Source organism: Phyllobates terribilis, unplaced genomic scaffold (assembly GCF_046119375.1).
Source record: "Phyllobates terribilis strain yellow unplaced genomic scaffold, ASM4611937v1 Scaffold_1__5_contigs__length_1240528914, whole genome shotgun sequence".
Classification (NCBI taxonomy): domain Eukaryota; kingdom Metazoa; phylum Chordata; class Amphibia; order Anura; family Dendrobatidae; genus Phyllobates; species Phyllobates terribilis.
The window spans coordinates 876,243,198-876,531,555 of record NW_027362761.1 but is presented as its reverse complement, the minus strand read 5'-3'; the positions used below and the strand labels follow the sequence as shown (position 1 = coordinate 876,531,555).

The 288,358-nt window shown below is 43.4% G+C and overlaps 2 protein-coding genes across 4 annotated transcripts; one reads left to right on the top strand and one right to left on the bottom strand.

Annotated features, from left to right (window-relative positions):
- Positions 1-91,243: 91,243 nt before the first annotated feature.
- On the bottom strand, positions 91,244-275,516 carry GSTCD (glutathione S-transferase C-terminal domain containing). Of its 3 annotated transcripts, none has more exons than XM_073639509.1 (12): positions 275,299-275,515; positions 221,673-222,097; positions 218,051-218,488; positions 212,978-213,229; positions 205,573-205,666; positions 130,462-130,577; positions 124,386-124,430; positions 122,632-122,760; positions 106,769-106,902; positions 105,089-105,119; positions 92,054-92,123; positions 91,244-91,477 (listed from the first exon to the last, which is right to left on the bottom strand). In XM_073639509.1, exons 1-12 carry the CDS (start codon positions 275,369-275,371, stop codon positions 91,341-91,343), a joined length of 1,944 nt encoding a protein of 647 aa, XP_073495610.1. In that variant the 5' UTR covers positions 275,372-275,515; the 3' UTR covers positions 91,244-91,340. The 3 variants fall into 3 exon arrangements, 2 of the variants coding, with proteins under 2 accessions (XP_073495610.1, XP_073495619.1); XM_073639518.1 differs by having other exon boundaries at positions 91,245-91,477; positions 275,102-275,513; XR_012247392.1 differs by lacking the exons at positions 91,244-91,477; positions 92,054-92,123; positions 105,089-105,119 and adding an exon at positions 122,221-122,453 and having other exon boundaries at positions 106,781-106,902; positions 275,299-275,516.
- INTS12 (integrator complex subunit 12) lies at positions 275,157-284,120 on the top strand. Its single transcript, XM_073639535.1, has 7 exons — positions 275,157-275,415; positions 277,443-277,608; positions 278,830-278,970; positions 279,097-279,284; positions 279,450-279,609; positions 280,734-280,889; positions 283,169-284,120. Exons 2-7 carry the CDS (start codon positions 277,453-277,455, stop codon positions 283,742-283,744), a joined length of 1,377 nt encoding a protein of 458 aa, XP_073495636.1. The 5' UTR covers positions 275,157-275,415; positions 277,443-277,452; the 3' UTR covers positions 283,745-284,120.
- Positions 284,121-288,358: the final 4,238 nt, after the last annotated feature.

Sequence of the window (288,358 nt, the reverse complement as noted above, 5' to 3'; positions counted from 1 at the left end):
ACTCCAATCCAGCAGAGGCAGGGGAACACTGTCAACATTCTGGGACAGTTTTCTGAGACCCGCCCAGCTTACAGTCCCTGAGGCGTGGGGTACTCTCACAAGGAGTGGAAAGTTTCAAAAGATGGTGAGGGAGTACCTTGCCGACCGTACCAGCATCCTCCGTGATTCCTCTGTGCCTTTTAATTATTGGGTATCCAAGCTGGACACTTGGAATGAACTCGCTCTGTACGCCTTGGAGGTCCTGGCCTGCCCTGCCGCTAGCGTGTTATCTGAGCGTGTTTTTAGTGCCGCTGGGGGAATTATAACTGATAAGCGCACTCGCCTGTCAACTGACAATGCTTACAAGTTGACCCTTATCAAAATGAACAAGGGCTGGATTGGGCCTGACTTCTCATCACCACCAAATGACAGCAAAGTAACATAAAGTCAAATCCACTGTATTATTTCGGGAGGTGTATTCCCATGCACCGCCTCACACCCACACATGGGTATACGCTTCCTCATTTCGGCTGTTTTTTGCTCTTCTCCTTATCCTCAGTCTCCACCACCACTATACCACCAGAGTGACCGTGGTCCGTGTTGCCAGCTTTGCAAGTTCCTCCGTCCTAATTTTTGGCAGCTTTTGCTTGGAAGGCATAGGCAAAGACTATGGGAGACCCACTCCCCAATAATGGGAATTATGTTTTTATTATGCTGTACTGCATGGCTCTTGTAAGGGGCATTGCATGTCCCTCCGTCCTAATTTTTGGAAGCTTTTGCTTGGAAGGCATAGGCAAAGACTATGGGAGACCAACTCCCCAATAATGGGAATAATGTTTTTAATATGCTGTACTGCATGGCTCCTGTAAGGGGCATTGCAAGTTCCTCCGTCCTAATTTTTGGCAGCTTTTACTTGGAAGGCATAGGCAAAGATTATGGGAGACCCACTCCCCAATAATGGGAATAATGTTTTTAATATGCTGTACTGCATGGCTCTTGTAAGGGGCATTAAAATCGTCTTGTTAAGCTACTGTGACCTCCACGTCTCTTCCAAGGGTCATTGATATTGTCTTTTTATTCCACTGTGACTTCCACGTCTCTTCCAAGGGGCATTAAAATCATCTTGTTAAGCTACTGTGACCTCCACGTCTCTACCAAGGGTCATTGATATTGTCTTTTTATTCCAGTGGGACCTCCACCACTCTTCCAAGGGGCATTGATGTTGTCTTTTTATTCCACTGGGACCTCCAGGTCTCTTCCAAGGGGCATTAAAACCGTCTTGTTAAACCACTCTGAACTCCACGTCTCCTCCAAGGGGCATTAAAATCGTCTGGTTAAGCTACTGTGACCTCCACGTCTCTTCCAAGGGTCATTGATATTGTCTTTTTATTCCACTGGTACCTCCACCACTCTTCCAAGGGGCATTGATATTGTCTTTTTATTCCACTGCAACCTCCACCACTCTTCCAAGGGGCATTGATATTGTATTTTTATTCCACTGCGTCCTCCACCACTCTTCCAAGGGGCATTGATATTGTCTTTTTATTCCACTGGGACCTCCACCACTCTTCCAAGGGGCATTGATATTGTCTTTTTATTCCACTGCGACCTCCACCACTCTTCCAAGGGGCATTGATATTGTATTTTTTATTCCACTGCGACATTCACCACTCTTCCAAGGGGCATTGATATTGTCTTTTTATTCCACTGTAACCTCCACCACTCTTCCAATGGGCATTAAAACCGTCTTGTTAAGCTACTGTGACCTCCACGTCTCTTCTAAGGGGCATTAAAACCGTCTTGTTAAGCTACTGTGACCTCCACGTCTCTTCCAAGGGGCATTAAAACCGTCTTGTTAAACCACTCTGAACTCCACAGCTCTTCCAAGGGGCATTGAAATGTTGTTTTTAATTACCTCTAACCTCCATGACTCTTCCAACGGGCATTGCATTTCCTCCCAATTTTAGTCAGCTTTTGCTTTTCAATGCATAGGCGAACACTAAGGGAGACCCACTCCCCAATAATGGGTAGAAGGTTTTTAGTACGCTGTAATCCACATCAATTTCAAGGGGCATTGCAGTTCCTCATAATTTTTGGAAAGCCTTCCATTCACTGCTTAGGCCAACAGTGTACAGGAGACCCAGTTGCTATAAATGGAAAAAACGGTTTAGTTAAGGCCCTCTGACCTCCATGTCACTTCCAAGGGGCATTGGAGTGCCTCGAAATTTTTGGTAGGCATTGCACTCACTGTATGCCCTATAACTGTGTAACCGAACCGCTCCTTTTGGTACAGAAACATATCCTACAAGACATGTGTGGTTGACTGGCCTGATATTGATGTGAATGGTCTCTGTTCCTCCTGCTCTTTCTCCTTTGCCACCACCTCATCCATCATTCATCACCTGAAGCTTTGTTTTAACGGGAGTCATAGAACTGGGATAGTAGCAGGAAAACATCCAGCAATCCTCGGAGGAGGTAGGATATGCTCCAAAACGCTGACCACCTCAGGCCTAGCCGCTACTACATACATGCGCTTGCATTCCAAGAAAACAAAGCAGATGCTAACTTCTATGATAATCATCATGCTCCTCACCTTGGCACTCTCAACTCCCCTGATAGAGAAGCCAGGGCCCACTGGAGGAGTCTGGTTTTCTGGTGGGCTCGTCCAATGCTGCCCTAAAGCAGGCCAGGCTAAGAAAAGTGTGTGGGGGGAAGTTGACAGGAGAAATAGGGGCGGCTGGGGAGCGTGTGTGGACACCCGGCCGCGGGGCGGCTGGGGACTGAGCCCCATTTCTGGGGCGGATGACGGCTGGTGTTTCTAGCCTGGGAGGGGGCCAATATTCATGGCACCCTTCCTGGGCTATTAATATCAGCCCCCAGCTCTCTGCCTAGCCTTTGCTAGTTATTAAAATAGGGGGGACCCCACATCATTTTTTTGGGGGTCCCCCATTTTAATAGTTAGCAAAGGCTAGGTATTCAGCTGGGGGCTGATATTAGTAGCCTGGGAAGCTCCGTGGATATTACCCCCTTCCCAGGCTTCAAACATCTGCCCCAGCCGTCTGCTTAACCTCCGCTAGAGACTAAAATTATGGGGAACCCCACGCCAATTTTTTTTTTCATAAATCCTTTATTTTAACACTAAATGACAAGTACAGTAACCAACACTGTCACTGTACTTATTATATATGTGACTGACATGTTTCTATTAGTGTTGAGCGAGCATGCTCGACACTGCTCGGTACTCGCCCGAGCATCTCACTACTCGGGATGTTTGGCGAGCACCGAGCATTTTCGGGTTACTCAGGCAAGAGCTCGGGTCTTTCGCCCTGCATGTTTGGCGCTCTTTACAGAGCCAATGAACATGCAGGGATTGCCAGCCAGTCACTGTAATGCCGCAGCCATGTTGGTTGTGGGCATTACAGTGATTGGCTGGCCGCACAGCGTCACCTCGAGTATTTAAAACCGGGCGCCGCCATCTTGGACACAGTCGCTCCGGATCAGACAGTGTAGGGAGAGTGCTGCTGAGCTAGGGAGAGATTTATACTGCGAAATAGGTAGTGTAGGGTCTCTAAAGCCTGCAAAATCAATCAAACAGTCCTTCTGAGGACTAATATCCATCCCAGATAGACAAGAACTTGCACGGGGATAGTTGCAAGTCTGCATCTGCTGATGCGGCAAGGATCACTTCTGATGGGCACACTTTTAGGCAATGACCTGGGTGTCAGAGATGCTTCCAGGGGTCTTCCCCATGCTGTTCCATGTCTTTTCAGCACTGTATGCTTGTGTCACACAGCACATGGCCAGATAAGTTTGTAAAATGTTAAAATGCCATTTCCCGGTGAATGCATTTGTCACGGTTGAAAGCAATACAAAAGTGCAAAAACGCATAAAAAATGCTACTTGTGAACATAGCCCAAGGTGTGGAGGAGTATTTTTGTTTTTGGTTATTTATTTTACCTTATACACAAGTCTTTACCCTGGAAAGGATGTTCCTTAACATATTTCACAGGAAAACAGTTTCAGTTTCGTTTTTAAACGTTTTATTGTGAGCCCGTAAAAGTGGCTTAATACCTCAGACCACGTTGTTAACAGCAGTGACCTGGGGGTCAGAAATGCTTCCTGGGGCGATCCCCATGCTGTCCCCATGTCATTTGAGCACTGTCACTATCGTTTTGGGCACTTTTTAGGCTTTCTACAGACTGCCAGGGGTGCCGCCGCAAAAATACTCGGGTCTCCCATAACATTGGGCTCGTGGCTCGGGTCGAGCACCCGAGTATCACGGTGAGCTCGGCCCGAGCTTCGAGCACCCGAGCATTTTAGTGCTCGCTCAACACTAATCCTCAGTAAGAGAGACGTTTATAGTTCTATGTTTTATTTTACTAAGGATACAACAGTAGTTTCTTACGTTCCCAAAAAACACAAACAGGTCATTCTGATGAGCACAATACACCATGATAGTGCAATCAGTAATCGAGATGACAGAAAGCCGGACATGATTTTACATACAATGCCACAAAAGGGGTAGTTGATACTCTAGATCAGGGGTCTCAAACACGCGGCCCACGGGCCGCATGCGGCCCCTTCGGCTGCTTCTTGCGGCCCAAAGGCACATAGACCCAGTAACGATCGCGGCTCTCTCCAGCAGCCGCCGACATCAGCGCTGTAATGCAGGGTATTGCCGTGCAGAGACCGGCTCTCTGCACAGCAATACCAGTGCCAGTCGCCGGCCTATCAGAGGCCAGCAGCTGACATCTGCGTCCCAGCGCAGCGGCGTATGACGTCACTGCCATGCGCAGATGTCAGCTGCTGGCCTCTGATAGGCCGGCAGCTGGCACTGGTATTGCTGTGCAGAGAGCCCGTCTCTGCACGGCAATACACTGCATTACAGCTCTGATGTCGGCGGCTGCTGGAGAGAGCCGCGATCATTATGGGGTCTGTGCCTGCAGGCCACAGGTGCAGAAAGGACGCTGAGGGAACGGAGGACAGGTGAGAATTTTTTTTTTTCTCTGTCATGTGAAATACAGCGCTCAGTATGGGGGGGGACCTGTGCGCAGTATGGGAGGACAGGGACCCTGAGCGCAGTATGGGGGATGGGGATCCTGAGCGCAGTATGGGGGGACGGGGACCCTGAGCGCAGTATGGGGGGACGGGGACCCTGAGCGCAGTATGGGGGGACGGGGACCCTGTGCGCAGTATGGGGGGACGAGGACCCTGTGCGCAGTATCGGGGGACGGGGACCCTGTGCGCAGTATGGGGGGACGGGGACCCTGTGCGCAGTATGGGGGGACGGGGACCCTGTGCACAGTATGGGGGGTTGGGACGGACCCTGTGCACAGTATGGGGGGGACGGGGCGGACCCTGTGCGCAGTATGGGGGGACGGGACGGACCCTGTGCGCAGTATGGGGGGACGGGACGGACCCTGTGCACAGTATGGGGGGACGGGACGGACCCTGTGCGCAGTATGGGAGGGGACCCTGTGCGCAGCATGGGGGATGGGACGGACCCTGTGCGCAGTATGGGGGGGACATGCCAGCAAAATAAGGACCGGGATGGGGGACCATGTCTGCAATATGGGGACCATGTCTGCAATATGGGGGACCTGGATGGGGGACCATGTCTGCAATATGGGGGACCTGGATGGGGGACCATGTCTGCAATATGGAGGACCTGGATGGGAGACCATGTCTGCAATATGGGGAACCTGGATGGGGGACCATGTCTGCAATATGGGGGACCTGGATGGGAGACCATGTCTGCAATATGGGGACCATGTCTGCAATATGGGGGACCATGATGGGAGACCATGTCTGCAATATGGGGGACCATGTCTGCAATATGGGGGACCTGGATGGGAGACCATGTCTGCAATATGGGGGACCTGGATGGGGGACCATGTCTGCAATATGGGGAACCTGGATGGGAGACCATGTCTGCAATATGGGGACCATGTCTGCAATATGGGGGACCATGATGGGAGACCATGTCTGCAATATGGGGGACCATGTCTGCAATATGGGGGACCTGGATGGGAGACCATGTCTGCAATATGGGGGATCTGGATGGGGGACCATGTCTGCAATATGGGGAACCTAGATGGGAGACCATGTCTGCAAGATGAGGACCAGTTCAAAAGGTGTATAGAAAATAAAATGGTATCACTAAAAATGTCACTTTGTCATGCAAATAATGCGGCCCCCCAAATTAAATGTTTTTCCGTGTGCGGCCCATATACCCAGCTGAGTTTGAGATCCCTGCTCTAGATCAATTCATAGGCACTTACACCTGTAAACGCAAAACAAATCGGTGGCCAATGGTTGTTTTTTACAACATTCTTGATGTGTCGGCATACAATGCATTCATGTTATGGTGTGAAATACACCCAAATTGGAACAAAAATAAACTATATAAAAGAAGAATTTTTATAGAGGAGTTGAGAAAATCTCTTGTTAGTCCATATATCGAAGAAAGAAGAGTAACACCCAGAGCTGATGGAGCGGCAGCCATTGTCCACAGGATCCAACAGCATGCTAAAGAAAGTGAACGGCTTCCACCGGCACTGCTATGATACCCACGGCCTCCACCAGCAACGCAACCAGCCTAAAACGGAAACGATGCGACTTCTGTCCAACACCAAGTAATCACAAAAGAAATGTGATATGTTGCAGTTGTGCAAAGTATTTATGCAAAAGACATGTCAATTATACTTGTGACCAATGCAAACAGTACATTTAGCACTGTGAACCTTATTTACCATTTTATATAGAAAAAACTGAACTTTTTATTTTTTTTTATTTTTTTTTTAAATATATTTACATACAGTTTGATATTATTAGTTATAGTTTACAGTTATATAAAGAATATTTTTTTTATGTGCAAATGGGCAATATGCATGAATATTGCAATAAGGCCATGTAACATTTTTTGATACAAAAAAATAAATAAATAAGTTTTTGATTTCATTTTTCATTTGTTTATGAACAACCATGTTCACATACAGTCTAATAATGCAACAGGTATTCAAATAAAACACTTAAATTAGCAAAAAATCAAGACTTTAATAGGTCCGGTCAAAAATGACCGGAACATTATAAGTGTATAGCAGACCCGACCAGAACATCAGGGTTAAGTGACGGCAATAAAGCAGTGCGCCCTCCATAGCCACATGCCAGAGGAGCTGGACGTGACACAAAAAAGTCTAAAGTGTATGTCTATGTATGTCAGTAGGTATGACAGTCTTCAAATATGTATCTGTGCATGTTTGCGTATGTGTGCGCGTATGTGTGTGCGTATGCTTGCGTATGTGTGTGCGCGCATGTTTGCGTGTGTGTGTGCGCATGTTTGCATATGTGTGTGCGCACATGTTTGCGTATGTGTGTGCGCATGTTTGCATGCAGTACAGACCAAAAGTTTGGACACACCTCATTTAAAGATTTTTCTGTATTTTCATGACTATGAAAATTGTACATTCACACTGAAGGCATCTAAACTATGAATTAATACATGTGGAATTATATACACTGTGTGCAGAATTATTAGGCAAATGAGTATTTTGATCACATGATACTTTTTATAAAATGTTGTCCTACTCCAAGCTGCATAGGCTTGAGAGCAAACTACCAATTAAGTAAATCTGGTGATGTGCATCTCTGTAATGAGGAGGGGTGTTGACTAATGACATCAACACCCTATATAAGGTGTGCTTAATTATTAGGCAACTTCCTTTCCTTTGGAAAAATGGGCCAGAAGAGAGATTTGACGGGCTCTGAAAAGTCCAAAATTGTGAGATGTCTTACAGATGGAGGCAGCAGTCTTGAAATTTCCAAACTTTTGAAGTGTGATCACCGAACAATCAAGCGTTTCATGGCAAATAGCCAACAGGGTCGCAAGAAGCGGGTTGGCCAAAAAAGGCGCAAAATAACTGCCCATGAATTGAGGAAAATCAAGCGTGAAGCTGCCAAGATGCCATTCGCCACCAGTTTTGCCATATTTCAGAGCTGCAACATTACTGGAGTATCAAAAAGCACAAGTTGTGCGATACTCAGGGACACGGCCAAGGTAAGGAAGGCTGAAAAACGACCACCTTTGAACAAGAAACATAAGATAAAACGTCAAGAATGGGCCAAGAAATATCTTAAGACTGATTTTTCAAAGGTTTTATGGACTGATGAAATGAGAGTGACTCTTGATGGGCCAGATGGATGGGCCAGAGGCTGGATCAGTAAAGGGCCGAGAGCTCCACTCCAACTCAGATGCCAGCAAGGTGGAGGTGGGGTACTGGTATGGGCTGGTATCATCAAAGATGAACTTGTGGGACCTTTTCGGGTTGAGGATGGAGTGAAGCTCAACTCCCAGACCTAATGCCAGTTTCTAGAAGACAACTTCTTCAAGCAGTGGTACAGGAAGAAGTCGGTATCGTTCAAGAAAAACATGATTTTCATGCAGGACAATGCTCCATCACATGCATCCAACTACTCCACAGCGTGGCTGGCCAGTAAAGGTCTAAAAGAAGAAAAAATAATGACATGGTCCCCTTGTTCACCTGATCTGAACCCCATAGAGAACCTTTGGTCCATCATAAAATGTGATATCTACAGGGAGGGAAAACAGTACACCTCTCGGAACAGTGTCTTGGGAGGCTGTGGTGGCTGCTGCATGCAATGTTGATCGAAAACAGATCAAGCAACTGACAGAATCTATGGATGGATGGCTATTGAGTGTCATCATAAAGAAAGGTGGCTATATTTATCAATATTTTTTTTGGTTTTTGTTTTTGCATGTCAGAAATGTTTATTTCTAAATTTTGTGCACTGATATTGGTTTACCTGGTGAAAATAAACAAGTGAGATGGGATTCTATTTGTTTTTTATTAAGTTGCCTAATAATTCTGCACAGTAATAGTTACCTGCACAAACAGATATCCTCCTAAGATAGCCAAATCTAAAAAAAAAAACACTCCAACTTCCAAAAATATTAAGCTTGGATATTTATGAGTCTTTTGGGTTGATTGAGAACATAGTTGTTGATCAATAATAAAAATAATCCTCTAAAATACAACTTGCCTAATAATTCTGCACACAGTGTACTTAACAAAAAAGTGTGAGACAACTGAAAATATGTCTTATATTCTAGGTTCTTCAAAGTAGCCACCTTTTGCTTTGATGACTGCTTTGCACACTCTTGGCATTCTCTTGATGAGCTTCAAGAGGTAGTTACCGGAAATGGTCTTCCAACAATCTTGAAGGAGTTCCAGAGATGCTTAGCACTTGTTGGCCCTTTTGCCTTCACTCTGCGGTCCAGCTCACCCCAAACCGTCTCGATTGGGTTCAGGTCTGGTGACTGTGGAAGCCAGGTCATCTGGCGTAGCACCCCATCACTCTCCGTCTTGGTCAAATAGCCCTTACACAGCCTGGAGGTGTGTTTGGGGTCATTGTCCTGTTGAAAAATAAATGATGGTCCAACTAAACGCAAACCGGATGGAATAGAATGCCGCTGCAAGATGCTGTGGTAGCCATGCTGGTTCAGTATGCCTTGAATTTTGAATAAATCCCCAACAGTGTCACCAGCAAAGCACCCCCACCCCATCACACCTCCTCCTCCATGCTTCACGGTGGGAACGAGGCATGCAGAGTCCATCCATCCGTTCTTCTTTTCTGCGTCGCACAAAGACACGGTGGTTGGAACCAAATATGTCAAATTTGGACTCATCAGACCAAAGCACAGATTTCCACTGGTCTAATGTCCATTCCTTGTGTTCTTTAGCCCAAACAAGTCTCTTCTGCTTGTTGCCTGTCCTTAGCAGTGGTTTCCTAGCAGCTATTTTACCATGAAGGCCTGCTGCACAAAGTCTCCTCTTAACAGTTGTTGCAGAGATGTGTCTGCTGCTAGAACTCTGTGTGGCATTGACCTGGTCTCTAATCTGAGCTGCTGTTAACCTGCGATTTCTGAGGTTGGTGACTCGGATAAGCTTATCCTCAGAAGCAGAGGTGACTCTTGGTCTTCCATTCCTGGGGCGGTCCTCATGTGAGCCAGTTTCTTTGTAGCGCTTGATGGTTTTTGCAACTGCACTTGGGGACACTTTCAAAGTTTTCCCAATTTTTCGCACTGACTGACCTTCATTTCTTAAAGTAATGATGGCCACTCGTTTTTGTTTACTTAGAATTTGTATTATGGCAAGAAAAAAGCAGCTAACAGTCTATTCAGTAGGACTATCAGCTGTGTATCCACCTGACTTCTGCACAACACAACTGATGGTCCCAACCCCATTTATAAGGCAAGAAATCCCACTTATTAAACCTGACAGGGCACACCTGTGAAGTGAAAACCATTTCCAGTAACTACCTCTTGAAGCTCATCAAGAGAATGACAAGAGTGTGCAAAGCAGTCATCAAAGCAAAAGGTGGCTACTTTGAAGAACCTAGAATATAAGACATATTTTCAGTGGTTTCACACTCTTTTGTTAAGTATATAATTCCACATGTGTTAATTCATAGTTTTGATGCCTTCAGTGTGAATGTACAATTTTCAAAGTCATGAAAATACAGAAAAATCTTTAAATGAGAAAGTGTGTCCAAACTTTTGGTCTGTACTGTATGTGTGTGCGCATGTTTTTGTATGTGTGTGCGCATGTTTGCATATGTGTACGCGTGCATGTCTGCGTATGTATGCGCGCATGTCTGCGTACGGGTGTGCGTGCATGTCTGCGTACGGGTGTGCGTGCATGTCTGCGTACGGGTGTGCGCGCATGTCTGCGTACGCGTGTGCACGCATGTCTGCGTACGCGTGTGCACGCATGTCTGCGTACGCGTGTGCACGCATGTCTGCGTACGCGTGTGCATGCATGTCTGCGTACGTGTGCGTGCATGTCTGCGTACTGTGTGTGTGCATGTCTGCATATGTGAAGGATGAGGGGGCAGCCTGGGCCCTGTGTTGTATACCTCTTTTTCTCTGCCGTATCTGTGCATCATGAATCATAGTATGTGTTAAAGGGGCCCACTGAGACTCTTTCGCCCGGGGCCCACAGAAACCTGGAGCCGGCCCTATGTATGTATATATTTTGCAGAGGGGCATCATGTGTGTGTATGTTTTGCAGAGGGGCAGCATGTGTGTGTATGTTTTGCAGAGGGTCAGTATGTGTGTGTATTTTGCAGAGGGGCAGCATGTGTGTGTGTATGTTTTGCAGAGGGGCAGTATGTGTGTGTGTATGTTTTGCAGAGGGGCAGTATGTGTGTGTATTTTGCAGAGGGGCAGCATGTGTGTATGTTTTGCAGAGGGGCAGTATGTGTGTATGTTTTGCAGAGGGGCAGTATGTGTGTGTATTTTGCAGAGGGGCAGCATGTGTGTGTGTATTTTGCAGAGGGGCAGCATGTGTGTATATTTTGCAGAGGGGCAGCATGTGTATGTATTTTGCAGAGGGGCAGCATGTGTGTGTATTTTGCGGAGGAGCTGTGTGTGTGTGTATTTTGCAGAGGGGCAGCATGTGTGTGTATTTTGCAGAGGGGCAGCATGTGTGTGTATTTTGCAGAGGGGCAGCATGTGTGTGTATTTTGCAGAGGGGCAGTATGTGTGTGTGTATTTTGCAGAGGGGCAGCATGTGTGTGTATTTTGCAGATGGGCAGTATGTGTGTGTATTTTGCAGAGGGGCAGTATGTGTGTGTGTATTTTGCAGAGGGGCAGCATGTGTGTGTATTTTGCAGATGGGCAGTATGTGTGTGTATTTTGCAGAGGGGCAGTATGTGTGTGTGTATTTTGCAGAGGGGCAGTATGTGTGTATTTTGCAGAGGGGCAGTATGTGTGTATTTTGCGGAGGGGCAGTATGTGTGTGTGTATTTTGCAGAAGGGCAGTATGTGTGTGTATTTTGCAGAGGGGCAGTATGTGTGTATTTTGCAGAGAGGCAGTATGTGTGTATTTTGCAGAGGGGCAGTATGTGTGTATTTTGCAGAGGGGCAGTATGTGTGTATTTTGCAGAGGGGCAGTATGTGTGTATTTTGCAGAGGGGCAGTATGTGTGTGTATTTTTCAGAGGGGCAGTATGTGTGTGTATTTTGCAGAGGGGCAGTATGTATGTGTATTTTGCAGAGGGGCAGTATGTGTGTATTTTGCATAGGGGCAGTATGTGTGTATTTTGCAGAGGGGCAGTATGTGTGTGTATTTTGCAGAGGGGCAGTATGTGTGTGTATTTTGCAGAGGGGCAGTATGTGTGTGTATTTTGCAGAGGGGTAGTATGTGTGTATTTTGCAGAGGGGCAGTATGTGTGAGTATTTTGCAGAGGGGCAGTATGTGTGTGTATTTTGCAGAGGGGCAGTATGTGTGTGTATTTTGCAGAGGGGCAGTATGTGTGTGTATTTTGCAGAGGGGCAGTATGTGTGTATTTTGCAGAGGGGCAGTATGTGTGTGTGTATTTTGCAGAGGGGCAGTATGTGTGTATTTTGCAGAGGGGCAGTATGTGTGTGTATTTTGCAGAGGGGCAGTATGTGTGTGTATTTTGCAGAGGGGCAGTATGTGTGTGTGTATTTTGCAGAGGGGCAGTATGTGTGTGTATTTTGCAGAGGGGCAGTATGTGTGTGTATTTTGCAGAGGGGCACTATGTGTATTTTGCAGAGGGGCAGTATGTGTGTATTTTGCAGAGAGGCAGTATGTGTGTATTTTGCAGAGGGGCAGTATGTGTGTGTTTTGCAGAGGGGCAGTATGTGTGTATTTTGCAGAGGGGCAGTATTTGTGTGCATTTTTCAGAGGGGCAGTATGTGTGTATTTTGCAGATGGGCAGTATGTATGTGTATTTTGCAGAGGGGCAGTATGTGTGTATTTTGCAGAGGGGCAGTATGTGTGTATGTATTTTGCAGATGGGCAGTATGTGTGTATTTTGCAAAGGGGCAGTATGTGTGTGTATTTTGCAGAGGGGCAGTATGTGTGTATTTTGCAGAGGGGCAGTATGTGGGTATTTTGCAGAGGGCCAGTATGTGTGTATGTATTTTTCAGAGGGGCAGTATGTGTGTATTTTTCAGAGGGGCAGTATGTGTGTGTATTTTGCAGAGGGGCAGTATGTGTGTGTATTTTGCAGAGGGGCAGTATGTGTGTGTATTTTGCAGAGGGGCAGTATGTGTGTATTTTGCAGAGGGGCAGTATGTGTGTGTGTATTTTGCAGAGGGGCAGTATGTGTGTATTTTGCAGAGGGGCAGTATGTGTGTGTATTTTGCAGAGGGGCAGTATGTGTGTGTATTTTGCAGAGGGGCAGTATGTGTGTATTTTGCAGAGGGGCAGTATGTGTGTGTATTTTGCAGAGGGGCAGTATGTGTGTGTATTTTGCAGAGGGGCAGTATGTGTGTATATTGCAGAGGGGCAGTATGTGTGTGTGTATTTTGCAGAGGGGCAGCATGTGTGTGTATTTTGCAGATGGGCAGTATGTGTGTGTATTTTGCAGAGGGGCAGTATGTGTGTGTGTATTTTGCAGAGGGGCAGTATGTGTGTATTTTGCAGAGGGGCAGTATGTGTGTATTTTGCGGAGGGGCAGTATGTGTGTGTGTATTTTGCAGAAGGGCAGTATGTGTGTGTATTTTGCAGAGGGGCAGTATGTGTGTATTTTGCAGAGAGGCAGTATGTGTGTATTTTGCAGAGGGGCAGTATGTGTGTATTTTGCAGAGGGGCAGTATGTGTGTATTTTGCAGAGGGGCAGTATGTGTGTATTTTGCAGAGGGGCAGTATGTGTGTGTATTTTTCAGAGGGGCAGTATGTGTGTGTATTTTGCAGAGGGGCAGTATGTATGTGTATTTTGCAGAGGGGCAGTATGTGTGTATTTTGCATAGGGGCAGTATGTGTGTATTTTGCAGAGGGGCAGTATGTGTGTGTATTTTGCAGAGGGGCAGTATGTGTGTGTATTTTGCAGAGGGGCAGTATGTGTGTGTATTTTGCAGAGGGGTAGTATGTGTGTATTTTGCAGAGGGGCAGTATGTGTGAGTATTTTGCAGAGGGGCAGTATGTGTGTGTATTTTGCAGAGGGGCAGTATGTGTGTGTATTTTGCAGAGGGGCAGTATGTGTGTGTATTTTGCAGAGGGGCAGTATGTGTGTATTTTGCAGAGGGGCAGTATGTGTGTGTGTATTTTGCAGAGGGGCAGTATGTGTGTATTTTGCAGAGGGGCAGTATGTGTGTGTATTTTGCAGAGGGGCAGTATGTGTGTGTATTTTGCAGAGGGGCAGTATGTGTGTGTGTATTTTGCAGAGGGGCAGTATGTGTGTGTATTTTGCAGAGGGGCAGTATGTGTGTGTATTTTGCAGAGGGGCACTATGTGTATTTTGCAGAGGGGCAGTATGTGTGTATTTTGCAGAGAGGCAGTATGTGTGTATTTTGCAGAGGGGCAGTATGTGTGTGTTTTGCAGAGGGGCAGTATGTGTGTATTTTGCAGAGGGGCAGTATTTGTGTGCATTTTTCAGAGGGGCAGTATGTGTGTATTTTGCAGATGGGCAGTATGTATGTGTATTTTGCAGAGGGGCAGTATGTGTGTATTTTGCAGAGGGGCAGTATGTGTGTATGTATTTTGCAGATGGGCAGTATGTGTGTATTTTGCAAAGGGGCAGTATGTGTGTGTATTTTGCAGAGGGGCAGTATGTGTGTATTTTGCAGAGGGGCAGTATGTGGGTATTTTGCAGAGGGCCAGTATGTGTGTATGTATTTTTCAGAGGGGCAGTATGTGTGTATTTTTCAGAGGGGCAGTATGTGTGTGTATTTTGCAGAGGGGCAGTATGTGTGTGTATTTTGCAGAGGGGCAGTATGTGTGTGTATTTTGCAGAGGGGCAGTATGTGTGTATTTTGCAGAGGGGCAGTATGTGTGTGTGTATTTTGCAGAGGGGCAGTATGTGTGTATTTTGCAGAGGGGCAGTATGTGTGTGTATTTTGCAGAGGGGCAGTATGTGTGTGTATTTTGCAGAGGGGCAGTATGTGTGTATTTTGCAGAGGGGCAGTATGTGTGTGTATTTTGCAGAGGGGCAGTATGTGTGTGTATTTTGCAGAGGGGCAGTATGTGTGTATATTGCAGAGGGGCAGTATGTGTGTGTGTATTTTGCAGAGGGGCAGTATGTGTGTATTTTGCAGAGGGGCAGTATGTGTGTGTATTTTGCAGAGGGGCAGTATGTGTGTATATTGCAGAGGGGCAGTATGTGTGTGTGTATTTTGCAGAGGGGCAGTATGTGTGTATTTTGCAGTGGGGCAGTATGTGTGTGTATTTTGCAGAGGTGCAGTGTGGGCGGGGAGTACTTTGCAAGTCTCCTGTGATGCCTGCTTCAGCTCCAAGTTAAATTGCCGTGATGGCACTTTGCGATAAATAAGTGGGTTTTGGGGTGTCGGTTGGGCACTCCGTCTCTAAAAGGTTCGCCATCACTGTCCTAGAGTGATTTCATTGAAAAACATTTATCTTTGTAAACTCCAAGGCCGACAAGATAACCATTGGTTGGAGAGCTCCTTCCTCCTTGACCTGTTATATGAACATCAGACCATTTCAGTATGTTGCCAAAAATCATACATGAGATACATTTTTAGGATATATCGAGATGGAAAGCCAATTAACAAAATGCCTCAAAAGTTAGATAAATATAACGAACTGGGGCTTATAGACAAAACATATGAAAGGAAACAAAAAATAAATCAATAATAGCCCCTCAAAAAGAAGAAAAATTTCAATATTACAAAATATGAAATGCATTGAATAATGTGGCTCCACAACAAAAACATGAATAACAATAATTTAATTAAAAAGCACAAATAATAAATATGGTAATATTTCCATTATTAGCTATCCCACAAAATATCCATAATGTAAGACTGGGTAATAAATAATTTACTAGAGAGAAACGTATTGTAGAGGGGTCCCGGAAGTGGATAACCCCTTTAATTTACTTAGCTATAACAACTTATAAAACGCAGTGAAATGACATTGTTTGGAATCTCTGCCATATGTAGATATAGGAGAACATGTAAAAATTACATGGCTGTATGCAATTATTATTATTGTGGTTAATTTTTGATTACTTTGGTGCACTATAGCAGATATTCACTATACATCATTAGTCTCAATGCACTTACCTATTTGTTGTATATATTTAACTCATTGATAACTATACACGGATCTAATAGCCATGAATATGTCGTGAACCAGAGATTGGTCATGCAGCTGCTGAAAGTCCGAAATCAAGACATTATGGTCTTCTAATATTTTAATGACTCTGATTTAAAGCTTTTTAGTATTTTGCATCTCCAATTATTAAAGAGACTAAAATGATGCCAAAAACGGTGCTTCGATGTATTCTTTATTGGATCCTGCAGGATGGCTCTAGCTATAAGTAACACGTGTCGGAAATATTGTGGTTCTCCTTGATCACAATGAAGAAACACCAGCTATTCATTTATTAAAGAGTAAACATATGTAATATGTCCTCTTGGGAGCACACAGGAAGATGGCTGCTTTACAGATGGCAATAAATCTGCAATAGCTATGCAAAAAATAATAATTATGGCTTTTTGGATATTAGGATATTAGTCACCTCTCATATGACCAGCTACAGAAAAAAAGTGGCTCATGAGACTAGTGTCTTTTTGTCAACCGTGGCCATCTGATTGTCTTTTGTTTGTTGATAGTGCCAAGTGATGGAGATGTTGGGACCTGTCAAATGCAGAATAGAAGTTTTAGTGATATGGAAAGTGATCAAAAGAACACAAATGTACATACTGTATTAGCCCCATGCACATGTGTGGGCCAATCTATCCATAAATGTATGACAGACCTACAAATATAAAGTAGGCAAATTACAATCATTTGAGTAAAGTGAAACCTGGTAATTCATAGTAATTATGTCTCTGGCTACACTATTCATTATCATTACATAGGGTCAGTCATAGAGTTAGATAAAAGCTATTTTGTTCACCTTTCTGCAGGTGTGAGAAGGCATTAGACATCAGGTGAAATTTTTAAAACATTTTGTCCATGGTCTGAACTTTTATCCACTGAGTGCTTGACCTGACATTATGTCCTGTGGATATGCCATAAAGGTTTGGCATAGGAATACCACTTTAAAGTCTACCTCCACTTTCAAATTAAAAACTATTATAGCGCAGGATATTGCAGTATAATCATTTTTATAAATCACTGTATTAGATGATTTTACTGTTAACCCACAGCACAAATTACACTTTGTGCCGACTTCAGTGCAGGAGCGAATGCTGTAAAATCCTATGACCCTTGTTTCGGCAATGATGATGGCAGCGCAGGAGCAGGACGCTACTTAGTTTAGTGCTGTCCATAGAACAGACTTTAGTCCATGCTGCGAGTTAACAGCAAAATTCTCTTTTAGAGTGATTGAGAAAAATAATTATGCTGCAAAGTCCTGCACTATAATCTTTTCTTCCAGAGGCATCTAGGTTTACCTGCAACCAGGGCAAAAATTCAGTTTGGCACCCTCTCTCACACACATATTAAACAGTTTGAGTAATCATCATGTGACCGCTCATATGCAGTTTCCATACTTAGTCTATATGCCCACGATGCAGAAATGCTCAGGATTTTTTCCTGAGCGTTTCTGCATCTCCCTGGCAGAAAAAACGCATGCGGATTGTACATGCCAGGGACATGCGGATTTGAAGCGTTCTTCACATGCATTTCCGCATGCAGGTTGACAAGCGCTTTCCAAGCGATTTTAACATCACTTGGAAAGTGCTTGACAACTTGGTCACACTATATAAATCCATGCAAACGGCATGGATTTATATACTGTGACCCGAGAGAATGTCAAAAAATAAAAAAATAAATGTATACTTACCCTCCGATGGCCCCTGCAATCTTGATTTCCTCCGTCCCGGCTGCCGGCAGCGGTAGAGTGAAGGACCTGCCGACGTCAGCGTCGTGTGACCCGTCACATGACTATGACGTCAGCGCAGGTCCTTCATTCCATTACGATCTGCCGGCATGCGAGGAGGAGCGCAGCGTGGGCCGCCAGAATGTAAGTATATATTTATTTTTTATTTTATTCTTTTTTTTACAGTTTTCTATGGTACCCAGGTCCGGAGGAGAGTCTCCTCTTCTCTAGACCTGGGTACCATCCGCACATTAGAACGCATGGAATGCGCATCTACAGATGCAGTGATGCGTAATCCATGCGGTCTAATGCAAGTCAATGACGGCGAAAAAGCAGCACTTCCGCAAAATAATTGGTAGTGCTGCGTTTTTTTCCACAATGATAATCCGCAGCGGAAACTTCCGCAGCATGTGCACAGCATGTGCGGATTATCATTGGGGAACATGGCAGGCCTTCTACCATGCGTTTTTTAAGCGTTTCTGCAGCGTTTTTGCAGCTGCGGAAACGCTTAAAAAACGCATCATGGGCACACAGCCTTACAGTCACATGCTGAGTAGCTGCTCTTCCTAATTCTCTCAATGTTCAGTGAACAACTACAATCCCTACTTCATTGAGAGAAGCAGGAAGAGAAGCTAGTTTGCACATGATCGTATGAAAATCGCACATGAGTGGTTATGTGATGATTGAAGGAATCAGCAAGAAGAGAAGAATCCTGACAGTGATTATATGACACATCGTTAGGATTTGACATGCTACAGTGCATAATGTTGCAATAAAAAATTAAATATAGCATTAGAAATCATTAATTGTCAGATGGCACAATACTTTATTAACATAGCAATATATCACGTGATCTGACAAATTATGGATTGCTACATGTATATAGGATCAGAACCAATAACAGTACATGAACACATCAACAGAAACAACCACAGTACAAGAATACATCACCAGAAGCATCATTAGTTCATGAATACAGCACTAGAACTACCATGAGTACAGAAATACATCACCAGAACCATCATCAGTATAGGAATAAAGCACAAGAACCACCAACAGTACAGAAATTAGTACAGTGATCAATTTCAGTGTCAGGTCAGCCCCATATACAATTGTATCGCATGAACCTACAACTCCCAGTATGTCCTTAACATTGATAAGGAGATACTGGGAGTTGTTGTTAACAGCCATCATTAGATTACAGACAGTAACCACAATATTGATGGAAGGTAGTCAGTATCACAAATAAACATTTACATCCAGGTACCTTTCAGTTGACATCTTCTCTGATTAGACTAGTTCTCTTTTTTTCTTCTCCATCTTATCCAGATGCCATGATGACTTCTCACATCCACAGCTCGTCTCTGCAATCTTTAATCTTCTCAGTCTTCTGCAGCACATCTCGACACTGTGCCATTAAAGATAAGTGTCATTATGATGCTCCTGCATAAATATATCTGCCCATGTTGTGCTCTTGAATAAATAATTGCCACTCACTGTGCTCCATGCACAAAAGATGACCCCCAAACAGCTTCGCTTATGGTACACGGCCTCCACACTGTCCTCTACTTTCCATAATAGGTCCCCTCTTCACGCTCTTCCCTCACAGTGTCACCCTATACTGCCCAGTCTCTATACTGTGCCCTCTCTTCACACTCCAACCCCTGCATGCTCTTACCCATGCTGCCCCCTCTATATGCTGCCCACTCACCGACTCTACCCAGTCTCTATACTGTGCCCCCTCACACTTTTCTCCCCCATACTGTCCCCTCACACTCTGCCATCCATGCTGCCCCCTTACACAATTCCCCCAATACTGTCAAACTGTTGCCTCTCACTTTTCTCGCCCTCATACTGTCTCCTCACATTCCCCCCACCCCATACTACCCCCTTTCACTTTTCTTCCCACATACTGTATTCACATGATTAGCCACCCTCATAATGAAGCCCCCATATAATATAATGCAGCCCCCATTATAGTACATATAGTATAATGCATAACACATACTCGTTGATAGAATATAATGCAGCCCCCATATAGTATAATCAGGCCCCGTATGGTATAATTCAGCCTGCCATAGTCCTCCAGTATTATGGATAGTACCACAGGGTATAATGTAGCCCCCATAGTCCTCCGGTATTATGGCTACCACATGGTATAATGCAGCCCCCCATATGATATAATGCAACCCCTATAGTTCTCCAGCATTATGGCCACCAAATTGTATAATGCAGCCCCCCATATTGTATAATGCAGCTCCCATAGTCCTCCAGTATTATGGCCACCACATAGTGTAATGCAGACCCCATAGTCCTCCAGTATTATGGCCACCACATGGCATAATGCAGCCCCCCATATATTATAATGCAGCTCCCATAGTCCACCACATGGTATAATGCACACCCCATAGTCCTAGAGTATTATGGCCACCACATACTCACTGTCTTAAAAAAAAAAATACAATACTCACCTCTCTCCATTCCCCCACTACTCCAGTCTCTGCAGCGCATCTCAGTAGCTCCACTGCCTGGCACAGCATGGCACGATGAAGTCATTGCGCCTGCTGGCTGAGACGTCAGACGCAGAGGGGGAATGATGGGAGAGAGAGCGTCCTCCATCAATGCTTTCAACTGTATCGGCATTCAAGATGTCGATACAGTTGAATGTGCGATGCCGGGGTGGAGGTGCCTGACCGACGCTGGCACTGGGATTTCCTGACTCATGGGTCCCATAGCATGAGTCAGTTTGCCCCGCCCTAATGTCGATTCTGCCTACCACCATACTGTCACCTCACACTTTTCTCCCCCCCAATACTGTCATACTGTCAATACTGAATGCTGCATGCTGATTGGATGGTCCTCACATTTATGTTTTGTCTATAATGTCCTATAATGACAATAATCTGAAAAGCTAAAATACAATACATGTTTTTAGAATACAAGAATGCAAAGAATGTGGAATGATTCCGCACAGCAAATACAAATATCATATAGCACAAAGAAGCAAAATTGCTGCTAAGTCTCTTGGTGGTATTTTTTATAGAAGCCTAGGAAGTAATTAGTCACAGGTATGTGCTTTAAGAGCGCACATTTATTGTCACTTTTATCAACACATTTCAGAAATCTAAACTGTGAACAAAATGTTGGGGGTGGGATGTTCAAACAACATGAATAAAATGGAAAAAAAAAATTAAATGCAAGACATCAATATTTGAAACTTTCCATTAGTTAAGATTGTAGACATTTAGATTCAGCCCAATTACTAATTTTTATTATTATTATCTCACGTCAAGATATCAGAAGCAACTGGATACATGTGTGATAAAAACCAACATGTGTGCTAGTATATCCATCAAAATAGGGCATACAGGTGGTTATTGCAACTCATAAATGCCATCCCAACCAAAAGAGATTTCCATGGATGCACTGACATATACAGTGGGGATAATAAGTATTTGATACACTGTCAGTTTTGCAAGTTTTCCCACCTACAAAGAATGGAGAGGTCTGTTATTTTTATCGTACGTACACTTCACCTGTGAGAGACAGAATCTAAAAATAAAAAACAGAAAATCACATTGTATGATTTTTACATACCGTATTTTTTGGACTGTAAGATGCACCGGACCATAAGACCCACCCCAAATTTTCAGGAGGAAAATAGGGAAAAAAAATTGAATGCGTCAAATGAAGGTCCGCCTTACAGTCCGAATTCAGCTTACTGGCGAGGGACAACGGCAGTGGTGGAGTGGGGAGACAGGAGGAGTTCGGAGGTGCGACACTGTGGGGTGATGCTGGGAGTCTCATCCCAGGCTGGAAGAAGGGGCTGCTCAGCGGTGCTCGGCAGCAGGAGTCGGGCGCTACTGCGGGCGATGCTGCGGGTCCTGCGCTTGGAGGAGGGGATGTCTGGAGGTGCAACGCTGCGTGTCCCAGGGTGGTAACAGGGGATGTTTGATGGTCCTCAGCGGTGCGGGGGCTCCGCCGACTTTTTGTGAAAGTCCGGAGCCCCCGCACTTCCATGTTCTCTATGCGGTGGACTCCAGGAAAATGGCGCAGGAGGAGGCATCTGCACAGATTGAGATCTCGGCACTGAGATCTCGTCTCCCGAGATCTCAATCTGCGCAAGCGCCGTCGCCAAGCCAATCTCCAGACCTGAACCAAATAGAAAATCTTTGGAGACAGCCGAAACTCAATGTTGCCCAGCGACAGCCCCGAAACATGAAAGATCTGGAGAAGATCTGTATGGAGGAGTGGGCCAAAATCCCTGCTGCAGTGTGTGCAACTTGGTCAAGAACTACAGGAAACTTCTGACCTCTGTAATTGAAAACAAAGGTTTCTGTACCAAATATTAAGTTCTGTTTTTCTGTTGTATCAAAAACGTATTATATGCAATAAAATACAATTTAATTATTTAAAAATCATACAATGTGATTTTCTGGTTTTCCCTTTTAGATTCTGTCTCTCACAGTGAAGTGTACCTACGATAAAAATTACAGACCTCTCCATTGTTTGTAGGCGGGAAAACTTGCAAAATCAGCAGTGTATCAAATACTTATTTACCCCACTGTAGTAAATACACCTGACTAATATTGTGTAGGTCACCCTCATGTCATCATATCAACTCTGACTGAGGCAAGGACTGTACAAAAACTGTGAAGGTTTCTTGTGGTATCTGGCAATTATTTTAGATCCTGTAAGTTGTAAGGTCCACGCTTTCCTGTTCCCATAGTGCATCCTGATATCATCTGTTTTCCAGGCAAGTGACATCGTCCACATGAAATGAAAGATAATATGTTTCATCAGACAAGGCCATATTCTTCCATTGCTCTATGTTCCAGTTCTGGTAGTCATGTATTTCAGTAGTGGAAAAGATCTTCTATGTTCACATACTGGCCTCCTCATTCATATCTTCTTTGAATGTAGTCTGATTACCGATTACCCCTTTTTGGGGTATGGTAGGGGAGTTGGTGGAGATCTTCTACTCCATTTGCCATCACCTGGCCACCCCTAAATGACTTATTTAATGTTCCCCCAAGAGAACTGGAAAAGAAATCAGGAAGGCTGTTCCTAAAAATTTGGACTGATGGAAGATCGCTCACTGGAGCATTTTACAGCCTCCCTCAACCCCCTGGAAAAATTTGTGCAGACTTGGCACCTCTTCGATGTCTATCACGCAACAACCAACTTCCTAGAAGCATGATGGAGCCACGACCGTAATACTCATTTTCTATCCCTTGTTTTGTGGTATTCTTATCATGTTTTCTTTTTTTCTGATTAAACAGCTTTTTATCTTATCGGTGGGGCATGAATACAGTTGCAACCTATAGAAGTCTATGAAGAGGACAGTTGAGATGAGAAAATAAAAAAGAGCTGTAGACAGAGAACAGAAAACTCAAAAGCTGCATATAACAAAGCATACAGTGGGTACGGAAATTATTCAGAACCCTTTAAATTTTTCACGCTTTGTTTCATTGCAGCCATTTAGTAAATTCTAAAAAGTTCATTTTTTTTTCTCATTAATGCACACTCTGCATCCCATCTTGACTGAAAAAAAACAGAAATGTAGAAATTTTAGCAAATTTATTAAAAAAGAAAAACTGAAATATCACATGGTCATAAGTATTCAGACCCTTCTTTACCTCTCTCACCAAGGCTTTTCTCCCACGATTGCTCAGTTTGGCTGGACGGCCAGGTGTAGGAAGACTTCTGGTGGTCCCAAACTTCTTCCATTTAAGGATTATGGAGGCCACTGTGCTCTTAGGAACCTTGAGTACTTGAGAAATTCTTTTGTAACCTTGGCCAGATCTGTGCCTTGCCACAATTCTGTCTCTGAGCTCTTTCGGCAGTTCCTTTGAGCTCATGATTCTCATTTGGTCTGACATGCACTATGAGCTGTGAGGTCTTATATAGAGAGGTGTGTGCTTTTCCAAATCAAATCCTATCAGTTTAAATAAACACAGCTGGACTCCAATGAAGGAGTAGAACCATCTCAAGGAGGATCACAAGGAAATGGACAGCATGTGACTTAAATATGAGTCTGCAAAGGGTCTGAATGATCATAATGATCATGGGAAAAAGAGATAAGTTCTTGGGCTTGTTTAGCTTAGAAAAAAAACGTCTCAGAGGAGATCTCATTTATATGTATAAATACATGTGTGGTCAGTACAAAGGTCTAGCACATGACTTATTCCTTCCAAAGACCATACTAAGGACCAGGGGACAATCATTATGGGTGAAAGAAAGGCAATTCCGGCAGCTAAACAGGAAAGGCTTCTTTACAGTCAGAGCAGTCGGACTGTGGAATATCCTACCACAAGAGGTAGTAATGGCATGATTTCCTCATTACACATAACATTGTGGGTTATAGATAATTTAGTGACAAAATGTACAATTGAGGGAGGAAGGTTGAACTTGATGGATCTAGGTTTTTTTTCAACCTATGTAACTGACTGGAGATTGGAGAAAACAATGAATGTAAAATAAGGTGCTTCAGATTAATATATATCATTAGCTATGGTGCCTCTAATACAGCTAGTACATAGAATGAACATTCATGTTGCTGTGCATTTCACTTTCCCGTAAACTTCACTAGTGTAAGTAAACAGGTTATGATATGGTGAAATGTCATTGCCATGCAGGTTGTGGCCCATACATTCAGTTTCTGTATGCTGTTAAAGGGAGCCTATCAGCAGAAAATGACTGTTCAAACCAAACACAGGTGCTCAGTGCAACCTTGGAGTGCCCAAACATTTCAGTGCACTAATTGTTTTGCATCTATCTCAGCCCTTCTCTGGCCCATGTAAAGCCAGAGCTGTCAATCAATGAAGAGAAGGGGTGTAGATAAATAGGAAACAAGTAGATGGGAAAGTGCACTGAACTGTTTGGCTATGTAGTAGAAGGCAATGAACCATCAGGAGAACTCTTGCAGGATGTGCCAGTGATGAGGAGAGATTGCCATCTGCTGGCCAGGCGAAATCAAGCGGAACCAAGTTGTGCTAGAAGAGTTGAAGGGGGAGCAAATTCAGATGCCTGATCTGATCAGGTGACCTCCAGGAATGATTTCCTGGATATAAAAGTCCAGCACGCCAAGTCACAGAGAGATTTGATGCCAGGCTGCAGAGTGGATCAGACATGCTCCAGAGGTACCGCAGAGCCCAGCGTCGCACAACAGCTGGACACCGCCTGATAAGTTTCAGACTCCTCACAGAACTGACCTGAGTTCTGCACATGTTGATGAGAATCAGGACCTGCACTCCGCACTGAGTAAGTTCCCTGGACCCGACGTCGCCTGTCAAGAGCCGAGGTCTGGATCCCCTACCCCAAGCGTGAGAGACTACTGTTGAAGGTCAAGCTGAGAAGAGTTGAGAGAAGTCTGCGACTGCAGAGACACACCAGCAGCAGCGGAAAGAGCCGCGCAAGTGAATAGGGCTGTCACTTCAAACTTTCACCTACAGTACCGGGGACAGTTGGGATTAGGACTTCAGGTTGGGACGGGGTCGGTTGGTGCGTGGGAGGCTAAACGGGACCTGATAGACTTTATCCGGAAGAGACTTGGGGCCTAGCGGGAAGAACCAGTGACCCCCACTAGGGCCATATAAATAGAACTCACGTCGTGACTCCCACGACTGCGTGCATCACATTTTTACAAAGAACTTTACTGTTATTCACTGAAAATACTCCTTATTGTTATTTCAAGTTACTGTTTATTACCCTTGTTACTAACCTCCTTTCAGAGTAATTGTTATACATATAAAGTGGTTATATCAACCCCTGACTGTTCCTACCTCGTGTCTCTGTGGGTTGCATTCCGGCACTTGTGTTACATTTGGCGTAGTCGGCAGGATGCAACATTCAGACACAGAGATGGCGAACCAGTCCATGACCGAGTCTGGCAGGGGACATATACCCTTGGGGGCTATGCTCAGCAACCTTCCTAAGTTTACGGGGAGCAGCATGCCACTGTGTGACTGGGTAGAAAGACTAAGAAGTATGCTACGAATGTATCCCCTGACCCCTCTCGCCCAGGCAGCGCTGGCCATCCTAACCCTTGATAGGGAGGGCCCGGCAGCCTGTGATGTACCTGTGGTGAGGCCAGGGACTGGAAATTCATATTCCCAGTTATGAAGGTCTCCGCAGGAATGCTAGTCTGTCTGACTTCAAAGGACCCCAGGAGAGAATTGAATACAGGTCAGCTAGGATATATACCTTTGTAGTGCAAACGCCTATTCCTGACAAGAGTATGGGGGAGCTAATTGAATCATGGCAATGAGGAATAGCTAATTGAATTACCTCTGAAGTCAGGGGAAAGCTCCTGTGTTAGATCAATTACCATGCACACCTTACAATGAGAATATCGCTGGGAAATGGATTATGAAATGTCTGATAGAAGGGAAGAGGAGATTACATGTAAATCGCCTATTTTCTGCCCTGCCCAAGTTACGTATAAATGTGTCCCTCTGTGAGAGAGGAGGGGTCTTCTGTTGAGGGTCACCTGTCGCTACAGATGTGCAGAAAGACATAAGGAAACGCCCTGGACCCATGACAGCACCCTTCCTGCCGTGTCCAGAGACCTTTGATGAAAGTGTGGTATATTCACTTTTATTCCTTTTAATTTTACTGTATCGTATTACTGCTTCCTTACTATATTTGTCTGACTACTGTATATATATATATATATCTTGTAACTGCTTGTATATATTGTACCTAGCATCGCTCTTTTGAGTAAATAAACATATAAAATTTATAAGCTCGCTTCACATTATCCTAAACCCAGAACTCACGGAAGTTGTGAGGAAGGATCAGGGGCACGTGGCTCCGATCGGTTTGTGACAGTACCGCCACCTGGGGAAAGTGACACCGTGGATAAAGTGATAAAAATCTTGGAGGACATGCATGGTGATACCACGGACCTGGGGCACTTACGTCTGCGGTTATTTCAGAGGGTGCAAGGGGAAAATGAGACCGTAAATCAATATGTTAATGCATTGCAGGAAGTGACGGCCCATATTCGCAAGAAGGCTCAAGATGAGAACCGAGAATTGGGACCATTAGATGAAGTGTTGCGTGATCAACTGATTGCAGGCCTGAAGGATCCCTCCCTGAAATGATCTTAAAGGAGCGACTGTGCTTGAGTCCTGATCTGGACTTCCTGGAGGTTGGGGCCGAAGCTAGAGTACTGGAGAAAGAGGTTCCTGTTCTCATAGCCACAGTCCGGAGCCATTAAGCGGCCACTCCTGAAATAACCCACAAAGAGCCCGACTGGGTGCGGAAGATATGTCAAGAGATCTAGGATATTCAAGGTGAGCTGTGCAATATTAAAGGGAACCACACTGCCCTCTCCCTGGTGGACCGCATGGCCCCACGTGGACGGAGGTCAGAGCGAACTCCACCATGCTATAGACCCAGCCCATCAGTGGAGCGAGGGCCAGTGTGTTGGACCTGCGGTGGTAGAGGACATATCTCCAAGGACTTCCCAAGTTGAGAAAGGAGAAGACGAGGGCAGCCGTTAAACTAAGGCACCCCACGGCCGAGCCTCAGAGGGTGGAAGGGGGAACTCTGAGGACATTGTCTCCAAGAGGCCCATCATCTGGGCTGAATTTAACGGGCGACGGATTAGTTGTTTAATGGACACAGGGTCTCAGGTGACCACTATGCCTGAGACGTATTTCCAAAGTAATTTCCCTGAAGTTGCTCGATCCTGGAAAGAACCCACTGTCCGGCTGGTGGCGGCTAATCAGTTGCCTATTCCAGTAGCGGGAGTAGTATGGATGTCTGTCCGGGCGTGCGGAAAGGACCTAGGTCGAAAAGGGATAGTACTGACCATGGGGTCTGGAGGCGAAGGACCCATTGTAACCTTGGGCATAAATGTGCTAAAAGAGGTCGGGCAGTTCTTGGCTGAGGGCGCCGACAAAAACAATTGGACCCGCGCCACTCATGATCCGGCCAACAAGAGAGTATTCCAGCATCTCGTGCGAGTCAGCCAAATTCAAAAGCTTACCACTGCCTCCCAGTATCTCGGCAAGGTGTTGATACCGCCTGAAGCCACAGTGACACTGCCAGTGGGACAGACTGTCCTCACTATACCAGTACTGCGACATGTATCCTTAGAGGGCGTGGACGTTCAGATTGAGCCAATGGAGGGAGAAGAGGCGCCCTCCGGGCTATTGATTGCTCGCACCCTAGCCACCGTGCGGCAGGGGCAGGTGCCCATGCGTTGCATCAACCTAAGTGGAGTGAGTAAACAGTTGTTGCCCCGATAAGAGGTGGCTCAAGTTTGTAAAATGCCAGAGGATCTTACCAGAGCTGATATTATAGGATTGACACCTGTGAAAGGCGAACTATGGATGCTAGAAATGTCACTCAACAGTCAATAGAATGGAAGAGAACCACTGGCTGGACGCCATCTCTTAGAACAGATGGAGGCTAACCTTACAGAATTTTCCGCAAGCCAAGTCAGACAGGTTGAGCAACTACTACAGCAGTACCAGGGGGTGTTTGCACAGCATGAAGACGACTTTGGGTGCACCCAGGACATTCAGCATGAAATACCTACAGGAAATACTACTCCCATTCGAGAGAGGCATTGGCAGATCCCACCTCAGATGTACCAGGAGGTGAAAGAACTGTTGGCTCACATGCTGCGGAATGGCATGATCCGCGAGAGTCAGGGTCCCTGGGCAGCCCCTATCATGTTGGTTCGGGGGAGGCTAAACGGGACCTGATAGACTTTATCCGGAAGAGATCGGTGATCCCCGCTAGGGCCATATAAAGAGAACTCACATGGTGACTCCCATGACTGCGTGCATCACATTTTTGCAAAGAACTTTACTGTTATTCACTGACAATACTCCTTGTTATTTCAAGTTACTGTTTATTACCCTTGTTACTAACCCCCTTTCAGAATAATTGTTATACATTATGAAGTAGTTATATCAACCCCCGACTGTTCCTGCCTTGTGTCTCTGTGCGTTGCATTCCGGTACCTGTGTTACAGCTACACCAAGGGAGCACTGAGTCTTTGCTTGGTTTAAACTGACATTTTGTTCTGACAGCCTACCTTTAACTTTTTTGTTTTTCAGGTATGACTTAATATTTATGATCATGATTGCATAGGTAGGCACTGTAGACTAAGTAATTGCCTCTGGTCATTTGTGCAGGCAGAAGTGTGGTGCAAGTGTGGAGCCAGACTATTTAAGGGACTATTTTGGCACACTGGAGAGAGTAGTGTGTCACATGCAGAGAGTGAAGGCTGATCTGTCCTCAGATTTGTTACCTATCGAGACTCCTTGGGCTTTGCCACTGTTTTTCACAGTGATAGAGTTCATACAAATCATGGCAGTTCTCAGGCATGTCAGTATTCCTAGTTACAAGCGCAAGTGTTAATGTGTAATCCAGCAGATTGGTTCCAAATGACTTTAGCATTCTCCTGAGTATTCAGTATGATGTGGTCGCTGATCAGTTCAACCTACAGTACAGACCAAAAGTTTGGACACATCTTCTCATTTAAAGATTTTCTGTATTTTCATTACTATGAAATTTGTACATTCACACTGAAGGCATCAAAACTATGAATTAACACATGTGGAATTATATACTTAACAAAAAAGTGTGAAACAACTGAAAATATGTCTTATATTCTAGGTTCTTCAAAGTAGCCACCTTTTGCTTTGATGACTGCTTTGCACACTCTTGGCATTCTCTTGATGAGCTTCAAGAGGTAGTCACCGGAAATGGTCTTCCAACAATCTTGAAGGAGTTCCCAGAGATGCTTAGCACTTGTTGGCCCTTTTGCCTTCACTCTGCGGTCCAGCTCACCCCAAACCATCTCGATTTGGGTTCAGGTCTGGTGACTGTGTAGGCCAGGTCATCTGGCGTAGCACCCCATCACTCTCCTTCTTGGTCAAATAGCCCTTACACAGCCTGGAGGTGTGTTTGGGGTCATTGTCCTGTTGAAAAATAAATGATGGTCCAACTAAACGCAAACCGGATGGAATAGCATGCCGCTGCAAGATGCTGTGGTAGCCATGCTGGTTCAGTATGCCTTCAATGTTGAATAAATCCCCAACAGTGTCACCAGCAAAGCACCCCCACACCATCACACTTCCTCTTCCATGCTTCATGGTCTGAACCAGGCATGTAGAGTCCATCCTTTCACCTTTTCTGCGTCACACAAAGACACGGTGGTTGGAACCAAAGATCTCAAATTTGGACTCATCAGACCAAAGCACAGATTTCCACTGGTCTAATGTCCATTCCTTGTGTTCTTTAGCCCAAACAAGTCTCTTCTGCTTGTTGCCTGTCCTTAGCAGTGGTTTCCTAGCAGCTATTTTACCATGAAGGCCTCCTGCACAAAGTCTCCTCTTAACAGTTGTTGGAGAGATGTGTCTGCTGCTAGAACTCTGTGTGGCATTGACCTGGTCTCTAATCTGAGCTGCTGTTAACCTGCGATTTCTGAGGCTGGTGACTCGGATAAACTTATCCTCAGAAGCAGAGGTGACTCTTGGTCTTCCTTTCCTGGGGCGGTCCTCATGTGAGCCAGTTTCTTTGTAGCGCTTGATGGCTTTTGCAACTGCACTTGGGGACACTTTCAAAGTTTTCCCAATTTTTTGCACTGACTGACCTTCATTTCTTAAAGTAATGATGGCCACTTGTTTTTCTTTACTTAGAATTTGTATTATGGCAAGAAAAAAGCAGCTAACAGTCTATTCAGTAGGACTATCAGCTGTGTATCCACCAGACTTCTGCACAACACAACTGATGGTCCCAACCCCATTTATAAGGCAAGAAATCCCACTTATTAAACCTGACAGGGCACACCTGTGAAGTGAAAACCATTTCCGGTGACTACCTCTTGAAACTCATCAAGAGAATGCCAAGAGTGTGCAAAGCAGTCATCAAAGCAAAAGATGGCTACTTTGAAGAACCTAGAATATAAGACATATTTTCAGTTGTTTCACACTTTTTTGTTAAGTATATAATTCCACATGTGTTAATTCATAGTTTTGATGCCTTCAGTGTGTCCAAAATTTTGGTCTGTACTGTATATACCCTGTACATGTGGATGTGAACCACTGTTGGGCAGAGATTCTTCATCTTTCCACCACCAGTGTGAGCAGAGACAGAATGAAGCAGCCCAGAATTTGCTGTCGAGTTAGGCCAGGTGCAGATGAGTGAAGTAAAAAACAAAAAACAAATCACCCAATTTTTCATCAAGAAAAAAAATGGACAATTTTCATCTGAATTGTCATTCATATATCATCCATATACCATCAATATGTCCATGCTTTACATCCATCTGACATCCGTATGGCATCTATTTTAAATATTAACAGCTTAAAAAATGTACGTGACCAAAAAAATGTTCTATGTTAATAATTGCAATTCTATTTTATTAATTGCAATGTGTCCATAAAAAACAGATGCAATAAAGGTGATCCGTACGAGATACTATTTCTTTTTTTTTTGTGCACCTATAGACTTGAATGGGTGAATCTGATCCAAAAAATGGATGACACTAGTTCATGCTGAGATTTTCTTCACACTGAGGGCTCGCTCACATGGCGAGTAGCATCCAATGATCGCATGCAGAGAATCGGATGCTATATGCAAGTGACACTCGGCTCAAACTTTGCTGCAAGTGTGAGCCGAGTGTAATTTTACTGTGATCCGATTCTCTTGCATGCGAAACTTGGATCACAGGTGCGGAGAAGATGGGGAACTTAATTTCTTCATCTTCTTCATTCTGTGAGTCGGTGTATATCAGACTGCACTCGGATGACATCTGAATGCAGTCTTGTATGGGTTCGCGCTGTCCGATATATGCTGTCAATCACAACATGCAGCAATTTTTTTGTTATACCGACTCGGCATGACGAAAGTAAATAATAGTTGGTATGGCTCCATGGTATAACATTGGAGCGAGTGCTATTCGATGAAACATCAGATAGCACTTGTCCGAGATATACGCTGACTACTCGATCCATATGAAAAATCGTTCCTCTGAAGAGCCATATTCATAAAATTGTTTCAAGTCTGCCATCCGATTTTAAGATTTTAACAAGAACCACACATCTAAGTAAAATATGCTTGTCTGAACTTTTCCTTAGAGTGAGTTACTTGCGCCAAGCTTATATGTCACTAGACTGTAACCACCAAGCATCTGGACCAATGAACTGTAACCACCAAGCATCTGGACCAATGAACTGTAACCACCAAGCATCTGGACCAATGAACTGTAACCACCAAGCATCTGGACCAATGAACTGTAACCACCAAGCATCTGGACCAATGAACTGTAACTGACGCGCCTCTGGGCCTGTGTCGCGCTGCGTTGCGCATGCGGGAGCTTACCCGGAGCCGGATCTCTTGAGGGTTGTAGTCTCGTGGCGGTGATCCGGTCCGTGCCCAGGGAGTCAGACTAAGTGGCGCTGTATTAGCGGTAGATGTTGGACGACTACGCCACCCGTTGAGTACAGCTAAGGAGCTGCTGCTGCAGGGCAGACCGCTGAGGCCGGTGGTAGGATTGGGCAGCGTGATAGTATAACCCCCAACGGGAGGGGTATGGCCTCAGGGCAGCCGACGTGGATGATGGGGGTAGCAGGAACCACTCAGAGATGGTACGGTGTAGTTCAGGGTCTTTACTGGTGACAACGATAGACCCTCCCGGAGTACTGGCTAGCGATTGGGGCCTGGTCAGTCCTTGAGCAGATGGGATCTCCCCTGGCCAGGCGGAGTTGTAGGCCTCCCAAACTAACGATACTCTTCTGGCTACCTTGCTAGAAGCGGGTATAAGTAGCCCACGTCCCTGAGTGTACCGTGTGGTGCTCACCCGTATGGCCGGTGACTCGGGGCCTTCTAGTAGCTTCCGCTCCACGACGGCGGTGCTGGTCCCACGCGTGTGACCGTGCCTTCGGGTTTCTGGGCCAGAGGACCTGCAATCCCCTGCCGGTCGGTTTCTGCTGCTGGATAGGAGTTAGTCCCCACAGCCTCGGACTCCGGGTCCGGTGATAACTTCTCAGTCAGGGCGAGCTCTGCAGCTGCCAGCCCCTGACTCCTTATAGCACTGCTCCCACAGAGCTCCTGTTGTTTCTTCCCATAGCTGCTTCTCTTCTCTGTCTCTACTTCTGGCATGGCCCAGGAGCTGGGCCCAGCCGGAGCCACAGCTCCCTGTCAGCCCTCCTGGCTGAACTCTCCCTCTGAACTCCCTAACCCTGCCTCAGCCCCAGGTTTATATAGGGGAAGTTCTTCCCCTCCCAGGACTGGGCAGGAGGTGTGGCATGCACAGGATCCCTGACCAAGAGACCTCCCACCTGCTCTCAGACATAACATTGCTGTTACTGTGGAAACCAGACCCCTGGGGTGCCACATTCCCCCCTAGTGAAATTTAGTACTCCGGGACTAAACATATTTTTAGAAAAACATAACAAGGTATAAACAATAATAATACAATAAGAAAAACACATAAAGATGGTTACGGCGTGTCCGCAACCGGGTGCAGTTTTGAAGAAAAGCAAGGTGTCCATTTCACCAAAACAGGGAGACGTAACCAGGTAGGGGTCTGTCCTGCCCCGAGTCCTTAACAGTCTTTAGTCCATTCCTGGGTCACGCTCCAACCATGTACAAAGGATTCCCGGTAAATCCACCAAAGACTCCCATAAATTACTAGAAACACATAATTATTTACAGGATATGGCCGCTCTCAGTCCTCGGCCAATGGGGATAAGGAATGGCTGCTCACAGTCCTCAGCCTGGTTTAAGATAGGGGCACATGGGGAACAATTCACTAATCCCAACGGGGACCATATTTTAATTAGCAGCAGTCCTTGTACCCTTACGGGTAACTATTTACAGCTCTTTATTCACGCTACTTCCCTTCAGTAGCTATGTCCTCTTTGTGCTCCCTCCTGAGGGTAGTCCTCAGACCCGTCCGGGTCCTCTTGGCTTTCCTCGTATTGGTAGTACTGCAGCTCCTCCTCGGTTAGCTGGGTTAGTATCTCTGCGACAGTCCTCCTCCCAGGTGGCCAGGACTTTACCTCCCTTTGGGCTGCCCCGGTTAATTGGGCCACCTGGATGCTCACTTTTTGCTCCTCTGTGAGGGGGTACACCTGGAAGAGGCTATCCAGCTTTTCTCTAAAGTCATGCAGGGTATGTGACTCCCCTGAGTACTGGGGTAGCCAGGCTGCCCCCGGGATATAGGGCATGGTGAAAGGCATGACCGCAACAGCGGTGGCGCTGGCGGGGGTTGAAGCGGTGAAGCTCTCCTCCGTATCCGGCATCCTTCTCCCCCCTAGTGGACCGTGGCCTACCTTGCGATGGTCCTCTTCCGTAGGCCGCGGCTCCGCAGTGGATCGTCAGGGTTGAGGACCTTCCGTCGCGCTCCTGTGACGTCGGCGTCTGCTGGGCTCCTTCCAGGACCTTACGCAACGTCCGGACGTGAGGCGGGGCTTCAGTTCTCGCGCGCTTTCGGAGTCCACGCCCCTCTTCTTCCCGCGCGGCGTCCTCAAGATGGCGTCCAATGGCGGGAAAACTCCACGTATGGCGGGAAGAAGGCTGAAGATGGCGCCGGATGGCGGGAAAACTCCACCGATGGCGGGAAGGAAGCGGAAGATGGCGCCGGATGGCGGGAATCTTCACCACAGGTAAGTTTGAACAGTCTTTTTCAGGCACGCAGTACCCGGTGGTTGCGGGCACGAGATCCTGCCGACTACGCCAAAAGTTGACGCGCCCCTGGGCCTGTGTCACGCTGCGTTGCGCATGCGGGAGCTTACCCGGAGCCGGATCTCTTGAGGGTTGTAGTCTCGTGGCGGTGATCCGGTCCGTGCCCAGGGAGTCAGACTAAGTGGCGCTGTATTAGCGGTAGATGTTGGATGACTACGCCACCCGTTGAGTACAGCTAAGGAGCTGCTGCTGCAGGGCAGACCGCTGAGGCCGGTGGTAGGATTGGGCAGCATGATAGTATAACCCCCAACGGGAGGGGTATGGCCTCAGGGCAGCCGACGTGGATGATGGGGGTAGCAGGAACCACTCAGAGATGGTACGGTGTAGTTCAGGGTCTTTACTGGTGACAACGATAGACCCTCCCGGAGTACTGGCTAGCGATTGGGGCCTGGTCAGTCCTTGAGCAGATGGGATCTCCCCTGGCCAGGCGGAGTTGTAGGCCTCCCAAACTAACGGTACTCTTCTGGCTACCTTGCTAGAAGCGGGTATAAGTAGCCCACGTCCCTGAGTGTACCGTGTGGTGCTCACCCGTATGGCCGGTGACTCGGGGTCTTCTAGTAGCTTCCGCTCCACGACGGCGGTGCTGGTCCCACGCGTGTGACCGTGCCTTCGGGTTTCTGGGCCAGAGGACCTGCAATCCCCTGCCGGTCGGTTTCTGCTGCTGGATAGGAGTTAGTCCCCACAGCCTCGGACTCCGGGTCCGGTGATAACTTCTCAGTCAGGGCGAGCTCTGCAGCTGCCAGCCCCTGACTCCTTATAGCACTGCTCCCACAGAGCTCCTGTTGTTTCTTCCCATAGCTGCTTCTCTTCTCTGTCTCTACTTCTGGCATGGCCCAGGAGCTGGGCCCAGCCGGAGCCACAGCTCCCTGTCAGCCCTCCTGGCTGAACTCTCCCTCTGAACTCCCTAACCCTGCCTCAGCCCCAGGTTTATATAGGGGAAGTTCTTCCCCTCCCAGGACTGGGCAGGAGGTGTGGCATGCACAGGATCCCTGACCAAGAGACCTCCCACCTGCTCTCAGACATAACATTGCTGTTACTGTGGAAACCAGACCCCTGGGGTGCCACATAACCACCAAGCATCTGGACCAATGAACTGTAACCACCAAGCATCTGGACCAATGAACTGTAACCACCAAGCATCTGGACCAATGAACTGTAACCACCAAGCATCTGGACCAATGAACTGTAACCACCAATCAGCTGTGAAATGAGCCTGTAACCATCAAGTCTTTGTACTTTATACCATACCCATTTGCTTCAAAAGAGCTGAGCTTCAGTACACGAGAATGGTCATACAGCGAGGGGAGCTGTGGGGTTTCCAGCGGATGCCAGACCTGGTAACAGCTGATCGGTGGTGGTTCTGTGTCACACATAAAACTAATATTGGTGACCTACCCTAAAAATAGGTCAACAATATCTTGGTGATGAAAAATCCATTTAAGAATCCAAATTTGTTTATATTCCCCGTTCGGGAATTCTCTGAAAGCGATTGTAACATAGTGCAATTCTTTCTGATGGGATTGCATTGGAAATGAGCATTACCGGCAGCAGTACAGAAGAGATTCAATATTCAAGTGATGTAACTTTGAAAGACTCAAGCTTTGTAAACCTCTTCACCATCTCTTCTGTGGATCGTTTTTTAACCTCAAGTAAAATTTAAATGTTTTACTTTCTTAAGAAGCTCTACGAAAAGAAGTACTGTCTGATGAATGTCATTATGCTGAGCGTCAGTTAATGATCATTATTGCTTTGAGTATCATTCACACACTGAACTACTCTACAAGGAGCAACGTTACAAGAGTACCATCGAAATAATTAATTTATAATTAAATTATTCCATAGTTTCCAAGGGAGTTTGGGAACATTTCATGTTCAATATAATTTGCACACAAATAATAACATTATTGTTGAAGTACATAGACATTAAAAGAGGCTAACAGACTGAGTTATCGCACAAAAAAAATATAATAAACATGAAACATAAGATGTCTATAACTTCATCTGGAAGATCAAGGAATTCAGTGCCTGATTTTTGAGACTGAATCAGCTAGCCGTACTGCTTAACCCCTTAAGCCCCGCGGGTGGTTTGCACGTTAATGACAGGGCCAATTTTTACAATTCTGACCACTGTCACTTTATGAGGTAATTACTCTGGAACGCTTCAACGAATCCCCCTGATTCTGAGATTGTTTTTTTGTGACATATTGTACTTCATGATAGTGGAAAAATTTCTTCGATATCACTTGCGTTTATTTGTGAAAAAAACGGAAATTTGGTGAAAATTTTGAAAATTTTGCAATTTTCAAAATTTGAATTTTTAAGCCCTGAAATCAGAGCGATATGTCACACAAAAGAGTTAATAAATAACATTTCCCACATGTCTACTTTACATCAGCACAATTTTGGAACCAAAATTTTTTTTTGTTAGGGAGCTATAAGGGTTAAAAGTTGACCAGCGATTTCTCATTTTTCCAACAAAATTTACAAAACCATTTTTTTAGGGACCACATCACATTTGAAGTCACTTTGAGAGGTCTTTATGACAGAAAATACCCAAAAGTGACACCATTCTAAAAACTGCACCCCTCAAGGTGCTCAAAACCACATTTAATAAGTTTATTAACCCTTCAGGTGCTTCATAGGAATTTTTTGAATGTGGAAGAAAAAAATGAACATTTAACTTTTTTCACAAAAATGTTACTTTAGACCCAATTTTTTTTATTTTCACAGGGGAAACAAGAAAAAATGGACCGCAAAATTTGTTGTGCAATTTCCCCTGGGCACGCAGATACCCAATATTTGGGGAAAAAACACTGTTTGGGCGCACTGTAGGGCTCGGAAGGGAAGGAGCGCCATTTGACTTTTTGATTGTAAAATTTGCTTGAATAATTAGCGGACACCATGTTGCGTTTAGAGAGCCCCTGTGTGCCCAAACATTGGAGCTCCCCCACAAGTGACCCCATTTTGGAAACTAGACCCCACAAGGCACCTATCTAGATGCATAGTGAGCAGTTGCAACCCCCAGGTGCTTCACAAATTGATTCGTAAAAATGAAAAAGTGAAAAAAAAACCACTTTTTCATTTTTACGAATCAATTTGTGAAGCACCTGGGGGTTCCAACTGCTCACTATGCATTTAGATAGGTGCCTTGGGGGGTCTAGTTTCCAAAATGGGGTCACTTGTGGGGGAGCTCCAATGTTTGGGCACACAGGGACTCTCTAAATGCAACATGGTATCCGCTAACAAATTGAATGGAAAATCGGCTCAAATTGTTAGCGGACACCACATTGCGTTTGGAGAGCCCCTCTGTGCCCAAACTTTGGAGCTCCACACAAGTGACCCCATTTTGGAAACTAGACCCCCCAAGGCACCTTTCTAGATGCATAGTGAGCACTTGGAACCCCCAGGTGCTTCACAAATTGATTCGTAATAATGAAAAAGTGAAAAAAAAAACACATTTTCATTTTTATGAATCAATTTGTGAAGCACCTGGGGTTCCAAGTGCTCACTATGCATCTAGATAGGTGCCTTGGGGGGGTCTAGTTTCCAAAATGGGGTCACTTGTGGGGGAGCTCCAATGTTTGGGCACACAGGGACTCTCCAAATGCAACATGATATCCGCTAACAATTTGAGCCGACAATTTGTTAGCGGATATCATGTTGCATTTGGAGAGTCCCTGTGTGCCCAAACATTGGAGCTCCCCCACAAGTGACCCCATTTTGGAAACTAGACCCCCCAAGGCACCTATCTAGATTCATAGTGAGCACTTGGAACCCCAGGTGCTTCACAAATTGATTCATAAAAATGAAAAAGTGTTTTTTTTTTCACTTTTTCATTATTACGAATCAATTTGTGAAGCACCTGGGGGTTCCAAGTGCTCACTATGCATCTAGAAAGGTGCCTTGGGGGGTCTAGTTTCCAAAATGGGGTCACTTGTGGGGGAGCTCCAAAGTTTGGGCACAGAGGGGCTCTCCAAACGCAATGTGGTGTCCGCTAACAATTTGAGCCGATTTTCCATTCAATTTGTTAGCGGATATCATGTTGCATTTAGAGAGTCCCTGCGTGCCCAAACATTGGAGCTCCCCCACAAGTGACCCCATTTTGGAAACTAGACCCCCCAAGGCACCTTTCTAGATGCATAGTGAGCACTTGGAACCCCCAGGTGCTTCACAAATTGATTCGTAATAATGAAAAAGTGAAAAAAAAAACACATTTTCATTTTTATGAATCAATTTGTGAAGCACCTGGGGTTCCAAGTGCTCACTATGCATCTAGATAGGTGCCTTGGGGGGTCTAGTTTCCAAAATGGGGTCACTTGTGGGGGAGCTCCAATGTTTGGGCACACAGGGACTCTCCAAATGCAACATGATATCCGCTAACAATTTGAGCCGACAATTTGTTAGCGGATATCATGTTGCATTTGGAGAGTCCCTGTGTGCCCAAACATTGGAGCTCCCCCACAAGTGACCCCATTTTGGAAACTAGACCCCCCAAGGCACCTATCTAGATTCATAGTGAGCACTTGGAACCCCAGGTGCTTCACAAATTGATTCATAAAAATGAAAAAGTGTTTTTTTTTTCACTTTTTCATTATTACGAATCAATTTGTGAAGCACCTGGGGGTTCCAAGTGCTCACTATGCATCTAGAAAGGTGCCTTGGGGGGTCTAGTTTCCAAAATGGGGTCACTTGTGGGGGAGCTCCAAAGTTTGGGCACAGAGGGGCTCTCCAAACGCAATGTGGCGTCCGCTAACAATTTGAGCCGATTTTCCATTCAATTTGTTAGCGGACACCATGTCGCGTTTGGAGAGCCCGTGATGTGCCTAAACAGTGGAGCTCCCCCACAAGTGTCCCCATTTTGGAAACTATACCCCTCAAGGATTTTATTAAGGTGTATAGTGAACATTTTGAACCCAGAGGTACGGCACAGAATTTGTTTACATTAGGTCATCATATTGAATAAGTTGTCATTATTCTTGAGCGCAAGTGCTCGCTACTTGAGTTTGCATCGGATACTCAGGTATGCACCATGTACAGCGTGTGCTCGAGTGACATGCTCGAGTCCCTGCTCCGCATGTTTCACGGTTATTAGACACCCAAAAAAAAACATGCGGGGATCGCTCGTGCATGGCAGGCAATCCCCGTAAAGTTTTTTGGCCGCGAAGCATATGGGGCAGAGACTCGAGCATGTCACTCAAATACCCAAGATACTCAATGCATACCAGAGCACCCGATGCAAACTCAAGTAGCGAGCACTTGCTCTCAACACTAGTCACCATATCGTCATCTTTTTTTCTTACTTTTGAAAAAAATCCCAACCCCAGCCCTAACCCTAGCACAACCCTAGCCCCAGCACAACCCTAGCCCCAGCACAACCCTAGCCCCAAACCCAGCCCTAACCCTAGCCCAATCCTAACCCAAGAGTTTATTTTTGACGCCGTTCCTTGTGCGGTATAAGTGATTAGACGACTTTATTCTTCGGGTCGGTGTGATTACAGCAATGCCAGAATCATATGGGGTTTTTATGACTGACAGCTGTCACACACTAAAAGACGCATTTTTTGTAAAATCTAGTTTTTGCATCGCCATATTTTGAGAGCTATAATTTTTCCAGATTTTGGCAGACAGTCATGTGACGGCTCGTTTTTTGCGGGATGACTTGACGTTGTTATTGGTGCCATTTTCAGGCACGTGACATTTTTTGATCGCTTTCTATTCCGATTTTTGGGAGGCAGAATAAACAAAAACCAACAATTCAGGAATTGTTTTTTTTTTTTTCTTTTTTATTCTGTTCCGCGTGTGGTAAAATTGATGAGGTAGCTTTATTCTTTGGGTCAGTACGTTTACAGCGGTACCACATTTGTATCATTTTTCTATGTTTTGGCGCTTATACACAATAAAAGCTATTTTATAGAAAAAAATATTTTTTAGTATCGCTTTATTCTGAGAGCTATAACTTTTTTATTTTTCGGCTGATGGAGCTGTATGGCAGCTTGTTTTTTGTGGGACGAGATGACGTTTTCAGCGGTATCATTTTTATTTACATGCGTCTTTTTGATCGTGTGTTATTCCACTTTTTATTTGGCGGTATGGTGATAAAGCATTGTTTTTTGCCTCGTTTTTTTTTTTACCGTGTTCACTGAAGGAGTTAACTAGTGGGACAGTTTTATAGGTCAGGTTTTTCCGGACGCGGCGATACCAAATATGTGTACTTTTATTGTTTTTTTTTTATTTTTTTTATAATAATATTTATTGATGGGTACATTATATTTTTATTTTTGGTGTATTATTTTTTTTATTTTTTTATAATATTTTTGCACATTTTTTTTTTTTTTTTTTTCCACTTTCACACAGTTTATACACTTTATTACTTTGTCCCACTCTGGGACTTTCACTTTTTTTTTTCTGATCGCCTGCATGGCACAGGAATGGAGCACCATCCCTATGCCATGAAGGCTGTCAGAAGTGCACAGTGTGAAGATTGCTTGGAGATGCACTGCGCATGTCCAAGCAATCTTCCTGCTCTCTGGTGACCCGGATGTTGTCATGACGACATCGGGTCGTCATGGCAACACCCGGGAAGCCTTTGCAGACTGCGCTGGAAGCCGGAAGAGGAGGTGAGTATCACCGATCACCTCCCCTTGCCCCCGCAATGCCGCGATCGACTTCGATCGCAGCATCGCGGGGGTTAATGTGCTGGGAGCGGTGCAGGACCGCTCCCTGCACATAGTACCGGGTGTCAGCTGTGACAATCAGCTGACACCCGGCGGCGATCGCGCCCGCACAGCCTGTGTGCGCGCGCGATCGCGATGACGTACTAATACGGGTCTGGCTCTTAAGTCCCAGGGCACAGACGCGTATTAGTACGTCAGATGTTATTAAGGGGTTAAAGAGTAACCACTGTTTTAATTTTTATTTCATAAATCAATAGTACACATGGAAATAAGCAACTTTGTAAAGTATCTTATCAGAGAAATCTGCTTCTTTCTCTGCCAGAATTGATCAGTCACTATCAAAATTCTAGGTAAAATCTGTATTCAGTGAAGACAGACTTTCCCATTACTGAGATAGGAACTGGCAGCTTCTACTGATGAGATTCTATGTAGACGGGAGGAGCTAAAGGCAAAGCTAGAGTCTTTCCCGCAGGTACTGAACATAACTTCAGCCCTAGTTTTCGGTCTGGATAGAGCATCCCTCTTACTATCTCCTCTAGCACTAGGAATTCTTCTCCACCACACGCAGTGCACCCGGATTCCATTAACTGCCGCCTCTGAGAGTCTGGGTCCATCTTTCCCTGCAGCACCGCAGGCTTAGTGTGCCCAAAGGCCCCAACATCCATCTCGAGGAACCCAGGCCAACATACGGACTCGCACGGAAGGGTTCTATGGCAATCCACTGCCCCGGGTAACAGGCTCATGTTGGCTTTATCATCTCCTCCACTCCTACATATTATTTAGGAATCTGTCTGACAGTGTTATTTATACCCTGTATGATTGTCATGATTTGGGCGGCCACTACAGTGGTGTGGAAAAGTGTTTGCTGATTTCTTATTCTTTTTCATGTTTGTCACACTTAAATGTTTCAGATCATAAAACAAATTTAAATATTAGACAAAGATAACACAAGTAAACACAAAATGCAGTTTTTAAATGAAGGTCTTTATTATTAAGAGAAAAAAGAAACCTACCCCTTAAAGCAAAAATTAACTGTGGTTTATCGCATCTTTGGGAAGCTGAGATCAATTTCCCTAGCCACACACAGGCCTGATTACTGCCACACCTGTTCTCAATCAAGAAATCACTTAAATAGTACCTGCCTGACAAAGTGAAGTAGACCAAAAGATCCTCAAAAGCAAGACATCATGATGTGATCCAAAGAAATTCAGAAACAAATGAGAAACAAAGTAATTGAGATTAATCAGTCTGAAAAAGGTTATAAAACCATTTCTAAAGTTTTGGGACCCCAGCGAACCACAGTGAGAGTCATTATCCACAAATGGCAAAAACATGGAACAGTGGTGAACCTTCCCAGGAGTGGCCGGCCGACCAAAATTACCCCAAGAGCGCAGCGACGACTCAACCAAGAGGTCACAAAAGACCCCACAACAACATCCAAAGAACTGCAGGCCTCACTTGCCTCAGTTAAGGTCAGTGGTCATGACTCCACCATAAGAAAGAGACTGGGCAAAAATGACCTTAAAAAGGCGGTTCATGCTCGGAAACCCTCTAATGTCGCTGAATTACAACAATTTTGCAAAGATGAGTGGGCCAAAACTCCGTTGTAAAAGGCTCATTCCAAGTTATCGTAAACACTTGATTGCAGTTGTTGCTGCTAAGGGTGGCCCAACCAGTTATTATGTTTAGGGAGCAATCACTTTTTCACACAGGGCCCTGTAGGTTTGGATTTCTTTTTCCCTTAATAATAAAGACTTTCCTTTATAAATCTACATTTTGTGTTTACCAGTGCTATCTGATATTTAAATTTGTTTTGTGATCTGAAACATTTAAGCGTGACAAACATGCAAAAGAATAAGAAATCAGGAAGGGGTCAAACACTTTTTCACACTGTATATGTTACACCCTAGGTGGGTGGTATAAATAGAAGATTCTGAACAGCGAATCATCCAACTTAAAGGGAATTTATCACATCCAGAAATGCTATTTGTCCGCAGATATAGGGTCATATGCAAGTAAACAGCATTTAAATACTGCGCAGCCAGTTTACAGGAACAAGTACTACAGGGAAGAAAATTAAGTTTTATTCTCCATGCAGCCGCTTGCTATTTATTATAGGGGCTGTGCTGGTGGCTGTATGTCACCGTTCACTATATAGTGAGTGTGCCGTAATCACATTGATTGACAGTCCGCTCTGTAGTAAGTGAGTACAGAGCAGGCTGTCAATCAATGTGCCAGGGAGTCATAACAGTGTTTTTACTTATACTGTAGTAAGCAGTAACAGTCACAACTTCCTACACTGCCCCGATGACTGGAAGCGAACGGCTGTCGGGAGAAAAAACTTCATTTTCTCCTTGTACCCTGTGGCTAAACAGGATATAAATACAGATTACTCCTATATCTGCAGGTAAAAAGCGTTTCTGGAACAACAGGTTCCCTTTAAACGTCGACATACCAATGGTAAGAATGTAAAACTGGAAGCAGAATTCCCAGTGTCATGCAAGTAGGACATTTTTATAGATATACATCATTTACTGTATGCACACGGCCGGTATACACAAGACAGTATTCCAAGCAGTTGCATTTTAGACTCAATTAGATTAACAACATTGCTGTAAATTTGCTGCCAACATGCTGTGGGAAATAAAAATTTAATTAAAATTGTCATTTTGGAAAACCTGCTTAGCTGCATTATACAGTCATTTGTGCCTGATCATGATCCTACATAATACTGCGGGTACTAGAATGAACCGAGGAGACCTAAATATAACAGGCACTTCAGAAATAGATGTGAATTCCCACTTGACCTAAAAGTGTCTGGATAAAATATACACATAAAATCATGGGCGCCCTGGGTGGAATAATAAGGATCTCAAGCTTTATTTATATCTTAGAAAATATTCTGTAGAATGAGGAAACAGTAAGCACACGTATAGGCCCCAATTCATTAAGGCGTTTACCCAGTTTTCTGGCGTAAAACACCTTCAAATGTCACAAAATTTTTGCACAAAAACTTTGTGACTTTCTGTGTTTGCATGCTGGTCCTGAACAGGTCCATCAAAATGGACAGAACATGGACAGGACAGGGTATGCCTCCATCTAATTCATGAAAATTCACACCACTTTACGTACTGGAATACATTTCTGGTGAAATGCACGGATGCAAACTGCACTTATAAAACGCCCCTTCCATTAAATGGCGTGTCTTAATGAATCAGGCGCATCTTACTCCATCAGCTCGGTTCATTAAGACTTGCATGCACAATACCAGTCTTAATGAAACAGGCCCAAAGTGCTGTAAAAAGTATTTACCACCTCCCATGTATCTTGTATTTCTCATTATTTTAATGATTTATTTTACAATCTTTTTAAAAATAATTTGTATAAAAGCCAATGAATCATTATCTACTCATTATAAAAAAAGAAAACCCTTGGTATAATGGGAAGCAAAAACAGGAGATTTTTGACACTCTTAATCCCTTCACGACTGATGATGTATATTTACATAGTCGGCCATGTCCCTGCCTTTAATACAGGCTCACACGCTGAGCCCGCATCTTTCCAAGATCCACTCGTGGCTGTTAACCAGTTAAATGCCACTGTCAATCACTGACAGCAGCATTTAACATGCACTGATACAAAAATTCTACAATGGAAAATTTACTAGGTATATATATATATCACCCACTCATACAAGTATACCTTTAGCCAAAGTATATACCCATACAGATCAAATGCATACCCAGGAAAACTAGTCCATAAGTAACCGTAGTATTGCGTTAAGGTAGGTAAAAATAATTAAATGATACACCATACCTAAGAACCAAAACAATTATAATGATGACCAGGTGTACGCAACTGCACTTAAGAACATTGAGTGGTAAGAGTCCAAAATACATACATTAGTTAAGTGCTACTGTGCTATTCACATATCCTTTAAATACAACTAACAGGACAAATACACAAATCACCACAAAGAAGTACACAAAGTGCAAAAAGGCATATAAGACAAACTGCTGTCTGTCATAGGTCAAAACAAACCTCTCAAAGAATGCATAGGACTCCTACTGTAGAAAAAAACTAAAACTGTCTTACCAAGTTCCGCAAGACAGCATAGCTCACTCAGTACCAGTGTGGCATCAATCAAATAAGTCCCACAAACTGGTAACATAAGAAGAAAGATGGTGGTGCGGTGCTCCCTAAGCGTTTCCGCTCATCCAGATTCATCAGGGGAGACTTTCATGACTGGGAATGCTCCAGCATAACTGACCAACCAGTCCTTATCCTCCTAAGTGGTCACATTTGACCATGAGTGCCATTGATGCCACTCATGGTCAAATGTGTCCATCTTTCTTCTTATGCTACCAGTTTGTGGGACTTATGAGATTGAGAGTTTTTTTCTACAGTAGGAGTCCTATGCATTCTTTGAGAGGTTTGTTTTGACCTATGACAGACAGCAGTTTGTCTTATATGCCTTTTTGCACTTTGTGTACTTCTTTGTGGTGATTTGTGTATTTGTCCTGTTAGTTGTATTTAAAGGATATGTGAATAGCACAGTAGCACTTAACTAATGTATGTATTTTGGACTCTTACCACTCAATGTTCTTAAGTGCAGTTGCGTACACCTGGTCATCATTATAATTGTTTTGGTTCTTAGGTATGGTGTATCATTTAATTATCTTTACCTACCTTACCGCAATACCACGGTTACTTATGGACTAGTTTTCCTGGGTATGCATTTGATCTGTATGGGTATATACTTTGGCTAAAGGTATACTCGTGGGGGTGATATATATACCTAGTAAATTTTTCGTTGTAGAATTTTTGTATCAGTGTATGTACTTGTCTTTGTATATAGGGTCATGAGGACCTTGCGTGTATAATTTGTGATTTGAGTAGATACTCACTTTATTGGACTATTTTATCGTATATCAATTAAAAGTTACATTTTAATATCACTACATCTTGCTTCTACATAACCATTGATAGTGGCTATAATATTCCCCTATTGCTTACGTGGCATTTAACACGCGCAGACAGGAAGTGCGTAATTGATCCTGCCCGTCACGTTATTGCGGGGTGCCGATGGGTTGTCATGACAGCTGGGGGTCTGCTGAAGACCCCCGTGCCTATTATCATGATCCTCCTGTGAACACTGGCCCGTGGCTGGCGTGCATAGAAGATCTTGATTTGTGCTATACATAGCAGCGCTGATTCACCGCTATGTATAGCACAAGGGATCGAACGATTGCAGCTTCCAGTTTCCTAAAGAGTAAAAAGTAAAATATAAAAATATATATATATAAAAATATAAAAAAATCCACAAAAGTTGAAATCATCCCCTTTTTGCCCCATTGAAAATAAAATAATTATAAAAAATACACGTATTCGGTATTGCTGTGTTCAGAAATGTCCGATCTATCAAAACCTAGAATAAATTACTTCATCGGTAAGTGGTAGAAAAATTTGAAAAAAAATCAAAATTTCAGAAATACGTTTTTTTGGTCACCACAACATTGCAATAAAAGGCAATCAAAACATCGCATCTACCCTAAAATGGTGACAGTCAAAACGTCAGTTCTGGGCGCAAAAAATAAGTCCTCACTCAGCCACAGATCCCGAAAAATGAGAACGTTACAGATCTCGGAAAATGGCGACAAAAAAAAAATTTTTTTTTTTTTATAAAATTGTTTTTCACTACTTAAATAAAAAAACTATACATGTTTAGTATCTGTGTACTCGTACTGACCTGGAAAATCATACTGCCAGGTCAGCTTTAGCATATATTGGACAAGGTAAATAAAACAACTAAAAAATCATTGTGGAATTGTTTTTGCAATTTCACTGCAATTTGATTTTTTTTCCCTGTTTTCCAGTACACTATGTGGCAGAATGAATGGTGTCATTCAAAAGAACAACTCATCCCGTAAAAAACAAGCCCTCATATAGTTATGTGGCTGGAATAATAAAAAAGTTTTGGGTCTTGGAAGAAGGGGAGGAAAAAAACAAAAAGGAAAAATCGCCCAGGGTTGAAAGGGTTAAAGGACACATGGCAGATATTACAGATAATAAAAGGATCCATTGGAGGTAGGTGATAAAGTGTGGAGTAAGTGTGAGCTGGTACAGGTTACCTCAGCAGTAGTACGGGGCTTGCTATTGCCGGGCTAAGTATGGAAAGATACTCGGATGAACTAACTTATTTTTGTACTATGTATTTTAAGTTCACTTGGCAACAAGATTCCCAAGTTCTATATATGTCTATCTGCGTATGTGCTCGCCTCTATTTAAAATGAGCACATGCGTACATCTGGTGACCCATACCAGAGACATTTGACATATTTGGCAAAAATACTGGCAATAATTATCACAGATTTATCTAGGTAACAGAAATACACCATAGCAAATGGGGACTCACACAGTTAGTGAGGCACTGTAATGCATCGTGATCATCCAAAGGAAATAATATCCATGCTGTTAGGGAAAATACAGAATGTGATCTATTGCTTACAATGTATTGTCATTAGTTGTATATGTAAGTAGTTGACATGCAGCATATAATGGTTCAGCTCTGAATTCACTTTACATTATTTTAGGAAACTGCATAAAAAATGATTTTTTGGGCATGGCGATGAGTAAAAATAAAACAAAACAAATAAAACAGCAAAAGGTAATGAAGCAGCATATCATAGATGCTATATTTTATATTAGAGATGCTTTTAGATTAGAGAGCTTTCCAATACCTTTTACAATGAATTATCCAGTGTCTTTGCAAAAGTATTCATCCCCTTGGCTTTTTACCTATTTTGTTACATTACCACCAGTGTTTAAATATTTTTGTAATCCGATTTGTGTGTGGTACATCAGAACTAAATAGTCTAAGTTGGCGAAGTGGGCATAAATTAAATTTATGGGATCAAATAACTAAAAATTGGCATGTGCATATACAGTACAGACCAAAAGTTTGGACACACCTTCTCATTTAAAGATTTTTCTGTATTTTCATGACTATGAAAATTGTACATTCACACTGAAGGCATCAAAACTATGAATTAACACATGTAGAAATATATACTTAACAAAAAAGTGTGAAACAACTGAAAATATGTCTTATATTCTAGGTTCTTCAAAGTAGCCACCTTTTGCTTTGATGACTGCTTTGTACACTCTTGGCATTCTCTTGATGAGCTTCAAGAGGTAGTCACCGGGAATGGTCTTCAACAATCTTGAAGGAGCTCCCAGAGATGCTTAGCACTTGTTGGCCCTTTTGCCTTCACTCTGCGGTCCAGCTCACCCCAAACCATCTCGATTGGGTTCAGGTCTGGTGACTGTGTAGGCCAGGTCATCTGGCGTAGCACCACATCACTCTCCTTCTTGGTCAAATAGCCCTTACACAGCCTGGAGGTGTGTTTGGGGTCATTGTCCTGTTGAAAAATAAATGATGGTCCAACTAAACGCAAACCGGATGGAATAGCATGCCGCTGCAAGATGCTGTGGTAGCCATGCTGGTTCAGTATGCCTTCAATTTTGAATAAATCCCCAACAGTATCACCAGCAAATCACCCCCACACCATCACACCTCCTCCTCCATGCTTCACTGTGGGAACCATTCATGTAGAGTCCATCCATTCACCTTTTCTGCGTCGCACAAAGACACGGTGGTTGGAACCAAAGATCTCAAATTTGGACTCATCAGACCAAAGCACAGATTTCCACTGGTCTAATGTTCATTCCTTGTGTTCTTTAGCCCAAACAAGCCTCTTCTGCTTGTTGCCTGTCCTTAGCAGTGGTTTCCTAGCAGCTATTTTACCATGAAGGCCTGCTACACAAAGTCTCCTCTTAACCCTCCGTCACATACAATAGGCCTCACAGGCACATCTCTTTTACTTTCATTTCTCCTTCCTCACCAGATTGTGAGGAAATCCCCTCCCTCCAGTTAGTCTCCTGTCTCTAGCAGCTCTGTGAAACCTCATACCACAGTTGGATTGCAGAGCTTCAGGAGGACAGATATAACTGCGCTAATCTCTCAGGCTCATTGTATGTGAACACGTCACTCTCAATAAGGTTGGTATTTTATGTTTTTATTCATCACAATTGTTTATTTAGCTTGTTTTATGAATGTATAGCACAAAGTGTGAGGATATTTCATAGAAATAAGGCAGATTAAAAAAGAAAGTGTGCTGCTCAGGCATATACAGTAGTTCCCTAACACATATTCCTTCTCTTGCTTCAGATTATCTGCTGAAATGGAGAGGAAAATGTACAATTTATCAAAAAACCTTGATGTTGAGGAAGTAACAAACATGCTGTTAGATGATGCAGACCCCACACTGAATGAGGATTTAGGAGAGGAAAGTGAGATTGATTCTCATGATGAGGTGGAAGTATGTGAAGTAGATTCTGAAACAGAGCAAGATGGTGACAGTGATGAGAATGAAGATGTAGAATCTTATTATATGGGAAAAGATAAAAAAAAACAATGGAACAAGAAGCCACTCCAGAAAAAACGTAGGGAACCTCAAAACATTATTACTCACCTTCCTGCAGTTATAGGAACTGCAAGTAATGCAAAAACTGCAGTTGAATGCTGGAATAGTTTATTCACAGATGACATTCTGGACTCTATTGTCACATATACCAACCAATATATAGACATTATAAAGGACAAGTTCATCTGCAACAGAACCATCAAGGCCACAGATGAAATAGAACTGCGTGCTTTTTTTGGATTATTATACCTTGCAGGAGCTTATAGGGCAAATGGGACAAAGTTTGGAGGAACTTTGGAGTAAAGATGGGGATGGAGTTGAAAAATTTGGACTTGTTATGTCCATAAACAGATTCAAGCTTCTAATTCGTTGCCTTCGGTTTGACGACAGAACTACCCGAACCGAACGTAAAACACATGACCGACTTGCTCCAATTCATGATATATTCCAAAAATTTGTTGAAAACTGTAAAAAAAGCTATTGCCCTGGGGAGAATCTCACTATTGACGAAATGCTCCCTGGTTTTCGTGGTAAATGTGCCTTTCGTCAATATATTCCATCAATGCCTAACAAATATGGAATAAAAATGTATGCCCTTGTTGATGTCAGTAAGACCTACACTTACAACCTGGAAGTTTATGCAGGAAAACAACCAGAAGGTCCTTACTGTGTCAGCAACAAACCCAGTGATGTTGTAAAAAGACTGGCTGAGCCATTATTTGGATCGGGTAGCAATATAACAGCTGACAATTGGTTTTCAAATTGTGATCTGATTGATTATCTGAAAATGCAGAAGCTTTCATATGTCGGAACTGTAAGAAAAAATAAAAAAAGAATTGCCTACACAGTTTGTAAGTGTGAAAGGGAGACAACAGTACAGCAGTATGTTTGCATTCCATAATGGAAAGGTTTTGGTTTCCTATGTACCACAAGCAAAAAAAATTGTACTTCTTCTATCAACACTTCATGATGATGATGCCATCGATCCTGGGACTGAGGCACAAAAAACCCCGGAGATAATTACATTTTATAATGCAACCAAAGGGGGTGTTGATACAGCTGATCAGATGTGCTCAACTTTCAACTTCAGCAGAAACACCAAACGCTGGCCAATGGTCATATTTTTTGCTATGTTGAATTTGGGTGGTATAAATTCACAAGTCATTTACCTTGAAAACAAGCTTGAACCACTCCGTAGACGATTCTATCTGAAAAAATTGGCCCATGAACTAGTGCTTGGAGAGCTACGCAGGAGAAGTATGAAAACAATCGGTATCCCCTCTCGCCTTCAAGTTCAGCTCAAAAGATTCCGCCCAGAAGATGATAATGAAAATTCACCACCTGCATCACCTCCCAAAAGAAGGAGATGCACCACCTGCACCACAGAAAGCGGAATCAGAAGGCTTTCTAATTATGAATGTCACAAATGTCATAATGCAATCGGCCTGACACATGCAAAAATGATGTGTAATTCTTGCTCTTTGCTCTGCAAGTGTAATTTTTCTGGGGAAACTTCAGGATCTAATTCTGATTGAATGTGTGTTTAATAGTACTTAAGGTACCTTAAAATTAAGTTAGTTTCCATAAATTTTCTTTGTAGAGTTTTTTGACAGAGTCGAACTGGGTACTATTTGGCGGGAGTTTTGAAATGTTTGTATTTCAGAGTTATTAGTTTTATGTTAAGTAAATGTTTTTTTTTGCACCTGATTATGTGTAGTCTCTTTTATTACATCCCTATGAAGGTCACTGATCACTTTTAGAGCACTGAAATTGCGAACATTAGATATTATAGGTATTTTTCTAGCCTGCGCCTGACAGTCACATTGTATGTGAACTCGTTAGAACCGATATTGTATGTGACGGAGGGTTAACAGTTGTTGTAGAGATGTGTCTGCTGCTAGAACTCTGTGTGGCATTGACCTGGTCTCTAATCTGAGCTGCTGTTAACCTAAGATTTCTGAGGCTGGTGACTCGGATAAACTTATCCTCAGAAGCAGAGGTGACTCTTGGTCTTCCTTTCCTGGGGCGGTCCTCATGTGAGCCAGTTTCTTTGTAGCGCTTGATGGTTTTTGCAACTGCATTTGAGGACACTTTCAAAGTTTTCCCAATTTTTCGCACTGACTGACCTTTATTTCTTAAAGTAATGATGGCCACTCGTTTTTCTTGACTTGCTTTTTTCTTGCCGTAATACAAATTCTAACAGTCTATTCAGTAGGACTATCAACTGTGTATCCACCTGACTTCTGCACAAGACAACTGATGGTCCCAACCCCATTTATAAGGCAAGAAATCCCACTTATTAAACCTGACAGGGCACACCTGTGAAGTGAAAACCATTTCCGGTGACTACCTCTTGAAGCTCATCAAGAGAATGCCAAGAGTGTGCAAAGCAGTCATCAAAGCAAAAGGTGGCTACTTTGAAGAACCTAGAATATAAGACATATTTTCAGTTGTTTCACACTTTTTTGTTAAGTATATAATTCCACATGTGTTAATTCATAGTTTTGATGCCTTCAGTGTGAATGTACAATTTTCAAAGTCATGAAAATACAGAAAAATCTTTAAATGAGAAGGTGTGTCCATACTTTTGGTCTGTACTGTATATATTCACTCCTTTTGCTATGAAGCCCCTAAAAATTTCTGGTGCAAGCAATTAACAGCATAAGTCATATACTTAGTGAAAGGAAGTCCACCTGTGTGCAATCTAAGTGTCACATTGTCTGTCAGTATATACGCACCTTTTCTAAAAAGCCACAGAGGCTGCAACACCATTAAGCAAGAGGCACCACTAACCAAACAACACCATGAAGACCAAGTCAGGGACAAAGTTGTTCAGAAATACAAGTCAGGGTTGGGTTATAAAAAAATATCCCAATTTCTGATGATCCCCCGGAGCACCATCAAATCCATTATCATCAAATGGACAGAACATGGTACCGCAACAAACCTGCCAAGAGAAGGCCGCCCTCCACAATTCTCAGCCGGGGCAAGGAGGGCATTAATCAGAGAGGCAGCACAAAGACCAAAGGTAACCCTGAAGAAGCTGCAGAGTTCCCAAGCAGAGACTGGAGTATCTGTCCATACGACCACAATAAGCCATACACTCCATAGAGGTGGCCTTTATGGAAGAGTGGGCAGAAAAAAACTTTTGTAAATTGTAAGCCTCGTTTTGAGTTTTCCAAAAGACATTTGGGACACTCTCAAATGTATGGAGGAAGATGCTGTGGTCAGATGAGACCAAAATTGAACTTTTTGGCCACCAAGGTATACGCTATGTCTGGCGCTAAACCAGCACAGCTCATCACCCCAAGAACACCATCCCCACAGTGAAATATGGTGGTGGCAGCATCATGCTGTGATGTTTTTTGGAAGCAGGAACAGAGAAATTGGTCTGAGTCGAGGAGAAGATGGAAGGTGCGAAATACAGGGATATTCTTGAGCAAAACCTGTTTCCGTCTGTCAGTGATTTGAGACTGGGACAGAGGTTCACCTTCCAACAAAACAATGACTCAAAGCATACTGCTAAAGCAACACTCAAGTGGTTTAAGGGGAAACATGTAAATGTTTTGCAGTGGCCTAGTCAAAGGCCAGACCTTAATCCAACTAAGAATCTGTGGTCAGACTTGAAGATTGTTGTTCACCAGAGGAAACCATCTAACTTGAAGGAGCTAGAGCAGTTTTGTCTTGAGGAATGGAAAAAATCCCAGTGGCAAGATGTGGAAAGCTCATAAAGACTTATCCAAAGCGACTTGCAGCTGTAATTGCCGCAAAAGGAGGCTCTACAAAGTTCTGACTTTAGGGGGGTGAATAGTTATGCCCACTGAAGTTTTCAGTTATTTTGTCCTATTTGTTGTTTGTTTCACAATAAAAAGAAAACCAAATGTGCACAGTTGTAGGCATGTTCTTTACATGAAATGATGCAAACCCTCAAAAAAAAAAAACAGCGAAATTCCAGGTTGTGAGGTAGCAAAACCCGAAAAATGTCAAGGGGGTGAATACTTTCGTGAGCCACCGTATATATATATATTTTTAATTAATAAAGGAGTTTTTATAGGGGCTGTTCCATCAGCACAACATTTTTTATAATATAAGTCTACTGGTCGCTGTAAAGCTTGGACTGTAGTGTTGTATTGTCCCTATTCAAATTAATTTCATACCGAGTACTACAAGTACTTCAACAACACTGATGTAAAATAAAAGCTTCGAATTGGGTAAAAATTTTGCAACATTTTATTGTGTTTTATGTCATTCTGGCATAAACAGCTTGCAGAATCGGGCCCAATAACTATACACCGACAGCTTCATGTCATGGGTTTCTGTGGCCGAGTAGCTGCATGCCAGCCTTACATCAACAAGTACATTCCATTTGGAAACATGGTGTTCACGGTCTATCTACTGAATGTTTTTTTTTTCACTTTTGTTACTGTTGTTATTTGGGCGTTTGTCCTGATTTTGTGTATTTGATTTCAATGTTAATGTTCATGATTGGCTGTTTATACTCTTGCTTGTGATTGGTCTTTCGTTAGTCTATTTAAATTTCCTCTGATGTAATTTCCATTACACTAGGACTAAGGGCGTTTATCGCCAGAAATGCATCAGATTTAAATGTCCTCTATGTTTTTTGTTTTTTAATGGCCCAACAACGCAAAAATTTTTTTTAATAATATCAATGGATGGACATGCTGAATTTCCTTCTACTTGCCTGCTATTGCTGGGTCTGCCAGCTTAACATGGCACCCGCCGTTTGAGGGTGCATTTAACAGATTGTATTAATAGCAGTGCTGGTGAGCTTTTTTCTCCTGTTTTATCTGCTTTGGTTCATACATTGTAGGTCTGACTAATGGATGGAGAGCTGGAACTATGGTGTACCGTATATAAGTCATACAGACAGAAATTCACAAACAGTAATAATCCCTTTAAATCAGATTTGCAATGACTGTAATATGCCTAGATCAGTCCTTTTGTACAATTACGGCACATGTATGATGCAGTATATACGGTGGAATGATAATACAATGGAAATGATCTCCTTGTCTATACTGTGAGATATGTAGACAGGTACATTTCTCCCCAGGCTATAGAGGGCATTGTGCTTATTGATGAGTGACAGACGGTGGCATGTCAGCCTGACTTTTACAGAAATATGATATAATGCCGGGAGAAACGTAATGTAAACTGATCTTCTCTCCCACACAACAATAAGTCGGATGATCTCATTTACAACATATCAAAATATTTTTTCAAAATTTTAACTTAGATGTTTGCTCATAGACTAAAAGAAGCTGCTGTCATTTTACATTTCCTCAGCCTATAAGATCTCATTGTATTTTGTGATTTGTTATATGTATTTAGAAAATGGTAACATATTTTATATTCATAAAAGGCTTCCATCTGATTTACTGATCATTGTACAATTGTTTTTTTTTAATTTGTAGTCTTTATTATTTTAGGATTAATTATAAATGTGAGAACAATTTCCCATACTTATATGGGAGCAGAAAATATAAGTAGAGGTCAGATGGAAGCAGCTGACGCTTGACTTAATGTGGAATATGTTTAATAAATGAACCTCCGGGTTTATAAGTGAACACACCGAGCAGATCCTTAAACAACAGGGCCATTGTACGGAGGGAATAAGTCACTTATGAATGTGTGCAACCTTAATGGACGACTTAGCCTTTCTCACAGTAAGGATCTATGTGGACGGACACTATACAGATGAAGCAGAGATGAATTTGTTCTCTGATCTTTATTTAAAAAAATAAGAGAGAGATTTTACTGAGACTTTGCTGGTGATAGGGCATTCATGGGATCATCCACTTTGGGAGAAGGTGTGTAGCCCAGAGGAAGATTCATATTGGTTCCCTCCAGTTACACCAGCTATTTTGGGTGATTGAGGGGAATTTGTTCTGCTTTGGTGAGGAGAGGGGAAGGAATCCTTGTGTCAAACCGATTGACTGGACAAAGTGGAATGAATTGTACTTCTAAGAGCTTTCACTGGGAATCAACCACACTTATTGCCAAGCTTACAAAAGTGCCCCTGGCATTCTGCCCGCCTGAGCTTGGACTTACATTCTAATATACCAATAAAGTTGAGCTTGGTGTTCTGTGTAAAACTTGCATCCCCTCTTAAGTAGACCCTCTCCCAAACACAAATAACAGACAGTTCCTTGCACAAATGCTGAACACAGCCATAGACCCACATTTGCAGTGGCTTGCGAAAGTATTCACCCCACTTGGCATTTAATAACTGAAACCTTCAGTGTGCATAACTATTCACCCCCCTAAAGTCAGTACATTGTAGAGCCTCCTTTTGCGACAATTACAGCTGCAAGTCACTTTGGATAAGTCTCTAAGAGCTTTTCACAACTTGCCAAAGGGATTTTTGCCAAAACTGCTCCAGCTCCTTCAAGTTAGATGGTTTCCTCTGATGAACAGCAATCTTCCTTGACCACAGATTCTCAATTGGATTAAGGCCTGGGCTTTGAATAGGCCACTCCAAAACATTTACACGTTTCCCCTTAAACCACTCAAATTTTGCTTTGGCAGTATGCTTTTGGTCAATGTCTTGTTGGAAGGTGAACCTCCATCCCAGTCTCAAATCACTGACAGACTGAAACAGGTTTGCTTAAGAATATCCCTGTATTTTGCACCATCCCTCTTCCCCTCGACTTAGACCATTTTCCCTGTCCCTGCTGCTGAAAAACATCCCCACAGAATGATGCCATCACCATCATGTTTCACTGTGGGGATGGTGTTCTTGGGGTCATGAACTGTGTTGGTTTGGCGCCAGACATAGGGTTTACCTTGGTGGCCAAAAAGTTCAATTTTGGTCTCATCTGATTACAGCACCTTTCTGCATACACTTAGTGAGTCCCCCACATATCTTTTGACAGACTCAAAATGAGCCTTACAATTTTTGTGTGTAAGTAAAGGTTTTTTTCTGCCCATTCTTCCATAAAGGCCAACTCTATGGAGTGTACGGCTTATTGTGGTCGTATGGATGCTGCAGCTCCTTCAGGGTTACCTTCGGTCTCTGTGCTGTCTCTCTGATAAATGACCTCTTTGCTGAGGAGACCGTTTTGGTAGGCGGCTCTCTCTTGGCAGGTTTGTTGTGGTATCATGTTCTTTCCATTTGATGATAATGGAATTGATGGTGCTCCAGGGTATCATCAGAGATTGGGATATTTTTTTTTATAACCCAACCCTGACTTCTGTCTCTGACGTGTTTGGAGATCTCCTTAGTCTTCATGGTATTTATCTAGTGGTGCCTCTTGCTTAATGGTGTTGCAGCCTCTGTGGCCTTTTAGATAAGGTGTGTATATACTGACAGACCATGTGACACTTAGACTGCACAGAGGTGGACTTCCTTTCACTAATTATGTGACTTATGAAGGTAATTGCTTGCACCAGATATTTTAGGGGCTTCATAGCAAAAGGGTGAATACATATGCGATGCCAATTTTTAGTTATTTGATCCCATAAATTTAATTTATGCATATATTTTTCTCATTGCACCAACTTAGACTATTTAGTACTGAAACATCACACACAAATCGGATTACAAAAATATTTAAACACAGGTTGTAATGTAACAAAATAGGTAAAAAGCCAAGGGGTGAATACTTTCGCAAAGCCACTGTATCTGACAGAGATGAATAATGTCCTTTTGGCCTCTGTAGCAGTGGGATGTGTTTATTATGTACAGTACAGACCAAAAGTTTGGACACACCTTCTCATTTAAAGATTTTTCTGTATTTTCATAACTATGAAAATTGTACATTCACACTGAAGGCATCAACACTATGAATTAACACATGTGGAATTATATACTTAACAAAAAAGTGTGAAACCACTGAAAATATGTCTTATATTCTAGGTTCTTCAAAGTAGCCACATTTTGCTTTGATGACTACTTTGCACACTCTTGGCATTCTCTTGATTAGCTTCAAGAGGTAGTCACCAGAAATGGTCTTTCAACAATCTTGAAGGAGTTCCCAGAGATGCTTAGCACTTGTTGGCCCTTTTGCCTTCGCTCTGCGGTCCAGCTCACCCCAAACCATCTCGATTGGGTTCAGGTCTGGTGACTGTGGAGGCCAGGTCATCTGGCGTAGCACCCCATCACTCTCCTTCTTGGTCAAATAGCCCTTACACAGCCTGGCGGTGTGTTTGGGGTCATTGTCCTGTTGAAAAATAAATGATGGTGCAACTAAACGCAAACCGGATGGAATAGCATGCCGCTGCAAGATGCTGTGGTAGCCATGCTGGTTCAGTATGCCTTCAATTTTGAATAAATCCCCAACAGTGTCACCAGCAAAGCACCCCCACACCATCACACCTCCTCCTCCATGCTTCACGGTGGGAACCAGGCATGTAGAGTCCATCCGTTTACCTTTTCTGCGTCGCACAAAGACCAAAGCACAGATTTCCACTGGTCTAATGTCCATTCCTTGTGTTCTTTAGCCCAAACAAGTCTCTTCTGCTTGTTGCCTGTCCTTAGCAGTGGTTTCCTAGCAGCTATTTTACCATGAAGGCCTGCTGCACAAAGTCTCCTCTTAACAGTTGTTGAAGAGATGTGTCTGCTGCTAGAACTCTGTGGCATTGACCTGGTCTCTAATCTGAGCTGCTGTTAACCTGCGATTTCTGAGGCTGGTGACTCGGATAAACTTATCCTCAGAAGCAGAGGTGACTCTTGGTCTTACTTTACTGGGGCGGTCCTCATGTGAGCCAGTTTCTTTGTAGCGCTTGATGGTTTTTGCAACTGCACTTGGGGACACTTTCAAAGTTTGCCCAATTTTTCAGACTGACTGACCTTCATTTCTTAAAGTAATGATGGCCACTCGTTTTTCTTTACCTAGCTGCTTTTTTCTTGCCATAATACAAATTCTAACAGTCTATTCAGTAGGACTATCAGCTGTGTATCTACCTCTTGAAGCTCATCAAGAGAATGCCAAGAGTGTGCAAAGCAGTCATCAAAGCAAAAGGTGGCTACTTTGAAGAACCTAGAATATAAGACATATTTTCAGTTGTTTCACACTTTTTTGTTAAGTATATAATTCCACATGTGTTAATTCATAGTTTTGATGCCTTCAGTGTGAATGTACAATTTTAATAGTCATGAAAATACAGAAAAATCATTAAATGAGAAGGTGTGTCCAAACTTTTGGTCTGTACTGTATGTATGTCCCATAGGAAAGTATAATAAATCCTACTTATATGGGATAAGTTGTTGATCACTGGAGGTTCAACCGCTGGCACTTCCAACAATCCCAATATCAGGGCCTTGGAAACCTGAGAAAGGGGCTCTGGAGTCCCATCTAAAATCGATCGGAGGCATGGCCAGACTGGGACTAAAGAGCAGCCCTGACACACAAACCCCATCAGGCCACATACAATCCTCCTATCTGTGAAAAATAGCAGAACGAGATAAAAGGTTCAGCAAACTTTGCTTCCGGAAGCAGTCAATTTTTGTTTTTGCGCTTTAGCTTTTTCTTCCCCTTCTCCCAAGAGCCAAAACTATTTTATTTTTCTGTCCACATAACCTTATGTGGGATTGCTTTTGTGGAATGAGTTGTACTTTTGAATGACAGCATTAATTTGTCCAGTAATCTACTGGAAAATGGTATGGTGAATTTGCGAGAAAAAAAAATACCAAACTTTTCCAGTCTTTTAAATTACTTTAGTGGTTAAAAAAAAAGAAGGACATTTGTAAAAAAAAATTGGGGGGTTTGTGCTGCCCATTCTCCGGGAACCATAACTTTTATTTTTCGTCAACGAAAGTATAACTATAACTAAAAGTTTCATATCGACCTATTTTACTGTCCTTCCTGGAGGAAGCGCGGCTTTCACTGGCACCATCGCATCCACATACTGTTTGTTTCGCTAAGGATCCCTGGAGATTCGTGCCGGCTGCAGCACCTCGTTTTATATCTTTACAATGAGTTGTGCATGTCACAACTCTGAAAGGTGAGCAATTTCATTTATTATCTTCACGATTGGTTATTGGATTTCAGCGCTATTTGCGCACCCATTTTAAACTTCTTTCAGTTTTATTTTTGTGAAGCAAGCTGATGTTTTTATTGGTACCATTTTTGGATCGCTACAATGTTTTTTTCACTTCTTATTGCATTTTTTGCAGGGTTGTGCTAACCAAAAAACAACACAATTCTTGGTTATAATTTTTTTCTCTACGCTGTTTGCTGATTGGGTTAATTCATTTTATATTTTGATAGGTAACATTTTTATGGACACAGCAATACCACATATGTGTATTCTTTTAAGGGGGGGTGACTTGATTTTTTTTAAATTTTTTTTTTAAAATGATTCATTACCACAATGCAACCAACAACATAACCAGTAATGCCACCATACAGTGACCATTGTTCAGATAACAGTTCTACACAGGCTCTCTGCAGAATGTCATCACATTGCAGACTTTACAAAGGGAATACAGCGCTGATCAGACAGGCAGGCAGAATACATAACAATTAAAGAGCTTCTGTCATCACTCCTGACCTGTCAGTTTCAGTGAGTACTTCCCCATAAATAACCATTCTGGATGATCTTCTAACTCTGCATTGCGTTGCAAAAACCCTACTGACCATAAACTTCATACAAAAACACATTTAGTCTTTAAAGTGGTTGTCTACATTTAAATGGACATAGATAGCTAGTTCTTAAATGCCCAGTCCCCTGAGTAGAATAAGATTATACTCACCTCGCACACTAACACCGGTCCTGTGATGCTAATAGGCTGTAGTTCTCACAATTCCCTTGAATGTCTGGGTATCGCCGAGTGCAAACGATACTTAGCCCACCTATTGAAGGCCGGCGATTGGGTGCCACGCTTACACAATGTCACAACAGCGCTGACATCACAAAAATGGCGCCAGTGTGGGAAGATGAGTATAATATTTTTTTATTTTACTCAGAGAATTGGGTCATTTAACAAGAGGCTATCCAAGAATTAGACAACCCCGTTACGTATTTTTAGTGCAGACATCTTTTTAAAATTAGAAAATCAGAATTAACTTCCCGACACTAAAAGGTCTGCCTCTCCAGCACTGTCTACAGTCTTAGCCCACAGACTGCAGTAGTGATGTCACACCTTCAGTATGTGACCACTTCAGCCAATCAATGGGCTAAGAGTAGTGATGAGTGAGCATGTTCGGTTAACCCTTTCGGCGAGTATACTCGGGCGAGTACCAAGTATCTTCAGAGTACTCGGTGATATACAGGTGCATCTCACAAAATTAGAATATCATCAAAATGTTAATTTATTTCAGTTCTTCAATACAAAAAAGTGAAACTCATATTATATAGAGTCATTACAAACAGAGTGATCTATTTCAAGTGTTTATTTCTGTTAATGTTGATGATTATGGCTTACAGCCAATGAAAACACAGAAGAGGTCTAAGGAAAGATGTATTAGCATTGCTATTTATTGAAGAATATAAGCACTTACTAAAATGTCATGTCAGGAGAGCTAACAGGTGCACTTTTTATTAATTACAACTACATACTGAAACAGTTTCTTTTTTGCCTTGATACAGTGGGTATGGAAAGTATTCAGACCCCTTTAAAGGCACAGATCTGGCCAAGGTTACAAAAGAATTTCTGCAGTATTCAAAATTCCTAAGAGCACAGTGACCTCCATAATCCTTAAATGGAAGAAGTTTGAGACCATCAGAAGTCTTCCTAGACCCGGCCGTCCAGCCAAACTGAGCAATCATGGGAGAAGAGCCTTGGTGAGAGAGGTAAAGAAGAACCCCTAGATCACTGTGGCTGAGCTCCAGAAATGCAGTAGGGAGATGGGAGAAAGTTCGACAAAGTCAACGGCAGGCCTCCACCAGTCAGGCCTTTATAGCAGAGTGGCCCGACAGAAGCCTCTCCTCAGTGCAAGACATATGAAAGCCCGCATAGAGTTTGCTCATAAACACATGAAGGACTCCCAGACTATGAGAAATAAGATTCTCTGGTCTAATGAGATGAAGATAGAACTTTTTATTGATAATTCTAAGCGGTATGTGTGGAGAAAACCAGACAATGCTTATCACCTGCCCAATACAATCCTATCAGTGAAACATGGTGGTGGCAGCATCATGCTACGGGGGTGTTTTTCAGCTGCAGGGACAGGACGACTGGTTGCAATTGAAGGAAACATGAATGCGGCCAAGTACAGAGATATCCTGGATGAAAACCTCTTCCAGAGTGCTCTGGGCCTCAGACTTGGCCGAAGGTTCACCTTCCAACAAGACAATGACTCTAAGCACACTGTTAAAATAAAAGAGGAGTGGCTTCAGAACAACTCTGTGACCATTCTTGACTGGCCCAGCCAGAGTCCTGACCTAAACCCAATTGAGCATCTCTGGAGAGACCTGAAAATGGCTGTCCACCAACGTTCACCATCCAACCTGACGGAACTGGTGAGGATCTGCAAGGAAGAATGGCTCAAAAGGGTGCTTCTACTCAATACTGAGCAAAGGGTCTGAATACTTGTGATATTTAAATTTTTCTTTTTTAATAAATTTGCAAAAATTTCTACATTTCTGTTTTTTTTTCAGTCAAGATGGGGTGCAGAGTGTACTTTAATGAGAAAAAAATGAACTTTTAAAATTTACCAAATGGCTGCAATGAAACAAAGAATGAGAAATTTAAAGGGGTCTGAATACTTTCCATACCCACTGTATATCCTTAGTGAAAAAATAACTAATTTCACCAATGTAACAATGAGAATGTCAGCTTATTGTAAGCCCTGGGTGTGAAAAGTGCACATTTTCTGATTTTTGAATTATAATATAAACATAAAAAAATAAAAAAACAGTGGGTTCTACTCAACAAATCTTAGATTACCATAAAACTGCAATAGTGTTTAAAATTATTGCACTTATAGAGGTCAATATACAGTGGGTGGAATAAGCGTCTATGGTCTATTTCCATGATGCTGTGCTGCAATTCTTGCGAATGTTTTAAGATACCTTAGAAATAAAAAGAATTGACAATTGTAATGCAGACCGAGGTTAGAAAATACATACACTAACTCCACTTTTGTTATGCATGTTTCTTTTTATCATCTCCCATTATCTTTACAAGAAACCTGTATAACTTAAAGAAAAACATTACCCATTTGCAGAATGTTTTCTAAAAGTGGTGGATAAAAATCAGGATTCAAACAGGTTTTTGCCGTCTGTAAAATGTATGTCCTTTGAGGAGACAGCTATATGTTCTTGATGTGGAGCCAAATGAATCTTCAAAGCAATTGTAAATGATTTGATTGCACTTGGACGGAGGAGTAAAAAATGTAAAAGGAAAACAAATGACTCCCCCACATTTCTTTCTGACAAGCACCAGCAGAGTAACCACTCTGCAGAAATCGAAAACGGAGCATGTTCTGTGGAACAACCATAAATTCTAGGAATCTTATCACATAAAACCCTTATACTTAGATGAAGCTTGACTGTAAGCAAATGTAATAAAAAACAAAAGTAATAAACTGTATTCATTATCCACTTTAGCTTGAGACCAAGATATCCAGGGATCTGAGGAAGTGTATGGAGCATAATTCTGTCCTTAAGCATTATTCCTTACATGATCATAGTTTTAGAATTAAAAAAAGCTGTGGTCAAAATAGAAACTGTCATAAAGACGGAAATCAATTTGACCATGATCCTCATTAGTTGAATCATAAAGTAAGGACGATATGTAGTTTCCAAACTAGTAAACTAGATTCATACACATGCTTATATTTATTGGTTGACTAAGTTTTTGCATTCTTTGTTTTCCTTAAAGAGGTGTGTCACATACACACTTTTCAGCATGTGATGTAAGGTGCGACTGCAAGGGTTAATCTATCGCCTCTCATTCAATCTTGCACTTAATCTGAATGATAGGCTGAAAAATGAGCAAAAATGACATCCCAAAAAGTCAATGCACCCCAGATACACAACACGCTGCCACCACTGACCAAACTGGGTAACAAGTCTCCAAAATATAAACTGCTGTTCTGTTCGTATATGCAACAGTTGTGGACTTCTTTGTTTATGTGAAGGAGGACTTTATGCTGATCTGACAGTAGATGGCGATGTTGTTTAAAGTTTCCTTGTTTACTGTATTGTAAAAGAAAAAAGTCTCTTGTATTTTCTGTTTTGTTCTTACTTCCTGGTGCAGTATTGTGTGACTGTGCATTTTTTCCTTTACCTCATGTTCTGAGAAGTAAAAGCTTGTTATCCCATGTAATCTGCTCTGTGAAGTTTTCTACTGCAACTGTGGGTATCCAGAAGCTGTGCAACAGGTTATGGGCCCAGGCGCCGAGGACCCCAGACACCCAGGACACCGGAACTCTCAGCAAGACCCTGGTGAATGCAGAAGAATTCTTCAGCACAATTCTCTCCAAACAAGTAAGACAAGTTAAAGATGACAAGTAGCACAGAGCTAAAACTCACAGTAGCTAAGCTGAATAATGAGAATTATCAGTTATGGAAGTTCAAAGTAGAAATGTTATTGTCTAAAGATGATTTATGGGAAGTAATCACTACAGATAGACCTGATGAGGATAATCAGACATGGGATAAGAAAAATAGACAAGTAAGAGCTACCATCAGCCTATTAGTGGATGATGCTCAATTAATCCACATAAGGAATGAGGATACAGCAAAGGGGATGTGGGAAGCACTAAGAAAGCTACATGAAAGACCCAGCTTAAATCACAAGTTATTTCTGCTAAGAAAGCTTTACAGTATGAGACTAAGTGCAGACAATGACAAGCAGAAGCATATATTCTGTATTATGGAAGTGATATCACAGCTGAGATCAATTGGTGAAGATATTAAGGAAAGCCATGTAGCAGCAATATTATTGTGCAGTCTACCGGATTCATATACTGCTTTGATAAATGCCCTAGAGACAATAGCTGAAACAGACATTACATTAGAGTTTGTGAAGACCAGACTCATACATGAATATCAAAGAAGGAAAGAACAAACAAATGATTCTTCTACTGAAAAAGATAATGGAAATGCTCTTAAAGCTACAGAATCAAAAAGACCCTATAATAAAGAGACAAGAGAATGTTTCAGATGTAAGAAAAAAGGACATTTAAAGAAACACAGTACTATATGGAAAGCAGAACAACAGAAATTACATCATAAAGAGAATACACAGAAGGTGAAAAACACAATTTCTGATTCATGAGAAAATAATTGGAATGGCACATTTAAAGTGACTGATAAGAAATCATCGTTGGGTTGGTTTATTGATTCAGGAGCAACAAGTCACACGACAAGTAATAAAAAATTCTTTACTGAACTTAATTTAAATAAGAAGGAAGCCATTTATCTTGCAGATGGAAGCAAAATAACTGCAGAAGGTGTTGGACAAGGAATGCTAAACTGTTCTAACAAGTTTGGGCATGATTCAAAAATACTTGTACAGGATGTATTATATGTTCCAGGATTAGAAGGAGGATTGTTATCTGTAAAACATCTAACAGCTAAAGGACTTACTGTAAAATTCAAAGATGATGAGTGTACAATCCTAGCAGAAAACAAGGTAATAACCAATGTCAAGGCAGATGAACAATTATATCATCTAGACATATTAAAGGAACAGATAAAGTTGTGCACACATGATCACAAGAATTATATTCACATGTGGCATCGAAGTCTAGGACACAGACATCCTGAAAGTATAATGGAGCTACAAAGGAAAGAATTGACAAAGGATCTATTGATATCTGATCGCTCAATTACCGTAAGATGTGAATGTTGTATAAAATCCAAAGCCACAAGGATATCTATTCCTAAAGAAAGTAAAACAAAAAGCACAAGTCCACTTGATTTGGTGTATACTGACGTATGCGGACCCATGAAAGTGACTACATCTGGAGGCAATAGATATATGGTGACTTGATGACTACTCAAAATACACAGTCAAATACTTGATCAAGAACAAAATTGAAGTTTTCAATAAACTAGTAGACTACGTGACAAAGTCGAATAACAAGTTTCAGAGGAAGCCAATTATCATTAGAAGTGATAATGGAGGTGAATTCACAAGACACCAAATAGAAAACTACTTAAGAAAAAATGGTATAGAGCATCAAAAGATTGTTCCATACACACGTGAACAAAATGGAGTAGCAGAAAGGAAAAACATATAACTCTGACTGAAATGATAAGGTGTATGCTGACAGATTCCAAACTATCAGAGAAATATTGGGGTGAAGCAGCAATGACAGCTACATATCTACAGAACCGACTGAAAAAAAACTGAAAAAAACAAAAAAAAACAGAAAAAAAAAACATATGAACTATGGCAAGATATGAAACCAAGTGTAAATCATTTAAGAGTTTTTGGTTGTAAAGTTTTTGTATTCATTCCAACAGAAAAATGTTCCAAACTTGAAAATAGGTCCATGGAAGGAATATTTGTTGGATATAGTGAAAATTGCAAAGGATATAGAATCCTAGATCCCAAAACAGACAGAGTTATGGTGAGTAACAGTGTAACATTCATTGAGGATCTAAATGAAGACACTATGATTTCACTGGAAACAAAAAATGAGAAAAACAGCAATGATATAGCTGAAGGAATATCTGATGAAAAAGAAGTTGGAATTAATAAAAAACAGAATTCTGAAAGTGAAGAGATACAACTACAAACAGACACAGAACCAAGACGTTCAATAAGAGAAAACAAAGGAAAACCACCAATATGCCTTTCATACAAGGCAAGTACAAGTAAAATTTATGAGCCTACCTCTTGGGAAGACATATCTCGACTTCCTGAAGAAGATGGCAATAAATGGATAGAGGCAACAGAAATAGAAATAAAATCCATGCATGACTCAAAAACATGGACACTAACAGAATTACCAGAAGGAAGAAAAGCTTTAGGATGTAAATGGGTTTTTAAAGTAAAGTACCGAACAGATGGCACAGCTGAACGATACAGAGCAAAACTCGTAGCTAAAGGTTATTCTCAAAAATATGGAGAAGACTATGATGAAACATTTGCTCCAGTTATCAAACGTACTACAATAAGAATTTTGTTTGCAGTTGCAGCAATGAAACAAATGGAACTGAAACATCTGGATGTAAAGACAGCATTTTTGAATGGAAGTTTAACAGAAGATATTTACATGGAACAACCTCCAGGATTCAAAGATGAAAGTAACTCAAACATGGTTTGCAAATTATAGAAAAGTATATACGGTTTAAAACAAGCTTCTAAAGCGTGGAATGATAAAATCACGGAGGTGCTCACAAATGAAAAATTTAAAAGAAGCAAAGCTGATCCTTGCCTGTACACAAAAAGACTAATGGACAGATGGGTCTATGTACTCATATATGTTGATGACATTTTAGTTTGTTTTGAAAAAGAAAGGGATAAATAGGACATACTAAAAATCCTGAATCAACATTTCGAGATCAAAGACTTAGAAAGAGAAGAAAATGGAAGTTTCATACTTAATCAAAATCACATGATTCAAGACATAACCAAAACATTTGGATTGAAGGATGCAAAACCAGCAAAGACTCCAATGGAAACTAATTATCTTAAAGAGATGAGTAATGAGAAAAATGTGTTACCAAATAATGAAGAGTACAGAATGGCGATAGGAAAATTACTGTATCTAGCGACTGTTACAAGGCCAGACATTGCAGCAGAAGGAATGAGTAGAAAAGTGTCCAAGCCAAATAAAGCAGATTGGAATGCTGTGAAGAGAGTAATATGTTATTTGAAAGGAACCAGCAATGTTAAACTGAAACTGCCTACAAGTGATAAATGCATTTTAACTGGATACGTTGATGCAGATTGGGCTGGAGATCCAACTGACAGAAAATCTACCAGTGGCTATCTTTTCTTTCTCTCAGGTGGACCAATTAGTTGGACTAGCAAAAAACAATCAATAGTAACGCTGTCGTCAACAGAAGCAGAATATGTTGCAGCAGCACATGCGAGTCAAGAAGTTCTATGGTTAAGACAATTGCTAACAGACCTAGGACAAGCACAGTTGGAACCAACAAAAATAAATGAGGACAATCAGGGATGTCTTGTTCTTGCTCAGATGGAAAGAGTTTACCCAAGAACCAAGCACATTGATGTGAAGTATCATTTCTTGAGGGACCATCAGGAACAAGGAATCCTGAAATTAGAATATTGTCCAACTGAAGATATGACAGCAGATATTTTCACAAAGGCACTGAATGCTGAAAAACATCAGAGACTAATGAAGAAATTAGGTTTGACTGAATAAGTCCTTACTGTTGAGAAAGGGTGTTGGTATATGCAACAGTTGTGGACTTCTTTGCTTATGTGAAGGAGGACTTTATGCTGATCTGACAGTAGATGGCGATGTTGTGTAAAGTTTTCTTGTTTACTGTATTGTAAAAGAAAAAAAGTATCTCTTGTATTTTCTGTTTTGTTCTTACTTCCTGGTGCAGTACTGTGTGACTGTGCATTTTTTCCTTTACCTCATGTTCTGAGAAGTAAAAGCTTGTTATCCTATGTAATCTGCTCTGTGAAGTTTTCTACTGCAACTGTGGGTATCCAGAAGCTGTGCAACATGTTCAACAGTTAAAAGGCCACACACTCTCCGAAAGGCTATGGCTTCTTTAGAGCATACAAGGACCTAAATTATTAAAGTTTTAAGCTTTAATATAAAAAGTATAATACTAGTCTAGTATTAATACAAGAAAATTAAATTACTGGACACATGGCTACAGGGCACTGGACACACAGGGACATTGCACGTGGCCACAGGGCACATGGTACACGAGGACAGGGCACACGACAACATGACACACTATAACAGGGCACACAGCCACAGGAGGCAGGGTACACCAATACAGAACAAATAGTCACATGAGCACAGGACACATACATTAAACAAGAACAGTACAAGCATGTCAGTAAAACGCCACTTGTATAGATACTTGCAGCCAAAATCCGGAAAAAAAAAAAATGTTAAACCCTGCCCCCATATTGCAGTTAAGCTCTGTCCCATTCTGAAACTTGAGCTGTTTCTTCTGAAATAAAAAATAATAATAGAAAAATAAGGCAACACACCAATATGGCAAAAGGATAAAATAAGAAAGGGGAAATAATAAAAATACCTAAACATTTTCATCTATAGTTGTTCTGTTTCCTTTAGGGTAGGGAAGGTTTATAGATCACAATGAGCTTTTCTGACCCCCAACATGTGAACACCTTTCCATTGTTTAACCCATTTTTTTATATGCATAGTCTTGGGCTCAAGTTTCCAGAATGGCCTACATTATAATGGGGAAATCACAGGTCTGTAACTAATAACGAGGCATGTACTTCCGTATAAATAGCTTATTTTCTTCCATCCCCCTTCTTATAGTAAATGAGGGGATGTCCAGTTTGGCTATATAGGACCATCAGCCCATCCATTGAAGGAATGACACCCTCCGTAGTCCCAGCAATACCACTTGGCTCTGAGTTCATGTTCGCCTCCTGACTTATAATAAGACTTGACAGAATTTATGGATCTTTGTGCAGAGTTAATCATGTGAATGTCAGTCTTATCATCATTTTATATTCCAACTATTATATTCTGCTTACATGGATGACTACAGGGATGACTGCTTTCCATCATTAGTCATTATTCCAGGCTATTATCTCAATTCAGATGGGAAATTCTATTTATGAAGGTTATGACTATCTATTGACAACCTAAGTCAACACACTTAGAGGGCACCACCCAATTATTGGGGATCTACATGCAGTGTGCCTGAAGGCACTGTATATCAAACAAAGAGAAAGAGGTACACTATATTTGCAGTGATCACCCAAGATACTATAAAGACAATATAAATAAATACATTTTATTTCATATCCACAATTGCACTAGAAACCCAAAGAAACCTAAAACACAAGTAAAAAGCTCAGTGACATGCGTCCCACTGAGTATAAACCCATCCACTGTACACATCCTCCCATTACATAAGAAAAAAGATACTTTATATCCAAAAAGTATATGAATTAACCTGTAAAATTTTAGATATTCAGTATGCATAAACCTGAAAAGAAGTAAAAAAAAACTCCCAATACAATACATTGATTATTTAGACCACCTATCTATATAAAGACCTGAGACCTATTAAACATATCAAAGAAGTTTTGAGCATCTATTGCCCATACCCTCAACCTGCCGCTGGCAGATCTTCCCATGTATTTGTGCTAAAACCTATGCATAAGTATTAGAAGGAGGGAGGAAAATCTTGGCTTGCTGCATTAGAGTTAGTCCTTTGTCATCCTATCAATCAACATCTGCTTAATAAATAAATGCAAGATAATGACACAGAAAAATAGAAAACGAATGAATGGTTAAATAACCCCCTGATGAACGGGTGGCGACACGCGTTGGGCAAAAATAGCCCACCCACTGGACACTTCTTGGCAGCAAAATGTCACGCTGTCTCTGTATACTGGAGGTAGGGGGCCTAAGCTGACCCTAAGCTGGGGCCCTGACTAATCCCTCAACCTGGAGGTACTGTTAAAGGTACAGAGGTCCAGGCCGCCAGCGTAACCCCTACCTCCTGAGGATCCCTGCACCTAAGTAATCTAGTCCTGAGAAGGACCCCGATCACAACAAAAGAGGACAAGTAATAATATGCCCACACACAGTACTAAGACGAACGAGACAGTACAAGGGAAAAACCAAAACCACCTTGCATACAAAAACTACACAACTACAACAGAGGGAACACCAACGGGAAAGGAGATAAATGATAAAGCGAGGAAGGGAAAAAACACTCCAAATACACTTATCTCAGAAACTCCAAATACCACGATCCGCTCTGTTAGTCTGTATGAAATGCTTTCACCGACACTTCCCAAACAGACCAGCAGGCATTTGAAGGAGTCTCACTACAGCATCATTGATTGCAGCTGGGCGAGGCTGGACCTCGTCTAGCACAGAGAGAGAGAGAATTAACTCCCTCACTGCCGAAAACACAAAGCACCAAAAAGTCAGCTGCGAGAAGTCAGGCTGTGTAATCGTGACGATCTTCGTGGCGACACACCCGTGACACAAATATGGGCTATTTAACCATTCATTCCTTTTCTATTTTTCTGTCTCCTTATTATCTTGCATTTATTTATGCTCATGCTCAAAACTTCTTTGATATGTTTAATAGGTCTCAGGTCTTTATATAGATAGGTGGTCTAAATAATCAATGTATTGTATTGGGAGTTTTTTTTTTACTTCTTTTCAGGTTTATGCATACTGAATATCTAAAATTTTACAGGTTAATACATATACTTTTTGGATATAAAGTATCTTGTTTCTTATGTAATGGGAGGATGTGTACAGTGGATGGGTTTATACTCAGTGGGACGCATGCCACTGAGCTTTTTACTTGTATCTATTGACAACCTATTTAAGGTGATAGACCAAAGAGCTGATATATTCTGTAAAAATGTCACATTTGGTGGGGCTCTGGGATTTAATTTGGGTCCTCTTCAGCCACTTGAATGGACATTATGGTAACCTATACCTTAATGGAATTTTTTTTATAATACTAGTTGATATTTAATTGGGCATGGACATATATGCTTGACAAATTCACAATTAAAAACAAATCGTATTACCCCAACCAAAGTAGTTTTCTGACATATCAAACTCACATATATGAAGAACCTATAGTTTTAATACTTCTGGGAACTTTAAAGGGGTTTGCCTGCTATAATTTTAAAGTTACCAGAAGCCACCCTAATGAAAGAAAAAAAGAAGGCATCCTTATCACCAGAATCTACACCCTGCTCCAGCGGTCTCCATCGGACCGAAAGGATGACTGTTTGGTGGTCGGGACGCCTTCATTTCAGTTCTGACAAAGAAGTTGAAGCACTGGAGGATGGAGTGGATTTTGGCTGTAAGTATTCCTCCTTTTTTACCTATAACACATCCCTGCAGTTAATAGCAATATATTCATAATCACAACTACATAGTTATAGGATTGGTTGATCGTTGAAATACAGACTACTTGATATAGTGGGCTTATTGAGACAGTGACCAGGCTGCAGCTCCACTGTATCTGTAACAACCTCATGTGAGCAAATTAAGAAGAAGGGGAATGAAGTACATTGTTAAAGGGGTTGTGCGGTACTTTAGATTACCCCTCCCATGTAACCCCTTCCAGGTCCCTAAGACTTTTTGTAAATACCTTCTGCTGTTGATAATGCCTGTGAGCGGCGTTATCAGTGGCCGCTCACAGGCATCATGTGACCCCCGGCTGCAGCCGGCTCTGACATCTGCTGATGTCACGACAAGTGCTGGCAGCAGCCGGGGGTCATGATCTTCCTGGTTCCACAGTGGATGGCAGGCTGTGGGTGGGGTTACCCCCCCCGCATCACATCCGGCATCCACTGCGCACTCTGCCTCTCCCCATTCATTGGGAAAGCGCGCGGTGGATGCCGGGTGTGACGCGGGGGGGTAACCCCGCCCACAACCCATCAGCCACTGCTGGGACCCCAGCGCTGAGTCACGCCTCACTTGTCGTGACGTCGGCGCTGGGGTCACGCGATGCCTGTAAGCGGCCACCGATAGCGCTGCTCACAGGCATTATCAGCAACAGAAGGTATTTACAAAAAGTCTTAGGGACCTGGAGGGGGATACATGGGGGGGTAATCTAAAGTAACGCACAACCCCTTTAAATTTACAGTTGCAATTTAGATGATTCAACCCCATTATAAATTAGGTTTATTAGTAAAATTTACAAACTGTTTGCAATAAACGCACAAAAAAACAATGTAAATAGCTGAACACAACATACCTTTACTGACTACTGCAGTCTCCAAATTATTCACTCCATTTATGACAATAATCTTTGGTATTTAGTAGGGCATCATTGGCTGTTATGACCTGCTGCGAACAGGATGCATAGCTAGGCATCAACTCCTGTCAGTGTTCCTGAGGAACCTTAGAAAATTAATAGTGTTGAGCGAGCACTAAAATGCTCGGGTGCTCGAAGCTCGGGCCGAGCTCGCCGTGATACTCGGGTGCTCGACCCGAGCAACGAGCCCAATGTTAGTCTATGGGAGACTCGAGCATTTTTGCGGTGGCACCCCCGGCAGTCTTTTAAAAGCCTAACAAGTGCCCAAAACGATAGTGACAGTGCTCAAATGACATGGGGACAGCATGGGGATCGCCCCAGGAAGCATTTCAGACCCCCAGGTCACTGCTGTCACCAACGTGGTCAGAGGTATTAAGCCACTTTTACGGGCTCACAATAAAACGTTCAAAAAAAAAATACTCCTCCACACCTTCGGCTATGTTCACAAGTAGCATTTTTTATGCGTTTTTGCACTTTTGTATTGCTTTCAACTATGACAAATGCATTCACCGGGAAATGTCATTTTAACATTTTACAACCTTATCTGGCCATGTGCTGTGTGACACATGCATAAAGTGCTGAAAAGACATGGGAACAGCATGGGGAAGACCCCTGGAAGCATCTCTGACTCCCAGGTCACGGTCTAAAAGTGTGCCCATCATAAGTGATCCTTGCCGCATCAGAAGATGCAGACTTGCAACTATCCCCATGCAAGTTCTAGTCCCAGGGCAGTGTTCAATTGTACCTCCCCCATTCCTTGCAATGCAAGCGCAAGTATGCAGCCTGACACCCACCCACCCCCAGGCTGCAATACCATACTGCTTGCTTGCTTGAACTTGAAATTGGGCCTTTTAGGCATGTGGAGGCGGAATCTGGCCACCACGTCATGGCTGTGTTGGCGGCCTGGAATCCATACTCAGTCCCCAGCTGCCCAGCGGCCGGGTGTCCATACTCGGTCCCCAGCCGCCCCGCGGCCGGGTGTCCACACACGGTCCCCAGCCGCCTGGGGGCAGCTGGGTGTCCATAAACGGTCCCCAGCCGCCCCTATTTCTCCTTGGAACATCCCCACACACACTTTTCTTAGCCCGGCCTGCTTTAGGTAGCATTGGACGAGCCCACCAGAGAACCAGACTCCTCCGGTGGGCCCTGACTTCTCCATCGGTGGAGTTGAGAGTGCCAAGGTGAGGAGCATGATGATGATGACAGAAGTTAGCATCTGCTATGTTTTCTTTTAATGCAAGTGTAAGTGTGCAGCCTGCCACCCACCCACCCCCAGACTGGAATTCCATACTGCTAGCTTGCACTTGAAATGGGGCCTTTTAGTTTGGAGGAGGCCGAAGCTGGCCACTACCTCATGGCTGCTTCAGCAGCGAGGCATCCATACTCAGTCCCCAGCCGCCCCTATTTGTCCTGGTGTGCCTTATACATAAGATTAAGCGCGTATACCAAAACATTACCTGTGCCCTCCCCAGTGCATTTAGTGGGAAGGAGAGCCTATTCCGCTGTAGTGTGTGCATGCCAAACCCCTGTTCATGGTACATGCGAAGATGCCTCCCACCTTGCACCTATCGTTGCAGACTTGCAAGTATCCCCATTCAAGTCCTTGTCCCAGGGCAGTGTTCAATTGTACAGTTATATGAAAAAGTTTGGGCACCCCTATTAATCTTAAGCTTATTGTTTTATAAAAATTGGTGTTTTTGCAACAGCTATTTCAGTTTGATATATGTAATAACTGTTGGACACAGTAATGTTTCTGCCTTGAAATGAGGTTTATTGTACTAACAGAAAATGTGCAATCTGCATTCAAACAAAATTTGACAGGTGCATAAGTATGGGCACCTCACCAGAAAAGTGACATTAATATTTAGTAGATCCTCCTTTTGCAAAACTAACAGCCTCTAGTCGCTTCCTGTAGCTTTTAATGAGTTCCTGGATCCTGGATGAAGGTATTTTTGACCATTCCTCTTTACAAAACAATTCCAGTTCAGTTAAGTTTGATGGTCGCCGAGCATGGACAGCCCTCGGCAAATGATCCCACAGATGTTCAATGATATTCAGGTCTGGGGACTGGGATGGCCATTCCAGAACATTGTAATTGTTCCTCTGCATGAATGCCTGAGTAGATTTGGAGCGGTGTTTTGGATCATTGTCTTGCTGAAAGATCCATCCCCTCCGTAACTTCAACTTTATCACTGATTCTTGAACATTATTGTCAAGAATCTGCTGATACTGAGTGGAATCCATGCGTCCCTCAACTTTAACAAGATTCCCGGTGTCGGCATTGGCCACACAGCCCCAAAGCATGATGGAACCTCCACCAAATTTTACTGTGGGTAGCAAGTGTTTTTCTTGGAATGCTGTGTTTTTTTGCCGCCATGCATAACGCCTTTTTGTATGACCAAACAACTCATTCTTGGTTTCATCAGTCCACAGGACCTTCTTCCAAAAAGAAATTGGCTTCTCCAAATGTGCTTTTGCATACCTCAGCCAACTCTGTTTGTGGTGTGCTTGCAGAAACGGCTTCTTTCGCATCACTCTCCGACACAGCTTCTCCTTGTGCAAAGTGCCGATGCACAGTGACACCGTCTGTAGCAAGATGATGCTGCAGCTCTCTGGAGGTGGTCTGAGGATTGTCAATGACTGATCTCACCATTCTTCTTCTCTGCCTTTCTGATGTTTTTCTTGGCCTGCCACTTCTGGCCTTAACAAGAACTGTCCCTGTGTTCTTCCATTTCCTTACTATGTTACTCACAGTGGAAACTGACAGGTTAAATCTCTGAGACAGCTTTTTGCATCCTTCCCCTGAACAACTATGTTGAATAATCTTTGTTTTCAGATCATTTGACAGTTGTTTTGAGGAGCCCATGATGCCACTCTTCAGAGGAGATTCAAACAGGAGAACAACTTGCAAGTGGCCACTTTAAAAAGCTTATCTCATGATTGCATACACCTGGCTATGAAGTTCAAAGCTCAATGAGGTTACAAAACCAAAAAAAGTGCTTTAGTAAGTCAGTAAAAAGTAGGTAGGAGTATTTAAAACAAGAAAATGATAAGGGTGCCCATACTTATGCACCTGTCAAATTTTGTTTGAATGCAGATTGCACATTTTCTGTTAGTACAATAAACCTCATTTCAAGGCAGAAACATTACTGTGTCCAACAGTTATTACATATATCAAACTGAAATAGATGTTGCAAAAACACCAATTTTTATAAAACATTAAGCTTAAGATTAATAGGGGTGCCCAAACTTTTTCATATAACTGTACCTCTCCCATTCCTTGCAATGCAAGCGCAAGTATGCAGCCTGCCACCCACCCACCCCCAGGCTGCAATACCATACTGCTTGCTTGCACTTTAAATTGTGCCTTTTAGGCATGTGGAGGCGGAATCTGGCCACCACACCATGGCTGTGTCGGCGGCCTGGTATCCATACTCAGTCCCCAGCCGCCTGGTGGCCGGGTGTCCCCGCTTGCTCCCCAGCCTCCAGGGGGTAGCCGGGTGTCCATACTCGGTCCCCAGCCACCCCTATTTGTCCCGGTAACCTTTCCCACACTTTTCTTAGCCTGGCCTGCTTTAGGGCAGCATTGGCCGAGCCCACCGGACTATCAGACTCCTCCGGTGGGCCCTGGCTTCTCCATCAGGGGAGTTGAGAGTGCCAAGGTGAGGAGCATGATGAGGATGATAGAAGTTAGCATCTGCTTTGTTTTGTTGTAATGCAAGTGCATGTATGTAGTAGCGGCTAGGCCTGTGGTGGTCAGCGTTTTGGCGCATATCCTACCTCCTCCGAGGATTGCTGGATGTTTTCCTGCTACTATCCAAGTTCTATGACTCCCGTTAAAACAAAGCTTCAGGTGATAAATGATGGATGAGGTAGTGGCAAAGGAGAAAGAGCAGGAGGAACAGGGACCATTCACATCAATATCAGGCCAGTCAACCAGATATGTCTTGTAGGATATGTTTCTGTAACAAAAGGAGTGGTTCGGCTACACAGTTATAGGGCATACAGTGAGTGCAATGCCTACCAAAAATTTCGAGCCACTCCAATGCCCCTTGGAAATGACATGGAGGTCAGAGGGCGTTAACTAAACCTTTTTTTCCATTTATAGCAACTGGGTCTCCCGTGCACTGTTGGCCTAAGCAGTGAATGGAAGGCTTTCCAAAAATTATGAGGAACTGCAATGCCCCTTACAAGAGACATGTGTGGCACCCCAGGAGTCTGGTCACCACAGTAATAGAGATATTACGTCGGAGAGCAAGTGGGAGGTTTCCTGGTCAGGATCCCTTAAACATGCAACATCCTCCTGCCCCATTCCTGGGAGGGGAGAATTCGGCCCTTATAAACTGGATCTGGGGCGGGGTTGAGTGAGTCAGAGAACAGTCAGAGTCAGAGTGAGAGCAAGGGAAAGTAACAGCAAGGAGCTCTGTAGGAGCTAGAAGCTAAAGACCAGGGGCTGGAAGCTGAGCAGAGCTCGCCCTGGCAGAAGACAATAGGAACCGGACACAGGAGTCCGAAGCTGTGAGGACTTATATATCCAGCAGCAGAAACCAGCCGGCAGGGGATTTCAGGTCCTCTGGCCATAGAAGCCCGGAGGCTCAGTCACAAGCAAGGGACCAGCACCGCCGTCGTGGAGCGGAGGCTAACAGAAGGCCCCAAGTCACCAGCCATACGGGTGAGCACTACACGGTACACTCAGGGACGTGGGCTACTTCTACCCGCTTACAGCAAGGTAGCCAGGAAGAGTGCAGACAGACGGGGAGGCCTACAACTCCACCTGGCCAGGGGAACTCCTGCTTGCTCACAGACTGACCAGACCTCTTATGCTAGCCAGTACTCCCGGGAGGGTCTACCTTATAATCATCAGTAAAGACCCTGAACTGCACTGCAAAGACTCTGAGTCGTTCCTGCTGCGCTCGTGCACCATCACCCTCATCATCCACACTCACTGCCCTGAGGCTATACTCCTCCCGTGGGGAGTTATCCCATTCTCTGCTGCGCACACAACACCAGCCTCAGCGGTCTGCCTCGCAGCAGTGGTACTCCCTGACCGCAATCCACGGGTGGCGCAGTCGGACAATTAACCTCAAAACCTAAGAAAGACTGCCACTGGTTTGACCAGCCTGAGCCACGGGACCGGGTCACCGCCACGGAGACTACAGACCTCAGAGACCCGGCACCGGGTATCCCACACACGTGTACACATGGCCCAGGGGGCGCGTCACATGCAGTACAGCATATTACAAACATAAGTCCCATTATTGGGGAGTGGGTGTCCCATAGTATTTGCTTATGCCTTGCAAGCAAAAGCTGCCAAAAATTAGGATGGAGCAACTTGCAATGCCCCTTACAAGAGCCATGCAGTACAGCATATTACAAACATAAGTCCCATTAATGGGGAGTGGGTCTCCCATAGTATTTGTTTATGCTTTCCAAGCAAAAGCTGCCAAAAATTAGGAAGGAGCAACTTGCAATGCCCCTTACAAGCCATACAGTACAGCATATTACAAACATAAGTCCCATTATTGGGGAGTGGGTGTCCCATGGTATTTGGTTATGCTTTCCAAGCAAAAGCTGCCAAAAATTAGGACGGAGCAACTTGCAATGCCCCTTACAAGAGCCATGCAGTACAGCATATTACAAACATAAGTCCCATTATTGGGGAGTGGGTGTCCCATAGTATTTGCTTATGCCTTGCAAGCAAAAGCTGCCAAAAATAAGGACGGAGGAATTTGCAATGCTGGCACCCTGGTGGTATAGTGGTGGTGGAGGCTGAGGATAAGGAGAAGATAAAACAGCCGAAACGAGGAAGCGTATACCCATGTGTAGGTGTGAAGCGGTGCATGTGAATACACCTCCCGAAATAACACAGTGGATTTGACTTTATGTTACTCTGCTGTCATTTGGTGGTGATGAGAAGTCTGGCCCAATCCAGCCCTTGTTCATTTTGATAAGGGTCAGCTTGTCAGCACTGTCAGTTGACAGGCGAATGCGCTTATCAGTTATAATTCCCCCAGCGGCACTAAAAACACGCTCCGATAACACGCTAGCGGCAGGGCAGGCCAGGACCTCCAAGGCGTACAGAGCGAGTTCATTCCAAGTGTCCAGCTTGGATACCCAATAATTAAAAGGCACAGAGGAATCACGGAGGACGCTGGTACGGTCGGCAAGGTACTCCCTTCACCATCTTTTGAAACTTTCCACTCCTTGTAAGAGTACCCCGCGCCTCAGGGCCTGTAAGCAGGGCGGGTGTCAGAAAACTGTCCCAGAACGTTGACAGTGTTCCCCTGCCTCTGCTGGATTGGAGTTGCATCTCTCTCGCCTCTACGCCTTGATTGGGCAACGAACTGTGACCTCTGCCGCTAGCGTGTTCAGATGGGAATTTTTTTAAGAGTTCTGCAGCAAGGGCCTTCTGGTACTGCCCCATTTTTGTAGACCTCTCCACCTCAGGAATAAGAGAGTGAAAGTTCTCCTTGTAGCGGGGGTCTACAAGTGTCACCAACCAGTAATGACTGTCACCCAACATTTTGACAACGCGAGGGTCACGGTTAAGGCAGCGTAACATAAAGTCAGCCATGCGTGCCAGACTGGTAACGGGCAAGATTTCCGTGTCCTCACCAAGATGACAACTGACCATGCTGTCCTCCACCTTCTCCTCCTCCCCCCTGTCCTCAGGCCACCCACGCTGAACCGACGGTATGACACTTGTACAGGTACTACCGTCTACAACGCATGATAGCAGCTGCTGTTCTTCCTCCTCCTCCTCTCCCTCATTGTCCCCCAATGCACGTTGGGATGAGATGAGGCTGGGCTGTGTGTAAACGTCCGCTACGGCTTCTTGATCCATCTCATCATACTCTGGCTGCAATGCCTCCTCTTTAATTCTCTGCAGAGAGCGTTGCAAAAGACAGACAAGTGGGATGCTGACACTAATGATGGCGTCATCGCCACTCACCATCTTGGTGGCCTCCTCAAAGTTTGTCAGGATGGTACATATGTCAGACATCCAGGTCCACTCCTGAGGTCTTATGTGTGGAGTCTGACCTGAATTTCAACGGCCTTGTTGCAGCTGGTACTCCACAACTGCTCTCTTCTGCTCACAAATCCTTTGCAACATGTGGAGGGTAGAGTTCCAACGTGTGGGGACATCACACACCAGTCGGTGTGCCGGAAGCTGCAAACGCTGCTGCAACACAGCAAGGGCGGCGGAAGCTGTAGCCGACTTGCGAAAATGAGCTGACAGGCGGCGTACTTTCACGAGCAGATCTGGCAACTCGGGGTACGATTTAAGAAACCGCTGAACCACGAGGTTAAGCACATGAGCCAGGCATGGTAGGTGTGTGATCTCACCTCGCCTCGGAGCCGCCACCAGGTTACGGCCATTGTCACACACGACCATGCTGGGATGTAGGTTCAGCGGTCTCAGCCACAGATCTGCCTGCTCTTTCACAGCTGTCCACAACTCACAAGGAGTGTGAGGTTTATCACCTAAGCTTATGAGTTTCAGCACAGCCTGTTGCCGCTTGGCGGAGGCAGTACTGCAATGCTTCCAGCTTGTAACTGATGTGGTGATATCTGAGATGGAGGCTGAACATGAGGAGGAGGAGGATGCGCAGGAGCTGTACACTGTGGGGGCAACTCTGACTGACATAGGGTCCGCAATCCTCGGTGTGGGGAGGATGTGTTCCGTCCCAAGGTCCGACTGGGTCCCGGCTTCCACTATGTTTACCCAGTGTGCCGTCAGAGAGATGTACCGTCCCTGGCCACAAGCACTTGTCCACGTGTCCGTTGTCAGGTGGACTCTCCCAGTAACTGCGTTGTTGAGGGCACGGCAGATGCTTTGGGACACGTGCTTGTGTAGTGTGGGGATGGCACACCGGGCAAAATAGTGTCGGCTGGGGACTGAGTACCGAGGGACGGCCACCGCCATAAGATTGAGGAAGGATTCCGTCTCCACCAGCCTAAAAGGCAGCATTTCCAATGCAAGCAGTCGTGAAATGTGCGAATTTAGGACTGTGGCCTGTGGGGCGTTAGCTGCGAATTTCCGCTTTCTTTCAAAGGTCTGGGATATGGACAATTGAACGCTGCGGTGGGACGTGGACGTTGGTGCTGTTTCTTGAGAAACTGTCATAACAAGTGAAGACTGAGAGGAGGGGGCATCTTTACATGCAGTATGGACAGGGGATTGCCTTGCACACACAACAGAGGGTTCTATTGCACGCACAACAGTGGAAGAAGCAGTGGTGACACCCGCTGACACTGGTCGTGGACGCTGGGTTTTGCCCCACAAAGTCGGGTGCTTGGCTGCCATGTGCCTGATCATGCTGGTGGTAGTCAGGCTGGTAGTTTTGTCACCCCTGTTGATGCTGGCATGGCAGGTGGAACATATGGCCTTTTTGGGGTTATCAGCAGAGTCTTTAAAAAAATTCCAGACTCTGGAAGACCTACCGCTTGTACTGGCAACGTCCCTCGTGTTGGTGTTACGGGGAACGGTTGCCCGCCTTCTGTCTGCGGCCACCACACTGCTTCTTCCTGCCTGTTGTGGTACTCTGCCTCCCTCCCCCTGTGTGCTGCTGGCCTCACTCTGCATATCCTCCTTCCACGTTGGGTCAGTTACTAGATCATCCACCACCTCCTCCTCTTCCACTTGCGCACCACGATCCTCCTCACTTCCTGGCAATTGTGTCTTGTCATCGTCCACCTCTTGTGACAGATTGCCAACGTCGACTTCCTGTGGCTGTGGCTGATCAAATATTTGGGCATCGCAACATGGAATCTCCTCTTCCACCACTTCAAGCGTATCAGGCGAGGGGCCCAAATATGGAAATGGACCAGTATACAGCTCTTCAGAGTGTCCAAGTGTGGGATCACTTGCTGTCTGACGACACTCGGCATGGTGGGAGGAAGGAGCATCAGGGTGAGGAGGAGTATGCGGTCGAGACTCACGGCTACTAAGAGTTGACCGTGTGGAAGACAGACCAGAGGTGGTGGTGCCCAGGTAACTGGAAGTATTATCTGCTATCCAATTAATAACCTGTTCACACTGATCAGTTCTCAATACTGGTGTTGTTCTGTGCTTCCCTAGTAATTCGGTCAAGAAGTGGGAGCGAGATGTGGCTGTTGGTTGTGGCACATTTTCACCTTGGCCACGGCCCCGTCCTCTGCACGAACCATCACCAGAACGTCCACTTCCACGTCCCTTGCCACGCGCCTTGCCCATTGTAAATGAAGTAAAATAGCTTACACTTGCACTATCAATGGAAAAAAGGCAATAAAGAGTAGATTAGAACCGTGGAAGAGGAAAACCACAGTTATTGTTTACTGGGGTATACCACACTTTTTTAAATAGAGATATTTGTGGCTGAACAGTGAGCGACACACTCAAACTGCTTTTTTTTTTTTTTTTAGATACCAAAGGCCCAAAACTGGATAGTACAGCGATTTAACCCGTGGAACTGCGAAACCACACTGGGATGTCGGGCCTACACAAGACTATTTTCAACAGATATATTTTTGTGTCACGACAGTCAGGAGACACTACTGTTTTTCTTTACGGAAAAAACTACCAAAAGCTGAATAATAGAGATTTTTTACCGTGGGATGGCAAAACCACAGTTATTGTTTACTGGGGTATACCACACTTTTTTAAATAGAGATATTTGCGGCTGAACAGTGAGCGACACACTCAAACTGCTTTTTTTTTTGATACCAAAGGCCCAAAACTGGATAGTACAGCGATTTGACCCGTGGAACTGCGAAACCACACTGGGATGTCGGGCCTACACAAGACTATTTTCAACAGATATATTTTTGTGTCACAACAGTCAGGAGACACTACTGTTTTTCTTTACGGAAAAAACTACCAAAAGCTGAATAATAGAGATTTTTTACCGTGGGATGGCAAAACCACAGTTATTGTTTACTGGGGTATACCACACTTTTTAAAATAGAGATATTTGCGGCTGAACAGTGAGCGACACACTCAAACTGCTTTTTTTTTAGATACCAAAGGCCCAAAACTGGATAGTACAGCGATTTGACCCGTGGAACAGCGAAACCACACTGGGATGTCGGGCCTACACAAGACTATTTTCAACAGATATATTTTTGTGTCACAACAGTCAGGAGACACTACTGTTTTTCTTTACGGAAAATATACCAAAACCTGAATAATAGAGATTTTTTACCGTGGGATGGCAAAACCACAGTTATTGTTTACTGGGGTATACCACACTTTTTTAAATAGAGATATTTGCGGCTGAACAGTGAGCGACACACTCAAACTGTTTTTTTTTTTAGATACAAATGGCCCAAAATGGATAATACAGAGGTTTGAACCGTGGAAGTGCAAAACAACACTTCTGTTTCTCTAGCCTACACCAGACTATTTTCAACAGTTATATTTGTGTCTGAAAAATCAGAGACACGCTTTTTTTTTTGGGGGGGGGGGGGGGGGGACACACACCAAAAGGTTAATAAGACGGGTATTTGTACAGTGTGAAGGAGGAAAAAAAAGGAGGATTTAGATGAAAAAAAAAGGATTTTTCCTGGCCCCCGACACCTGGTGCTAAGTCCAGCAATTTCAGCAACAGGAGCACACAGGACTGTAATGCAGCGCTTGCTGGTATAACCACTGTGTCTCCTATACAGCCTGCCTGCCTGGTATCTGGGATGGATATTAGTCCTGAAAAGGACTGTTTGTTTGTTCTGGCAGCCTTTACAGACCCTACACTAACTATTTCGCAGTTTATATCTCTCCCTAAATCAGCAGCGCTGTCCCTACACTGTCTAATCCGGAGCGACTGTGTCCAAGTTGGCGGCGCCCGGTTTTAAATACTCGAGGTGACGCTATGCGGCCAGCCAATCACTGTAATGCCCACAACCAACATGGCTGCAGCATTACAGTGACTGGCTGGCAATCCCTGCATGTTCATTGGCTCTGTAAAGAGCGCCAAACATGCAGGGCGGAGACCCGAGCTCCCGCCCGAGTAACCCGGAAATGCTCGGTGCTCGCCGAACATCCCGAGTAGCGTGATGCTCGGGCGAGTACCGAGCAGTGTCGAGCATGTTCGCTCAACACTAAAAATTAACAATATTTTTGGGTTGCCAAGAGAGTATTCTGGTTGTAAAACAAATTAGAAGCTAAGTTGCTAAACATTTTACCTATATTTAAACTATAAAAATCAGAATCAGAAATAACATAGGAGGTTGGGTATAAAAAATATATCAAAAACTTTGTAGCATGAAACCACCCTGATTAACTAAAACTGCAATGTCTAGTCTTCCCAAAGTGTACAATGAAATATGCATCATAAGCTAAATACAGCACTATATGAATGTATCTCACAGAGAGGTCTCAAGATAGGATTGGTGTATGATCCGGGTATTGGTAGGCTCTGAGGCACCAAGACCACCTATCGGGAAGAGGGCACAGATACAAATGAGTTGTAATGTGTGTCAAAGGCCATAGGCTCAAAAAGGCTACTTCGTTCAGACTTGGCGCTAGCCACTCTGTCTGGCAGATTCCAGAAGAACCCCGGCCTTCACCATTTGACTTCAGTATAGGTATCTGTTCTTACAATAGGGTCCACTGGATTGCTTCTATGGAAGGGTGGCTGACCTGAGGAGGGAGTCAGAGGCAAGAGAAGACAAGGTACCCGAGTCAGAGCCAGGAGGGCAGCAAGGTACAAAATCAGAAGACAAAACAATGGTCAGGAACCAGGCCACAGTCAGAACCAGGAGGGCAGAAAAGATATGAAATCATCAGGTGGTTACATAAGTGACAGAGGCTCCTAGCTGTCACCTTGTCAGCTCACACTACAGCTGCATTCAATCACTGAGCTCAGCAGTTTGTGCCATCTACTGTACATCGGCATAGCCACTGAGCTCAGTGATTGGCTGCAGTGGTGATGTAAGCTATTGACAAGACATCACCATTACTGTCAAAACACAGAAACCAGAGCAGGATCTGGAGCAAGGGAGGGTGAGCACTCTCTCTCTTTGTTACTATACATTACAGCAATCATTTACAATCCACTTTTCTAAAAAGTGGAAAACCCTTTTAACCACTGTTGTACTAATTTCTCAGAAGTGTTCATACTGATTGTATTAGTGACTATGCAATTTTCCAGATGTTTTAGTTATTAATTGTCAGTAAAATAAGTATTGCATTCCTTCTACTTAAAAAGTTTACATGTCATAGGGATATGGCTTGCACTAAGAATGGCATTAGAGCACATAACTTAGAAAGTGGGTATTACAGCTCTTTTCAAATGGTCTTTTGCCCATTTTTTAAAAGGTCATTAAATCCGGTCCATGTCAATGGTTCACATAGTTTGTAGTATATCTAAACCAGTTGTAAGGATTTTGTCTCCTCTTCACAACATTTTGCGAGTCGAAGAGTTACCATTTTAATGCTTATTATGACAACAAGAAATGAAAATTTTACTTTACTTTTTTTAAATTAAAAATGACTGGTCTAAAAAAAACATGTTTTTTTAAAATGAGAGTGGAAGTTTCTGTCAACCAACAGAACACACTTTGGGCCTATTTTATTCTATTTACCTGTGACAATGGTATAAGCGGTAAATCTACACCAGACTTGTTTGTTGTAGAGTTTCCACAGCAAAAAATCTGTAGCGATGAAATCCACAACAAATCATACAGATTAGCAGCATAAATGGATGAGTTGAGGATTACAAATCCACAGAGCAAGTTCATGTTGCAGATTTTTATACACTATGACCCTGATTCATCAAAGTGTTTTCACCAGAAATCTGGTGTAAAACACTTGATAAGTGCGCCTCTTAATGAATCAGGCGCTTCTGACTCCTTCACGCCTCTCATCAAGACCAGTGTGAAAAAGGAAAGTCTTGACAAGTCCAGGTCATTATGTGTTTAAGATTTTGTAAAATCTGATGTACAATGAGGCCTTGTGCCTTGTGTTTGCTACAGGCCTAAAAGGAGCGCTGCATGATATGAGACCCACAATATAATGAGTTCCTTGCACAGACCCATTAGGACCTGCTATTGGCATAAACTTAAAATCAGACAAACGCAAACTGCAGATGAGACTGACTCTGTGTGCTCGCCCGCATAGTGAATGGCTGAGGGAGCTCCCTACTATTAAGGTTTACCATACAGATTTAGGGTCAATGTGAAAAATTGCCATGACACGAATAGGTGAGGTTTTCAGTCCCCAGATGTGAACAACTATTGCCATGATTTGTCAAGACCAGTTTTTCACGCCGATGTTGATGAGGAGACATGCTGGAGTCAGATGCTGCTGATTCATTAAGAGGTGAACCCCTCTTAGTGAATCAGGAGCGTCTGACAAGTGGCTTGTGCCTCACCACAAATCTTACTCAAGTCGGGGACTAGTGTGAGAAGTGTGGCGTAGCGAATGCCACAGATCATCATGAATCTGACTAGCAGGGGTTGCAATGCTCCAATCCCGCCCCAGCCCCACTGACTTTGTAGGAGCTGTAGGATGCCAAAAGTTGCAAAATTTTAGTGCAGCCTTTGTGCCAAAACTTTGCGACTATTCAAGGCTTTTTATGCCAGAATTCTGGCGTAAAAGCTTTGATGCATCAGGCCCTATGTTTCCAGAAAGTATAATAAAAATAAAGTTTCAAGTTCCCTTTACACAATGAATGGATTGGAGGATCAGGTTTACACTCAAATAACATCTGGGACTTAAAGGGATTGTCCAGCCTTGGGCTACAAGTCTGCAGTCACTCTATGTGACTACAGACTTGTGAATCCTCACATCATGAGCACTCTCTGGTGCTGGCACCGGTGTCCACCTGGCCGCAAGTATGTGATTTGTATACAAGCGGTCACATGCTGACTAGATGGGCGCGGTCTCACTCAATGCAAGTGTTGAGTGAGGCTGGACAAGTCAAGTTGAAATGTGGCTGGAAGTATGCAAATCACATACTGTGAAGCGGATGCCGCTCCCGGTGCCGGCATTGATACTGGAGAATCCTTGCAGTGCGCACAAAGTGAGGATTCACAAGTCGACAGTCACATAAGCTGACTGCTGACTTGTGGCCTAAGGCCGGACAACCCCTTTAACAGATATATTATTTTTGGAGAAAAACATGCAAATCTTGGGGTCTATATAATTAGCCTGGGCAAATGTGTCAGTTTTAACTAATGATTAAATGGGTCAAATCTGCTAGAAAACAAGGAGATGGACTGAAGCTGATGTGAATCTTAAATCTTGTAAGGACAAGAGCAAAGCAATATGTGTTAACTGGTTCATAAGAAGCCGTGACCTTCCCCTTACATCATTTGTCAGCAGATTCAGCTGTCTGCAAAAATGACTCCTGGCAGCGATGGTCTTGGATTATTAAAGTGAGAATGTTGAACTCTTGTAGGACAGGTGACTGGATACAGAATGACTACATGCTGAACAATATCCGCAGAGACAAATATTCTTGTAAAATTCTTGTCAGGCAGAGCAATAAATACTTCAGAAAGAAATACAGTCTATGCCTATCAGAGGAATGCAAAATATGACAAGGCCTGAGGAAAGGCCTAAATTGTCTGGAAAGCTTTCAGCTAAAACACAGCGAAGCTATAAAATGTATAATCTTCAGCGAACCATTTGGCGTTTCCCTTAATAAAACATATTTTCACTATGACACATAAACGCGTCATTTACATGCTCTATTGTAGGTTCAAACTCAAAATGATCCTATAGGACTTGAAAAGAAAAGATGAAGAGACATTTCAGAAAAGGTGGGACAGACATCAAGGCACCAACATATTTCTTATCACTTCCTTACTAATACATTTTCCATTTCTAGAAGGAGCTCTGGTTTTCAGCTAATTACACACAAGATTTCGCATTTCTGTTTACTTAATACTTCTCCGGAATTGGAAAAAGCCTTCCATCTCTTCTATTTCACGATAGCAGTAACAGTACTCACTAGTCAAAGCTCCACCATGTTTCATTGAGTTCTATGGTGGTTTCAGTTTGGGTCAGGCTGGGATTCATAATTTGAATAGATGTCATCAATTGAAAATTCTGTTCAATGGGTCTGTGTTCAGTCCGTAAAAAAAAAAAACACAGCACACGGATATTTCACATGGATGTGTGAATGCAGCCTAAAGGCTCATTCAGATGTCTGTCCACATCGGCCCAAGATCAGACTGCAATGCATGGACTGGCCCTAGACTCTCTCGACCCAAGCGGGACAGCTTCATGTATTTCTATGAGGTTGTCTGGAGAGTCGCGGCCAGTCCATACATTGTGGTTCGATCTCAGACCGATTTGCGCAGACGTCTAAATGAGCCTTTAGATGGATTTGTTTGTCTGTGAGCCCAAATGGTTATGGGGTATTCCCATAACCATAAACATGGCTCATTTCCCACTATTTGTAAAGTAAAAAGAATTAGCAAATATGATCAATTTATCTGCCATACACCCCCCTCTTGAAATATCCCATCTCATTAGTTGTCCAGTAGTTCAGGCTTTTATAAGTGGAGCATGCGCTTTGGGACACTAGCCTTATAGCGGTTTTGTTTCCTTCCCTGGGCACTGACTTGGTACAAGCACAGTTTGCCCTGACTGGACAGGAAGGAACAGGATGAACTATGCTTATCTTCTCTGTGGGGAGTCTGGCTGTGTCTGACAGCCAGCTTCCCACCACTACAGCTGCACGATCTTGTGCAAGCTGGTCACACTGCATTGACTATTTTGAACATCAGTGAAGAGTAAAGTATGGACTGCCTGGATGATTATCATTGCAGTAGTTAAAGGCTGGGTGCCCACGTAGCGTTTTTCAAGCGTTTATGCTGCGGAATTTCCGCAGCGTAAAAGCTTGTTAAACGCTAGGTAATCCGCACCCCGTTCTATGCACATGCTGCGTTCATTATGGAACCACACTTGTATGGCACTGTTTATCATGCGTTCTTTGGTTGTACAGTCCATTTTGCCAAGACGTCTCTTCACAATGCTCCACAAATTTTCTATAGGATTTAAGTCTGGTGAATTGCCAGGCCAGTCCAGCACTTTTACTTTATTTTCTTCCAGGGATTTCTTCACACACTTGGAATTGTGGCATGGAGAAAAAGTACACTAAACCACTCCTCACAGAAACAAGCTCTCAACTGAAGCTGAGGGGGCAGCTAGCTGTTATTTTCTGACTAAAACCAGTCAAACCACATTTTGTTACTCACGGTTGTACACTCACACCTGTTCAAAGCAGTTAAAACTGGTTTGAATCACCGACTGGTAACCAACTTACGATTTTACTTAAAAAATGCTTTGTCCCAATTAATTTGCACAGCACTGTAATTGTCCGAAACGTTACTTCTGCTGTCTTAAACCCTGATTACACAATAAATACTTACATCACAAAGTGATATATAATATTATATAATTTGTTATGTAATCTCATAATAAATACTATATAATATCATAATGAATACTATACCATATGATGAATACTATATAATATGATACATAATCATATATAATATTATAATACTTACATCACAAAGTCTGAGATGCTGTTTATTATCTTTGTTATACTTTGACGGGATGCTTGGGTAGTAATGGCCCCATACACATAAGAAAAAAGTGGATTATTTTCGTTAAACAATTGCCCGAATGATGAACGTTTGTGATCATTCAAAAACTCGATTGGCCATTTTGGATTTTTTTCACTCGATGAGAAGGACTGGCCGAAGGAGTCTGAAATGATTTTTTTTTAATGCCAATGACTGTTTGACCACATCATTTTATATATGGGGTTCTGAAGGATCAGAAAGAACCTGCACACTGCAAGTACGTTCTCCAGTCCTGAGGACGAGTGCGTCCATAGAGGTCTTAGATATAGGTGTAACAGAAGCTCCATTATCTGTGTGTAGTGAACCCAAAGTTATGGGAGTGAGGATCACAAAACTTTAGTATGTATTAAGAATATGCATATTTTTTTTAAATCATGTGCTCAAACCGACTAATTCTTATTTATGAAGATGCAGAATCTAATTATTAACTTCAAGTATTAATAATAAACCCTGAGCGCCTGGAGCAATAGATTTGTACAGTATTCTCATATGCATAGCATAAGAACTCCTGATTTATATGCAGCAGATTTGGCAAGCTGACAGACTGTGCATAATATCTGGCTTTAGGCTATGTCACGAAATACAGATTGTGGGTGTGGATACTGTCCTAAGGCGAGGGCGAGAGGAGGCCAAATGATCTTACTTCACAATATTGCTAATAGCCAGAGATTATTAACACTGTTCTAGGGATATATCTTAATTAGCAAGCTATAGACTGTGCAAAAAGAGATACCATATATCTAGGGTTCACCTAAGGTAAAATATACAACAAGATCATACCTTGGGAAGTGCAGCATTGTAAGAAGCCATAGTCTGAGTTTAGCTGAGCTCCGTAACTATGAAACTTATCAATAGCTGCTGGTTATTGACTACTCAGTAACACATAGAATATATAGTATAGCCAAATAAATAGCCAATGGCAAACTCTCCTGGAAGGACTTCCTAGTTATGGTTGAGCTATCGGGTAAAGTTAAAGGGGTCGTCCACTACTAGGACAACCCCTTCTCAAGCAAAATGTTTGGCCCCGATAAAATAAAAAAGCTTATACTTATCTCCCATGCTGGCGCTGTTCCTGCAGTGTCAGCACTCGTGGTCCTCGGGGTTGTGATGTGGTTGTTGTGACACATGACCCTGGCGCCCAATCAGCGCTGGCGTCACTGTCCCCGCCTCCTGTCGAATTGTACATGGAGAGGAAGTCCGGGCTGCTGATCTGACTTCCTCTTCATTGTCAATTTGTCCGAAGGCTGGGACAGTGACGCTGATTGGGCGCCGGGCATCATGTGTCATAACAACCGTATGGGAGCCCCGGAAGAGCGAGTGCTGACACCACCGGAACAGGAGGCGAGTATAAGCTTTTTTATTTTATCGGGGCCAAACGTGGGGTATGACAAGGAGTTGTCCAAGTAGTGGACAACTTCTTTAAACTACACCTTTGGAAGCCAAAGAAACACCAAGGCAGCAATGCACAATCTAGGACAAGACCCCCAAAGGTTACATGTGATTTATACCACTGAATTAAGTGATGTGGCAGTATTCCTGAGATTGCAGACTAGCCCTATGCATAATATGCAGCCTATTTCCAGATGACAGACTATATGGTTAAAGGGAATCTGTAGCAGGGTTTTCCTTTGTCATCTGAGTGAAGCATGATGTAGGGACAGAGACACTGATTCTACAGATGTTTCACTTTGTTTACTTGGTGCAACAGTTATGATAGTCATAGTTTTCTCTTCTGCAGATCTAGCAGAGCTCAGTTGTTGAGCTGTATATAACCCCAGCTTTCTGTGTACATTGTATAGTGACAGAGAGCTGCTAATCAGTGCTGGGGGCATGGTTAAACTAGGAGGAGCAGCTTGTCCTGTAGTGATAATCTCCTGCTGATAAAACACTGATTGTATTGAAATGGCAAAAAACAGCCCAGTAAGTCACACATCACTAGAATCAAGGTTTCTGCTCCTACATCATTGTGCTCTCAGATTACGTAGCAAAAACCTGCTGACAGATTCCCTTTAATAGTTTGCAAAAAGATGAAAGAAACTCCTAAAATTATGAATGCCACTTAACAACAACTTATATTCAGAAAACTATAAAAAATATTTATAAGCATTTCAGAATTTTATTAAAATAGTGGCTTAAAAGAGGATATATTTATAAAACTTAGTTCTAACATAAGAACGTAGGAATTAAAAAAAAAATAATTATACGGTAGTTTAATTTGGGCAGCCAACAATCAAATTATTTTTTGGTGAGCAACTCTCTGGTTCCATTGAGAAAACATTGGCTTTGTAGCCACATTGTTCAGAAGCCCATGCACGATCCAGGTCAACCAAGCCCATGCAGTTCTTCCCTGCAAAAGAAGATATGAAGCCATTTATAACATATAGACTTCCTTCTAGATTACCAAAGTCTCAAAAGGCTATAATAACGGCAAAACACTGACGGTTTATACTTGGATACTTGGATCTTTCAGCGTATTATACCACCTCAATCATGGACCTATAGGCACGTTTTCTGCTTCTATATAGTGGCCTTCATCAGATAGAAATTATAATGATTAACTTTATTGATTATCAGTAATAATTATCTTTTCCTTGCAGTTGTTAAAGTGACAACAAATGGTCACAGTTATCCCACTCCACCTTAGACATGTCTAACTGTTGGTTCTTGGTCCTCCTGTGTCTTGGTGGCAATGTCTCATAAACCCTGCCTCCTCTCTCGTCATGCATGTGAAGTTGTAACACAAGACCATCACTGGTAATTCTAACTAGTAGCTGAAATGTAAACCTCTGTGCGCACACACTCATTTGCTGAGCTTTTATTTAGGATGCATATAATGATATTTAAATAGCCAGAATGTTTTCTTTCTACATTCTCGAAACCGAGAGCATGCATACTACAAGTAAACGGCATAGCACATGCATACCTATCAGCCTCCGCTCCGGAGGAAGCTGGACAGCTGTCTGATCCGCAAATCTACACAGCACCATGTGCTCCTAGAAAAAAGGAAAATATTGTCTACTTAGATGTGGAGGCGTGCAGATAGATTTTTATAATATAGAAGACATTGAAAAAAAATTAATGGAAAATTATTAATAACAATCAGTTTAGATTTGGTCTCCACTGGAAACGACAGAAAAGTGACCGAAAGTTCCTGCATTTTTGGAGGACACATAATTTAATCCACTCATAAATGGTGTTAAGTAATCACTAATACAAGCTATTACCCGCTTATGAAAAAGGCACATAAAAGTCCAGAAGACCTCTTCTTTATTTCAATATTCCTCCATAACATCTCTTAATAAGTGCATGGGTGCATATGGCATCCAGTGAAACATAGGATGTCCATAGAAACTCCACGTGCTGCTGTACTGCTTCCAACACACAGTCCTGGAGTATTTATGAGGCCTTATAAAAAGTTACATTCTCTAAGTAATTTTTCTATTCTACACAAGTTTAACCAACTTTTCTCTAAACTTGACATGTATGTCACGAAACAGAGAAGTATGGCGGAGTGTGATCAGAGTGTGATCAAAGTGTGATTAATAAAGGTTGAAGGGGTTTTCCATTATATTGATACCTATCTTTAAGAAAGGTCATCAATATCAGATCAGTGGGGGTTACAACACCCGACAGCCCAGTGATTAACTCTGGAGGAGGAATAGGAGCTGAGCTGCCATTCTTGGCAAATACCACTAACACAGTGTATGGAGCTGTGGTGCTCCACTCCCTACAGAGGTTACATCTGCCTGTTGCCAAAGCTAATAACAGTGCATCAGTGTGGGTCCTGGGGGTCGGGTGTCACTCCCTGACCAATCTGGTAGTGATATGTCATCAATACCAATATAGTGGAAAACTCCTACAATAGGTGGAAACATCCATACAGTATGTGTAAGGTGTGCAGGGTGGTAGTCATGGGCGAGGGGCTGCAGTATTCCCACACCCTGGTACCTTACAAATAAATGGTGTCCCAATTTCCATGTGCTGTAGGTGCAGTTCACGCACATTTCGGCCACAGGCCTCCGCTGTCTCCACCATCCCGGATCCAAGAACAGCCACACATTCAATAAGGGACACCCGGTTCGTTTCAACATTTAACAGTTCGTCTTTACTGAACAGTTCAAGTACAGCCATCTTTAATACACAGTATCGGGCACAGCACCCTCCGTCACTTGCTTCCTCCACACAGAACATCTCACTCCTGTTATCAAGTTCAGCACGGATTACCCCTACTCTTGATCCTCCTGTCAGCCCCAGGGTTTCCCAATCCGGCTCTGCAGTATGCCCGAGATCTGCAACGTTTCCCCTCACACGGTTCCACAGCCATCTTCCACTGTACGGAAGGGCTGTCAGTGCTCTCCATAGCCCCCGACTCGAGCCTTAGGCTCCGGACATTGCAGGAATGTCCATAGGGAGGTTTGTGCGACCACATACCGCCAGAATGTCTTTGCCCACGCCGTGCTTCAGACCACTGCAAGTCTTTGCCCACCAACAAACTCCTTCACTAACTGACTAAAACCAGGAACAGGTTGCCTTTTACTAGCCATAACCCCTCCCACTCTGGGCTGGACCAATCATTTTAACTGTCTCTTTACTCTGTCTGCCCCAGCAGTCTTGTTGCTGGGCAAACTTAACCTTTCACTTAAGTATAGTCATTATCTCCTAACAGTATGCACTAAACATATTACACTTACAATGCCTATCACTATTTATTCTGTCCTACTCTGGGTCCTAAATCCTAACCTATATCTTATCCTGCACTAGATATGAAGCATTGCTTATACATTATACATTAGCTCTTTACCTTACCCATACAGTGCACATTACCATAACACAATACATGGCAATTCTCAACATATCACATCTTACAGTATACATTACTACGCACGCCAGGCATTACCTTTACAGTAGTTATACATTACTAAAAAACGCATGACAGTTCATATTTCACAATAAAACGCAGTAAAACCGCACAACACTATTCTTATAATAGGACGCTGTCTTCAGGGGCAGGGAGAGGGCAGTTCACACTCTTACATATGTACAGTTGAAACCAGAAGTTTACATACACTATAGAAAAAGACACATCTGCATGTTTTTCTCAATATCTGACATGAAATCAGAATAAACCTTTCCTGTTTTAGGTCAATTAGGATTACCAGAATTTTTAATATTTGCCAAATGCCAGAATAATGAGAGAGAGAGAATGTTTTAAGGCATTTTTATTACTTACTGCAAAGTCAAAAGGTTTATTCTGATTTCATGTCAGATATTGAGAAAAACATACAGATGTGTCTTTTTATATAGTGTATAGAAACTTCTGGTTTCAGCTGTACATGCTAGAATAGTTCTGTATTTTTAGTGTTCTACATGTCCTCCCACAATGCTGCAATACATATCTACAATCTACAGACCATCGAGAACAGCTTTAGTAATGCACCTGTTTTTTATATGGTAGATTCTCTAACAGTAGTTATGAGCAACAAAACACACATTATTAAAGTATATAAATCTAATATATATTTATAGTAAAACTGGTGAAGGCACAATATACTAAGACGCCACAGACTGATCACAGAGCAGATTCTTTACGTAAGGAAACCATGAGGTCCAAGGCACACATCCCGCTAAGACCAGTTTGCTTTAGAATTGCACAAGAGAATTGGCTATGGCTTCGTCTAGTCATTTATTTCAAACGTGAAAAAAAAGAAGAAATGTTAGAGATTTAAACTACTGCTGAAGTATATAAATTACATTTAAGACTTACAATGTACAGAGAAGATCTGATATTTGCACCAGTTATTTCTGTTGGGCACATTTCTGGATTTTTTTTTCCTTAGAATTGATTATTTTTTTTTAACTAAACCAATTAAGAAGAGATTTAAAATTCATTGTGAATTCCTTGCCACACTTCACTTTTGAAGTATTGGCTTTCAGAGCAGGAATAAAGAAAAATCCTTAAACTGTATAACTCCATCAAAGTAGGATTTAGCTCAGATAATTAATGGTCAAGAGGACAAAATCTGCTTGTACAGCCAGGCTATTGCCTTGAATATTGGGCTTCCGCCAATTATCAAGGCTAAGTCCCTAAATAGACTATTAAAAGTACCACACATCCCTACTGCCACTGGGGCATGCCTTGCTGCAGCTTGTGCAAACACATATCCCGCTCACATTCTTAGAAATGGCAGCAGGGGCAGAGCAAACAAAAAATAAAACAGGAATATGACTACTTTTCAAATAAAACGACTTTTATTTCACAGACCGGAAATTTAAAAGAAAAAAAATTGGCTGCAGTTAAAACTTGGATATTTACTACTGACATACTGGAATCAAATATTTGCATATTGTTGTTGTGGTCTTTAAAGCCAACGGTGGTGAGCATTGCCTGGATCAAATGAAATGTCTAATGCCCAAACTTCAACTATTAAAATATTTTGTATATTCATTATTATTATTTATTATTATTATTATTATTATAGCGCCATTTATTTCATGGAGCTTTACATGTGAAAAGGGGGTACACAAAGAAAAAACAATTACACTAATCTTGAACAATACAAGTCAGCGACTGGTACCGTACAGCAGGAGAGAGGAGCCTGCCCACGAGGGCTCACAATCTACAAGGGTGAGGATACATCAGGTGAGGGTAGAGCTGGTCGTGCAGCGGTGTGGTGGTTATTGCAGGTTGTAGGCTTGTTGGAAGAGGCAGGTCTTCAGGTTCCTTTGGAAGGTTTCCACGGTAGGCGAGAGTCTGATATGTTGGGGTAGAGAGTTCCAGAGTAGGGGGGATGCACGGGAGAAATCTTGTATGTGATTGTGGGAAGAGGAGATAAGAGGGGAGTAGAGAAGGAGAACTTGTGAGGATCGGAGGTTGAGCGCAGGTAAGTACCGGGAGACTAGATCACAGACGTATGGAGGAGACAGGTTGGATGGCTTTGTATGCCAACGTTATGGTCTTGAACTTGAGTCTCTGGGCAATGGGGAGCCAGGGAAGGGAATGACAGAAGGGGGTGGCCAGCGAATAGCAGGGGGGACAGGTGGATTAGTCAGGCAGCCAGCAGAGTTTGGGATAGATTGGAGGGGCGAGAGAATGTTAGAAGAAAGGCCACAGAGCAGGAGGTTGAAGTAGTCGAGGCGGGAGATGATGAGGGCATGCACTAGTGTTTTTGCAGAGTCTTTGCTGAAGAATGAGCAGATCCGGGAGATATTTTTGAGTTGGAGTCGGCAAGAAGTGGAGAGGGTTTGGATATAAGGTTTGAAGGAGAGATCAGAGTCAAGTGTTACCTCAAGGCAGCGAGCTTGTGGGACTGGGGAGAGTGGGCAGCCATTAACTTTGATGGTTAGGTCAGGTGGGGGGTAGAGTGAGGTGGGGGAAAGATGATGAATTCAGTTTTATCCATGTTAAGTTTTAGAAATCTAGCAGAGAAGGAGGATGAAATAGCAGACAGACATTGTGGGATTCTGGTTAGTAAGGAGTTGATGTCGGGTCCAGAGAGGTAGATCTGTGTGTCATCAGCATAGAGGTGATACTGAAAGCCGTGAGACTCTATGAGCTGTCCCAGGCCAAAGGTGTAGATGGAGAAGAGCAGGGGTCCTAGAACTGAACTTTGGGGGACACCGACAGATATTGGACGAGATGAAGAGGTGATGTGTGAGTGAGAGACGCTGAATGTCTGGTCTGTTAGGTATGAAGAGATTCAAGATAGGGCCAAGTCCATGATGCCAAGATATGAGAGAGTCTGTAGTAAGAGGGAATGGTCCACTGTGTCGAAGGCAGATGACAGGTCCAGGAGTAGGACGACGGAGTAGTGTCGTTTGGATTTGGCAGTTAGTAGGTCTTTGGTGACTTTAGTCAGAGCAGTTTCAGTGGATTGATGCAGTCGGAAGCCAGATTGTAAGCGGTCGAAGAGGGAGCATCATATATACCTACCTGTCTGGGGCACAGCTATATTAAGTTAATAGAGATAATGAGTTTATGAGAAATAAAAGGGAATCTGTCAGTAGGATCAACCCTCCTAAGTCATCTATATTGGAATGAAGGTCATAGAAAGCTGAATAAAATGATACCTTTATATCGGAGAACCGATGTCTTATTCCAGAGAAATCCACGTTTTTCTTAATATGTAAATAAGCTGTTAAGATCTATGGTTGGGACATAGATCTCCAGAGTTTATTTTAAATGAAAAGGAAGTTACTAGTGTGAGACATAAAATGAAAGACTGAAAAACCACCACAATAAACAAGGTTGAAATAGATCAGGTCCAAGTGGACCCATGTTATTGTATATATGATTTCACCTCAGAACAGACCATCATATAAATATTAGAAAAGAGAGTCCCTGCTGAGCAGAGAAAAGGAAGGCCGCACGTGTTCATATGTAATAGAAAACAATTCTTAATTGAAAAATATCACATCATATAAATACACATACGAAACACTTCATGGAAACAAAGTGCGGAGACCAAAAAAAGTGAATAAAAGACCATGATCACAAAAACTATAAAATGTTGTGACACAACAGCCACAAATGGTAAGCCTGTATATCGTGGATAACTATGGGGAAGGACAGAAATTTCTGTATTCAATCACCAATATTTGTGTCTACTAATATCAATAGTGTAACCAAATGATTGAATATAACAAGATGTCAAAATATTACATCCCCATAATAAATTGAAGTCCACCAATAGCATCCAGGATACCCAAAATACTATGTATTACCGCTCCCAAAACACTTAATCCATATATGGGTAGTATAGATAGAATATATCAAATTGTTTGGGAAAGATGTACCTGGACAATCGCTGGGCCACCAAACGAGCCGCTGTTAGAGTCACCCCGACGCACGTTTCGGTAAAAGACCTTCTTCAAGGGGTGATCATACACACTGGCCACCCACTATTTATACCCCTATATTCAAACACCAAGCGCACACGCGCCATGCTGACATGCGGAAGTGCATAGTGGAGCACGCTGCCATTCCCCTGACTTCCTGTGAACGCCTCCCAGTAACCATGGAGACGCGTCACCTGACCACATCACATGATCCGGAGGTCCCGCCTCCGTCGTCAAGGACACTGCTAATGCTGTCCATCCAGCCGTGGCATGACGCGGACGCCCCGCCACAACCGAAGCGCACAGCGGCGTCGGCATCCATAGGATGCCAAGGGCCGATGAGCGCGTCAGGGAGGCGGAGAGACCGCGTACTGGCTGGACCGCAGCGATATTGACCAGATATATTTCGGATAGACCATCAATAACCTTTAGACGTGCAAAAAACCTTAGAGATCATCTAGTGCGCAGTCATTATATGGGTGAACCTAGACACACTTTCTTGCGTGGTGTGGGTGGTGGACGGCGTGGTTGCGGTCCCTGTGGCCATTGTGTCGCCTGTCCCAACATAGACCATTGTATGGATTTTTGTGATTCAGACGGTACAAGTTTTGCTATTAAAAACCATATCACCTGCCAAACACGGTACGTGATATATCATGCATCCTGTCCGTGTGGGCTCATTTATGTGGGCATGACCACACGTCAATTAAAAACACGGGTGAGAGAACATGTATTGGGAATTGAGGCGGCACATGGCCATAGTGATGCATCCACGCTCAAAACCATCCCACGCCATTTCAAGATATATCATGAGTGTGACTCCACGGGATTGAGAATAAAGGGGATTGATAATATAGTGGTGGGCATCCGTGGTGGCCGTGTTACACAGAGATTAGCCCAGTTAGACTCCAAGTGGATCTGGGCGCTTAAAACCTTGCAACCTAAGGGGTTGAATGAGAATATTAGTTTTGTCCCATTTTTGTAGTCTCAAATCTGCATGTGATGCCTAGGTACATCTTATATGACCAATATGTAATGCTTTTATTGTTTGCTTTTTAGTTTTTAACTTCATATATATTTACCTTCCACTAGATTGATACCCTTGATTTGGCCTGCCTATCCTGATTGGTTAGTCCGAATTGATTGACTGTTATCAAGTTATGCTGTACACCGATCCTTGATCTGGATGGGTTGAAGGACTGTGGGACGGAGTCCTGGAGGAGTAAGATATGAAGAAGGAATGGAGTTGTATATGGGGATAATGTCAATGGAAAATATGTAATATGACTTTATCTGTTTATATGCAACGATGTATGCACATTTATATGAATATGGCTGTACATGATTATCACCAATAGGTGTTATTAATAAGGACATGTATGGAATATTATTTCCTATATTATGGTGCATCTTGGGACATTTAAATAGATATATCATATATACACTTTAAGGACAACATGGTTGTGGAGCCCGGTCCTCCTTCTCTCTTTTTCTTCCTTCTTCTCCTTTCTCCTCCATTTCCCCCCCAAACCTTCGCCCCCCCCCCCTCCATGTATCTGTGTCACAATTGGGGTAATGAGGGATGGCATGCCATCAGTCTATGATGGTAGTGGTAGGTACACTTTGTGTACTCCACATATATGGCCATGGATATATGGTATTGCCATTTTCTCTGCACATGTATACCTGTGGACCTTGCAGGTCTCGTACAGCGCTGTATGTCTATCATAGACACGTACCGCTGCGGTCCAGCCGGTACGCGGTCTCTCCGCCTCCCCGACGCGCTCATCGGCCCTTGGCATCCTGTGGATGCCGACGCCACTGTGCGCTTCGGTTGTGGCGGGGCGTCCGCGTCATGCCACGGCTGGATGGACAGCGTTAGCAGTGTCCTTGACGAAGGAGGCAGGACCTCCGGATCATGTGATGTGGTCAGGTGACGCGTCTCCATGGTTGCTGGGAGGCGTTCACAGGAAGTCAGGGGAATGGCAGCGTGCTCCACTATGCACTTCGCATGGCGCGTGTGCGCTTGGTGTTTGAATATATGGGTATAAATAGTGGGTGGCCAGTGTGTATGATCACCCCTTGAAGAAGGTCTTTCACCGAAACGTGCGTCGGGGTGACGCTAACAGCGGCTCGTTTGGTGGCTCAGCGATTGTCCAGGTACATCTTTCCCAAACAATATGATATATACTATCTATACTACCCATATATGGATTATGTGTTTTGGGAGCGGTAATATATAGTATTTTGGGTACCCTGGATGCCATTGGTGGACTTCAATTTATTATGGGGATGTAATATTTTGACATCTTGTTATATTCAATCATTTGGTTAAACTATTGATATTAGTAGACACAAATATTGGTGATTGAATACAGAAATTTCTGTCCTTCCCCATAGTTATCCACGATATATAGGCTTACCATTTGTGGCTGTTGTGTCACAACATTTTATAGTTTTTGTGATCATGGTCTTTTATTCACTTTTTTTGGTCTCCGCACTTTGTTTCCATGAAGTGTTTCGTATGTGTATTTATATGATGTGATATTTTTCAATTAAGAATTGTTTTCTATTACATATGAACATGTGTGGCCATCCTTTAATCTGCTCAGCAGGGACTCTCTTTTCTAGTGTGAGACATGTAGATCAGGAAAGCAGACTGTCAGTCATTACATGTCCCACACTGTTAACATCCACTTTAATTTAAAATAAGCTCTGGAGGAGATCTATGTCCTTCCCATAGATCTTAAGAGCTCATCTACATATTAAGAAAAATGTGGATTTTTCAGGAATAAGATCACAGACATCAAGTTATCATTTTATTCAACTTCCTATGACCTACATGCCCATATAGGCGGCTTAGGAGGATTCATTCTTATGACAGATTAACTTTAATCAGATAATGCCACCTCCTACTGTAAAAATATTAAAAACCCCTAACAAGTTCTTTGACATCTAAAAGGAATAGAAACCAGTACATTCATACTGAATATGGAAAATTCATTCTTCATAAACTATAGAAAGGGAAAACCCTCAACTACCGCAGAAGCTCTTTATTAACAGATTTTTTTTAGACTGTGTGGAATAAAAATAAAATAATGTGTAAGGCTGTGTGCCCATGTTGCGTATTACAAGCGTATATGCTGCGGAATTCAGTTCCGCAACGTGGGCACATAGCCTAACTTTCATGATTTTTTTAAGGGGCAGATATAGAAATAGTGATACTGTCAATTTTTCATCAGATTGGTCAATAGGTGGCTGCCAGCAAAAGCAATCTGTGAAAGACTTACTAGTATAAGCTGTTTCAAGTGTCTTCCCAGAATATGCTGTCATGTGTGTACAGTTACAATATTTCTTGCCATTATATCACTTCTATTCTGTATTTTGTACCATTTTTCCAACTCTAATTTTTAGCTGGCTCTGAGTTACTAAGCGGAAAATAATTGCCGTGATGTCTGCTATACACAGCACACACAGACATGAGGCATTTCCGCTCTTCTGTCATTTTGCAGCACATGTTCAAAGTCAGCAGCATGGGGGACATTACAGTATATAGCAGTACTGAGCAGTGTAGCTGTGAATGAATGGTGAAAACTAAAAAACACACAGCACCATGTGTTAATGCCTCTATTACTCTCTCTCACTTTGCTCCCCCCTCCAACTCCTCCTCTCTCTATAGACTTCAATAAGCAGATGTAATCTGATCCACCTTCTCACTTTGCTCCTCCCTCCAAACCTTCCCCTCTCCATAGACTTCAATAAGCAGATGTAATCTGATCCACCTTTCTCACTTTGCTCTTCCCTCCAAACCTTCCCCTCTCCATAGACTTAATAAGCAGATGTAATCTGATCCACCTCTTGCTCACTTTGCTCTTCCCTCCAAACCTTCCCCTCTCCATAGACTTAATAAGCAGATGTAATCTGATCCACCTTTCTCACTTTGCTCCTCCCTCCAAACCTTCCCCTCTCCATAGACTTCAATAAGTAGATGTAATCTGATCCACCTTTCTCACTTGGCTCCTCCCTCCAAACCTTCCCCTCTTCATAGACTTCAATAAGCAGATGTAATCTGATCCACCTATTTCCCACTTGGCTCCTCCCTCCAAACCTTCCCCTCTCCATAGACTTCAATAAGCAGATGTAATCTGATCCACCTATTTCTCACTTGGCTCCTCCCTCCAAACCTTCCCCTCTCCATAGACTTCAATAAGTAGATGTAATCTGATCCACCTATTTCTCACTTGGCTCCTCCCTCCAAACCTTCCCCTCTCCATAGACTTCAATAAGCAGATGTAATCTGATCCACCTATTTCTCACTTGGCTCCTCCCTCCAAACCTTCCCCTCTCCATAGACTTCAATAAGTAGATGTAATCTGATCCACCTATTTCTCACTTGGCTCCTCCCTCTAAACCTTCCCCTCTCCATAGACTTCAATAAGCAGATGTAATCTGATCCACCTTTCTCACTTTGCTCCTCCCTCCAAACCTTCCCCTCTCCATAGACTTCAATAAGCAGATGTAATCTGATCCCACACTGCGCTGGCAGTCGATCTTGTTTTGAGCAACGTAGATTTTACCAGTTTTTAAAATTCAATGAGTTTAGGCACATGAGTCGAGAAAGAAGGATATTTCTATAAGATATATTACAAGATTTCTTAGATTTGCTAAAACTAGTGATCTATGGAAAGTCTGCTGAAATACGACAATGTGATCACTTAATAAAAAAAAAAGATTCTGTAAATAAAGCTTAAAGGGGTATTCCCATCTACAAGATCCTATCCCAATATGTAGTAGGTGTGGTAATAATAACATTAGCAAACACCTCCAATTAGAAATGTAGTATAGTTCTTCAGATTCACTATGTCGCTTACCCCATGTGCAGGGCATTTCAGTAGCTTAGGTATTCATGGTTACGACCACTAAGACCTATCTGTCATTATATGAGTGGTCATAACCATGGATACCTAAGCTACTGCAATGTTCTACATGAGGCAAGCGACACAGCAAATCTAAAGAACTATACTACATTTCTAATTGGAGGTATTTGCTAATATTATTCTTATTATTACACCTACCACATATTGGGATAGGATCTTGGAGATGGGCATACCCCTCTAAAGAGTAACTAAACCTCTGATAATATTTTTTTTGTCCTCTTAATTGCAAGCAGATTGGTGGGGGTCTGGATCGTTCAACCGCCCCATGAAATGAGAAGCTCAGGAGTGGGGAGGGATTGGGGAGCACACACACAATGAATTCCTAATCTACGTTTTTTACTGTATTAGTGCTTTGCTGTGCTCGGTATGAGCTTCACAACTAGCACAACAAACCGGGGTCTTTTCAGCGATTGGTGGAGGGTCTCAGGGCCAGGTCACCCGCCGATCTACTTGCATTTAATATAACAAAAAAAATATAAAAGCTAGCATCAAAGGTTTAGTTACTCTTTACAACTTGAACATACACAAGATCCCATTTAATGATATGATTTGTAAACTTTATAATCGCTTGAATATATATCAGGAGTGGATTTCTGCATTAAACATATTAAACATATTCATATGTTGCACCACATGCAATGCTGGCAGCTCTGTATTTTGGCTAGGACTCTACTGTGAGTTTATTCCCCACAAAACAAAACACCGAGGTTGGGCACCCAAAAGTAGCCATGAAGCTTCTTCTCCCACCATTGTAGGTTTAGAAGTCCTCCGCTGTATTTTTGGAGTTCATCTAGTTTCTGTACTACAGCTGCAGTGTCGCCTAGATTCAGGCTGTAAATACTTGGCAAATTATACGTTTCAGACACATATCATATGAGAGCACTGTGAGAATACCGACCTAGCTGACTTACTAAGACAACAACAAAATAGCTTAAGCTGACTAAAGAGTTCCTCGTCTGAGAATTAATTAGCCAGGAGGTCGGTGACCCTACAGGAAAATGAAACCTCCCACACTACTTAAAGGGATTAACAAGAAGTCTGCTTTGAGACTATATTGTTCCATTAATGATATGTCCAGGGAGGACTTCTGTTTATTAAGCTGCAATCCTGATACATTATTAACTAGATCATTCAATTAACTAAATCAGATCTCTGGCCTTAATCATTGAAATATACATCTGAGGACGGAAAAAAATATTATATTTCTCTGTAATTAGGCCTGTATTGATTTTGGTATTTTTGGAAATTCTTACCTGATGGTAAAAAATATGCTAGAAGGATCTTTTTGTTCTTTTCTCTTCGAGACCTACTTATTTCTCCCAAGCCTCTTTAGCTAATGTGTAAACTATACACCCAGCCACAAATGCAGACCTAAACATGGATAAAAAATGGGGATCTCTTTATTCTCCATAGGTTTTCCATGGAGAGAATTAAATACTCTCCTCAAACCAATCCACAAACCTCACAACTGACATGGGGAGTTATTGGAAACAAGTTGAACGCTGTCTCCATTGCTGTCCCTGGGCAGCATCACACTACAGTATAAAACTCCATTCATAAGACCCTTTGCAAATCTATATAAAAAGAACTTAACTGTACTAGACATTCAATAGTAACTATTGTGACAGAGTCACTGGTGAAGTATGTGAGGGGAGATATGTTTCACTGAGGTTGTTAGCCTCAGTGAACTAAACCTACAATTTCCTCCAGCATGTTAAGTGTTGGGGGTTAAACCACCATGTTCAAAGGGAGTGTTTTTTTGTGAATGACATAGAAACGGGAGTGAAGTCATTCACCATATCTCCACCTCAGGGTGTGTCTGAGCAAGATTAAATGCTCAGTCACTCTTTTTTTTCTGTGATGTGTGGTCTGGAGAAGGTAGTCTCCAGGCTGTGTGTGTGATGAAGCCAGAGAGCTCCACCGAAGTACTTGTGTTTGTTGGGACTTCATTTTCCCCTGGAGCGGGCGAAACCCTGCTCATCTATGGACTATACGATACTTTATCTTTTTCGCTATTCCGAGAGGACGTATTTATTTTGTGGAACACTGCTGAGGCTTATGCCATATTAAAATAAACCTCCAGGAAGTTAACCTGAGACGTGTTTCCTATGTCTGCCTCTGTGAGAGCCGAGCACGTTGCTTTACCACACTATATAAAGTGTATAATGAGATAAAAAGGAAAATACCTTGTAAGACAGTACACTCTGGAAGCGGCAACTGCAATTAAACATAAGAAGAATTGATGTTTGCTGGATCAGTAATTACATCTATTGCAATATGATAGGATAAAGATTCCTACATACTAATGGAGGTGGTAATTCTGTAATGAGTCATTGCAACCAGTATGAAAATGACTTTACAACGCAACCTGTTACCAGGTTTTCCCAATATAAAGTACGGCCACTACCTTTAAGGCCTCTTTTAGAGCATTCTAGTATGCCGTATGTACAGTATGTCCCGAATCCCTTCTGCATAGCACAAAAAAGTCCGGTCCGATGGGTGTCATCTCCTTATACCTTTCTAAATCCACACTACCTTCTCATCCCGTCCTCCCTCTGTTGATTTCCCTCAAGGTTCTGTCCTGGGATCCCCAGATCCACACCCTTTTGAATCTATACCTTTGGCCTGGGACAACTCAAAGTCCCATGGATTCATTATGTTGATGACACTCAGATCTACTGTGCATCTCTGGTCTAGACGTCACCTCTCTGTTGTCCAGAATCCCAGAGGGTCTATTAGCCATATCCTCCTTCTCCTCTCGCTTCCTAAAACTCAATGTGGACAAAACTGAACTCATCATCTTTCCTCTATCTCAACTAACTCCCCTATCTGATCTATCCATCACAATTAATGACACCACGCTTTCTGCAGTACCGGAAATCCGTTGCCTTGGAGTGACCCTCGACTCTGCCGTCCATCAAACTACACATGAAAGCTCTTGCCACCTCCAACTCAAAAATATTTCCAGAATCCATCCTTTCCTCAACCATGAGTCTTCTAAAATGCTTGTGAATGCCCTAATCATCTCCCGCCTTGACTACTGCAATATCCTCCTCTGTGGCCTCTTGAACCTCTACAATCCGTCCTCAACTATGCTGCCCAACTAATCCATCTCTCTCCATGCTACTGCTCTGTTTCTTCCCTCTGCAAATCCTTTCATTGGCTCCCAATTCCAGTTAAAACTACTAACTCTAACCTGCAAAGCCGTCCATAATCTGTCCCCTCCGTATAACTCTGAACTAATCTCCCAATATCTTCCAACATGCAACCTCTGGTCCTCCCAAGACCTCCTTCTATCCTCCACAGTCATACGTTCCTCACCCAATCGTCTCCAAGACTTCTCCCGAGGAAACCTGCATCCCCTGGAATTCTGTGCCGCAACACATCCGATTAATTATCCGCCACACTCAGGACTTTAAGACGGAACTTGAAAAAAACCCATCTCTTCAAGACAGCTTGCAATGACCCACCTCATCACCACTGGAAGAAGCTGCAACCCCCTAACCTACTGCCTCCTTCCCCATTGTCTGGTAGAATGTAAGCCAGCAAGGGCAGGGCCCTCTCCTTTCAGTACCAGTCTGTCATTGTTAGCTTGTTCACTGTAATTTATATTTGTATTTCGTATGTAACCCCTTCTCATGTACAGAACCATGGAATCAATGGTGCTCTAAAAATAAATAATAATAATAATGAATAATAAAAAGAAAATTGATAACAGTTCTAAAATGTCGAGAGATCAAAAACTGATTATATATACTGGACACCAGCAGCATATGATCATTCTTTTTTAAAATGTTTGTATTGACATATATATATACATGAAATAATTGAATTAATGTACAGTAAACTAGATCAATTTATTTTACCTTCGTGGAAATGAGGTCTTGACAGTATTCTGGATAAAGCCATAGCAGCACGGGCAGATGACAAATGCAGCTCTAGCAATGATGCAGTGCTCTATCACCATATCTGTTGCCACTCCACATGCATGTAGTGCTACCTACAAAGGACATATTCCGGGATAAAAATGCATTGGTTACAAGAAGAATGATGGCACAGATTGGGAAAAGTAAATTATGCATCCACATAAAATATATTCCACTAACGAGGTCCACAGCATAATTATTAAGCCAGACATAATGTGTAAGTCATGCTTATTAATCTGGGTTAGTTCTAAACAAAGTCTGCCAATAATGCCTACCATTCTCCGGCAGTCCCCTCCTGCTTCCTCTAGACTACATACAGATACAATATTAGTATTGAAGAATCGGATTGACAGGAAGGCTTTCATAGGCGCTTAGGCGATCAAGGAGCAGAGAAAACAACAATAGCTTTCTAATGTAAACTAATCCTTGCAAGAAAACCAAGTGTTATAAATGCCAAGTGCTCCTAATTTACAAGACCAGACCCAAATTCTGAAGAATCCTTTGTATGTATTTACGTACTGTACGTACGTACATTATCAACACTGTTTTGAAATATTAATGACCAGCTTTAAAAAACAAGAATACAATAATATATATATATACGTATATAAATATATATATATATATATTATATATATAAATATATATATTATATATATAAATATATATATACACATATATTGTAATGCAGCGGCTTGCTGCATTTTGCCAAAATGTCTGAGGGGGTGTGTTCTGGCTGACCACGTACCTCCCCTTCAGGTGACTGATCACATGACTGTGACATCATCACAGGTTCTGTGCGCACAGAGGGATATATATATACCGGGTGTTTTTGAAACACAGGAGGCAAGAGACCTGATTCCTGTGTCTGGGACACCATTAGCCCTGAAAGGCACGAGGCCTAGAGGCCACACCTGGTGAGCCTTAAACCACAGCTTTGGCAGAACAGAGCTGATGGAAGCAGCTAGATCCGGCAAAAGGTAAAAATGGTGCCCGTTCTGGACATTGATGTTGTTACTTTGCTGAAGACTGTATATGAAGCCAAGCGGGCATAGCTGCCACTGAAAAGGCTCTAGGACATTACATGTGTAACATTCCTGCGAGCCACTGAGGTGGACTATGTTATAAGCAGTTTATGATGTGTAATAAACTGCTGGACTTCAGATTACCGGAAAACGTTGCATGTGTGCTTTAATTGACCCCGTGAAGTGAGTGCCCCTCAACATGATCAATAGCGCTACCTCACAATATATATATATTTATTGAATTTTGTGGACAGGACCTCCACCTATGTTGATAGGGTTCTCTCTATAGTAAGGAGTTACATATTTTTGAGGGGAAGAGGATGATGAAAGCAAGATTAAAGCTCACGATTTCAGTCTACATTTTTTGTACAAACTTGGAAAAGCTGCTAGTGTACAACTATGACAGAAGATTGTGCTCTATCCCGATGCATACCAGTATGGGGGACCATGTATACCAGGATGGGGATGTGGGCCACGTATAATAGGAAGCAAGGCCATATATACCAGGATGGGGGCATATATATACCAGTATGGGGGATATTAGTACAGAATTGGGGGACATTACCCCTATAACGGTGTCAGAAGCAGACCTTCTTCCCCATAACAGAGCACCATGACCACATTTTTTGCTTCAATTTTTTTTTCTATTTTCCTCCTCTACTAAAACCTAGGTGTATCTTATGGTCAGGTGAGTTTTATAGTCCGAAAAATACGGTATATGCAATAATTGAATATGTGAAGTTTAAACTACTTTACTGCCATTTTCTAGATTCACATACAGTATCGGTCAAAAGTTCAGAGTTCAGACACAGCTGATCATACAATGGTTTTCCTTGTTCTTATTGGAATGTGCACATTGTAGATTTAGACTAAGGCAGCAATGCCACGAAGTGACGCATGTGAAACAAACCAGAATGTGTGTTAAACCTTATATTTCTTAAAGTACTCCCATTTTACTCTGATGAAAGCTTTACACACCCTTGGCATTTTCTTGAGCATCTTCCTCAGGTTAAAATCTAGAATGGCTTTCAATGAACAGGTATGCTTTTGTCAAGAGTTCATTTGTGGAATACCCAGCCTTCAAAAAGTGTTTGCAACCATTAGGTGTGTTTTGCAGAGGCAGGTATAAATACCTTTAATTGATATGATGAAACATGCACTCATGAGGATCGCCTCAGGAAAATAAGACCAAGAATTACCCCTGCTGCAGAGGATAAGTTCACCAGAGTTTATTCCAAATCCAAGACACATCACCATCACTTTTGTTGCAAAAGGACAATGATCACAAACAGCTCCAGGTGAGGGATTGAGTTCTGCGTCAGATGACATGGAATCAATAATCACCCGATCTCAACCCAATTTAAATGGCTTTGGACGAGTTGGACCGCAGAGTGAAGTCAAAGCAGCCAACGCCTTCAAGACTGCTGGAAAGCCATTCCAGGTGACTCCCTTATAGGGCTGCTTAAGAGAAAGCCAAGGGTGTGTAAAACTGTCAGAGTAAAATGGAAGTTCCTTTCAGGAATTTAAGGTTTAACACACATGCTGGTTTGCATCACACATCTTTACTCCTTGTTGTCATGTGTTCTTTCGTGGTTTTGCGTCACTCAGTCTGAATCTACACTGTTCACATTCCTATAGGAACAAGGAAAACCAATGCATGAACAGTTATGAACAAACTTTTGACCGGTACTCTATATCTTAGTGCATAGTCACCTCCCTGAGTCTACTAGGATTAGTAGATAAGTAAAAGGCACACTGAGTTCACAAAAAGCCACATGCACCTTGGGTTGTAGCTATATGAACACCTATATGGACTTCCACTTATTTCAATAGAAGCAGCTGTCAAAACGACTGTAAAAATACTGTAAAATGTAGATGTTCTGTATATATAACGCATCTATGTAATAAAACTATATAAATAACTGGATAGCCATGCTAAATAAAGCTTTAGAAATGCTTAAAATAAGCAAGGTGTCTCCAGATACTATAGGGAATCATGAGACTAATTCCTTGCAAAACAACTGCTTTGTAAAGGAGGAGGTGTAATTGTCAAAGGTTATATGTGACTTGATGATCATACACTTGCACTTTACTAGTATATATGGCACTGTGGGAGAAGGGGTCATGGAAGACTGCTTTCATCACTGGGTGAAACCACATTCTAGGTCAGCACTCCTCCATCATCTTTATGAGACTCGCTCATCTGGTACATTGTTTACCCAAGCTCCAACTCAAAAAATGAAAAATTCCACAGTGACATCTTGTTGTAATCCGCATCAGCTGAACAATGAGGAGAAAATACAGGTTTGTTCTGCTCTACAATGGTTTATATACCTTTCTAACTGTCTGCTAAGCCTATTCACTCCAAATATGCAGAAAATACAACTAATGATCACAAAACTTATAGACTGCTCATGATAGTTTTAGTAAACAGGAGGCCTCATGCAAATATTGTATCACACAGTACTTGAATGGATGACACCATGAATACCACTGTATAAACATCGTGATATCTGAAAACTATGCATAAAGAAAAGTTTGTAGCACTGGTCGATATAATGATATCATAGAATGTTTAGAGTTGAAAGGAACCTCCAGGGTCATCGTGTTCAACCCTCTGCTGAATGCAGGATTCACTAAACCATCTCAGACAGATGTCTGTCCAGCTTCTGTTTGAAGACTTCTATTGAAAGGAGAACTCACCACCTCTCGTGGCAGCCTGTTCCACCCTCACTGTCAAAAAGTTTTTTTCTAATATCTAATCTGTATTTTCTCCCTTTCAGTTTAATTTAATTGCTTCTCATGTTTCCATGTGCAAATGAGAAGGTTGATCTCTCTATACTGTGACATCCCTTCAGATATTTGTAGACAGCTATTAAGTCTCCTCTTAGTATTCTTTTTTGCAAGTTAAACATTCCCAAATCCTTTTACCATTCTTCGTAGGACATAGTTTGCAGTCCACTCACCATCCTCATAGCTCTTCTCTGAACTTGTTCCAATTTTTCGATGTGTTTTTTAAAATATGGAGCCCAGAACTGGACACAGTATTGCAGATGAGGTTTGACCAAGGAGGAGTAGAGGGGGATAATTACTTTATGTGATCTAGACTCTATGCTTCTCTTAATACATCCCAGAACTGTGTTTGCCTTTTTTTGCTGCTGCATCACACTGTTCACTCATGTGCAATCTGTTGTCTATTAGTATACCCAAGTCTTTTTCGCTGTGCTGTTGCTTAATTCTATTCCTCCCAATTCTGTAGATTAGATTGTTTTTCTTGCCCAGATGTAGAATTTTGCATTTCTCCCTGTTAAACACCATTATATTATTATTATTATTTATTATTATAGCGCCATTTATTCCATGGCGCTTTACATGTGAAAAGGGGTATACATAGCAAATACAAGTACAATAATCTTGAACACAATGTGACAGCGACTGGTACAGGAGGAGCGAGGACTCACAATCTACAAGGGATGGGTGAGGATAGAGCTGGTCATGCAGCAGTGGTTACTGCAGGTTGTAGGCTTGTTGGAAGAGGTGGGTCTTCAGGCTCCTTTTGAAGGTTTCCACGGTCGACTAGAGTCTGATGTGTTGGGGTAGAGAGTTCCAGAGTAGGGGGGAAGCACGGGAGAAATCTTGTACGCGATTGTGGGAGGAGGAGATAAGAGGGGAGTAGAGAAGGAGATCTTGTGAGGATCGGAGGTTGCGTGCGGGTATGTAACGGGAGACTAGGTCAGAGATATATGGAGGAGATAGGTTGTGAATGGCTTTGTATGCCATGGTTAGGGTTTTGAACTGGATTCTCTGAGGAATTGGGAGCCAGTGAAGAGATTGACAGAGAGGAGAGGCCGGGGAATAGTGGGGGGACAGGTGGATTAGTCGGGCAGCAGAGTTTAGGATAGATTGGAGGGGTGCAAGAGTGGTAGAAGGGAGGCCACAGAGCAGGAGGTTGCAGTAGTCGAGGCGGGAGATGATGAGGGCGTGCACTAGTGTTTCTGCAGATTCATGGTTGAGGAATGTACGGATCCGGGAGATATTTTTGAGTTGGAGTCGGCAGGAAGTGGAAAGGGCTTGGATATGTGGCTTGAAGGAGAGATCAGAGTCCAGGGTTACTCCAAGGCAGCGAGCTTGAGGGACTGGGGAGAGTGGACAGCCATTGACATTGATAGATAGGTCAGTTGAGGGGGGGGGGTGAATGGGATGGCGGAAAGATGATGAATTCTGTTTTGTCCATGTTAAGTTTTAGAAATCTAGCAGAGAAGAAGGATAAAATAGCGGACAGACATTGTGGGATTTTGGTTAGTAGGGATGAGATATCGGGTCCAGAGAGGTAGATCTGTGTGTCATCAGCATAGAGGTGATAATGAAAGCCATGAGACTATGAGCTGTCCCAGGCCTAAGGTGTAGATGGAGAAGAGCAGAGGTCCTAGGACTGAACCTTGGGGGACACCGACAGATAGGGGCGAGATGAGGAGGTGGTGCATGAGTGGGAGACACTGAATGTCCTGTCTGTTAGGTATGAGGAGATCCAGGATAGGGCTAAGTCTGTGATGCCGAGAGATGAGAGAGTTTGTAGTAAGAGGGAATGGTCCACTGTGTCGACTTAGTCGCTGCCCATTGTTCAAGCTTCTTTAGATCCTTCTAAATCCTTCTCTGTCTTCTCTAGTGTTAGCTATCCCTCCTAGCTTTGCATCGTCTGAAAATTTGGATTAGTTTGGCTTCAGTTCCCTTACCTAGATCATTTATAAAAATGATGAACTACACTGAGGCCAGGACAAAGCCTTGTGGTACCCCACTTGAAACACTCTTCCAATTGAATGTGCAACCATTTATTACCACTCTTTGAGTATGATCACTGAGCCAGTTATGAATCCACCTGACTGTAGCCTTGTCAATCCCATACTTGGTTATTTTTTCACTTAGTCATACTTTTTCAAAAGCTTTGTTGAAGTCAAGATATACTATATCTACAGAATTTCTCCGAGCCACCTACTCAGTGATTCCATCATAGAAGGAAAATAGATTAGTCTGGCATGACTTGTTTGCTACAAACCCATGGTGGCTCTGGTTAATTACTGTATTGTTATCCAAGTACTTACATACATGCTGTTTAATAATTTGTTCAAAGCTCTTTCCTGGTATCGAAGTGAGGCTCACTGGCCTATAATTTCCTGGCTCCATCTTCTTTCCTTTTTTGAAGATAGGGACAACATTTGCCCTTCTCCAATCTTCTGGGACTTCTCCTGTTCTCCAGGAATTTTCAAAGATTCTGGCTAGTGGTTCTGCAATTTCCTCTGCTATCTTCCTCAGTACTCTAAGATTTAATTCATCTGGACCAGGAGATTTAAATTAATTTAAATTAATTTAAATTAGATAAGTGTTCCCTCTCCATCTCTCTGTTTATAGATAGTATGGATTATTTTATTCCTTCGATAGCACAGTGAAGATCAGTTGATGTTACATTTGCTTTCTTAGAGAACACAGATGCAAAATAGGAATTTAAAAAGTTCAGCCTTCTCAACATCGTTTTTGACCACTTCACCCTTTTTAGCCTGTGAAAATCCTATGGCTTCTTTTGACTTTTTTTTTGCTTTTGACATACCCCCAAAATACCTTTTTATTGCTTTTGGTTTCTCTTGCAAGCCTCTCTTCATTACTGGCCTTAGCTCTTCTAACGCATGCCCTGCATTCCCTGCAGACAGCATTATATTCTTCTATAGATATGCCCCTCTCTTTCCATTTGATGTACATTTCTTTTTTCCTTTTTAGCAAGTGCTTAAGGTCGGTGTCCATTTCTTCCTTCTTTTCGGGATTGTTACTGATTGTGCAGTGAGAATTTCAGTTAGCATAATCTCCCATCCTTCTTGGCCATTTCTGTCCTTTAGAGCATCCAGTCATTGGACATTTCCTACCCTATTTCTGACTCCATTAAGTCCAACCTTAAAGTCTGAGTCCTCACAGGTCTTCCTCCACTTGTAATCCAAATTCGAGGATAGCATGATCGCTGCCTCCTAAATTCCCAGACACCTTTACTTCCTCAACCATTTACTGCCTGTTGGTAAGAACTAGGTCCAGGATGGCAGATCCTCTTCTTCTCTCTTCTACCTTTTGACAGATAAATTTGTCAGCGAACCTCATAGGTTCTGCCAGCTTTGCACTGACAGGCATAATACATGGCAATACAGAACTCAAGAAAATGCTTTGCTATGTGAAAAACGTATAAATAATCTCTATTCCTTTATCCATAATTACCTAAACATAATCATTTTAAAGTAACTGGTAGGGTTAACTGCATAAACAAAAATAAAAAAACAATGCCAGGACTGCTGATTTTGTCACCTTGCCTTATCAAAATAAAAAAAAAAATAATAAAATGGCACCAATGAAAACTGATTCTGCAAAAACAAGCTCTTCCACAGCTCCATCACCAAAAAAATAAAGCTACGACTCCCAAAATGTCAACATAAAAAAATGTGAGGAAGAGTAGATAGGTTGACGTATACCTGACTGCGTGGCTATGAAGAATAAGTGGTTCCACATAGTTGTGCTTCAAGTAGTTTTATCACGCGTTTCGAGTTCGTACTGGTCTCTTTCTCAAATTACACTAAAAAAACTACTTGAAGTACAACTACAAGCTTGGAATCACTAATTCTACATAGCAGTGCCGTCAGGTATACGTCAACTTCTACTTATCCTCAACCTGTATGCAGAAGGACCACTTCTCTCTGCAGACGTGACTGCAGCAGCTTTATCTTCTATGGGCATTTATTGACGCTGTGACATACACAACCCAATCAGGTGAGCACCACTCTCACCTCCTACCTACCTCCTACCTACTGTTACCAAATGCTATAACCCTATGTGCCCTTGTCTCTTTTTCTAATATAAAAAGATTGGCATAGTGAACTAAAAAACAAAACTCTAAAATCAAACCTTCCCCAAATGCAAACTTAAAAAAGTTGTCCACTACTTGGACAACCCCTTCTCGTACCCCCGCAAAATTAAAAAAGCTTATACGAACGAGAGCCCCGGGAACTCGCCGACACAGCTAAAATGACGCCGGCATGGGAGGGTAGTATAAGTTTTTTTTTTTATCGGCGCCAAACATTTAGATGAAGAAGGGGTTGTCCTAGTAGTGGACAACTCCTTTACTGACAGCTAATCAATACATTATGTGATGACATAAAAACAGCTACACCAATGAGAAATTTTAAATGTTACATCATTTGGAATGAGAGAATAACATAAAATCTGCCAGATCCCCATCAGTGGGTAAGTGTACATTTTTTTTTTTATTTACGCTGCATTTTGTGGCCATTATTAGCCCCTTCATGACACATGATGTACATTTACGTCATATGTCGTCCCTGACGAGCTCACATCTTTCCCGGCTGATGAGCGTGCTCACAGAGCGCCAATGTGTTACCATGAAAGCCAGGGGTCTGCTGAAGGCCTCCGTGTTTGTCATGACAATTTTCCTGTGAACCCTGGCCTGTAGCTGGTGTTCATAGGAGATCGTGATTTTCACTATACATAGCAGAGTTGAAGTCCTGCTATGTATAGTACAAGTGATCGGATGATCGAAGCTTCAAGTCCCCTAAAGAGACTAATACAGTAAAAAGCAAAAAATATATGTTTTTAAAAATATGAAAATAATTAAAAAAATACAAAAGTTCAGATCACCCCATTAAAAATAAAACAATAAAAATAAAAAATACACATATTTGGTATTGCTGCTTTTGTAAAAGTCCAATCTATCAAAATATAAAATAAATTAAACCGATTGGTAAACGGCGTAACGAGAAAAGAGTATAGAAACGCAAGACTTACGTTTTTTTGAGTGCCGCAAGACTGCAATAAAATGCGATCAAAACATTGCATCTACCCCACAATAGTATCACTAAAAATATATGCTCAGTGCGCAAAAAATAAGCCCTCATACTCATGCATATCCTGAAAACGCTACTGGTCTCGGAAACTGATGGCACAAGCAAAACATTTTTTTTTTTTTCTTTTACAAATTTCCACATTTTTTTTGCCACTTAAATTAAAAAAAAACTATGCTTGTTTGGTATCAGCGTAATTATACTCACCTGGAGAATCATTGTCAGTTTTACCATATAATGAACATGGTAAATAAAAAGAACCAAAAAACTATTGTGCAATTGCACTTTTGTTTTGCTATTTCAATGCACTTGGAATTTTTCCCCACTTTCCAGTCCATCACATTATAAAATGAATGGTGTCATTAAAAAGTACAACTTGTCCTGCAAAAAATCAAGCCCTGATACCGTTATGTGGACAGAAAAATAAAAAAAGCTATGGCTCTAGGAAGGAGGAGAGGAAAAAATGAAAATAATGAAGGGGTTGAGATGCTGACTTGTAGTGGACGACTCCTTTTAAAGAGGATCTGTCACCAGATCAAAGTGATCAGTTTTTGCTAATATTTTATTCCATTTATTTAGTGCTAATTTCTATGGTCTTTACAAGGGGGCATGGCTCATAGGATTCTCTAGGGAGTGTCTCTGCATTATTACCCTGTGACTCAAACTTTTTTGATAAATACCATAAAACTTAGCACTACATAAGAAGGCAAATATCTCTGTAACTGTATGATGGATATTAAAAAAGAAAAAAACACTCAGAGGAGCGGCAGGTATAAGATAAGAGCAGGAACTGGTCCCTTCTGACCTGGTGACAGGTCCTCTTTAAGACCTTTAATATAGGCAGGTCAGGGTTGGGCAGCCTTTTTCAGTTTCAAATGATGAGTTCTTGATATGGATTAACTAGTGAGGTTTTCACTTTTAGGGGACATAACCTATTTTCGAATTAGTGATATCTTTCGTAAATTCCCATGAGGAAAGTAGGAAGCAGTCTAGCATAGCAGAAGACCATTAAAAGATTCTTCTTTATTACTGACTTCATTAAACTAGTGCGGCTTTAGTAAATTATGTCACAACTGCAGATGAGAATGTCTTAAACAGAGTTATATAATTCACAGCAGCATATTTAGGTGCCCTCCATTAATCCATTTATTCCAAATTGCAACGAGCAGCCATGAAATCAATGGAATAAACAGGCACTTTACTAGCAACATTATTATATTTACGTGCCACTTTTTTGAAAACAAACCAATTGAATATCTAAGTGAATCGTTGCAAAGGGAATACAAGTAATCTGACAATACTAAGAATTTATCAATCAACTTCAAATGCTGTTTTACATTACTTTAATTTTTAGCATAACTAAGCCATAGGCTTTTAACAAGTTTCACTCCTCATACTGCAACAAGCAGAATTTATTCACATTATCTAATTTTTCTTAACTTTAATACATGTACTGCAACAGAAGACATTACAAATAACAGAGAAAAATATAACAATGAAAACAAAATTAATTAATGCATGGATTTCCATAATTATCATTAATGGGGTTGTCTACTTTCAGACAATGTTCTGCCGTGACTGCAATTTGTTAAAGAACAACAAACTGCGCTGTACTCACCTTCTACAGGTCCACTGTCGATTCTGCGCCACTGCTACTGGTGTCTGGAATTGGCTGTGGTGCTGACGTCAGGTCAAAAGCACAGCAGCCAATCAGTGAGCTCAGAAGTGTAGATGGAACGCCCCCTATTCAGAGGCGCAGATTGCACTAATTTGCTGCTGAGTTGTCGATGTGACGTCAGCGCTGCAGCCAATACCATACACCACAAACAGCAGTGGAGATACAGCAGTGGAGATTCGTCAGTGGACCCGGGGAGAGCGAGTATAGCGCAATTTCTTCATTTTGTAACAAACGGAAGCCGGGGATAAACATTGTTTGAAAGAGGACATTACCTTTAAAGTGCTTTTAAAATGCACTAAAATGCATTAAAGCCCCCATCAAAAGAAGATAGTGGTCACTATGGTTGGCTTAGTTGACAGACCTTAAAAAAATATAGGTTTACCTTTACAAAAAAAAAATTATATTGCTCCAATCCATTTAAAATAAAAAATGAAGCAATTTTGGAAATGCCAAAATCTCAAAGGCATGGCATCTCCACCTACCCGGCAGTAGCTACTCTCTGATAAACCTTACTATAAAAACTGAACGATGCACAGGGTCCACTAATGATAACTGAAAATGTACAGACTGTTATACATTTTCTCGGTTTTCATACCTAGCAAAAAAGGAATACTGATGGACATTTATACAACGCCAAACCAACTAGCAAGCGGTCATCAAGATTTACCGGGTTCAAAGGCTGGGAAACCCACAGTCATGGCCAAAAGTATTGAGAATGAGACAAATAGTAATTTTTCCAAAGTTTACTGCTTCATTTTTTGTAATGGCAATTTGCATATACTCCTGAATGTCAAAGAGTGATCAGCTTAACAGCAATTACTGTACTTGCAAAGTCAATATTTGCCCAGAAAATGAACTTTAACCCCCAAAACACATTTCAACATCATTGCAGTCCTGCCTTAAAAGGAGCAGCTAACATCGTTTTAGTGATTGATCCATTAACACAGGTGTGGGTGTTGATGAGGACAGGGCTGGCGATCAATCAGTCATGATTAAGTAAGAATGACATCACTGGACACTTTAAAAGGAGGCTGGTTCTTGGTATCATTGTTTCTCTTCAGTTAACCATGGTTATCTCTAAAGAAACACGTGCAGCCATCATTGCACTGCACAAAAATGGCCTAACAGGGAAGAGTATCGCAGCTACAAAGATTGCACCTCAGTCAACAATCTATCGCATCATCAAGAACTTCAAGGAGAGAGCTTCCATTGTTGTCAAAAAGGCTCCAGGGCGCCCAAGAAAGACCAGCAAGCGCCAGGACCGTATCTTAAAACTGTTTCAGCTGCGGGATCGGACTACCAGCAGTGCCGAGCTTGCTCAGGAATGGCAGCAGGCTGGTGTGAGTGCTTCTGCACGCACTGTGAGGCGGAGACTCCTTGAGCAAGGTCTGGTTTCAAGGAGGGCAGCAAAGAAGCCACTTCTCTCCAGAAAAAACATCAGGGACTGACTGATATTCTGCAAAAGGTACAGGGAGTGGACTGGTGAGGACTGGGGCAAAGTCATTTTCTCTGATGAATCCCCTTTTCGATTGTTTGGGACAACTGGAAAACAGCTTATTCGGAGAAGAAGAGGTGAGTGCTACCACCAGTCTTGTCTCATGCCAACTGTAAAGCATCCTGAAACCATTCATGTGTGGGGTTGCTTCTCAGCCAAGGGAATCGGCTCACTCACAGTCTTGCCTAAAAACACAGCCATGAATAAAGAATGGTACCAGAATGTCCTCCAAGAGCAACTTCTCCCAACCGTCCAAGAGCAGTTTGGCGCCCAACAATGCCTTTTCCAGCATGATGGAGCACCTTGCCATAAAGCAAAGGTGATAACTAAATGGCTCATGGAACAAAACATAGAGATTTTGGGTCCATGGCCTGGAAACTCCCCAGATCTTAATCCCATTGAGAACTTGTGGTCAATCATCAAGAGACGGGTGGACAAACAAAAACCAACAAATTCTGGCAAAATGCAAGCATTGATTATGCAAGAATGGACTGCTATCAGTCAGGATTTGGTCCAAAAGTTGATTGAGAGCATGCCAGGGAGAATTACAGAGGTCTTGAAGAAGAAGGGGCAACACTGCAAATAATGACTTGCTGCATTAACTCATTCTGTCAACATAACCTATTGGTACTCATAATATGATTGCAATTATATTTCTGTATGTGATATAAACATCAGACAAACACTAATAAAAACCAGAGGCCAGCAGATCATGTGAAAATATAATTTTGGTGTCATTCTCAAAACTTTTGGCCATGACTGTACTCCAGACAGGCAGGGAACCAACCTGCAGATGGAGAAGACACATTCTCTCCTGGGTGTAGAAGTTTGGCCATCTTCTTCGACAGCTGTAGTGTAAACTATTATTATTCAGTTTTTGTTCCATTTACCAAGCAATTTTAATTGAGATTTGTTGGTGTGATATTCAAATCAATATGAATGATGTTGAACACAAAAAGAGGTTTTTACATCATATCCGTATTTGGACTGTGACTTCATTCCAGTCCATTTAGGAAAACATTGTCCATGGCCATGTTGCTTCTAACCATATTTGGACGATGAGTTGATGTAGATTTTAAGTTTTAGTACACATCATGCAATGTGTGTTAAGTTTCAACTTTTTCTTAAATGTTTGGATGGTTAGGCAAGACCCGATGGAGAGAGAAAGATCTGCTTAGACTTTCTTACTTTGGACAGACATTTCTGGATGTATTCTCCATAGAATTTCCATAGAAATGCTAATATGCTGAATTGTATGACGTACAGGGAATGTGTAAGGCAGGTTGTTTAGTTTGCAAGTTTAGTTTTATTTTAGGTGTCATCTAGTGGAATATCTTATGTGTAAATACAATATATGGTACGACTTTCCAATATAACACAGAGATAGAAATATACAGTGGTGGCCAAAAGTATTGGCACCCCTGCAATTCTGTCAGATAATACTCAGTTTCTTCCTGAAAATGATTGCAATCACAAATTCTTTGGTCTTATTATCTTCATTTAATTTGCTTGCAAGGAAAAAACACAAAAGAGAATGAAGCAAAAATCAAATCATTGATCATTTCGCACAAAACTCCAAAAATGGGCCAGACAAAAGTATTGGCACCCTCAGCCTAATACTTGGTTGCACAACCTTTAGCCAAAATAACTGCGAACAACCGCTTCCGGTAACCATCAATGAGTTTCTTACAATGCTCTGCTGGAATTGTAGACCATTCTTCTTTGGCAAACTGCTCCAGGTCCATGATATTTGAAGGGTGCCTTCTCCAAACTGCCATTTTGAGATCTCTCCACAGGTGTTCTATGGGATTCAGGTCTGGACTCATTGCTGGCCACCTTAGAAGTCTCCAGTGCTTTCTCTCAAACCATTTTATAGTGCTTTTGGAAGTCTGTTTTGGGTCATTGTCCTGCTGGAAGACCCATGACCTCTGAGGGAGACCCAGCTTTCTCACACTGGGCCCTACATTATGCTGCAAAATTTGTTGGTAGTCTTCAGGCTTCATAATGCCATGCACAAGGTCAAGCAGTCCAGTGCCAGAGGCAGCAAAGCAACCCCAAAACATCAGGGAACCTCCGCCATGTTTGACAGTAGGGACCGTGCTCTTTCCTTTGAATGCCTCTTTTTTTTTCCTGTACACTATGTTGATGCTTTTTCCCAAAAAGCTCTACTTTTGTCTCATCTGACCAGAGAACATTTTTCCAAAACGTTTTAGGCTTTCTCAGGTAAGTTTTGGCAAACTCCAGCCTGGCTTTTTTATGTCTCGGGGTAAGAAGTGGGGTCTTCCTGGGTATCCTACCATACAGTCCATTTTCATTCAGACGCCGACGGATAGTACGGGTTGACACTGTTGTACCCACGGACTGCAGGGCAGCTTGAACTTGTTTGGATGTTAGTCGAGGTTCTTTATCCACCATCCGCACAATCTTGCGTTGAAATCTCTCGACAATTTTTCTTTTCCGTCCACATCTAGGGAGGTTAGCCACAGTGCCATGGGCTTTAAACTTCTTGATGACACTGCGCACGGAAGACACAGGAACATTCAGGTCTTTGGAGATGGACTTGTAGTTTTGAGATTGCTCATGCTTCCTCACAATTAGGTTTCTCAAGTCCTCAGACAGTTCTTTGGTCTTCTTTCTTTTCTCCATGCTCAATGTGGTACACACAAGGACACAGGACAGAGGTTGAGTCAACTTTAATCCATGTTAACTGGCTGCAAGTGTGATTTAGTTATTGCCAACACCTGTTAGGTGCCACAGGTAAGTTACAGGTGCTGTTAATTACACGAATTAGAGAAGCATCACATGATTTTTCAAACAGTGCCAATACTTTTGTCCACCCCCTTTTTTAGGTTTGGTGTGGAATTATATCCAATTTGGCTTTAGGACAATTCTTTTTGTGTTATTTCATTGAAGACAAATTAAATGAAGATAATAATACCAAAGAATTTGTGATTGCAATCATTTTCAGGAAGAAACTGAGTATTATCTGACAGAATTGCAGGGGTGCCAATACTTTTGGCCACCACTGTATTACATAAAACCATGTAAGGTAGTGCTATTGATCATGTTGAGGGGCACTCGCTTCACCGGGTCAATCAAAGCACACATGCAACGTTTTCCGTTAATATGAAGACCAGCAGTTTATTACGCCTCATAAACTGTTGATAACATAGTCCAACTCAGTGGCTAGCAGGAATGTTACACATGTAATATCCTAGAGCCTTTTCAGTGGCAGCTATGCCCGCTTGGCTTCAGATACAGACTTCAGCAAGGTACAGCATCAATATTCACTTAAAGCGCCGATTTACCTTTGCCGGGTTACAGCTGCTTCTATCAGCTCTGTTCTGCCACAGCTGTGGCTTTAAGGCTCCCCAGACGTAGTCTCCAGGCCACGTGCCTTCCAAGGCTACTGGTATCTCAGACACAGGGATCCAGGCTAGTAGAGTCCCAGACACAGGGACCAGGCTTTTTGCCTCACCAGGCCTCTCTGTCCCTGTTTCAAAACCACCAGGATTTATATATCCTTCTGTGCACACAGGACCTGTGATGATGAGGGGGAGGTAAATGGTCAGCCAGAACACACCCCCTGGACATTTTAGCAATGTAGCAAGCCGCTGCATTACACCACCATAATCTTACTGTGCAGAAAATAGAATATAAAACTACATTACAGAAAAAAATCTAAGAAAAGACACAATTAGACACGACAAATTACTTACCCCTATATTAAACTTCCCAGTAAAGTAATCCAAGTTTGCTTGAACAAACCAGATATTGGTTAATCCTAATCCATTACTTCTGTCCCTGGCACGCATCAAAGACTCCTCTTTATTCTCTATCAGAACAATCTGAAGTCGGAGAAGCAAAACGTCTAATGTTATTGTATTACATGAATATGACTGCTCTGTCTGACGATGAAAAGACGTGCAATAAACATAGTACAGGGATAACCGTCATCCAAAGCTGGAAAACACAACTGTAACATGGTGAGCATCTACATACTTCATGCCCACTCCAATAAAATACACACATGCGGTGGTGTGATTCGGGACCTAGAAGTAAAACTCTCATTTATCAGACATTCATTTGTCACCTGTCAAGAGATTCATGCTGCCCGAATCATAAGTCTGGCTACTTGATTGCAGCTAAGCATGTTCTTCTCTGAAACACATTGCTGTTTCAGAGAAAACACAGTTTGAACGGCCAGCCGGGGACCATAGGGTTAGACATGACTAGTCCAGTGGGGCCACCCGGATTCTCCCTATCCAGTTCTAAGTGACTTACAGGTCTCTCCCATTAATGTACATAGTAAGATACCTGTCAATCACCTGGAATGGTGCAGGGAGAAGCAGTCTGGAGATCGCATTAGTCAGGTCTCCACCTATAGTCCCCAGCCGGCTGTTCAACCTACGACTTCTTTGACAGAGAAAAACATGTCTGGTTGCAATCAAGCAGCCAGACTCTGATTCAATCAACTTGTATAACAGCCGGCATAAATTTAGTGACAGGTTTCCTTTAACAAGTTTATTTTTCTAGGGAGCACTGCCCTAAAGACTACCAACTAAAAGCTTAATAATTAAAGGGTTAGAACAGTCTAAAAATATTATTACTCACTCACTGGATGGGTGATAATTTTTCGATTAAATTAAAGTGGGTACTACTGCTGGGACTCCCACCAATCATCATCATAGAATAAGGGGTTTTGGTCCCCTTTATTTCCCTGCCAGCACAGTCATGGCCAGGAATAGGGGAATGGAGCAACCAGCTGCACATGAGCCCTGCTACTCCATTCATTGTCTATGAGAGTGAAAATGATAGCCGACAGTTTTTGTAGGCCTGTGAGTATTTTTTTTTTTAAACTAGACAGAGTTTTTAAATGAGACTTCAGGAAGATGGAGAGGACCAATATTATATACATTATACACAAACTAAGAATTCAATATTCCCCATTTGTCTATTAATATCTAATTAGTAAAAAGTTTGCAAAGTCAGTGTTTACTGTGATACAGTAGTTATGCATGCTCTACTTATGCTCTATTGTCCAGAAACAAAGATATATATATAAATCAGTAAAGATCCTAAAATTCCAAATAGTTACAAGAACAAATTAAAAGTAGTAAGGACATCAAAGTCACTGCTATTAACCATAATGGGTACAACTGCATAGACTCAAAGGCTAACTATGCGCTGCAACAACACAGCAATGATTTGTCAATGTCTGTAAAATGCACAGCTATCATATGTTATAAGCAATAGATTAACCTATAAAAGGAAACTGCAGTTATATAACTTTGGATCTCCTCCAGTTTACTTTGTTTTTAGAAGTTTGCCTATTAGTAAGTAATTTTATTTTCCTTTTTTGGCAAACGAAAAAAGAAATAAGAAAATAAGGCATCCTATGAAATAATGCACTTTCTTATACATCTACGTACTGGTGTGGTCTGAAGCACTCTTATATAATGCAGAAGCTTACCTGACATGATGGTAGCATATATGCCAAAACAATACCAACGTGACCCTGTGTAACAAAGAAACACACAGTGTATTAGTCATTTTACATTGAGGAACATTTCCTGAAATTGTTCTACAATTTTTAGACGCAGTTGTTCGCAAGTTGGTGAACATCTGACCATCTTTGCTTCTGTGAGACTCTGCCTCTCTAACATGCTCTTTCTATACACAGTTATGTCACTTAGTTGAACATTGACAATCCAGCTTTTTTCATTGGTAACACTTGTCCAACCGTTCTCGAATTGTCCTGTCCAAACTTTTTGGGGCTGTGTTGCCACCATAAATTTTCTAAATTACCGTATTTTTCGGACTGTAAGACGCACTTTTTTCCTCCAAAATTTTGGAGGAAAATGGGGGGTGCGTCTTATAGTCCGAATGTTGGGGGGGGGGTGTATATTTATGGGTGGTGTGGGGGGAGCGGTATTGGTGGAGGAGCGGGGCACAGGAGGCAGCAGCCGCCTACTGCAGCCTACACTGTCCCCGCTGCTAAAGAAAATGAATATTCACTGCTCCCCACGCCTATGGGGCGTGGGGAGCACTGAATATTCATGCTCCTTAATAGCGGTATACAGTGTAGCCGCGCTGCCACTCCTGCTGCAGCCGACTATCTCCTTGGCGTGGGGAGGGGGTGAATATTCATGCCTTTTAATGAGCGGGCACAGGAGATAGCTGGCAGCAGCAGCAGCTGCAGCGTGGCTCCGCTGTGTGCCGGCTATGAAGGAGAGTGAAGTTGACGCGCCCCCTGGGCCGTGTGTGTTGGGGAATACCCGGAGCAGAGTCTCGGTGCAACGCTGGGGGTTGTAGTCTCCGTGGCGGCGACCCGGTCCCGTGGCTCAGGGAGGTCAAACCAGTGGCAGATCTGTTTATTTGGGTCTTGTAATGCTTAAATGTCCAACTACGCCACCCGTGGATTGCTGTCACTGAGACCCGCCACTGCGGGCAGACCGCTGAGGCTGATGTTGCGTGCGCAGCAGGGGGTAGTATAACTCCCCACGGGAGGAGTATAGCCTCAGGGCAGTGAGTGCAGATGGTGGGGGTGATGGTGCGCGGGAGCAGCAGTAATGACTCAGAGTCCAGTGATGCAGTTCAGGGTCTTTACTCACAGTTTTACACTCCAAGCCACTTCTGCAGATGATGGCGGCCCACGTCGTGCTGTGCTCACCAGGTGAGGGGCTCGGCCAACCCCCAGGTACCTTTGAGATGCTTTTCAGGACCCCCTTTGTGTGTCCTTTCTCTGGCCTGTCGTACCCCACAAGTGACCAAGTTTCTGTCCAGCTGCCTCGGGCCTTGGCGGGCAAACGTATGTTCCGTTTCCCTGGGTCCTATGTGGTGCCTTCCTAACGGGTGTAGTGAGGGGCCGTGCATGTACAATGCCACGGCCTCCGGTTACTAGCTGAGGGTAGTTGCTCTCCTCCACTAGATGAGGGATCCGGTTCCCTTTTCTTGGCCTGACCCCCCTACTCTGGTAGCGGCGGGCGTGCGGTGGCGGCTGGCCAGTCCGCACCCCTGGGGTCCCTTCAGTCTTCTCTTAGAGCTTCCTCCATTCTTCTTCCTTCCTTCTCCTCCAGGCCTTCAGACTTGGCCTGCCTGCGGAGCAGAGCCCATGCAGAGCCTCTGCTCCCTCTCCTTTCTCTACTACTCTTTTCTTCTTCTCCTTGACTGAACTCTGATCTAAAATGGTGCCTACCATATATACTCCTCTATACAGTGCACCCTGGATCTACTCTCCTCACCCACACACTACCGGGTTCTCCCTCTCTAGGTGTTCCCTCCCCCCACTCCAGCCAGGGACAGGGACAGTTGTGCTCACTCTTGGGAGCATTGTCGCCCTGTCCCCCAGAAATATGGTGTAGTGCATGTGGGTGTTAGGGTCCTGAGCCACACTCCATCCTTACCTGGAAGTGAGATATCACACCTCTGGGTGAGATGCAATACCTCTGTAGCGACCGAATCCTCAGGGCGCTACAAAGTCACTGCTCCCCACGCACATAGACCCGGCGTGGGGAGCAGTGACTTCCGGCAGCTGATCTCTCCTTGTGAGCCGCGCATGGCAGTGACGTCATGCGCGGCTCACATGGTGAGATCAGTGCGGGCAGACAGAACGCAGCGCTGGAGGAGAGAGAAGAAAGGTGAGTAGGAGTGTTTATTTTTTTTTTAATGTGCAGCATGATGGGGATTAGGGGGACCATGCATACTAGGACAGGGATTAGGGGTGCCATGCATACCAGGACGGGGATTAGGGGCGCCATGCATACCAGGACAGGGATTAGGGGTGCCATGCATACCAGGACAGGGATTAGGGGTGCCATGCATACCAGGACAGGGATTAGGGGTGCCAAGCATACAAGGACAGGGATTAGGGGTGCCATGCATACCAGGATAGGGATGAGGTGTGCCATGCATACCAGGACAGGGATGAGGGGTGCCATGCATACCAGGACAGGGATGAGGGGTGCCATGCATACCAGGACAGGGATGAGGGGTGCCATGCATACCAGGACAGGGATGAGGGGTGCCATGCATACCAGGACAGTGATGAGGGGTGCCATGCATACCAGGACAGTGATGAGGGGTGCCATGCATACCAGGACAGGGATGAGGGGTGCCATGCATACCAGGACAGGGATGAGGGGTGCCATGCATACCAGGATAGGGATGAGGTGTGCCATGCATACCAGGACAGGGATGAGGGGTGCCATGCATACCAGGACAGGGATGAGGGGTGCCATGCATACCAGGACAGGGATGAGGGGTGCCATGCATACCAGGACAGGGATGAGGGGTGCCATGCATATCAGGACAGGGATGAGGGGTGCCATGCATACCATGACAGGGATTAGGGGTGTCATGCATACCAGGATAGGGATTAGGGGTGCCATGCATACCAGGACAGGGATGAGGGGTGCCATGCATACCAGGACAAGGATGAGGGGTGCCATGCATGCCAGGACAGGGATGATGGGTGCCATGCATACCAGGACAGGGATGAGGGGTGCCATGCATATCAGGATAGGTATGAGGGGTGCATTGCATACCAGGATAAGGATGAGGGGTGCCATGCGTACCAGGATGGAGGGATGCCAGGCATACCAGGATGGGGATGGGGACCACGTATAAAAGGAAGGGGAGCGGCATATATACCAGGATGGGGGATATTGTCAGAATTGGGGGACATTACCCCTATACCAGTGTCAGCAGAAGACCCCCTCCCCCTTAAAAGTGCATCATGTCCACATTTTTTGCTTAAATTTTTATTTTTTTATTTTCCTCCTCTAAAACCTAGGTGCGTCTTATGGTCCGGTGCATCTTATAGTCCGAAAAATACGGTAGTTAATATTTTCAAATTAAATGGAAAAATGTCTAATTCTTAACGTCTGATTTGTGTTCTGTTGTGAATAAAATATGACTACAAGAGATTTCCAAATCATTGAATTCTTGTTTTCTCTACATTTTACAGTGTCCCAACTTTTTTGGAATTAGGGAATTGGAGTTGTAGAAAGAGTGAAATACTATCCTCTGGTTTTCAATGTTTTATCTAAGGTAAAATAAAGTAGCAAAAGAGTGACCCAGATTTTATTTCTGAGTCACTTATTGGATGTCTTGCTGTAGTTTCCATAAAATCACAACCTCTCCATTATGTGCGTACATTCCCAGTCCTTAATGTTCACAAGCTCCCACAACCTCCACTTTTGATTAGCAGCTTATACTCAATAAATTTTACACATACGATCAACCATAAAACAAAACAAATATAATAGCTTCACGAAAACAAAAATCAATAGACAACATACTATTTAAAGATGACCTTTCACCATATTTTTAATATTGAACTGGACCCATGATGTAATAGTGGCTGTAAAGTGGATTCAACTTTTTTTTTTATTTTGCCTCTTCGTCGCCTCTAATCACGAAGGAGGTTAGACCAGGAGATCAGGGCTATCTGTCATACATCTCCTACACTGAGAAACCTAATTTATTTTATTGTGAGACATGTTCTTTTTCTGCTGTGTTGCTGACCACTTATGATTTGTCAGAATCACACAGGGGTAAGACGTACACGCCCTCTGAGAAACATATCTGAAAACACCCACCTGGACTTAATAATTAACTCATTAGGTGCTGAGGTAGATCGGCTAACTCGGCTGCCCATAGAGGTAGACACAGGAACAATGTCTCTTTAACCCCTTCGCAACCCTGGGATTTTCCGTTTTTGCATTTTCGTTTTTTGCTCCCAGAGCCATAGCGTTTTTATTTTTTGGTCAATATGGCCATGTGAGGGCTTATTTTTTGCCGGACGAGTTGTACTTTTCAACGCCATTACTAGTTTTACCATATCGTGTACGGGAAAAAAATTCCAAGTGCGGTGAAATTGCAAAAAAAGTGCAATACCACAGATGATTTTTTTTTTTTTTTTTTTTACCATGTTCACTGAATGCTAAAACTGACCTGCCATTATTATTCTCCAGGTCATTAAGAGTTCGTAGATACCAAACATGTATAGGTTCTTTTTTATTTAAGTGGTGAAAAAAAATTCCAAACTTTGCTAAAAAAAAAGTGCCATTTTCTAAGACCTGTAGCGTCTCCATTTTTCGGGATCTGGGGCCGGGTGAGGGCTTATTTTTTGCGCACCGAGCTGAAGTTTTTATTGATAACATTTTGGGGTAGATACGATGTATTGATCGCCCGGTATTGCATTTTATTGCAATGTTGCGGTGACCAAAAAACGTAAATCTGGCGTTTAGAATTTTTTTCTCATTACGCAGTTTACCGATCGGATTAATTCTTTTTTTATATTGATAGATCGGGCGATTCTGAATGAGGCGATACCAAATATGTGTATGTAGGTTTTTTTTTTTAATTATTTTATTTTGAATGGAGCGAAAGGGGGGTGATTTAAACTTTTATATTTTTTAATTTTTTTTTATATTTTTAAAAACTTTTTTTTTTCACTTTTTGCTTGCTTCTATAGTTTCCATAGGAGACTAGAAGCAGCAACTGTCCGATCGCCTCTGCTACATACAGATGATCAGCAGATCACCTGTATGTAGCAGAAATGGTCCTGTGCTATGAGCGCCGACCACTAGGTGGCGCTCATAGCGACCAGCTCATGACAACCACAGGCGTCTGCTGCAGACCCTGGGTTGTCATGCCCACCCATCGGTGACCCGCGATCACGTGACGGGGTCACCGATGGGCGGGGTAAGTGACGCGCTTCCGGCGCGGCGCTGCTAAATGCCGCTGTCAGAGATCGACAGCGGCATTTAACATGTTAACAGCCGCGGGTGGATCGCGATTCCACCCGCGGCTGTTGCGGGCACACATCAGCTGTAATAATCAGCTGACATGTGCCCGGTTCAGTGAGGGCTCAGCACTGGAGCCCTCACTGAACTGGGGGATTATAGCCTGTGCGTACTAATACGGCACAGGCTGTAAAGGGGTTAAATCTTCCTACTGGTCTATTAAGAGTACGGCATAAACCACAGCAATGTTAGCAGGACAAACACGGCCTTACTGGCCTAACAGGAAAAAAACAAAACATAACGTATGGTACAGTCCTTGTTGCTACGAGAAACCGCCCACTTCAGAAACAAAACGACCCAAGCTTTAGATTTCCTTCATATGACAATACAGCTCCAGAGCTTGTGCCTCCAGGCCCACCCCACACACACTGCTCTAGAAAGCAGGGTATTTATCCTCTGGACTCCTCTCACTCTACGGCTGTTCAATCATCCTAGCACTAAACATGGCTGATTAACCCCCAGGGCTGTGGAATCGGTATAAAATGGACCGACTCCAACTCCTAAAATATATAATACATTGGGTACAGCAGTTCAATGCAGTTTGTGGGGAATATTTTTTTCATAACAATTTGAGAAAGTTATGAAATGTCCTATAAATGTCTGTCCTCTTACATTGTGTGTTCAGTTCAAAATGAAAAATTTGATGAAATGTCTTCTTTAACTGGCCAATATAAAGAAAACATAAGAAACAGAAAAAACCCCACAAACAAATATATCAAGTAGAAAGCAATATATTACTCCTCCACTGCAGAAGTCCACAACTGTGTCTCCTGGTTTTGCCATATTAGTGACAATAGATAAGAGATTATTCAGTTGCTGCTGTTTCCTTAGTGCACGGTCACTGGACATTTTACCTAGGATAAACATTAAAAGCACCATTAGACATTGTGAGGCAGGCTTTTCGGTTGGCGCACACTATTCCATTATTCCTATTTTTCACAGTTTTATATAATTATAAATGTTTGGACCTGGAACACCAATGATAAATCATCTTACTCTCAGCACCATTATTTATAGGGCAGCATCCAATCAAAGCAACATTATAAATGATTTGAAGCAGAATCTTATCTGGCACCTGCTTACCTTGAAATCTGGGTAGAGTGTGCCAGCTTTCATGTTACTTGAGAGAACACAGCTGGCAGCAGTAATTCACCAACTGAAAAGTCCCAGATGACCTTGCTGCTTATGCCCATAGCAGACTGTTTTATAATAATTCAGTCTATTACACCGAGGGGTTGAAACTGGGTAACATGTGATTGTGTTGTATACCTCATAGACTATAATGGAGAGTGCACTTGTACAGAATAGGGGATTATCTGATCTAAAATATAGAATTAAACCATAATCAATACTCAGCTTTGGGCAGAACCACCTCGGGTATCAGGCCCATTCTGAATGCCTACTGTATCACTTACAGCAGAGGCTTCGAATTAGGAAATCAGAGGTGCCCCAAATATTGATGGATCATGATACTTCCCAAAATATAATTCCAGAGATCTTCCAACCCCTTGTATCAGTATGTGTAAGAGGAATTAACAATTTAGTGACCGGACCAATTTTTTTTAAATCTGACCAGTGTCCCTTTATGTAGTAATTACTCTGGAATGCTTCAACATATCCCATTGATTTTGAGACTTTTTTTTGTGACACATGATACTTTATAATAATTGTAAATTTAGATTGATATGTTTTGTGCTTATTTATAAAAATATCAGAAATTTGACAAAAATGTTTTAAAATTTGCAATTTTCAAACGTTGAATGACTATCCCTTTAATCCTAATAGTCATACCAGACAAAAACATTAATAAATAACATTTCCCTCATGTCTGCCTTACATCAGCACCATTTGTAAAGCGTTGTTTTATTTTCTTAGCATTTCAGAAGGTTTAAAAATGTAGCAGTAATTTTTCATTTTTTCAAAGAAATTTACAAAAAATATTTTTATAGGGACCTGTTCAGTTTTGAAGTGACTTTGGGGGTCCTATATGTTGGAAACCACCCAACCCAAAAGTGATGCCATTTTAAAAACTGCACCCCTCAACATATTTAAAATTGCTTTCAGGTAGTTCATTAACCTTTCTGGTTCTTTTCAGGGAGTAATGGAAAGTGGCATGGCAAGAAGGAAAGTTTTTTTTTAACCACCTAAATTTGATAACTTCTGAACAAGCCGCTATAGCCAGAAGACTCTAAGGCCGTTACCTGCCATGGCAAACATCAGGACCAGACAATCAAGATCTCAGGGTGCCGATGGGGTTAAAGAGGGAGACCCCACACTCTGTTAACTATTTAGATTCTGTAGTCACTATTGACAGCCGAATCTAAGGCGTTAAACGTCCATGGTTGGTGCCAACACTGATCGTGGCTGATGCAGCAAATTGTCAGCTATAGTGTAAAGGTGACAGCTACAGGACTGTCACCTGTCGGGGAACGCTAATCTCTTATATCGCAGGTCAGTAAAAAGACGTCTATTGGTCACTAAGGGGTTAAGGTCTCAAGTATACAATGAAAGTGAAAGAATAACTACATCCACAAGTAGAAATGTCCTTTAACGAGGATGTCACTTGCTTAATAATATTGAGCTAAACACCTTGTAAAAATCCCTGAACTTTCCTGATTATACTTTTCTTTCTGTTTTGTATATTTCACAACATTGCAAAAGTATTCACATTCATTGCTTTTGGCAATATGTGAAATCTCTGCTTGCAGACCAACTGGGTGTTTATTTAGAGTTTTACCTGGGGTTGTGCACTTTCACCTTTCTCACCCAGACGCTGTCAATCACAACTAGGCAGCTTACCTAGCAGTCTCAGATGCCTCTGAGCTGTGATTGGCAGCAGTTGGAAGGATATGTGAATGTAAACACCCCCAGAAAAAACTCTGATAAAATGTCCAAAGATTTCACACACTGTGCTCCAAAAGGCAAAACAAGTTACCGTATATTCCGGCGTATAAGACGACTTTTGAAGACTGAAAAATCTTCTGTCTAGTCTGGGGTCGTCTTATACGCCGGTAATGCTTTTGAACTTTCAGAAATTGACATGCGGGGATACTCTGGGGGTGTTAATAAGCTGCCGTGGCCGTATCCCTGCCATGTCGGAGTTAATATAAGGTGGAGGGAGTTAAAATACGGCGGCGGTAGGTCCAGACAGTCAGCGCTTCTGTGCTGAAACTGACACATCGCTGCGTATTCCCAGCTCCGGACACAGCGCAGGGCTTCTGTGCTGACAGCTTTCACTTGTCACAGAAGCGCTGCGCTGTGTCCGGAGCAGGGAAGTTCGCATCGCTTCTGTGACAATATATGAAAAGCCGGCAATTCAGCAGCGGCATAAGCCGGCACCCGACAATTTAGAATAGAAAGAATAGAGCATCACACATAGACTAGATAGATAGAAACAGGTCAGTCACATATATATGAAGTACAGTGACAGTATTGCTTACTGTACTTGTCATTTAGTGTAAAGGATTTATTAAAACAAATAATAGTGTTTTCATGCACCGTCTCTTTAAAAAAGCCGGCCGGCAATTCAGCATCTGTACCCGACAATTTATAACAGACAGAATAGAGCTTCACACATAGATTAGATAGATAGAAACATGTCAGTCACATATATATGAAGTACAGTGACAGTATTGCTTACTGTACTTGTCATTTAGTGTAAAGGATTTATTAAAACAAATATTAGTGTTTTCGTGCACCGTCTCTTTAAAAAAGCCGGCCGGCAATTCAGCATCTGTACCCGACAATTTATAACAGACAGAATAGAGCTTCACACATAGATTAGATAGATAGAAACATGTCAGTCACATATATATGAAGTACAGTGACAGTATTGCTTACTGTACTTGTCATTTAGTGTAAAGGATTTATTAAAACAAATATTAGTGTTTTCGTGCACCGTCTCTTTAAAAAAGCCGGCCGGCAATTCAGCATCTGTACCCGACAATTTATAACAGACAGAATAGAGCTTCACACATAGATTAGATAGATAGAAACATGTCAGTCACATATATAAGAAGTACAGTGACAGTGCTGGTTACTGTACTTGTCATCTAGTGTTAAAATAACGGATTTATTTAAAAAAAAATTGGCGTGGGGTTCCCCTTAATTTTAGTCTCTAGCGGAGGTTAAGCAGACGGCTGGGGCAGATGTTTGAAGCCTGGGAAGGGGGTAATACCCACGGAGCTTCCCAGGCTACTAATATCAGCCCCCAGCTGAATACCTAGCCTTTACTAGCTATTAAAATGGGGGACCCCCCAAAAAAAATGACGTGGGGTCCCCCCTAATTTAATAGCTAGCAAAGGCTAGGCAGACAGCTGGGGGCTGATATTAATAGCCCAGGAAGGGAGCCATGAATATTGGCCCCCTCCCAGGCTAGAAACACCAGCCGTCAGCCGCCCCAGAAATGGCGCATCCATAGGATGCGCCAATTCTGGCACTTAGCCTCGCTCTTCCACGCTGCCCTTTAGCGGTGGCAGGGGGTAATAGGGCTGGGGTTGATGTCAGCTTATAATGCCAGCTGACATCAAGCCCAGGTTAGTAATGGAGAGGCGTCTATAAGACACCCCCATTACTAACCCCATAGTCAAATTAAAAAAAAACACAAACACCCAGAATAAAGTCCTTTAATTGAAATAAAGACACAATTTTTTAATGTTCTAAATTAAACCATACTTACCATCACGCCCATTCCAGCTGAAGCCAACGATCTCCTGCAATAAAAGTAAAATAATAAAGCAACCTCATCCTTACCTTTCCATGGTTCCCAGGACAGCTTCAGCTCTGCTACATCGAGATGACAGGCTGGACCGCAGCAGAACGCTGCCATCCAGCCTGTCATCCCGCAGACACTGAGAAGCGCAGGCATGCTTGCGCTACTCAGTGTCTGACTGTGACGGCATCCAGATGAGCCGACAATGAACTCAGCTCACCTCCTGGACGTCCGTCACTGACAGCGTGGGAAACTTCTACTGCGCATGCGGGGAGCAGGAGAATTTTCCCACGCTGTCAGTGACGTGCATGAGGTGAGCCGAGTTCATTGGACATGATCTCGGCTCATCTGGATGCCGTCACAGTCAGACACTGAGGAGCGCAAGCATGCCTGCGCTTCTCAGTGTCTGCCGCATGGCAAGCTGAACGGCAGCGTTCTGCTGCGGTGCAGCCTGTCATGTGAATGTAGCAGAGCTGGACCGGTCCTGGGAACCATGGAAAGGTAAGGATGAGGTTGCTTTATTATTTTACTTTTATTGCAGGAGATCGTTGGCTTCAGCTGGAATGGGCGTGATGGTAAGTATGGTTTAATTTAGAACATTAAAAAATTGTGTCTTTATTTCAATTAAAGGACTTTATTCTGGGTGTTGTGTTTTTTTTAATTACTTTACTAGAAATTCATGGTGGTCATGTCTAATATTGGCGTGACCCCATGAATTTCGGGCTTAGGGCCAGCTGATAATGCCAAGCTGGCCCTAACCCCTTTATTACCCAGTGAGCCACCGCACCAGGGCCCTGGATGAGTTGGGTACAGCGCCAGAAGATGGCGCTTCTATGAACGCGCCATTTTCCGGGGTGGCTGCGGACTGCAATTTGCAGCGGGGGGGGCCCAGAAAGCTTGGGCCTCCCTGCGCTGCGGATTCCAGCCCCCAGCTGCCTAGTTGTACCTGGCTGGACACAAAAATAGGGCGAAGCCCCACGTCTTTTTTTTTTTAATTATTTCATGAAATAATTAAAAAAAAAAGGGCTTCCCTATATTGTTGTGTCCGGCCAGGTACAAATAGGCAGCTGGTGGTTGGGGGCAGCCCGTTCCTGCCTGCTGTACCTGGCTGGACACAAAAATATGGCGAAGCCCACGTCAACATTTTTGGGAAAAATTAATTACAAAATTAATAATAATTTAGGGACTGCATCTTTATTAACCCCTCAATTGTCATTTAGTGTTAAAATAAAGGATTTTTTAAAAAGAAAATTGGCGTGGGATCCACCATCATTATAGTCTCTAGCGGAGGTTAAGCAGACGGCTGGGGCAGATGTTTGAAGTCTGGGAAGGGGGTAATACCCACGGAGCTTCCCAGGCTACTAATGACGCGCCCCTGGGAATGTGTCGCGCTGCGTTGCGCACGCGGGAGCCTACCCGGAGCCGGATCAGTGGAGGGTTGTAGTCTCGTGGCGGTGACCCGGTCCGTGCCCAGGGAGTCAAACTAGACGGCAGTCTATTAGTAGTAAATAGTTGAGGACTACGCCACCCGTTGAGTGCAGCCAGGGAGCTGCTGCTGCAGGGCAGACCGCTGAGGCCGGTGGTAGGATTGTGCAGCGTGATAGTATAACCCCCAACGGGAGGGGTATGGCCTCAGGGCAGCCGACGTGGATGATGGGGGTAGCAGGAACCACTCAGAGACGGTACGGTGTAGTTCAGGGTCTTTACTGGTAACAACGACAGACCCTCCCGGAGTACTTGCTAGCAAACGGGGCCTGGTCAGTCTTTGAGCAGATGGGATCTCCCCTGGCCAGGCGTAGTTGTAGGCCTCCCAAACTGACTGTACTCTTCTGGCTACCTTGCTAGAAGCTGATGTAAGTAGCCCACGTCCCTGAGTGTACCGTGTGGTGCTCACCCGTATGGCCGGTGACTCGGGGCCTTCTAATGGCTTCCGCTCCACGATGGCGGTGCTGGTCCCACGCGTGTGACCGTGCCTTCGGGCTTCTGGGCCAGAGGACCTGAAATCCCCTGCCTGACGGATTCTGCTGCTGGGTAGGAGTTAGTCCCCACAGCCTCGGACTCCGGGTCCGGTAAAGAATCTTCTTAGTCAGGGCGAACTCTGCAGCTGCCAGCCCCTGACTCCTTGTAACTCTGCTGTTTCCTATGCTGCTTCTTGTCTCCACTCTCCTTGTCTGACTCACCCTGCCTCAGCCCCGGGTTTATACAGGGGAAGTTCTTCCCCTCCCAAGACTGGGCAGGAGGTGTGGCATGCACAGGATCCCTGACCAAAGGACCTCCCACCTGCTCTCAGACATAACATTACATTACTGTGGAAAACCAGACCCCTGGGGTGCCACATTCCCCCCTAGTGAAATTTAGTACTCCGGGACTAAACACATTTAGAAAAACATAACAAAGTATAACAATAACAATACTATAAGAAAAACACATAAGATGGTTACGGCGTGTCCGCAACCGGATGCAGTCTTTGAAGAAAAGCAAAGGTGTCCATTTCACCAACACAGGGAGACGTAACCAGGTAGGGGTCTGTCCTACCCCGAGTCCTTAACAGTCTCTAGTCCATCCTGGGTTACGCTCCAACTATATACAAGGATTCCCGGTAAATCCACCAAGGTTTCCTAAAAACAACTGGAAACACAAAATTATACACAAGCAACAATACACAGATAAACATAAATAAAACTATTTTTACACTTCAAATTCTCCAGCGTGCGGGTAACTGGCCTCTAGTGGCCCTAGTGGACCTACGGAGCTGACTGTCTGGCCCCGAACTACAGGGTGTAGGAGCTGTCAAGGGTAAACTGGGCAGCTGTCTACCGGCTCTTTGTCTCACTAGGGGTACGGCAGGCTCACTATAAGCAGAGGGTTGATTCTCCTGTTCTACTCGTGTGGAGTCTTCTGCCTCCTGGACCGGCTGTTCTTCCAGCTCTACCCGTTGCTCCGTTGGTTCTTGGGATGATGGTTGGAGGAAGGTGAGTACGGGTACCACAACTGCACCATTGACTTGAGTCCAAGACCGAGGGAAGTCCCCGAGCACGGTACTAACCATATCTTCCCTTTCTCCCACGGGTCGATGGTCTTCTTGTTCCTCTTCAGGGTTCCTCAGTTGTTCGGGACACTTCTTCAGGTGGTCCCGGGACACAATGGCTGTGGTTTCCCCTCCGTCTTTACTGATGGTACAGACCTTCGGGTTCTCGTGGCTTGAGGGCAGTACGGTGTACGGGTCCTTCTCCCACTGGTCATCCAACTTGTGGAGCCGTCTTTTCCTCTTCAAGACCTGCTCTCCGGGTACCAGGGGAACAGCGGGAGCATACTGGTTGTAAGTCTTCTCTTGTCTTTCCCTAGCCTGACAGAGACTTCGCTCCACGCTCTCTTGTACTCTCCGGTACTGCTGCTGCCTCTCTGTGTCCCAGTCTGTTTCTGGTGAAGTGTCCTCAGGTGTCAGTACTCCCATTTCCAGGTCAACAGGTAACTTACCAGGTCTCGCCCTCATTAGGTAAGCCGGGGTACAGTTGGTGGAACCTACCGGGATGTGGTTGTATAGGTCCACCAGATCGGGCAACTTCTCAGGCCACAGACTGCGTTCTTCCAGGGGCAATGTTTTTAGAAGATCCATTACCACCTGGTTCATTTTTTCACAAAGTCCATTAGTTTGCGGATGGTAGGGTGTCGTCCTTATCTTCCGGCAGCCATACAGATTGCAGAATTCCTGGAAGACCTCCGCTTCAAAGGCAGGTCCCTGGTCCGTCAGCACTTGGTCCGGGTACCCGTGTGGACGGCAGAAGTGCTGCTGGAAGGCTCTAGCTGCTGTTTGAGCCGTTAAGTCCTTGACGGGGACGACAACCAAGAACCGGGAGTAATGATCCACGATGGTTAACGCGTAGACGTAGCCACTTCTGCTTGGGGTCAGTTTTACATGATCCAAGGCTACCAGTTCCAACGGTTGCCGGGTGACGATGGACTGCAGGGGAGTCTTCTGGCTGGCCCGGTCCTTCCTTCTCAGATTGCACGGGCCACAGTCTCTGCACCACTTCTCGATGGTTCCCCTCATGCCTACCCAGTGGAACCGCTCGCGCAGCAGGAACTCCAGCTTTTTCCACCCGAAGTGTCCAGCTCCGTCGTGGTATGCCTCCATCACCATGGCTGCGTCTCTTCGTGGCACCACTACTTGCCAGAGTAGTTCATGCGTCCGGGAGTTGACCATTCTGCGGCACAACTTCCCCTTGTAAAGGAATAGTCGACTCTTCTCCGCCCATAGTTGTTTGGCTTCCTCCGGAGCGTCTGGTTCAAGGCGAGCCTCCGGCCGAGTCAGCATCTCCTTCACTAGTCGGACGGCAGGGTCGCTGTCTTGCGTTTCCGCCCAGTTGTAGTGGGGTAAGGGGTTCAACGTAGCAGCCTGCTTACCCCTTACCCGGTGGGAATACTGGATAGTCCCATGACGGTGGAACGCAGGGAGTTCAACTTCTTCCAGTCCCTCCGGATCTTCTCCTTCGTCCGGCAGGTTGGGCATCCTGGACAGGGCATCCGCGTTAGTATTGGAGCGTCCTGCCCGGTATTTGATTGTGAACTCGTAGTTGGACAGACGGGCCATCCACCTCTGCTCCAGGGCACCGAGTCTTGCCGTGTCCAGGTGTATCAACGGGTTGTTATCCGTGTATACGGTGAACCGGGAAGAAGCGAGGTAATGCCTAAAGCGCTCGGTGACTGCCCATACCACGGCCAGGAACTCTAACTTAAATGAGCTGTAATTCTCGGGGTTCCTTTCGGTGGGTCGCAGTTTTCGGCTGGCATAGGAGATTACTCGTTCTCTCCCCTGCTGAATCTGGGACAGTACGGCTCCTAGCCCGATGTTACTGGCGTCGGTGTAGAGGATGAAGGGCTGGCTATAGTCCGGGTACGCCAAGATTTCATCCCCCGTGAGGGCCATCTTCAGCTGGCGGAAGGACTCTTCTTCTAGCTCTTCCCATTTGAAGGGCGGCTTCTGGTTCTTGGCCTTCCGGGACTGGCCTATCAGGAGGTCCTGCATAGGCGCTGCCTTTTTGGTGAAACCGGGAATAAACCTTCGGTAGTAGCCTACCAACCCTAGGAACTGCCGCACTTCTTTTACGCTGGAGGGGCTTGGCCATCCCTTAATTGCGGTGATCTTATCGGGGTCGGGAGCCACTCCGTCAGCGCTCACCACGTGTCCCAGGTATTGCACCTTTGGTTTCAGGAGGTGACACTTGGAGGGTTTCACCTTTAGGCCGTAACTCGCCAGAGCTTCAAACACCTCCGCCAGGTGTTTCAGGTGGTCCTCATAAGTTTTGGAGTATACGATGACATCGTCCAGGTACAACAGGACCGTCTCGAAGTTTCTGTGGCCCAGACAGCACTCCATTAATCGTTGGAAGGTTCCTGGGGCGTTGCAGAGTCCGAACGGCATGCAGGTGAACTCGCTAAGTCCCATCGGGGTGGTGAATGCGGTCTTCTCCCGGTCCGCCTCTGCTACAGGAACCTGCCAGTACCCGCTAGTGAGATCCAAGGTAGAGAAGAAGTTAGCAGATCTTAAAGCAGCCAATGACTCCTCTATCCTTGGTAAGGGGTACGCATCCTTGTGTGTGATACGGTTGATTTTCCGGTAATCTACACACATCCTCATGGTGTTGTCTTTCTTTTTGACTAAAACTAGTGGGGCTGCCCAGGGGCTACAGCTATCCCGGATTACCCCAGCCTCCTTCATGTCTCGAAGCATCCCCTTGGCGTGTTGGTAGTGTGCAGGGGGTACGGGTCGATACCTCTCTTTTATGGGAGGATGATCTCCCGTGGGGATGCGGTGTTCTACCCCCTTGACCCGCCCAAAGTCTAACGGGTGTTTACTAAACACTCTCTCATACTCTTGAACCACCCGATAGACTCCTTGTTTCTGATGTGAGGGAGTGGAATCAGTACCCAAATGTAGTTGCTGACACCAGTCCTCCATGTCTTTCTTAGAGCCGTTACCTTCCTCCGGGTGAGATGGAGGCAAGGGTTCCACAGATTGTATAGAATTTTGATTAGTGGTATATAATTTGGCTAGCGTGGCATACCGGGGCAGGTACACTTCCCTCTCCCCGATATTTATTATGCGAATGGGCACCCTCCCATGGCGTACATTGACCACCCCCCGTGCTGTCAAAATGGTGGGCCTACTGTCTGAGTAAACTGGTTCTACCATTGCCTGGTAATCTCTTCCTCTCAGACCAATAGCTGCCCGGCACCAAATCATCATTTCACTTTTTGGGGGCATGGCAATAGGAAAAGGGTCACACATTCTTACGCTACCAATCTCACCGCCGGAGAGTTCCACTTGTTGCCGTTGCATCAGTGCCCGGATCTCTTTCTGGAGCACCCGCTGCTCGCCGGAGCTGGCATTCTTGGCAACCTGCTGTAAAAGGAAAATCACCTCTGCAAGACAATTTTCAATTACGTTAGTTCCTAGAGTTATTTTTGGGTGACTCTCATGTTTATCAATATCTACAATGATCAGTCCCTGTGCGGCCAGTTCGACTCTACCGATTTTGAGGGCCACCTCTTTAAATCCGATCTGTGGCACGGGCTGGCCATTGCTGGCGATGATACTCAAGTCGTCGTCAGGGTAGTGGGTAATATCCGAGTCATTCCAGTACTGCTTGAAGAGCACGTACGGGATGGTGGTGACCTGTGACCCGGTATCCAGTAGGGCACTCATGGGAATGCCATCCAGTACCACAGGCAAGACTGGACGTCCTCCCACATATCTGTCGCGCCAGTTCGATGGGCCTGGTGATCTTTTTCCTGGGGGTTGGCCCTCTACCCCAGGTTGTGCCCGTTTAAAGAACAGTACCTTTCCATATGTCCGGATTGATTGCAGCGGCGGCAGATGGGTCGTCCGTCCTCGCTGTATCGGTCACTGGGTCTTCCTCTGGCCGGTGGGGTCCTCCTTGGTCGACGCCACGGGATGTCCTCCGGTCCGGATGCCAGCTGGATCTTCCCTGGGGTGGAAACCTGTAAAGACTGCACAGTTCGGGTTAGCGCAGCAACGCTCTTAGCTAGCTCTTGGACCTGATGGTGTAGGTCTGGAGCCGGGTCATTGTCCAAAGCCTGCGCATCAGCTCCCACAGGCCCTGCTGACAAGGGCGACGCCTCCTGGTAGTAAGTGGTAGTGGGGCGTCTGTGGGTCACAACGCCACCTAGTGCCGGTTCTCGGAGCACCCGGATGGCTCTGTCCTTGAACTGTGCAAAGTCCAGATGGGGATCCTGTAAGGCCATTGCCCGCAACTGGGTTCGGTGGGCATTGCAATATAAACCCTCTATAAATTGTTCAGTCAACAGCCTGTCCTCGTTTCCCACCCCATCAGGGTCGGTCTGCTTTATGGCCCTCAGGGCCTCTTGTAGGTTTAGTGCATAGTCCCTTATACTCTCATGCGCTCGCTGCTTGCACCCGTAGAATCTAAGCTTAATCTCGGCTGAGGTGCGGGTATCAAAGGTGTCCTTCAGCCGGGTTAGTATCCCTGCGACAGTCTTCCTCCCAGGTGGCCAGGATTTTACTTCCCTTTTGGCTGCCCCGGTTAGTTGGGCCACCAGGATGCTCACTTTTTGCTCTTCTGTGAGGGGGTACACCTGGAAGAGGCTATCCAGCTTTTCTCTAAAGTCATGCAGGGTATGTGACTCCCCTGAGTACTGGGGTAGCCAAGCTGCTCCCGGGATATAGGGCATTGTGAAGGGCATAACTGCAGCAGCGGTAGCGCTGGCGGGGGTTGGGGCAGTGAAGCTCTCCTCCGTATCCGACATCTTCCTCCCCCCTAGTGGACCGTGGCCTACCTTGCGATGATCCTCTTCCGTAGGCCGCGGCTCCGCAGTGGATCGTCAGGGTTGAGGACCTTCCGTCGCGCTCCTGTGACGTCGGCGTCTGCTGGGCTCCTTCCAGGACCTTACGCAACGTCCGGACGTGAGGCGGGGCTTCAGTTCTCGCGCGCTTTCAGAGTCCACGCCCCTCTTCTTCCCGCGCGGCGTCCCCAAGATGGCGTCCAACGGCGGGAAAACTCCACGGATGGCGGGAAGAAGGCCGAAGATGGCGCCGGATGGCGGGAAACTTCACCGATGGCGGGAAGAAGGTAGAAGATGGCGCCGGATGGCGGGAAACCTCCACGGATAGCGGGAATCTTCACCACTGGTAAGTTTGAACAGTCTTTGCTTTTCAGGCACGCAGTACTCGGTGGTTGCGGGCACGAGATCCTGCCGACTACGCCAAAGTTGACGCGCCCCTGGGAATGTGTCGCGCTGCGTTGCGCACGCGGGAGCCTACCCGGAGCCGGATCAGTGGAGGGTTGTAGTCTCGTGGCGGTGACCCGGTCCGTGCCCAGGGAGTCAAACTAGACGGCAGTCTATTAGTAGTAAATAGTTGAGGACTACGCCACCCGTTGAGTGCAGCCAGGGAGCTGCTGCTGCAGGGCAGACCGCTGAGGCCGGTGGTAGGATTGTGCAGCGTGATAGTATAACCCCCAACGGGAGGGGTATGGCCTCAGGGCAGCCGACGTGGATGATGGGGGTAGCAGGAACCACTCAGAGACGGTACGGTGTAGTTCAGGGTCTTTACTGGTAACAACGACAGACCCTCCCGGAGTACTTGCTAGCAAACGGGGCCTGGTCAGTCTTTGAGCAGATGGGATCTCCCCTGGCCAGGCGTAGTTGTAGGCCTCCCAAACTGACTGTACTCTTCTGGCTACCTTGCTAGAAGCTGATGTAAGTAGCCCACGTCCCTGAGTGTACCGTGTGGTGCTCACCCGTATGGCCGGTGACTCGGGGCCTTCTAATGGCTTCCGCTCCACGATGGCGGTGCTGGTCCCACGCGTGTGACCGTGCCTTCGGGCTTCTGGGCCAGAGGACCTGAAATCCCCTGCCTGACGGATTCTGCTGCTGGGTAGGAGTTAGTCCCCACAGCCTCGGACTCCGGGTCCGGTAAAGAATCTTCTTAGTCAGGGCGAACTCTGCAGCTGCCAGCCCCTGACTCCTTGTAACTCTGCTGTTTCCTATGCTGCTTCTTGTCTCCACTCTCCTTGTCTGACTCACCCTGCCTCAGCCCCGGGTTTATACAGGGGAAGTTCTTCCCCTCCCAAGACTGGGCAGGAGGTGTGGCATGCACAGGATCCCTGACCAAAGGACCTCCCACCTGCTCTCAGACATAACATTACATTACTGTGGAAAACCAGACCCCTGGGGTGCCACATTAATATCAGCCCCCAGCTGAATACCTAGCCTTTACTAGCTATTAGAATGGGGGACCCCCCCAAAAAATGACGTGGGGTCCCCCCTATTTTAATATGTTTATGAGTGACAGTTTTCCTGCTATATACCTGCATGTCATAAGAATTTAAATTAAAAAAGGACCATGTTAAATTCAAATCTGTTTTTTTTTAATTTTTACCGGTGTTTGGTATGCGTTGGAAAAGGGGTAGTCTTATACGGTGAATATATCCTAAACTCTATATTTTAACAGGAAAGTAGGGGGGTCGTCTTATAAACCAGGTCGTCTTATACGCCGGAATATACGGTAAATATCTCTGCAATGGAGCGTCACAGCACAAAATGGAAAAAAGAGACCGAATCAGGAGAGCTCAGTGTTTTACTGTGTTTCACTTTTTTTGAGCAAGTCTTTAAGAAAAGACAAAGTCCGATGTAATGCAAGTATGAAAAAGATCTCTCTAATTAAGTGCTTTACTACCACACACTTAACTGATCAAGAAATAATCAATATACAGGTGCATCTCACTAAATAAGAATATCATCAAAAAGTTAATTTATTTCAGTTTTTCAATACAAAAAGTGAAACTCATTATATAGAGTCATTACAAACAGAGTGATCTATTTCAAGTGTTTATTTCTGTTAATGTTGATGATCATGGCTTACAGCATGTTATGCTCATTCAAACTCACCTGTGCCAAGTAACAGGTGTGGGCGTCTGTGTGTGCCACACTAAGCATAGAGAACTGTCTGAGGACTCGAGAACCAAAATTGATGAACAATATCAACAATCGCAAGGTTCCAAGTCCATCTCTAGAGATCTTGATGTTCCTTTGTCGACGGTGCGCAACATAATCAAGACGTTTACAACACATGACACTGTAGCTAATCTCCCTGGTTGTGGAAGGCAGACAAAAATTGATGAAAGCTTGCAATGCAGGATAGTCCAGATGGTGGATAACCAGCCCCAATCAAGTTCCAAAGAAATTCAAGCTGTCACACAGGCTCAGGATGTATAAGTGTCAGTGCGAACTATCCATCGACGTTTGAATGAAATGAAACGCTATGGCAGGAGACCCAGGAGGACCCCACTGCTGACACAGACATAAAAAAGCTAAACTGCAGTTTGCCAAAATGTATGTGAGTAAGCCAACTTTTTAGCAAAGCACATCATTCTACTGTTTACCAAAAACTGAATGAGGTCTACAAAGAAAAGAGCACAGTACCTACAGTCAAATATGGTGGAAGTTCACAGATGTTTTAGGTTGTTTTGCAGCCTCTGGCACTGGATGCCTTGACTGCGTGCAATGCATCATGAAATCTGAAGATCACCAAAGGATTTTGGGTTGCAATGTAGTGCCCAGAGTCAGAAAGCTGGGTTTGTGTCCTAGGTAATTGGTCTTCCAGCAGAACAATTATCCCAAACATACTTTAAGAAGCAACCAGAAATTGATGGAAACAAAGTGCCGGAGAGCTTTGAAGTGGCCAGCAATGAGTTTGGATCTAAATCCCATTGAACACCTGTGGAGAGATCTTAAAATTGCTGTTGGGAGAAGGCACCCTTCAAATATGAGAGACCTGGAGCAGTTTGCAAAAGAAGAATGGTCAAAATTCCAGTTGAGAGGTGTAAGAATCTTGTTAATGGTTATAGGAAGCGATTGATTGCAGTTATTTATTCCAAAGGGTGTGTAACCAAATATTAAGTTGAGGGTGCCAACAATTTTGTCCAGCCCATTTTTGTGGTTCTGTGTGAAATTATGTCCAATTTGTCTTCTTTTCCTCTGTTTATAGTGTTGTTCAAATACACACAGGAAATAAACATGTGTATAACAAAACATGTGTAAATGCAATAATTTTCTGGGAGAAATACTTCATTTTCTAGAACAATTTCAAGGGTGCCAGCAATTTCAGCCATGACTGTATATGTACACTGCATTTCACATTTTATGTTTTGAAATCAGTGAAGGACAAATACTGACTTGGTTATTAGTATAAGAAAAGTATGTTCATCTTTTAGACATAAAGATGATACTAGAAAACTGTTTAATTGTTTATGCAAATTTGATTATTTGTAATGTTCAAATTATTTTAGTTTGCTTGTGCGCTGGAAGTCAAAATTTTCACTTAAAGGGGTTGTTCAGGATTGAAGCCTAAGTCTGCAGTCACTCGTTGTGACTGCAGACTTGTGACTCCTCACAGCGTGCACCGTGCATGCTTTCAGGATTCTCTGGTGCTGGCTGGTCATGTGACTGCAAGAATGCGATTTACATACTTCCAGCCACATTTTGAGTAGACGTGCACTAGATGGCATATGTATGCAAATATAATAAAAAAAAATACTTGCACTGGTACCGTAGAATGAACAAGGATGCAAAGAAGAGTGATTATATTAAAAATGGAATATTTTATTAGAATCAAGTGGGTTAAAAAGCAAGTAATAGATAAACAGTATAGGTGAAAATTTAAATGCAGCTGATAAATAAAATGTCCAAGAGGATAATAGCTGGAAAGTATAAAATAAAAAATATAAAAGGTAAGGACACTGGGATTGGTAGATATGGTCCAAGATAGAAAGATGTAGGATGGTCCTATTTTAGTCAATGTTGTAGGTAGTTCAGAATGGAAAATCCACTGGGGAGAAAAAGTTAATGTTTAAAAACTTGGTTACCGAATGGTCTAAGGGTAGATGTTGAGAGCAAGATTACCTCAGTGATTAATGGTGTAGGAGCCAGGGGATGGATCCTGCTGGGTCAGAGTCTCCAGGGAGAGAAGAGGTCTGTGAGCAGAGGTATAGGGTTAAGGATTATAGTTCAGCTCTATATGAATACCTAGAGAAGATTGATATACCTTTTCTATAAGACAAGTTTTTTTGATGAATGAGTAAAGAACCTGCAGAGGTGCTGGAGATTTATAGTCCTGTGGATAAAGTAAAATGAATAAATAAGTAGGTGATGGAAGTAGAAGACTTAGTTGAGGGGGTCAATAGATTTGGTCATAAATTTACACCTGGTAGCCAGGGGGAATGAGTTGCAGGTGTCAGGTGATGGATGTTTACCTGCGATGTTAGGCAGTAGATATTACAGCTGGGGTCCAGGATTGCCCAGATGGCTTTTAGGGGTGTGGGGTTGTAGATTAGTCAGATTGTGGGCATGGGTAATGCCGCAGGTGACTAAACCCCTTTTGATTCATCGATGTTGGGTGTAATGAGCTGGCGTGAATGGCGCGTTAAGCTGTAATTCATAGGCAGTGTATGGCCGGATCTGAAGACCTTTTGAGTAGGTGTTCTTCCTTAAGGAACTTATTCCCTGAATGAAAAGACCTGTAAATATTGAACACAATGCCTGTGAGCGTCTGTGAAGATCTGAAGTTCGTGGGGCTGCACAGGATAATGAAACTGGACTTACAGTTGCGTTGGTAAGATTTCCTCAAGTGTGCCTGGCGATGCAGGGCCCGGGTAAGTTGTAGTCCAGATGGAGGATCGCTTTTCTGTGTACTGCTTGACGTGTACAGGATGCCTGGGCGGCTTGAGGTAGTGTGTGGTGGAGAGGGGAGGGGCAGGGTCCTGGCCGGAGAGCTGCTGCTCCTACCTGCTCTTAGTCTGTCGGCGTTAGGTGATGCGGGTGAGGACCTGCACAGCGCTCAGCAGCGGGATAGGACCTTCGTGACGTCACGTCACATGATGGGTTCCCGTACAGTGGCCTAGGAGGACCAAAAATGGGCTGACGCATTTCGGAAAACGGCGGTTTCCTTCCTCAGAGCTGGTCCAGGCATTGATTGGTCCTTTTTATAGGTGCTTGGATGGTGGATGTTTAATTGGATTGTCAGCTTCAGCACTTGAAGGATATTAATCCTCATTGAAAGCATACAGTTCAATCTTTGAATTTAAGCCTTTTCGCTTCAAGGTGTCAAGAATAAATATCCACTTGCTTTCTACCCGTGACATTTGTTTTAAATAGTCGCCTTTTCGCCAGTTTTTTTGTACTTTTTGAATACCCGTCACCTGTGTACCTATTATGGAACGCCCATGTTTTTCTATAAAATGTTTAGATAAGGGGTGTCCATCAAATTTATTGGTAATGCTGTGCAAATGTTTATTGATCTGGATGTGAATAGGGCGTTTAGTTCTCCCTACGTATAACTTTTTGCATGGGCATTTAATACAGTAAATGACCCCCTCGGTAGTACAAGTAATAAAATCTGGGATAGTGTGTGCCACGTCTCCCTCTTTAATTATTTTTTGTTTCGTCATATTTAGTTTCTTACAAACAGCGCATTTTCTGCATGGGAAAAAACGCCTATATCTTTATGGAAGGGGAGAACTTTAGTTGTTTGAGAAGAGGAATTTTGGACGATAGGGGCTACCATATTCCCTAAGTTGCGTGCTTTGTTGGGAAGTTTATCACCAATAATTTTATCCTCTTTTCGGTTATCCCAATGTTTTTTAATGATTTTTTGTTGAAATTTGGCAGTTAATTGATCAGCTTCCTCCTCAAAGTAATTGCTGTTAGAGCAGTTTCTATGTAACCACATAAATTGGCTTTTGGGAATGTTCAGTAACCAACACGGAAGATGGCAACTATCCAAAGATATAAACATGTTCGAGTCGGTAGGTTTGGTATAGGTGCAGGTCTGAATTTGATGGTCACATATATGAATGTTGAGATCGAGGAAGCTGATTTGATTACTGCTAGTGGTGGATGCAAATTGTAAAAAGAAGGAATTTTGATTGATTTCATTGATGAAAGTATCCAGGGATGTTTGGTTGCCTAACCATATAAATATGATATCATCAATGAATAGATGCCATAGGATCTGTTATGCACATGCCCAGACTGACTAGCGTGTGCGTGTTTAGTGATCCCACTGGACCATGAACCGGAGAGTGCCTGGAGGGGCGTAACTAAGTATCTACCCGATCAAACCAAAGTCGCACGACGGCTAACGACGCCGTGCACCAGGGAGGAACCGAGCAGAGGGACCAGGTGCTACACCAGGTCAGACCCCAGACACGGCTGCTGACCCACACCGGAGAATACAGGAACAGGCAGGTTAGGCTGGCACACTGACTGGTGGGTATAGGCAGGCACGGCAGGTATGCAGACAGGCGGGCACTGGTAAGCACGACTGGTATGCAGGCAGGGAGTACTGGCAAGCACAGACTGGATAAGGTCCAGTACAGACTGGGACTCAGGAACAGAACCGCAGATGTGGTAGACAAGCAGAGCAGAGCGAGGCCGCCGGAGCGGTGAACAAGAGCAGAGCAGGGAGAGGCTGCCGGAGCGGTGAGCAAGAGCAGAGCGAGGCCGCCTGGAGCGGTGAGCAAGAGCAGAGCAGAGCGAGGCCGCCTGGAGCGGTGAGCAAAGGCAGGGCAGAGCGAGACCGCTTGGAGCGGTGAGCAAAGGCAGAGCAGAGCGAGACCGCCTGGAGCGGTGAGCAAAGGCATAGCAGAGCGAGGCCGCCTGGAGCGGTGAGCAAAGGCAGAGCAGAGCGAGACCGCCTGGAGCGGTGAGCAAAGGCAGAGCAGAGCGAGGCCGCCTGGAGCGGTGAGCAAAGGCAGAGCAGAGCGAGGCCGCCTGGAGCGGTGAGCAAAGGCAGAGCAGAGCGAGACCGCCTGGAGCGGTGAGCAAAGGCAGAGCAGAGCGAGGCCGCCTGGAGCGGTGAGCAAAGGCAGAGCAGAGCGAGGCCGCCTGGAGCGGTGAGCAAAGGCAGAGCAGAGCGAGGCCGCCTGGAGCGGTGAGCAAAGGCAGAGCAGAGCGAGACCGCCTGGAGCGGTGAGCAAAGGCAGAGCAGAGCGAGACCGCCTGGAGCGGTGAGCAAAGGCAGAGCAGAGCGAGACCGCCTGGAGCGGTGAGCAAAGGCAGAGCAGAGCGAGGCCGCCTGGAGCGGTGAGCAAAGGCAGAGCAGAGCGAGGCCGTCTGGAGCAGTGAGCAAAGGCAGAGCAGAACGAGGCCGCCTGGAGCGGTGAGCAAAGGCAGAGCAGAACGAGAACCGCCGGAGCGGTGAGCAAGGCAGAAACCGCCGGAGCGGTGAGCAAGGCAGAGCAGAGAGAAACCGCCGGAGCGGTGAGCAAGGCAGAGCGGGCAGAGACCGCCGGAGCGGTGAGCAAGGCAGAGCGGGCAAGAACCGCCGGAGCGGTGAGCAAGGCAGAGCAGGCAAGAACCGCCGGAGCGGTGAGCAAGGCAGAGAAGGCAAGAACCGCCGGAGCGGTGAGCAAGGCAGAGCAGGTAAGAACCGCCGGAGCGGTGAGCAAGGCAGAGCAGGCAAGAACCGCCGGAGCGGTGAGCAAGGCAGAGCAGGCAAGAACCACCGGAGCGGTGAGCAAGGCAGAGCAGGCAAGAACCGCCGGAGCGGTGAGCAAGGCAGAGCAGGCAGGAACCGCCGGAGCGGTGAGCAAGGCAGAGCAGAGGGGACAGGGCTCTGTTCACACGGAACAGACTGGAAGGGAAAGGCAGAACCAGATACACACAAGATACTTGCAATGAAGTAGTGAGTGGACTCTAAACTCACAAACGGAAGTACAGCGACAACGAGTAGGAGTTAGGTGCAGGTACAGACACTGCAGAAAAAGGGAAGGTACGGACATAGAGAAAAACAAGAAACAGGCTAGGAGAGTGTTCAGACAGGGACTGAGTGTTCAGACAGGAACTGACACTGCAGCGAGATACAGGAGCGAGTCAGGGTATGCGGCCCCCAGAGGGCGGGACGAACAGGCTAGGGTACAGTTCAGACAGGAAATGCTACTGAAAGAGATACAGGAGCCAGTCTGGGAATACAGTCCCCAGAGTGGCGGAAACAGACAAGAACAGAACAGGACCTGGCACATTCAGAGTCAAGTTCACTGAATGAAAGCGTTGCTCAGGCATAAGCTTCCAGGTGAAGCTGGTTTAAATATCCAGTGACTGACAGCAATAGGCTGAGGACTCATTAGGGGTGTGCCCACAGCAGCTACAATAAACAGGAAGTGACCGGGCCGCCGCCCTAAGCAGTCAGAACAGAGACAAACAGACAGCATGGAAAGAAGCCAGGCTAGCAGACTGGACTGATGATCAAGTTTGCGATCTTGCATAGTGGGAGATGGTGCCCTATGCAAGAACGCCGCCAGGTATGTTACAGGATCAGGTTCGCGAGCAGAGACCCCCCTGGGTAGATGGTGGACTCCTCCCATCTACGCACATATAGGTTGGCGTAACTTGGCACGAACCTGGTCCCCATTGCTGTGCCCCATTGCTGGGTGTAGTAGTGCTCACCGTGTTTAAAATAGTTATGCTTAAGAATGAAAAGCATACAGTCCTTAATGAAAGAGATTTGGTCATTAGGCATTTTGTTTTGTTTTTTGAAGAAAGTATGTTGCTGCCTGGCACCCTTTTTCATGTTGGATTACTGTATATAAAGACGTGATGTCCAAGGTGCCAAGAATATAATTATCCTGCCATGTGATTTGTTTTAATAGACGTAATACGTGCTGGCTGTCCTTAATATAGGCAGGTAGTAAAGGGGCCAAATCGTGGAGGTGATTATCAATGTATCTAGATAGATTAGATGTGAGACATTGAATCTCTGAAATGATAGGTCTTCCCGGGGGATTTTGTAGTGATTTATGCATTTTAGGGAGGTAGTAGAAGACAGTAATTCTTGGGGCAGGGATGTTGATATACTCAAATTCTGCTTTATTTATATAACCAGCCTCAAGCACCCTTTCTGAAGAATGTCTCAATTCCTTGGAGTACATGAGGGTAGGATCATTGTATGTGCTCATCACTGAGGAGTCTGGTTGCTTCCGCATGATATTGTTCGTTATCGAGAATGATGATTCCTCCTCCCTTGTCTGCGGGACGTATAGTTATATTGTGGTTGTTTTGGAGAAGTTTCACTTGCTTACGTTCGGTCAAGCTGAGATTGTTTTTTAATTTAGCACATCTCTTGTTACTGAGATTGCGTATGTCTGAAATAACATTTTGCTGAAAACTTTCAAATGCTGTGGAATATTCATTAAGGAGATGGAATTTCGATTTATTTTTGAGATTGTTGTGAATATAGTTAGAGGTCAGTGGATTTGGGTTCTCTAGTGTGGTCTTTTGGGTTTCCCTTTTTAAGTAGTACTTTTTAAAGGCCAGTTTTCTCATAAATTGTTTGACTCCAACAAAAGTCTGAAATTTATTGAGGCCTACCGCTGTGGCATACTTCAAGCCTTTGTTCAGTAGTTTAGTTTCATTCAGTTTTAATTTATATTTGCTTAGATTAAATATTGAGTTGCCCTTATCATTCATTTCTTCCGGTTGTTTTTTTTTCTTTTTGGAGAGTTGCCCTCCTCTACAACCTCTCTGACGTTTTTTCTTTGGGCCTACTGAAAAGATTACAGTTGCTGGCACTTTTTCTTATTTGTGGATGTTGGGTGGTAGATCTTGTCCTCAGCTGAGGTTTGAGATAGATTAGGATGATCATTGTTAGTGCAGAGTGATTCGCTAATAGTTTGAAGTGGGTCAAATCTGTTGTGGGTAGTGACCGGGGTTAGTATCAAGGATGTAATTTCGTTGGGTAGGGATAGGTAGGATAGGGACTGGATAGGAGGAGAAGGGGGATTGATAGGAGGTTGTGTTTGGGAGTTTTGATCGGTTGTTGGGTATATGGAGAATCTACCCTCTGACACTAGACTGTCTGATGGTGGGGGGCTAGCATTTATTTCATCGATGACTTGAAAAGGTATTCCTTCCCTGCTAACATGTCGTGAACCAATGTTGAGGATGATGTCCCAACCAAATTTACGACGTTTTCTTTCCATAATATCTTTTTCTTTTGAGTGTATTCTCTTACGGATGCTATTTGAAAGACTGATGAGTTCCGGGTGATTTTTGTATGGTTTTAGGTCTTGAAAAAGTTTGGAGATTGTTGTTTTATTATCCATCAGCTGCTGTTTCCTTTTATTAATGATAAAAGATACTGCTTGTTTAGAAAATGATTTAAACATGATGTCCCATTCAAGGAGTGTATCGGGGTCGCCTATTTATCCTCTTGGACATTTTATTTATCAGCTGCATTTAAATTTTCACCTGTACCGTTTATCTATTACTTGCTTTTTAACCCACTTGATTCTTATAAAATACTCTATTTTTAATATAATCACTCTTCTTTGCATCCTTGTTCATCCTACGGTACCAGCGCAAGTATCTTTTTATTTTAGTTTACTCACCTAGACAGTTGTGGTAGTTGTCCCTCTTGCAGCAGGTTCCTACGGACCGACCAAATAGCGCCACCATTTTATTTATTATTTTTAAGTATGCAAATAGTATGCTTGTCATGCTCCCACCCGCTACCGATGCCAGTACCAGAGAATCCCCATACAGGATTCACAGCTCTGCAGCCACACTGAGTGACTGCAGAATTGAGCCCCAAGCCTGGAAAACCCCTTTAATTACTACACACTTTGGGGAGCGACTCAACCACCCATCACTATGGTATTGTGTTTCTGTGCACATATTTCTTTTATCTCTTATCGTTATCTTTCCATTTTTAATTTAATCTTTCAGTCTAAATAAAATTCCTTCCTATTCTATTCTCCTGTGAAGACCGGATCCTTGGTAGGAGCACAAATTTCTATATTATACCCTTCCTATATTATAATTACCCCTCACTGTGCAATGGACAATCAGCTGCTGGATCCACTAATGAAAGCTAATTACGCTTGGCAAAGCAGCAAGATCATTTATAAAAAGTTCAGATGAAAAGCAGCCAGAAGTAATCAATCAGCAAACCAAAGCAAGGTCAACTAGATACAATGAATCAATCAGGAAAGAATCTGTATGTTGCTAACCGATGGACATAAGTAAACAAATCCTTCTTTTTTCCCCATGACCATGATCCTCGATATGAGAACTCAGTAACCAAGAATATATTATGAAGTATACAGGAAGGGTAATTTAGGAATAGTAACTACTCTCTTGTTAAGAGAATGGGGATTCTGTAACCCTGCTCAGTGATTCTGAAAGACAGCTTCCCCCTAGAAAAGACTCGTTAGGTGTCCATGGTGTGATCCATTCAAGTCTAAGGGAGCCATGGAAAGAGCGCATCTAACAAAATTTATGACTGGCCATTTAAAAAATACATGCATTTCACGCTGGGATCGTAACCATTTGTCCTTCTGTCCATTTATAACTGAAATCCCCATATATTACAGGACACCCATGCAATTGATCCAACTAACTGCAGGTTGTGGTCTGTCGGATTACACAGATATGATTGTCGTTGTCACAAAAAAATTAGCATGGCTGAATAACGGCGTTTAAAACAGAGACTTTTGATGACACTTCATACAATGAAAGTGGAAACAGGCAAAGGGGTTATTCCCGTCTCAGCCATTCCTGGATCAGATTGAAAGAACTGAGTCCAGGCGCTTACTATAGGAGGTAGGGCAATATATGGCCTATACTTCAAGCTGTAGAAATATGGGTCTCCATTAAAAATGGTAAAGTTAAAAGGGTTTTATCATCACAGACACCCCATTTATAATGAGAACTGGAATAAAGTGAGTTTATTAAAGAAAGATGTGGCTGGCTATACTTTTTGGCCACTTCAAGGGAAATGTAATATTACACGCTGTCATTCAGATGAATATATGGACCAACCGAGCCTACCAGAGCGAGTGCTGTAAGCATCCCTCTGCTCTTGCTCTTTCTACGTCTATTCAATTTATTATACCTATAGGCCTTACTAGGCCATATAGAAAGAGATCTGCAAGGTTAAACAAGCCCTGAGGGGCATAGAGATAGCAACTTAGTTTCGTGTCTTCCATTTTCATTTTCTAGATGGCTGAGGAGACCGGGTTTAGCAGCGTGGCAAAAACATAACAAAGAGAGCATGCTTAAGGCCTCCTTCACACGTCCTGGTGATTCCTGTACTGGAAAAAACAGTACTGGTATATAAGACGTCCCCATTACAAACCCCATAGTAAAAGTTGAGAAATAAACACAGAGCCTGAATAAAATCCTTTATGTGAAATAAAAGTCCACACTGTTTTACACATTTATTTAAAAATAAAAAACACATTTATACTCACCTTACGCCTATTCCTCTGAAACCAAATATCGCAGAGATGGATTATGGCGTGGGACAGTATGTCGGAAGGGTGAAGGATATGGTGGTTTTTTTTGTTTGTTTTTTTACAGGGAACAAGGGCTTTGATGGATTAGGTGTAAGGTGAGTATTGTTGTTTATTATTTCTGTCTTTTACGGGGGGACACGTGCTTCAGAGGAATAGGCGTAAGGTGAGTATATGTGTTTTTTATTTTTAAATAAATGTGTAAAACAGTGTGGACTTTTATTTTAAATAAAGGATTTTATTCAGGCTCTGTGTTTATTTCCAAGTTTTACTATGGGGTAATGGGGACGTCTTATATATGCCTTCCCATTACTAACACCTGGGCTTCATGTCCTGTTAAGGTGAGTATAAGGTATTTTTTTATCCTATTCTTTATTTTACACTTGTTGTAGACAGCGGGGGCTGAATACAACTCTCAACATTGTCTCCTGCTCGCACTGATCTCAGTGCAAGCAGGGAACAATGATGAGAGTAGCCTCCAGAAGCCGGAGCCGGGGATCAGTGCAAATTATACCGCTGATTCCCAGGCACCGGTACGTGTCACACTGATGACACACGGATGTAATCTCCGTGTGTCATCAATGTACACGTGTGCAGCACTCATTTTGTGCATGCTGCGCAAAAAAACTGACATGTCTGTGGGTTTTTCACATGGAAAAACCTGACATGTGTGCAGACTCATTGAATACAATGGGTGTGCATATGTCCGGATTTGCGGCCCTTTAAAAACGGGTCGCATATGAACATGCAAAGCTGACGTGTGAAGGGGGCCTAAAGGAATATTTCTATCTTTACACCATTCAGGTGCCGGCCACAAGTGGTGAGGCCATGGAAATGGCTGCGAACGGTTAAACAATGCCGTTTCCATAACTACCGTATAAATTAAAGGGAATCTGTCATCAGGATTTTGACATTTAATCTCAGAATAGCATATTGTACAGGCACAGAGCCTGATTCCACGGATGTGTCACTTACTCAGCAGCTTGCTGTAGTTTCAATACAATCAGTGTTTTAACAGCAGGAGATTATCACTGCAGGACTGTGTGTCTGGTGCCAGGCAGTCCACCTAATCTGTGCAACTCCTCCCCCACCACTGATTGGCAGCTGGCTAACAATGTACACAGGAACCTGCCAATCAGTGGTGTGGGTGGGGTTATACACAGCTCAGTATTTTGACCACTGCTACATCTACAGAAGATAAAACAGGATTTCTATGTAAACTACAGCAAGCAGCCAAGTAAGTGATACATCGCTGGAATCAAGCTCTCTGCCCCTACATTATGCTGCTCTCAGATTCCACAAAAAACTGCTGACAGATTCCCTTTAGTATTATCCTGTGGTTTGTAAAATTCCTGTTCAGCCCTGGTAAGAGACAGTGAATTTCAGACTACCATAGACTCCTGTTAGACAATCTAGGCAAGCTATAGTCACCCATAGTTAGAAAGTAATAAAGTTTTTATTGCCATTTGTAATAATAAAAAAGCCAGCCAAGAACAGTAATAGGAGCTAAGCTTTAAACAGAATTCTGTACGCAGGCAACAGAGTTTAAATAGTCCCTTCGCCCTGAACCAGAAAGCTTTCCTGCTAAGTATTTGTTCTTCAGAACACTCATTATTCTGCCCGACATTCCATGGGGGTTTCGCCTGCAGTTTACTAATGATCTCAATGATCAGTCTGGTTGTCAGCAAGTGGCAAAGTGAACAGCTCCAGGCGAGTCGGCATCCACATGGCTGATAGATGTAGCCCCTATGTAAACATAAACAGGCGCAGTCAGGAGCGGACATGCAATGGTAACCTCCATCTCCCATCTCGCTTTCTCCTCGTCTCTCAGGGTAAGCCCAGGATATTATTACTGAAGAATGAGTTTTACAAAACGGGATTGTGTAGCAATTAGCTCCTCGCAGGACTGACTGCTTCTCCACAGTTTACCTGCAATTCAGTGCAACATGCTGCTGTCATCACCTTGACAATCTACGCAGCTTCCCAAAATTCCTTCCTGTCACTAATCTATCTTCAATATATCAGCTGTTCGGGCTAGATCAAAGGGAAAAAACGATATTTGCCTGTTGCCAGTGTCCAAATCTGCAGGTAAATACCATTCCACATATATGCGACAGTCTAACATGATGTTTAGCTGCAGGAAGAAAATGTTTCTCCCTGCAGCCGCTCGCCTCCAGTCATCTGGGTGTGGCCGGGGCTGGGAGCAGTCCCTGCTATACAGAGCAGTGCTATTGTTGTAATCATACCCACTGCTCCTGCAGTGTCATCCTGCTCAGCACATTCACACTTTCCCCATCAGGATATCACTGAACTACAGCGCGTTCCCTGTGTACAGTGGTGACTGTTTATTGTCACGATACCACCCAGATGACTGATACCAAACAGCTGCAGGGAGAATATAACTATTTTCTCCCAGCTGCCGCTCGCCTCCAGTCATCTGGGTGTGGCCGGGGCCAGGAGCAGTCCCTGCTATACAGAGCAGTGCTATTGCTGTAATCATACCCACTGCTCCTGCAGTGTCATCCTGCTCAGCACATTCACACTTTCCCCATCAGGATATCACTGAACAACAGCGCATTCCCTGTGTACAGTGGTGGCTGCTTACTGTGCCGGTACCACCCAGATGATACCAAACAGCTGCTGGGAGAATATAACTATTTTCTCCCTGCAGCCGCTCGCCTCCAGTCATCTGGGTGTGGCCGGGGCCAGGAGCAGTCCCTGCTATACAGAGCAGTGCTATTGCTGTAATCATACCCACTGCTCCTGCAGTGTCATCCTGCTCAGCACATTCACACTTTCCCCATCAGGATATCACTGAACTACAGCGCGTTCCCTGTGTACAGTGGTGACTGTTTATTGTCACGATACCACCCAGATGACTGATACCAAACAGCTGCAGGGAGAATATAACTATTTTCTCCCAGCTGCCGCTCGCCTCCAGTCATCTGGGTGTGGCCGGGGCCAGGAGCAGTCCCTGCTATACAGAGCAGTGCTATTGCTGTAATCATACCCACTGCTCCTGCAGTGTCATCCTGCTCAGCACATTCACACTTTCCCCATCAGGATATCACTGAACAACAGCGCATTCCCTGTGTACAGTGGTGGCTGCTTACTGTGCCGGTACCACCCAGATGATACCAAACAGCTGCTGGGAGAATATAACTATTTTCTCCCTGCAGCTGCTCGCCTCCAGTCATCTGGGTGTGGCCGGGGCTGGGAGCAGTCCCTGATATACAGAGCAGTGCTATTGTTGTAATCATACCCACTGCTCCTGCAGGGTCATCCTGCTCAGCACATTCACACTTTCCCCATCAGGATATCACTGAACTACAGCGCATTTCCCGTGTACAGTGGTGACTGTTTACTGTCACGATACCACCCAGGTGACTGATACCAAACAGCTGCAGGGAGAATATAACTATTTTCTCCCTGCAGCTGCTCGCCTCCAGTCATCTGGGTGAGGCCGGGGCTGGGAGCAGTCCCTGCTATACAGAGCAGTGCTATTGCTGTAATCATACCCATAACTTCTTCAGTGTCATCCTGCTCAGCACATTCACACACTTTCCCCATCAGGATATCACTGAACTACAGCACGTTCCCTATGTAGAATGGTGACCGTTTACTGTGCCGGTACCACCCAGGTAACTGATACCAAACAGCTGCAGGGAGAATATAATATTTTCTCCCAGCAGCTAAACATCTCGTTAATCAGCGGAATAAGTCTGGAACTGTGTGCATTATGATGGCAGGTAAATACTGTTTTTCTTCATGATTAGTTTCTTTTCATTTATGAAGTTTTTTTTACAGCTGAAATTAGGGCACCCAGCCAGCAACAAATACAGTAGTCAGTCCAAAAAACAACTTGCTGGCATATCTATTGTGCCTAGCCTCTGGAAGCCACCATCAAACACTCCTTCTCTCAAGAGAAGATTTTCTAAACATATTACGGTAATATTCCGCATTACTTTCTGTATGTCTTATGTTATGGTACAGTTGGGTGATAACTAACAAAGACTATTACAAAGAAAGGACTTCAGAATTTCAAAACTTACAAAAGTTGCTTAGTGTAATTGCACTTTTAATATGTCATGCAGATGTCATTAGTGGGGGCCCCAACCGACTGCAAACATGGAGGGGAAGGATACCTACTCTCTTTGAAAACTAAAGATGCACTCAGACTTTCTATTGAGTTGGTCATACTTTCTATTTGCAGATATTGTATGCCTTATTATAAATAGAAATAATAAATCAAATACAAACATAACCATGGGTGAAAGTAAAATGTTGCATATTTTTCCAAGTTCCATTGACATCTAAAAAGAAAATATGGTACCAGTATAGTCATGAAATTGTTCATCATATTAAACAATATAGACCCAAAAGATATGATCACATGGCCAACATAAACTCCACATACAGAATAATGTTTACAGTCCATGAAACGGGAATAAATAAAATGCTTATCTAAAAAGTATTTTCTCCACTGGAGGATTAGACCATTGTATTTACATGTGCAGTAGATTAATATTCACTTTCTAACCGGTTCAGGATCGGGCCATTTTATCCCGTTCCTGACCATGCACATTTTCAAGTTTTATCATACATGTCCTTTTAACGGCACTACATATTGCACATATTATTTTTCAACAGGGGCGGGGTAAGAAACAGCAATTCGGACTGGCAGTGTGTCTTCTTTGTTATTTTTCATGTATTTTCATGTATTTTTCATGTATTTCACCCATGTCTCCCATGACATCTTAATAGATTTTTAGGGGGGCATTTTAACATGACAATACATTCTCTTTATTGCCGATTTACTTAGTAACTGGGGCTGATATATTAACCCCAGTTACAGGGGAATTTCAGTCTCCTGGCTGCATAGCAGAGCTGACTAGGTCTCCTAACACCCAGAATCTCCTGCTACCTCCCTGAACCAAGCGATCACATGACCACATGGGTCTGGAGGAGGAAGCACTGTCAGTGCTACCTAATCTGATTCAGCATTATGTACACAGTGATCAGGAAGGCAAAAACAATCATAAATCATGTTTACCTTCTCTGTGGGGAGTCTGGCCATGTTTGACAGCGGCCTCGCCAGCCCAACAGCTGTACAAGCTCCTGCAAGCTGCTTACACTGCATTGATGTTTTAGAGTGTCATTGCATTGATGTTTTAGAATGTTTTAATTGTGGACTGCCTGGACGTTTCTAATCTACGAACAGTCCAGAAGTAGTTAAAGAGTCTTTTCAATTGTCAGATTGTCTATACAAATTATTTTGATGTCTACTGGCATCAGATCTTGAGGGAAAAAGGGATAAGGCACGTTGGATTTCATGTGTCCAATAGTGTTGGCCTGTTAAAGCGTATGGCAGCTGTTTGTCTTCCTCTACCCATTGAAGTTTTTGAGTTTATGGTAAGGTTAGAGAGATAGCGGTGAGCTGGATAAGCTAAGCTGCCTCCTATCATATGAATATGGTCAGTCTAACAAATTATATTGCAAATGCAAATTAAAAAAATAAGAGTGGCTAGATGATGACGTAACAATAGTGGTCGCAAGATAGTCAAAACAAGTGTCCATTCTGGCTGGCATCTACAGTTTGTAGTGAACTAAGCAGATTTCATACTGCATCTAATTACTCACCCACGATAGAGGTATTAGGGGAAAAAAAGGATTTAAAATTGCACACTAGTGCTAACCCTGACCAATATCAGGATGGCATAGTATATGAAATATTTTGATCAGAAACCATCCAAATAATATCCAAATAGCGCTAGACTAGACTGCAGTACTAATGGTTACAAAGCACATTTCACCTTCAGTGCAGCACTCTTTGGGAAGTCATCAGGTAGAATGATGAATACGCATTCCTGCCATGTTTTAAGAAGAATAGCACAATCCTTTTCAAAGCAGATTCCATTCCCCTTCTAGGAAAATCATTCTACCACCCACTGTGGGCTTTGAGGGAACAAAACAAGGTGCAAAATGAGTGTACATAGTGGTTATGTTCTTATGTGAGACATACGATTTCTGCGTGGACTAAAAATGTTGTGAAAAGAGTGATTGGATTTCTTACAGAAACAGAAAGCTTCATGGCATTTTCTCAACAACTCTCCCCAAGATAAACCAGCATTAAAACTTAGCTAAATAGAGTAGCCAAACACATCACTATATCCTCTGCCATTATGTATCCAAAAATATAAAGCGTAACACCAAATACTGGGTCAGAACAAAATTAAACAGACTTACAATTATGGATTTATTCAACTAATTTTACTTGCTTATATAGCGCTATTATGCTCTGCAGTGCTTTACAGACATCATCATCTCTGTCCCCATTGGGGCTCACAATCTAAATTCCCTACCAATATGTCTTTGGAGTGTGGAAGGAAACCGGAGAACCCGGAGGAAATCCACAAAAAACAGAGAGAACATAAGGATATGCTAAATGCACAAGAGAACTTGAGAACACAAGAGGATTACTATAATTGGAGTGCATTTATAATATTTATTTATTTTACTCGCTTACATAGCACCATTGATTTCCACAGCGCGTTACAGACAATATCCTGTCCCCATTGGGGCTCACAATCTAACTTACTAATGTGTGGGAGGAAACCCACGCAGACACAAGGAGAACATACAAACTCATTGCAGATGTTGTCCTTGGTGGGATTTTGAACCCAGGACCCCAGCGCTACAAGGCATCAGTTAGAGTCGACATTGATGTACAGACCGAGGGTCTCATGACCCGAACTTGACAACTTAATAAAAATATATGAGGCTGTAAAGGAGGCCCGTGTCCAGTCCGTACATCACATGGAGGTCTGATTGATGCATGACTCATTGAAAGAGAAACAATCCGACTGCCAACAACAAGAGGAGACTTCTTTTGCTGATGACATCAAGTATGATATGTGCAATATGACCTCTGTATAAAAGTATCCCTTGCATGGTGAACAGCCAGCAGAAAAACGCAGAGAACTTAATACACAAGACACTCACCCTGGATATGTTCAAATGTTTTATAACATACAAAAAGGCGGCTCACGGGAGACAATGCTGGCACGTAATGCAGACGACGGCCGCTTCGTGCTAGTGTGCACTTCGTCTCGCCTGGCTATGCTATGGCAGCTACGTATGTTTCACTGTGAAATGCTGCCGCATTTCAGAGAAAACACACTTTGAAGAGCAGGTCAGGAACTATGCATCTCAGTGCACTAGACCTAAACAAGTCCTCACAGCTTCCCTTCACTCCCCTAGACTGACAGATCTCTCCCTGTGTACCTACCTAAGGAGAGATCTGTCAGTCAGATGGATGGAGGCAGGGACAAGCTGCCGGGGACTAATCAACTGAGATGCATCGTCCTTGGCCGGCTTTTCAAAGTTTTCTAGTAAAGTGCTGCCAGGCTCTAATTCATGCTGCCTGGGGTTTGGGCAGCATGAATCCGATGAGAGACTAATTGGGAATTTGTAAAAATAAGCATACATACTGATCCTACCTTTCAAGGGTATATGGAAAAGGATTGACAAAGTTGTACATGCTCCACATGTAGGGTTTCTATTTCTGAAAAAAAATAACTCTCAACAGTTGTAAAAAACCCTATGAAACCTACTTCTGTGGCGTGCAATAACTCACTCCTAAGCGCTCATGCGCCACCTTGGCATTGCACTCTCAATGCCTCAATAGTATGCATTCTACACTGCATACATTTTCACAACCAACAGATCAACATTGTGGTTGGCATTTAAGTTTACCTATATACGGTATACCAATCTGGCCCTTAGCCCAATGAGAAGCGCAGATGTAGCCTGCTCAGGTGAAGCCACTGGAACGTCTAGAAGTGGAAGCCTTGTAGTAATCTATCAGGTTGGATAGCTGGGTGCACTGCTGCTCAGAGAGTCTCGAGACAGGTTAAAGTCCATGTAAACGGCTTTATTTGGCCATCACCACATTTCAGGTTAGGACGGACCCCTTCATCAGTATACTTTCAGTGTATATAAAACAATCCGAGTGACAATGCTTTAAACCGTTCAATTTGCCTGCCATAAACGACGTCATTGTGATGTGAGAATGTGGGCTTGAGTTGTTACGTAATTAACATCAAAACTCAGCTTAAAGAATTACATTAAAACATACAAATAAATGTATAAAATACATGTAAGACTCTGATATAACTGATGAACCTTTCATGTATGATGGAGACCCCATGAATTCAGAATGTATACAAGTATGCAGTGATATTGTAATATGGAAAAGCTGGATGTTCCCACTCCCTTCTAGTGCAGTATCTAATGGAAGGGGGCTTGCAGATATGGGATATTTAAAGGTTTTGAGGTTCATCAATCAGATCAGTCTTGGATGTATTTATATATTAAATAGTATGTTTTTAATGTAATTCCGTAAGCAGAATCTTGAGGTTAACTAATTACTTGAATCCACAATCACATTACAATGGCGTCCTTTTTGGCTGGCAATCTGAACTATTTAAAGCACTGTCACTCGGATTGTTTTATATACACTGGAAATATACCGCGCACGTGGTCAGTATGACTCTGAAACGCATGGATGTCCAAATAAAGCCACTTACATGCACTGTCACCTGTCTCTGGACCCTCTGAGCAGCAGCGCAGCCGGCTATCTGACCAGAAAAGTTACCGCAAGGCTTCTTAGCCAAATAAGGAGACTGGAGTCTGAGACTAAGGCCAAGGATCCACTATCAGTATTAGGTCAGTATTTTTTGTCAGGAGTGGGAGCCAAAACCAGGAGTGGGTGATAAATGCAGAATTGGTGACTTGTTTCTATTATACTTTTTCTCTGATTTTTCCTCACCTGGTTTTGGCTCCCACTCCTGACAAAAAATACTGACCGAACACTGACCGAATACTGATAGTGGGGTCGTGGCCTAAATGTGATCTTATTACTATATTAGTCTACACACACAGCTTAAAACCATTACCTATGCCTCTTTCATCGCGTCTTCTTATCACTTCTGTTTTGACAGAATTAAAATATCTTTTGCCAAGAATGCTCAAGGAACAAGATAAAAAGGAAAACGCTCAGTGCATTTGTGTGAAGCAGAAGAAAGATACCATGCCTGATGTATGAACTTTATTTTACAGCAGGGAACATGTGCATTGTGTGGGTCCTTTACATAAAACACCTTGTATATACTGTAGTTACATTTGATCACAACACTGAGTAGTATATTAGTATATCACACAATCTCCTCTACTCTTGTTGTTCTTATACTTGGAATACGGTGTTGGAGAAGACCCGAATATGTAGGATAAAGATATTACAGCACGGTGGCTCAGTGGTTAGCACTGCAGCCTTGCAGCGCTGGGGTTCTGGGTTCAAATCCCACCAAGGACAACATCTGCAAGGAGTTTGTATGTTCTCCCCATGTTGGGTTTCCTCCGGGTTCTCCGGTTTCCTTTCACACTCCAAAGACATACTGATAGGCAATGTAGATTGTGAGCCCCAATGGGGACAGTGATGATAATGTCCGAATTGTAAAGCACTGCGGAACATGTGGGTGCTACATAATTAAAAAAGATTTTTATTATTATTATTATTATTACAAGACTACGGTCTACTTAGGATGATGGTATGTTTAACATGCTGTCCCAAGTCTTTTTTTGCAAAGTCTCTCATTTAAAGGTCTTGATGCAGCAATGATTGCATCCATCACCTCTGGTGGCAAAAATTATTTGATAATCATATAGCAAGTTTGGACCATGAACAGATTTATTCACCAGTGTCCCTATTGGTGTTCAACCGCCTTCCACTAATGGCCACGTCTAGTTACCACCGCCAGGCAACCAGTGTAACTTGATATCACCATCAATGGTTTAAAGACCATGCCTGAACCTCACATTAGTTTGCTGTGCATTGCCTTTTCCTCTTTTGGAATTACACCTGGCACCTTGCTCATCACCTAGGATTAGTCTTCTTATATGATTAGCTTGCATGTCATAAACGCTTTTCTGGCTCTGGCTATCCTGTGACCTGAAGTACACTGCTCAAAAAAATAAAGGAAAAACTTAAACAACAGAATATAACTCCAAGTAAATCAAACTTCTGTGAAATCAAACTGTCCACTTAGGAAGCAACACTGATTGACAATCAATTTCACATGCTGTTGTGCAAATGGAATAGACAATAGATGGAAATTATTGGCGATTATCAAGACACCCTCAATAAAGGAGTGGTTCTGCAGGTGGGGACCACAGACCACATCTCAGTACCAATGCTTTCACACTTGTGGTAGCATGAGACTGACTCTACAACCCACAGAAGTTGCTCAAGTAGTGCAGCTCATCCAGGATGGCACATCAATGTGAGCTGTGACAAGAAAGCTTGCTGTGTCTGTCAGCGTAGTGTCCAGAGGCTGGAGGCGCTACCAGGAAACAGGCCAGTACACCAGGAGACGTGGAGGGGGCCGTAGGAGGGCAACAACCCAGCAGCAGGACCGCTACCTCCTCGTTTGTGCAAGGAGGAACAGGAGGAGCACTGCCAGAGCCCTGCAAAATGACCTCCAGCAGGCCACAAATGTGCATGTGTCTGCACAAACGGTTAGAAGCCGACTCCATGAGGGTGATATGAGGGCCCGACGTCCACAGATGGGGGTTGTGCTCACAGCCCAACACCATGCAGGATGCTTGGCATTTGCCACAGAACACAGATGAAAGCAGGTTGACACTGAGCACATGTGACAGACGTGACAGAGTCTGGAGACGCCGTGGAGAGCGATCTGCTGCCTGCAACATCCTTCAGCATGACCGGTTTGGCAGTGGGTCAGTAATGGTGTGGGGTGGCATTTCTTTGGAGGGTCGCACAGCCCTCCATGTGCTCGCCAGAGGTAGCCTGACTGCCATTAGGTACCGAGATGAGATCCTCAGACCCCTTGTAAGACCATATGCTGGTGCGGTTGGCCCTGGGCTCCTCCTAATGCAGGACAATGCCAGACCTCATGTGGCTGGAGTGTGTCAGCAGTTCCTGCAAGATGAAGGCATTGAAGCTATGGACTGGCCCGCCCGTTCCCCAGACCTGAATCCGATTGAGCACATCTGGGACATTATGTCTCGCTCCATCCACCAACGTCACATTGCACCACAGACTGTCCAGGAGTTGGCGGATGCTTTAGTCCAGGTCTGGGAGGAGATCCCACAGGAGACCATCCGCAACCTCATCAGGAGCATGCCCAGGCGTTGTAGGGAGGTCATACAGGCACGTGGAGGCCACACACAATACTGAGCCTCATTTTGACTTGTTTTAAGGACATTACATCAAAGTTGGATCAGCCTGTAGTGTGTTTTTCCACTTTCATTTTGGGGGTGACTCCAAATTCAGGCCTCCATTGGTTAATAAATTTGATTTCCATTGATAATTTTTGTGTGATTTTGTTGTCAGCACATTCAACTTTGTACAGAACAAAGTATTCAATGAGAATATTTCATTCATTCAGATCTAGGGTGTGTTATTTGAGTGTTCCCTTTATTTTTTTGAGCAGTGGATATCACTGTCATCTTCACGTTCTTTTCCAACATCATCACCAGGGCATCCGCCACAAACAGACGACTATTTCGGGGGTGACAATGAGAGGTTTAACCTGAACAATAGTAGGGTCTCTTAGAATCTGTCACCAGGTTTTGGCTAACCCATAATGTAGGGGCAGAAACCTTGATTTGATGTGACACTTGCTTTACTACTTGTTGAAATGTTGATAAAATCAAAGTTTTATCTGCTGCAGATCTAGCAGTTCTCTAAATGCTGAGCCCTGTATAGCCCCGTCCACACCACTGATTGGCAGATTTCTGTTCATGTAGACAGAAAGCTGACAATCACAGGTGAGGGCGGGGTTATACAAAGCTCATGAATATGCTTGACTATTTGTCAGCAGGTTTACTAGTCCTCTAATGATAATCTCATGCTGATAAATCTGTGATTTTATCAAAACTACAGCAAGCAGCCCTGTAAGTGTCACAATGCTGTAATCAGGGTATCTACTCCATACATTATGCTACTCTCAGATTAGGTGGCAAAAACCTGGTGACAGATTCCCTTTAATCAGCACTACACTGATAAAGGTACCACTTTTAATCAGCAGAGCATTAAAAAATTACTATGATAAACTGTGATTTAACCCTTAGATTTTTCTGGAAGTGGAGAGGTAAAAGTATATCTTAGTAGCCATAAGATACAAATGTAAAAAAAAATTTGCAATGAGCCTAAGGCTAAGTGCCTACGATGCAGAAATGCTGCAGTTTTTCCTGAGCGTTTCTGCATCTCCCTGGCAGAAAAAACAATTGTACATGTGGATTGTACATGCGGATTGTACATGCGTTTTTCCTGCGGAATACATGCGGATTCACTTGCGTTTCGGCATGCGGATTGACAAGCGCTTTCCAGGCAATTTTAGCATCACTTGGAAAGTGCTTGTCAACTTGGTCACACTATATAAATCCATACAACCGGCATGGATTTATATAGTGTGACCAAGTTACAATGCTACAAATGCAGCATCAATAGTAAACAAAAGAATAAAAATGGTGAAAAAAAAAAAAAAAGATTATATTTACCTTCCGATGGCCCCGGTCTCCTTCTCCGGTCTCTTGCGGTGGTGTAAAAGGACCTTCCATGACGTCATTTAGTCATGTGACAGGTCACGCGACTGCCGACGTCAGCGGTCGCGTGACCTGTCACATGACTAAATGACATCATGGAAGGTCCTTTTACCACCGTGAGCAGCCAAAGACACCGGAGAAGGAGACCGGGGGCCATCAGAACGTGAGAATATGTTTATTTTTTATTTTAATTCTTTTTTAACTACAGGTACTATGGTACCCGGGTCTGGAGGAGAGTCTCCTCTTCTCCAGACCCTGGTACCATCTGCGCATTGAACCGCATAATATCCGCATGTGTCCGTGTAGTTATGTGGTCCAATGCAAGTCAATGGAGGATAAAACGCCGCAATTCCGTAAAATTAATGGACGTGCTGCGGATTTTTCCACAAAGATAATCAGCAGCGGAAATTTCCGCAGCATGTGCACAGCACATGCGGATTATCATTGGGGACCATTGCAGACCTATTAACAAGCGGTTTTTAAGTGTTTCCGTGGCTTAAAAAATGCATAGTGGGCACACAGTCTAACAGTGCAATTTCTCTTGTTCTCTTGCTGCCACCATTCTGCTCTACATAACAATGGTTAAATATGATATCCCTCATCTTTAAAGCCCAATCAGTGTCTGAACTTCTTTCTTCTAACAACCAAGTAATTAGTCCACTGTTTTAGCTCAACCATGTCCCCTTCAAAGACGCCTGTAACTTGAACTAGAAGGCTGCTATAGTTCAATGAAAGTAATTAACCAGGCACTTTCTGCAGCATGTCTGATCTCATTATCTGATCAATGTAAACTTGATCCAGAAGTCATAGGTCATCACGTCGTGATACCGCTTCATTTTTTTCCAATCGCGTGCAGCCAGTGTAGAAGAGAATATATAAAGCTGTCTGACATGTATCTTTAAACAAATAATTATAGGACTTTTCTTAAAGCTATGGTAGTTGCCTACAAGCAGGTAAAAGGGACTAACTGCACCTGTCTCTTTAAGTGAATGTCAGTATACTCTAGTTGTGCTGCCATGTAAAGTAATGACTTGAAACCATCTTCAAGATTGAAGGGGCTTAAACAGGCAAACAAAAAAGGCAATTCTCCAGCAACTTATAAAAAGTCTACTAATGGAAAAACTAACAAAGCATTCTCACAAAACCCACGCTGATTGATAAATATTAGAAAAGAAAAAAAAATGAATTGCTATGCTAGGGGAGGATTAATTTTATCATGCTGTCCCTCCCTACCTGGAACATTCCTAAGGCAATGGAATGACAGATTTACAGTAAGCCCTTTGTTTTTATCTGTCAAGTAATGTGCCGTGAAGATCTGCTTCTTATCATAATACTGTCAGCTGCTGCTGCCACCCCAGACTCCTTCCCCTACACCTCTACATTCATCTGCACCTTCAGCTAGATAAACACTGGCAGCGAGCCAGAGCTGGAAACCTCATAGCCCTTGGCTTGTCATTTTTTCTTTCTTGGAAATCCAGATATCGGAATAATTATAGGCAAACACTGACAGGCTTAGCTAATATATTTAATTAGATGATTTGTCCAGCAAAGCAAAAAAAGAACTACAACAATGGTCTACTTTATAGAAGATCAGCTTGAAGGCCTTGTCAAGGAGCTGCACATGGGCCATTAAAATACCTAAAGTTGGGAGCATCCTCTATTTTATGACTGGATCGAATTCAATTTTAAAGGGAATGAAAAGTTGACTGCGGGCAGGTGTTAGGGTATGTACAAACTTGAGTTCTTTGAGTAATCTATTGGAAAGGGTCCGGTCCAAAAAAACGCCTAAAAAATTGTTTAAATAACACCCCTGAAAAACACTCCCTATTACCGTAATTTCTTTTGTAAAACCACTTTGCTGTTCATATGATCGGTCTTTCGAGCATTTTTCTTACGTTTCAGGTTTTGGAAAACCCTTGGCAGGAGCAAACAAAGTTCATGTCACTTCTTTGAGGCGGCTTCTGATGGAATCTGCTCCCAATTAGACATTGTCCAATCAGAAGACTGAAAAAACTCTTCCAAACCTATTTAAAAATGCTTCTAAACTCCTCCAAAAACTCCTGAAATGAGAAGCTTTTCCGGAAGCAGTTTCCACTAAAAAAAAAATCTTTTTTAAACACTCCGAAAAAAACCCTTACTGTTCACATTATTCAGGTTGAAAGGTGGAGGTGGAAACAAAAATATTAAATTACGTTGATGGCCGATCTCATGTTTATGGCATATTTGCCAATTTTTGGAAGTGGTCGTATATAGGATTCTTGTGCTACAGATTTTATTTTCATAGCCATGGCATCATTTGCAGGCCATACCTCTTCCATACCTCAAATTCCATCCCCTCAGTATGGGTCAATATACCAGAGCTACAATTCGAGATGAAGCACCCTAGTCAAGGATAGGAAACCCTCAGAAGGCTTTTATGGTGCCAGGGAGATTTGCCAACTGTCCTGTTCTAGAGGAGTTGGCAAGTATGGTTTATAAAGGCATCATAATGCAATGGAGCTTGCAGACTTAAAGAGTTTTTCCACTACTTTTAGCATTGTTGACCTATCCTTGGGATAGGTCATCAATGTCTGATCAGTCGGGGTTGGACACCTGGCACCCCCGCCGATCAGTTGTTATCGGTGTCGGATACCGGCCGGAAGTACTCACTTGCTGAGCTGACCATCTTCTTATAGTGGCCGAGGCTTGGTACTACACATCCGCCTCCTATTCAAATGAAAAGGAGGTGGATGTGCAGTGTCCTGCGGCGGCCACTATAAGAAGACGGCCAACCTCCACAAGTGAGTACTTTCGGCTGGCGACACCGATAGCAGCTGATCGGCAAGGGTGCCGGTTGTCGGACCCAGACCGGTCAGACACTAATGACCTATCCCAATGTTAGGTCAACAATGCTAAAAGTAGTGGACAACCTCTTTAAGTTTAAGTGAAAACAGTGCTCTCTTGGCATATGTAAGAGCATGCATTGGTATACTTTTTTATACCACTCTGAAAAGTTTGGTCAAGTGCAATAGTCAATACAAAAAGCTCCTACAAAAACCACATCACATACTTTTTTTTTTTAACAGAAGGAGTCATGTCATGTATAAAACTATATGACATTAGGGTGCATTTTTGGAGTGTACGTTGGGAGATTTTCCAAAAATATATGTGACATATAATACAAAATGACATGATCACATATTATTCGATGCAGACTAAGGTGTCCGTCTCACGTTTTTCTCTAATGTTATACCTTTTAAGTTCCCATATAATACATTTGTAGGTAAACTGGTATTAAGGCAATTCCTAATTATCACCACGACTCCTTTTTCTCTTCACATTTCATATTGGTATTAGCATGGCATGTAGTTGTGCTTCCATACTTCATACATTCAGAGGTCTAATTTATGACCCTTAGGCGAGGGCTAACACGGTGACATCTGTGCGTGGCAGCAATTCTCAGCAGAGTCATGTGACAAAAACATCTGTGCTACAAGTCTATGACTTGCTGGAGAGTGATTATTTTAGACCTGTGATATTACTTTTTAAAGAAATGGTCAAATCACAGGTAAGTCGCATGCACGTCGCAGTTGCATATAAAGTGCAGAGAAATCTATGACAAGTGTGGAACTTGTGATTAGTGAAAAAAAAATCCACCACGTGGGAAACAGTGGTGATGCAATGAGGTTGCAATGTGGCACCATAGAAAATAATTAGATGCGATATCGATAATGCAACACTGCAACTTCAGAGTCGTGTGAAACAAGTCGCCAACTAGCCCTGGCCTTGTGTTTACATTCTCCATAGATATATCACTCAGGCAGGAGTCACCAACATGACTCTTACTTGTCTGTTCCACCCATTAGCTACAAAGGAAAGTGCTTCAGTCAGCGGAGGACCCAACACATCTGATAGTTACATGGACTGAATATTGACTGCAGTGAGACATACAGTGGGTACGGAAAGTATTCAGACCCCTTTAAATTTTTCACTCTTTGTTTCATTGCAGCCATTTGGTAAATTTTAAAAAGTTCATTTTTTTTCTCATTAACCCCTTTATCCCCGAGGGTGGTTTGCACGTTAATGACCAGGCCAATTTTTACAATTTTGACCACTGTCACTTTATGAGGTAATTACTCTGGAACGCTTCAACGGATCCCACTGATTCTGAGATTGTTTTTTCGTGACATATTGTACTTCATGATTGTGATAAAATTTCTTCGATATCACTTGCGTTTATTTGTGAAAAAAATGGAAATTTGGTGAAAATTTTGAAAATTTTGCAATTTTCAAAATTTGAATTTTCATGCCCTTAAATCAGAGAGATATGTCACACAAAAGAGTTAATAAATAACATTTCCACATGTCTACTTTACATCAGCACAATTTTGGAACCAAAATTTTTTTTGTTAGGGGGCTATAAGGGTTAAAAGTTGACCAGCCATTTCTCATTTTTCCAACACCATTTTTTTAGGGACCACATCACATTTGAAGTCACTTTGAGAGGTCTTTATGACAAAAAATACCCAAAAGTGACACCATTCTAAAAACTGCACCCCTCAAGGTGCTCAAAACCACATTCAAGAACTTTATTAACCCTTCAGGTGCTTCACAGGAATTTTTGGAATGTGGAAGAAAAAAATGAACATTTAACTTTTTTCACAAAAATGTTACTTTAGACCCAATTTTTTTTATTTTCGCAGGGGTAACAGGAAAAAATGGACCCCAAAATTTGTTGTGCAATTTCCCCTGGGCACGCAGATACCCCATATGTGGGGAAAAACCACTGTTTGGGCGCACGGTAGGGCTCGGAAGGGAAGGAGCGCCATTTGACTTTTTGATTGTAAAATTTGCTTGAATAATTAGCGGACGCCATGTTGCGTTTGGAGAGCCCCTGATGTGCCTAAACAGTGGAAACCCCCCACAAGTGACCCCATTTTGGAAACTAGACCCCCCAAGGCACCTATCTAGATGCATAATGAGAACTTGGAACCCCTAGGTGCTTCACAAATTGATTCATAAAAATGAAAAAGTATTTTTTTATCCACTTTTTCGAATCAATTTGTGAAGCACCTGAGGGTTCGAAGTGCTCACTATGCATCTAGATTGGTGCCTTGGGGGGTCTAGTTTCCAAAATGGGGTCACTTGTGGGGGAGCTCCACTGTTTAGGCACATCAGGGGCTCTCCAAACGCGACATGGTGTCCGCTAACAAATTGAATGGAAAATCGGCTCAAATTGTTAGCGGACACCATGTTGCGTTTGGAGAGCCCCTGATGTGCCTAAACAGTGGAAATCCCCCACAAGTGACCCCATTTTGGAAACTAGACCCCCCAAGGCATCTATCTAGATGCATAGTGAAAACTTGGATCCCCCAGGTGCTTCACAAATTGATTCGTAAAAATGAATAAGTGGAAAAAAAACCACTTTTTCATTTTTACGAATCAATTTGTGAAGCACTTGGGGGTTCCAAGTGCTCACTATGCATCTAGATAGATGCCTTGGGTGGTCTAGTTTCCAAAATGGGGTCACTTGTGGGGGAGCTCCAATGTTTAGGCACACAGGGGCTCTCCAAACGCAACATGGTGTCCGCTAACAATTTGAGCCGATTTTCTATTCAATTTGTTAGCGGACACCATGTCGCGTTTGGAGAGCCCCTGATGTGCCTAAACAGTGGAGCTCCCCCACAAGTGACCCCATTTTGGAAACTATACCCCTCAAGGATTTTATTAAGGGGTATAGTGAACATTTTGAACCCAGAGGTACGACACAGAATTTGATAACATTAGGTCATCATATTGAATAAGTTGTTATTAGTCTTGAGCACAAGTGCTCGCTACTTGAGTTTGCATCGGGTACTCAGGTATGCACCATGTATCACGGGTGCTCAAGTGAAATGCTCGAGTCCCCGCCCGCATGTTTCACGGTTATTAGACACCCCAAAAAAACATGCGGGGATCGCTCGTGCATAGCAGGCAATCCCCGCGAGGTTTTTTTGGCCGTGAAGAATATGGGGCGGAGACTCTAGCACCTGCGATACTCAGTGCATACCCGAGCACCCGATGCAAACTCAAGTAGCGAGCACTTGCGCTCAACACTAGTTTCCATATCGTCATTTTTTTTTTTTTTTTTTTTTTTACTTTTGAAAAAAAAAAAACAACCCCAACCCTAACATTAGCACAACCCCAACCCCAGCCCTAGCGTTTATTTTTTACGCCGTTCCTCGTGCGGTATAAGTGATGAGATTACTTTATTCTTCGGGTCGGTGCGATTGCAGCGATACCAGAATCATATCGGGTTTTTATGATTGACAGCTGTCACACACTAAAAGACACATATTTTGTAAAATCTAGTTTTTTGCATCGCCATATTTTGGCCGACAGTCATGTGACGGCTTGTTTTTTGCGGGATGAGTTGACTTTTTTATTGGTGCCATTTTCAGGCACGTGACATTTTTTGATCACTTTCTATTCCTATTTTTGGGAGGCAGAATAAACAAAAAACAACAATTCAGGAATTGTGTTGTTTTTACATTTTTTTATTCTGCTCCGGGTGTGGTAAAATTGATAAGGCAGCTTTATTCTTCGGGTCAGTACGTTTACAGCGGTACCACATTTATATCGTTTTTTATGTTTTGGCGCTTTTACACAATAAAAGCTATTTTATAGAATTATTCTTTTGCATCGCTTTATTCGGAGAGCTATAACTTTTGATTTTTTGGATGATGGAGCTGTATGGCAGCTTGCTTTTTGCAGGACGAGATGACGTTTTCAGCGATACCATTTTTATTTATATTCGTCTTTTTGATCACGTGTTATTCCATTTTTTGTTTGGCGGTATGATGATAAATCATTGTTTTTTGCTTTGTTTTTTATTTTTAACCGTATTCACTAGTGGAACAGTTTTATAGGCAAGGTCGTTACGGACGCGGCGATACCAAATATGTGTACTTTTATTGTTTGTTTGTTTTTTTTTCATAATAATATTTATTGATGGGTACATTATATTTTTACAATTTTTTTTTTTTTTTCACTTTTTGGGAGTTTTTTTACTTTTTTACTATGTCCCACTTTTTTTATTCTGATCGCCTGCACAGCATAGGGATGGAGCACCATCCCTGTGCCATGCAGGCAGTCAGCGCTGGACAGGGAGAAGATAGTTTGGAGATGCACTGCGCATGTCCAAACAATCTTCCTGCTGTCTGGTGACCCGGATGTTGTCATGACGACATCGGGTCGTCATGGCAACACCCGGGAAGCCGCGGCACACAGCGCTGGAGGCCGGAAGAGGCCGATCGACTTCGATCGCAGCATTGCGGGGGTTAATGTGCTGGGAGCGGTGAGGGACCGCTCCCTGCACATAGTACCGGGTGTCAGCTGTGACAATCAGCTGACACCCGGCGGCGATCGCGCCCGCACAGCCTGTGTGCGCGCGCGATCGCGATGACGTACTAATACGGGTCAGGCTCTTAAAGCCCAGGGCACTGACGCGTATTAGTACGTCATGGGCTTTAAAGGGGTTAAAGTACACTCTGCACCTCATCTTGACTGAAAAAAAAACAGAAATGTAGAAATTTTTGCAAATTTATTAAAAAAGAAAAACTGAAATATCACATGGTCATAAGTATTCAGACCCTTTGCTCAGACACTCATATTTAAGTCACATGCTGTCCATTTCCTTGTGATCCTCCTTGAGATGGTTCTACTCCTTCATTGGAGTCCAGCTGTGTTTAATTAAACTGATAGGACTTGATTTGGAAAGGCACACACCTGTCTATATAAGACCTCATAGCTCACAGTGCATGTCAGACCAAATGAGAATCATGAGCTCAAAGGAACTGCCCAAGGAGCTCAGAGACAGAATTGTGGCAAGGCACAGATCTGGCCAAGGTTACAAAAGAATTTCTGCATTACTCAAGATTCCTAAGAGCACAGTGGCCTCCATAATCCTTAAATGGAAGAAGTTTGGGACCACCAGAAGTCTTCCTAGACCTGGCCGTCCAGCCAAACTGAGCAATCGTGGGAGAGGAGCCTTGGTGAGAGAGGTAAAGAAGAACCCCAAGATCACTGTGGCTGAGCTCCAGAGATGCAGTAGGGAGATGGGAGAAAGTTCCACAAAGTCAACTATCACTGCAGCCCTTCACCAGTCGGGCCTTTATGGCAGAGTGGCCCGACGGAAGCCTCTCCTCAGTGCAAGACATATGAAAGCCCGCATAGTTTGCTCATAAACACATAAAAGACTCCCAGACCATGAGAAATAAGATTCTCTGGTCTGATGAGCCGAAGAAGGAACTTTTTGGTGATAATTCTAAGCAGTATGTGTGGAGAAAACCAGACACTGCTCATCACCTGCCCAATACAATCCCAACAGTGAAACATGGTGGTAGCAGCATCATGCTATGGGGGTGTTTTTCAGCTGCAGGGACAGGACGACTGGTTGCAAGAGAAGGAAACATGAATGGGGCCAAGCACAGAGATATCCTGGATGAAAACATCTTCCAGAGTGCTCTGGACCTCTGTCTTGTTGGAAGGTGAATTTTCGGCCAAGTCTATGACCCTAAGCACACAGCTAAAATAACAAAGGAGTGGCTTCAGAACAACTCTGTGACCATTCTAGACTGGTCCAGCCAGAGCCCTGACCTAAGCCCAATTGAGCATCTCTGGAGAGACCTGAAAATGGCTGTCCTCCAACGTTCACCATCCAACCTGAGGCAACTGGAGAGGATCTGCAAGGAAGAATGGCAGAGGATCCCCAAATCCAGGTGTGAAAAACGTGCTGCATCATTCCCAAGAAGACTCATGGCTGTACTAGCTCAAAAGGGTGCTTCTACTCAATACTGAGCAAAGGGTCTGAATACTTCTGACCAAGTGATATTTCAGTTTTTCTTTTTTAATAAATTTGCAAAAATGTCTACATTTCTGTTTTTTATTTCAGTCAAGATGGGGTGAGGAGTGTACTTTAATGAGAAAAAAATGAACTTTTTAGAATTTACCAAATGGCTGCAATGAAACAGAGTGAAAAATTTAAAGGGGTCTGAATACTTTCCGTACCCATTGTATGTAGGCCCCAATTCATTAAATCAATTTTGCCAGAGAAATCTTACTCTAGTCAGAGACTGGAGTAAGATTTCTAGTGTGGCGCATGCCAATTGTCAGACTCTCCTTATTCATGAATCAGGAGCATCTGACTCCATCAGACCTCCTCATCAAGACCGGTGATAAAATTACCGATCTTGATGAGTTGGGGCCGTAATACTTAATTTCACCTGAGGTGGCGCTACAGAAAAAAATAAAAACTTACAGATAGATTAACTCTGCAGATCACACATGATGCTAGATCACTGGATCCTAGCAGCAGAAGACCGTGTGACCAGCCTTTTCAGGGGGGGAAGCTTGGTTCCTTTATTAAGAAAAAAGTATTGTCAAAAGTGGACAATCCTTTCAATCACACCCCTTTTCTAATCAGTTTAGCTAATGTGGAAACAATTCAAGAAGATTACTGAATTTTCCTCTACAACTGTAATTCATCTGACTCTGATTCTTATCTCTGACACTTATTATACATGATCCCCTTAGGACTAGAAATATATCTGTAGCTCAAGGTAGAAAGCTGAACAGTGAGGGTAATCCTGAACACCTGTCTCTTTAAGAGGAGACAAACAACCCGAGACACAGCAACAAACAATACACAGACGCAACACCTAGAGCTTCTGTCATAGCGATGGCAGGATTGAGATCCTGACAGCAATGACATGAGCTTAGATGCCACAAACCAGCAGGTAAATGCAACCATAAATAATATTAATAAATCCATCGGATGATCTAGGAAGAATATCAGTTACACAGTATTTGTATACAGGCAACAGAATGTGATATGTGAATATATAACACGTAATAACAAAATTGTCAGCGGTTGCTAAAAAAGGGAATGACATGAAACCTCTAAGCACACATGATGTAATATGGAAGATGAGCATACTCATCCGGTTTGCCAAGAACGCTAACTAAAACCTGTGAAAAGAAATGCACTTGACAGCTTGAAGTACGAGGATAATGAGTTATGATGATGGACTATAATGATGGATGTGCATTTGGGATGAACGCTCTGAATTCTATATTCGTTTCCAAACTTGAGCAGCCAACATGACTTAATCCGAAGAGTACACATAACTAATGAATGAGCCGAGCCGAACTGTCCCATCTAGAAGTTTACTGCGATATCTCAAACACTAATTGCATTTCATTCTTTCTTCAGATGCCACTCAGGGAAAATGACGGACATTTATGAAAGGTACTAGATGGTGGCCCGATTCTAACGCATCGGGTATTCTAGAATAGGTATGCCGCCGACCGGGCGCAATCAGCAGAACGTTGTTTAAATTTGGCGCCAAAATCGCTGATTGGTCTCGGCCGGCAACCGCGACTAATCAGCAAAACGGTGTTTAAATTTGGTGGCAATATCGGTGATTGGTCACGGGTGGCGGCCGCGACCAATCAGCGAACTGTGTTAGTGAGGACCGGAGAGCTTGTTTAAATTTGGCGATAAAATCGACCAATCAGCAGAGCGGCGTTTAAATTTGCCGCCGATATCGCTGATTGCTCATTGGTCGCGGCCGGCTACCGCGACCAATCAGCGATATCGGCGGCAAATTTAAATTTGCCGCCCATCTCGCTGATTGGTTGCGGCCGGCCACCCCGACCAATCAGCGTCGTATTAGTGTGGGCCCGGGAGCGGCGCTGCTTGAGCGGCTCCGTATTAGCGAGGACCGGGGAGCGGCGCTGCCTGTGCGGCTCCTTCTGCTGCGAGAAGCCGGGAGATGAGCGGCTGCTTGCAGCAGAAGCATCCCGACCGGCGGCGCTGCTCCCCGGTCCTCCGTTCACACTTGTCGGGAGATCAGCGGGCCAAGCCGCTGATCTTCTGACGTTAGCCGCATGGAGGTCAGCGGCGCCGGTCGGGGTAGTTGTGCTGCTAGCGCCGCTCACCGCTCATCTCTCCGCTGCATCGCCGCTGAGCTCCGTCCGCCAGATGAGCCGCTAACGGCCGCCATCTTTTTTCAGAAATCCCGAGGCGCTGATTGGCCGCTGCCGGACCAATGAGCGAAGCGGGATTTCCAGGACGGACAGACAGACAGATAGACAGATAGATAGACAGACAGACAGACAGACAGACAGACGGGATAAGACAATTATATAGTAGATACAGTGAAGGAAATAATTATTTGATCCCTTGCTGTTTTTGTAAGTTTGCCCACTGACAAAGACATGAACAGTCTATAATTTTAAGGGTAGGTTAATTTTAACATTGAGAGATAGAATATCCCAAAAAAATCAAGAAAATCACATTGTATAAATTAGATAAATTTAGTTGCATTTTGCAGTGAGAAATAAGTATTTGATCCCCTTAGACAATTATAAGTTCTGGCTCCTACAGATCACTTAGATGCTCCTAATCAACTCGTTACCTGCAATAAAGACAGCTGTCTTACATAGTCACCTGTATAAAAGACTCCTGTCCACAGGCTCCATTAATCAGTCAGACTCTAACCTGTACAACATGGGCAAGACCAAAGAGCTTTCTAAGGATGTCAGGGACAAGATCATAGACCTGCACAAAGCTGGAATGGGCTACAAAACCATAAGTAAGACGCTGGGTGAGAAGGAGACAACTGTTGGTGCAATAGTAAGAAAATGGAAGAAATACAAAATGACTGTAAATCAACATTGATCTGGGGCACCATGCAAAATCTCACCTTGTGGTGTATCATTGAACATGAGGAAGGTGAGAGATCAGCCTAAAACTACAAGGTGGGGACTTGTTAATGATCTCAAGGCAGCTGAGACCACAGTCACCAAGAAAACCATTGGTAACACATTACGCCTTAAAGGTTTAAAATCCTGCAGTGCCCGCAAGGTCCCCCTGCTCAAGAAGGCACAAGTGCAGGCCCATCTGAAGTTTGCCAATGAACACCTGGATAATTCTGTGAGTTATTGGGAGAAGGTGCTGTGGTCATATGAGACAAAAATTTAGCTCTTTGGCATTAACTCAACTCGCCGTGTTTGGAGGAAGAGAAATGCTGCCTATGACTCAAAGAACACCGTCCCCACTGTCAAGCATGGAGGTGGAAACATTATGTCTTGGGGGTGTTTCTCTGCTAAGGGCACAGGACTACTTCACCGCATCAATGGGAGAATGGATGGAGCCATGTACTGTAAAATCCTGAGTGACAACCTCCTTCCCTTCGCCAGGACATTAAAAATGGGCCGTGACTGGGTCTTCCAGCAAGACAATGACCCAAAACATACAGCCAAGGCAACAAAGGAGTGGCTCAAAAAGAAGCTCATTAAGGTCATGGAGTGGCCTAGCCAGTCTACAGACCTTAATCCCATAGAAAGCTTATGGAGAGAGTTGAAGCTCCGAGTTGCCAAGCGACAGCTTCAAAATTTTAATGATTTAGAGATGATCTGCAAAGAGGAGTGGATCAAAATTCCTCTTGACATGTGCGCAACCCTCATCATCAGCTACAAAAAACATCTGACTGCTGTGCTTGCCAACAAGGGTTTTGCCACCAAGTATTAAGTGTTGTTTGACAGAGGGATCAAATACTTATTTCTCACGGCAAAATGCAAATAAATTTATATTTGTTTGGGATATTCTATCTCTCAATGTTAAAATTAACCTACCCTTAAAATTATAGACTGTTCATGTCGTTGTCAGTGGGCAAACTTACAAAAGCAGCAAGGGATCAAATAAATCCTTCACTGTATACAGTCATGGCCAAAAGTGTTGGCATCCTAGAAATTGTTCCAGAAAAGGAAGTATTTTTTCCCACAAAATTATTACAATTACACATGTTTTGCTAAACACATGTTTATTTCCTTTGTGTGTATTGGAATAACACATAAACACTGAGAAAGAAGGCAAATTGGACATAATTTCACACAAAACCCCCAAAATGGCCTGGACCAAATTGTTGGCACCTTTCCAAAATTATGGGTAAACAAATTTGTTCCAATCATGTCGTACTTGTTCAAATGCACCTGTGGCAAGTAACATTGTGGGCAATATGAAAATCACACCTGAAACCAGATAAAAACAGGAGTAGTTGACTCAATCTTTGCATTGTGCGTCTGTGTGCCACACTAAGCATGGAGAACAGAAAGAGGAGAAGAGAAATGTCTGAGGACTTGAGAACCAAAATTGTTGAAAAATATCAACAGTCTCAAGGTTACAAGTCCATCTCCAGAGATCTTGATGTTCCTTTGTCCACGCTGCGCAACATAATTAAGAAGTGTACAACCCATGGCACCGTAGCTAATCTTCTTGGACGTGGACGGAGAAAAACTGATAAAAGGTTGCAACGCCAGATGGTGCATAAGCAGCCACAATAAAGTTCCAAAGAAATTCAAGCTGTCCTGCAGGCCCAGGGAGCATCAGTGTCAGCGCGAACTATCTGTCAACATTTAAATGAAATGGAATGCTATGGCAGGAGACCCAGGAGGACCCTACTGCTGACACAGACATAAAAAAGCTAGACTGCAGTTTGCCAAAATGTATGTGAGTGTGAAGACCCAGGGTCTTTTGTGGGCGTAACACTACTCAGACAACACAGGGTGAGGGTAAAACAGTGTGACAATACTTTTTTGAACCACAAAGCGGACAATAAACAGATAGAACAGTCCCAGCAAGTACCCAAGATGGTGCAAATTACAGACTCCTCACCCTTCCTCTGGCCTCCTGAGAGTTGAGTAACTGCAACTTTGGGGCATCCAGGGACAACTACCTCAACCAGTGTTCCCCTGCTTCTGCCGGGTCCCCACAGAGAGAAGGTAGCGGCAAACTTAGGAAGCTAGCAGTCCATCGAGGTACAAGACCAGGAGACCCGAGGATCCTACCCTGGCCTCTCCGAGAGTTTCCATAGGGCCAGATGACCGGTGGGTCCCAATCTGGCTTCTCCAAATGTTTCCATTGGTTCCAGGTGACCGGAGGGTCCACTTGGCAACCCCAAACAACATATCCATGGGGCCAGAAGACTTCATCGTCCCAACCTGGGCTCCCCAAATGTATCCATGGGATCTCTGATGGTCAATAGAGCAGATTGGAACTTTCCAGTTAGGGCCATATACCCTTAGGCCGGAATCATGTAGAATCCAAATCTGTGTCTCTTTGGATGGAGCGGTCATGCTATCCATCTACTGTCCTGAAGGATGTCTCTCATTCTCCTTGTAAAGTCTTTCTGATTCTCCTTGATTCTGCTTTCAGCACTACAGACATCCCTGTTTATATTTATATCTGTGTAAGGTCATCATTAAGAGGTTGGTGGGAAAGGGCAATGCTCAGGTCTCATTGTTTGAGCATTTAATGAATTTGCGTAGTTTGTCCTCCTGTTTTGTGAGTCAACAAGCCACAGGGTCCACATAAAAGGTTAATCAACATATTTAGCAAACATTAATTGTTCCACGCTGAGTCACTGTCCTTTTTGACCATCCACAGAAATACACATACATTTACAAGTCAACAGAAACACAATAATGTATTTCTCTTGACTTAACAAATCTAAAAGTCTGGCTGATTAAGATTATAGGATGTATCTTCACAATGAGTAAGCCAAAAATACTTCTGGGAAAGCATCTTGTGGACAGATGAGACCAAGATAGAGCTTTTTGGTAAAGCACATCATTCTACTGTTTACCAAAAACAGAATGAGGTTTACAAAGAAAAGAGCATAGTCAAATAGTGTGCAGGTTCACAAATGCTTTAAGGTTGGTTTGCTGCCTCTGGCACTGGGTGCCTTGACTGTGTGCAAGGCATCATGAAATCTGAAGATTACCAAAGGATTTTGGGTCGTACCCTACCCATGTAGTGCCCAGTGTCAGAAAGCTAGGTTTCGTCCTATGTCATGGGTCTTCCAGAAGGACAATGACCCCAAACATACTTCAAGAAGCACCCAGAAACGGATGGAAACAAAGCGCTGGAGAGTTTTAAAGTGTCCAGCAATGAGTCCGGATCTAAATCTTATTGAACACCTGTGGAGAGATCTTAAAATTGCTGTTGGGAGAAGGCAGCCTTCAAATATGACAGACCTGGGTCAGTTTGCAAAAGAAGTCTAAGTCTAAAATTCCAGCTGAGAGCTTGTTGATTGTTATAGGAAGTGATTGATGGCAGTTATTTATTTCAAAGGGTGTGCAACAATTTCGTCTGGCCCATTTTGGGGGTTTTGTATGAAATTGTCTCCAATTTGCCTTTTTTTCTGTTTTTTGAGTTGTTCAAATACACACAAAGGAAATAAACATATTGTGGGAATGCTACTCACTTGGGTGCGTCGGGAGGCAACACAGGAAGCGTTTGATTTAAATGCCCATGCTGGTTTATTGGTGCTTTATAAAACCAACCACAAGCAAAGGAAAAACAAACTGTCTTTTAAAGCAGGCAAAACAAAATAAATAATCCTTTGCATAGTCTCTTTAGAGCCAGGCCAGATCACAAAAACTGGATAGCATCCAGTATACCGGCTCAGTCTAGATATAACCCACAGGAGGCCTTCTTTCTCCACACACAGACCATGTGTCAAAAAAACAGACTGCATTTTAACATGTGAACCACACCCAGACCCACCCATCTCTCAGGCTGCCTGTAAAACCTGGCCCAGAGGCACCAAACAATCGTCTTAGTGCTCTGTGCACTAGGGCAATATTCCAGGATTACATCACCGATGACAAGCACCTCTGTGATACATACATCCCATCAACTGTGTGTCCGTTAGCCACCTTACAACGTGTATAACAAAACATGTGTAATTGCAACAATTTTCTGGGGGAAATACTTCATTTTCTGGAATAATTTAAAGGGTGCCAACACTTTCGGCCATTAATGTAAAAGTAGTATAAAAAATATAATGAAAAAATATATGGGTGGCTCCCCTTTGGGGGACTGCTTTGATTTTATACTCCCTAATATCTAAAATGAATATTGGCAAATAAAAGTGGAGCAATAGTGTTTCTTTGTACTGGACAAAGCGAGGCCCATTCCTAGAATTTTTTGACCCAGATGTGAATTCAATGATAGAAGTAGCAAGACTAATTTTTCATGTATAACCAAACTCAACTTTATTTCTTTGCTTAGTGCTATTAGCTGACATTTTTGGCACATGCAGTTCATAAGATTGCCACAAAATCAAAATTGCTCTTTATTTTTGTCTTTAACCAGTTTTTGAGACTTTTTGACACCAAAAACCTGAAATCTTTTAAAAAGTCACAAAAATTCGCAAAAATGAAAACTTCTCCAGATGGGAACTGGAGTGAGAGGTGTCAAAAAAATGTGACAGTTGGTAAGAGTCGCACTTCATGAATTATGTCTAAAACATTTTAATAAGGAAAGTTGTCTAGGAAAAAGAAAAAAAGGAAAAAGAAAAGACGACTTAAAAAGTGGCACAAAATGTATAGAAAATAAGGCACAGATACTAAAGCCAATAAAAATTAGCAAATTACTCCAGGAAAATGGAGAAACAGCAATGATGAATTGGGACCCATATCTTGAATTGTTTAGCTGCCTTGTCTCATGAATATGGATTTTTTTTTTCTTGGGGATGTAAATTTTAGTCTTCTATCTTTGACTTTGTTGTATCATTTAACCACTTGCCTAAAATATTTTCATATTATGTACAGCAATGAATTTCATGGGATTCAAGGGGTTTTCCACTACTTCGGTACTGATGTAATGGAAAATCCCTAAATATAAGATACTGTATATCTCATGGGGGGAGAAGGTACGGCACATAGCAGCCACACTGATCAGCTGTTAGCAGCTCCGGCATGAGGCCTGGATTTAAACTGCTTTGAAAAGGAGCTGATCTGCAGTACCAATAAATGGTGCGACGGAGTAGTAGTGCTCCGGCCCGATGTTGCATCTGACCACCACTGGTCTTTAAATAGATGACAGGTCCTAATGAAAATTAAGAGATTGGAGACTTGACTGGTTAAAATGCATACAGATTGTATACTTTTAGGACAAATAATGTATATATCTATATTAGTCATGACCATGGGCATACAACATTGCACAAGCACCTCTCATCAGGTAGAGGTGCCTTAAATAATGAGTGTCTGGGGACACTTTAGGATGACGTGTGCTGTCCCTTTAAGAGGACGGGACCGTGCACGCCCTAAGCATAGTGCCCAGGGATCTGCGAGCTATGAGCGCACCCCGGGCATCAGCAGCCAGAGCAGGAAGTGTGGGATGGGGGCCGTGGCGGTGAGTGAGTCGGTGTCATTGCCGGGGAAGAGAGGCAGAAGGCAGAGACAGAGGTGCTACAGTTTGTCTGCTAGTATCCAGTTCATGCGCCTCTTTATATTGTTTCTCCCGTTATCGACCCGGCTTGAATACCCGTCCTGTCTGATCTTTCCATTCCTGACCTCGGCTTTGTACTCTGATCCTCTGCTGCCCGCCCTGACCCCAGATTGTCTGACCACATCTTTGCCTTTGACCTCCTGTAACTCGTACCAGTGTCTCTGACCCGCTGGTTAGCTGTTGCAAATCTGGGGACTGCCCCGGAGTGGTACCTGGCGACTACCTGTGGCCAAGCCTATCCTCACCATCGGAGGCTCTAGTGAATACCTGGTAGTCACTTAGTTACGCCACTCCAGCGTAAGCCCGACCACTGGTGCAGTCCACACCCACCAGCGTTGCACAAACTATTATGTATACATATATAAATGTATATACATATACAATGCATTGTCAAAGTATTTGGCCCCCTTGAACTTTTCTACCTTTTGCCACATTTCTGGCTTCAAATATAAAGATATAAAATTCTAATTTTTTGGGAAAGAATCAACAACAAGTGGGACACAATCGTGAAGTGGAACGAGATTTATTGGATATTTTAAACTTTTTAAAAAAAGTAAAAACTGAAAAGTGGGGCGTGCAATATTATTCGGCCCCTTTACTTTCAGTGCAGCAAACTCACTCCAGAAGTTCAGTGAGGATCTCTGAATGATCCAATGTTGTCCTAAATGACTGGTAATGATAAATAGAATTCACCTGTGTGTAATCAAGTCTCCATATAAATGCACCTGCTGTGTGATAGTCTCAGGGTTCTGTTTCAAGTGCAGAGAGCATCATGAATACCAAGGAACACACCAGGCAGGTTCGAGATACTGTTGTGGCGAAGTTTAAAGCCGGATTTGGATACAAAAAGATTTCCAAAGTTTTAAACATCTCAAGGAGCACTGTGCAAGTTATCATATTGAAATGGATGGAGTATCAGACCACTGAAAATCTACCAAGACCCGTCCGTCCCTCTAAACTTTCATCTCGAACAAGGTGAAGACTGATCAGAGATGCAGCCAAAAGGCCCATGATCACTCTGGATGAACTGCAGAGATCTACAGCTGAGGTGGGAGAGTCTGTCCATAGGACAACAATCAGTCGTACACTGCACTAATCTGGCCTTTATGGAAGAGTGGCAAGAAGAAAGCCATTTCTCAAAGATATCCATAAAAAGTCTTGTTTGAAGTTTGCCACAAGCCACCTGGGAGACACACCAAACATGTGGAATAAGGTGCTCTGGTCAGATGAAACCAAAATCGAACTTTTTGGCCACAATGCAAAACGATATGTTTGGCATAAAAGCAACACAGCTCATCACCCTCAAAACACCATCCCCATTGTCAAACATGGTGGTGGCAGCATCATGGTTTGGGACTGCCTTTCTTCAGCAGGGACAGGGAAGATGGTTAAAATTGATGGGAAGATGGACGGAGCCAAATACAGGACCATTCTGCAAGAAAAACCTGTTGGAGTCTGCAAAAGACCTGAGACTGGGACGGAGATTTATCTTCCAACAAGACAATGATCCCAAACATAAAGCAAAATCTACAATGGAATGGTTCAAAAATAAACGTATCCAGGTGTTAGAATGGCCAAGTCAAAGTCCAGACCTGAATCCAATCGAGAATCTGTGGAAAGAGCTGAAAACTGCTGTTCACAAATGCCCTCCATCCAACCTCAATGCGCTCGAGTTGTTTTGCAAGGAAGAATGGGCAAGAATTTCAGCCTCTCGATGTGCAAAACTGATAGAGACATACCCCAAGCGACTTGCAGCTCTAATCGCAGCAAAAGGTGGCGCTACAAAGTATTAACTCAAGGGGGCCGAATAATATTGCACGCCCCACTTTTCAGTTTTTATTTTTTTTAAAAAGTTTAAAATATCCAATAAATTTCGTTCCAATTCACGATTGTGTCCCACTTGTTGTTGATTCTTCCCAAAAAAAATTTAATTTTCTATCTTTATGTTTGAAGCCAGAAATGTGGCAAAAGGTAGAAAAGTTCAAGGGGGCCAAATACTTTCACAATGCACTGTGTGTGTGTGTATGTGTGTATATATATATATATATATATATATATATATATATATATATATATATATATACACAGTACAGACCAAAAGTTTGGACACATCTTCTCGTTTAAAGATTTTTCTGTATTTTCATGACTTTGAAAATTGTACATTCACACTGAAGGCATCAAAACTATGAATTAACACATGTGGAATTATATACTTAACAAAAAAGTGTGAAACAACTGAAAATATGTCTTATATTCTAGGTTCTTCAAAGTAGCCACCTTTTGCTTTGATGACTGCTTTGCACACTCTTGGCATTCTCTTGATGAGCTTCAAGAGGTAGTCACTGTAACATACCTGGCGGCGTCCTTGCATAGTGGTCCATCTCCCACTGTGCAAGAGCACGCACTTGATCTCCTGTCCAGAATGTCTCTCTGGCTTCCCTCCATGCTGTCTGTTTGTGTCTGTTTCTGCTGCTTAAGGGCGGCGCCCGATCACTTCCTGCTTTTTGTACCTGCTGTGGGTCACACCCCTTGTGCGTCCTCAGCCTATTGCTGTCTGTCACCTGGTATATAGCTCAGCTGCTCCAATCATTCCCTGCCTGAGCATAGTGTTTCATTCAGTGTGTGCTTGCACTCTGAAGGTGCCAGGTCCCGTTCTGTGTTCTCTTGTCTGCCTATCCTGGAGGCTGTATTTCCAGGCCTGTCTGAACACGCTCCTAGCCTGTTCCTCCTGCCTTCTAGGGGCCGATTACCTAGACCCGCTCCTGTATCTTGTCTGTCCTGTCTGAACACGCTCCCTGCCTGTTCGTCCTGCCTCTCTGGGGGCCGTATTCCCAGACCCGCTCCTGTATTCCGCTGCAGTGTCAGTCTCCTCCGTACACTCAGTTCCAGTCTGAACTCTCTCCTATCCTTTACCTGTTTTGCCTCTATGTCCGTTCCCTTCCTTTTTCTGCAGAGTCTGAACTCGTACCTAACTCCTGCTTGTTGTCTCTGTACTCCCGTTTGTGAGTTTGTGGTCCACTCGCTACTTCACTGCAAGTACCCTGTGGGTATCTGGCTCTGCCTTTCCCTTCCTGTCTGTTCCGTGTGAACAGAGCCCTGTCCCCCCTGCTCAGCCTTGCCTGCTCTGACTCCTTTGCTCACCGCTCCGGCGGTTCTAGCCTGCTCTGACTCCTTTGCTCACCGCTCCGGCGGTTCTAGCCTGCTCTGACTCCTTTGCTCACCGCTCCGGCGGTTCTAGCCTGCTCTGACTCCTTTGCTCACCGCTCCGGCGGTTCTAGCCTGCTCTGACTCCTTTGCTCACCGCTCCGGCGGTTCTAGCCTGCTCTGACTCCTTTGCTCACCGCTCCGGCGGTTCTAGCCTGCTCTGACTCCTTTGCTCACCGCTCCGGCGGTTCTAGCCTGCTCTGACTCCTTTGCTCACCGCTCCGGCGGTTCTAGCCTGCTCTGACTCCTTTGCTCACCGCTCTGGCGGTTCTGGCCTGCTCTGACCCTTTTGCTCACCGCTCTGGCGGTTCTGGCCTGCTCTGACCCTTTTGCTCGCTGCTCCGGCAGTCTCGCTCCGCTCTTATCCTTTTGCTCACTGCTCCGGCAGTCTTGCTCCACTCTTGCTCACCGCTCCAGGCGGCCTCGTCCTGCTTTACTCTTGTTCACTGCTCCGGCAGTCTCGCTCAGCTCTGACCCTTTGCTCACCGCTCCTGGCGGCCTTGTCCTGCTCTGCTCTTGCTCACCGCTCCAGGCGGTCTTGTCCTGCCCTGTTCTTGCTCATCTCTCTGGACGGCCTCACTCTGCTGTGTTTGTCCGCCACATCTGTGGTTCTGTTCCTGAGTCCCAGTGTGTACTGGGTCCTATCCCGCCAGTGTCCCTACCTGCTAGTGCCTTCCTTTCTGTACTCTAGCTGTGCTCGCCTGTACCCCTCTGCCTGTATTGTTCCTGAGTCCCAGTGTGTACTGGGTCCTATCCCGCCTGTGTTCCTACCTGCTAGTGCCTCCCTGTCTGCACTCTAGCTGTGCTTGCCTGTACCCCCCTGCCTGCATACCCGCCTGCCTGCATACCAGTCGTGCCTGCCTATACCCACCAGTCTGTGCGCCAGCCTAACCAGTCTGTTCCTGTATTCCCCTGTGTGGGTCAACAGCCGTGTCCGGGGTCTGTCCTGGAGTAGCACCTGGTCCCTCTCCTCGGTTCCTCCTTGGTGCACTGGCGTCGTATGCCGTCGTGTGACCCTGGTCGGATCGGGTGAATACTTAGTTACGCCCCTCCAGGCATTCACTCTCCGGCACAGTCCAGTGGAATCACTCGCACACGCCGCTCAGCCCGGGCGTGTGCATTACAGTCACAGGATAAAAAATCTAAAGATGGTGCAAAATATCACAACCGAAATTTCTAACACCAAGATCACAGCGTGTTTTCAGCATTAGCCACATCTACCTCTATTGTGATATAACAAGAAAATTCAACTGTCCTTTAATAAGGTTTTCTCATGAAAATAAAATGATAGTGAAAGATAGGTTAGAGAAGGAGTATTATTTGAAGTCCTAGCATCATAAGTTATTCATAAAGGAGCCGTTTACCAGCGCTGTTATAGATCATGACTCTAATGTGTCGGAGTGCACTCATCAAATGTGACCACTATTCACTGTGATTGACTGGGCTGAAAATTCACAGTAAAAGGCCCCACGGGCACTGTAAATTCCAATAATTATTCCTTCTATTATAGCCGCGGCTTTATGCAGCGGATACGCCAGCACCTAATAAACTTTGCCAAGACTAGGCCGCAATGTGGCAAAAAAAGAGAAAAGTACATGTGGCTTTTTGGATTGATAATGGTTGTACAGTTTTACAGATAAACTTGCAAAAGCTTTCAGCCGTTAATATGAGTCTGTCAGTCCAAACTAACAGTATAAACTAAGCACACGGCCCGTAGGGGATATAGATCCTAAAGAAATCATACATTCTGCAGATACTGAAGTTTAACCAGACATGTGAATTAGGATGCCCAGTGCACCCTTGCTTTAGCCAACAGGCTCACCCGCTGGTTTTGCAGGTCCTCACCTCACGTTTTTCTGCAGTGATCGCTACAGGCAAACAAGTGCGGTCATGCACCAGTGAGGGCGGTGGAGTCACATAAAACCAGTGGGCGAAACAGTGCACTAAGCCTCTTGGTCACACTAAGGGTGCACTGAGCACCCTAAGTAGTACACCATATTAAACTGTACCTGTCAGCACATTTTTACATACTGAATTTGTGGAATGGCTGTGAAGACACTTACCAAGTCATAGGAATGATACATATTTATAGAGAGCCGATGTGCCAGTCATGAAAAATCTAACATAAAAGCCATAAGCAAATCAGTCTGGAAGTGCACTGGGGCCTTGTCAATACAGGTTAAAGAAGCAGCCCAAGTGCACTGATACGCCTTAACAACACTTTCAGCCATATGGTTTCTACACTAGATTTCTCATAACTAGCACATCGGATCTCTACAAAAAAGGTATCGGTTCATGGCCTAATGGTAACAACCTCTTTTAGCAGAATACTGTGCAGTATAAAATTGCAAAATTGATCAGAAATGCTTAGAGAGACGTGACAAAGTTAATGGTGCAAACTTAGCCACCAAAATCCTGAGATTTAATGCGACTGAGCACTTGTGCGATGTGCTGGAACAACAAGCCTGTTCAATGGAGGCTGTACCTCGCAACTGACAGGACTGCTCGTAACACCACAAGATTAGATCTCGTGGCGTCCATGTTGTGTCAGGGTCAGAGTTGTTTTGGCTACATAATGGGCACTACACAATAGTAGACATGTGGTTTTAAAGGACTTGCCCACTTTCTCTTGTTAGTACAGCTTTCTTCATTTCTGTCCATAAAATGGCTGCTGGTGGAGGTGCAGGTGACCAGACCTCACGAATACTGATGACTACACAGTAGGAGCTCCTCAATGAGAGAACTAGCAGAACTGCAGCAGATAAACTAGAGGAACTGCTGTAGATTGTTTTGTCAAAACTACTGCAAGAAGCCCAGTAAATTATGCATCACGAGGCTGCTCCAAGATGGAGCAGCCAAATCCCGGTGACAGATTCTCTTTAAATGTATATATACACTGTGTGTCAGCACACGGTAAGTAATGCATACATGAATCCCACTATACACATAAAAACGTGAGGTATGCAGTTAAAGCACCACTCCGGCGTTTTGTTTTTTTATTGCAGCAGAGGTGAAGAAATCCGTCTTGTGGTTTTTGAGTAATCAGTGTTTGCAGTTTTGAGTTAATGAGATGCCCGTGCTCCGGGGCGGGACTGTAGGCAGGGTCTTATCCTGGTGCTCTAGGCCAGACCAGCAAGAAAAGACCTGCTCACAGTCCCGCCCCAAAACACAAGTATGTTCCTCATCATAGAGACAGCCAGACAGTGAGAGAGATAGACAGACAATGAGAGAGAGACAGAGAGAGATAGACAGAGACAGCCAGACAGTGAGAGAGACACAGCCAGCCAGAGAGAGACACAGCCAGACAGTGAGAGAGAGAGAGACACAGCCAGACAGTGAGAGAGAGAGAGACACAGCCAGACAGTGAGAGAGAGAGAGAGACAGCCAGACAGTGAGAGACAGCCAGACAGTGAGAGACAGCCAGACAGTGAGAGAGAGAGACACAGCCAGCCAGAGGGCGACTCAGCCAGCCAGAGAGAGAGAGAGAGAGCCACAGCCAGCCAGAGAGAGCCACAGCCAGCCAAAGAGAGACACAGCTAGCCAGAGGGCGACTCAGCCAGCCAGAGAGAGAGAGAGAGAGAGAGACACAGCCAGCCAGAGAGAGCCACAGCCAGCCAAAGAGCGACACAGCCAGCCAGAGAGAGACACAGCCAGCCAAAGAGCGACACAGCCAGCCAGAGAGCGACACAGCCAGCCAAAGAGCGACACAGCCAGCCAGAGAGAGACACAGCCAGCCAAAGAGCGACACAGCCAGCCAAAGAGCGACACAGCCAGCCAGAGAGCGACACAGCCAGCCAGAGAGCGACACAGCCAGCCAGAGAGCGACACAGCCAGCCAGAGAGAGAGAGAGAGACACAGCCAGCCAGAGAGAGACACAGCCAGCCAGAGAGAGAGAGAGAGACACAGCCAGCCAGAGAGAGACACAGCCAGCCAGAGAGAGAGAGAGAGACACAGCCAGACAGTGAGAGAGAGAGAGACACAGCCAGCCAGAGAGAGCCACAGCCAGCCAAAGAGCGACACAGCCAGCCAGAGAGAGAGAGAGACAGAGAGAGACACAGCCAGCCAGAGAGAGCCACAGCCAGCCAAAGAGCGACACAGCCAGCCAGAGAGAGAGAGAGACACAGCCAGCCAGAGAGAGACACAGCCAGACAGTGAGAGAGAGAGAGACACAGCCAGACAGTGAGAGAGAGAGAGACACAGCCAGACAGTGAGAGAGAGACAGCCAGACAGTGAGAGACAGTCAGACAGTGAGAGAGAGAGACACAGCCAGCCACAGAGAGACACAGCCAGCCAGAGGGCGACTCAGCCAGCCAGAGAGAGAGAGAGAGAGAGCCACAGCCAGCCAGAGAGAGCCACAGCTAGCCAGAGGGCGACTCAGCCAGCCAGAGAGAGAGAGAGAGAGAGACACAGCCAGCCAGAGAGAGCCACAGCCAGCCAAAGAGCGACACAGCCAGCCAGAGGGCGACACAGCTAGCCAGAGAGCGACACAGCCAGCCAAAGAGCGACACAGCCAGCCAAAGAGCGACACAGCTAGCCAGAGGGCGACTCAGCCAGCCAGAGAGAGAGAGAGAGAGAGAGAGAGACACAGCCAGCCAGAGAGAGCCACAGCCAGCCAAAGAGCGACACAGCCAGCCAGAGAGAGACACAGCCAGCCAAAGAGCGACACAGCCAGCCAGAGAGCGACACAGCCAGCCAGAGAGCGACACAGCCAGCCAGAGAGCGACACAGCCAGCCAGAGAGAGAGAGAGAGACACAGCCAGCCAGAGAGAGACACAGCCAGCCAGAGAGAGAGAGAGAGACACAGCCAGCCAGAGAGAGACACAGCCAGCCAGAGAGAGAGAGAGAGACACAGCCAGACAGTGAGAGAGAGCCACAGCCAGCCAGAGAGAGCCACAGCCAGCCAAAGAGCGACACAGCCAGCCAGAGAGAGAGAGAGACAGAGAGAGACACAGCCAGCCAGAGAGAGCCACAGCCAGCCAAAGAGCGACACAGCCAGCCAGAGAGAGAGACACAGCCAGCCAGAGAGAGACACAGCCAGACAGTGAGAGAGAGAGAGACACAGCCAGACAGTGAGAGAGAGAGAGACACAGCCAGACAGTGAGAGAGAGACAGCCAGACAGTGAGAGACAGTCAGACAGTGAGAGAGAGAGACACAGCCAGCCACAGAGAGACACAGCCAGCCAGAGGGCGACTCAGCCAGCCAGAGAGAGAGAGAGAGAGCCACAGCCAGCCAGAGAGAGCCACAGCTAGCCAGAGGGCGACTCAGCCAGCCAGAGAGAGAGAGAGAGAGAGAGAGAGAGACACAGCCAGCCAGAGAGAGCCACAGCCAGCCAAAGAGCGACACAGCCAGCCAGAGGGCGACACAGCTAGCCAGAGAGCGACACAGCCAGCCAAAGAGCGACACAGCCAGCCAAAGAGCGACACAGCCAGCCAAAGAGCGACACAGCCAGCCAGAGAGCGACACAGCCAGCCAGAGAGCGACACAGCCAGCCAGAGAGCGACTCAGCCAGCCAGAGAGCGACTCAGCCAGCCAGAGAGCGACTCAGCCAGCCAGAGAGCGACTCAGCCAGCCAGAGAGAGAGAGAGAGAGACACAGCCAGCCAGAGAGAGACACAGCCAGCCAGAGAGAGAGAGAGAGAGAGAGACACAGCCAGCCAGAGGGCGACTCAGCCAGCCAGAGAGAGAGAGAGACACAGCCAGCCAGAGAGAGCCACAGCCAGCCAAAGAGCGACACAGCCAGCCAGAGAGAGAGACACAGCCAGCCAGAGAGAGACACAGCCAGCCAGAGAGAGACACAGCCAGCCAGAGAACGACTCAGCCAGCCAGAGAGAGACACAGCCAGCCAAAGAGCGACACAGCCAGCCAGAGGGCGACACAGCCAGCCAGAGGGCGACACAGCCAGCCAGAGAGAGAGAGAGCGAAACAGCCAGCCAGAGGGCGACTCAGCCAGCCAGAGAGAGAGAGACACAGCCAGCCAGAGAGAGACACAGCCAGCCAAAGAGCGACACAGCCGGCCAGAGGGCGACACAGCCAGCCAGAGAGAGAGAGAGAGCCACAGCCAGCCAGAGAGAGACACAGCCAGCCAGAGAGAGACACAGCCAGCCAGAGAGAGAGAGAGCGAAACAGCCAGCCAGAGAGCGAGACACAGCCAGCCAGAGAGAGACACAGCCAGCCAAAGAGCGACACAGCCAGCCAGAGGGCGACTCAGCCAGCCAGAGAGAGAGAGAGAGCCACAGCCAGCCAGAGAGAGCCACAGCCAGCCAGAGGGCGACTCAGCCAGCCAGAGAGAGAGAGAGACACAGCCAGCCAGAGTCTCTCTGTCTCTGGCTGCCTCTCTGGCTCTGTCTGTTTCTATGATGAGGAACATACTTGTGCTTCAGGGCGGCCTGTGGGTAGATCTTTTCTTGCTGATCTGGCCTAGTGCATAACATGAGACAGCCCCGGAGCACGAGCATATCATTAACTCAATATTGCAAACACTGATTACACAAGAACCACAGGATGGATTTCTTCACCTCAGGTATCATATTAATTAGTGTAGAAACCCCAACATGATAATGCCTGTAGTTTACTTAGCAAAATCCTGCTGACAGGTTCCCTTTAAGAGCTTGTGACAATAATCTCTGACTTCCAGTCAGTCAGATGTTGCATTCACAAGATGGCGGCGTGGGAGTGGAGAGGCGGAAACAGCTGAAGACGTTAGTTGGTAAGTATAATATTAGGGGCAGAGAACTTAGATTGGAAGCACCACTCCAGCGCTGAAATAAAAAAAAAACGCTGGAGTGGTGCTTTAACACTTTTTTATCAAAAAGCGTAAAAGCCATCCAAGCACATGGCGACCCTTATATGGATGGTCCCTAAGACTAAGAACTCATCTCTCCATGTGCCCATACAGGCCTCAAATGAAAAGGGGAAGATATAGGAACCAGGCTTAGCTTGTAATGAAACCTTTTTGGGAAAGATGTTTGGATAAAGGTACACAGCCTGGGCGGGGGCCACACGCGTGAATGCATTCTACAAAAATCATAAAAGGGCCCGCACACTTCAAGCATTAAATTAAAGAGGTTGTCCAGTACTATTAACAATGCCCCCATCGATTTAATTTGTGTAAGCAAGTCTTTTTGTAATTACTTGCGTGGTCTTTATTGCCTGTGAGTGGCACTATCGCTCACCAGGCATCACGTGACCCTGATCCGACATCCGCTGATGTCACGTCAAGTTCTGGCTGCAACCAGACATGACCCAGTGACGTGCTTTTCCCGACTGATGTGCTGTGAGCAGGGTTTCACCGCGCGTCAAAGCCCAGCATCCACCGCGCTTTCCCAACAAAAACAGAGGAGAAGGAAAGCGGTGAAACCCCGCCCACAGCCCATCAATCAGGGGAAGTGCGTCACCGGGTCACCCTCGGCTGCAGCCGGAACTTGACATGACATCAGCGGATGTCAGAGCCGGCTGCAGCCGGGGTCACGTGATACCTGGTGAGCGGTCAGCTATAGCGTCGCTCACAGGCAATAAAGACCACACAAGGTATTTACAAAAGAATTGTTTACACAATTTAAATCGATAGGGGCATTGTTAATAGTACTTAACCTCTTTAATGTTCAGGTGCACAAATACGCTGTCGTGGCCAATATAGAAACATATACACACATTGCGCGCCAGCGACTCTTGTGGTTTTGTAGTTTGCATTGGGGGGTGACTATTCCCTAGGGGCTGTGCATGGTTATCCACCCCTCTTTCCCAAAAAAGGTTCATTATGAGCTAAGCCCGACTCCTATCTCGTCCCCATTTCATTGGTGGTCTGGCTGTGCTATCCATGTTCAGGGTCACCTTGACGTGGTTGGATGGCTTTTATGTTTTTCGATCAAAAAATGTTAACTAAATACCTTTTTTACGTGTAGAGCAGTAGTGGAATACATATAATGAATAGTCACAGAGTGCTGATGGATACTGTATGTATACATGTTTGCATATTGTCTACAGTGGCGTATTTGTGCACCCGCATATTAATTTAATACTTAAGGTGTGCGGGCCCTATTTTGTAGATTATTTTTAAAGTTTCTCTGTTTTATAAGGAGTTTTAAAGCATCCTCCTTCTTATTGTGCAGATAAGAAAGACATGACGGAAACTAGAAGTAGCTGCAACTGATTACAGAAAGCCTAAATGGCGGAAACAGTTGGCAGGGCAGAGACGTTTCCTAATGTAACTACAGCCTTCATGACAGCTGCTCGTATCACAATCACTAACCTTCATCACATTACACACTTGCTTGCCACCTGCCCAATGTCTTTTGCTGCGTCACACGATTAAGTGCATTTCCCCGAGGACAATCCATAAGTGTGACAAAAGCCAGGTTTACAATATTCATTTATTCCCTTTTAGGGGGAAAACACAGAGAGGATTTCAGTGATAAATCACGTTGTCTGCGATGAGGGATTTGGGTACTTCTTACAAGACGCTTATTCTGTGTTCAGCCATGTGATTTGTTTAAAATCCCCTCCAAAAATTCCTCTTAAACCGATGATGAAATGTCTGAGCTTCAGAAGGAAAATCCCGTGCCAATATTAAGAAGATGCATCTGCCAAGAAGGGTTCATTAGGATGCAGCCCACCCCAATAATCACTCAGCAGCCCAGTCAATAACCTGCGAGTTCACAGCTTTACAAGGGATTAACACACACACAAGTAGTTTGCTTAGGTCAAAGACATAAGTATGTCCCTGTAGATGAGTCTGAAACGGAAGCTTTTAACTCCATCAGCCGCCATCCTCAGGAAATACATATGCAGGTGCACTTAGTGGAGCTCACAGCAGACGCTGAGGGTTTTCTGTCATTTCTTAGCATCTTTATAACATATTCAGCTGTGTAGAAAATGAGCAATTTGTGCTGTAGTTATACCATGCAAGCTAGAATGGCTGATCTGTGTTGGCTACTAAGACCATTTACATTGGATGGGAGAAAAAAAGATCAGGCATGTTGAATTTTAATATGCGCAATCTTTCGCTCTCAAGCTAAGATATCGCCATGTGTGTCTGGGTCAACAGCTTACTCCCATATACTCGCTACATGCACAGTTAGCTATGAATTATTAGAACTGATTGTGGTTCACATGATCAGATATAGATCTCTATATTAGTAGTCAAATAGGAATCATTTTCCCAATTTTTGTAATTTCCATGTTACTTTTCTAGAAGTATCTACTGAAAGGCCCATCAATAACCCCTTAAAGGGATCTGTCAGTTTGCAGGCATTCTTACAACCAGTTGTAATAGAGTAATAATGCTGTAGAGGTCCCAGATCTTTCATATACTGAAACCCATTCTGATTTTGAGTGACATTTACAAGGCATAATTAAGTCAAAATAGAGACGTAACACGTCAATGCAGAGTATAAAGGAAGCATAACATCTCAAAGATTTGCAGAACGTGAACCCATTCTAATGGCACTGCTTGGAAGTCAGGATATGTTTCCAACATTGGTCATTGTGGGTGTGCATATGGTTAGAACTCATGGCTCCTATGGCCAGCCACATAGCTTTTGGTAGGGGGCACAAGTAGCTCCCAAGCCACTGGATGGTGACCACTGTACTAGTGTATACAATTACAGTATCTTCCAACATTTGAACATCATTGGCAGGCCTTATATCTCCACCCCACAACATAACTCTAAGAAGAGCTCATTTTGGGCAAACTTACACAAGCCTAACCTACTTCAAGATATAGAATATCAGCACTTTAAAGGGGTTATCCACTACATGGGCAACCACTTTACAAATGAAGTAGTCTAGTTTTTAAAATGAAAATGTTGGAGCCAGGTCTCCCATGGTACATCAATTAGCGGCCACTATTAGGCTACAGTGCTCTCCCTTCTTCCGTTTATCTGAGGAAAGACAGAGCGCTGCAGCCCAATAGCGGCCACTGATTGTTGTACTACGTGGAGCCCTGCAGCCAATGTCATAGGAACCCCAGCAGACCTGGCATCAACATCACTGGAACGGCACTGGTGCAGGAGGTGAGTATATGTTATTTTTTTATTTTACAAGGGATTGTCCTGGTAGTGGACAACTCCTTTAAAAGGGGATGCCCACTAGTCAGACAAACCCTTCTGTATCACTATGTTTCCTCCCAGTAAAATACTAACACCTATACTCACCTCTGGTGGCAGCACTGGCTCTCTTGGGGATCATGTGACATTATTATGTCACACGTGCCGAGGCCAATTAGCGCTGGCTTCCCTCCTTTGGACAAATCAAGACATCCAGAGGAAGTCAGAGCTGCTACTGCTGCTCTCTCACTTCCTCCGTATGTCAATTATGTTATTGGAGAGGAGAGTGAAGCCAGCGCAGATTGGCCACAGGGATTGCATGACATAACAATGTCATGTGAGCCCCGGTTATGCATGTGCCGACACCTCTGGAATGGCCCCCGGAGGTGAGTAGAGATGTTATTATTTTACTGGGATGAAACAGGGATTCAGAAGGGGTTGTTCGAGTAGTGGACAACCCCTTTAAGACACCCCCAAAAGACTTAAACAGCATGGAAATACAAAACACTTATGACATGGTGTAACACATTGTCCCTCTCAGCCAGTCAGTAGCTCTGAAAAGTATCATGTGATGCAGTTTTCCTATTTCTGAGCAGTCTTGCATGGTATGTCACATTATCCATCAAAGCATTGAGAATAGTTGCCTATTTTTTTTTATTTTGTATTGAAACGATTGTAATGCAGCGGCTTGCTTGGCATTACGGTAATGGTCCAGGATGTGTTTTGGCCGACCATGTACCTTCCCCCTCAGGTGACTGGTCACATGATTGTGACATAGTGCAGGTCCTGTATGCACAGAATGTCTGATCACATGACTGTGACATCAGCACAGGTCCTGTGGGTGTGTACTACAGGATATATAAATCCTGGTAGTCTTGACACAGTGGTGTGTGTGTAAGGCGTGAGGCCTGTTCCCGTGTGGGACACCGTTATAGAGTGAGGCCTAGTGAGGCCTGGTGATGCCTGGCGTAGCCTGAAAGGTCGAGGCTGGATCTTGTGTAGATGCCAGTGGCCTTGGAGGGAAAACCGGCTTGGAAGGCAAGAGTCCTGGAAGGAGAAGGCTGGATGTTGTAGGTGAGAAAACATACCAGTAGTCTTGGACGGGACGACGGCTAGAGACCCCCATCTGGGAAGCCGCAAAGCCACAGTGGTGGCAAACCAAATGGACTGAAGCAGCTGTAACCCGTCAAAGGTAAAGACACTGCTTATTGTGGACATTTATGTTAGTACCTTGCTGAAGGCTGTACCTGGAGCTAAGTGGGCGTAGCTGCCACTGGAAAGGCTCATGGACATTATATGTGTGATACGCGGTTTATGATAAAATAATAAACTGCTGCATTGTGCAATACCGGAAGGACATGGCAGGTGTGCTTTAATTAACCCGATGCAGCGAGTGTCCTCCAATATGATGACTAGCGCTGCCTTACACGATAAAGATGATTTCAAAAGTGCACATTTCTATTTATAATGAAGATATATAATAACAAGGTTAAGTGGCCCCTGGGGTCCTGGACGCTGTCAGGATTCTGGTTAATTCAGTATAAGTGAAGGGAGCTACAGAAAAATGTATAAACAGCAGAATAAAAATTACACCCAGTATTAATAGTAATATAGTGCACTTCTCCTAGAATAGATCGGTTTGTATATATTACTATGTATACAGGACAGATCAATGTAGATAACAGTAAAATGTAAGGAATTTAAATGGCCATGCGCAATTTATCAAAAGTTTTACAAGTCAAAAATGTAAAAAGTGAATCCTTGTTTAATATGCCAGAGATAAGACATAGATAAGACGAGAGAATTCATGTTCCCACTTCTCAGGACTTAAAGCAGCGCACCATTCCTGACAAAAGGCCCTCTCTGTGTTTAGAGAACAAAAGAACAAAAGTCTATTTTTCACGTCCTAATTCATGGAGGTTGGGGTTCCAAAGTTATGATCTATATCTGGAGTCAGAAACCTGTCAAATGAGATGGACAAGTGAACTGAAAATGTTTCCTGGGAAGAAGAACGGGTCTCAACGGCACTTACAAAACGCCCTTTTATCATGATTTGTGGGCTAGACCATGTCGACCATGGATTGATTGATGTCCTACATACTCTGGAGATTAGAGTCCAGCACTGTTTGGGTTGGGATCTCACATACATGTTGGGGTTACAGGGAAGCAGCCTAATATAAGGCTGACAGTGGTTCAGGTGGTCAAAACAACTTGCCAGGTTTCCTTTAAGAAGCCACCAGAATTCTGAAGACCTGACATTTGTGAGAAGAGTCGGATCATCAGATTTTCAAGATTACAAAATTTAAATTAGAAAAATAAAAATAAATAAAACATATAATTGTTCATGAAAGCCAATTTTCTTATTAATGGCATCATAGTAAAACAAAAATATATATATAAAGCAAATATAATGAATGTCAAGAATAAGACATCAGTATACAATTATATTAAATTATCAGACTTTGATGCAGATTTATAATATTCACTTGACATTTACCATTTTTTATGTCTTAAAGGGGTTGTCTACTTTGTCCTATTTTGTTCTGTTACAAGGGCTCCCAGACAATAGGATCATCACATGGCATCCTCTTAAATGGAACAAGTATTAAATATCCCTGCAATGCCACCTCAGGAGAAATGAGGTAATACATGGCGTCTAGTGAATTCAATGAGTTGTCTATGTAATGTACAGACAAGCTGGATCCTCCAGACAGAGAGGTGTTCTTTGCAATATTAAAGGTCCCAATAGAGTATCTGAAAATTATTTTTCTTAACCAGTCAGATTTATTGATCTTGGAATTGATCTTAAATGGATATTTGGCCAATAAAAAAACAAAACAAAGAGACAGTGATTCCAAGTGTCGGCTGGAGTTTGCCTTTAAAAAAATATCGGGATACAGTACAGTATATAGTATATTTTCCCCATGCATTGACTGGTATGTTAGAGATCAGAGGTGCTTAACCCCTTAAGGACACAGTCATTTAAGTACACAGTCATTTTTTTGTTTTCTATTATTTTCAAATTCACAGATTAGCAGATAAAGGAAGTGTATAGGAAAAATATTAAACACATAAAGATACTTTATTAATATTATGTTAAAAACTATTAGAAATAAACTCCCAAAATAGCCATATATAGTGTGAACCCCCAGATTGGGGTAATGAAACAGAGTGGGGGAAGGGGGATACTGACCCTACGTTGGCCCCTACTTATTTGTGGAGGTCGGCACCCTCTTGAAATGCCTGTGGCGCCCCCACTCCTGGGCGGCTCTCCCCAACTCACCCTATTAAGCCCTAGTCATATCAAGGCAATAGGGGATATAGGATACCAGATGACCAACCCACAATACCTGGACACAACAGACAAAAGTACTACACCTAACACACCACTGCAACTCGGTGTAAGCAAGAAGTCAAATTATAGCAGATAATTGTGCAAAAACGACTTGCTAGTCACTCTCTTAGTAAAATAATTATGATCCAATTAGATCATACAGCTTCAACGCAATACAGCCGTATATGTATAGGCAACCAAATATTGGTACAATCACATCATATTTGTTGCTGAGAGGATCATTTCAGAAAGCTAGCATAGTTTATAGCCGGACATAATAATAGAGAGTGGTCCGGGAAAAGAACAAGAAATGACATATATCAGAGCCTTATTAAATTTATAGACTATAAGCAAAAATCTACTATATAATTGTCTTATCCCATCTGTCTGTCTGTCTTGGAAATCCTGGGTCGCTGATTGGTCCGGCTGCGGCCAATCAGCAATGCGGCATTTCTGAAAAACATGGCGGCCGTTAGCGGCTCATGTGCGGCACGGAGGTCAGCGGCGATGCAGCCGGGAGATGCAGCCGGCTACTCGCAGCATAAGTCCCCCGACCGCAGGAGCCGCTGACCTACATGCGGCTATCGTCGGGAGATCAGCGGCTACGGCCGCTTATCTCCCGAGGACAAGTGTGACGCCCCTCCCCTCCCCTCCTCTCCCCTCCCCCCGCTCGATCATGACCCCGGCACCCGGCGTCATACTTACCCCACCCCTCCCCTCCTCTCCTCTCCCCTCCCCTCTCCTCCCGTCCCTCCCCCCGCTCGATCAGGACCCCGGCACCCGGCGTCATACTTACCCCACCCCTCTCCTCTCCTCCCGTCCCTCCCCCCGCTCGATCAGGACCCCGGCACCGGCGTCATACTTACCCCTCCCTGTGCCTCCGCAGCAGCTCTTGTGTCTTCCGCTGATGCTCTGTGACGTCTCAGGTCAGAGGGCGCGGTGACGTCTTTACACCGCGCTCTCTCCTGACCGGTCACAGCGCACAGCGTCAACATGCCGGCTACGCTGGAGTCCAGAGAAGCAGCTGAGAAGGGAGGTGAGTATTGGAATTTTTTTTTTTTGTATGGGGCCATAGGGGACCTGCATGGGGCACTATGGGGGGATGGATATACAGGGGATATGACTTCCTGCATGGGGCATTATATGTGGGGGAGAGGTGACATCCTACATGGGGCATTATATGGGGGGGGAGAGGTGACATCCTACATGGGGCATTATATGGGGGAGAGGTGACATCCTGCATGGGGCATTATATGGGGGGAGAGGTCACATCCTGCATGGGGCATTATATGGGGGGAGAGGTCACATCCTGCATGGGGCATTATATGGGGGGAGAGGTCACATCCTACATGGGGCATTATATGGGGGGAGAGGTGACATCCTGCATGGGGCATTATATACGGGGGATGTAACTTCCTGCATGGGGTATTATATATGGGGGATGTGACTTCCTGCATGGGGCATTATATGCGGGGGATGTGACATCCAGCATGGGGTATTATATACGGGGGATGTGACTTCCTGCATGGGGCATTATAAAGGAGGGTCGGGAGACATATGCTAGAATACCCGATGCGTTAGAATCGGGCCACCATCTAGTTTATGTCATAAGGCCCAAAGATATCTCGTGACATGTATCAGAGCCTTATTAGATCTATAGACCATAAGCAGAAATTGATATCATAAGGCCCAAAGACATCACAGATTCTGATATATCACATGTGCCTAATAGGCTAGGGAACTAGAACCCAACAATAGGGTAAAGGTATTAGCCAGAGCGCACACTGTCTGGTAAGTATATAAACAAGTACACTTATGTGTCGCTCTATGTAATAATGCACCTAAAAGGGTACATGTGTGTCACTCTAAATAGCCTCAAAAATAGTACATGTATGAATCACAATGCTCTTCTTCAATGAATTGGCTCATGAGGAATCACATATCATGTAAGTTCTCAAAAGACAAAAATGTATAGTGAAAGTGAACACTTAGCTTGCAAGGATTGTAATGTTCTTCTTAATAAAATGCCTCGTGCATGCTCCCCAGCAGGGGCCTGATGATATCAACATTAAAGTGCCTCGTGCATCCCCTCAGTCAAATATCAGGTTGGAGGTGGCACCAAATGGCAGTATACATAGCATGGAGTGGGGGGTTGTCGTGGGCCACTGGGGAGGCGCCAGATGTTGCAGAAGGGCCAGCTGGGGTGTGTAGCCTCACTGGCAGCAGATAATGATGTCACGGTAGCAACAATTTCAAAAGCGGAAGGTGGCACTTGTGGATGGTATAGGACCCCCCGGGGGCATTCCTGTAGCGGTGGTGTCTGGGGGCAGGTTTTGGAGTGCCCGTGATGTTTGTGTAATCTCCAGCAGCCAGACACGCAGGGGAACTTGTAACCATAACTATTTTACTGAAGGAGGTAACAGGGTACAGTCTTACAGGTAAAGGTCACAGTATATTGTACATACGGAAGTTATGGTTTTCTCCTCATGAGACGAACATTGTTATTGTCCAGGGCGGCTGCAGCAGAGTTCTCTTCACTTGCTTGTACAGGAAATGCTGTGCACAGTCCAGGAAATGCTGTGCACAGTCCAGGAAATGCTGTGCACAGTCCAGGAAATGCTGTGCACAGTCCAGGAAATGCTATGCACAGTCCAGGAAATGCTATGCACAGTCCAGGAAATGCTGTGCACAGTCCAGGAAATGCTGTGCACAGTCCAGGAAATGCTATGCGCAGTCCAGGAAATGCTATGCGCAGTCCAGGAAATGCTATGCGCAGTCCAGGAAATGCTGTGCACAGTCCAGGAAATGCTGTGCACAGTCCAGGAAATGCTGTGCACAGTCCAGGAAATGCTGTGCACAGTCCAGGAAATGCTATGCACAGTCCAGGAAATGCTGTGCACAGTCCAGGAAATGCTGTGCACAGTCCAGGAAATGCTGTGCACAGTCCAGGAAATGCTATGCGCAGTCCAGGAAATGCTATGCGCAGTCCAGGAAATGCTATGCGCAGTCCAGGAAATGCTGTGCACAGTCCAGGAAATGCTGTGCACAGTCCAGGAAATGCTGTGCACAGTCCAGGAAATGCTATGCACAGTCCAGGAAATGCTATGCACAGTCCAGGAAATGCTGTGCACAGTCCAGGAAATGCTGTGCACAGTCCAGGAAATGCTGTGCACAGTCCAGGAAATGCTATGCACAGTCCAGGAAATGCTATGCACAGTCCAGGAAATGCTATGCGCAGTCCAGGAAATATTAAACTGATGGAGGGACCTTCACAGATTGTTTCTCTGTGGAAAACACACTAAAGTGTGGATGTACTCGCAGTTTTTATCCCACCATTCCCTCTTGCAGGGGGTGGGTTTAAAAAAAGTCGGTGGTGTGGCAGCTACGTGGATCTGGTCCTGGCTAGAAGTGATCAGGATAACCAGAGAGCAGGAGAGTCCATGTACAGCTTTCTCTCTCCTGACTAGAAGACACTTCACTCTTTTTGTGAAGGAGATTATGTGAGGAAAAATGTCCCCTCAGCGTAGACTGGCATTGAAAACTCTTCTCTGAGAGAATAATGTCTCTCCTCAATCTTCCTGAGGCAGCAGGAACCGCTCACAACTGGTTTATACCAGCGTTCAGTCAGAGTGAGAGCCCTGAGCTGGGAGACTACTCTCAGCCATTGCTATGGCCACCACTTGTGAGGAGAATAATCGTTACTTCATATACACACATTGGCCAGCAGATGGCAGGAAAGTACAATTTACAATGCAATGTATTATATCCTCGGATTCAGTGCACAGAATGGAACAAATCTAGTACTGTACCACACTACAACTGTCTCACTTAGCAGCAGTAGAACGAGTACCGGGATGCCAGAAGATGACAATGTATATTTGTGCATATAATCATAGACATGTATAAACTGCACATCTTGTACTTTGCATGTTCCGGACTCTACTTGGGACAGGTTTTTAGCCACAAACATTAATTTTTAGGCATTTTTTTAGAAAACGCTTTGATACAAAATCATGTGATATATCTTATTTGTATGAGTCAAAAGTGTGAAAACTGACAGAATGGTTGAACGCAAAATAACACCAAGGTTTACTATTAAGCAAATGGTGGTTATGTGGTGCTTATGTAGGAGATCCAAGTCGTTTCTCTGTATAGGTTTCTATACATTTATGGAACATTTGTTAGGAAGATGAAAGTTACACTTTTCATGTTCAGCTAATTGACATACTATTAATCCAAGTTCCAATATATTCAGTCTAGCGAGGAATATTCACACTGACCTTCTGCTGGGCTTACTGCTGCAGGAAGACTTCCCCAGTCAATAATTTGGGATGGGCAGGGATGAGGAGAAAAGACCGCCTCAACGCCATGTTCCTGAACAATAATGAATACATATTAAGGCAAATGACAAGTACACATGCTTCAATCCCAAGAAATCTACAATAACGGGGAAGGAAAACAGATATTAAATTCAAGAGTAGATCATAGTCTCCTAACATATTCTTCAGGCTTTTCTAGATTACAAGCAGTGCTTAAAGGGAATCCGTCAGCAGGTTTTGCTACCTTATCTGAGAGCAGCATAATGTAGGCAAAGAGACCCTGAATCCAATGATGTATCACTCTGATTATGTCAGAACTGCTGAACCAATAAACTAAGTTCTTAGATTAAGCAATGCAGCAGAGCTGAAAAGCTAACCCCGCCCCATCATAGCTTTCTGTGTACATAGTCTATTGACAGTGAGCTGCTAATCATAGGAGGGCTGCTGTTTTCTGGGCAATGATAAAATCTTCATTGTACGCTGTGTGCCCACAATGCGTTTTTTAAGCGTTTCCGCAGCTGCAAAAACGGTTAAAAAACGTATGGTAGAAGGTCTGCCATGTTCCCCAATGATAATCCGCATGTGCTGTGCACATGCTGCGGAAATTTCCACTGCGGATTATCTTTGTGGAAAAATACGCAGCACTACCAATTATTTTGCGGAAGCTCGGCGTTTTTTCCGCCATTGACTTGCATTGGAACGCATGGAATCCGCATCACTGCATCTGTACATGCAGATACTAAGCGATTCAATGTGCGGATGGTACCCGGGTGTGGAGGACAGGAGACTCTCCTCTGGACCCGGGTACCATAGAACCTGTGAAAAAAAGAATAAAATAAAAAATAAATATTATACTTACCTTCTGATGGCCCCCGGTGTGCTTGTCTTGGCTTGCTGGCAGATCGCGGTGGACTGAAGGACCTGCGCTGATGTCATTTAGTCATGTGACGGGTCACGCGACCGCTGACGTCGGCAGGTCCTTTCAGTGTACCACGAGCTGCCGGCAAGCCGAGACGCATCGAATAAAGACTCCGGGGGCCATCAGAAGGTAAGTATATATTTATTTTTTATTTTTTACCATTCTTTCGGTCACACTATATAAATTCATGCCGTTTGCATGGATTTATATAGTGTGACCAAGTTCTCAAGCACTTTCAAGGTGATGCTAAAATCGCATGGAAAGCGCTTGATAACCCGCATGTGGAAATGCATGTGAAGAACTCTTCACATCCGCATGTCCCTGGCAAGAAAAACGCATGTAAAATCCGCATGTACTATCTGCATGTACAATCCGCATGTACAATCCGCATGTACAATCCGCATGTACAATCCGCATGTACAATCTGCATGCGTTTTTTTCTGCCAGGGGAGATGCAGAAACGGTCAGGAAAAATCCGGAGCATTTCTGCATCGTGGGCACATAGCCTAAGTAAACAACAGCTCACAGCCTGACCTGTGACATATCGTTGAATTCTGTGTTTTAATCTCTATCTCATGCTGTCCTCCAATTACATAGCAAAAACCTGCTGACATATTCACTTTAAATTTATTGTGAACTGACGAATGGATAATACAAAAATTCAATGAAATCAGACATTCTACATGAATTTTACAATAAGCTTAAAGGGTTTTTTGGAGACAAACTTCTAAATCACTTTATGTGAGTTCAGATCACTGAATTGTGACAGTGTGCAATGTGCACACTCTCACGAGTTCCCTGTAATCCCATGTGCTTCTCTTAATAGAACATTTAAAGAAGCGGATGAGATTCTTGACTACAAATGTACAAAGTGCTTAGTTGCAGCCACGTGATTGCACACTTGTGTTGGGTCAGGAGGTCAAGGTCATAACTGCACAAAAATAAAAATATAGGGCCCGATTCATTAAGAGTGGCACTTTACATACCAGTCTTAATGAAGGGGAGTTTTGCAGTATGATGCACCAAATTAATTAAGAAGCCCAAAAAAGTTAATTAATTTGGCACATCTTCTCAGTGACGTGAGCCTCCACGCACTCAGAAAGAAATGCTACTCCAGTCAGGGACAAGAGTAAAGTTTCCGATGTAAGAAACGTCAGCACTTTTGCTGAATTTGATAGGCAGGCGTAGCCAAGCCCCATATAGTGCCGGCTCTGCTCTTCTTGGCGTAGCTGAATCAAACTTGCGTGATCAAGCCAAAAGTCGCGCCATTTTTGCGTAACCATGTGTTTTGCAAATATTTTGCGACTTTTCAGTGTTCTACACTTTTATGAATCAGAACATTATTTTAAAGAGTCATTTTTTTTTAACAGGTCCAAACTATTAATGTATTGCACGACATATCTTTAGAAGGGTAGGATGTCCTGAATTTTAATTCTTCTTCAAGCACAGTCATAGAGGTAAATTATATAGTCCGGGCTGTCTGAGGGCACCACTATAAAAATATATATCAAGTGGGGGAGCTGTATATCTGACATTTTATTATTTAATCTCCATAGGTGAATGAAGGGAAGCCGAGTCTTCTGAACTGGGTATCAAAAGAAAAGAGTCTGTACTCATTACTACTGAAAAATGATGTTGATTAAATGCAGTCCTCACAGTGTAACTATAGTAAGAGTGGAAATGTTTTCCCGATCCTTCCCCCCAGGTTATGGCAGTTCCGCGGACCACTATATCATCAGATCACCACAATACAGCCAAATTTCTGTAATATTAACATTTACCTTTTCTGCTATAATATTTATTTTACTGTCTTTCAAGTTTCAGCCAAAAAGCTCATGAGTGGAGAGCGTGGAATGCCGGCAGCACATTGCTTTCATTAGGATCTGTTATTTAACATAACAACCAAATACAACTTCTGAATGTTCACGCTACGGAAAACACAGAGGAGTCCAAAAAACTTATTTAAAGAAAAACTCCACTACTGAAACACAACTGACAAATATCCGACAATTGTATACTTATCTTGCATTATTTTTTAATTCCTTTCTAAAACTAAATCCAAGGGAACGAATATAAAGAGTCTTTGTAACAGTCAATGCAGCATGCTTATTTTACTAATAGACTTTGATTACCCCAGCGTCTTGTGTGTCTAAATCAGTTACAGGTCACATGTCTGCTGACGTACCGTTCAGATGCCCCAAAAATCCCTTCGGCATACAAACGTAACGTCAATTACATTTGCAGTCTGGGCTGTGCTCTCGATCTCCCCAACTGGGCATGTGCAGAACAACTTTCCCAACGCACTCTCCGTTGGAGAGAAGGAAAGCCCAGCAGATGTCATTGCTGAATTTGCATTTGGACACCCTTCAAGACTCTTTGGTAATAACTGGTGAACTAAGCCTCAGCATGGAGTTAACATTGGCGGATCTGTGTCCTTCCATTTTAGAGGGATCAATAGTTTAGTGAATTTTTTACCACCCTGAAAGCTTGTGATGGGAGCCAAAGTCAAATGGTTTCTGGACTATGTGAAATCTCAAGATGGCATATACCGGTATTCTAAATTTCACTATGGGTTGCCTCCCGAATTTGATGGGGGATAACATGAAACACAAATCTTCCTGTGAAATTGATGGCCAGCATGACAGAACCACACGGACTTCATTGTCCAATAAGTAAATACAACACAACTACAGAAAAAAAAAGGACCACATATCCAAATATTACACAAAGGTCTATTGCAGCTAAGCAAAATTGACAAAAATGTGGTTCATCAAAGTGTAAGCCCACTGTCACGTCACAGTAACCTTTGCCAAGGGGGTTCCTACTCTACGCAAAGTACTCCATGGCAGCCACCGCCTGCTGGCAACTGAAGTGGAAAGACACAGGCTCTGGGCCCACCATTCCGCCCAACAGCCCCATAACCAGTGAACCCATCACAAACTCATCTTTCTGTGTGGTCGCAGACAAGAAACTGAGAGCAAATAGGTGGTAGTCTTTTCGTTATCTCCTGCTAACTGAAAAACATCTGAGCCAAATGATTGGAGTTCTGGTACCAAGGAAAAAGAGAATGATGATAAGGTGATTGTGCGGTCCATTTCCTTTCTTTTCTATAGTTTCTTGTCTTTACATATTTTATCTTCAATTGGAACCAGAACTTTACCCATTTGGCACAGGTGTCCTGAATTTGCTCTGGTTGGACAGAAAACCCTCACAGTGCAATATAGTTACATTGGTCCTTCAATTCCAACCTTTATTGTTAAACCTTACATTATTTTTTGTTGGGTTATTTATTACCAACAATGCCATTTGATATGAGAAAAGTATTCAGCTTTTTAATAAATTTCTGTTATAGTGTCGGCCATTACTACCTCTTGTGGTAGAGGATTCCACAGTCTGACTGATCTAACTGTAAAGAACCCTTTCCTGTTTAGCTGCCGGAATCGCCTTTCTTCCACCCGTAATGAGTGCCCCCTGGTCCTTAGTACGGTCTGTGGAACAGTTGTCTAAATCATTTTTTCTCCACACAATGAATATCCCCTGGTCCTTTGTAAGGTATGTGAAGATAATAAATCATATGCTAGTCCTTTGTATTGACACATAGAAATTAGATCACCTAATTATATTATAATAAAATATTTACAAAAAGGGGAGGGGTGTATTCACTTTTGGGAGATACTGTATATATCTTTTCATGGGACAAAACGGAAGAGAGGACACTTTGATACAATGTAAAGTAGTCAGTATACAGCTTGTATAACAGTGTAAATTTGGTGTGCCCTCTAAGTAACTCAACACACAGCCATTAATGTCTAAACCGCTGGCAACAAAAGTGAGTACATCCTTAAGTGAAAATGGCCAAATTATGCCTACAGTGTCAATATTTTGTGTGGCCACCATTATTTTCAAGCACTGCCTTTAACTTTTGGGCATAGAGTTCACTAGAGCTTCCTCTTCCACTCCTCCATGACGACATTACGGAGCTGGTGGATGTTAGAGACCCTGTGCTCCTCCAACTTCCATTTGAGGACGCCCCACAGATATTCAATAAGGTTTAGGTTTGGAAACATGCTTGGCCAGTAAAGCACCTTTACCCTCAGTTTCTTTAGCAAGGCAGTGACCATCTTGGAGGTGTGTTTGGGGTCGTTATGTTGGAATACTGCCCTGCAGCCCAGTTTCCGAAGGGAGAGGATCATTCTCTGTTCAGTATGTCACAGTACATGTTGGCATTCATGGTTCCCTCACTGAACTGTAGCACCCCACAGCCAGCAGCACTCATGCAGCCCCAAACCACGACACTCCCACCACCATGCTTGACTGTAGGTAAGACACACTGATCTTTGTATGCCTCACATGGTTGCCACCACACACGCTTGACACCATCTGAACCAAATAAGTTTATCTTGGTCTCATCAGACTATAGAACACGGTTTCAGTAATCCATGTCCTTAAGTCTGCTTGTCTTCAGCAAAGTGTTTGCGGGTTTTCTTGTGCATCATCTTTAGAAGGTTTCCTCCTGGGACGACAGCCATGCAGACCAATTTGATGCAGTGTGTGGCGTATGGTCTGAGCACTGACAGGCTGACTTCCACCCCTTTAACCTCTGTAGCAATGCTGGCAGCAGTCATAAGTCCATTTTGAAAAGACAACCTCTGGATATGACGCTGAGCACGTGCACTCAACTTCTTTGGTCGACCATGGCGAGGCCTGTTCTGAGTGGAGCCGGTCTTGTTAAACCGCTGTATGGTCTTGACCACTGTGCTGCAGCTCAGTTTCAGGGTGTTGGCAATCTTCTTATAGCCTAGGCCATCTCTATGTAAAGCAACAATTCATTTTTTCAGACCCTCAGAGAGTTCTTTGCCATGAGGTCCCACAGTCATCAATATGGGAGAGTGTGAGAGCGATAACACCAAATTTAACACAACTGCTCCCCATTCACACCGGAGACCTTGTAACACTAATGAGTCACATGACACCGGGGAGGAAAAATGGTTAATTGGGCACAATTTGCCATTTTGACTTAGGGGTGTACTCATTTTTCTTGCCAGCGGTTTAGACTTTAATGGCTGTGTGCTGAGTTATATAGAGGGCACACCAAATCTACACTGTTATACAAGCTGTACACTGACTACTTCACATTGTATCAAAGTATCACATCTTCAGTGTTATCCCATGAAAAAATATAATAAATTATTTACAAAAATGTGAGGGGTGTACTCACTTTTGGGATATACTGTATATTAAAATATTAATACCTTACATCAATATTTCATATATTTGTCCAAATTGCTTTTATATTCTTTTCGTCATCTTTTTTGCCATGCTCTGTGGTGGCTTTGCCAGCAGTGTTTTTTTTTGTATTATGCATACATTAGTGAGTGTGAAGCTGCTTGAAGAATTGTCAGGTCACTTCTTTTAACAAAACCTGAAGCGGTTAAAAGAAGCTCAAACTGACTAAACATCTGCACAGCAAGTTGTTTTTACATTGCAGTACAGTAGAAGCTGCAAAAGCAAACAAGATTTTAGGATGTATAAAAAGAGATAAAATCCCATGATCGCAACGTATTGTTACCCCTTTATAAATCACTGGTAAGGCCACATCTGGAATATGGGATCCAGTTTTGGGCTCCACATTTTAAAAAGGATATTCAGAAGCTAGAGTCAGTACAAAGGCGGGCAACTAGATTATTACAAGGGATGGAAGGCCTCTCATATGATGAGGTTGAAAAAGTTGAGTCTGTTTAGCTTAGAAAAAAGACGTCTCAGAGGGGATCTCATTTACATGTACAAATATATGTGGGGTCAGTACAAAGGACTTTTACATGACTTCCAGAGACCATACTAAGGACCAGGTAACACTCATTATGGGAGGAAGAAAGGCGAAACCGGCACCTAAACAGGAAAGGGTTCTTTACAGTCAAAGCAGTCGGACTGTGGAATCCTCTACCACAAGAGATAGTAATGGCCGACACTGTAACAGCTTTCAAAAAAGGGCTGGATGATTTCCTCAATACACATAATATTGTGGGTTATAGATAAATTTGTGACAAAATGTACAATTGAGGGAGGAAGGTTGAACTTGATGGATGTAGGTCTTTTTTTAACCTATGTAACTATACCTTCATTGTTTTTAGCATTTTTTATGTACTTTTTTGGGAGGACTTCGGAACGAACCCACCTGAAAAAAATATTGTATGCACATACACTAATGGAGTTTTCCAGTTTCAGAAAATCCCTTTCCTCATAGTGCAGGAACAAATAGAGCAACAAACTGATCTTTACTCACCTTCCCCGGGCCCAGCACAGAGTCTATGCCGCAGCTCCCGATGCCTCTTATTGTCTGCAGCACTGCAGTCAATCAATTAGCTCAACGGCTCCGTGAGGGCAGGTGTCAAGATAATGTTATAGAAAACCAATAGCAGTGGAATTAGGCTCATTCAATGATCTTACTTTCAGCTTGGTCATGGTGGGCCTGGGGCCTCCTAGAAAATGGCTTTCTGAGATTTCCTTTTCTTCGGTGTCTACTTTGACTAATGCTTCCACCTCTTGGTGCTGAGAATCCACATGAAGAAAGTGTAGAAATGTAATATTAGACGCAGCAGCGGCCTTCTGGACACCTTGGACCTGGAGAACCCGTTCATACCAGCCTATTACTAATGGAAGTTCATGAATCTTCTCGGGAGATATCTTCTGAAAGGCAACCTAAAATGAAGCATTTGAAGACTTTAATTCTTGCACGATTTATCCCTCAAAATGAAGCCCAAAAGTATCCCTAAATTAACCCCACTGGTAAAATATTGCAAAGTGCACATCCTATAAACCCACTAGAAATAGTCCGAATGATGAACTTGATACACTTCTATACAGTACAATACTAAGAAAAGCTAGCCATGAACATTAGCTAACAGCCAGCCAAAAGTTATTTGAATGGACGTGATCGCAAGACGATCCAAACATTAATGTGTTATCAGTCAATAACCTACTTTTGAAATATGATATTTATGTTAAATGTAGATTTAACAAACGTACTATTTTTTATTTTTCATATTACGATATGTATTAAAAAAAAAACAAAAAACAGAAACCTTGCAATATTCACACTGGCCACTGGAGCTATTCTACACTCCTTCCTGATTCTTTAATTCACATGAACATTAGCAGCAATGGAGTGAATCAGACCCCCTGTCTTTTGTGCATCACCTATGGTGCTAGCTGGATCCTTTTATTAGCTGTGTATAGATGTCATTGTAATCCTGCCTCTGATGATTATGAGGCTGCTGAAAAGTCTTTTGTAAAGAACATGTTAGTAGGAGTCTATAATTACCCCAGTGGAAAGTGTCAATATTTTATTTAATACAGATTGTGATATAAAAAAGCAAAGCCAAATACGTAGTTAACACAAAAACCTGATTTAATTATTTTCTGATGAACACTCCCTTTAAGTAGCATGAGGGGGGAAAGGGCGAGAGCCTGACGGACTTTTCTGCTTCTGCATATCCCAACCGAAAATTGAAGAGAAAATGTTAATAAAAATCAGTAACATATTCACCTTTCTGCCACCTGGAAGCATGGTTCAGTGGGAATTGATAGAAGCCATATATAACAGATCACTGGCAGATCTGGATAAATGGGTATAGGTAACAATGATCATAAAAGAGGTGGAAGTATATTCTGTGGAAATAAGTATATTCTGAAGATGTAAGACATCCATAGATTAAAAAAAAAATGGATACTGGCACGTTTACGTGAGCTGCGCTACGGGAATGAAGAGCCTTGGGATTCCAAATGGTGTTTAATTATATCAACGCGTTTCTGTGCCCCTTTTCAAGGTATATAAAACCAAGTCAAGACATCCAAAGATAACTCAACTGTGATTGGCAATATTCAGTCACCCTGTTTCACCGTAGAAAATGGCGGTACATTACACCTCTTGGTCATACCCAGCTTTGAAATAGGTCATGCTTTTCCATTTTCATACCTGTCCATTGGCTGTTTGGAGAACAGGAGCCCTAATTGGACCTTAAAAGGGCTGACCAGTGAAAACAAGTTATCCTCGAGCCACAGAATATGGGATAACTGGTTGATCATTGAGGGTCTGACTGATGGGACCACCACCGAATGGCGGAACAGAGCCTGTTAGAATAGAGCAGCAGTGTGCCTTCAATCACTACAAGATTTACTACCTATGGGACTGCCCCACAGAGAATGAATGGAGAGGCGGCTGGGCTCCATTTGGATAAAAGTACCCCGCTCTGCTGATCGGTGCAGGTCCTAGTAGTCGGACCCTCACTGGTCAGCAAGTTAACCTACAGTTAGGTAATGACGTGTTTTCACTGGACAACCCCTATAACTAATGGACCTGAGGATTTTAAAGATCACTGAAAAACCTCATCAGTACCAAGGAGCTTATAACACTTTCTTATTGACAGTCTACAAGCAAATCTCCATCAGTAAATCAAATAACAAATGTATTACTGTAAAGTAGAAAGCTCCCAGACTAAACACACACATGCTCTAGACAAAAGGCTTCGAAGAGCTCTGAGTCTTGTAGAAAAAAAAACCTTTAAAAATCCAGCAGGAATTTTTTTTGAAGACTTGATACAAAATAGAATAATAGGAAGAAAAAATCAATATAGGATGTCATTAAGTGCAGTAAATTAAAGCATGACGTGTATGAGGAAGGCCATGTAACATGCATGAAGGTAGCCCTGAACATGAGAACAATAAGTAGATCAATAAGATTATTTCATTTAACCAAGTAAAATCCACATAAAAATAATACAAAAGCTACAAAAAGTTATTGTGAAGTTGTGCTCCAAAAAGCTGCTACTGTATGACAAGAGGAATTTTCTGATTGGGGTCACAGTCCATTAGCTCCCTGTATGGGTAGAGTAAGCAATGCATTTTTCACATGTTCTAAGCATGTCCTAAATACCCGACAGGAACTGAAGCAGGTGAGAAACCAAAGGACAATGGAGGAGGATTTCCTCAGATGGCTTGCTTAGCTAGCAGATGATCCTGTGATCTACAAAATATAAACTATCCAACTATACATAGCTTCACTGCACGCAAACTTATTGAAACCTGCCTTTTTATTAATGAAAACAAAAAAGTAAGAAAATATTTACAGGTATTGGTGTTTTTTTTTCTCACATCCTTATCAATGTTAAAAAAATGTCCTGAAATTTTCACTGTGGCCACTAAGCCTCATAATACTTTCTGGACTGTATAAATCTCTTTTCTGTAGGTACCTCATTATCATCACAGGCAGAATCACAATGAAAGGTAACACTTGTATTTTGACCCCATGGGATTACAGCATTCACAATATGTAATGGTCACATCTCACCTCCTCTCCCTCCCTGCGCAATGACCTCTGCACAGCTCACAGAGCATGCCTAGAAAATTCTCCCCAAAAAAGTCTTAACTATTGTTCTCATGTTCCATATCAAGGCCCCATAATCATTGACATTTTGTTGCTATTAATATTAGAGATGAGCAGATCAATCCATGGGTCTCTGGTCCATCAGATGTACTAAGCAGCGAAACGGAAGGACCGCCAATCTCTTACCTTCTAGGGTCCCCAGCGAGGCTTTTGATTAGCCAGGGCTAAGCAACATTGCCTGGCTAATCAAAGGTCGCACCGGGAATGCCGGAAGGTAAGAGTTTTGCGGTCCACCAATCACCACTGACCTGACCTCGTCCCACGAATCAATCCTCTCATCTCTAATATCATCCCTTTATTCCCTTCCTACACTACTATTAGTCTTCTTTCTTCCCCCTTGTTACCCACTCCAGTGACTTTAGGTCTTGTAGCTAATGGTAGCATGGCTTGCTACATGTACTGTGTGTATTCCCACACATAGTATCTGATTCTTCCAGATATATAAAGTTATGATTCATGGTTTGACATTTAAAGTGATATCAGCAGCAAATAAATATAAAGATAAGAAATCAGTGCCGACAGGCAATGTTACACAATGAGACCACGTATTCGCTTTTCTTACATTCTTGATGCAGACAACACATTTGACATGCTAGTGGGAATATATATGATGGTCGAGACTGTAGTCTGAACATGTGATATCAGAAACCACTAATTATTGAAGACGGTATCAGTAGTAATTATGGAGCCTCCGTGTCTGCACAGCTTTGTTTTCACATAAGACGTGTCTACCCATGTCTTGTGAGATAACCAAGGGAGTGTAGATTTATCTGATCTCCCTGTAATGTGATATTCTGCAGGTTCAGGTATGAAGTGATCACCTGCAAAGATCATGCCTACAACTTACCAGGAATTGGCAACAATTACCACATTGTCTCCATAACTGTCTATAAAGGTGCACAAGTGCAGAAACTAGGTGAAAGGGGTTGAGCACTTTGGAAATTTCTTTTTAAAAATGGTCAGAAAAGCGCCCAAAAAAAACAAAATAAAAAACAATACCTCCCCAATCGTGTGCCAACCCCATCCTGACTGCTCCCGGGTCCCTCACTGGTTTCTACTAGATCCGGAGGTGACCGGGCAGCATCAGAATGGGAGCCACGGTAGACCGGTGAGTACCAATTCTTATTTTATTTCAAGCTGCTCCGACTGAGGAAAATAAAAGCATTTTGAAATGGACAACCCCTTTAAGTGTTTATTTCACATGTAAAGGCAAATATGTAATGTTTAGCCATCAATATTATACACCTATATATATATTAATACTTAGGATTATATTGAATTTGCGGCTTTCACTACATGGGCTCTAAACTGCAGTATTTTGAAAAAAATATAGTTAAAAATGAAATATAACCACAAAGTGTAAAGACAGCCAAATAGATTTATATAGAAGAAAGGGGTGGACCATGGAGGGTGCGGACAGCTTCATAAATACTGGAAGAAGGCGCTCCAAGAACGTCACACTACAGGAGATTGAAGTGAGTGGAAGCTGAGTAGTAGTACCTGACAGCGACCAATAAGCATTGCACGAGCTGAGCCAGCATTCTACAAGTTTTACTTCTCTCAGTTGTGTTACCTGAAAACAGCTGATAGTGGGAGGTCTGGGTACAGGCCCCCCGATCTATACTGATGACCGATTCTAAGAGCTTGTGCTTTGGGTCCGAGAGCAATCCTACAAAACATCAGATTGCTCTCAAACCAATGTTATGCTGTGGGGCCATGCACATGTCCAATTTATTCCTCGAACAGAGAAATCGCAGCATGCCGGAGTTTGATCTGATATTCGGAACCCACTCGGCCATGCAAGTCAATGAGTCCGTTGAAAACATCAGACTACACTCAGATGTCATCTGAGCGCAGTCCAATTTCCACAGACTGGAAGAATGGAGAAGATGAAAAACTTCTGATCAGAGTCTGATCAAAGTATGATTTGCATAATCAACCTGATTCTGTTGGATGAGAGAATATACGCTCATGTGACCCTAGCCTGAGGATAGGTCATCAATAGCTAAGTCCTGTAACATGCCTTTAACTGCAATATGAGAAAACACCCTAATGAGCAAAATAAATGAAATTCTTACCAGAAAATGGTGGATGCATGGCAGAAGAACAACATCAGTCAGAGTAAAATATAGACTCTCAGCAAAGACATGCTCGAGAGAAGGGAGGTCGGAGGTCCTTGCTTTCCTGATGTGGGCAGGTTCTCTTGTACTTTTTGATGGCACCTCTTGAACACTTAGTTTGGACAAAGCTGCTGTCAGGTCCAAACTCGGAGGTTTTTGAACGCTGCTCTGAGAAGTTTCTTCCTGTACTTCCTTTCTTTCACCAGTATCATTAGATTTCATTTGCTGCTGCATCTTCTGCCGGCGTATTTTATCATCATTGTGGACCCTTACCGGCTCGCCAAGCTTTCTTTCCAGCTGAAGAATTTCCGGAGGAATAGTGGCAGATGGGTCTTTTAGAAAGGTTTCCACAGCCAATGGGATGCTGATCTCACACAGCCTGGTCCACTGGCTGACCTAACAGCATAAAATAGAAACTTCTATATTACTAAATTAAGAAAAATATAAGTTTGTGACTGAAATGCTAAAACCAGATTTATGAGTAGGTAGAAGAGAACAAGCAAACAGCACAAAATGTACCAACTGTTGCATCATGTCAGATCCATCTAGTGACATAAATGATCTACTAGGTAGTGTCAATGACTATCTTGCTATTTGCTCAGTCCATCTACAGGAGCTTGGCAACCCTTTTTATTTCTTCTAAAACAGTGTGCAGCATGGTTTATAAAAAAAAAAGATATACCTGCCATTTTGCATGGTGGTCCTCTGCATGGTACTCCCACCGGTCTCTTTGTTTCCTCTTTGGCTGCAATAGTGACACGTTGGTCACCTGCCCATCAATTCTGCAAGAGGAATCAAGGAGACCAGAACTTTTTATTTTTAGACTAAGCTTTGCTCTTCTAGAGAACAACCCATTGAACTTTTGCCATTTCCATAATATGCATAAAATAGCAGAAAAAAATGAAAACAATATAAACTAATTCCAAAAAAATATCTATAGGCCTGGGGGGGACCATCAAAAAGAGTCTGTAGGACAACTGGGTGTTAGGCCGGGTTCACATGAGCGATTTCACAGTCCATATCTGGACCGCAATGTCCAGACAAACAGGTCTCCTGACCCGAACTTACACCCTTATAGACACATATAAGGCTATAAGGTCAGGCTGGGAGACCCACCACCAAACTGAATATTGTGGTCCGTATACGCTTGTGTGAACCCGACCTTACAGTGTCATTCATAGAGTCACCCACTATGGCCTCTATTGTTAGCCTCAATATCTTCAAGTTGATGACCTCAGCCCTATTTCTAGCTGACAGCAAGAATAGTCTTCACCACAATGCTCCCATACAATTCATCCCAACGCCATCTATTGCCAGTCTGAATGCCCTGAACGTCAGTTATAGTCCCCCTCTTTGCCATTTAGTATACTTTCACAATGCTAAATGCTGGCCCAAGCCCTCAGATTGCCCGACAGAATGTCCCTACAAATGCCAGCCAGACAATCCCCCTTCAGCTACTATGCCCCCATAGTGTCCCCCTATTGACAGCCTTAATGCCCCCCCAGTGTACGCCACAGTCCAGTGCATCAGTGATGATATATCTCACCTTTCTCTGTTGCTGTACCTGTATAAATACGTGCCAAGACAAATGGCTCGGAGGTCTGGTTAAAAAAAAAAAAAGGGTATTCTGACAAATGGGAACCTGTCTATGATGCTGAATCCCTAATATATGTGTGGAGTTTTATTCTAAATCCCCCATGCAGGCTGCCCCATTGATGAAGCCAGGCTTCTCTCCCAAGTATAGTATTACATTCCCCCTGTATACTGGTGATGAAACCAGTACGTCATCCAGTCAGACAGAAAGACATGGCATGAAATTGTTCAGTGACGTTGGCACCTGACATGTTACAATAACAAACATCTGACAAGTCCATCTCAATGGAAAAGGATACATTTTTGGAAATCCAATGCTGGGATGTGAGACAAAACATTTCTTCTACATTGTGAAGAGATTAGTAGCTGACATGGCAGACAGATGCCAGTGCAGCACGCTAGACGTAATTAAAGGTTAATTAAGGTAGAGTTTCCACAGCGCGGGCCGTGACTGTTCCAACATGTCTGCCTAGATCTCTCGCCGTGTACTCGCACGCTGCATGGAATATAGAAACACTTACCAGGCCACAATGTATGTGCACACGGACATTTCATCACCGCATACAGAAGTTACACTTGTTGGCACGCTCAACTTTTACATCAAATTATAATTAAAGGCAATTACAAAATAATTATCTCAATAGGTTTCCAAAAATAAGATTTTTTTTGCACATTAATATTTATACTACATCAATTTTCTGCTGGGGCAAAACAACAAGGGCCGATATATCACAGTTTTTAAGCTAGAAAAAAATGCTGTGAAAAGTAGCATAATTTTTGTGCAATGCGGAGCTGCACAAAATCGTTGCGTCTTTTGTCATTTTCTCAACAGTTTGAAGCAGCTCCGTGAAAATAAGTGGAGCTGGGGAGGAGCAAGGTTTGGATGGGGCATGGCTATGCTTGACCATCAAATTTAGCAAAAGTGCTGGTTCCTCTTACGCCAGAAATGCTACTCCAGCCCCTAACTAGAGTAGCATTTCTGGTAAGGTACAGAGCAGCATGCCATTGAGAAGATGAACCAGATTTATTAAGTGGTGTGCGCCTCTTAATGAATTCGGTGCATTGTACTCCAGTGAGACCTCTATTAAGACTGATGATCAGAATGTTAGTATTAAAGAATCAGTATCAAGTTATGTGTGATACGGAGCATCCCACTTGTGAGTCATAGCAAAGAACAAAAACTATAATATCAGGCACAGCACAACGATAGATTACATGGACGCGCATTCATTGGAATAGGTGTACATTAGTGATGGGTGAGAGCGTGTTCGGCACTGCTCAATACTCAATCGAGCATCGGGGTGTTTGATCAAGTATCAACCAGTGCAGAGTATCGCGTGCCGCTTGAGTGCTCAGGTCCCCGTAAGAACCTCACTTGAATCATCTGAGCTGGTCACGTGGGAGAGAAAGAGAGAGAGAGACCTCCGGAAAAATGCTCGAGTTTGCCATTCACTTCCATTATACTTGGTACTCGAGTCGAGCACATCCGAGCGTCCGACCTGCTCAATTCGAGTACCGAGCACTCAAACATTTCAGTGCTTGATCAACACTAATGTACATCTTCATGTGGAAAAGAAGAAAAGTGGCACTCACCAGTCCTTTAAAGTCTAACGTCTTTACTTACAGCATTTAAAAATTGTCAGTAAGGAGTGAAAAAGCATCACGGAGGACGATGGCCATTTCGCGCTAGCGTGCCCTTCAACGGATCCAGAGATCACGACTCGTTGAAGCGCATAGCAGCGCGAAATGCTGCAAATAAAGACGTTGGATTTTAAAGAACCGGTGAGTGCCACTTTTGTTCTTTTCCACATAACCACTGACTTGTTTCTATGTGAGCGCCCGGTATCCTTTGGCAACAATTGCTCGGGCTGATAAGTGAGTCGATATGAAGACACACAGGTTGCTGGTGCGGGGACACCTCTCCTTTCTACGGACTAATGTACATCTATTGAGATCCCCAAATTACGATTAAGGATATAAAACTTACTTCAGCACAAGCCTTTAAGCAGGTCTTTTTAAACCCTAGAAGTTGGATCACATCTTTCCTGGAGGGATCGGCAAGGAATGTTCTCTGTATAACGTGTCTAAGAACCACAGCCAGGCCAGCTCTACAAAACGCACCAGAGGCCTCAAGAACAGCCGGCAGACGACAGCTCTGGACAATTCCTGGAAGATCTTTTCTGGAGATGACTGAGACATTCAGGTTACTTGGGAACAAACCTTCCTTGAGAGTCCTGTGGTCGTCTTCTGGTATCACTAGAAAAGTTTTCAATGTCTTACAATCACAATAGGACATCAAAAACAGTACAATGGATGTATGAAGAGGTAGCAATGTGTCCTCATGGTGAAGGTCAATATCCAGGAAAAGTTGTTCTTCAGTATTCTTCAGGCTCTCACTATCTTTCATATTTACTATAATATAAAAAAACAACAATTATATGAGTGAAGCAACAAAATTAATGTATGAATTACTTAACAGGATTTACAATTACTGAACATTGGAACCTGATAAGGATATACAAACTATATCATGATTTTTTCATAATTTTTTTTTATTTTTAAAGCTCACATTTGGACAGCGGCACTCATGCGCGTGCCAAGAGCAGTATGGAAGGTTTTACTCCCTAGTTCTGTGTCTGTGTAGGGGAGGAGAGAGCCGCAAGTGAGCCAGAAGGAGAATCACAGGGTGTTACTGTCATCTGTCCTGCCAACACCCTTCCAGTGACCACAGAATTAAACATATGTAACAAGCTGACCATCACTCTCCATCCAGCATCCGGGCTAAAAGAGCTCGTTCCTCAATGGAAAAAAATTAGATGCCGCCAACTTGTTTATTCCATGCCTAGAAGATTTGGTGCTGTCCTTAAAAATCATGGAGGTCATAAAAAATTAAAGATGGAGTCGTTTTTTATGTGGGCTGTACTCATTTTTGAATCAACTAATTTGAATAAAACTAATGAAAGTTATATCATTAACCTAACTCTCATATTATGGGGTAAAAGATGTTCTATAAAACTCCGTCTTGTCAAAATTTTGGAAATTGTTCAGCGAGATATTGACTAAAATCTTATTTTTTCAAAAGGGATGTACTCTTTTATGCTGAACATATGTATATTGGAAAGTTTATTCAACAGCATTATAATCTGCACTAGCAGTCTTATCCCTTCACGACATATGACGTATATTTACGCTGATGTCGTGACTGGCCTTTGTGCCTTTACCAGCCACAGGTGGAGCAGAGCTCTGCCCGCGACTTTTAATCTGTTAAATCCCGCTGTCAATCTCTGACAGCGGGATTTAACAAGCACCGACAGGGGCACACGCCATTCCACAATCCTATCCGTGTGCCTGTGACATGATCGCGGGGTGCCGATGGTTGTCATGACAGCTGGGGCCTGTCATTACGATCCTCCTGTAGCTGGCGTTCATAGATCGTGATAGCACAAGCGATCAGACGATTGCAGCTTCAAGTCCCCTAAGGGGACTAATAAATACATTGGAAAGTTAAAAAATATGGAAAAAAAACACCCACAAACGTTCAAATCACCCTCCTTTTGCCGAAATTGAAAATAAAACTATTAAAAAAATACACATATTTGGAATCACTGCGTTCAGAAATGTCCAATCTATCAAAATATAAAATAAATTAATCCAATTGGTAAACAGCGTAATGAGAAAAAAATCGAAATGCCAGTTTTAGGGGCTTTTGGCCGTGGCAACATCAGCTCAGGGTGCAAAAAACAAGCCCTCAAACAGCCCCATATCCCAAAAATGAAAACATTACAGGTCTTGGAATATGGCGAGAAAAGCAAAAAAAAAAATTTTCAAACAAATTTTCAACATTTTTTTCGCCACTTAAATAAAAATAAACTATACATGTTTGGTATCCCTGTACTCGTAGTGTCCTGGAAAATCATATTGGCAGGTCAGTTTTACCATATAGTGAACATGGTGAATAAAAGACACAAAAAACAATTGTGAAGTTGAACATTTTTTTTTTCCTGTTTCCTAGTACACTATATGATAGAATGGTGTCATGCAAAAGTATAACTCGTCCTGCAAAAATATATATACCAAAAAACAAGCGTTCATATGACTATGGGGATGAAAAAATAAAAAAGTTATGGCTCTTGGAAGAAATGGAGAAAAAAATGAAAAAAAACTAATGGAAAATGGCCCGTGGGTTAACCTACATAAGATAGTGGATAGTAAAGGTAGATAGTAAACTACTATTGGAAGGATGTTACTACTTCTGACACTGCATAGGTTAGAGGGGAGCAAAGAGCCATCTGATAGATGTGGGGTGTCCTGTCTTCTCTCCCTCCTTGTACACATGCAGTCACTGTGGCCACGCCCCCATGACATCACTCTGCTCTAAGAGCTGCTGGCCCCGCCCCCTGCATCAGAGCTGTGCTGGACTTACAGGCTCCACTGATTCCAAAGCACAGGCAGGAAGTAAGGAGCTGGACATGACATCACCAGTTCATCACACCATAGTTCAGAAATAAAACAGCATTTTTACAGCAGGGAAATTATATGAAAATTTCTCATAGAGTTTACAATGTTTTAATAATCTGTGTCCAGAAAACCCCTTTAACACTGTCCATCCTTTAGAAATAACTAATGTTTACTTCAAAAGACAAAAGTCCAGTTTATAACTTTTATTTATCGCTATTAACATACAGTGAAGGAAATAATTATTTGATCCCTTGCTGTTTTTGTAAGTTTGCCCACTGACAAAGACCAAAGACATGAACAGTCTATAATTTTAGGGGTAGGTTAATTTTAACATTGAGAGATAGAATATCCCAAAAAAAAAATCAAGAAAATCACATTGTATAAATTAGATAAATTTATTTGCATTTTGCAGTGAGAAATAAGTATTTGATTCCTCTGGCAAACAATACTTAATACTTGGTGGCAAAACCCTAGTTGGCAAGCACAGCAGTCAGACGTTTTTTGTAGTTTATGATGAGGGTTGTGCACGTCAGGAGGAATTTTGGTCCACTCCTCTTTGCAGATCATCTCGAAATCATTCAGATTTTGAGGCTCTCGCTTGGCAACTCGGAGCTTCAACTCTCTCCATAAGTTTTCTATGGGATTAAGGTCTGTAGACTGGCTAGGCCACTCCATGACCTTACTGTGCTTCTTTTTGAGCCACTCCTTTGTTGCCTTGGCTGTATGTTTTGGGTCATTGTCTTGCTGGAAGACCCAGCCACGACCCATTTTTAATGTCCTGGCGGAGGGAAGGAGGTTGTCACTCAGGATTTTACTGTACATGGCTCCATCCATTCTCCCATTCATGCGGTGAAGTAGTTCTGTGCCCTTGGCAGAGAAACACCCCCAAGACATAATGTTTCCACCTCCATGCTTGACAGTGGGGACAGTGTTCTTTGGGTCATAGGCAGCATTTCTCTTCCTCCAAACACGGCGAGTTGAGTTAATGCCAAAGAGCTAAATTTTTGTCTCATCTGACCACAGGACCTTCTCCCAATAACTCACAGAATCATCCAGGTGTTCATTGGTAAACTTCAGAAAGGCCTGCACATGTGCCTTCTTGGGCAGGGGGACCTTGCGGGCACTGCAGGATTTTAAACCTTTAAGGCGTAATGTGTTACCAATGGTTTTCTTAGTGACTGTGGTCTCAGCTGCCTTGAGATCATTAACAAGTTCCCCCTGTGTAGTTTTAGGCTGATCTCTCACCTTCCTCATGATCAAGGATACCCCACGAGGTGAGATTTTGCATGGTGCCCCAGATCAATGTTGATTGACAGTCATTTTGTATTTCTTCCGTTTTCTTACTATTGCACCAACAGTGGTCCCCTCTCACCCAGCGTCTTACTTATGGTTTTGTAGCCCATTCCAGCTTTGTGCGGGTCTATGATCTTGTCCCTGACATCCTTAGAAAGCTCTTTGGTCTTGCCCATGTTTTAGAGGTTAGAGTCTGACAGATTAATTGAGTCTGTGGACAGGAGTCTTTTATACAGGTGACTATGTAAGACAGCTGTCTTTAATGCAGGTAACGAGTTGATTAGGAGATTCTAACTGGTCTGTAGGAGCCAGAACTCATAATGGTTTGTAGGGGATCAAATACTTATTTCTCACTGCAAAATGCAAATAAATTTATCTAATTTATACAATGTGATTTTCTTGATTTTTTGGGGGGATATTCTATCTCTCAATGTTAAAATTAACCTACCCTTAAAATTATAGACTGTTCATGTCTTTGTCAGTGGGCAAACTTACAAAAACAGCAAGGGATCAAATACTTATTTCCTTCACTGTATACTTGCTACAAAACTGGACAACCTCTTTAAGAACCTCACCCAACTATGCCTCATCAGACAACTCCCCATATCTAAGTTTCCTGGAGAACACTGACAATGAGAAAGTGGGTTAATGTTACTCCTACCTGAATTTTTAGATTTCGAGTGGTTAGCCATTAAAGTGAGGCGGAAGCTAGATAAGGTACAGACTTCCCCTTTAAAATCTAAGTGTTGATGTTAGTGCTGTTGCCAGCTATGCCGCCATGAAATAATGTATTCTAGACATGCTTATCAATACAAAGCCTGACGCACATGGTGCAGCTGCTTTGTCCTATGGATTATCTAAAATTGGATTCCGTTTCTGGGAATATAAAACCATGTCTTTCATACATTCTTAAAATTAAGCCTCACCACTGCTGTACACAGAAAAAAAAAATCAATCTGCTCTGCCAGTGTTTATTTCTCCTTCTCTGAATAACGGCATACTAGTGATTATTTATTAAATTCCAGCAGTGCCACACAGCTCAGTATTTATAGGGAATTTATAGGTGACGAGCACGACTAACGGAACGTGCTACAGAGCAGCCGAAGATTAAATGGACCAGCTCCGGAAGCAGGAAATACAGGGAATCTCATGGGCTTTTTGTCTTGTAGCAACCTTTTGTTGCTGACGTCACAATGCAAAATAAGGTGTAACGTTTCTCCTTGTGCAGAGCGACATGCCAGGCCTAGCATGTCAGAGTGAGGAGACTTATACACCATGCATGCTCCTCTGGGAAATTAGATATGTAAATTGCCTCTTCAGAGAGGAAGAGGACTTGAACTCTAGTGCCACCTATTGGAAGTACCAATCCTTAAAGTCAATATCAACCCTTTAACAAGCCTTGCAATAGGACTTAGGATAAAAGCCAAACCAGAATCTCATTTTGCAGGCACGGTGTTTTGGGGTATTGCCCCTCATCAGTGTAAAGTATGAGATCTGATTTGGCTACGTGAGAGACTTAAGACTGGGATCTAAATGGTCTCATTTCTCCTTGTGCAGAGTGACATGCCAGGCCTGGCATGTCAGAGTGAGGAGACTTATACACCATGCATGCTCCTCTGGGAAATTAAATATGCAACTTTCCTCTCTAAAGAGGTAGAGGACTAGAACTCTAGTGTCACCTATTGAAAGTAGCAATCCTAAAAGTCAATATTGACCCTTTAACAATATTGACTTTTAGAATTGCTGCTTCCAATAGGTGGCATTATAGTTCTAGTCCTCTTCCTCTCTGAAGAGGCAATTTGCAATGTGAAATAAGTAACTCAAAATCCAGGACTGTATATTTTCTCTACAAGCCTTGGTGGCACATTACCGCTGCAGCCAATCATTGATAATGCCTGGCCACTGACTGGCTTCAGCAGGAAAAGAATGAGAAAAGAGCAGCGATGTACACAGCCAGAGGGACAGAGCAGCATCAATGGATCCAGGGGTGAGTACGGATATTTCCCTTTTTTATAGCAAACTCTGGAACTTTATAGCAATATGAAAATGAAAAAAAAAAGATGTGGAAAACCTCTTTAAAGTCTATAGCGTGTGCAGGGACGGACCGGTCAGTCTATGGAAGCAGGGAGGGGAGACGCCACCAGGAACTGGCCTTGGACTAGGCATCAGTGACGTATGTTTTCTCTGAAAGGCCGTATTGGCACCACACACATGGCAGGTAGTCATTCTAGGTGCAAATTTACCACATCTAAGACATTACAACATTAAAGACGCCCAGAGGATGAGCATTATACAAGGATAACAATTAGGCAAAAATATCACGTGTCAAAGAACATACAGCTACAATGAGGTTATATATAATCATATACAAGCATGCAGTTGCCCCCCCTAGAAGCAGGGCCGCACGCCGCACACCAGGGCCGGCACCCGATGCACCCGGTCAAATGACGGGGCCCTGAGCAGGCGGGGGCCCTCACCGTCAGCGTCCGCTCCCCCCCCCGCTTGCTCAGGGCCCTGGCACCCGGCACAATACTTACCCCTCCCCGTGCCTCCGCAGCAGCTCCTGCATCCTCCGCGGCTGCTGCACTGTGACGTCTCAGGTCAGAGGGAGCGGTGACGTCTTTACACCGCGCTATCTCCTGAGCAGTCACAGCGCAGAGCGGGACGAGGCCGGCGACGCTGGAGTCCAGAGCAGCGGCAGCAGGTGAGACGTGAGGTGAGCATTTGATTTTTTTTTTTATTGTATGGAGGCATGGGGCAGTATAAGGGAGGGGGGTGAGGTGGGGGTGTGTGGCATCCTGCATGGGGCATTATAAGGGAGGGGGTGTGTGTGACATCCTGCATGGGCATGGGACATTATAAGGGAGGGGGGGTGACATCCTGCATGGGGCATTATAAGGGGGGTGTGACATCCTGCATGGGGCATTATAAGGGAGGGGGGGTGACATCCTGCATGGGGCATTATAAGGGAGGGGGGGTGACATCCTGCATGGGGCATTATAAGGGGGGGTGACATTCTGCATGGGGCATTATAAGGGGGGGGTGACATCCTGCATGGGGCATTATAAGGGAGGGGGTGTGTGTGACATCCTGCATGGGGCATTATAAGGGGGGGTGACATTCTGCATGGGGCATTATAAGGGGGGGGTGACATCCTGCATGGGGCATTATAAGGGAGGGGGTGTGTGTGACATCCTGCATGGGGCAATATAAGGGAGGGGGGGTGACATCCTGCATGGGGCATTATAAGGGGGGTGTGACATCCTGAATGGGGCATTATAAGGGAGGGGGGGGGTGACATCCTGCATGGGGCATTATAAGGGGGGGTGACATTCTGCATGGGGCATTATAAGGGGGGGTGACATCCTGCATGGGGCATTATAAGGGAGGGTGTGTGTGTGACACCCTGCATGGGGCATTATAAGGGGGGGGTGACATTCTGCATGGGGCATTATAAGGGGGGGGTGACATCCTGCATGGGGCATTATAAGGGAGGGGGTGTGTTTGACATCCTGCATGGGGCATTATAAGGGAGGGGGAGTGACATCCTGCATGGGGCATTATAAGGGGGTGTGACATCCTGCATGGGGCATTATAAGGGAGGGGGGTGACATCCTGCATGGTGCATTATAAGGGGGGGTGACATCCTGCATGGGGCATTATAAGGGGGGGTGACATTCTGCATGGGGCATTATAAGGGGGGGGGGTGACATCCTGCATGGGGCATTATAAGGGAGGGGGTGTGTGTGACATCCTGCATGGGGCATTATAAGGGAGGGGGTGTGTGTGACATCCTGCATGGGGCATTATAAGGGGGGGTGACATCCTGCATGGGGCATTATAAGGGAGGGGGCGTGTGTGACATCCTGCATGGGGCATTATAAGGAAGGGGTGGGTGTGTCATCCTGCATGGGGCATTATAAGGGGGGATGACATCCTACATGGAGCATTAAATGGGGGGGGGGAACAGCCTGCATGGGGCATTATGTGGGGGGGAACAGCCTGCGTGGGGCATTATGTGGGGGGGAACAGCCTGCATGAGCCATTATGTGTGGGGAACAGCCTGCATGGAGCATTATATGGGGGCCAGTATTCTGTATGGAGCGTTATATGGGGGCCAGTATTCTGTATGGAGCGTTATATGGGGGCCAGTTGTTATGATCTGCAACAAAAACTAAGGAAAGATAGGGGAAAGAAGTCCCTACAGTAAGACTAAGCTGAATCCCTACGATGTAGCGGGCTGCCTATTCCTTGTGAACAGACCCGCCTTCGTCCTCGGCTAGTCTGAACGGAGACCTATAGAATCAAGGGAGGGGTCCCTAATAGAACTAAGGACTGGGACAAAAATGGGACACTTCCTAAACAGAAGTTGTTGCAGAGCAAAAAGGACAAACTGACAAAAAGTACTAAAGGTCCCAGAGGACCAAGAACTGACAGAGATAGGCATGGAAGCACCTGGCTAGAGAGACAGTCTAAACAACACTGAAGTCCAGCACAGCCAGAAGGGCGGAGTTGGAATATATAGGCAGCTGGTCACGTGACCGCAAACACAAGATAGCAAAAACTAACAGGAGGGTTCTAACACCAGTATCCTGCATGGAGCGTTATATGGGGGCCGGTATCCTGCATGGAGCGTTATATGGGGGCCAGTATTCTGTATGGAGCGTTATATGGGGGCCAGTATCCTGTATGGAGCGTTATATGGAGGCCAGTATTCCATATGGAGCGTTATATGGGGGCCAGTATCCTGTATGGAGTGTTATATGGGGGCAAGTATTCCGTATGGAGAGTTATATGGGGGCCAGTATTCTGTATGGAGCGTTATATGGGGGCCAGTACTCTGTATGGAGCATTTTATGGGGGCCAGTATTCTGTATGGAGCATTATATGGGGGCCAGTATGCTGTATGGAGCGTTATATGGGGGCCAGTATTCTATATGGAGCGTTATATGGGAGCCAGTATTCTGTATGGAGCGTTATATGGGGGCCAGTATTCTGCATGGAGCGTTATATGGGGGCCAGTATCCTGTATGGAGCGTTATATGGGGACCAGTATCCTGTAGGGGGCATTTTATGGGGGCCAGTATACTGTGTGGAGCGATTCACCGGTTTCTGAGCTATTGTAGAATTTACAATAGATATTGCTCATGTAATGTAAGAAGTGAAATCTTTGCATTGTCCTATATATATATTTCTCTTCGGTATCTGTGACCATGGCTTGCCACCCCCCCTAGTTTTGATCCTGGGTACGCCCATGTATACAAGCAAAAGCAGGTAGGGGATTTCCAATATTTGTAACATAGTAACATAGCTTGTAAGGCCGAATAAAGACTTGCGTCCATCAAGTTCGACCTGTTAGTTCTGTAGTTGCTAAAGTTGATCCAGAGGAGGGCAAAAACCCCAAATGATTTGGCCAATCTTCACCTGAGGAAAAATTCCCTCCCGACTCTGAAACCAGCAGTCAGAATAAATCCCTGTATCAACCTACTATTTTATTTTATTTTTAAGTATATGCTGAAATCTGCCTGGTATCTAGAAATGCATCCAGTCCCCGCTTGAACTGGTGTAGTGAATCCGACATTACCGTCTCCTCACTCAGTGAATTCCATATTCTCACTGCTCTTACCGTAAAGAACCCCTTCCTATGCTGGTGCTGAAACCTTTTCTCTTCCAGTCTTAGTGAATGCCCTCTTGTTACCGTAATATCCCTCCTTTTCAACAAATCCCGGGCAAGATCTCTATACTGTCCCCTAACATATTTGTACACATTTATTATGTCCCCCCTCAACCTTCTCTTTTCCAAGCTGAATAGTCCTAGTTTTGCCAACCTCTCTGGGTATTGCAGTCCCTCCATTCCCTTTATTAATTTTGTTGCCCTCCTTTGTACCTTTTCAAGCTCATTTATATCCTTTCTATATATTGGGGCCCATAACTGAGCACAGTATTCCAAGTGTGGTCTGACCAGTGCTTTGTACAGTGGAAGAACAATGTTCTCATCCTTTGCAGCTATACCTCTTCTGATACATCCCATTACCCTGTTTGCCCTTACAGCAGCGGCCTGACTTTGGGCACTCCAATTTAGTTTGCTATCAATCAAGATGCCCAAGTCCTTCTCCATCTCTGAATGCCCCAATGATTTCCCATTCAGTGAGTACTGGTGACTTCCATTTTTCCTTCCCATATGTATGACCTTACATTTCTCCTCGTTAAACCTCATTTGCCATTTAATGCTCCACCTACCCAGCTTATCCAAGTCCCTCTGTAGGTCTGCACTGTCCTCTTTTGTATTAATTGTTTTACATAACTTTGTGTCATCTGCAAATATTGATATTTTACTATTTATCCCGTTGACTATGTCGTTAATAAAGATATTAAATAACATTGGGCCTAGTACAGACCCCTGTGGTACCCTACTAGTGACGCTTACCCAATCTGAGTATATTCCATTTATAACCACCCTCTGCCTTCTATCCTTTAGCCAGTTAGCTACCCACTTGCAGACATTTTCCCCCAGCCCCATCATTCTCATTTTGTATACCAACCTATTATGTGGCACGCTATCGAACGCTTTTGAGAAGTCGAGATACACAACATCCACTGGTTCCCCCTGATCTACTCGAGAGCTAACCTCCTCGTAGAAGTCAATCAGGTTTGTTTGGCAGGAGCGATTCCTCATAAATCCATGTTGGTTCGGGATTAAAAGATTATTAGCATCAAGATGCTCCGTAATTGCCTCTTTAATGAAGCTTTCAAAAATTTTGCCCACAACGGACGTCAGACTCACCGGCCGATAGTTTCCGGCGTCACTTTTCGCTCCCTTTTTGAATATTGGCACTACATTCGCCTGTCGCCAATCAAGTGGTACAGACCCAGTCTCAACAGAGTCCTTAAATATAAGATATAACGGTCTGTCTATCACATTACTTAGTTCCCTTAGTACCCGTGGGTGTATGCCATCAGGTCCTGGTGATTTGTTTATTTTAATGTTACTGAGGCGTTTCTGTACCCCAGCTTGGGTTAGATTAGTCATACTTAGTGGAGGATTAAGTTTGTCACTTCTCATTTCTCCTGTTAGTTCTATTTCCTTTGTGAAAGTTGTCGAAAAAAAATTATTTAATAGATTAGCTTTATCCTCATCTTTCTCTATGATTTTGCCTTCCTCACTTTTTATCGGTCCAATATTATCCGATTTAATCCTTTTACTATTTATATACGTAAAGAACAGTTTGGGATTGGATCTACTTTCCCTAGCAATACGTCTCTATGTTTCCTCCTTCGCTATTTTTATTTGTTTTTTACAGGTAATTATATTAGTTAGAAATTTATTCCTATTATTGCAAGCAGCCGCTGCAGAACCTCATTTTGCAAAATAAGTGGGAGTTTCAAGTAAAAAAACTACTTGTGTTGTAAGATGAGAGGCTGCACCAGTGTGCCCTCATGCCGTGCCAGCCTCAACGCCCTTATAGTTTCAGCTCTAGATTGTCTTCAGGGGCAGACATGATGCCCCCCTCGCACAATCACAATGCCCAGGCCAAGGTGTTACCTACAATATGCCCCTAAAAGTCAGACAACTTTTTATATGCTTTATTACCTTGCCAGGAGAGAAAAGAGGCACCACATAGCCCCGATGATCGCTACATAATCTGTCATGATGTCAGCAAAAATAATGATTAAAGTAAAATGCGCTTCCATGGAAAAAGTGTGTATCTCAATTGTCATTTTTAATAACATGACATTTTTTTTTTTAAAGACAGTTGTACATTAGTATTCTCCCCGATTTATTCACACAATTGAACATAATTTTAGTGACCAAAATAGTACAAGGTTAGAGTGTATATTTCCACATGTCACTAGGTGGCGCTGTTTACCAGTTTTAATACAAACATGAAGCACAATGACCCATAGACCACAGTGAAAATGTTACATTATAGACACAGACCTACTGACTACTGGGAAAAATCTGATAGAAGCTACCTTACTACTCATATCAAATTATCCTGACTCATGGCTCATATTCTAATCTAAGATGTATGACGTATCCTGGTCGTGTATGTGTGTATGTGTGTGTGTGTATGTGTGTATGTGTGTGTGTGTGTGTGTGTGTGTGTGTGTGTGTGTGTGTGTGTATATACGAGATATACGTACAGTCATGGCTGAAAATGTTGGCTCCCTTGAAATGATTCCAGAAATGAAGTATTTCTCACAGAAAATTTCTGCAATTACACGTTTTGTTCTACACATGTTTATTTCCTTTATGTGCATTGATGCAAAACAATGAAAAAAAAGGCAAATTGGACATATTTTCACACAAAACCCAAAAAATGGGCCAGACACAATTGTTGGCACGTTTCCAAAATTGTGGGTAAACAGCTTTATGTGATGCTCGTTCAAACTCACCTGTGGCAAGTAACAGGTGTGAGCAATTTGAAAATCACACCTGAAACCAGATAAAAAGGGAGAAGCTGACTCAATCTTTGCTTTGTGTGTCTGTGTGGGCCACACTAAGCATGGAGAACAGAAAGAGAAGAGAACTATCTGAGGATTTGAGAACCAAAATTTCTGAACAATATCAATAATCTCAAGGTTATAAGTCCATCTCCAGAGATCTTGATGTTCCTGTGTCCATAGTGCGCAACATAATCAAGAAATTTACAACCCATGAAACTGTAGCCATCTCCCTGGATGTGGACGGCAGAGGAAAACTGATGAAAGGTTGCAACACAGGATAGTCCAAATGATGGATAAGCAGCCCCAATCAAGTTCCAAAGAAATTCAAGCTGTCCTGCAGGCTCTGGGTGCATCAGTGTCAGAATGAACTATTTGTTGACATTTGAATGAAATGAAACGCTAAGGCAGGTAACACAAGACGACCCCACTGCTGACACAGAGGCATAAAAAACCTACACTGCAGTTTGCCAAAATGTACGTGAATAAGCCAAAATCCTTCTGGGAAAGCATCTTGTGGTAAGATGCGACCAAGATAGAGATTTTTGGTAAAATACATCATTCTGCTGTTTACCGAAAATGGAATGAGGCCTACAAAGAAAAAAACACAGTACCTACAGTCAAATATGGTCGAGGTTCAAACATGTTTTGGAGTTGTCTTGCTGCTTCTGGCACTGGGTGACTTGACTCTGAAGAATCTGAAGATTACTGTGATGATACAGCTTAAAATCTTAATAAGCCAGACGATTAGATTAGATTAGCTAAGCCAAGAGAAATACACTATTGTGATCATGTTGACTTTTTAACCAGTGATCTTCTTTAGTTCAATTAACACAGACCAGTATTTTTAAAACCCTGATTGTTATCTCCTCTTGGGTTTGGAAATGATGTTTGCTACTATGCTAATGGACTATTATACTAAGTCAGCTGAATGTTGATTTAAAGAGCCCTTACTATACCAGCTACGTAAATTGATTAGCTCAAACAATGAGACATGAGGCTGCCCTCCCTAACTCCTTACCTGTGAATGTGTACTTGAAGGACTAGTGTGACTATTTTAAGGGACATGTGCCTGTGTAGCAGAGAGACTTGAGAAAGAGCATCAGAAAGACTTTACAAGGAGAATAAGAGACATCATTCAGGACAGTAATTGGATAACATGGCGGCTCCATCCAAAGAGACACAGATTTGGATTCTACATGATTCTAGCCTAGGGGTATCGGCCCTGACTGGAAAGATATGGATCTGCTCCATTGACCATCAGAGAAACCATGGATACATTTGGGGAGACCAAATTGGGATGATGAAGTCATCTGGCCCCATGGATATGTTGTTTGGGTTTGCCAGGAGGGATCCACCGGTTGCCTGGAACTCATGGAGACATTCGGAGAAGCCAGATTGGGACCCACCGGTCATCTGGCCCCATGGAGACTCTCGGAGGGGCCAGGGTGGGACCCTCGGGTCTCCTGGCCTTGTACCTCGATGGACTGCTAGTTTCCTAAGCTTGCCGCTATCTTCTCTCTGTGGGGGCCCGCCTGAAGCGGGGGGGGGCCACCGGTTGAGTTAATTGACCCTGGAAGTCTCCAAAGTCGTAGCTGTTCTATCCCAGGTGGGCGGAGCGGAAGGGTGAGACTGTGTAATGTTGTACCATCTTGGGCATTTGCTGGGACTGTTCTGTGTTTATTGTCCTATTCTGTGATTCAATAAAGTATTGCCATGCTGTTTTAACCGCACTCTGTGCTGTCTGAGTAGCGTTACGCCCACGGAAGACCCCGGGTCTTCACAATATGTGAAGACCCGGGGTCTTCCGTGAGTGTAACACTACTCAGACAACAGAGAGTGCGGGTAAAACACCGTGGCAATACTATATCGAACCACAAAGCGGACAATAAACAGGTAGAACAATCCCAGCAAGTACCCAAGATGGTGCAAATTATAAAGTCCTTACCTTTCCGCTGGCCCGCCTGGGTGAGAAAAGCTGCGATTTCGGGCTTCCAGGGCCGATTACCCACACAAGTGGCACCCACCCCGCTTTTGGCAGGCCCCCAAAGAGAGGAGGTAATGACAAGCTTAGGAAACTAGCCGAGAGCAGTGAGGTCTGGGGCCAGGTGACCTGTTTGTCCCAACCTGGATTCTTCAGCAATGGTCAATGGAGCTGATCTGTATTCCTCCAGCTGGGACCGAAGTCCCCTAAGTTGACATGCTGTAGAATGACACCGAATAGAGGCAGAGACCCCATTTTTATAGATCACAATTGTCCTCGCAGCCATCATTCACTGGGTCAAGGGTCAGGGATGAAGGTGGTAAGAGCTCATGACTCATTGTTTGAGCACTTAATCAACTTGCATAGTTTGTCCTCTATTGCTTGGCAAATCAAGAACTCCCTTAACTGGTATAATACGTAATCAGCATACTATCAAATACTATTGCTCCATTACCCTATCTTGCAAGATTTGCAGACAATGAGTTGCCTGTACATCTTAACTCAAGTGTCAACATTCAGGATTATTCAAACAATAGTCTGTGTTAATCAACCAAAGAAGAACACAGATTAAAAAAGTCAACATAAAAATAAAGGTATATTGATCTTGGCCATCAGAAAATATGTCTGGCATAATTAAGAAGAAAAGATGTTGTCACAATTACCAAAGGATTTTGGGTCGCAATGTAGTGCCCAGTGTAAGAAAGCTAGGTTTGCATCCTAGGTTATGGGTCTTCCAGCTGGATAATGACCCCAAACATAGTTCAAGAAGCACCCAGAAATGGATGGAAACAAAGAGGTGGAGAGTTCTGAAGTAGCCAGCAATGAGTCCGGCTATAAATCCCATTGAACACCTGTGGAGAGATATTAAAATTGCTGTTGAGAGAAGGCACCCTTCAAATATGAGAGTGCTTGCAGAAGAAGAGTGGTCCAAAATTCCAGTTGAGAGGTGTAAGAAGCTTGTTGATGGTTACAGGAAGTGATTTGATTTCAGTTATTTATTCCAAAGGGTGTGCAACCAAATATTAAGTTTAGGGTGCCAACAATTTTGTGTGGCCGATTTTCGGGGTTTTGTGTGAAATTATGTCCAATTTGCCTTTTTTCTCAGTTTTTTTTTTGTGTTGTTCCAATACACACAAAGGAAAACGTGTATAAGAAAGCGTGTAATTGCAGTCATTTTCTGGGAGAAATATTGCTTCAGAAAATGAAGTTTCTATATTAATAGAGGTTTATCTATATAATACACACAAACAACAGTTGATTAAACTGTAATAGATAAACAATTACATTCACATATGACACAGTTAACCCCTTAGTGATGGAGTCAATTATGTCCTTAATGACCAAGCCAAATTTTACAATAACTCTGGAACGCTTCAACGGATCCCCCTGATTCGGAGATTGTTTTTTCGTGACATATTGTACTTCATGATAGTGGTAAAATTTCTTCGATATCACTTGCATTTATTTGTGAAAAAAATTGAACATTTGGAGAACATTTAGCAATTTTCAAACTTTGAATTCATATGCCCTTAAATCAGAGAGTCATGTCACACAAAATAGTTAATAAATAACATTTATACCCCATACGTGGGGGAAAACCGCTGCTTGGGCACACGACAGGGCTCGGAAGGGATGGAGCACCATTTGAACACAAAATTGGCTAGAATCTAGAGCAGATGCCATGTCGCGTTTGCAGAGACCCTGATGTGCCTAAACAGTGAAAATCCCCCACAAGTGACCCCATTTTGGAAACTAGACCCCCCAAGAAACTTATCTAGATGTGTGGTGAGCACCTTGAACCCCCAGGTGCTTCACAGAAGTTTATAACATAGAACCGTGAAAATAAAAAATCTAACTTTTTCCACAAAAATTATCTTTTAGCCCCAAATTTTTTATTTTCACAAGGGTAATAGGAGAAAATGGGGGGGGGGGGACCATTGTTTGGGCGCAGGGCTCGGAAGGGAAGAAGCACTGTGTGACTTTTTGAACGCAAAATTGTCTGGAATCAAGACACAGATGGAAAAGAAAAACGATTCAGGACAAAAAACACCGACGTGTTCTGAAACATCTTGCACTTGGAGAACTCATCAGGTACGCCCACGTATAAAAGATGGGGTATGCACATACTCTTAAGGGGTGCCTCAATAATAAAGACCCGGCCCATACGCTGTTAGGGATTGTGGATATAATACAGGGTTTCCACCACTCAAGACTCTGCTTTTAGAGCCAGAATGGAGTCCCGCTTTGTACAAATGGTTCCTGTTGTGGTGGACATGGGCCATCTTTGTAGCACAAGAAATGCCTTTCACTTAAATGGCCATGTAATACACAAAAAAAAAAGGGAATACTTAAACAACAGAATATAACTCCATGTAAATCAAACTTCTGTGAAAGCAACACTGATTGACAATCAATTTCACATGCTGGTGTGCAAATGGAATAGACAATAGCTGGAATTATTGGCAATTATCAAGACACCCTCAAAAAAGGAGTGGTTCTACAGGTGGGGACCACAAACCACATCTCAGTACCAATACTTTGTGGCTGATGTTTTGGTCACTTTTGAATGTTGGTTGTGCTTTCACACTCGTGGTAGTATGAGATGGACTCTACAACCCACAGAAGTTGTCCAGGTTGTGCAGCTCATCCAGGATGGCACATCAATGCGAGCTGTGGCAAGAAGGTTTGCTGTGTCTGTCAGCATAGTGTCCAGAGGCTGGAGGCGCTACCAGGAGACAGGCCAATACACCAGGAGACGTGGAGGGGGCCGTAGGAGGGCAACAACTCAGCAGCACGACCGCTACCTCCGCCTTTGTGCAAGGAGGAACAGGAGGAGCACTGCCAGAGCTCTGCAAAATGACCTCCAGCAGGCCACAAATGTGCATGTGTCTGCACCAACGGTTAGAAACCGACTCCATGAGGGTGGTATGAGGGCCCGACGTCCACAGATGGCGGTTGTGCTCACAGCCCAACACCATGCAGGATGCTTGGCATTTGCCACAGAACACCAGGATTGGCAAAGTCGGCACTGGCGCCCTGTGCTCTTCACAGATGAAAGCAGGTTCACACTGAGCACATGTGACAGACGTGACAGAGTCTGGAGACGCCATGGAGAGCGATCTGCTGCCTGGCAGTGGGTCAGTAATGGCATGGGGTGGCATTTCTTTGGAGGGCCGCACAGCCCTCCATGTGCTCACCAGAGGTAGCCGGACTGCCATTAGGTACCGAGATGAGATCCTCAGACCCCTTTTGAGACCATATGCTGGTGCGGTTGGCCTTGGGTTCCTCCTAATGCAGGACAATGCCAGACCTCATGTGGCTGGAGTGTGTCAGCAGTTCCTGCAAGATGAAGGCATTGAAGCTATGGACTGGCCCGCCCATTCCCCAGGCCTGAATCCGATTGAGCACATCTGGGACATCATGTCTCGCTCCATCCACCAAAATCACGTTGCACCACAGGCTGTCTAGGAGTTGGCGGATGCTTTTGTCCAGGTCTGGGAGGAGATCCCACAGGAGACCATCCGCAACCTCATCAGGAGCATGCCCAGGCATTGTAGGGAGGTCATACAGGCATGTGGAGGCCACACACAATACTGAGCCTCATTTTGACTTGTTTTAAGGACATTACATCAAAGTTGGATCAGCCTGTAGTGTGTTTTTCCACTTTAATTTCGGGGGTGACTCCAAATCCAGGCCTCCATTGGTTAATAAATTTGATTTCCATTGATGATTTTTGTGTGATTTTGTTATCTGCACATTCAACTTTGTACAGAACAAAGTGTTCAATGAGAATATTTCATTCATTCAGATCTAGGATGATGTGTAATTAGAGTGTTCCCTTTATTTTTTTGAGCAGTGTACATTTAATGCCAAATTCAGACATCTGTCAAACAGTCCGTGTAGGGACCATGATGTACGGACTGCCCGCAGGTCTCCAGAACCGAACTCAACAACCTCATATGTGCTCCTGATGTTGTTGAGTTTAGGTTGGAAGACCAATGGTCAGTCAGTTCATCACTGTCTGTACAAGGACTGTGTTTCATGGATCTCCGAACTGGGCTTTAAAAGGGTTGTGCTACTATTATATCCATTTACTTATGAAGAAAATTGTATTTTTTACATGTTTTAAATTTTCTCCTGTTAAAAATATTGAATATTTAATGGATATAAAGATATTTATACATGATTATAAGGATTTTTAATAATATTGCCTGTCTCCTGGTTGTTTGTATGTACCTCTAGGTAGCTGAGCAGTCTTCTGTCACCATAGCTGCACTCAGCTGTACAAGTGTAAGGGTGTGACAGGGGCTGTCATATGCCTCTCCCTCTTTAAACTGTGTTTGTGCCAAGTGTATAGTTTTATTGTATTTTTGTAACTGTATTGATATGCGAGTCTGTGTATAGTGTATAGGGAAAGCATAGGATATAGTTCAGGGTTTAGATAGTGATATATAGAAACATTAGGGCTGATAGGCAGTAGTAGGCCTATTAGTGATGTGCCTAAACAATGGAAACCCCCCACAAGTGACACCATTTTGGAGACTAGACCCCTCAGGGAACTTATCTAGATGCGTGGTGAGCACCTTGAACCCCCAGGTGCTTCATAGAAGTTTATAAAGTAGAGCCATGAAAATAAAAAAATCAAACTTTTTCAACAAAAATGATCTTTTAGCCGCAAATTTTTTATTTTCACAAGGGTAAGAGGAGAAAATGGACTCCAAGAACTGTTGTGCAATTTCTCCTGCGTACGCCGATAACCCATATGTGGGGAAAATACACTGTTTGGGCACACAGCAGGGTTCAGAAGGGAAGGAGCACTGTGTGACTTTTTGAACGCAAAATTGGCTGGAATCGAGAGCAGACACCATGTTGCATTTGGAGAGCCCCTGATGCACCTGAACAGTGGAAATCCACCACAAGTGACCCCATTTTGGAAACTAGACCCCTCAAGGATTTTATCAAGGGGTATAGTGAACATTTTGAACCCAGAGGTATGACACAGAATTTGATAACATTAGGTCATCATATTGAATATGTTGTCATTAGTCTTGAGCGCAAGTGCTCGCTACTTGAGTTTGCATTGGGTACTCAGGTATGCACCATGCATCGCAGATGGTCTAGTGACATGCTCGAGTCCCCGCCCCGTATGTTTCACGGTTGTTAGACACCCAAAAAAAAACATTTGTGGATCGCTCGTGCATGGCAGGCAATACCCGCAAGATTTTTTTGGCTGTAAAACAGCCGCGAAACATACGGGGCGGAGACTCGAGCACGTCACTCGAGCACCCGATGCAAACTCAAGTAGCGAGCACTTGCCCTTAACACTAGTCACCATATCGTCATCATTTTTTTTCTTTACTTTTGAAAAAATCCCAACCCCAACACAACCCCAACCCTAATACAACCCCAACCCTAACAGAACCCTAGCAAAACCCTAACTCTAGCACAACCCTAACCCTAGCCCAACTCTAGCCCTAGCACAACCCTAACTCTATACCTAAGCCTAGCAAAACCCTAACCCTAGAGTTTATTTTTTACGCTGTTCCTCATGCGGTATAAGCGATTAGACATATTCTTCAGGTCTGTGTGAATAGTTTTTTTTTAATTTTTTTTATGCCGTTCCACGTGTGGTAACATTGATAAGGCAGCTTTATTCTTTGGGTCAGTACGTTTAGGCTGTGTGCCCACGATGCATTTTTTAAGTGTTTCCGCAGCGGCAAAAACGTTGCAGAAACGCTTAAAAAACGCTTGGTAGAAGGCCTGCCATGTTCCCCAATGATAATCCGCATGTGCTGTGCACATGCTGCGGAAATTTATGCTGCGGGTTATCATTGCGGAAAAAAACGCAGCACTACCAATTATTTTGCGGAAGCGCTGCGTTTTCGCCGCCATTGACTTGCATTGGAACGCATGTAATCCGCATCACTGGATCTGTACTGCAAATTACATGCGTTTCAATGTGCGGATGGTACACGGGTGTGGAGGAGAGGAGACTCTCCTCCGGACCTGGGTACCATAGAATAAAATAAAAAATAAATAATATATTTACCTTCAGATGGCCCCCGGTCTTCGCTTGCCGGCACTGAAGGACCTGCGCTGACGTCATTTAGTCATGTGACGGCAGGTCCTTCAGGGTAGTGTACCGCGAGCTGCTGGCAAGCCAGGACGGAGCGAAGCAAGACTGCGGGGGCCATCAGAAGGTAAGTATAGATTTATTTTTTTATTTTTTGACATTCTTTGGGGTTTGCATGGATTTATATAGTGTGACCAAGTTGTCAAGCACTTTCCAAGTGATGCTAAGGCTGTGTGCCCACGTAGCATTTTTCAAGCGTATATGCTGCGGAATTTCCGCAGCGTAAACGCTTGAAAAACGCATGTATATCCGCACCCCATGGTCCCCAATGGGATTCCGCAAGTTCTATGCACATGTTGCGGATTTTTCCGCAGCGTTTATGCCGCGTTCAAAAATCCGCAGCATGTCATTTAATTTTGCGTTTCCGCAAGCGGAATTGCCTTAGTCCAATGCATAAAAAACGCAAGGCAATTCCGCATGTGGAAAACGCGTGATAAACGCGCGAAAAATGCGCGATAAACGCGTGCGGAATTCCGCATGCGTTTTTCCGGGAGAGGACTTGCATTTATGCAGCAGAAATTTTCTGCTTCATAAATGCAACGTGGGCACATAGCCTAAAAAATTGCTTGGAAAGCATTTGTTAACCCGCATGCGGAAATGCAAGTGAAGAACGCTTCACTTCCGCTTCTCCCTGGCAGGAAAAAAAATCCGCATGCGTTTTTTCTGCCAGGGAGATGCAGAAATGCTCAGGAAAAAATCTGGAGCATTTCTGCATCGTGGGCACATAGCCTTACAGCGATACCACATTTATATCATTTTTTTATGTTTTGGCGCTTTTACACAATAAAAACTATTTTATAGAAAAAATAATTCTTTTGTATCGCTTTATTCTGAGAGCTATAACTTTTTTTATTTTTCGGCTGATGGAGCTGTATGGCGGCTTGTTTTTTGCGGGACAAGATGACGTTTTCAGCGGTACCATTTTTATTCACATTTGTCTTTTCGATCGTGTTTTATTCCATTTTTTGTTTGCCAGTATGATGATAAAGCATAGTTTTTTGCTTCGTTTATTTATTTATTTTTTTATCGTGTTCACTAAAGGGATTAACTAGTGGAACAGTTTTATAGGTCAAGTCGTTTTGGACGTGGCGATACCAAATATGTGTACTTTTATTGTTTTTTTTTCATAATAATGTTTATTTATGGGTACAGTATATTTTTATTTATTTTGAATTATTTTTTAAATTTTTTTTAACATTTTTACAATTTTTTTTACATTTTGTTTTCACTTTCTTAGGCTGTGTGCCCATGATGCGTTTTTTAAGCGTTTCGGCAGCAGCATAAACGCTGCAGAAACACTTAAAAAACGCTTGGTAGAAGGTCTGCCATGTTCCCCAATGATAATCCGCATGTGCTGTGCACATGCTGCGGAAATTTCCGCTGCGGATTATCATTGCGGAAAAAAACGCAGCACTACCAATTATTTTGCGGAAGTGCTGCATTTTCGCTGCCATTGAATTGCATTGGAACGCATGAATTCCGCACCACTGCATCTGTACATGCGGAATCCATGCGTTCCAATGTGCGGATGGTACCCGGGTGTGGAGGAGAGGAGACTCTCCTCCGGACCCGGGTACCATAGAACCTGTGAAAAAAAGAATAAAATAAAAAATAAATGTTATATTTACCTTCTGACGGCCCCCGCTCTCCTTGTCTTCACTTGCCGGCAACTTGCGGTGGACTGAAGGACCTGCGCTGACGTCATAGTCATGTGATGGCAGGTCCTTCAGTGTAGTGTACCGTGAGCTGCCGGCAGCCAGAACGGAGCGAAGCAAGACTGCGGGGGCCATCAGAAGGTAAGTATAGATTTATTTTTTTATTTTTTAACATTCTTTACGGTCACACTACATAAATCCATGCCGGTTGCATGGATTTATATAGTGTGACCAAGTTGTCAAGCACTTTCCAAGTGATGCTAAAATCGCTTGGAAAGCGCTTGTCAACCCGCATGCAGAAATGCATGTGAAGAAAGCTTCACATCCGCATGTCCCTGGCAAGAAAAACGCATGTACAATCCGCATGCGTTTTTTCTGCCAGGGAGATGCAGAAACGCTCAGGAAAAAATCCAAAGCATTTCTGCATCGTGGGCACATAGCCTTACACAGTTTTTCACTTTTACACTGTGTCGCACTATGGGACTTTCAGTTTTTGCAGGCTGATCGCTTGCATAGCATAGAGATGCAGCAGCATCTCTGTGCTATGCAGGCTGTCAGCCCCTGTAGACACAAATTCTTTAGATCGTGCACTGAGCATGATCTACCTAACTTGCTGATTCCTGGGGAACCGGATGTCATGACGACATCGCGTCACCATGGCAACGATCGGGACCCAGCAAACACACAGCGCGGGACCTTACCACTGTCTGCCCCAGAAATGCTGCGATTGACTTTGATCGGGGGTTAATGTGCCGGGAGCGGTGCAGGACCGCTCCTGGCACATAGTACCAGGTGTCAGCTGTGAGAATCAGCTGACACCAGGCGTCGATTGCCACGCACAGCATCTGTGCGGGCGCGATCACATTGTGCATAATAGTACATACCTGGTGCAATAGGCCCGGGGCACAGGGACGCACTATTACTGACAATGTCAGTAAGGGGTTAAAGGGGTTTTCCCACAAACAAAAGTTGATTTTAATCAATAGTTCTTGGAATGATAATAATTTCCACAATTGGATGTTTACATAAAATGTTCCTGTGCTGAGATAATCTTATAAATGTGTCCCTGTGTAATGTCTGTGTCTGACCGTGTACGGAACATGGTGTTATCATACCACATCTCCTGGGCAGGGGAGGAAGCAAAAAAGAGTATACAGACATTACAGCACAGGATAACAGTTGCTTCTTTCTTTAAAGTAAAACATTGTTTAAAAACAGGCAGTGAAATGTTTTACCTCACTAAAAGAATCAGCTGTGATCCCCTGCTGTAATATTGGAATACGCTTTTGCTTCCTCCCCTGCCCAGGAGATGTGGTATGATAAGACCATGTTACGTACACGGTCAGACACAGCCATTACACAGGGGAACATTTATAAGATTATCTCAGCATAGGAATATTTCATTTAACCACATACAATTGTGGAAGTTGTTACTATTCCAAGAACTATTGATTAAAATGAACTTTCGTTTGTGGGAAACCCATTTAAAGCATAATTTAGGACATAGGCGGTTTAGTGACTGCAGTAGGGTAGTAATGCGGAAGTTTGCCTAGCGACGAGAGGAGAGTTAGTGATTGGTCCAGTTCAAAGTGGGAAGGGTTTGGGCCAGAGTAGAGCAACGTTTTTTTCAGTTAGTCAGAGATGGAGAGTTGCTAGGAACGTTGAAGTATGTGCAGGAGGAGCAATTGAGAAGGATGAATAAGTTCAGGGCCAGTGGGCTGAAGTAAATAGTGATGCAGAAAGAGGAAAAGAAAGATAGAAGCAGCATTACAGAAATGGAAGCAGCCAACTTCAGTGAATTTCCCAAATATCGGAGACCTATGGCCTAGAAAAGGTATGGAGGAGCCAGCCTTACCTACGTTCCCAAGGGGAATAATGGACGGGCATACCCAGATAGGAAATGGGACAATGTTCTTGGAGACTGCGGAGCCAGGTGACATATCCTTGGGAAAGAAGGACAAGTCAAAAAAGAGAGGGATAATGCAGGTGGCTGAAGCTGTGACTGCGGCATCACATTGTGAACTGAACGTTTTAAGTAAAATGGTTTTGTTAAAAACGAATCAAGAATCTGAGCTTGACTGAGTGCCTGCTTCTGAGAAAGGAACCAATGATCAGATGAGGCCCTCAACAGAAAACGTGAGTGTTATCTTCTATACGCAAACTACACGAAGACGAAGAACAGGACTTTATTTTTTATTTGTAGGGAGCCAGAGTGTGTAAGAAGAACAGCAACCCCTCGCCATGACTACCACACTGTGCCCCTTACACAAGTATAATCCTCCATTCTGGTGGTCTCTCTCTATGGAGCAGTAAAAAGCAATGGATAGTGTATACAGAGCCAGCCGGGACAGAGGAATCGAATTTTACTCCCGTTTGAGGCAATGGTAACAGATTTACTGCGCAACTATGGCCATCTGTCTCCTGTCACGGTAGCTGCACACAGCAATAAAATTAGATTTCTCAGTCCTGGTCGCTTCTGTATATACTAAGTAACATGCCACTTCAGTGATATGGATTCCCTGTGGAACATGCACCAAATTGGCCCTAAAGTCAAAAGTCTGCAAAAGACACGTGCAAAAAAAATTCTGCAAAACTGCATCAAAAACCACATAAAAAATGTAAAAACAAATAACTCGTCAAAGAAAATGTGCATGGATTTTGTTGTAGATTTTGGATACTACGTTGGATTTTTGAATTTTCCACTTCTAACAAATTCTGTGTAACGTGCAGAAGAGAATTTCTGTGGATTTTGCTTGTGAATTTGCAAGTAAAATCCGCAGTGGAATACAGTAGGAAGATAATGGATGAGATTGTACAAATTTCATCCACATGGAAAATGACTTGCAGTGCCCTGACACCGCAAACTGGTCTTCACCGAATAAAACTACCTTAAATTTGGATAACTGGCAGTTAGACACCCCTTCTCATCCCAGGGAACTAAAGATCAGACAATGGCGGAGGGCCGATGGGTTACCTAATGAAGACCCCAGGGATGGACAGGGACTGAAATTCAGCCCTGGTATTTGAATGCACACAGGCCCATGCTGTCCCCACACCGGAGCCCCAGATGGGGATATCTATTATTAATATTACCCTGCCTGGAGTAAATCAGAGAATTACTTCTAGACCAATATTTCTAATAATACCAATATAATATTGCAATATAACATTATGTATGGTCCAACCCACAGCCGCCTATATAGTATGATGGTCCCCCACAGACCCCCAAAATAAAAATCATTATAATCCAGACTTCTCGTCCTCCGCATCCTCTGTCTTGTCTCCTATCCAGTGTCACAGTGCATCAAAGTAAGTGACAGAGCTCTGTGCAATTAGTATTTGTAAATTAGTATTTTTTTTAAACCATTTCACCAAACTTGGATTTTTTTTCCCCCCGTTTTGCGGTACATTACATGGTGAAATAAATGGTGTCATCAAAACTACTGGTCCTACAAAAAACAATAGTCTTGTCCACCACAACAAGAACCATTTGTGAAGAGCGTGCCTCTATTCTGGCTCTTAAAGCTGTCTTGATTGGGGGAACCGAGCATATGGACAATGTCTGTATACATGAGACACCATCTAAGGTCTTAGGGTACGAGCATACGATGACTTTTACATGCAAGTGAGCGCGACCAGCTTTCCAAGAACAAGATGTTTCAGGACGCGTTGGCATTTTTTGCCCTGATGTGTCTTTTTTTTCCATCTTTTTGGTAATTTTTGAGCTCTTGCTTGTTCGACATATTTGACGGCCAACACTGTTTTTGAACATTTTTTCAGCTTTTTAAGTGTGGCATATTTGGTACCGATGCTTTCCAGTCATTTTTTCCCTCTATTCAACAATGATGAGAGTTTGATCAGTTTTATGTGCATAATCTGCCCAATTCTCACGGATGAGAGAATCTACAGCCGTCTGCACCAGCCATTAGGCTACAATTGGGTCAATTATATAAATCACACTCTGATCTGAGTTTGACCGGAGTGTGATCCGATTCTCTCGGATGAGGAGAGGATGGAGAAAAAAAATCTCCATTCTGTCAGTCCGTGGAAATCGGACTACACTCAGATGTCATCTGAGTGCAGTCCGATGTTTTCCACGGACTCAACTTGCATAGACTGAGTGCGATCCAAATATCGGATCAAACTCAAACATGCTGCGATTTTTTCCTCTGGCCGGCTCTGTCTGAGGATAAAAATCAGACATGTGCACAGCCCCATAGACTAACATTAGTCCAAGTGCAATTTGATGTTTTTTAGGATCGCAATTGGACTGAAAATACGGCTGTGTGTACAAGCCCTAAGGCGGTGTGGCCACAACACGTCAATTTCTCTCGTGGGAACGCTGAGTTTTCTTTGCTGATTTTTCCCATAGATGCAAAAAATCTGCAGGTAAAAAACGCACATGTGTTTTTAGTGTGTTTCCGTGGCAGAAACTTCTCAAATTCATGTAAACTGCATATGACTGTATCAATAAAGTTTTGTCAAAGCCAAATACCAGGAAGTATCTAAAATCAAGCAGTTTTATTTAACCCCGTAATGACTAGGACAAATTTTTTAAATCTGACCACTGTCACTTTATGAGGTAATTACTCTGGAACGCTTCAACGGATCCCACTGATTCTGAGACTGTTTTTTCGTGACACGTTATACTTTACAATAATGGTAAATTTAGGTTGATATGTTTTGTGTTTATTTATAAAAATAGCAGAAATGTGAAAAATTTCAAAAAATTTGCAATTTTCAAACTTTGAATGATTATCCCACACAAAAACATTAATAAATAACATTTCCCTCATGTCTGCCTTACATCAGCACCATTTGTAAAATGTTCTTTTATTTCGGTGGCATTTTAGAAGGTTTAAAAATGTAGCGGTAATTTTTCATTTTTTTCAAGGAAATTTACACAGCTTTTTTTTTTAAGGGACCTGTTCAGTTTTGAAGTGACTTTGGGGGTCCTATATAATGGAAAAACCCCAAAACTGATCCAATTTTAAAAACTTCACCCCTCAATGTATTCAAAACTGCTGTCAGGTAGTTCATTAACCCTTCAGGTGTTTTTCAGGAATTAATGCACAGTGGCATGACAGGAAAGAAAAATGTTATTTTTACCACCTAAATGTTGATAACTTCAGAACAGGCCACTATAAATGGCAGACTTGATGGCTGCTATTTGGCCGTAAATTGCCATGGCAAACATCAGGACCACACAATCAAGATCTCAGGGTGTCGATGGGGTTAAAGAGGGAGACCCCACACTCTGTTAACTATTTAGATGCTGCAGTGGCTGATGCAGCAAGTTGTCAGCTATTCTCTTATATCTCAGGTCAGTAAAAAGACGTATTGGTTGTCATTAAGGGGTTAAAACATGACATACCAACAAGAGACAAAAAAACGCAATGTCAAAAATGCCATAAAAACGCATGTAAAAAAAACGCACTAGAAGACACACAGAAAAATGCAAGTAACCTAATTTACTTCATAGGTGCAGAAAATCTGCACCATGAAACCCTCATGAAAAGCTCATTGTGGGAACGATGTCTTAAGGGGAATACCAGCTCGTTAAGCAGACCTCCCCGTCCACTATATATACATTGTTTTCTTACAACAAACCACTAATCTATAGCTTAAAGTAACAATTAATCATAACCAATCTGGGTTTGAAAGATGCCAATAATATGCAACATAAAACGGGCAAAAATGAAATATATGGGAATTTTCCTTTGTAATACCCTCGGCATTCGCAGCTTGCAGACATTGATCCCATTATAATCAGGGACGCAAGCAGCAGAACATAGACTCTGCCAACCACAGGGGTATTATTAGCACATTAAGAATATTCAGCAGCCAGTGAGCCAAATCCACGCTAATCTGTGATTCTTCATTTTACCTGCTGCTTAATGAGCCACCTCGGCGCATGTTGTTCAGAGCCCACAATGCAGAAAAAAAAGACGGAAAACACTGCAAACCCTCAAGAGGAAAATCTAAATTACATTTTAGCAATAAGACTTTAATCCGTCAAGACATGACAAAAATATATTCAGAACATAAACAATATGTCACCAGGTTTCGCTGCACCCCGTGGCTAATTGGAAGCTGTGGTGTCACCTTGGAATTAGGCGATTGATCTAAAGAACTTCAATATTTTCAAGAACCAAATAATAATCTATGACATCAGGCAGTTGTCAAGGAATCTCAAATTTAGAGAAAAGGGCAAATACAAATGGGGTTAAATGACATTTTAAAATAATTAGCATTCTTATATCTCACAGCAATGGATTCAGCAGCTGTAGGTGCCTGGACATTTACATGCTGTGCCATTCTGTACTGGAAGATTTAGGTAGACTGGAATGAGGAGAAGGAAAAGGAGAAATCTCTTCCCTCTTAAATATCAACCATCCACTGGTATTATTGAAATGTAGTATAGTGATTGTAGAGGACAAAGAAGGCTGAGAAATTACATGGAGCATGTTCACCAATGTGCCAGCGATCATTAAAGGAGTTGTCCACTACTAGGACAACCCCTTCTCATACCCTACGCTTGGCCCCGATAAAATAAAAAAGCTTATACTCACCTCCTGTGCCGGTGCTGTTCCAGTAGTGTCAGCACTCGTTCTCCCCGGGGCTCATGTGCAGTTGTTGTGACATGTGACCCCGGCGCCCAATCAGCGCTGGCGTCACTGTCCCAGCCTTCGGAGGTGAAGAGGAAGTCAGATCAGCTCCAGCCCGGACATCCTCTTCATGTTCAAAACGTCCTAAGGCTGGGACAGTGACGCCAACGCTGATTGGGCGCCGGGGTCACATGTCACAACAACCGCACGGGAGCCCCGGGACCGCGATTGCCTACACCGCTGGAACCCTTCCGGAGGTGAGTATAGGCTTTTTATTTTATCAGGGTCAAACATTTAGATCAACAAGGGGATGTCCTAGTAGTAGACAATCCCTTTAAGTAAGGCAATAATCAAGGTGCACGTATTTAACATGGCTACGACTGAGCTAATTAAATATTGACAAGCCCCCGGAGAAAGGCGGCATTCATCCACGGATATTGAGGGAGTTGAGCTCAGTAATTGACAGACCGCTGTATCTCATCTTCTTACACTCCATTGTACCAGGGGTAGTGCCACAGGATTAGAGGGTGGCTGACGTGGTACCAATATTTAAGGCGCAAGAAAGTTGACCCAGGCAACTACCATCCGGTAAGTCTGAAATCAGTAATGTGCAAAGTTTTTGAGGGCATGGTAAGAGATGACCTGCAGAGTGATATCGCAGAGAATAATAATAATAAATGATAATTAGCACGGATTCATGAAAAATAAGTCATGTCTAACCAACATGTTGGGTTTCTATGAGGAGGTAAGTGCAAATCTGGATGTTGGTAATGAGGCTGTTGTGATATATAGGGACTTTACAAAGGCATTTGATACACTATCACATAACAGCCTTATACTGAAGTTACAGAAGCAGGGACTAGGGGAAACTATATGCAGATGGGTAAAAAAAAATGGTTAATGGACAGGAAACAAAGAGTCATTATAAATGGTATGTTCTCTAAACAGATAAAGTCAATAGTGGGAACCACATAGACCAATTCTTTTCAATCTCTTTATTAACCCCTTCCCGACATGCGCCGTATCGATTGAGTGGGGGTGTTAGCTCTATGACAGAGCTGACAACTCGCAGTAATGCCCATGATCGGTGCTAGCACCGATCGCGGGCGCTAAGACCCCTGCGATACAGTTGTCAATAGTAGTGACAGCGACATCACGGGGCTCCCTCTGTGCTCCCATCAGCACAATGTGATGCGATTGCGTTGTGCTGATGGGTCTCCATGGTGACCCCCGATGCCAACATGGCCGTAGGGTCCTTCAGGAAGGTGGCCTGTCAGCACCTGATCAGAAAGCAGGAGCTGAGACGTCTCCTCCCTGCCTGTCAGACGCTGATCTGATGCTCTGCAGTGCAGAAGCAATGCAGAGTATTAGATCAGTCATCAGGGCACTGACAGTTGATGTCCCATAGCGGGAAAATGTAAAAAAGTTTAAAAAAAAGTTAATAAAAATTATAAAAATATAAAAAAATAATCACAAAATAAAGAACAAAAAAAAAAGAAAAAATATTAATCCAATAAATACATTTATATGTAAAAAATATATTATATATATATATATATATATAAGCAAAAAAAGCACACATATTTGATATTGCTGCGTCCGGAACGACCCGACTTAAAAAACTGTCCCACTAGTTAACCCCTTCAGTGAACACTGTAAAAAAAATCATCATCATACCGCTGAACAAAAAGGGGAGTAAAACGAGAACAAACAGATGAATTTAAATAAAAATTGTACGGCTGAAAACCTCATCTTTTCCCGCAAAAAAACAAGCCACCATACAGCTCTGTCAGCGAAAAAATAAAAAAATTACAGCTCTCAGAATAAAGCGATGCAAAAATAATTATTTTTTCTATAAAATTGTTTTTATCGTGTAAAAGCGCCAAAACATAAAAAACAATATAAATGTGATATTGCTGTAATCGTACTGAGCCAAAGAATAAAGCTACCTTATCAATTTTACCAACACATGGAATGGCATAAAAAAAAAAAATCCCCAAAAAACAATTCCTGAATTGGTGGTTTTTGTTCATTCTGCCTCCCAAAAATCTAAATAGAAAGCGATCAAAAAATGTCATTTGCCTGAAAATGGCACCAATAAAATTGTCAACTCGTCCCGCAAAAAACAAGCCATCCCATGACCCTGTTGGCCGACATATGGAAAAATTATAGCTCTCAAACTATGGTGATGCAAAAACTTGTTTTTACTATAAAAAGCGTCTTTTAGTGTGTGACGGCTGACAAGCATAAAAACCAGTATAAATCTGGTATCGCTGTAATCACACCAACCCTAAAAATAAAGTCATCTGATCACTTATACCGCACGAGGAATGGCATAAAAAAAAAAAAATAAAACCAGTTCTTCAACTGCTGTTGATTTGTTCATTCTGTCTCCCAAAGATCACAGTATGGCTCGGCTCACATATGGCTCGGCTCTGCGCTGAGCACTTACCCTGGGGATTCCGTGTAAATCTCTGAAATACGTGATTCAGACGAAATCCTCGGCGGAAGATTCCCTGTAATGGTACAGAAGGAGGCACTGTGAATGCTATAGGACCGGTAATCCGATGGTGTCAGTCTTTTTAAGCATAAAAGCGCCGTAGGACACAGTATTGCGCACTTCTGAAAAGAAGGACACCGCTGAACAGAGGCCAGATGGAGTCCAGAGTAACTTTGCTGTGTCATTATAGTGAATGGATCCCTTGGGGGTTTCATCTGAATCACGTCACTTGGAGATTTAAATGGAAACCCTAATGTAAGTGCTCAGTGTACAGCGCCGGATAAATGTGATCCAAAATATTATGTTCCCAATAAAAGCTTCAACTCCATTCACAAAACAATCAAGTCCCCACTCAGGTCCATCATCTGTTAACGGAAATATAGGGGCTTCCATGTTACAGGTAGCACAAAGGCTCTGGAAAAGTGAAATGGCTCCTCGCCCTCCAAAAGAAATCCACCGAATTCTGCGCTCCCAAATGCAAATGTCCCCCTCCCTTCTGAGCTCCAAAGTGTACCTAAGCCACATTTAGCGTCCACATGCTTGGCATTTCTGTAGCGATGAGAGCCTGCCCAATTTACAGGTGCGTGTCTCCAGAAGCATGGGCTGGGCACAACATACTGGTCACTACAACGGCAGTTTGCAATTTTCACTCAACAACATCCACTGCTGCATGTTTCTGTAAAACACCCATGGAGTCAAAATTCTCAATACCCCTGTAGATAAATTTACAAAGGGGTATAATTTTCAAAATGGGGTCACTTGAGGGGGATTCTGCTCTTCTAGCACGAAGGGGCTCCGTATACGGAGTTCACAAACTATTCTAGGAAAATCTGCACTCCAGAAGGCAAAAAGCGTTCCATTCCTCCAGAGTCTCGCCGTATGGCTAAGCAGTACTGCACAGCCACATATGGGGTATTTCTACATTCAGCAGAAATTGTGGGACACATTTTGGTGCCATTTCTACCCATTTCCCAGTGTGAAAATGTAAAATCTGGGGCTAAAACAAAATTTTGGTGGTAAAAATTTAATTATTTTTTCTTCACTGCCCAATGGTAAAAAATGCTGTGACACACCTGTGGTGTCAATAAGATCACTGCACCCCTATGTGAATTCATTGAGAGGTGTAGTTTGTAAAATGGGGTCACTTATGGAGGGTTTGGCTGTTCTGGCACCTCAGGGGCTCTGCCAATGTGAAATGGCACCCTCAAACCAGTCCAGCAAAATCTGAATTCCAATATGGCGCTTCTTCCCTTCTGAGCTTTGCACTATGCCTCAAAAGTAGTTTTTGACCACATATGGGGTATCTGCGTGCTCAGGAAAAATTTCACAACAAATTTTGGGGTCCATTTTCTCCTGTTACCCTTGTAAAATGCAAAATTTTGGGCTAAAAAATATTTTTGTGGGAAAAACGGTATTTTTTTTATTTTCACGGCTCAACTATATAAATTTCTGTGAAGCACCTGGGGGTTCAAGGTGCTCACCACACATCTATACAAGTTCCCTGAGGGGTCTACTTTCCGGAATGGTGTCACTTGTGGGGGGACATCCACAGTTTAGAAACATCAGGGACTCCCCAAATTAGCATCCGCTAATTATGCCAACATATTTTACATTAAAAAAGTCAAATGGTGCTCATTCCCTTCCGAGCCCTGTCGTGCACTCAAACAGTGTTTTTCCCCCACATACTGGGTACACAGGAGAAAGTGCACAACAAAAAAGGGACTAAAGGGAAATTTTTGTGAAAAAAGTCAAAAGTTAATTTTTTCCTTCACATCCCATTAATTCCTGTGAAGCACCTGAAGGGTTAATAATCTTGAATGTGGTTTTGAGCACCTTGAGGGGTGCAGTTTTTAGAATGGTGTCACTTTTGGGTATTTTCTGTCATAAAGACCTCTCAAAGTCACTTGGTTTTGTAAATTCTGTTAGAATAATGAGAAATCGCTGGTCAACTTTTAACCCTTCTAACTTCCTAACAAAAAAAAAATGATGTTTCCAAAATTGTGCTGATGTAAAGTAGACATGTGGGAAATGTTATTTATTATCTATATTATTAAAAGTTTGAAAATTGCAAAATTTTTACAATTTTCGCCAAATTTCCATTTTTTTCACAAATAAATGTAAGTCATATCAAACTAATTTTACCACTATCATGAAGTACAATATGTTAAGAAAAAACAATTTCAGAATCAGTGGGACCCTATGAAGCATTCCAGAGTAATTAGCTCATAAAGTGATAGTGGTCAGAATTGTAAAAATTGGACTTGTCAGGAAGCCAGGCTTCTGTGTGAAAGGGTTAATGACCTTGTGGATGTGATTGAGAGTAAAGTGTCAGCCTTTGCTGATGACACTAAATTATGAAGGGTAATAAAAACTGAGCTTGACAGTATAAAATTACAAAAGAAATTGAGATAAGATGACTGAATGGTCAAACACTTGGCAGATGAGGTTTAATGTAGATAAATGTAGAGTAATGCACCTAGGATGGAGTAATCTTATTGCTACATATACAATAAATGGGAGTATACTCGGGACTACAGAACAGGAAAAGGACCTGGGTATTCTGGTTACAAGTAAGCTGAGCAGCAGTACTCAATGTCAAGCAGCAGCCGCAAAAGCAAAGAAGATTTTAGGGTGTATAAAAAGACAGAGAAAATCCTGTGATCCAAATGTAATATTACTCATCTATAAGACTACATTCACACGTCCATGTGTTACTATTCAAAAGAAACGGACCGATTTTTTTTATCAGGAGTCATCATAGTTTTTTTTTTTTACTGAAGCAGGTAGATAGTCTGAACTTTTTTATCCATTAACTCTAAGCAATGAATCACTTAAAACCAGGGCTGTGGAATCGGTAAGCAAAACCTCCGACTCCAATTCCAACTCCGACTCTCTAATTTCCATGACACCGACTCCAACTCCGACTCCTCAATTTCCATGACACCGACTCCAACTCCAACTCCTCAATTTCCATGACACCGACTCCAACTCCAACTCCTCAATTTCCATGACACCGACTCCAACTCCGACTCCTCAATTTCCATGACACCGACTCCAACTCCGACTCCTCAATTTCCTTGACACTGACTCCAACTCCAACTCCACGACTCAGACTCCTTCATACATGGCTCATGTTTAAGTGATGAATTTACTGTAGCACAGATTCATCTCAGCTAAAAGTCTAGACCCTTAGATCAGGAATAGGACAGACATTTATAGGACATTTCATAACTTTCCCAAATGCTTATGAAAAAATATTCCCCACAAACTGCATTGAACTACTGTATCCAACTACTGGGTACTGTACCCAATTTATTATATATTTTAGGAGTTGGTCCATTTTATACCGACTCCGATTCCAACTCCACGACTCCACAACCTGCTTAAAAAGGATGAAACTTAGAGAGAACGCTGAAGTACAAAGTATATCTTTAGTGTGTTATCTGGTTAAAGCCGGGTTCACACAGGCACATGCAAAATCAACCACTTTATGTTCAGAAAAAAATTATGATTTTCATCTGAATTGCCATCCATTTGCAATCTGTGTGTACGTCTTTTTTAGTTCGTATGGCTTCTGTTTATTACATAAACAATTTAATAAATAATAAAAAGTCAAATACAGTTTCCCATCTTCATAATTGTCATGTATCTGTGAAACATGCATAAGATACGGATGGTAACCTGTATGTGCTTGCACCCATTTACTCATAATGGGCAAGTCTAATCCACAATACAGATCAAAGTAGTGCATGGTGCAACAAGCAGACCAAGTCCATATGTAAAAATGTTCATGTGAACTACCTCTTTGACTTGGATTAAATCTATGAAACTCTGTGGACCAGTGTGCTGTCCAAAAAAAAAAAAGATAACACTAGGACATGTCAACTAGATATGTGATTGTAGCCTAAAGCACTCTTAAGGCCACATCTAAAATAGAGTGTCATAAATGGAGTTATGGATTATACAGATCAAAGGTAGGGGGAACTGGATCACTGTCTGCACCCCCAGGCAATTGAAGCAGGTTATCTGATGGAGAGCAGACATGGAGTGTGTATACACAGTCATTAACATGTAGCTGACAGTTGTTGGAAGGGCAAACTTTGACTGTGTACATCCTTATTATCAAGGTGATAATCAATTCAAGGCAAAGATATCTGACTCTAAGACAGACGGTATGGTTCCATATCAGAGACCTAACATAGCAATGAAAATACTGATAAAATTCAAGTTTGACACAATCCATATATATATTCATGATCAGGAAACATTAATATCTGTGGGTAAAATTGCTAAAGTTTTGATATCTGGTAACCTGCAGGAAAGCAGTATCTCCCAGAATTTGGGATATATCAAACCCTGAGGTGGGCGAGAACAGCATGGTTTTGTTACCCTGTTCATACCAGGGTGCAAGAACAGTACTTATCAAGTGCTCGGGAAAACTGTATGGCGTGTGTGAGTTGACGAGTGAGTGGGAAGCAGAGTCCCCCTTTACAGTTGCATCTGAAGTACATGTCATGAGCGAGCGGTATTTGTGACAAATTGGTGGAAGCGGGAGTGGTGATCCTGACATATGGGATCCAGTTTTGGGCTCCATATTTTAAACAGAATATTTTATAGTCAGTGCAAAGGCAGAATAGATTCTTAAAGGGGATGGAAAAATTTCTCCTATGAGACGTTAGAAAAGTTGGGCTTGTTTAGCTTAGAAAAAAAGACGCCTCAGAGGAGATCTGATTCAGGCTATGTGCCCACGATGCAGAAATGCTCCGGATTTTTCCTGAGCGTTTCTGCATCTCCCTGGCAGAAAAAACACATGCGGATTGTACATGCGGATTGTACATGTGGATTTTACATGCGGATTGTACATGCGTTTTCCTGCCAGGGACATGCGGATGTGAAGCGTTCCTCACATGCATTTCCACATGCGGGTTGACAAGCGCTTTCCAAGCGATTTTAGCATCACTTGGAAAGTGCTTGACAACTTGGTCACACTATATAAATCCATGCAACCAGCATGGATTTATATAGTGTGACCCCAAAGAATGTCAAAAAAAAAAAAAAAAAATCTATACTTACCTTCCGATGGCCCCCGCAGTCTTGCTTCGCTCCGTCCTGGCTGCCGGCAGCTCGCGGTACACTACACTGAAGGACCTGCCGTCACATGACTATGACGTCAGAGCAGGTCCTCAAGTCCACCACAATCTGCCGGCAAGGGAGGACGAGCGCAGCGCGGGCCATCAGAAGGTAAATATAACATTTATTTTTTATTTTATTCTTTTTTTCACAGGTACTATGGTACCCGGGTCCGGAGGAGAGTCTCCTGTCCTCCACACCCGGGTACCATCCGCACATTGAACGCATGTATTCCGCATGTGCTTATCTAGTGAAGCAGAATCCATGCGTTCTAATGTAAGTCAATGGCGGCAAAAACGCAGCACTTCCGCAAAATAATTGGTAGTGCTGCGTATTTTTCCGCAATGATAATCAGCAGCGTAAATTTCCGCAGCATGTGCACAGCACATGCGGATTATCATTGGGGGACATGGCAGACCTTCTACCATGCGTTTTTTAAGCGTTTCTGCAGTGTTTTTGCCCCTGCGGAAACGCTTAAAAAACGCATCGTGGGCACACAGCCTTATACGTATAAATACAATACAATTTCTTCCAAGAACTTTACAAAGGAACAGGGGACATGCATCACATGTTGAAGAAAAGAAATTCTGGCAGTTAAATATGAAGGGGTTCTTTACAGTTAGGGTTTGTTCACAGTTTTTTTGCTTTGTTTTTGGAGCAGAAACGCTTTATAAACCACAAAGAGCTCAAAAACCACGAGTTTTGATTGGACTGTTATAGCGTTGTTGCTCCAAAAACTCAGCCAAAAAACTCAGTGTGAACACACCCTTAGAGCAGTCAGACTGTGGAATGCCCTATCACAAGGGGTAGTAATGGCAGACACTATAACAACATTTATAAAAGGGCTGGATGATTTCTTTTCCAAATAATGGCATTGTGGGGTATACATAACCCCGCCATAGCGAATGTATAATTGGTCACGAAGGAACTTGATGAACCTATGTCTTTTTCAAAATTTGTAACTAAGAAATGTATTATTTAATACTATGTATTATTAAATAGTGGTAGCATTTTGGAACCACAGCTAGTCAGCCACAAAGTGTCAGACTACATAAAGTTACAGAGCGGGATTGCCAAGTGCTGAATTCTGGAGTAAATTGCTTTGAAAAGTCAAAAAAAAAAAATTTGCAACATGGAGTTGGGCAAAAATTTTGCAACTTTAGGAGTATTTACATCAGTTTCTTCCAGCTCTGTCAAAATGGGTTGAGCAGGGGCTGGACCAGGGGCATAACGCCACAGTTCGTTTAAGGGCTTGTTCACATTTTGCTTTATTCCTGTGAAAAATGAAATCTCATTCACATGTTGCTTTTTTTTTTCCTTGTGGATTTGAAGCTGTTTCAAATCTGTAGCATCTCAATTCTTTCAGCATTTTACACCCATTCAAATGACAATAAATACATTTTAAAAATCGCATTAAAAAAATCATCAAAAATGCATGTATTTTATGCAGCATTTCACTAGAGTAAGATTTGTGGCGAGGTGCACGGATGCGCACACCACTCTACTCATCAGACGCTCCTGACTCAGGAAGTGTGCACCTCTCAATGAATGAGGAGCATCTGACTCCACCACACTCCCTCATCAAGGCTGGTGTGAAAATCGCCACTTTCAATGAATTGTGGCCATAGCGTACAAAATTTGCCTACACTCTGCTGACTTAGTAAGTGCAAGGAGTCCAAACCTCCTCTGGCATTAATATCAGTACAACACATTTACAGAATTATTTTTTTCTTTCTAAAAAAGCATCTAGAGCCTTTTTAAAACAATCGACAGTTCCTGCTGTGGTCAGCTCCTGAGGTAGACTATGCCACCAATTAATAGTTCTTATGGTAAAGAAGCCTCGTCTCCTCTGGAGATTGAACCTTTCTTTCTGCAGATGAACCGCGTGCCCCCTTGTCTATAAAGAGGGTTTTACACGAAACAACTTTTGACCATACTTTTTGTAGGAGCCATTTATGTACTTATACAAGTTAATCATGTCCCACTTTAGATGTCAGAGGGGAATGAGTCTTCGTTTTCTTTTGTACCTGGCTTAGGAGGTGGTGGACCCCTGTTATGGTGCGGTCATGGGTGAAAAGAAATATATATTTAGTGAGCTTCCTAGATTGTCTCAGGGCAAACACCAGTAAGGGGAATTATACTACAGATGCCCCCTAATCTAACGATTTCTGGTATGTGGAGGGGTCATTCAGACAGAATGCATAATGTCGGCGACATATCCTGTTTACAGGGGAAGCTGCCGACTGCAATCATTTTTGGTAATCAAGCAGGTAGGTGGGCACACCCAGCGAATCAGAGCTAGCTTGAGATGGGTGCAAGTTCCTCTGGAGCCAAAAACTGAGCTCCTGTAGACCAATAGTAGACAGAGTGAAGGAACTGCGCATCTAAAAACACATGAAGATACTTCAAATAGGATTTATTACTAGTATTTCATATTCAGTGGTTACACCATGGTAAGTACAGTATTACCTAACGTTTCGGGTGAAAAACCCTTAATCAGACCAGGAGCAAACTATCACATCGCAGGCCTTGATACAGTTGGATCCTGGTTGTCGATGTTTGGGGGAAGCCCACCCCGCACCCTGGATCTCTGTGACCTATATGCAGTGAACATGGCCTATATGTCTGATGAAGGGTTTTTCACCTGAAATATTAGGTAATAAATACTGTACTCACCGCGGTGAAACCAACGGATATCAAATTCTGTCAATATAGCCTATGTGAAGCATCTCCATGTGCCTTTAGGTGAGCAGCAATAATTTTTAGGCCGGCATGAACAATCCCAAAAGCCAACATGCAAGCATTGTGCTTGTTCATCAGCAGATTGCTATCATGTCTGAGTTTCAGGCCACATATCAGAACATGCGGTAAAAGATCAGCGCATTGTCACCAGACTACGGCTTTACAATTGCTCATTATTGCACTATGAGTAATTAAAATGGATAGCTCTGATATTACTTAGTAGTTTCCTTTTCATTTCAATAACAATGACAGTAATTATCATCAACTGAAAATGATTGATTTGGGCTATTTACAACAATTATCCCTCGATGCAGTCAGAATTAATCGGCGTGCGTGCAGAATTACTCGTGTAGCCATGCCGACAACAAAGTCTTCTATGTAAAAATAACTAGGAAATGAGACTTTGTCTGAAAGGGGTTTTCCAGAGGTTTAGTATGTTAAATCTAATATTGCATTATGCCAAGCTGTAATAAAAGAGGACATATGAAGAGTGGCAAATCCATGATAGCTCCTAATACCTGGAAGGTGACTTCCATGTCAGCAGCTCCTCTCTGCTCCTGATGCAGAAGTATAAGGTGCTGGAGAAACCCCTTTAACAGGTAACTATTTAACCCATGGTACCGTAATTAAAAGCAATTTCGGAATTTAATAATCTGTAGGCTCCTCCAGACCTTTTACTTCTAAAAGCCGCCAAAAACCTCACTAATTGGCTGTAAGACCACGAAAGCCTTAGTTACTTACCGGTAACGGGATTTTTCGGAGCCCATGACAGCACCACGAGAGAGTGGATCCGCCCATCATGGACAGGAAACCTACAGGTTAAAAAGGGTGGCACCCCTCTCCCGCCTCAGTTTAGTTAACAGAGCATGAGAGGACCGCCAAGGTTAATAACAACAAAACAAATTCATTTTAAGGCAATTACTCCAAGTAACTTCCCCCGAAGGTGCAAAAAAGAAAAATAACTCTACAGGAGTGCAAAAACACCACTGTAGGGAGGGAATATAAGGGTGCTGTCATGGGCTCCGAAAAATCCTGTTACCGGTAAGTAACTAAGGCTTTATTCGTACTCCCATGACAGCACCACGAGATAATTACAGAGACGAAGGAGATTAGGGAGGGACCACAGCTTGGAGCACCCTTCTCTCAAAGGTGAGATCAGAAGAGTCACCCAAATCCAATCTATAAGGCCTATAGAAGGTGCAGGGAGAAGACCAGGTGGCAGCCTTACATATGTCTTCGATGGAAACCCCTTTCTTCTCGGCCCAGGAAGTTGCTACTGCTCTGATGGAGTGTGCCATCAATCCTTCAGGTACTTCCCTATCCCCCGAGGAGTATGCGAGGGAGATGGCCTCTCTAATCCACCTCGCAATTGTAGATTTTGAAGCTTTACAACCCTTTCTAGCCCCCTGATGGCATATAAATAGGGAACTATCTTTCCTAAAACTGTGTGAAATCTCCAGATATTTAAGCATGCACCTTCTAACATCTAATTTATGTAGTTTCTCCTCTTTCTGATTTTTAGGGGGGAAACAAAAGGTTGGAAGATTTACCTCATGAGTTCTATGAAAACGTGAGACTACTTTTGGAAGAAAAGCCGGATCAGGCTTTAACACAATTCTAGCATCCATAATTTGGGTAAATGGTGGGGATATAGAAAAGGCCTGTATATCACTTACTCTTCTGGCCAAAGTTAGGGCCACTAACAGGGCTGTTTTAAGAAGAATAATTTTATGGGTGGCTGAATCTAGAGGTTCGAAGGGGTGGTTAGTCAAGGCATTTAAGACCAGGTTTAAATCCCAGGGAGAGGGTTTGGATTTAATAATAGGTCTACATCTGAAAGAGGCCTTTATAAACCGTGCTACCCAATAATTAGCTGCTATATCAAACGCAAATAAGGCTCCTAAAGCCAAAACTTGTACCTTCAAAGTACTAGAGGTTAGGCCCTGTTCTAAACCCTGCTGTAGAAACTCTAGAATCTTCCCAATAGGGATCCCATCCTCTAGTTTGAATTCTGCAAGGGACAGGAACTTTCTCCAAGTTCTAGCATAGATGCGGGTGGTAAAGGGCTTTCTGCTACATAGTAGTGTGTTTACTAAATTTGAGAAAAACCCTTTGCTGGTTAACAGTGCCCTTTCAAATTCCATGTCGTTAAATGGAGATTTGAGGCTGGAGGATGGGAAACCGGACCCTGAGTAAGAAGGTCCGGGATTTCTGGAAGGATCCAGGGGTCTGATATTGACATTCTGCGGAGACAAGAGAACCATGGTCTCTTGGGCCAAAAGGGGCATATGAGGATCATTCTGGCTTCGTCTGTCCTGATCTTTCTTAGGATTGACGGAAGCAGGACCATGGGAGGGAAAGCGTACGCCAAAGGAAACTCCCAGGGAATCATGAAGGCGTCCACCGCCAGGGGCTTTTCTCTGGGGTTTAGAGAACAAAATGTTGTCACCTTCCGATTGGACTTCGTCGCAAACAAGTCCACTGCTGGACGACCCCACATTGCCACAATCTTGGAGAATATTCAAGGGTTCAAGGACCATTCTCCTTCTTTTAGGGAATTGTGGCTTAGAAAATCTGCCTTGATGTTTTCTTTTCCTCTTAGATGAACCGCAGAAAGGGAGAGAAAATGATCTACTGCTTTCTGAAGAAGTCTGTCTGCTACTCTCATTAAGTCTCTTGAACGGGTCCCCCTTGATGATTTATAAAAGCTACTGAGACTTGATTGTCCGAGAGTATACGGACATCCTGGCCCTGTGAATATACAAGGAACCCATTGAGCGCATAATCAACCGCCAAAAGCTCCTTAACATTCGAGGAAAACTGTACCTCATTTTCTGACCAGGTTCCCTGAATTAAGCTGTTTTCAAAATGAGCTCCCCAACCTGTAGCACTTGCATCTGTAGTTAAAACTGCCGTAGGTTTACTTTCCCAAGGGACTCCCATAGAAAGATTAGTGTATACCAACCACCAGCGAAGGGATTGTAAGGAGCGAGGGGCCAAGGTAAACTGCCGATCTAGATGTCCATCTAGGATTGAGTCATTATATAACACATCCCATTGAAAAGCCCTTGAGTGAAATTGTGACCATCGCACTGCAGAAAAACTTGAGGTCAGGGTCCCTAATAATGACATGGCTTTGCGCAGTGTCATGGAGGGTCTATCCATACAATGTTTCACTAGTCCCTGGATTTTTGCAATTTTTTCATCTGATAAATGACATAACTGTCTATCTGAATCTAAAATGACCTCCAGGAACTGTTGGGCTTTTTGTGGAGTCAACCTAGATTTTTCCAGATTTAGCAACCAACCTAGGTCTTGTAGGACAGAAATTGGTACCTGAAGGTGGGCCTCGCATTGTGCAAAGGAATTCCCCACTATCAGGAAATCATCGAGGTAAGAGATTATTAAAATATCTTTTTCTCTTATGTGGGCCATAACTTCTGCCACCAGTTTAGTAAAAACTCTCGGGGCTATAGCCAACCCAAAGGGAAGAGCGGTATACTGGTAGTGTTTTACCACCCCTTTTATTTTGATGGCTAATCTTAAATACTTTTGATAATCCCTATGAATGGGAACATGGTAATAAGCGTCTTTAAGATCCAGGACTACCATATAACAGTGGGGAAAAAGCAATTTTATTATTGTTTTTAATGATTCCATTTTGAAGGTGTCTATTTTAAGAAACCTATTTAAGGATTTTAAATTTATGATAGTCCTGAAACACCCATCCGGCTTAAGAGCGTGGAGTAGAATCCGTCTCCCTCTTCTGTTTTCGGAACCTCAATCAGGACGTTTTTCTTTGTTAGGTCTTGTATTTCTGATATGAGGGCAGTCTGCCGCTCTGGGGAGGAACTAGAGGGAATAATTACGAATCTCCTGTAAGGAAGGGCTTGAAATTGAAATTTAAGATCAAAACTAATCAGGCCTAAAATCCAACTGCTATGTGAAATACGTTCTCAAGCCGGAAAAAACAACGACAATCTCCCTCCCACCTGGGTGGATTGTGATACCCCTGGCTTCTGCTCATCTCTGGAAGAAGAACCAAAGAGTAGGCCTCTACCTTTGTGACCTCTTTCCTCGAATTTCTCCTATTCTCTAAAGAATCGTCTTCGGACAAACTTCTTTTTCCGAAAAGATTTTTTAAAAGAGGGTAGAGGTACAGACGGAAAGCCCCTCTTAGGATCTCCTGCTTTTTCCAACAGATCATCCATGGTTTGGCCGAAAAGATATTCACCCTCACAAGGAATTGTATAGAGTCTAGATTTTGTTTATACATCTCCATGCACTTTAGCCAAAGGGCTCGCCGAGCAGCACTTGAAAGAGCTGACGATTTCGCTGCTAGTCTGAGTCCGCAGATGCGTCAGCAAGAAAGGCCGCTGCACCCTGGACTAGGGGGAGAGAAGAAATAATCTCCTTCCTGGAGACACCCTCTTCCAATTGGTTGTCTAGCTGTTCCAGCCAGACCATCAGGGCTCTGGATGTACAGGTGGCAGCCACTGATGGTTTCAGGGCTCCTGTAGTGGTCTCCCAAGTACCTTTTAAAAAGGTATCTGCTTGTCTGTCCAGGGGGTCTCTTAAAGCTCCCATGTCGTCGAAGGGGAGGGAAGCCTTTTTTGATGCTTTAGCAATGGCAACATCAAGCCTTGGTGCCTTTGACCAGGAAGAGCATGCGGTATCATCAAACGGATACCTCCTTTTGAAAAAGGGAGGGATGCTGCCCTTTCTGTCCGGCTTTTGCCACTCTCTTTCAATGAGATCCTTAATCTTTGTATTCATGGGGAACGATCTTTTCTTTTTTTGACCTAATCCTCCAAACATAACATCCTCCAGAGACTTCTCTGGTCTAGTGTCCACAATGCCCATAGTAGAACGGACAGCTTTCACCAAGGCATCCACCTCATTTAAAGGAAAACATTGTCTCTGAGATTCGCTATCAGAGGAGGATAGGGAAGAGGAAGAAATGTCTGAGATTTCGGAATTTGAGCCTGGTCGAGGGTCCTGAGGAGAATGCCTGACCTCAGAATTCCCTCGCAAAGCCTTGCCTACTTCTTCTTTAATTAGAGCTTTTAGACCCAAAGAAAACCCTGGGGTTTCTTCCGTCATCAACTTGTCAATACAAGGCTGGCACAACTTTTTAATATATGCATCAGGGAGCGGGCTCCTGCATAGGGCACATTCTTTATGCTTTGATTTAAACGAACATTTCTTGCTCTGAAAAGATTTCATAGACAGAGAAGTAAAGGGAAACAATTAGTAGAACTTTCACGAAGATCCCACTTACCCCCTGGCATATGCGGTACCGCGTAGAAGCAGAGGAATCCTTCTTAATCGTCGGAGGATCACGCCGAACGACAGGACCTTCCTTCCTGCTCTTAGCGGTGAACTTCGTAGCTGAACGGCTGGACCCGGTCCGGGAACGACGTTGCACCGCCAGTTGTGAGGGCTCCCCAGAGGGCTGCTCCTGTTCTTGCTGAGGTGAAAGCTCCTGGGTATCTCCCATTGTAATGCAAAAACAAGGGGCTGGGAAGCACCTCTGCATGTAACCAGGCCTTTTATATACTGGCCATGCAGGTACCTGTGTGGAACAGGGGGGGGCCTCCCTTTCCCTCTCCTCCCTCCCCGGTTTGGGCAGAACACTGCACGTAGCAGTACTTGTGGGATGCCCTATACTGTTTCGGGCTCCGGCGTCCCCACTGCTCGCATGCGGGCCGTACTTCCTGGCCGCGCGCGAACTGCGCCCACTTCCGGTGGAGGCCGGCGCACCGGAAATACGCCATAGGCCGTCACAGGGCCGCGCCTGACACGTTCCCCGCCGGCGCGGCCCCGATCTCTTGTAGTGAAGCGGGGAGGGGGTTTACCCGAATGCGGTCCCACACACAGCGGACCATACGGCTCCATCGAGGGGATGTCACGCTGACCGCAACGCACACAGAGGTGCCCCAATGAGCCCTGCCGTGGCGTCTCCAGGAAGAACAGGACCGACCAGGGCAGGAACTTCACCGCTCCAGGTACCCTGTCTATCCCTCCGGGCAAGAGATCGCTTCCAATATTCACCCTGCAGGTACCTGATAGGTTTCCTGTCCATGATGGGAGACCTAAACTGAGGCGGGAGAGAGGTGCCGCCCTTTTTAACCTGTAGGTTTCCTGTCCATGATGGGCAGATCCTCTCTCTCGTGGTGCAGTCATGGGAATACGAATAAACACTAGGTATATATTAACCTAATAACAACCAAGCACTGTAAATTTATGGCACTTGGCCTGGGCTTTAACCCCTTGCTACTGTATATGTACAGCACAGGATTAAAGCTCCTGCAGTCTAGCAAAAGCAGGTCAAGTCTCCAGCTGTCACATACCTGGGTGACAAGACGGAAGTGGTTTATTATCGCCTCTGTCTTATTTCACCAAATACATAGCACTCAATGTACATAACGGTACAGCAGTGTACAAAGAGGCACTGCCAATGCTTCTGTAGGAAGGACCACATGATCGCCATGTCTCTGCTGGCATAGCACAGCCGCTGGGTCCTAGCAGACACTTATCAGGTCTGCCCATAGTGTAATTGGGCAGACATGTAATTGGGAGTCCTGTGGATGCCTCAGTTACAATGGAAAAAATGAATAATTTATCTTAGGAGACAGATTATTTTATATATATGCCAGTCTGACAAAAAATAACAATTGGATGCTTTTTACAAATAAAAATCATATGACATAAATGTAAAAAATACAGAAAAGTAATACAGAAAACTATAAAATTGTCACGTGTTAAAAAAATACATCTAAGATAAAGCACGGAATTAAACAATAGATCATTTTCTGATTACACCCGGCTGTTCCCGCTTCTCTCTCAGAAGAGAATTATAACTTCGTGGCTTTGATATTATCTAGTGAGTGGCCCAAAATCAGGTCTCATAGGGCAAGGGAAGATTACCTGTTGCTGGTAGGTCACACATATACTTTAATATCATAAGGTACAAACAGCATGGCGTTTAGAAAGAAAGGGGCAGGCCCATACAAAGAAAGGGGCAGGCCCATACAAAGAAAGGGGCAGGTGGGTATGAAGTAAAGCATTGTTATATTGGGGGTTTGGGGCCACTTACAATGTTGTGCTCAGTGTATCACGTTTACCTGTACCTGGTCCCTAGTTTGTTTGCCTCCACAAAAAGGAGATATTGGATAAGTTTGGTCATCGATTCAAATGCGTTGACTTCTTCCGATTCCCTAGAACTAACTTACAGGATGCCTGTCATATTTTTTAATCTTTCGGTATCACCCTGTGGGGTAGTTAACTCAGACCCACCGATAAGGCAGGGTACCACAATCCAAAGACAGTTTGTGTTTTGTGGATGTGTGAATTCGGGCTTACATCAGTGTAGCTAAATGCATGTTGCTAAATAATGTCCACCTGCGATAGTGAATAGGCGCACAGTTGCAGAAATTAGCCCCTATAAAATCCTATAAGCACTATACAGTGATGTGAAAGTGTTTGCCCCCTTCCTGATTTCTTATTCTTTTTCATGTTTGTCACACTTAAATGTTTCAGATCACAAAACAAATTTAAAATATTAGACAAAGATAACACAAGTAAACACAAAATGCAGTTTTTAAATGAAGGTCTTAATTATTAAGGGAAAAAGAAATCCAAACCTACTCTGTGCGAAAAAGTGATTGCCCTCCCTCCTTAATTTAAGTTTTAACTGTGGTTTATCGCATCTTTGGGAAGCTGAGATCAATTTCCCTAGCCACACACAGGCCTGATTACTGCCACGCCTGTTCTCAATCAAGAAATCACTTAAATAGTACCTGCCTGATAAAGTGAAATAGACCAAAAGATCTTCAAAAGCTATACATCATGATGTGATCCAAAGAAACTCAGGAACAAATAAGAAACAAAGTAATAGAGATTTATCAGTGTGGAAAAGGTTACAAAGCCATTTCTAAAGCTTTGAGACTCCAGGGAACCACAGTGACAGCTATTACCCACAAATTGCAAAAATATGGAAATTAAGGAGGGGGGGGGGATCACTCTTTCACACAGGGCCCTGTAGGTTTGGATTTCTTTTTACCTTAATAATAAAGACCTTCATTTAAAAACTGCATTTTGTGTTTACTTGTGTTATCTTTATCTAATATTTAAATTTGTTTTGTGATCTAAAACATTTAAGTGTGACAAACATGCAAAAGAAGAAGAAATCAGGAGGGGGGAAACTCTTTTTAACACCACTGTATATTTATTTGCTGTAATTACTTTTATAACGTGTTTTATTCCATATGTAAATGAGGAGGCTTTTGTACATCTTTAAAGGAAACCAGTCACGTCAAAAAAATGCTATTAACCTGCAGATATGGGGTTAATCTGCATGTTAAAGGGGCTGCCCGGTCCAAACCGATAAGTCTGCAGTCACTCTGTGTGACTGCAGACTTATAAATCCCCCCCAGTGCACGCACTGAGGGTATGTATGCATTATACAAACTCCCGGCCAGTGGGCGTGGCTTCGCTCCCATACATACAGTTGAAGTGTATTGCTGCGGACAACCCATTGGCTCCGTCCGCAACAATACACACTGCCAGCGTGCACGTGACAGGGCGCATGGCAGTGATGTCATATTCTCTCGTCACACACCGAAGTCAGCTGCTGCCTTCACAACAGGAAGCGCAAGGTGCGGGAGCGAAGGAAAGGTGAGTAGAGTGTTTTTTTTTATTTAAATAAGTGGCGATACTGCTATATATGACTATGAGTGAGGATTATACTGCTATATATGACTATGAGGGAGCATTATACTGCTATATATGACTATGAAGGAGCATTATACGGCTATATATGACTATGGGGGTGTATTACATGGCTATATATGACTATGAGGGAGCATTATACTGCTATATATGACTATGAGGGAGCATTATACTGCTATATATGACTATGGGGGTGCATTATACTGCTATATATGACTATGAGGGAGCATTATACTACTATATATGACTATGAGGGAGCATTATACTGCTATATATGACTATGAGGGAGCATTATACTGCTATATATGACTATGAGGGAGCATTATACTGCTATATATGACTATGGGGGTGCATTATACTGCTATATATGACTATGAGGGAGCATTATACTACTATATATGACTATGAGGGAGCATTATACTGCTATATATGACTATGAGGGAGCATTATACTGCTATATATGACTATGAGGGAGCATTATACTGCTATATATGACTATGAGGGAGCATTATACTGCTATATATGACTATGAGGGAGCATTATACTGCTATATATGACTATGAGGGAGCATTATACTGCTATATATGACTATGAGGGAGCATTATACTGCTATATATGACTATGAGGGAGCATTATACTGCTATATATGACTATGAGGGAGCATTATACTGCTATATATGACTATGAAGGAGCATTATACTGCTATATATGACTATGAGGGAGCATTATACTGCTATATATGACTATGAGGGAGCATTATACTGCTATATATGACTATGAGGGTGCATTATACTGCTATATATGACTATGAGGGAGCATTATACTGCTATATATGACTATGAGGGAGCATTATACTGCTATATATGACTATGAGGGAGCATTATACTGCTATATATGACTATGAGGGAGCATTATACTGCTATATATGACTATGAGGGAGCATTATACTGCTATATATGACTATGAGGGAGCATTATACTGCTATATATGACTATGAGGGAGCATTATACTGCTATATATGACTATGAGGGAGCATTATACTGCTATATATGACTATGAGGGAGCATTATACTGCTATATATGACTATGAGGGAGCATTATACTGCTATATATGACTATGAGGGAGCATTATACTGCTATATATGACTATGAGGGAGCATTATACTGCTATATATGACTATGAGGGAGCATTATACTGCTATATATGACTATGAGGGAGCATTATACTGCTATATATGACTATGAAGGAGCATTATACTGCTATATATGACTATGAAGGAGCATTATACTGCTATATATGACTATGAGGGTGCATATGCTGCTATATAGGACTATGGCGCTGCATTATACTTTATGGATGACTATGGGTTGTGCATTATACTACATGGATGACTATGGGCTGTGCATTATACTGCTATATATGACTATGAGGGTGCATTATACTGCTATATATGACTATGAGGGTGCATTATACTGCTATATATGACTATGGGGGTGCATTATACTGCTATATATGACTATGGGGGAGCATTATGCTGCTATATAGGACTATGGCGCTGCATTATACTTTATGGATGACTATGGGTTGTGCATTATACTACATGGATGACTCTGCGCTGTGCATTATACTGCTATATATGACTATGAGGGTGCATTATACTGCTATATATGACTATGAGGGTGCATTATGCTGCTATATAGGACTATGGCGCTGCATTATACTTTATGGATGACTATAGGTTGTCCATTATACTACATGGATGACTATGGGCTGTGCATTATACTGCTATATATCACTATGAGGGAGGATTATACTGCTATATATGACTATGAGGGTGCAGTATACTGCTATATATGACTATGAGGGTGCATTATACTGCTATATATGACTATGAGGGTGCATTATACTGCTATATATGACTATGGGGGTGCATTATACGGCTATATATGACTATGGGGGTGTATTACATGGCTATATATGACTATGGGGGTGCATTATACTGCTATATAGGACTATGGGGGTGCATTATACTGCTATATATGACTATGGGGGTGCATTATACTGCTATATATGACTATGAGGGTGCATTATGCTGCTATATAGGACTATGGCGCTGCATTATACTTTATGGATGACTATGGGTTGTGCATTATACTACATGGATGACTATGCGCTGTGCATTATACTGCTATATATGACTATGAGGGTGCATTATACTGCTATATATGACTATGAGGGTGCATTATACTGCTATATATGACTATGGGGGTGCATTATACTGCTATATATGACTATGGAGGTGCATTATACTGTTATATATGACTATGGGGGTGCATTATACTGCTATATATGACTATGGGGTGTATTATATGACTATGAGGGTGCATTATACTGCTATATATGACTATGAGGGTGCATTATACTGCGATATATGACTATGAGGGTGCATTATACTGCTATATATGACTATGAGGGTGCATTATACTGCTATATATGACTATGGGCTGTGCATTATACTACATGGATGACTATGGGCTGTGCATTGTACTACATGGATGACTATGGGCTGTGCATTATACTACATGGATGACTATGGGCTGTGCATTATACTACATGGGTGACTATGGGCTGTGCATTATACTACATGGATGACTATGGGCTGTGCATTATACTACATGGATGACTATGGGCTGTGCATTATACTACATGGATGACTATGGGCTGTGCATTATACTACATGGATGACTATGGGCTGTGCATTATACTACATGGATGACTATGGGCTGTGCATTATACTACATGGATGACTATGGGCTGTGCATTATACTACATGGGTGACTATGGGCTGTGCATTATACTACATGGATGACTATGGGCTGTGCATTATACTACATGGATGACTATGGGCTGTGCATTATACTACATGGATGACTATGGGCTGTGGAGTTTATTATATGGAGGACTATGGGCTATGCATTATACTACAATGATGACTATAGGCTGTGCAGTTTATTATATGGAGGACTATGAGGAGTGCATTATACTTCTGCTATGGGGCCCCATGACGTCCTGTATGTCCTTGGTGAGTATAATGTTTTTTTTTCTACACATTAAGGAACAGCGTCAGAATGGGGGATGTATATATACCAATATGGGGCCCAGGATGAGGGCCATATACCAGGACGGAGGGCGCATATTATATATATATATATATATATATATATATATATACATACACACACACACGCATACAATTCAGACCAAAAGTTTGGACACACCTCATTTAAAGATTTTTATGTATTTTCATGACTTTGAAAATTGTACATTCACACTGAAGGCATCAAAACTATGAATTAACACATGTGGAATTATATACTTAACAAAAAGTGTGAGACAACTGAAAATATGTCTTATATTCTAGGTTCTTCAAAGTAGCCACCTTTTGCTTTGATGACTGCTTTGCACACTCTTGGCATTCTCCTGATGAGCTTCAAGAGGTAGTCACCGGAAACGGTTTTCACTTCACAGGTGTGCTCTGTCAGGTTTAATACGTGGAATTTCTTGCCTTATAAATGGGGTTGGGACCATCAGTTGTGTTGTGCAGAAGTCAGGTGGATACACAGCTGATAGTCCTACTGAATAGACTGTTAGAATTTGTATTATGGCAAGAAAAAAGCAGCTAAGCAAAGAAAAATGAGTGGCCATCATTACTTTAAGAAATGAAGGTCAGTCAGTCCGAAAAATTGGGCAAACTTTGAATGTGTCCCCAAGTGCAGTTGCAAAAACCATCAAGCGTTACAAACAAACTGGCTCACATGAGGACCGCCCCAGGAAAGGAAGACCAAGAGTCACCTCTGCTTCTGAGGATAAGTTTATCTGAGTCACCAGCCTCAGAAATCTCAGGTTAACAGCAGCTCAGATTAGAGACCAGGTCAATGCCACACAGAGTTCTAGCAGCAGACACATCTCTACAACAACTGTTAAGAGGAGACTTTGTGCAGCAGGCCTTCATGGTAAAATAGCTGCTAGGAAACCACTGCTAAGGACAGGCAACAAGCAGAAGAGACTTGTTTGGGCTAAAGAGCACAACGAATGGATATTAGACCAGTGGAAATCTGTGCTTTGGTCTGATGAGTCCAAATTTGAGATCTTTGGTTCCAACCACCGTGTCTTTGTGCGACGCAGAAAAGGTGAACGGATGGACTCTACATGCCTGGTTCCCACCGTGAAGCATGGAGGAGGAGGTGTGATGGTGCTTTGCTGGAGACACTGTTGGGGATTTATTCAAAACTGAAGGCATACTGAACCAGCATGGCTACCACAGCATCTTGCAGCGGCATGCTATTCCATCTGGTTTGCGTTTAGTTGGACCATCATTTATTTTTCAACAGGACAATGACCCCAAACACACCTCCAGGCTGTGTAAGGGCTATTTGACCAAGGAGGAGAGTGATGGGGTGCTACGCCAGATGACCTGGCCTCCACAGTCACCAGACCTGAACCCAATCGAGATGGTTTGGGGTGAGCTGGACCGCAGAGTGAAGGCAAAAGGGCCAACAAGTGCTAAGCATCTCTGGGAACTCCTTCAAGATTGTTGGAAGACCATTTCCGGTGACTACCTCTTGAAGCTCATCAAGAGAATGCCAAGAGTGTGCAAAGCAGTCATCAAAGCAAAAGGTGGCTACTTTGAAGAACCTAGAATATAAGACAGATTTTCAGTTGTTTCACATTTTTTTGTTAAGTATATAATTCCACATGTGTTAATTCATAGTTTTGATGCCTTCAGTGTGAATGTACAATTTTCATAGTCATGAAAATACAGAAAAATCTTTAAATGAGAAGGTGTGTCCAAACTTTTAGTCTGTACTGTGTATGTATATATATATATATATTTATTTATTTATTCAGGATGAGGGGGGGCCCGATCCAAATCTTGCACCGGGGCCCATCAGACTCTAGTTACGCCAATGTGTTTGGATATCATGCTTTATTCATTGCAGTGAAAAACAACCCCACACACGAGTGGTTTCAGGATATTTTACTGTTGGCATCAGCCAGGACTCATGGTAGAGCTCAACTTCTCTTCTCCGGACAATCTTTCTTTCATCAGAGAAAAGAACTTTCCCCCAGTCCCCTGAAGTCCATTCCCTGAACATCCTGCAAAGTTATTTTCTCTGGTGAAGCCCTGTTCAGACTGTTTGGGACATTTGGAAGAGTGACTTGTCTGGAGAAGAGAAGGTGAGCGTTGCCATGTGATACTAATACTAAAGCATCCTGACACCAGTCATGTGTCATCATCCAAGGGAGCGGGATCACTAATGATTTTGCCTATGAACACTGCCATCATTAAAGAATGACCTCCCACAATCTCCCGGCAATCCAGGAGATATATGATGCTTTTTCCAGCATGATGGCGCGCACTGTCACAAGGCAAAAGTGATAAGTGGCTCGATGAACAAAGCACTGATATTTTGGGTTCACGGCAAGGAAACCCCCCAGATCTCAATCCCACAGAGAACCTGCGATCAATGTATTTATTTTCCTCACTTCTATAACTTATGAAATATTGAGAATTGCAGGTCAGTGACCACAGAAACATCTGACTAAAAGATGTGAAGACGCTGAAGAGAAAACTGTGTGAAAACCAACATTTGTGTCAGTCCCCACACAGGAGCTGTACAGCAGAGTATATATATACCCACTGACCATCCACAGAGAGAATGCTGTCACCTACCCGTCCTGGCAGCTGCAGCCTTCACTACAGCCTAAGCAGATGGGGCTGCTGTACACATACATGGGCAAGGACACTTCTTCCGGCCCCGGCTGTGCAACCTCCAAACAAGTCCCCCTGCCTAGCGCCGTATTACTGGTCACCTCCGTGTAGCGCTCCCACAGCAGCCGATATTCCCGCATCCATCCCGCACAACCTACCGGAATTGTTCTCCGGAGAGGCACAAGCGGAACGTTCAGCTCCGGCCCGCGGAGCAGGGGGAGGACGCTTCATACACCCGGAAGTAGCCGGTGATCTGCCGTGTACCGGGCGGCCAGGTACTGACTGAGGCCGGGCTGGGGGGCGGTATAGGAGGGTGCACAGCTGCCCTGTGTGGCGCCCTGGCCGGCAGAGCCTTCTGCAGCTCCTCTGCCAGCACAGTGTCATGGCGGATCAGTAGTATCCTACCTATGGATTCTCTGCTCCATCACTTACTGGCGGTTGTAGTTAGTCATTGACCAGTGGCACGTATCTTGTATTTGCGGATTTTCCCTGAGTGCTCCATAAATCAGCACTACAGTGATGGGCTATACAGTCAGTAACCCATATACTCAGGGTGGGGGTGCTGTCATGGTGTGCCACATCACAGGGGAGCCATATGGGTGCCCACCAGGACAAGTGGCCCATGGGAGACCCATGGAAATGAATAGGCTGAGCGGTGGAGGGGCATGGCTTCTTGTTCTGTGTGCAGCCTGAACTCTGCTGTAGATTTACAGTGTCAGATCTGCAGCTCCTCTCACGTTCCCTGCAGCTTCGCTCGTGTTATCTTAAGCACTGCTCACATCTGCGGCCCCTCTCGTGTACCCCTGCGGCCCCTCTTGCGCCATCTTAAGCACTGCTCACATCTGCGGCCCCTCTTGCGCCATCTTAAGCACTGCTCACATCTGCGGCCCCTCTTGCGCCATCTTAAGCACTGCTCACATCTGCGGCCCCTTTTGCGCTATCTTAAGCACTGCTCACATCTGTGGCACCTCTCGTGTCCCCCTGCGGCCCCTCTTGCGCTATCTTAAGCACTGCTCACATCTGCGGCCCCTCTTGCGCTATCTTAAGCACTGCTCACATCTGCGGCCCCTCTTGCGCTATCTTAAGCACTGCTCACACCTGTGGCCCCTCTTGCACTATCTTAAGCACTGCTCACATCTGTGGCCCCTCTTGCGCTATCTTAAGCACTGCTCACATCTGTGGCCCCTCTCGTGTACCCCTGCGGCCCCTCTTGCGCCATCTTAAGCACTGCTCACATCTGCGGCCCCTCTTGCGCCATCTTAAGCACTGCTCACATCTGCGGCCCCTCTTGCGCCATCTTAAGCACTGCTCACATCTGCGGCCCCTCTTGCGCCATCTTAAGCACTGCTCACATCTGCGGCCCCTCTTGCGCCATCTTAAGCACTGCTCACATCTGCGGCCCCTCTTGCGCTATCTTAAGCACTGTTCACACCTGCGGCCCCTCTTGCACTATCTTAAGCACTGCTCACACCTGCGGCCCCTCTTGCACTATCTTAAGCACTGCTCACATCTGTGGCCCCTCTTGCACCATCTTAAGCACTGCTCACATCTTCGGCACCGCTCTTGTTATCTGCAGGTTTTTTGCACAGTGTTCACATGAACATGAAGTTTCATAACATTTTACTCACAATCTGACCCTTATATTTCCTCATAACCCCAGCCCATCTGCCCTACTAGGACATATATCTGTCACGGTATACTACATGTTTCCTACAGCACCCACTGCGCATGCCTGTGTGGTCACGACTTCCCGTGGCACAATAAGCCATTTGGCGGGAGCTGGGATTAGGATGAGACAGCCTGTGACACTTTCTATTACTACATTATGTTTGGAGCCTCAGATTCTGCCCTAAACACCAGACAAAATAGTGAAGAGGTTTTGTGCTAATTTGTCCAGTTAAATAATGGCCCTCATTAAATTCATTGGGGCTCTTTCTGGCAGTACTGGTGTCTGTCATGTGTCGGTTCTGGCACTGTCATTCTTTTTAGTTTTTTTTCTGTACCAAGAGTAGAACTAAAAGCACAGGTGTACACAAAGCCTTAAAGTCTACTGCTTTACTCATATATGTCAACATGGGGGAAAGCCGAGGACGAGGCACAAGGCTGTTAGCTTGTGTATCATCTATATCCATGAATTGTCTCTATGATATCAGCAGAGAACACATAGAAGGAATTGTGGACTTAATGCTCCCATGGTTGTACCAAGGCTATAGTTATCTGCTAAGACTTTTTCTGGAATTCTGTTGTGTTTCCATAAATGCTGAATAGCTTTGTGACGTGAAGACTTTTCTTTTGTCCTTAGGGGTCTAAACATGGCGGCGGTGATAAACACAGAGTTGGATCCAGTATTTCTGAAAGCACTTGGTTTTCTCCATTCAAAGAGCAAAGATTCTGCGGAGAGACTTAAGGCATTGCTGGATGAATCTCTGTGCAAAGGCAATGACTCGGGGTACCGACCCCCCCAAAAGGTTTGACCCAAGCACACAAATGACTTTTTACAATGGGCAAATACTGAATGTAATATCATCTGGTTTTCTGGTGTTTGTAAAGAAGGCAGATGGCAACTGTCAGCCTTAATACCTTATTGTATGTAATGTCTCCCCAGTAGTTGGGGACATTGTGTGACTTTTGAAGATAAACCTTCAATAATACTAATTTCATTTATATAGCGCCAACATATTCCGCAGCACTTTACTATTACGCAGGGATATGTACAGACAATATAAAGTAACACATAGTTCAATAATTATAGGAGGAGTGAGGACCCTGCTTGCAAGCTAATAATATATAAAGAAAGGGGGTGATACAGTAGGTAAAAAGTGTTTATGTACGGTCCAGCCATTATTATAATAAATAGGGCATTTCATATAAAGTGTCAGGATCCGGAAATCAGCCAGGATCTGTATAAGTTTAGTACAGTATGCTAAAGGATGCATAGAGGATGTGGAGACTGATGAATAGGAGGGATCAGATTCTGAGAAAAATTTAGAAAGGGAGAACAGGGAAGAGTTACCTTAGTGAAGTGGGGGTTAGGTATTAATCGGATTGTCTGAGGTAGTGCATTCCAGAAGACTAGCGCAGCACGAGAGAAGTCTTTCTGCAGCTACTGGGAGGGAGCCTGGAATGAGTCTTCTGGTGTTACTACTTGGGAAATGTGTGGTGGAAAATGCAGTTATGGATAGTGCTGAATACTGGTGAAGTGAGCGTGACATGAGTACTGTGAAAATGGGAGTACTTGCTGTGACTACTGGGGAGCAAGGCTGGAATAAGTCCCCTGCTATGACTGCTCTGGAAGTGTGTGGATTACTGCTGTGACTGCTAGGGAAGTTAAGTGCTGCGGTGCGGTGCATACTGGGGAAATGCTTGCTATGGCTCCTGGGAGACTGTATGGGGTTGATACTGCTTGCAGGATGGTTGATGAGGACAAATTTAGTTCACTTTGTTTTTGGGGAATCCCATTCTGATTTATATGAGGATGCCATGTAAGATGAGGCTCATTGATGGTTTGACGGCATGGACTTCATAAAAAATTGGGTTGCCTACTGCTTTTTCCTAACAGTGTTAGGTCACTTTACTACTTTTTTTTTTACAAGAACTTACAAGCTTGATAAAAGAACCACATAGAATTATGCTTGTGACTCACAGATGACCCCTAATTAGAGCAACGTTGACTTTTGTCTCACTTGTAGGATGTGGAGCAGTCTAAGGTGACTCTACCTAAACCTAAGTCAGATGTGAAGACCAGCAGCAGTTCTTCTGCAAGCAGCGTCCTGAAACCACTGCCAGCAGAGAAGGTGAAGAAAGAGGCAGAGAAGAGGTCTGCAGATAAGGTAGGTCTAGGGTATGCATTCATATGTCTTCTATTTACTTGCTCCTATAGTATTAGTTATCTCTTCTTGAAGTGAGATGATGGCAGTGCTGTGGTACCATAGTTCACTTTGTGTTTGTCATGATAGATGAAGGCAGATATTGGTGACCCTATTGATTTGCCAAAGAAGCCCCGCTTGGAAAAACCAGAGGCACGCTCCTCCCCAATCACTGTGCCGAATAGTAAGGACATACCAATGGCTGATCTCTCCAGCTTTGATGAAACAAATGCAGATGACTTTGCCATGGAGATGGGTCTAGCCTGCGTAGTCTGCCGGTAAGTGATCGAAATGTAATGTTTTGTAAAACCAAGACATTGCTTCTGCCACCGCTCCTATTCATGGACACATGTTGTATTAAATGAAATACAATTTTGCAAGTTTTTAATAGAAATTCAATTATTTTAGACTTTACTTGACCCCATATTTTTGAATAATTCTAGACAGATGACCGTTTTCTCTGGTAATCAGCTGGTAGAGTGCCAGGAATGCCATAATCTCTACCATCAAGATTGTCACAAACCACAAGTCACAGATAAGGATGTGAATGATCCCCGTCTGGTCTGGTACTGTGCACGCTGTACTAGGCAGATGAAAAGAATGGTAAGGTCCTTGAATGTAGGAATATGATGCCAAAATTCTGATTGTGAGTTGTGACACTGTCGGACACTATCATATTGGCCAACTGTATGTGACTGCAGACTTCTGAATCCTTATAGTGTTTGCTGCACACTCTTTCAGCAGAATTATTGAGTATTGTCAGCGAGAGCCGTTGTTGATATTACTGCAACTATGCAATTTGCATAGATCCAGCCACATATTAACTATCAGTACAAGTGTATTTTGACCTGCCGAACACGTCTAGTCGGCACATGACCACATCGCAAATGACAAATCGCATACTTGCCATCATATGACCTAGATTGTGAGCCCCCGCGGGCCTCCTGTACCAGTCGGCGACTTGTTTTTGTTCAAACTATTGTACTTGTTGTTTGCTATGTATACCCCTTTTTCACATGTAAAGCACCATGGAATTAATGGCGCTATAATAAATAATAATAATAATAATATGATTGACCGCTCTCACCGACAATACCGCAGGATCCCGACAGTGTGCGCATGCTGTAAGGATTTAGAAGTATGTGACTACAGAATTTTATCTGAAGACTAGACAACCCCTTTGAATTATTCAATCCTATGTGTCTAACACAGCTAGAACCATGGTAGTGCTTGGATGCATGATGTCATGGATCACAGGACAGACGTTGCAAACCTTATGGAGACTGACTTTGCAGAGATTCTGGATCTTATCCGCATTTGCTTATCTCTTGGTAGAAAGGATGCTTGTTGTTTAGAATCCAGAAGGCTGCACCCTCTAGTCGGCCCTCTGGACGGCCGCGTCACTAGATGGGCCGCAGCCTTGCTCTATACCAGTGTAAGGAGCGAGGCCATGCCCACTGGCTGGGAGTATATATAACGCATATATACCCTCTGGTCCTGGCTCAGAAACCGGTGAATCCCTGCAGTGCACAGTGCCTGCGTTGGGGGGATTCTTAAGTCTGCAGTCACACAGGGTGTCTGCAGACTTATCGATTTGGACTGGAGAACCCCTTTAAGATGGAAGTACTCCAGTGCAGGCTCTTATGCATATGTTTTTGACTACATACTATTTAATCTGCTGTCTTACTAATGATTTATTTTATTTTGTTAAATTATTGTTCTTGTAGGCACAGAAAAATCAGAAGCCACCTCCGAAGCCTTCCCCCTCAGCCACTTCTGCTACAATGCTGGTGGTAAAGGACACATCCATCATCAAACCTGAAATGAAGCCCAAAGCAGATTCCGCAAACACATTCTTAGCTTTCAAAAGGACTGAAGTTAAGGTATTGCCTTATTTTACCTGTCCTAGAGCAAATAGGATGGTCTGGTCCGGAGGGAATGGGTCACAGCGCTGCAGCCCCTGGAAGGTTCTACCTTGCACAGTCCCATGCTTAAGATTAGTGCAGGTCCTGGCAGCTAAACAGAGTATACTCCTATCTAATCCTCGGCAATATTAATGCTATGGCATATTCTTGCAACATGTCATCACTTTCTGTGATGGGATATTTCTTCAAAGTGTCCGCAATACTTCGCAGAGTTGCACCATATAAAAATGAACACTTGCAGTTCAGCCACAAACCACCTTGACCAATGAGTGTTGCATTCAATGTCCTGATTCTCCTGTTTGTATGCTTAGTTAGGTTTGCAGATGGAAAAAATCCTTTTGTCATGTTGAAATGTGTACATCATGAGACAGGTGTATACTAAAGGGGTTTTGTCACCTTCTACCTTCAGGAGCTTCTCGCTTGTTGGAGGGCGGTGCGCTCCTGATATAAACTTCTGAGTGTCATGGTCTCACTCTGCCCTCACAGAGAAACTAAAGCTGTCTGGATCCAGTGATCCAGCAAGCTTCCGATCAGTACTTACAAGCTCTAAAGCAAAGAGCTTGTAAGTGTGCAATCCTTGCCTATGGAATTGGCCACCTCTGATAGACTGCAGAAGTGGCCAGTAACTTAGGTATCAAGCAATACTGTTTAATGAAAAATCCATCTGTTCTTGAGAATGGAGAAGAGTTTATTATAAATTGCAGAGCTGATTGGTTTTGTAAGGACTTTGTGATATTACCCATTTTGTATTTGCCTTATATTCTTTTTGAGTGTGTTTCTACAGCGGAAATGCAGTAAAAACTCAACCTGTGAATTTTGAAGCATGTCTATGGAAAGATCTAAACCTAAACCTCAGTGTACTCACACAAGAAATCAGCATGTTGCGGATTTCTAACTCGCACTGTAGAGCAGTTTCTGTAGTATGTAAAAAGGAAAAAAGCTGAGTGCATGAGATTTCTATATATCCTGTCCACTTTGCCTGAACTGTGAGACTGTTTTCTGCGCAGCGAAAATACGCAGCATCAAAAACTCAGTGAGAATATGACCTATATTAGGCAAGAGTGTGGCGTCTTCAGTGCGCACAACACACAGCCGCCACAGATTGCCTTCAGGTTGCTGCAGCTCACCAGTCCACCTCTGCAAAGTCCCTACTAGGGAACTAAATAACATGCATACTTTTATTACCAGTATAGCTATTTACATACACCGCTTTGATCATTTGTCTGAGCACTTTGAAATAGTTTGGTTATTCTCTCCTGGCATTATCTTTTTTCTAACTGTACACTTTTATCTCTCGCTTAAAGGGAATCTGACATCAGATTTTTGCTATGCAATCTGAAGACCTCATGATGTAGGGGTAAAAACACAGATTTCTGCTCTTATAAAGCTCTGTGGTTTTGTTTGCTTGCAATGAATGTTTTAGCACCAAAAACTTATCATTGCTAGGACACAGCAGTGAGTGCATGCTAGTTAGACACGCCCCCTCCTTTGATAGGCAGCTCACTGTCTATGGACATTGTATATACAGAGCCTGGTGTTAGCTTTCTCAGCTCTGCTGCGTTGCTAAATCTAAAAACTCTGATTATATCAGAGCGGCTGCACCCAGTAATCGAAGTGATACATCGTTGGATTCAGGGTCTCATTGCCTACATCAGGCTACTCTCAGATGAGGTAGTAAAAACCTGCTGACAGATTCCCTTTAATAAAGACATGGCTTCTGTCTGAACATCATGCATGTTCCCCTGCCTCAGTATTTGTAGTGCTAGCTCCATTGCTAAGATAAAAGGATTAGTGCCGGCTGCCATCATCAGCATTGTGTGTTTCCATGATGCAGCTGAAGGTGTGGTCCTTGCACAGCTCACATCTTCTTTTCAGCTGCTGATAATCTGGTTCCATACACAAGTTGTGAGGGGATCAGTGCCATCTGGCAGGCAGTGTTTAGTTTAGACAAGCTAACAATGGAGAAAGGTAGACATTGTGTGCTGAGTAAACCATTTTTATTTTCTTTGTCAATATTTTTCCGCATCACCCACAGCGCGGCCTTATCTAAATCATAGATGGACACATATGTTCATTGCTAAGAGGATATGAGGAGATTTAAATGTCTAAATACAGGAATCCTCTATATTTTACTTTGTTCCCCTGGAGACTGATTATGTACTTTATGTGTGTATATTGCTATTTGCTGCAATCTCAGTAATTATATCTCACCATTTAATTTCTAATTCACATCACAGGCATCAGCGGCAGCCTCTGGGAACTCCTCTAATTCTGGAACATTGTCCTCTGCTGCAAGTGGTCTTACAGGGTGGGCCGCGTTCGTAGCAAAAACTGCTTCGTCGGCAATTGCGTCCTCCAAACTAGGCAATGCAGCACAGGCTGCTGGTGGAAAGCCTCCTAGTCTGTCTGCAGGTCAAAAGCCCATGGGATCAAGTAACTTGACAGCCATAAAAACAGGATCTACCTCTAAGCCAGGATCTGGGAGCAGCAGTACAAATTCTGTTCCATTAAAACCATTGCCGCCTCTAACATTGGGAAAAACAGGCCTCAGCCGTACCATGAGCAGCGAGAACGTCAGCAAAACAGGTCTGCCAAGCCCAAGCGTAAGTTCTGGGAGTAGCATCAGCAGTCAGATGAGCAGCAGTAATGGAGGAGGCAGCTCTGCTGGAAGCACTGGAAGCTCCAGTAGTAAAGCTCCTGCAGATCAACAGTCTGGAGCCAAAGGTCCCACGTCTCAAGAATCTCAGTTAAACGCCATGAAGAGACTTCAAATGGTAAAAAAGAAAGCTGCTCAGAAAAAAATGAAAAAATGAACATTTGTGAAAAAAAAGACAAATTCAACAAGTATTGGTGGGATGAGATGTACTAGTTTATCTTAATACGCCATTGTTATAACTTGAATATAGTAAAATGACAATTTTAGAAATGTAATTAATTGGCGTTCACTTTGTATTTGGAGTAGTGGACTTAATCTTTCCATTACTTATTATCTGTGCTATTACCACATATTACCCAAATTTATTATGTGAATTTCATTGTATCCTTTTATGAATCTTCACAGTTCTCCCCAAAAAATGCCATTTATCTCAGTAAGTGTAAAAACAACAAACTAAATTACTGGCCTTTTTAAAGGTTATTTTAAACACCTAAACAAAATATCACATGAGGGGCCTAATAAATAGAGACAACCAGCAGACACATAGCCCCCCTAAAAAATAACTTTAAGTTATTTTTTAGGGGGGCTATGTGTCTGCTGGTTGTCTCTTTTTAAAGGTTATTGCAAGTTATTACCTATGATGTGGATAGTTGATAGCTTGTAATGTTGGAAATAAGCCTTTAAATTTGGCTTTGACATCATCTGTGATTCATCTCCTCCAAAAATCCCCAAAACAGGAACGTCTCCTTAAGCGGTTTCCGTTTGAAAACACGGTTTTTGATCACCTTACAAAAACTCATAGCATGCACATACCCTTAATGGGGTTGTCCAGGTTTGGCCCAAAAGGATTCCCCCAGTGCCGGTGATGAGACCGAGCAGTCACGTAACCACAAACATGCGATATGCATACTTCCGATCACACTCCGACTACACCTGTGCAGCCTTGCTCAGTTCACTTGTATTGATGAAGGCCACACACGTCTAGTCAGACTGTGGCCGGGAGAATGCATATCACATGTTTGCGGTCACATGACCTCCCAGTCCTGGAACCGGAGAATCCTGACAGCGCTCGCTATTCACACTGAGGATTCACAAGTCTGCAGTGACTGCAGACTTTCGTGCCAAATTGGAACAACCTCTTTTAATGCCATATACCTTCCTGTTCATTCACTTTCTGTGTTTGATCTAGTATACATTGTTGATTAAAGGAGACCTGCAGGAAGAACGTTTCTAAAAGGCCCTTTAGTTAACAATGTGATACCATTTTTTTTTTTAAGGCTATAGTCGCTTTAGGCACCTTTTTTAAATTGTCCTGATATATTTCCTACCCTTTTCATGCTGTAGAGTATGTGTAATTCCTTTACATGGTTGACTGTTCTGCTGAATCTAAAATAGATCTAATCTCCTGGAAACAGTAGGTTGTGCATGGTACACCAGAAAGCGGAGAGGGAGTTTTTTCGATAGGATCACATAGAGTATGTAAAAGAGAATTGCACATGCGGCAGTGGAGGAGTAAATTGCAAAGGCTGAGTTGTTGGGGAGGAGAGCCCTCATGGCAGGTAGAGGGATTGGTCGAATCACTTACTCTCTTCCAGAGTTTGTCGGCACATTATAGAGATCTTCAAAAAAAAAAAATGTTTTTTCTACCTCAAAGGTCAATAGTTTTTAAAAACTTTTATTTTGCAAATGATTGAAATCAAAGCAATAAGGCTGTACTGCTGACAAATTGACAGCTATGCAAATGCCACGGTTCTGTGTGCATGTGGGGGGCAGCAATAGATTTAGTTATTTGACTTCAAAGTTTAAGTGACAACCAGACACCTGCCAGAAATCAGAACAGGAAATTCCATCAAAATCTCAAGTTTTTGAGCATATAATCTCAAATAATCATTAGATGTCCTTTATAAAGAAAAAATTTTGTTTTTTTTTAAACTCTACTTTTAAATGTACTCAAAACAGCCCATTTTTAACTTACAGCTGATGGTTCTTAAATTGCGATTTAAAGAGAAGCTCTCTCATAGTACGGTAATTGCCGTTAAAAAAAAAAATTCTGTGTGCCCTTTCTTTGAATGCTGCTGGGTGTTACCGTTCCCCTGGGCCTGCACCTACACAATTTGATAATGCCTAAGCAGTGCCAACAACTTATTCATACATTTCTAGGAGGAATGATTAAGAAAAGACATTATGTACAACTCTAAAAAAAAAAGAGTTCCAGAACTTTTATTGTATTGGAAATAAAAAAAAAACTATTTAATAAAAGAAACAGAGCAGAGAATCCTCTTTAAATAACGTTTTATTGAATTTATATGCAGTACTGTGCAAAATTTTTAGGAAGATGTGGAAAATATGCTGCAAAGTAAGAATGTTTTCAAGCATAGAAGTGTTTAATCGCTTATTTCTATCAATTAGCAAAATGAATAAACAAAAGAGAAATACAGACCAATATTTGGCATAAAACACTTTGCCATAAAAACAGCATCAATTCTTCTAGTTACACTTGCACAAAGTCAGGGATTTTTTAGGATTATAGCCAGGTGTATGAGTAATTATACTAAACAGGCGATAATCATCATCATTTTCATATGTAGGTTGAAACAGTTGTTAAATGGGTTGTGCTACCCTAAAGAATACATTTAACTAAGCAGAAAACGTGGAAATAGTTTTGTAATTTACAGTTATTTAAAAATGATGCTCCATTCAAAAAAATAACAAGCTGTCATCTGCTGAAGAATACCCCCTGCAGTGGGCGATCAGCTGGCCGAGCATGCGCAGTTCCTGTCATAAGAGTTCCCCCCGACTCCACACCCCTAGTGTGCACAGCCTATGCTCCCTGCGCTCACCTCACACAGGCCTGACAGCGAGCGCAGGGAGCAGATTCCTGAGAAGCATGGAAGCGTGTCATTCATTCTTCCCCCTGTGCTCACACAGGTCTGACCACTGGGTGATATCGTTCGGCTTCATATGCGCGTGGTCAGACCTGTGTGAGCACAGGGGGAAGAATCACTGACATGCTTCCGTGCTTCTCAGGAATCTGCTCCCTGCGCTCGCTGTCAGGCCTGTGTGAGCACAGGGAGCATACGTTGTGCACACTGGGGGTGTGGAGTCGGGGGGAGGGGGGAACTCTTATGACAGGAACTGCGCATGCTCGGCCACTGGGAGGACGGAATGGAATAACGCCAGGGGGCATACTTCAGCAGATGAAAGCTTGTTATTTTTTTAATGGAACATAATTTTTAATAATTGTAAATTACAAAACCATTTATTTCCACCTTTTCTGCTTAGTTAAATGTATTCTTTATGGTGGCACAATCTCTTTAACTGAAAAAGAAACAAATGTGTAGGAGGCTTAAACCTGGGTGAGGAACAGCCAAACTCTGCTACCTACAAAAGTGAGGTTGTGGATGAGTGTTTAATATATCACAGGTCATACACCAAGGCAAGATCAAGCAACAAGACACAAGGTAATGCATCAGCAAGATCTCTTCCAGGCAAAGATTTCAAAGCAGATTGAACAAAACATTTTGGAACTTCAATCTCTTTTTTTTTTAAGGAGAAGCACCAAGAAATGGTCAACATTAAAGACCATAGGAGTAGTAGTTGGCCAAGGAAACTTATTGCACGAGCTAAAAGATACATGCTTACTTCCCTTCAATATTGCATGATGTCTAGTAGTACCATCAGCAGCCAGTGGACCCAGCGATCCATCTACTCTTTTGAGAAGTCTGGCCAGAAGCAGTCTTCATGGCAGTTGTGACCAAAAAGTCATGCCTTCAATATGGAAACAAGGCCAAGCAACTCAACTATGTACAAAAGCAAAGGAAACTGGGGTCCAAAAAATGTGAGTAAGTGCTCTGGACTGATGAGTCAAAATGTGAAATATTTGGCTGTAATAGGAGGCAGTTTGTTCGCTGGAGAGTGGTACAATAATAAGTGTCTGCAGGCAACAGTGAAGCATGGTGGAGGTTTCTTGCAAGTTTGTTCCTGCATTTCTGCAATGGAGATGGTCATTTGGTCAGGATTAATGATGAGCAAGCGTGCTCGTTTAACCCTTTCGCCAAACATGCTCTGGTGCTTACATAGTATCTTTGGCGTGCTCGTATATTACGTTCGAGTCCCTGCGTCTGCATGATTTATGGCTGTTAGACAGGGAATCCTCACGTGTTGAGGCTAACAAACAGGCAATCCCTGCATGTGTTGAGGCTGTCTTACGGCAGTAAATCGTGCAGACGCAGGGATTCAAACATAATATACGAGCACGCCAAAGATACTCGGTAAGCACCCGAGCATGCTCGGTTAAAGGGTTAAACGAGCATGCTCGCTTATTACTAGTCAGGATTAATGATGTCCTCATTGCTGAGAAATACAGGCAGATACTTATCCTTCATGCATTGAGGAGGCTTATGATTGGCTCCAGTTTATTTTCAGCAGGACAATGACCCCAAACATCCAGCCAGTGTTAAGAACAATTTCCAGAATTAAGAACACAGAGACCTGACAGTGCTGATATGGCCCCCACAGAGCCCTGATCTCAACATCGAGTTTCTGGCATTACATAAAGAGACAGAAGGATTTGCACAAGCCCACCTCCACAGAAGATATGTGGTTAGTTCTCCCAGATGTTTGGAACAACCTCCTTCTGAATTTCTTCATAAACTGTGTGTAAGTGTATCTAGAAGAATTGATGCTGATTTGAAGGCAAAAGGGGGAGGTGGAGGTCATACCAAATAGAGATTTGATTAAGATTTCCCTTTTCTTCTGTTACTTGATAAAA

Bases quoted from the DNA above. Each gene is read 5' to 3' on its own strand.
- GSTCD (XM_073639509.1), bottom strand. From the start codon at position 275,371: ATGAAGCGTCCTCCCCCTGCTCCGCGGGCCGGAGCTGAACGTTCCGCT. The intron at 218,489-221,672 runs GTAAGTTTTATA...TTATGCTGTTAG, and splicing joins GCTTAAAGGCTTGTGCTGAA to GTCAGCCAGTGGACCAGGCT. The intron at 92,124-105,088 runs GTATTTTCCTTT...CCTTTTTTCTAG, and splicing joins AGAGTGTACTGTCTTACAAG to GAGCACATGGTGCTGTGTAG.
- INTS12 (XM_073639535.1), top strand. From the start codon at position 277,453: ATGGCGGCGGTGATAAACACAGAGTTGGATCCAGTATTTCTGAAAGCA. The intron at 277,609-278,829 runs GTTTGACCCAAG...TCTCACTTGTAG, and splicing joins GGTACCGACCCCCCCAAAAG to GATGTGGAGCAGTCTAAGGT. The intron at 279,285-279,449 runs GTAAGTGATCGA...GAATAATTCTAG, and splicing joins CTAGCCTGCGTAGTCTGCCG to ACAGATGACCGTTTTCTCTG.